The sequence below is a fragment of the Euprymna scolopes genome, chromosome 44, assembly GCF_053919585.1.
Source record: "Euprymna scolopes isolate OS-2025 chromosome 44, ASM5391958v1, whole genome shotgun sequence".
NCBI classification, from domain to species: domain Eukaryota; kingdom Metazoa; phylum Mollusca; class Cephalopoda; order Sepiida; family Sepiolidae; genus Euprymna; species Euprymna scolopes.
This window is the reverse complement of record NC_136525.1, coordinates 27,386,773-27,606,772: the sequence shown is the minus strand read 5'-3', so window position 1 is coordinate 27,606,772 and position 220,000 is coordinate 27,386,773. Positions and strand designations below refer to the sequence as shown.

The following is a 220,000-nucleotide window of genomic DNA, read 5'->3' as shown; positions in this document are numbered from 1 at the left end:
TCCTATGTAGTGACGATTTTTAAGGCACACCCATGTTTTAAAAATCTAGCAAAAATCAAATAGTCATATTTTCGTGAAATTTTCAATATTTATTCATTATTAAATAAACTTACATATTAAAAGTAGGTTTCATTAAATATGTTAGAGGAATTTTTAATAGGTATTCTACCCCCCCCCCTTATTTCATGTTACAAAAACTAAAAAAAATAAATATAGGTCGATAAAAATTTCAACATTTTTTAAAGCTGAAAAGATCAAATAATTAAAAAATATATATATATATATATATATATATATATATATAAAATCCTGTTATTTTTTTCACTTACCTTAAAGTTGTAAATAGAATTGGTTCTCGGTAATATAATTATTTGAATTACACCCCCTCCCAAAAAAAACAGAAATAATCATTTTTATAAACTTTAAATGATATTAAATTCAAATATTATACAATTTGAAGTTTGAACAGATTTTTTTATATAACAGGTTTCCAATAATAAAATATATATTCATATCATAGAATATATGACTCTTGGAATAATAAAAATTGCAAAAGCAAAATCGACTAAAAACTCGTTTGGATTTGATTATTTAAAATGACAGAGGTGATAATCAAAATTTGCACCATTTTTCCAAAAAAAAAGTAAAGAGGCCTGTAAGCAGTAGTATTTTTTAGATACATGTATCAACAGAACAGGTTAAATTCATTTTATTGCCTGTATAGTTAAATAAAAAATCGATTCGTTTTATAAAATGTAAGCCTGATATTATTTTTTTTTTATTCATAAATTTCTGTATAAATGATATTCTATAGAAACTGACCAAAACTATAATAAACACATGAAATGATGACGTTCTACACAACGGTTTGGATATGCCTATTGAACTGGAACAGACGTTTTTCCTTATTTAAAAAATAAAAATAAAATAATAAATTACCTGCCATTAAAAAGTTGCTTTAAATGGTTTTATTAAAAAGTTTTGTAAATATATATATTAAAAATACTCTACATAAAAATAAATCTTGGTTATGAAATCTGAATAAGTCAATTATTTTATATTTGTTTACAGAGACACGTGTGTGTGTGTGTGTGTGTGTGTGTACACATTCAAAGGTCAAGGTCAAATCGGTGTTGACCAAAAATCTGTCTTTTTGTTTCTCCTCTATTCAGCTTATGTTGGTTGAGGCCTTTATTCTCTTCTTTGTCCTGAAAATTTGACAAAATAACTTCATGTTAGATTAACTTGCTTGCTATTTGAAACCAAAATTTTAAATACACACCAGTTCCTTGTAAGCCCACGACAAACTTTAGCATTTATTCATACAAATAGATAAATATTATACAAATTTACCCTTAAAAAAAAAAAATAGAAAGAAATCAATTTTAGTGATGGTGTGTGTGTGAGAGAAGAGAAGCAGTCATCTTCGGAAATCTTTCCAGAAAGCGATATTAGTTTAATTCAAATTACCTCCCTTGAAAAGAAAACATTTTAAGAGGTTTTAGTAATGTTGCAGCCCACGGTTACCCGGTCGGTCATAAACTATATTTTAATCTATGCAGATTTCGCATTTATCATTGTAGAGCAAATTTTCTATTGATTATTATATTGTACCCAATATATTGTAATGATTTTAAAAGTTAAAATATGACTTCAATGTTGTCAACTAGAGTCCAAACCAAAATATATAGATCTCCATCGTTATTCATTACAGTCTGAAGTCCATATGCAGATCAAAACATTAAAAATAAACGTATATTTATGCATATAATGCTTACACATTACATTGAACTATACCTGCCAACTTCTATTCTTTTTTCAATTTTGACTCCTTAGCTATTTTTCTGGATAACAATCAATTTTGTTCCACAGATCTGAATACATCATACATCAAGTATGTAGACCAAAAATTGACAAAGTAGTTTGGTAGAGACCGTTCTGAGACAGAGATTTACTCTAAATACAGCTTCAAATGCAATTTATGCACAATGTCTAAAATATACACAAATAGAACTGCGCATAATAATTAATCCAATAAGAAAACAGAGAAAAACAGTGAATATAAGTTTGTTTTTAAAGGAATATACAAATTAGTGCAAACAAAAATGTGTGAAAAATGATAATGTATATACAAACATATGTATAAATATTATTGCGAAGGTGATAACCTGTATAAATATTGTGTGAAAAGGGTGAACGTATGTCAAACAAATGTATGTGAAAGGTGATAATGTATGGATGGACATGTGTGAAAGGTGATAACGTCCATACAAACATATGTATGTGAACGTCCTCCCCTTTCAAGAAGAGAAATTCCTTGTTTTGTTAGAAGTAAAAAAAAAAAAAAATTAAAGAACTCACTTTTTGGTTTCTACCGACTATCAAAATATTAAGCACTTTGGATTATGTCTCTCTAGGATATTGAGCACTTCTATAAGTAAGAGACCTCCAAAGCACTACTAAAACCAATTTTCTACCTCCCCCCCCAAAAAAAAGAAATCATTTCAGTGATCAATGAAAAGAAAAGAAAGCAACAGGCCTGCAGAGTACTAACTACAATTAAGAATATCTCCAGAGTACTACTGAACTATCTCCCCCTGCTTTCTCTGTAGTTAAAAAAACAAATTAATTCACACAAAATATTTTTCGACTTCATGAACTTTGCTAGAAATGGCGGTATGATGATTGAGACCAAAGATTAATTCATTATAAACTGTTATATGAATGAAGTATCTCACAAAGCATTTTCTACTAATGTTTTTTTTAATTAAAAACTTTTTTTTGCGGTTTTGCAACGCTGCTTCTTGTATTTAATCTTGTTTCCTAAACGATGAGTCGCCATCCCCCTTTTTTTGACAGAATGTATTTTTATTTTTTTACAAATATTTTTACATGCATAAAAGTTACCTATGAACACGTTTCTGGCTACCAGTCGTCGTCAGCATGGTTAGACTTTATTTGACAAAGATTAAACCCATAACTTTGTAATTTGCAGACTGGCATTTTACTGCTGAGCCACGCTTTGTCAATTTTTTTTATCACTTTAAATATAAATGTATGTATAAATAAAAAGGTATATATGTACATTATTTCAAAATGTATTATTGATTTGAACTGGACGCCATTTTCAAACTCATGAGTGATAAATCTATTTTTCCTTTTTGCGGTTACTCATTTCGATATATTAAAAAATGTTTTAGTTTTTTTCTTTGTAAATCAATTTTATTCAAGACTTCCATACATGTGCTCAACATATAGAAAGGAAAAAAAGACACGTTTAACTGGTGCTCTGGTATTAAAAGAAAAATAAATAAAACTAGCGAAATTCTATAGCAGACTCTTTCATATTTATGTTAGCATTCTGTAGATGTTCAGCGTAAATGGAGACGCCCTGATATTATTGTACCTATTTACTATGCCTCCCCACGGGACAGAGTTAGACACCAGGGTCGTTTTTTTAACGTGGAGAAAAGGTACAAAAATAAAAATTGTCTCAGTCGTGAAGGATTTCTCCTCCACCGAAAGAGAACAAGAAATGGAAGTGCAGCATCTGAAGAACAGATACTACACTTTGATATTATTGTAGCTCTTTTGTTAAAACTGCAAAAGTATTTATCTAAGCTAGCAGGGATGCCCAGCGTAGCCCTGTTGTAAAATATGCTTAAATATATTTTAATTCTTGCAGATTTCGTATATATTATTATAGAGTTAATGTTCTATCGATTTTTTTAATTTTTTTTTTTTATATATTATAAAGTTGCGATTTCAAAAATAAAAAAATATATCCATATGACTTGGGTGCATCAGCTTGAATCGAAACCGAAACTTATGAAGAATTAATTCTTGGTGAAATTATTTATAAAAAAACTAGATTACTGGAGTGTCATCAGCTATAATCAAAACCAAAACTTAAAAAACGACCCTGGTGTCTAACTCTGTCCCGTAGGGAGGCATTCTAAATAGGTACAATAATATCAACTTGGCCTTCGGGCCGGGATGAAAGTGTAGTATCTGTTCCGGCAGATACTGCAAGCTATGACTAGCTATGACCAGATGTGGGGGCAACCCCACATGCCTGACCTTTAACCAGCTCCCATTTCCCACCTCTCGGGAGCTGGTCCCCATTTTCCCTTCCCCCTCCCTTCACTCCTCACATTAAAAATCGGCCTTGTGCCTAATTTGCTCGGTGGGGGAGCAAATAAATACCATCTGTTCCGGCAGATACTGCAAGCTATGACTAGCTATGACTAGCAAAGACCAGATGTGGGGGCAACCCCACATGCCTGACCATTAACCAGCTCCCATTTCCCACCTCTCGGGAGCTGGTCCCCTTTTCCCCTTCCCCCCTCACATTAAAAATCGGCCTTGTGCCTAATTTGCTCGGTGGGGGAGCAAATAAATACCATCTGTTCCGGCAGATGCTGCAAGCTATGACTAGCAAAGACCAGATGTGGGGGCAACCCCACATGCCTGACCATTAACCAGCTCCCATTTCCCACCTCTCGGGAGCTGGCCCCCTTTCTCCCTTCACTCCTCACATTAAAAATCGGCCTTGTGCCTAATTTGCTCGGTGGGGGAGCAAATAAATACCATCTGTTCCGGCAGATACTGCAAGCTATGACTAGCAAAGACCAGATGTGGGGGCAACCCCACATGCCTGACCTTTAACCAGCTCCCATTTCCCACCTCTCGGGAGCTGGTCCCCTTTTTCCCTTCCCTCCTCACATTAAAAATCGGCCTTGTGCCTAATTTGCTCGGTGGGGGAGCAAATAAATACCATCTGTTCCGGCAGATACTGCAAGCAAAGACCATATGTGGGGTTGCCCCCACATATAAGACCTTGGTCAATGTAGGGGCAACGCTTCATACCCATTGTCACTATCCAGCTCCCCTACTCGCTGGGGAGTTGGTGCCCACTTCCCCTTCACTCCTCACTTTAAAAATCAGCCTTGTGCCTAATTTGCTCAGTGGGGGAGCAAATAAATACATCAAAGTGTAGTATCTGTTCTTCAGATGCTGCACTTCTATTTCTTGTTCTCTTTCAGTGGATGAGCAGTCCTTCACGACTGAGACAATTTTTTTTTATTTTTGTACCTTTTCTCCACGTTAAAAAACGACCCTGGTCTAACTGTCCCGTGGGGAGGCATAGTAAATAGGTACTCTCAGGTGTAAGTAACTTCCTAGCACGGCAGAGGGAGCTCACCTTCCTTGGTGATGACCTCAATGTATTTGTTCCAGTTCATGTTACGCCTCGGAGTTTGAGGGGAAATACTTTCAGGTAGTGTATCATTAGTAGATCTATGACAAGAGAATATTCTTTTTATTATTTTGAGCATATTCGAGTATATGTTTTTAGATAGAGTGATGTGGTTCTTGATTAACTGTGTCAGATATATACTCAAGAGTCAAAACAATGATAAGAATATTCTCTTGTTATAGTCCTAATCAATAGCCATAGCAATCAGTCGTTGAGGTTTCTTGTAATTAAAGAAAATAAGTTGAGTCTTAATGTCATTGAACATTACCATTACACTACAGACTGGAAGTTTTAACCATTTCCTTAGATATGTACCCATTCGTTTTCCCGTTATAGAGCATAGTGTCATCAGCTAATATATCTATCTCAGAGACAATTTTACCATTATATCAGGGGATGTCGTTTATGAATATCAGGAATAATAAAAGATCTAAGGCTTGACCCCCCGTGGCATATTGTTCAGATGTATGACCATCGAGAACCTGGATTTTACTCTTATCTAAGAAGGATTTGATTATGTATACATCCAGTAATACCATATGATTTAATTTTCATTGGAAGACTATCATGTCAAACCCTATAAAAGGCTTTATATATGTTATAGGCTACTGACTTAGTCTCCCCTACTTTATCCAGTGCGTGGTATATATGTTTATGTTTGGAGATTAGAGTTAGGATATCTGCAATAGAACGGATTTGCCTAAATCCAAACAGTCGGTTTGAAAGAAGTTTATTATCTGCAAGTGCTTGATTGAGGACTAAAAAGATTTTCGTGAAAGAGGGAGGAGGCTAATTTAGTGGGTCAGTTCTTTCGCCATAATTCTTGAAAATTGGTAAAACAGAAGCATTCAGGAAAACAAGATTCAGTAAAGCATTTGTTGGAGAATTTGGAGAACTGGAGCAATTTTTAATAATATAGCAGGGATAAGATCGGCCCACATGCTTTTGACGTGTCTACGTTTTTTATGGCACCACGAACAAGGGAAGGGGTATTTTTCAGATCATCAAGTGTGGCTTCTGTCCAAAAAGCAAAATTGATGTGGGGCTGGTTTGTTGAATTTAAAGTGGAATTGGAGACAAACAGATTTGCCTTTTTCGTTGCTGTGCAGACAATCTCAAGGTTGTGGGAGAACGGAAGAATTGTTGATTGACTTATTTACTAAATTTTCCAGAAATCGCGAGTTCCAAATTTCTGCAAATGCGTTTTCTGGGGACTTCAGAATGTCTTTTGGCTGTGGCTATTTCTCTCAAAATTATTTCTAGCTTCTACAAACTTCCGCAGATTTGTATTGGACTTATGTCTGATGAGTCTGCAGAATGCATGCTGGCCTTGAGCGATGGCAGCTGCACAGTTGTGAAGAGTGAGGTTTGCTAACGAACTCCCTTGTGGGAATGGGTGCTTCAATTGCTACTTTGATCCGTTCAGTAGCCTCATTTGCACACTATTCCACAAGAAAAAGAACTGACGTGGTCTTTTATGGCTTTTCAGTCAGCCTTCTTATAGTACCTTGTCACATGGGGTTGAGAGTTTAGGGGGATTCCAACATTATCACGTGATTGGCTATACCGAGTGGGTTATGGGCATTTATTACATAATCCTCAGGAACTGTGATCAGAAAGAAGTCTAAAAGTGAGGCTAGCTGATCCTGTCAATCTGGGAGACTTGTCAGGAACATGACGAACTATGATAAATGGGATATGGAAAAGCTATGTAGTGATGCTACCAGCCATGTCTGTAACTATGAAAACCAAGCCAATTACTGTGATGGACATTAAAAAAATCACCAAATACATACACTTGGGGACTACTATCTAGGGAGATTGCTGTCAGAGACTGGGTTAATTAGAGTACATTTCTGGGTCAAGGGAGAGCGATAGAGAAAATGTAAGTAATTAACGCTATGTTGCAGGTTCAGTCTAAAGCACATGGAGGCCTAATCATCTGATTCTAGTTTGGATTCTCTAGTAAGGGGGGGGGGGGGGGAAGGTATTTCGATTATAGACAAGTCCGTGTACCCGTGTATGCCTGTCCAAGTCTTTACAGCAGTGGGAGATAACCAGGCATGTTAATGATTAGAGGGGATGGAGGAGTGGAAGTTAGTTTCACTTAGAGCTAAGATATCTGGGGAGTTTGCTAGGAGAAATGATTTTACATCATCTAAGTTAGTTCCAAGTCTGGATATTTGTGAATGCAAGCCTCAAAGGACGAGGCGACTTGAGCATAGTTTTTCTTTGAGCTGTCATTTAAATAGTTTCAGTTTTAGGGTAAGAGGTGCTAGGCAAAGTGGATGTGCATAAATATGAAAAAATGCAACACAAGTAAATCATCAGCCGACTCTTCATCCATAGAAAAGCCCATCGGAGATGGGTGAAGGTCCCTTTCCATGCATGACATGACACTACAGCTATCCCATTTTTATATAACTGATGATAGAGCAACTGCTTTAAACGCTCTTCAGAGTTAGGGCTTTATAGTGTCAGTCAGTCAAACTGGTCAGACAAGAGTAGGCCAGTCTAATCGCGCTAGTATATGTGGCCATTAAGCACCCTCCAGATGTCCAGTTTTAGGGACTGAGAATGAAGCAGGAGTGGGTAATGGCATTCATAGCTCTCGTCAGGCAACAAGTCCAAGCACAGGATGTCTCTGCAAAGTACCTGGCATAGGTTGAAATCCATTTAGTTACTTTAGCGAGAAGGTGGCTCAAAATTATCATTGCACTTTGACATAACAGTAACTGGTGTCAGGTTTTGTTATTAAAAAGGAATTCCCCACAGAAGTTGTTCACATTGATAGTCAGCCAGAGTGCACATTTGTTTCTTAACACCTGACATCTAACCAAATAAGTCAATAATTATAATCCACAATGCAATTACATCACAATAAAGAAATATATTTTTTGGAATAAATCAGATTAAAATTCACCCAACAAAATATTTTCATTCACATACTCGTATTTACAAGTATTATGCGAGAAAAAGAGAAAAGTTGTATCTAACCATACAATGAACCATACATAAGCCGGAGATACAGTAAAGTCATATTAGCTTTTATTTTTCTTGGCCCCTATTCTTCAATTCAAAATGAAATTATACCCTTACTAGTTCCTGTGATTTAAAAGTTTCCTATTAGAAGTTATTTGAGACAGACTCAGTAATTTTTAAAATAAACTCAAACTGCATTATTATACTGACAATAAAAAGTGTAAATCACTTGGTCAAAGCAAAGTATTGTCAGCTTAAATTCCATTTTAGTCTGACTTTCACCCCCTTCCAAACAATAGATTCACTCAAACTCTTTCAAAATATCAGTCTAATTGAATTTGTAAAACAAAGCAAAAAGAATTGAAAATTAGGATTAAATTTCAGAAATGTTCAGACGAAAGCTGATATTCAGATACTAGTCTCATTGTTATGTTCACATGACCTGACCTTCATGGAGGTACATCCTGGCAATTCGGAGCCTTACTGAATTCAGAAAACTGAATGGAATTTTAGACAAAATCTGCAATTCACAATAAAAATACAAAAGATAAATATGAGTAATTCTTTGAGATGAAGCTTATACGATTATTCAAACTACTGTTCTCATCTCAAGCGTTATATAGGTGTACCTAGCTGAATCGAGAATCTGCACACAACTTCATACTGAACCCATTATTTAATCGACGGGGTTAGAATACTCTCAGTCAGCAATAATAGCTAAAAACTTTCATTTAGTCATGACCAACAGAATAAGAAATTAACTTCATGGATTTCAGTTGAAAATTTTGTGCAGATTCCCAAGTTCAAAGCAACAATTAAGATAAGAACAGTAGTTTGGAGAATCCAAATAAAACATGTTATGGAAAAAATTCAAAGAAAATTGAATAAAAAGAAATTTCAACTTGAAATAGATGTCTTTATTCACATCAAGTGTGGAATTTTTTTTTTTAACGGTTAGATTTAGCCACTCGCTCCAGTTCATCTTTCTTCTTGATTGCGTAAGAGTTGGAGGAACCCTGAAACAAAAGAAAAGTTAATGTTTGTAGAGAAAAATATATCGATAAGGTTTAATAAAGTTTCTCAAAATAGCATTTCTAAAATTACGGATGATAATGAGCTTTATATAAAAAAGGACGACTCCTTGCAGCCCATCAATTTTTTTTTACTACATTATGGAACAGATAATCCTATTAAGATTTTTTTAAAATTTCTCAAGACTTTTAAAAGGTTTTTCAAGGCCTTCTCCAGACAAAATTCAAGTTTCAAAAATTGATATATAAAGCAAAAAAACTTAACCGACAAAATAGTCATTTTCATTTATTTCATGAAGTTCTCTAACGTGCAATAAAACTGGTCAACTATTTACAGGTTTTAATTTTTTTTTTTTTTTTTTTTAGTGTCAACTATGTGTGATTTCAAAGCATTTTCATCCATTTTGCTTAACAACAAATGCCACTTTTACATACACAACAAAGTTTGTTGATAATCATTTTTATATTCCCTGGCCAACTGAACGCGATTAAATGTTACTTTTCCCATTATGCATTGGTCTACGCCAGGCACATTTTACTTTTAAATTTCCAGTATTCTGGATACAAGAGGTATATCACAAACCTACACAATGTTATTATATAGAAAACATCAGATAGTTTTGTGATAAAAGGATGCAACTCTTGTATGCAAAATAAGATGCAATTCAGAACAATGTATTTGAATTTTATTTACAAATATAATTCACTTTTCAAGTTTGTGCGAACTTTGTTAATAGTTAAACGTTGAACAGCTTTTAGAAATGGACTTCTGAACTAATCTCTGGCCAGGTCTTTATCTTTCTTAGATCCATCATGTTTTCACTGCCGCCTCAACTATTTTACATCTAACCCAACTTTCAACATAGTCAAACATACAAAACCAATGATTTTGCACACATCTCCTTATACTGACAAAATTTAATCTTGCTTCCAGAACAGATTCATATTACAACATGCACTTTTGTCTATTGTAATTTGTCAACATGTAATTTGTCTATTTGCTTTTGTTCATTAAAAAAAAAAAAAAAATCCGTCCAAATACACAAATAAAAACGGTCTTACCTTGCCAGCATTGATGAGTTCATCAGCTAAGCATTCTGCAATGGTTTTAATGTTTCTGAACGCAGCCTCACGGGCTCCTGTACAGAGTAACCAAAGAGCTTGATTGACACGCCTCAAAGGAGACACATCAACAGCCTGTCTCCTCACTGTACCTGCGCGACCAATTCGAGTAGAATCTTCACGAGGACCACTGTTGATAATTGCATTTACCAAAACCTGAAGAGGATTCTGAAAAGAAAATTTTTACAATGAAATGGGTTAATCATACTAGTAAGAGTAAAGTGGTTAACTAAAGTCAAGGGTAACCCAAAGGCTCTCTTTTCATTAGCAAAATATAAAAACAAGGATGCGAGTAGATTTTGTAAAATTAGGTCATTTAACCCCCCTTTCCTTTTCACAAATTGCTTGAAGTCTTCACAGCAAAACTAATGTTCAGAGAGAACTATCATAAAGAGAGGAGAGGGGACTCTTGAAAAATCAAACATTTGTTAACAGGCCCCTAATGCACTACAAAGTGGCTAGTATATTAAAACTATATATCTAAAAATGTCGAATTCTTTATCCAGTTTGTGGGCATTTAGTGTACTGCGAGTCTCTTGAACTTTGGAGTGGAAGGCATTTCACATTTACCACACATGCAATCTGATTAAAAAAGTCAACATCAGCCAAATTGCATGCAGTAATATAGTTTCTTACACACTTGAACAAAGTTTCTTCAGCCTATCACAAATGCTTTATGGAGTTGATGCAAAAGATAGCAGCCTGTACATAGTTGACCTCACATAATACAAAAGTTTTCGATAAAACAAAATTGATAGGAACTTTCTCAGTTTACAAGTACATATTCATACGACTATAACGGGATTATTATATCTGCACAGTTGAAGATTTAGGCCCATGTATATGCTTTGCAACTCGACAGTGAACCCAGATTGTAGTGAAAATGTGCCGAGATTGCTGTAGCTTCACAGACCTTCCATAATACAATAATAAGCAGTGCCAGCACCTTCGCAAACATCACACATTCAACATGTGATATCAAGTAGAAAGCCATTTACTGACATCGAGCAGCAGTCAACACAGAATGAAAATAAAAAATATATTTAGAAAATAATCAAATATTAATTCCAGCTTCAATCAAGAGTTAATTCTACTTGTACCTTTTCAGCTATTTATGGATATTGATACACGACTCAAGTTTTAATAGATTATTAAAGCCCCCCCCCCCACAATCTTACAGAATATAGATCAAATTTTAAATATCTGATCAGATAAAGCCTAAAAATATCCTAGTAAATCAATCCTTTTTAACCATCATTTCTGAATTCAAGTGATCTGAAACAGAGACTGAATCAGAATACTGAACAAGAGAGTGGTGACGGGAGGGTTTCTAAAAGCTTTGATTGGTTTTAACTAAAAATGTTTAAAGTATTTGAAAAATCAACACTTGTCAAGGAACAGTGGTGTCTTCCTACAAGTAAAGGAATTATAATAGAAAGTGCTAGGATTTTTTATGTAATCAAATGACACTGTCAGCTTTCATTGATTTAACCCAAGAACACTTGGATAATACATTCCTAAAAAAAAACAAAAAAACTATGTCATAGCATGTAAGTGGTGGTAATTTGGGGACACTGGCAGAGTTTAACATGAGGCTTTTCTTCATTCATTTGTACACTCTTAGCCTTTCCACCTTTTTTCCGTAACTAATGTTACGGAAAAAAGGTGGAAAGGCTAAGAGTGTACAAATGAATGAAGAAAAGCCTCATGTTAAACTCTGCCAGTGTCCCACAATTACCACCACTTGAAACACGTGCTGCATTTTTTTTTTGAGTTTTATTGACAGTGTCAAGATATATATAGTAAGTTAAACCCATAGTTAAAAAAAACATTGATGTCGACATCCACGAAATTTTCACCTTTTTAACCACTGTATTCAGCTAAAAACTGGTGATTTTAAAAAATAATGGCCACACAGCATCTCTGTAGTTCAATGGTTCAGTCAATCTTTTTGTTATTCACTTACATAGCTGATTTCTTCTTTTAAGATGGTGCATTTCTGTACACTTGAACATAGGCATAGTCAGTTTGAATAGTATTACATGCCTTAAACCATCCAGCAGTATTTGGACAAAGCATAAGATAAAATATGCACATATTTTTCTGTCTGCTTATTCTTCACATCTGGAGATTTCAATGTTCAAAATGTGGAATGGTTAATCCAATCAAACAAGACAGATGAGGGGAGATTCTGTCACAATTTTTCCATTACTTTGTAACTTAACTCAGATTATTCATGAACCTACCTGTATACCAGACACTGATGCAAGTCTCCGAAACTTTTTTTTTGTTTTTTTACAACTTGCCCCAAGCTATGGTCATCTTTCATTCTGTCTCCACGGAGATCTCATAACAACTCGGTTGTCTCAGTTAAGATGAAAACAAAATGTAGTAAGTCCCCGATATACCTCTCCATCGTACAGTATATCGATACTCTTTGGCAGACTGAGATAGCTTTTGTACATTTATATCAAATCTACCTCTGCGTTGCATGTTTAAAAAGAATGTATCCTCTGTAATATCAGACCTGATAGAATGGTTAATTGTAGGTTTAGACTGCTTCATACCCTCAAGAAAATTCCAGCAAAAAGTTAACAGCCAGTCATGGTTCTCTCCAGAAATCATTATTTCCATTGCTTCCATCGTAATAGATGTACTGAGACTAAAGCCGCCTACAAGACTGTCAGCAATCACTGTAAAAGAGTAATAAAGAATGCGAGAGAGTTGTATGCTCAGTCCGTCAAGTCCAAAGTAGGTGAGCAGCAGTTTGGCTCCATCCCGTTTTGGCAAATTGCAAATAGGGTCCTGAATAGAAGTGTGTGCTCTATTCTAACCATCATCAATGGACCTAATCTTGTCAGCATCTGACAAAGTCAAACTCTTTGCAGTTAATTCTTTCCTATGCAAATAGAGGCGCTACCACCCGTTTTTTCTCCTGCGTTTGAAAACACACTATGCTACTTACAAAGCTGTATGTGATGTTGCCAAGCTAATCAAAAACTTTGATTCCAGCAAAGCAACTAGTCCTGATGGCATTCCAATTATAGTGCTGAAAAAATTTCAACAAAAACCAGCTCCCATACTTACAAAGCTGTTTAAGCGGTATCTTAAGGAGAATTGCTTCTTACCACCCCAGAAAACCTCATCAGTATGCTCGGTATTTAAAAATTCAGTGATCGATCGTCTCAATACAGATTAATCAGTCTCCTGTGGGTTATGAGTAAGTTGCTGGTATTTTTGTTAAATAGAGAAGTAGTTAACTACCTCAGCAAAAATAACATTCTCAGCTCAGTGACATGCAATATAGTTTCCATCCTGTTAGAATTATAGCTGATGTGCTAACAGTTATATCTCACAGGATTGGTGAATCTCTCACTGGAGGCTTCCTTTCTAGGGCAATTGCTTGACATATCAAACGCCTTTGATATCACATGGTATGAATGTCTATTTCACAAAATCTCCAGCTATATCATAGCTGGAAATGCCTTCTCAATTATTAAATCATTTCTCTCTGATAGGTTCATAAGATTTCTTCCCATCATTGATGGGAAGAAATCAGCTCACAGTATTAATCCTAGAGTCCCTCAGGGGTCTATCCTGGACCCAACTCTATTTCTGATCTATATCAATGATCTCCCAAATCACATCCTATGATCATTCATAGACATTTATGCTGATGAAACTACCATTATGTCAACACTTCAAAGGCCTTAAACAACCAAGTTCTCTTCTGATCTTGAACACATGGTGCAATGGGGAAAGAGGTGGCTGGTTAATTTTAATGCATCTAAAACAAATCTTTCTTTATATCATCAATGCTCTGATACCTGTTTGACATCAATTGAAATGAATGGCTCTAGTCTTGGGGAGGCTCCATGTTTTGACAAGCTTTTGAGTAACATTTACTTCCAATTTGAGAGGGAACACATACATCAAATCGATTGCCAGGGCTGGTGGAAAAATGGTGGGATCATTTTACCACTCCAGGAGATATCTTACTGCTGATGCAATTCTCTACCTGTATAATATCTAAGTACGTGCAAGGATGGAGTATTATTGCCACATATGGGCAGGAGCTGCTAAACAACCTATACAAAATAGACTTCATAGCCTAGTAGGGGATGCCCTTTTTTCTTCTCTATAACCTCTTTCTCACAGAAGAGACGCGAGATTGTCCCTGCTCTATTGTTATTTTTATGGAAAGTGTTCATCTGAGCTTCAATCTAGGATCCCTCCTTGCCAAACTTACACGAAAAACTTGTCTAGCTGAAACCACTATTAATAATTTCTCCCACTCTTTATCTGTGCCTAAACCTAAACGTGGATTCCATGAACAAAGCTTCTTTCTTAGAACTGCATGCCTGTGGAACTTTCTCCTGTTTTCTTGCTTTCCAGCTGACTACAATACAGTTGTCTTCAAGTATAATATAAACAAGTTCTTGACGAATCATCCTCTTAAGTAATCCAAATTACGCATTTATTTTTTTAAGCTCTCACCCCTTCTCTTGTGGATCGTGATATGCATTGTGATGTGGAATAAATTTTTAATAATTTTTCATCCAGATCAATGAAACTTTTAACTTTCAGGGGATGTTACTGGTAGTTTGTATTTTTTCTAGATGCCTACAAAAAATGTTTGAAGATGTTTAAAATAAACATTGCTTTGAAACAGCTGTAAACTATAATAGCTGTATATAGCTATTATTTGAGAAAAAAAAAAAAAAAAAAAAAAAAAAGATTTAAATCGCATGAATAAAAAGAGATTACTTACTTCTCCTCCTGTGAGTAAGTGGATGATTTCAAAGGCATGTTTCACAACACGCATGGTCATAAGTTTTTTACCATTGTTTCGTCCGTGCATCATGAGCGAGCAAACCAATCTTTCTACAATTGGGCACTGAGCTTTACGGAATCTTTTAAGCTGATATCGGCCGGCACTGTGAGGAAGGTATTTGGAATATTTCTCTTTCACAGCTATGTAATCCTGAAATAAATAGGATATAGTATAAATAAAAGGTAGCACTTGAAACTTTTCATCCCCCTTTGAAAAATTCAATATTTAGAGATTTGAAAAAGGGTGCTCAGTTTTTAATTTTTGGTCCATAGTGGTCACAAGAGAATGATTTTATTTTGCATATTATTTACCATATTTCCATAACTAGGCAAAATCCTACATTTTTTGTAATTATATCTTGTGTAGTTTCTGACTTTTAGCCAAGTTATGCACTCATACATTCTTAAGATTTTATTTTATATAAATAGATTACATTTACTTTTTTTTATTTTTTTTTAAATGTATTGCTTTTTCTCATGAAATGTTTTCATTTTGGATTTATTTTTCATAAAATTCAAATCGACAAAAGTAGTGTCAAGTCTGAGTTAAACGAAAATAAAATCGGTCGAAAATGTAATGTTCTACTAGTATTGTCAAATTCCACCTCAACAAGCAAAGCTTGTCAAGCACTTTAAAATGTTGATAACTTCTAAAGAATTTGAACCAAAGTGATTTTTAATGGGTGGCCGAAAAAGATATTTACTAAAATGAAAGATAACGAAATAGTAATTCGTTCTTACTAAAATAACAAGGAAATAAATCTTTTCTTGTAATAAAAATAAATTTGGTTTCATTTTGTTTTCTAGTTTGGTGGTCAAGTTTGATGAACTATTTTGTTAGTGATTTGGTCAGGGTATTTCAATAATCACATTTACCCATTTATTTGCAGACTATTATCCTGATCTTCTAGTTCTTGTTTCAAACGTTGTGAAACAACTACAAGATGAGGATAATAATCCGCAAATAAATTGCTCATCTCAAAAGGATTCCAATGATAAAAATATATCATTCCGTACAGACCCGATGATGGAAGGTCAGATAAGAACGGGGAGGAGGGTATGTGAGACCAAAAAATATAACCTTGATCGCCTTTCAGGGCCCGTAGCGCAGTGGATAAAGACGATGAATCTTTACGGTTCCAGGTGAGCATTCTTTGAAGATAGCAGTTTCAATTCTACCCAAAACGATCTGATACTATGGAAGGCAGTTAAGAGACCCAGCATTCCTATCCAGTTGTGGTTTATCACCTGACGGCCAGAGAAATCGTTGGTGAAAACGTGAACCAACAACTGACAATATTAATTTTACTAATCAGGAAAGCATTGATGTTCTTTGTTTACATCATGTGATCCAAAACAGCCAATGGAAAGGCACCAAAAAGATATCACCAAGAGAATTGAATAGCCCGCCAAATATCACATCTCAAATCTGTTAAAAATAAAATTTTACAAACTTTTCTTTTTCTGCTAAACCCTTCTATTGCAAATGAAATAAAGCCATTCTAAAGGTATCAAAATATTACGAAAACCCAGCAAAATTCACTCACAATATTTTAAAAACTGCAATCTAAATGTAATAAGCCATTGTTTATTTTTATTTTATTTTAAATAAATTCTGAAAATGCTGCAGTTCAGGAAATAAGTCACTTGCTGATAAGTGCTGTTCTGTTTAAGTGACACCCCATCCTAACCAGATTGGTTTGGTTCAAAACAAGAATGGTAAAAAATTTCAGCTCCCACTTTATGTCAAACTTCAGAATGATATATGGGAGGTCAGCTATTATTTTTGAGGCCCAAATCCTTGTAAGATAAATTCTCTCTCGAAATTCTCTCAATACCTTGAAAATAAAGTTTAGCTTGATTATAAATTTTAAAGCCAGTTAAAGGACTTGGTGTTCATGGCAGTCGGTTACAAATTTATACTGATATTGTCTTATGGCAGTCATTTTGTGGTTTCTTAGTTCAGTAGAAAAATCATAGTTTATAATCTTAAAAGTTTTTGAGAATTTAAGCCTATTTTCAATAGATCGTCTTACAGGGTTTATACAGATTTTTAATGTCCATTTTCAAGGTCTTCTAAAAACAAAATTTGATATATAAACAATGATATAAATCAAAACCTAAGGTTTTGATTTATATCATTGTTTATATATCAATATTGACAAGAAAATCATATTTAATGAAGTTTTAAAAGGTCACATATTAACATAAAACTGATCAACTATTTACAGCTTAAGCTCACGACTAACACTTTGTAATCTAGTAACAAGAGCTTTGCCTCTTTATCGCGGAACTACATAATCAGTTTCGTAATTCCTTTCTCCACAAACTGAAAATTCAAAATTTTAAAGTAAAAGCAAGTTTTGTGATAAAGGGACGTAAATGCAATAACGCAAATTCATGTTTATTTCGATTTTACTTTTATTTAAAATATATTTTAATGCTATTTTTAATACTAAAAATAATTTCATAGAATATTTTATTTTTAATATTTTAATTTTTACTGAACATAAAAAGAATATCTTCAAAGATTTTTTTTTTCATTAGAAATAAGGCCTTTTTAATGAAAGGCCAAATTCAAGGCCTTTCCACATTTGTGCGAACCCTGGTCTGAAAATTTATTTAAGCATATTTGTAAACTATTGTTATTGCATTAACATTTTGAACAAAAGCAAATGCAAGTCATCCACATAAAATGAAAATCTTTTTCTTTTTCAGAGTTTACACGTTTTACAATTTTTAATTTTAACAATTAATTTAACTGGCAGTTATGCTGTGTTATGGTTCAACCATTTTCAGTGCGTAAAGGTTATATCTAACATCACATACCTTGCACCACGATTAAATGACTATGGCATCATAAAGGGCAAGATAAAATATCCGCAGTAGTATATGAGGGAGACATTCTTAAATGTTAAATATAACCTTTATGCAATGAAAACGGTTGAACCATAAGACAGCATAACTGCCGGTGTAAACTCTGAAAAAGATTTTCATTATATGTGGATGACTTGCATTTACTTTTGTTCAGAGCGTCTCCCCTCATATACTACTGCGGGCATTATGATGCCATAGTCATTTGTTGGTGGTGCAAGGTATGTGATATTAGATATAAACTTATTGTGGATTATACATTGTAAGGAAAAATGCAACCAGTTGAGTTATCGGCTCTCATCATAAAAGATTGAATTCATGAAAACTTTATTTTGCAATTGAAACAATACTCCAATCACAAAATGATTTACTGAAATAGCAGTATTGAAAAAGAGAAAGAAAACTTTGGCGGTCTTCATAAGCATGACCCGGTAATTGTTTTATAAATATGAATGTAAAAAAGTCTAAAAACATTCAGGAACGATGTACAAATTGGATTACTTTTTAGGAGGACAGAACCCACTCTCCTCACCAGGCAAATAATGGTCATGTATAAAAAATCTTTTTTTGACAGCAAATATTTTTTTTTTTTTGAGTAGTCAAAGTCAGGATATTTTGTAATAATCAGAAAAGTTTTTGTAAGGAATCAGCAGCACTAGGTGTATAGGAATTTCTGACACCCCTAACACGAAACTGTGAATACAATATAAAAATCTCGGAATTTCTGTTAAAAGTGGGTTATTTATTTTCTTTATGGAGTATACTTCCAAAATAAACTATTATAGTTGTTTTAAAAGTAATAGAAATATACATGTATTTTTTTTTTTTAAAACAGTAATGAATTTTCCGAACTCAATATTTTTCAATCTATCAAAATTTTTCTATTGATTCTATTTTTACGATATTTTCAGGGTCAATGTGAAATTTTATGTTCTTTCCAATAAATCGAATATAATATTTTAGACAAACGTTTTTTTTTTTAAACTCACGACCCCCCCCATCCCAATTTTTAAGTGTCTATTAAAAAGTAAATACTTAATTTAGTAACCCGAAAGTAAATAATTAATTTACTCACAAATTGAAGAGAAAAGGTCAATACATAATATATTCAAATTTAAAACAAAAAAAAACAGTGTTCTTGTAGAATTTTACCTGTAAAGTCCGAAGTTTAAAACCTTTTTAAAAAAAAAAAAAAAACACTTTTTTTTTTTTAATGGAACCTTGGTCCTTGCTCCTTTAATTGAAAAAAAAAATTAGGGCTTGAATTACATTTTTCGAGGAGTTATAAGCTTGGAAAGACAGGGGGTCGAATAATTCACGCCTCCCATTTTGTAAATGTCTAATAATAATTAATTTAGACCCCGATAAGTACATAATTATTTACTCACAAATTGAAGAGAAAAGGTCAATACATAATATATTCAAATTTAAAACAAAAAAAAACAGTGTTCTTGTAGAATTTTACCTGTAAAGTCCGAAGTTTAAAACCTTAAAAAAAAAAAAAAACACTTTTTTTTTTTAAATGAAATCTTGGTCCTTGCTCCTTTAATTGAAAAAAAAATTAGGGCTTGAATTGCATTTTTCGAGGAGTTATAAGCTTGGAAAGATGGGGTGGAATTATTCACTATTTTCACAAAATTTCTGACACTGCTACAGCAGCACACGCGCGGAAACTGTTGCAACTATTTACAACTTGTCAAGTTTACTTTTAAGGAGTTTAACCGATATCCTCCTGGTGTCAATTCCTCACAAGAACCAATTGAAGTTTTGTTTAATAAACTATGCAAAAGTGATTTGTTTTGGAATATTAAACTACAAAACAATGCTCCACTAGGTGTGTCAGAAACGCTGTGAAAAATATTGAATTCGACCCCCTGTCTTTCCAAGCTTATAACTACTCGAAAAATGTAATTCAAACCCTAATTTTTTTTTAGATTAGATCCACCTCCACAATTTTCTTTTACAGGTTTTCGACTATGCTGAATACGAAAATCGCATTGAAATTTTGCAGAAATAATTAGTTATCGAGATATAAAAAGTTGTATTATGCATTATATTCTTTGGCGGACATCTTTTTACGCGCGTGCAGTGTCAGTCATAGATGAGTAGATTTGTTTATGGCGTGCGTAAAAAGATGTCCGCCAAAGAATACAATGCATCGGTAAACACTATGGTTTTCGAGCTGAATAAACATGTTACATTGATTAAAAACATGAAAAATATATCCAGTTTGGTAGAAAAGTAATTTATCTTTCCTTTGGTAACATTTATTTGTTATATATTTATTTTTTAACAACTTTTTAGAATCTATGCGTACAAACCCTAAATTTCTAAAAAAAACTTTTTTTTTTTTGTTTTAGATTTGAATATATTATTTATTGATCTTTTATCTTCAATTTGTGATATATAAAACATTGGTGAGTAAATTTATTATTTACTTTTTAATAGACATTTCAAAAATGGGGAGGGGGGCGTGAATTTATTAAAAAAAAAAAAAAAAAAAAAAAAACACCCAAAGAAACTGTTTATTGGAAAGAGCATAAAATTTCACATTGACCCTGAAAATATCGTGAATCAATAGCAAAATTGATAGATTTTTAAAGTTTAAAAATTGAAAAATACTAAACTCGTAAAATTCAATTAATTTCATTAGTTTTTTTTTTTTTTTTTTTTTTTTAAATAAAAATATTTCTATTACTTTTTATACAACTTTAATAGTTTATTTTGGAAGTATAATCCATAAAGAAAATAAACAACCCACTTTTAAAAGAGAAATTACGAGATTTTTATATTTTATTCGCAGTTTCGTGTTAGGGGTGTCAAAAATTCCTACAAAAATTCTGATACACCTAATGCTTCACACGAACTGGGAAATTTGTATGGAATTTCTAACGGATGAGAACAGTAATTCAGTCCTCATCTAAAAAATATTTTCAACAAAAAGGCACGTTTTCATTGTGTAAAGGAGTTGAAAATATATTTCGATTGGAGTTTGTGGCATACAATTATCCAATTACATAAAGGAACTCCATCACTAAAAACACGTTGCATAATTTAAAGTTTTACAAACAATAAAATTAACTTACCGTTAAGCTGATATCATTCACCTGAACATCATCCGGAGACCATTTTCCGAATAATTTGATTTCCGGCAATTCTGGGGCGGGGACGGCAACTTCATCCCCCCAATTTTCCATAGTTGCTGATCTGGACATTTAAGAAAAGAAAAAGATAGACAATATCAAGACACATTGAATTTAATGTAACAATTTTGCAACAATATTTTAGATATTTTTTGGGTTTGTATTACTGTACAAATTCGAACAAGTTGTCAAAAAACAAATATATAACAAATAAATGTTATCAAAGGTAAGAATGCGCAATCTTTTTTGGTCTAAAAATTTTATTTCGAGAAGAAAAATTTGTATTTGCCCATTTTTATCCGCCACGTGTGTGCGTCAAACTCCGATTCACTAATTGGACATTTGCGTTCGGAAACTTTTTTCGCGAGGGGGTGGGGGTGAAAATACATAATTTGGGAACTTAAAGTGATCGATAGTTCTTCAGGAGGAATCCATATTAATTTGAATGCTTAACTAGATTGCGATTTACAGGGCAGATGAGTCGTCGACGAACAGTCAATTAGTAGTCATTAACTGAAACTTTTTCCCCCGAGTAGTAAATAAGGATTAGTATTAATAATACAATGTATATTCATAACTCATTTTGGGTTTGTTTTACTGTACACAGATTGAAAAAGTTGTCACAAAACAAATATAGAACAAATAATTATAAAAGGCAAGATAAATTACTTTTCTACCTAACTGGATGTTTTTAGCGTTTATATTTAATGTAACATGTTTATTCAACTCGAAAAACAGTGTTTACCGATGTATTGGGAAATTCAAAATGGCTCTCTCGGAGACGATAAGTTTGGAAAAAGGAGTTATAAATAATAAAAAAAAAAAAAACAGTCAAAACACCGACTATATGTCAGCCTGTGTCACGGTAACATATATTGAGCGAATTTTTAACAGTATTTTGTCTGTTTTTTTATTTATAACTTTTTTCCCAAACTTACCGCCTCAAAGAGAGAGTCGGCTGCCATTTTAAATTTTCCAATACATCTGCAAACACTGTTTTTCGATCTGAATAAACATGTTACATTAAATATAAACACTAAAAACATATCCAGTTAGGTAGAAAACTTATCTTGCCTTTGATAACATTTATTTGTTATATATTTGTTTGTCGAATCTATGTGTACAGTAAAACAAATCCCTCATTTTTTTTTCGGCCGATATAATCTTCGGTTATATTTATGTTGCAGCTTTTTTAACTCCGAAATTTCGCCCTTAGAATTCTACAATTATTCACTGTCATGGCCTAATATAAAGCTTGATTTATCAGTTCTAAGTAAGGTTCAGCGATAATTTCCCCAAATTGGAACAAAATACAAATGAAGGTTCGAGAATACATATAAGTAGCCGAATAATCGAAAACGATCTGCATTAGGATTTTTTTTTTTTGTTCCAGTGTACTTCAAACGACGGAAAGGTTGCATAAAACTTGTTTGCACCAGGCATTGAGATTTTTTTTTTTTGCATGAATTTCAAAAGAAAAAAAAAAAGATTAGCAAAAAGGGTACTAGTGCAGAGTGATCCGGACGTAAATAATAACATTATTTAAAAAGCCATTCTTAACATGGGGAGGGGAAGGTGTTGTGTACCTATTCTATACTTCAACTTTACAATTGAATAAAAAACAAAACTTTAAACTTGAGGGGTTTGTATTACTGTACACAGATTCGATAAAGTTGTCAAAAAACAAATATATAACAGATAAATGTTATCAAAGGCAAGATAAGTTACTTTTCTGCCAAACTGGATATAGTTTTTGTGTTTTTATTCAATGTAACATGTTTATTCAGCTCGAAAAACTGTTTACCGATGTATTGGAAAATTAAAAAATGGCGCCCGGTAAGTTTGGGAAAAGGTGTTATAAATAATAAACTAGACAAAATACTATTAAAACCCACCGAATATATGTCAACCTATGTCCCGGTAACATATATTGAGCGAGTTTCCAACAGTATTTTGTCTAGTTTTTTTTTTGGTATTATTATACAAACACCGTGACAGGGTTAGGGTTAGGGGTAGGGGTAGGGTTAATTCGCTGTCACGGTGTTTGTATAGTTTTACCTTTTTTTTTATTTATAACACCTTTCCCCAAACTTACCGTGTTAAAGAGAGAGTCTGGCGCCATTTTGAACTTTCCAATACATAGGGAAACACTATTTTTCGAGCTGAATAAACATGTTACATTGAATAAAAACACAAAAAATACATCCAGTTTGAAAGAAAAGTATCTTGCCTTTGATAACATTTGTTATATATTTGTTTTTTTGACAACTTTTTCGAATCTATGTGTACAGTAATACAAACCCGAACTTGGAAATACGATTTAAAAAATAGCGTGGATACTGGATCTCTGCACTAGCACCGCAAAAAGATTTGCGGATAATAAAAAAAAAAGTGGCGATTAGCCAAACTTATAGTATTAAAAATTAACAAATAATAGGTTGTTATATCAACACATCCAAATAAAATAAATTTTTTTTTTTTTTTTTAAACTGAACATTTTTTTCAGCGAAACAACGTTATTTAGAAATTGGTATTTGGGCATCTGTTAACTGCGCCTTTTTTTTTTTTTTTTTTTTTTTTAAAATAGTACTTTCGAGTTATGTGCAATTTTTACGATTTCTGTTTATTAAATTGTAAGGTGATTGTAGAAAACACCCTCCCCATGTGCTAAGAATGAGTTTCTACTAATTCAGCACGGAAACAGATGCACAAGTACCATATTATTAAACTGGGTATAGGAAGGGGGTTTGAAACTATTCCGTACTTTCACCCAACAATTAAATAAGGAAATTGTGTAAAAATTGGATTTAAGTTGAAAATCTTCAGAAACACGGTTCGTATTCTATTCTGCATGCACACAACTATCTTCTTTTTTCTTAGTAAGAAGATCAACGAAAATATCGGAACTCAAGTTAACATACATAAAATATAATTTAATTCTTTGCATTAAGAGCTTTAATATCAACCATTAAATTTTTAAATTGAAAATATAACCAAATGCAAGAGTTCGGGTTAAGCACGTGGGAGAAGCCATTATGTCGGCCATGTTGCGAGGAATCAATTCGCGCGACGAATACAGTTAATAGTACAAATAAAATAGTTTATTTACAACAAAAGCGACTTGGAAAACATATCAAATGCGAGAAAAAGAAACAAGGACTATTAAGAAACGCATTTGAGCAATAGTTATATATGATTTTCTTGAAATATAGTAAAAATAATCAGGTACTTACGCCATTACACGTCTTCGTACGAGACGAAACACTAAGAGAAGAGGAAGACAAACTCTCGTTTACGATGACGTCACAAACTGAAATCGCGCGAATTCACGAACCGGCATTCAGTTTCGTATTTAATTTAATTAATTAATTACAAATTTAATGAATTCAAAACCATTTTAATACTTTTCCAAAAATTTTTTTTTTATTTTCATAATAATCCTTTCATATTTATAAATATTAACTGACAAATATTTGAAAATTAAAAATGCGTACGAAATCAAAAGAAAGTCAAATTTTTTGAGTTTTTAATTTATTTACCTCGCAATTCTTTTTGTCCCCATTTCGTAGTTTTCATAAATTCACATGATTTTTCAAAATCGATAATCAATAGAATATTTCGTAATAATTGGTGACATAAATTATTTTAACAGAATACCTTAAACAAATTAGTCAAAAACTATTTACTTTGCTTAACATATTAATTTGTGACCTATTTGCGTTAAAAAAAAAAAAAACCCTGTTCGTTTAGTCAGTAACGTAAACAAAAAATTAAAACTTTTTTTACAAAGAAATCACCACCTATGAAGGCTCGGAGGCCACTCGAGAATACGAGTTAATGAGTGTATAGTAATCTATGGGACAATATCGTAGCAATCGTTAGTAGTGGAAATTTGATAAATTGGATTACTTAAGGGGACGGGACACGGCTCATCAAGAACTTCTTTACATTGGACTTGAAGACGATCATATTGTAGTCAGCTGGAAAGCAGAAGAGAGTTCCATAGGTGTGCAGTTCTAAGAAAAGCTTTCTTCATGGAATCTGTGTTTAGGTTTTGGCACGAATAAAGAGTGGAAGAAATTATTGATAGTGGTTTCAGTTAAACGAGGGTTTTTCGTGAAAGTTTGGCAAGGAGCGACCATAGATTGGAGCGCAGACGAGCACTTGACATGTAAATAACGATAGAACAGAGAAAGTCTCGCAACGTCTCTTGTGTGGAAAGCGGTTACAGGGAAGAGAAAAGGGCATCCCCTACTAGGCTATGAAGTCTATTTTGTATAGGTTGCTTCTAGCAGCTCCTGCCCAGATGTGGCAACAGTACTCTATCCTAGGAGGTACTTAGCTTTTAAACAAGTAGAGAATTACATTGGCAGTGAGATAGCTACTGGAACGGTAGAATGATCCCACCATTTTTCCAACGATCTTAGCAATGAATTTGATGTAAGTGTTCCATTTCAGATCAGGAGTAAAAGTCAGACCTAGAAGCTTGTCAAAACATGGAGCCTCCCCAAGACGAGAGCCTTTAATTTCAGTTGATGCCAAACAGGGGTCAGTGTGTTGATCATTGAAAAAATAGAAGCTTGGTATTAGATGCATTAAAATTAACCAGCCACCCCGTTAGCCAGGACCATGTGATCAAGATCAGAGGGGAGAGAATCAAAGAAATATTGGTCATTTACCGCCTTTGAAGTGTTGCCATAAATGGTGTCGTTATGAATGATCCTAGGATGTGATTTGGGAGATCATTGATGTAGATTAGGAAGAAATTTGGGCCCAGGATTGAACCCTGAGAGACTCCAGCATTAACACTAGGAGCTTCTGATTTCTGCCGATCAATCACTACTCTTCTAAACCTATCAGAGAAGATACAAGGATAGAAATAGAAACAGAAAATTTCGGACTTCTCAAGCGACCGCTCACACCTAAAGACAGTTGACCTAGGATACAGCTGTTTTCTTCTCCCTTTGTCAGAAAAATCACTCATTCTAACTGAGGACTAGGAAAAGTAAAGTTACAAAAACTGCCGAGAACACATCCACAACACATTGTTTACTCTCAATAAACTTTGCTGAAAACCAAAAATTAAGGAGTTTAAAATGCTTATCAATTCTATTAAAGATTGTTTTTAATGCAAATAAGTCACAGATGAGGATGCAAGTCCAGATTTCAACCTAATTTGAAAAATATGCGCTTATGCACTATTTGTCTTGCGCTATTTTTGAAATAGTATTTTCAAGTTTTCTAATACCTTTTTTTTATTACATTGTTAGATAACAAAATTACAAAACACCCTTCCCTCCCATGTTAAGAATGGCTTTCTAAAAAATAACATTATTGTTTCAGCATGTGGGTTAAATAGTGCATACATACCAAAAAATAAAAATACGGAAAATTCTTTATGATGCATGCACTCATAACAGAGTGAAAATGTTATATACCAAAAATCATGTAAATTCATGCAGTGTTTTTTAACTAAGAAAATGAAATTTTATGAGGAAGCAAAATGTTGTGTCTGAATCTGCCATGGAAAGGAAAACAACATAATTCAAACTACCAAATCCAAATCAGTCTTATAATGGCTATGATTTACTATTAAAACTCCTCAAAAATCATTTAAAAAAACATGATTATCGATATAATAAAGACTACTTCATCAATTTACATAAATTTTGGAATATGGCATTTTCGTTCCATGATGATTACATGCATTATTAAAGATTTTTCTGTATTTTTTATTTTTATTTTAATTAGGTTGAACTCTGGACTTGCACCAAAATAAATAGGTAACCTGAAAGAAAATGTGTTAACTGTCCTAAAATGCTCGAATGGCTAAAAAATTGAGGATCATTTTATGCAAAAGTGATTCTCCACTTTAAAGTTAAACGAATTAAAGAAATGTTTGTTTAAAGTTAAACGAGTTAAAGAAATGTTTGTTTGTTTTTTCTTGCCATCAAGTTTTTCAGACATAATTGTCTAAAATAAAGTAGAATCTCATAATGTATGCCAGTGTGCCACTAGCATTCATCCTAGTTGGTTTAAACGGGTTTCATTCGAAGGAAGAAGTGTTAAGGGAATATTAATTTCCCAAGTGGTTCCCAGTCACCTGTATAAGCTACAATACTTTCATCTCAATACTTTGTGGTATTGCATTTTTGATTTTAATGAATAATAAGTAGTAAACAAAAATAATACTGTGTAAGTCACGTAAATACAAAAAACACACAGACATGGGAGAAGTTGTCACACAATTTTAATGATATAGAAATTAGATACAATGAAACTTAAATCCACTAATTTATCAAAAAACAAAATTAAATATTACATTTTCAGAAAATAAGTTAGATTTGAGTTACTTCCCTTGCAATTTATAAAGACAGTGAAAAACGATTCTCTCACATATATGCACCCACCCTTGACAGAAATTTTTATCATATTTTTGGAACGTTACCATATGAAGACCATGCTCAGGTTGGTTCTCCGGAGGCCAATCTACCGGTGGGTTTATTCCCTCTGGAAAAAAGAGAGCTTGGTTCTATTTTCTGTTGTCTGAGTGTATACAATGAAGAAACAGATTTACTAATGGAAATGCAGAAGGAAAAACAAATTATAATCTGTTTTTCAATGGACATGTGCATTGCAAACATCCTTTTAAGAAAAAGGAAAGCCATCTTGTTTTTATGAATCTGCCTTGTAATGGTTACAATTTATTATTAAAGCCGCTAAAAAATTGTAAAAAAAATACTTAATATATAAAAAAATATTTTAGTAGATTATTTGTTGGCTCAGAAAACAGGACAGAAAGTTCTAAAGTGATATGAAAGTAATATTTGGTCAAGAAATCATAACACAGAACAAACTTGTTATTTGCAATTTCATGCTGAATAAAGCTCATGAGAAAGAAGGTGTGAAGGTTGGATGAAGAATATGTGAAGAATATGTGAAATGTAAGTTTAGAGACCAAGTGATGAAGTGTTTGGCTACCAGGAATTTTTGTAGAAACTGAAAGATACACTGGTGGAGGCAACTGACCAGACTTATGGGTGGATGAAAAGGCCTCCATGATGGTGGAATGAGGAAGTTGAAAAGTATATAAAAAAAAGCGGAACAAAATGAGAGGATAAATAAGATTTACAAGCAACAATCACTACATTTTGATTTCAAATATTATTTTATCCTACAGATAGTGAAAACAGCACAAATAGGACAACCATACATTTTTCTTATAAATGAAGTGTGCAGGTTATAAATGTTCAAATATCAAACCTGGTTTTATTGTCATTTCTCTCAGCTCATACAATTGTAATTCATTGACCTAAGAGAAGGCATTTGGCAACAATAGTGGCATAATGTTCAAGGCATTGATCAGAATATCCTGAGATTAGAAAACAATGTTTGCAAAAAAGAAGTGCGCTTATGGTTTCGTTTTATTTGGGGGGGGGGGGGAATAAATTCACCAAAAAGTTAGTGGTGCCACCTAAGCATTAGCACTGGCTATAAGAACTATGCACTAACTAAGGGTGACAACTCAATTATATGGTTATTATTAAACTGGAAGTTGCTAGGCGTTGTGTGCAAGCTTCTGCTGATACCAGAATTTTGCAAATCTGTTTCCTAACGAGCCAGAGGAGAAAAGTTTTAATGAAAAAAGATATATATCTGGTGACAAGGAAGGAGGCAAGGAAGTGCAATATATAAATCCAAGAAAGAGGCAGAGCAAGTCAGGTTTCTAGATATACTATCAAAAGATGACAAAAAGAATGTAGTATTCAAGATAGTTAAACAGATAGCAAAGACAAATATGGTTACTGTTGGTGAGAAAAATGCATTTTAAATGATAATTTTTTTTTTTTTTTTACATAGGCATCACCACATTATCAAGGCGGAGTGTTAGCAACAAATGAACAGAACAAGATACTTGAAAATGCCACAAAATTGTTGAATAATGTTGCAGAAGAAATATCTGATGTAACTATGAAAATTGCAAAAGAAATGGTATGGGAAGCTGTGAGCAAGATGAAGAAGGGTAAGGCTGGGTAACTCTCATGCATTGTTGTAGAAACCTTGAAGGCTGCAAGTGAAACAGGCATTGAGGTGAGCACAGATTTGACAAATCAGACAGAAGAAGAGGTTATCGCAATAAAATCGATGGATCAGGTTTTAAAAGTGATTGAATAAATAATTAAGCAGCAAATAAGATAAGAATAGATGAAATACAGTTTGGTTTGGCCGAGTACAACTTGTTCTACATTTATTTTGAGAAAAATTCAAGTAAAGAAAAAGAATTTATGTCAAGAAGGGTTGTCTGGTAAGCTTTGCTGCTGCTGCTGCTGCACCACCACCACCACCACCACCACCACCACCATCATCATCATCATCATCATCATCATCATCATCATCACCACCAATAATTTAACATTGTTTTTTTTTACATGCTGGCATGTGTTGGACAGTTTTTGGAAACTGATTTCCAAACTAATCTATCTCTGATCAGGTATCTATCTCTCTGTCAAATCCATTCTTGTCTCTTTTCCCCATGTTTTCTTTGGCCTTCCTCTATGAACTAAACCTGCTACCTCAACTGTTCTACATCTATTAACCCAAAAACTCTTATCCATTCTTTCAATGTGGCCATACTATTGAAGTCTCCTGTTCTACCCATGTCTCCATCTACTGTCCAAATTTAGGCTTCTTTTGAGTTCATCAGATTTAAGTTAGTTTTTAAGACTTACATTACCTTATCTATTTCATCATTTGCATGTCATTTAGCTAAAAAAAATAAATACTCCAATAAATATTCCACTTACAAATTGTGCCTGTTAAACCCTGGAAAGAATGGTGAATGCCAGACTGACAGAGTTCATAGAAAAGGAGAAAGTGTAGAGTGAGTTAGTACAATGAAATGCTTGGTGGAGATAACCATTTTGAAGAAGTGTCTGTCTGTATTTATCTGAAATCGGCTTGAGATGAAAATGAAAAAGTCACTAGAGTTCTAAACCAGAAGATAAACATAAGAATATAAGAATGTAAAGCAAGTTGGTTTAGCAGACATGTATTGCATAAATGTAATTGAATTAAGGTCTTTAGTCTTGAAAAAGAATTTGTTCTTTAATCCAAGGTCAAAGAAAATTTCTAATCTGTCTACATTGACGTCTTGACTAAAACTGATAAATTTGCATGCTGAAACTCAGGTCAAGCCAAAGTGAAAATGGCTGAAAATTGCACAGATGTGTTCTGCTGCTGATGAAAGTTTGGGTGCATGCACAAGAGATTGCATGTTACTAGCACATGAAATAGATCTTAATAAAGGAATCTGTATTTAAATGAATATTTAAATGTCATCAATAATACCCCCTTTTATAAAACTAATTACAAAATCTGACTTTTGGAAAAATACAACCACAATTGATCAACTAGTTCACCTGGAGACTTTCATTGAAGAGAACATCCTATTTAACTGCTATATTTTTTGACTTGGAAAAAACATCTGATACAACGTGGCAGTTCGACATAAGAAGAGAGCTAAATGCATTTGGATTGAAAGATTACCCATAGTCATAAGAAACTTCATAATAGACAGAAATTTTAAACTACAAACAGGCAACTTTCAAGCATAAAGTTACAAGTTCTTCATTTTTGAGATGAGGATTTACCATTTAAAGTTTATTGCATGTGAATGACATCCTAAGCTTGTGCAATTGAACATTAAACTCAACAATGCCTTAATAAACGATGACAAACAATTAAAAATAGTTTTACCAACTATGAAAAATATATTAAAACTAGTAAGACATACTTGTAGTTCAACAGCATAAATTTCTTGAACTTATTTTTATCAATAATTATTATTTTATTTTATTTTATTTTTTACATGGGGATCACCTCTTATCAAGGCCCAGAAGCCACTCGGAGATAAGGGTTATTGTGTGTACGGTATGACAGGAAATGTTTTCTCAATCATTAAATCATTTCTCTCTGATAGGTTCATAAGAGTAGTGGTTGATGGGCAGAAATCAGAGGCCCACAGTATTAATGCTGGAGTCCCTCAGGGGTCCATCCTGGGTCCAACTCTCTTCCTGATCTACATCAATGATTTCCCAAAACACATACTTAAATCATTCGTTGACATCTATGCTGATGACATGACCATCTATGGCAACACATCAAAGGCCGTAAATGACAAAGTTATCTCTAATTCTCTCTCCTCTGATCTTGAACACATGGTACAATGGGGGAAGAGGTGGCTGGTTACTTTTAATGCATCCAAAACAAAGCTCCTATCTTTACATCATAAACGCTCTGATCCCCATCTGGCATCAATTGAAATGGATGGCTCTCATCTTGGGGAGGCTCCATGTTTTGACAAGCTTCTGAGTATGACCTTTACTCCTGATCTGAAATGGAACATGTACATCAAATCTGTTGCCAGGGACGCTGGGAAAATGGTGGGATCCTTCTACCGCTCCAGAAGATATCTCACTACTGATGCAATTCTCTATCTGTATAAAAACCAAGTACGTCCACGGATGGAGTACTGCTGCCACATCTGGGCAGGAGCTGCTATAAACAGCCTATCCTGCCTTGACAGAGTACAAAATAGACTTCGTGGTTTAGTGGGGGATGCGCTTTTCTCTTCCTTGCAACCTTTCTCCCACAGAAGAGACATTGCAAGCCTGTCTTTGTTTTATCGCTATTTCCATGGCAAGTGCTCATCTGAGCTCCAATCCCTTGTCCCCCCTCGCCAATCTTTCACGAGAAACACCCGTCTGGCTGAAACTACTGTCAATAATTTTCTCCACTCTTTATCTTTGCCTAAATCCAAACGTAGATTCCATGAGCAAAGCTTTTTTCTTAGAACTGCATGCCAGTGGAATTCTCTGCCGCTTGAATGTTTCCCACCTGACTACAATTTGGACGTCTTCAAGTCCAACATAAGCAAACTCCAGACAAATCGCCCCCTTAAGTAAGACACTCTATCCAAACCACCAATACTAATGATTACTACAATACTATCTCATTAATTACTGTACATGCAATAACCCTTATCCCTGAGTGGCCTTCGGGCCTTGATAAGTGGTGACCCCCATGTAAAAAAAATTAATAAATAAAATAATCAATGGGATAATATCGTAGTAATAGTTGGTATTGGAGATTTGATAAAGTGTCTTACTTTACAGCAGGATAGGCTGTTTTTAGAAGCTCCAGCCCAGATGTGGCAGCAGTACTCCATCCTTGGACATACTTGGTTTTTATACAGATAGAGAATTGCATCAGTAGTGAGATATTTTTTGGAGCGGTAGAAGGATCCCACCATTTTCTCAGCGGCCCTGGCAACAGACTTGATATACGTGTTCTATTTCAGATCAGGAGTAAAGGTCAAACCCAGGAGCTTGTCAAAACATGAAACCTCCCCAAGACGAGGGCCATCCATTTCAATTGATGCTAGATGAGGAACAGAGCGTTGATGATGTAAAGATAGGAGCTTTGTTTTAGATGCATTAAAAGTAACCAGCCACCTCTTCCCCCACTGTACCACGTGCTCAAGATCAGAGGAGAGGGGATCAGAGAGAGCTTTGTCATTTACGGCCTTTGATGTGTTGCCATAGATGGCCTTGTCATCAGCATAGATGTCAACGAATGATTTAAGTATGTGTTTTGGGAGATCATTGATGCAGATCAGGAAGAGAGTTGGGCCTAGGCTGGACCCCTGGGGGACTCCAGTATTAATACTGTGGGCCTCTGATTGCTGACCATCAACCACTACTCTTATGAGCCTATCAGAAAGAAATGATTTAATTATTGAGAAAACATTTCCAGTTATACTGTAGCTGGAAATCTTGTGAAATAGGCCCTTATCGAAGGCCTTTGATATGTCAAGAGCAATTGCCCTAGAAAAGAAGCCTTTGTCAAGAGATTCACTAATCCTATGGGATATAATTGTTCGCACATCAGCTGTAGATCTAGCAGAATGGAAACCATATTGCATGTCACTAAGGAGGTTATTTCTGCTAAGGTGGTTGACTACTTTTTTTAATATGGATTCCAGTAACTTACTCATGACACACAAGAGACTTATTGGTCTCTACTGAGAGGGAGAGGACTTATCACCTGAGTACTTAAATACAGGGCATACTGACAAGGTTTTCCAGTGTGTTGGAAAGCACTTCTTAAGGCAAGTTTTGTAAGTATGGGCGCAAGTTCTGGTCAAAGCTTTTTCAACACTATAATTGGAATGCCGTCTGGGCCAGTTGCTTTACTGGAATCAAGGTTCTTGATTAGCTTGGTGACCGCACGCACAGATATTTGTATGTTGGATAGTGTGTTGTCTGTTGAAGGAGGAAATACGGGGAGTTGATGACCTTCGTCGCAGAGGGTAGAGTTAGCCGCAAAGTTCTTGGCCTTGTCTGATGCTGACGAGATGACCTCAGGTCCATTGATGATGGTTGGGATAGAATGCACGCTGTGTCTGTATATGTGTATATATATATATATATATATATATATATATATATATATGCATGTATATATATAGAGAGAGAAATAAAAAGGAACAAACCGTATTATGTGTTCATCAACGTTTCGTCTTTATTTCGAGACTTCCTCTGGATGAATGAGATTAAGAAACAAAAAATACCAGTACAAAATATTTGAAAATGTTTCACGTGCACAGTGTGATGTAGTTCTATTTCAGAAAAACGGAAAAAGACGTTGGAAATTCAAAAAGGAGGGAGGAGGGTTCACGTTGTTAAAAAGAGGGAAATTTCAGTGACGTCATATAGTCGTTAATGTAACTTTAAAAATATGAATGCAGTTAATATTCTTACTGGAAAAAAGATATATCTGTTGAAATTCAAATATAGGTTTGTAACAGAAATGAAATTAGTGTTTTTTATGCAATTTATTGATTGAGATTATGTGTTAATTATTACAGGGGGTGTTTGAATGGTGTGAGAGGTTAACCTGTATCTACAGTTAAATAATGTTCTTTTAATAAAAGTTTACTTATTAATGGCGCTAAGTTATAGAAACCTGCACGTTGTTTAATTGTGCTTTAAATTGTGATAAGCGCAGATTCAAGAAGTCTCAGGCACGGTTTATTTGAAATAAATTTTAGCCTGTTTAAAGTCAAAGGTGTGATTATGCTGCAATGAATGAGAGAATAATGCACTTAGAGAATTGCTATTTTTTATATCTCTTTTGTGTTCATTGAGCCTTTTTTCCAATTTACGCTGAGTTTCACCAACGTATTTATGATGGCAATTATGGCACGGAATAGTGTATATACCTCCATTGGAAACTGGTTTGTTATGGAGATGTTTCGTAGTTTTTAATATATGTCTTATGGTTAGTGATGTGGTTTGTACGATAGTAATTTCTAGTTTGTGTAGTGTGTTACACATTATTGTATTATTGGTGTGTGTAGGCAAAAGAAGATGTCTGTTTATGAGAGAAAGGTCTGGTGTGTATGATTTATTATTATTATTTATTCTGGAAAATATTTGTGTGGCTTTTCTCTTAGCATTCAATATGAAATATGTCAGATATTGCAAGGTTTTCAAAATGTTTGTGAGGTATTTGAATTCTTCGTCCAGATATTCAGGACTGCAAATTCTGAAAGCGCGTAAGAAGAAACCAATTATCATCCCTGTTTTTATTTTATTATTATGGTGTAAGTAGAAATGTATGTAATCGTTTTTGTGTGTAGTTTTGCGGTGAACTTTGAAGGATAGTTTATTATTGGATTTTATTATAAGTATGACTAGAAAAGGTAATGAGTTATTGTTTTCTGTTTCATAGGTAAACTTTATGGAAGGTTCGACTGAGTCTAATTTGTCTCTAATGATATTTATGCGGGTATTTTCAGGAAGAAAAATTAAAATGTCATCAATGTATCTGAAATACGCTGTGTTTGGAGATAATCTGAATTTGAAAGGACCAGATTCTAGGAATTCTAAGAAAAGGCAAGCTAATACTCCACTAAGAGGGTTACCCATAGGAAGACTAAAATTTCGTTTATAGAAATTGTTATTGAAGTGAAAATAAGTCATGTTAGTTATAAGTCTAATGATTTTTATAAGAGTGTCGGGAGGAAAAGGTAAGCTAATGTTAGACTTTTTTAAATGTTTAAGGAGTAAATTCAAGCATTTTTTAATGGGGACATTAGTATATAATGATGTTATATCTAAGCTGTGTATAGTTTTGTTTTGCACATTAATGTTTTTTTATTTTGTTCAGTAAATCTCCGGAGTTCTTTATGTGGGAGGTGCTGATAGTGGCCAGTAGTGGAGTCAAAACGTTGGATATGGCACGTGCAATTTTGTGTGTTGCACTACCGATGCCGGATATTATAGGGCGCATAGGGATATCTGGTTTGTGAGTTTTGGGGAGGTCATATAGTGATGGAACATTGGGGTGGTATTCAGTGTATGACATCCAAGTTTTATTGTTTTTTATAAGTTTGTTATAAGATTGGTTGAAATTCTCAATACTTCGATTTACTGTCTTTAAATCAGCTTTGGTGTAAGTGTTGTTGTCTGCCAACAATGTGGAAACTTTTTCCAGGTATTCATCTTTTTCCATTAATACTATACCACCACCTTTATCAGCTGGTGATATAATAAAGTTCTTGTTATTCGCTAGGTGTTTCAAAGCATCTATGTATCTCTTAGGAAGTACAGTTTCATATGGATGAGTAACTGCAACAGAAATAACACCCTGTATGAAACCTTTTTGAAAATCCGTATCTTCATGTTTGTAATTCTTCAAAATTGCGTCGGTGGTAATATTTGAATGTATGCCAGTTGTAAATTTTAGTCCGAAACTAAGGGCTTCAATTTCGGTGTTTGAGAGTACTTTGGTAGAAAGATTTTGTATTAGATCCGGGCGTCCTATAGTTCTCCATTTGCTGTCGGAGATTAATTTTGTAAGTTTATTATCCAGTTTGTGACAATGGCGGGTGCTTAATCTTTGAACTGATTTGTTTATATTTAAGAAAAAATTGTGTGTCATGGTGTAGTTCTGTAGTAAGTCGTTAGCTAATGTTCGGGCTTCATGGAATAAATGAGAACTTTGTTTTTTTAAAAGATCCGCTGAAGCAACTAAATATTTTTCAATGTAATCCGGGAAAATATGGTGCAAATATTTCAAATATTTAAATGTACTTTTGGGTATAATTTTTTCTTGTATACATTTAAGTAAAAAAGTTCTCCTGTTGTTGTGAGAGTTGGTAGCGATTAGTATTTTTTTGTATTGCCGCAATTTTTGCTTAAAAGTTTGATGTTCCATTTTAACAGAATGATAAAAATAATGGAAATAGTATTCCGACAAAATAGAGAAATAAAAAGGAACAAACCGTATTATGTGTTCATCAACGTTTCGTCTTTATTTCGAGACTTCCTCTGGATGAATGAGATTAAGAAACAAAAAATACTAGTACAAAATATTTATAAATGGCATAAAAAACACTCATTTCATTTCTGTTACAAACCTATATTTGAATTTCAACAGATATATCTTTTTTCCAGTCAGAATATTAACTGCGTTCATATTTTTAAAGTTACATTAACGACTATATGACGTCACTGAAATTTCCCTCTTTTTAACAGCGTGAACCCTCCTCCCTCCCTCCTTTTTGAATTTCCAACGTCTTTTTCCGTTTTTCTGAAATAGAACTGCATCACACTGTGCACGTGAAACATTTTCAAATATTTTGTACTGGTATTTTTTTGTTTCTTAATCTCATTCATCCAGAGGAAGTCTCGAAATAAAGACGAAACGTTGATGAACACATAATACGGTTTGTTCCTTTTTATTTCTCTATTTTGTCGGAATACTATTTCCATTATTTTCATCATTCTGTTAAAATGGAACACCAAACTTTTAAGCAAAAATTGCGGCAATACAAAAAAAATACTAATCGCTGCCAACTCTCACAACAACAGAACTTTTTTACTTAAATGTATACAAGAAAAAATTATACCCAAAAGTACATTTAAATATGGTGGGTTCGTGAACAATCTGAGCGAGGTCATAGGCAAGGGCTAGCAGTGTCAGAAATTTCGTGAAAATAGTGAATAATTCCACCCCATCTTTCCAAGCTTATAACTCCTCGAAAAATTTAATTCAAGCCCTAATTTTTTTTTTCAATTAAAGGAGCAAGGACCAAGGTTTTATTAAAAAAAAAAAAAAAAAAAAAAAAACAATGTGTTTTTTTAAAAAAAAAAAGGTTTTAAACTTCGGACTTTACAGGTAAATTTCTAAAAAAGCGATTTTTTTTTTGTTTTAAATTTGAATATATTATTTATTGACCTTTTCTCTTCAATTTGTGATATATAAAACTCCCCGACATAATTAATTATTTACTTTTTAATAGACATTTCAAAATGAGAGGCGTGAATTATTCGACCCCCTGTCTTTCCAAGCTTATAACTCCTCGAAAAATGTAATTCAAGCCCTAATTATTTTTTCAATTAAAGGAGCAAGGACCAAGGTTTCATTAAAAAAAAAAAGACAAAAAAAAAAAAGACAAAAAAAAAAACAATGTGTTCTTATAAAATAAGGGTTTAAACTTCGGACTTTACAGGTAAATTTCTAGAAAAGCGATTTTTTTTTGTTTGAAATTTGAATATATTATTTATTGACCTTTTCTCTTCAATTTGTGATATATAAAACTCCCCGACATAAATTAATTATTTACTTTTTAATAGACATTTCAAAATGGGTGACACTTTGGGGGGGGGGGCGTGAATTTAAAAAAAAACGTTTGTCTAAAATATTATATTCGGTTTATTGGAAAGAACATAAAATTTCACATTGACCCTGAAAATATCGTAAAAATAGAATCAATAGAAAAAATTTGATAGATTTTTAAAGTTTAAAAATTGAAAAATATTGAGTTCGGAAAATTCATTACTGTTTAAAAAAAAAAAAAATATTTCTATTACTTTTAAAACAACTGTAATAGTTTATTTTGGAAGTATAATCCATAAAGAAAATAAATAAGCCACTTTTAACAGAGAAATTCCGAGATTTTTATATTGTATTCGCAGTTTCGTGTTAGGGGTGTCAAAAATTCCTACAAAAATTCTGATACACCTAGGCAAGGGCAAACTCATGACAGAACCTCCCCTCATCATCTGTCCTATTTGAGGAGTGGGTCACTCAGCCATTCCACATTATGGACATTGAAGTCACCGCAAATGTGAATGTTAGCCGAAGAAGGATGAGCAGACAGGATGAGGTCAATTTTATAAGTAATATTTACTCCCATATAAAATACCCATGAATAAAATGCAATAAATCCACCCAACTGATGAAAGTAATGGCATACATAGATCGGGATGCATGCAAACATTGGTATTATTAGTAAAAAATTATAACAAACATTGGTATTATTAGTGTTATAGCGATCAAATGCTAAAGGGGAAATAACTCTAATAAAGGAAGTAAGAGTTATTGCCCTTATACAGATGAAAAGAAAACGACTGGAGTTCTAGGGAAAATGAACAAGAAGTTTGCTGCGAAACACGCGCATATCATGCTATAAATATGATTTGTGTTTTCGACTGTAATAAACAGTATTTAACCTAAAACGAGTTTAGCTACTTTTCATTCAAATTTTCCGTGATTCCGACAACCCATTTCTCCAGACACAACAATTAGTTTAAAATTAAAACAAGCATTGTTTTTATTCTATATGTTAATACTATAGCGTGTGTGTTATTTTATGTGTCACGCGTACATCCGGGTAGTTTAATTGTTATGTACTTCTATTTCTTGTAATAAATAATTTTACCAAGAATTCTTAAGTTTTGGTTTCGGCTTCGATTATAGCTGATGACTTTCCAGTCATTTAATTTTTTAATAAATAATTTTACAAAGAATTCTTCATAATTTTGGTTTCGATCTCGATTATAGCTGATGACACTTAAGTCATCTATTTTTTTTTATCAATAATTTTACCAAGAATTCCTCATAAGTTTAGGTTTCAGTTTCGATTATAGCCAAAGGCACTCCAATAATCTATTTTTAAAAATAATTTTATCAAGAATTTTTCATAAGTCTTGGTTTTGGTTTCGATTTTAGCTGATGGTACCTTAGTAATCTATTTTTTTTTATAAATAATTTTATCAAATTTTCATAAGTTTTGTTTCGGTTTCAATTATAGCTGAAAGAAACTAAAGTTATATATATATATATATATATATATATATATATATATATATATATATATATATATATATATATATATATATTATGGCAGTAGAGTTTAGTTTCCTAGAAGTACATCCAATGAAACAATATGTGCCTACCAAACACACTACTGAAGTTAGGAGGCACCTTATTAAATAAAGTTTTTGGTTTTGTACTTGTATGGGTGTGTATTTATGCTTTGTAGGTGTGCATGTAAGTATATACGAGTGTGTATATGGATATCTATATGTCTATATGTCTCGCGTGTGTGTATTGTATATATCTGTGTGGATTTGGGGACACGTGTGGATGGGGATATAAGTGTGTATGCCTGTGGATGGTCTGATTATGTGTGTATGTAGGAATGTATTGTAGGTGTGTGTATGCTCGTATGGGTGTATATATTTATGTTTTATTGAGACATGTATCCGGTTGGGATCTACAGATTTTAAGGTTCCCAATTTGACAGTCTTATTAATATTAGTATAATAACAGACGTAGTATATAATATGTGAGTATATATATATATTGCTGTTTGTATTGAGTGTGCATGTGTTGATATAAATGTTTGTATGCGTATGAATATAAATATCTGACAACTGTATGTGTAACTTATGTGTATGTGTGTGTGTGTGTGTGTGTGTGTGTGTGTGTGTGTGTGTACGTGTATTTATTTATATGTGTACATACCGAAGTTGGTAACTTTCAGGATTTTTTGTTTTATTTTTAATTTATTTTATTTTAATTTTAATTTTAGTTCTATTTTACTTTTAATTTTTATATGTATTGTCTGTGTTTCTGTGCATGTGTATGCGTGAAATATACTGAGCGTTGTATATCCACTCCTAGGTAGAGGTATATGTGTATGTTTGCTTCTAAAGTGTGTGTGTGTGTGTGTGTGTGTGTGTGTGTGTGTGTGTGTGTGTGTGTGTGGATTGAGGATACTGATGCACTGGGTGGTCAACACATATGTCTATAGTCTTTGACCACCGACCATGGGGAGACAAGATGCTGAGTTCTCAAGTGTTTATAGCGTAAAACCAAAAGATGAGACTGATAAAAATAAAAAAAATAATATAAAGGAGAAGAGAGAATAAGAGGTTAAGATTTAGAAAGATAAAAGCCGGTGAGGGATGCATCGTTCAAAGACCTTACTTATCCTATCCCACACATAACCCTACCCATATTAGATGACGGGACTCTAAATTTGTAAACGAAATAAGAAAATGTTTTTGTCTTGAAATATCAGTTATCGAGGATAATTCTTGGCCTGAAGACATAATCTCCCCAATAAGGGTGATTACAGAAACATGTATGCACATATGTAGCCATCAATGTTTGTATAAATAAATTAAATATATATATATATATATATATATATATATATATATATATATATATATATATATATATATATTCCAAACTTATGAGTATATATATATATATATATATATATATATATACTCATAAGTTTGGAATTCGGTTTCAATTCAAGCTGATGAACCCAAGTCATATAAATATATTTTTATTTTTGAAATCGCAACTTTATAATATATAAAAATGAATAGAGCATTAACTCTATAATAATATATACGGAATCTGCAAGAATTAAAGTCTCATATTTAACCATATTTTACGACCTGGTTATGCCAGGCGTCCCTGCTAGCTTAGATAAATACTTTTGCAATTTTAACAAAATAGTTAAAATAACATCAGCGCTTCTCCACTTACACTGAACATCTACAGAATGCCAACATCAATATATTACATATGAATGAGTCCCCTGTGGAATTTCCACAGATCCTGCTAGTTGGTATTATTATTATAAAATTTTAACAATCATTGGTATTATTATTATAAAATTTTAACAATCATTGGTATTATTGGTATAAAATTTTAACAATCATTGGTATTATTGGTATAAAATTATAACAAACGTTGGTTTACTTGAAACAGATTCATCTATCAATTAGCCCACATATCATACCTGAAAAGATTCGAAATTATATGCACCAACAAGAACTGTGACTGGTGTTGGGAACCTTCCAAAGAAGGAAAGTTTAGAAACTAGCTTTACAATGTTTTTTTTTTTCATTTTCTTATCAATTTGTTCTAACTTGGAATGGGGCACTCTACTGGATGCCAGACATTCAATTGCTATCTCATATATTCAAACCTTCTAAGAATCTGATCATTCCTTTTAGGTGCAATTGTTTGTATCTCTCTTGCACTTGGTTCATCAGGTATATTTTTCACATAGTTTTTTAATTTTTTTTTACATGAGTTCGGTTGCTCCTTTAATTACTAGAGATCTTCCTAAGATTCCAGTTTCTTTTAATGTCTTATCCTTTCCTCTTTCAACTCTGTGTATCCCAGCATCATTGGAGAATTTTTATTAAAATTGCTTCTTTCTTCTTGTCTCATATAACTATGTCAGGTTTAATAGCTCTGTTTTTAGATACATAGCTGTAGGAATTGCATACTGTTTTTTCTGGTACAATATATGGTATATGTTCCCAGGAATTGCTGCTACATTCGATATTCAACTTTTTACAGATATTTTCACACTCTATTGTGTCACATTGTATAGTAGCTGTCCCCCAATAGAACCTTATAATTGGATGTCAGGTAGATCACACCTCTACTTCTGTGGCAGAATTTGCACTTGTTGTCATTACTGAGACCACTCATTTTCATAAAAAGCCTTGATCTTGGGCAACCATTATAATTCTCTCCTGATCACAGTGGAGCAATCCTCTTTTTAGCCAGTCTATAGAGTCTTCTTTATCTATATAGTTCTGTATCGATTCATCCAGAAAACACTAGACACACTGTTGACTGACCCATTCTTCCAGTTTTTTTGCAATGAAGGTCTTAGTGTATTTTTGACGACTCTTTTGGGTTATTTCTGTGGCAGACTTGTTTTCTGATTCTGTCTCATTCTTGTCTTGTCCAAAATGTTTGTCCAATTTCGTTATGGATGTTGTTCTGCTGACCCACGCTTCTTGATGTTGGTGTACCATCATGAAGTTTGGATTCTAGGAGCTCATCAGATATTGGAAAATGCTCACAATAATTGCATGGTATTGATAGTCAGTCTCTGAGAAACCCCGACCGCCTGTTCTTCTGGGCAGATACAAGTTTCTATATGTTACTATGTGCAGTGTCAACATTTTCTTGGTTTGAGTGTCTAGTTTGTTTATGTCCTTTTGTGGCCAATTAACGATGCCAAAGCTGTATGTTATCACAGGCATGGCTAGTTGGTTAATGGCAATTACCTTGCTTTTGTTTGTAAGCTGTGTTTAACAAATTTTCCTAACACGGCATACATATTCTCTGCCAATTTTTTGTCTCATCTTGGCATGTTAAATTGAATCATTCTTTTCTATGCCAAGGTATTTGTATTGTTCCTACTTTTCTAGGTTTTTGATGGCAGTATCTTTATCAAACTGTATATTTTCCGGTTGCATCTTCTTCTCAGCTCGGATGAAACACTTGGCATTTTGTCCAGATCAAACTTCATTCCAATATCTTTGGAGAAGGTATATACGACCTGCAAGAGTCGACAAGTCAGCATTTGAATTGGCACACACCTTGAGGTCATTCATGAAAAGCAAGTGATTGAATCTTTTATTAGAGTCTTCTTGATGACTCTAGTTCAGGTTATAAGCACTCTTGACTATTATTTAGTAGTGGATCTCTTGCCAGGCAAAAGAGTAAAGGAAATAGGCTATCCCCTTGGAAGCTTCCTCGTCAGGAAATTTTATCATTCCATTAATGTGGTTTTTATGTCAATGTTGTTTGCTACATGTTTATATGTAATGCCATGACTTCTTGATTACTGGATGATATAAATCAAAGCACTGCAAACGCCATGTGTGGGGCATACTATCATATACCTTTTGATAACCAAGCTATGCTTGGGTTCCTTTGTCTCTTCCTATAACGTCGTTTGGGACCCTTATCAATGAAAAGTACCATTATCCATAGAGTCAGCCCCATAGGGGGAAAAAGTTCTAGTGTTCTGTACTCCACGATGTGTAAATGTGACAGAATTGCTGTACATACTGTGATTCACAGAAGTTTTCTGCTCAACCTATCGATTTGCTGTTACTCATAGGAGGTCCTCGCCAAACAGGTCGATGTGTTGTTATTCATGGAAGATCCTCATCACATGGGTTGATGTGTCAGTATTCATAGAAAGTCTTCGCCAAACAGGTTGATGTGTCGTTATTCTCAGCATGAGGACAGTGAGAAAGAAAACAAATAAACAAAATGGAAGTGACTCTTGCTGTCAGCAGCAACATATGCAACAAAAGTGACAGAAGCTGTTATTTTGATTTTTCAAACGTATATATTTAAAAACAATGTCCACAGTTCACAAGCAGGTAAACATCAAAAAGAATAAAAGTAAAATAAGATAATTTATAAAAAAGAAAAGTGAAACAGAAGAAATGTACTAACGTATTCATTCAGCACGCTTAGTGACGACCTGGTTAAATACTCTCCCTTTGTTTTCTTTCTTTTCGCGTTTTCTTTTTTTTAATCTCCGTCACTGTTTGAATATATGGCATAATCACGTTGACACACCGGTTCCCATCAGATCACCGAAGTTAATCAACGTTGAGCCTGGTCATTACTAAATTGACAAAATTGGGAATTCCAGGCACTGTATATAGGAGGACATCGACACCTCCTTGCAAGAGTTGCAAAAACCCAACGCTGTCATCTCGCCTAATGGAGATATACATGCTACTGGAAACCGCTTGTGAATTTCATACTCCCTTGGAACTTCCTCCTTCGGAGAAAGCCAGTTAAACCCAAATAGAGTTAATGCTGTTTCACACACACACACACACACACACACACACACACACACACACACACTGTTTGAATACTTTATTAGGAAAATCGAGTTTTAACTTAATCTTTTTTCCTTCACTTCTCCGGGGCTTCTATTACAACCAAATTTTCTAACTTTCTTTTATAATACCGGCAGAATATCTTGCGCTTCGAGTTTTAGAGTAGATGGTGCCCCTCAGCAATAAAAGCAAAACACTTTTATCCAAGTTGAAAACTGTAATTTTTATCTGAATGGGCTAAAATCAAAAATGTTAAATTTTTTAATAAAAATTCCTTTATTCACATCTATTGAAACATTTTATCTAAAGAAAGGGTAAAATTTGCATAAGGGGCTATTGTGTCAAGCACCATATCTATAGGAAAATAACACCATATTCATAAAGAGTTTAGATGAACAGTTGGACAGAAAGATGCTTGTTTTTATTACTTTTAAATTTCTGCATGTTGGGGAAACAAGGGACATGAAAGGAATTCTAAAGGTAAGCTAATAAAGCATAAAATCTTCAAGCATCTAGGAACCTCTACAATGAAGTAGGGGATTTTATTGCTAGTCGGGTGGGTCAGAGGTATTTATGTTGAAGGAGTACAAGTGCATTAAGTTCATTGGAGCACATTCTGTAGTAGTAGTGATAAAACAAAGACAGTGATGCAACTCTGCAGCATCAGACTGGACATTGACAGAAACAAATATGAACACATTAAAAAAAAGTATTTTTTGCAAAAACATGTTTTTACACTTTTGGCGCATGAAATAATTCCAAATTTAATTAAAACTATGACAATAAGCTGTAGTAGCTATTCTTAGTCAGTAAAAGAGAAATTTCCATTTTGAAAAAGTAAATTACGTAAATAGAAAATTTCCACTAGAAATTAAGATTAGGAATTAAGCGAATGTGCTTGAGGAAGTGACATCACAAATAGGAAGTCAAGATAAAGCATGTAGCAATAAAGCTAATTAAATCAATTGGCTTTTGTCTGCAACAATAAACAGAGATCTTCTCCCATCTCCCCCTATTGGGACTGGTGGAGGATGTAATATTACTATATTATAAAAAAACTTTTTGTGTATGTGTCTGTATGTGTGTGTGTATGTGTGTGTGTGTGTGCGCGTGTGAGTTTGTTCCCTATGAATTCAAAAACGGCTGGGTCGATTTTTATGAAATTTCACACGAATATGTCTGTGCCTAGAAGTGTTCTTAGATAAGTTTTGTATCAGAATGTCAGATATCGATAATCAATAATCAAAATAATCCGATGAAAGAAAGAACTGAAACATTATGTAAAAGAATACCAAAACATGAGATTCATTTATGAGAAGCGGAATACGGTCTCCATTTTTTATTGAACTGCAGTTCCGTGTCGAACGGAAGTGAAGGTATATCCGAGACTTCTTTACTGAAGAGTTCTTTAAGGGGATGTTATGGTTCATACTATCACATCCCTCTTCTTTCAATAATTGAAATGGAAAGAGAAAAAAAGCAATTTATTTACAATGATGAGATAAAAAATAAAATAAAAAGTCAATTAGTAACTGTCTCATCTCTGAATCTTTTGGGGGGTCTGACGACACGTCCAGATCTGGTGGTTTGAACTGTCGTATGGTTGCTATAGGTGCCCGTGTCTGGCACTTCATGGGGTGCACGTTTGAAAGGCGCCTGCTGACATTGTGTATTGGCCGTCTCTATACTCGATGTACCGTCCCTGGTAGGTTCCTGAGGAATTTCAGTGGAGTGTATATCTGGATGTGCTATGCTTTTGGAGGGAATTACTCTAAGATGCTGTCGATTTCGACGAAGAGTTTTTCCGGAGGGGGTCTGTACTATGTCTTACCTTGATTTTCGGTCCAATTGTGTGACAACTGCAGGAGACCACTTACCTGCTTCTTTATTTAACACACGTACAGGTTGTCTGATACAGTCGTTCCATTATTTTCTCCTTGTTAGCGTTTTGGTTGGTGCATTTGACTGGGATGTTCCCTGCTAACTTCCTTTGGTATATAAGCTCCCTGGTGAGGGAAGAGTATGATCTAAAGGAGTCGAACGCAAGCATAATAGTACCATATCCAAGTCGTGACCGCTTGAGGCAGCTTTTTTGAATGCAGATTTCACTCCCTGGATACAGCGTTTAGCAAAGCCATTCGACTGCAGAAACTTAGGTGAGGATGTGTGGTGTTCAACACCCCATTCTTTTGCGAATTGCTTGAAATGTATCGAGCTGAAGTGTGGGCCATTGTCACTTATCACTCTCTCTGGAATTCCTTGTTCTCCAAATATTTGCTTTGTCAATTTAATAACTTCCTGACTGGGGAACTCCTTCAACACTCGCACAAATGGGAACTTGAAATAATAGTCTGCAATGAGCATAAAGTTGAGACCTTCAATGTGAAATAAGTTGGTAGCCACTATCTGCCATGGCCTCACCGGAATCTCATGGGGCATCAGGGGTTCAGCACTCTGCATTTTTTGGAGCTGCTGGCAAATGGTACATTGTTGTACTATGTTGTCGATGTCTTTGTTAATGTTGTGCCAAAAAACGCAACTTTTGGCTCGGAGTTTACATTTCTCCATCCCTTGGTGCCCATAATGTATTTTCTGTAATACCTCTTGTTGCATCGATTTAGGTATTATTATTCTGTTCGCTTTCAATAATATGCCATTTTCAACGGACAGTTCGTCTCGATAGGGCCAATAAGGTTTCATATTCTTGCCCATTTCTCTGAGAGTGTCGGGCCAACCTCCTAGAATAATGTCCCTCAATTCACATAGTGTGGCATCTTCACTTTTTGCTTGGTTTAGCTGAGCTAGTTTTTGGGTTGAAAATTGAACAAAATTCACCCTCAGATCCAAGTCAATAGCTTCTTTAGCTTTTTTATTTGGTAACCTTGAGAATCCATCTACTAGTGCCATATCTTTTCCAGGGCGATATACAATTGTCATATAATACCCCTGCAAACGTAGTAGCATGCGTTGGAGGCAAGGTGGAGCTGCAACCAAATTTTTTAAGTTGATCATTTCCAAGGGTTTATGATCATTTTCCACCTGGAACGCGCTTCCATAGATATAAGTCTGAAATCGTTCGCAGCCGAAAACAACTGCAAGGAGCTCCCGCTCTATGTTGGCATAGCGTTGTTCAGTTTCTGTTAAGGACTTGGATGCAAAAGCTATGGACTTACCTCCTTGTAGGAGTGCGGCACCAAGTCCTTTACTTGATGCATCAACTTGGATAACAGTTTGCTTGGAAGGGTCGAAGTATGATAGCAACATGTCTTTGCAAATTAGATCCTTGATTTGCTGGAGGGATCTCTGGTGACTTTCTGTCCACTGGTATTCCACTTCTTTTTTTAGGAGATCTCTCAAAGGTGCTGTGAGATCGGACAGGTGTGGAATGAAAGGTGCCATATATGTGATGATTCCCAACACCCTCTGCAAGTCGGTAGTGTTTGCTGGACTAGATAGCATTTTTATTTCTGTTACCTTGCTGGGATCAGGGTGCATACCATTCTGATCATAGATTGCACAAAAAAAACAAATTTGTTTCTTATTGATGGCACACTTTTCGTGGTTGAAGCACAGTCCTTCCTTTTGAGCAATTCTCATTAGATTGTGGAGGTTCCTATCATGCTCCTCTTCGGTTTTTCCAAAGACAATGACATCGTCAACTAGCCCTAAGGTGCCAGAGCACTTCTCCAGAATCATGTCCATCCTCTGGGCAAACACATCCTGAGACATCACCAGACCAAAAGGCATCCGCTGGAAACAGAATCTTCCAAAAGGGGAGTTGAAGGTAGTCAACAGTTGTGAGGCTGCGTCTAGTTTGATGGACAAATATCCATTCTTGGCATCCAACTTGGAGAAATATTTGGTACCAGAGAGTTTATGTGTAAGTTCTTCCATTGTTGGGGTCTTGTAATGGCATCTCATGATGGCCTTGTTTAAATCTTTTGGATCTAAACACAGACGGAGCTTTCCATTGCCTTTCCGCACATAAACCAAACTGCTGACCCATGGTGTAGGCTCGGTTACTTTCCGTATGATGCGTTGTTTTGTCATATTTTCTAATTCGGTCTGGATTTCCTCCCTAATATGTATAGGACATTTTCTTTGGGCATGTATGACAGGGGTGTTGTCTGGTTTCAGGACAATGTGATATTCACCCTCAAAATTGCCGATATTGTCAAAACGGTTTGGGTACATATTTACCAGATCCTGTGTTGAATGTACTGAGACTGGTGTTTCCTGGATTGCACAGTGTAACGTTACCAGTCTCAGGTCTCTGATTGAAGGTAGTCCTATTTGATGGTCTTTCATATTCCTTTGTGTGAACAAGCAATTTTAATGGATCCATGTTGGGTAATATGAGAACAGGAAGTATATGATCCATGTTGGGTAATATGAGAACCATTATAGGCTGTTAGAACAGTTGGTTCATCCTTTGTTGCACCGGGGAGTAGCTGTCCTGCTGCACTTATTAGGTGTGGGAACATCTTCCGGAAGGTACGTAATGGAAGTATGTTGCCTTCGGCTCCTGTGTCAACCTTAGCTTTCAGAAAATGGGTGCCTGGGAGGTTGGGAAGCTTAATTACAAGGTCTGTGAAAACCACTGTCCGACTGTCACCTTGTTCTTGAATAGAGTCGAAAGACATTTGTTCAAACTTGTTATAAATCCCTTCATTGTCCCTCTGAGGTATTTACTGAGTGCATACGGTTGCCGTGTTTCCAGTGTTTGTACTGGTCCCTTTATGCTTCTCCATGTCCTGGTTTATTACCTCCATATTTCAATGTTGTGCGTGTCGGAAAACGTCCTGCTGTGTTTTTATTTTTGCTTGCGCAGACCTTAGCCCAATGATTTTTTTGCCACACGCGGAACATGTGGTACCCCATGCTGGACATTTTTGCCTCGGATGGGAGCCTCCGCATCTGTCACACTGTTTGTACTTGATTGCATCTATTTCATGCTTATTCTGCTCTAGTTCAGCCAACTGTCTCATGTGGGTTATGGACACTTCATGTGTCCTACCATAGTTTATAGCTTCCGGCAGTGTCAATTGTTCGCCTTTCGCTAGAAACTGCTTTTGGAGTTCTGAGTGCTTTGTTCCTGATATAACCTGCTCGATGAGGCGTTCCACCATTTCCTGGATATCCTGGAACTTACATTTCAATGCCTGCGATTTACACCGGGGCCAGAAAGTCATCGAAATTCTCTGATTCCTTTTGATTATACTATATAAACGAGCGATTCGGAAGTTTAATTGCAGCTGCAGTCTTTCCTCAAATTTTTCCCAAATTATTTCTGGATTATTCCTGTTGGCCTCGTTTTCGAATGACCAAGTGTTGTATCTTTTAAGGCCTTCTTCTCCGGACAGTAGCAGGATGTGGTCGACCTGTTTTTCCAACGAAATATTTTTAACTGAGAAGTAAAGATTACAACGTTACTTAAATAATCAAAATGCTTTGGTTAGGTCTGTGGACGACCAATTCATCGACGGTTTGTTTGTAGCCATTGTATTTATTTATTTTGTTTAGTTCCAGACGATATAAATTCAGTCTTCCATTTATCTATTTTATTTTTATTTTTTTTAATAAACTGACAGAACAAACGTACATGTATATGTGTTTTCCGTGGAAAACTTAAACGTCTGAGAACTTATACATATACTTCCTAATATATGTATATATCTTTTTTAAATGACAGTAATGTATATATATATATATATATATATATATATATATATATATGTATTTATTTATTTTCGTTGCATTTGAAACACGAAAAACAATGCTTACTCACAGTTTGAAGCTTGGCGCCAAGTATTAACTTTTCCCATGCGGTCTGAATGTGGCCAATTTTATTCATTTATTTATTTATTTATTTTTATATTTCTTTTACTGTCGTGTGTATATAATAGGGACGACCTGTTCGCAAGGTTTCCCAAATGGGAAACACCACCGCTTGCCACCATGAAACATTATGTAAAAGAATACCAAAACATGAGATTCATTTATGAAAAGCGGAATACGGTCTCCATTTTTTATTGAACTGCAGTTCCGTGTCGAACGGAAGTGAAGGTATATCCGAGACTTCTTTACTGAAGAGTTCTTTAAGGGGAGGTAATAGTTCATACTATCACAGGAACTGGCGATTTTGACCAAAGGTTAACACCTTACACAGCCTAACATTATAAGTGCATTTGAGAAATTTTATAACCACACAAGCCGAAAGACTCAACATATAAAATCAACAGTAGGTTCTTTGATATGATAGGGGCGTGTTCAAAATGAATGTGTATGTTTAGAGTACAATTGAAGTATGGTATTTGATTTTTGCATTTTAAATTTTAATTCAAGCCATTATATTATATAAAATAATTTTATAAAATCAACAGTAGGTTCTCTACAGTGCAATGTAGACTACAGTGTATTTTGAGCTATGTCATGTGAGCTTCCTCCAAGTGCACCACAATGAGCCCCCAACTAGAGCAGGCAATCAATTGATTTGATTGAAAAATGGGCGATTTCGGTGACAATTAAAATTGGGAGTGTGAAACATACGCTGATCATCATTCAATCCTGGGCAACGTCAGGTCACTCTGCTAGTGTTACTGTATATGTAAAGAAAATTAATATCGTATATTATTATGTTAAAAGAAATTTAAAGAAAAATACATAAAAAACGAATAAAGAACATCAAAACGAATATGTGCTGCTGTTATTACAAAAGAACAACTATTAGATTTGCTGATTCTATTCTAAAAGACAGATAAACTCTATAAACTAAAATATTTCTGATGCAGCTATAATTATTTTTTACTAATGATTCACCACTTATTAAGGCTTAAAACAACTTGAGGATAAGGGTTATTAAGATGGATGAATTGACACTTGATGAATACTATGAAAGGATTGAAAATCTACATATACTATTCACTCAAAGTAAATAACAATTCTTCCTTCTTTGTCAGAAACATTATTACAAGGCAAATAAACATTAAAGTCGACTTTTTCTTCTGTATCATTCTGCATCATTCTGTATCATTCTGCATTATTCTGTATCATTCTGCATCATTCTGCATCATTCTGCATCATTCTGGATGGCTGCTGATTGATTTGACATTTCTTGCTTTAGAGTTTCTTGATGGCTACACACTCACTTCATTGGAAAGCTAGTTTTAGAAAATCGATGTTTATTAAACATATCAAAAACTTGTAAAATTGGTTTAAATTGTTTGCATATGAAGAGAAATTGGAATCAAAGGAATAATAATAATAATAATAATAATAATAATAATAATAATAATAATAATAATAATGCCCTGCAATGATTAAAACAGTCAAAATCTTTCAGTGTAGCAAGATTACGGGCGATACCAGATGGCCTTGCTTTTCAAATAGAGGAAGAGAAGGTATGAGCATGGTGTGATATTTGATCAAGGAAAAAAAAAATGTCCCTAGGACTTTATCAAGAAAAGAAAAAAATAATAGATAATAATTGTTCTTTAAGGGTTTTAATTTCCATTTTGTACTTATGTAACGATAAGAAGAGGCAAAAATGTCCATAAGAAATAAAATATTTCAATGGAAAAAAAAAAATATGATAATGAGATTCTTGAGTTTGGCAGAAAAACAATACAGGATCGTTTTCTGGTTCAGTTTTGAAAGAACAATTCAAATATTATGGAAACAATGACTTGGGTTCAAAATGTCTGCTTTGGTGTCTGGGAGATGTTGTCATTTGGGTCCACCTGTTGTATTTAACTATCAGGCCACCAAGCCAGTGATAAGTTAGTTGGACAGATAAATAAATAAATTGAACCTAGGGAGAGATATGGTTACGAAAGAGAAAGAAGAGGTTCACAAAAAAAAGAGAAAATGAAAAGAATATAAAATAATGGGATAGAGAAAAAAAAGAGTCTCAGAGGAAAAAAAAAGTAATCTTCAATATGACAGAGGGGGGAAGAGGCCAGTTTTATAAAAACGATTGGCTTTTTAGAATTAGGGTCTTTTTTACTGGCTGGCATCAAGACGTCCACATCGCTTTCGCCCCGCCTGAGGGGGGGGGGACGAAACCCTCATAAGAGCTAAGTTGAAAGGCTGGGAAATCAACTAGATGAACTTAAGTTATACAACCTGCACCACAAAGCTCGGATCAAAGAACTCGACTTTAAACAAGTGTAAAATGATTTATAAATAATTATTTTGTTTGGTTTATACAAAAATGAACTAGAGTTATTCTTTGTTTCTCGATTGCCGGCCTGAATGAAGATGCAGTTTGTTTCAAGTATGCCCTGACGCCAGATGATGAAAGAGACGGACTGGATCCAGCACAAAGCCAGAGTGATGGCCGAAATCGACAATGTTGCCACACGGACTTAGGGTTATGCACATTTTGTGTGCCCTGAGCAGCAGAGAGATATTTTCCAGTGACCGGTGAGAGTCTGCTCACGCTTGAGGGGTCCACCACTAGACAAGTAAGAATGTAGCCCTGCTGGGTTTCATCTATGGTTCTGTGAGCCGTGAGCGATAAACACGGCCAGAAGTACATCACAAGTATGCTCCCGTAAACCAGGTTAGCGACGGATGCGGCCCTGCCCCCGAACTAGAGTAGGCGTTAGAGTTATATCAGAAAATCCTTGACTGTGGACCCCCCTCCCCCCAACTAATGAATACTAACCTGTCACAAATAACTTGAAATTAAAAAAAAAAACATGAAAAGAACATCAAACTCAAGGGAACTTAAACGGCCAGAAATCCATTAAACTAAAACACACACACACACACACACACACACACACACAAATGCATGTTGTAGCATTAGCCTCGGTTAGTATCAGCAAAAGTAGTTGCAAAAGGTCAATGAGGAGTGAAAAACTAAGATGGGAGAGCACTAACGAAACCTCCAGTAGAAGGGTACAGAGAGCACTTATTCCCACTCAAATTCTAGATAAAACTGATGATCATTTCTAGTAAGTAAACAGCTGTTGCGACAGCACAAAATTATTTGCAGTGGCTATTGAAAGTGATATAGAGAGACAGAAATCTGGGGAGACTTGTTATCACTCAATCTCCAGGGAACACCATGAGTTATTATTGGTGAGCAATCATTGATAATGTCTTACGTGAAAACTCTCAGAGAGAAAAAAATAATAATAGGTGTCTTGGATGACAAATATCGAAAAATTGGCCAAAACATTCATTTCTTCACTCTCAACTCAGCCGTTTTGTACAAGGAGGGGTTGCTTTTTTCGCTGGCATTTTAACAAGTCATCGTCACTGTTGCATTGATCACGCTTAATTTTGACGTTTGCGACTTCTGGTTTTGCCATGGATGCATCTGTAAAGACGGCAATGTTTTTCACCTTCTTTTCCTCCTTCATGTTACGGGTTTGAGCCTGCCTGCCTACTACCACTTTTTTTTTCAACACCTTTCTTCACTCACACTGCCTACTGTTGGTTTGATCCCCCCCCGCCACTATCAACCCCTTCCCCCATCTGGGGTTCCTTACTACACCTCCACACACCCGGGCAACGCTGGGTACCCCTGCTACTAATAATATAGAAGCAAAGACTCATTTTTCTGTTATTTTTTAAAATTTTCTTATCATTTTATTCAAGCTTACCAGATGTCAGACATTCACTTACTATCTCATACATTCAAACCAAGAGATCTTTTTAAGATTCTAACCGTCCCTTTAAGTTCAATTATTTGTATCTTTCTTGCACTTGGTTTACCTAGTATATTTGCCAGGTAGTTTTTGAAATTCTTTTTTATGGGTCCAGTTGCATTTTCAAATAAAATCAAAGTAGAACAAATTGTCGTAGTGGTTGAGACCCAATGTGTCACAGCTACATCAACTTATTAATGATTTATCAAAACATTCTGGAATTTATAAATATTTATAAAAACATTTTGAAGTTTTGCAAAAATATTTCATAAATATTTAATAGGATATGCGACAAATGTTTTTACAAGTAAAGGAAACTATTATTTCTTCGAAATATTTTTATATTTTGTACATTTATTTTGGACTTTAATTAGTGGAAAATGAACTGGCCGTGTTGAATAAGGTTTACATTGTGACGTCATAATAGACTCTCCTTTCTTCCTCCTCCCTCTCACCCCTTCCCTTTCTCTTTTCTTTTCATCTCTCTTTACTTTCCTGTGTATCTTTTTTTTTTGTCTTCCTCTTTTAATTATCTACATCATTCCATTCCTCTCATTTACAACATTTTTGCGCATTTATTTTGGTTTTCTCATTCAGTTTGATTCCACTTAGTGGAACATGTGGAACTAGCAGTGTTGAAAAGGATAGACCCACCTTTCTTCCTCCTTTCTCTCCTCCCTTCTCTTTCCGTCTCTCTTCTCTTTTTCCACTCCGTCATCTTTCCTCTCTATCTTTTCTTTTTATCCTTTTTCTTTTAATTATTTACATCATTTCATTCTTCTCATTTAGAAAATTTTTGTACATTTATTTTGGTTTTCTTGTAACCCTATATCGTTCCCACAGACTATTGTCCACAGTTGCAGTGAATTACAAATTAAATGCCTTCACCAATTGCAGGATCATAAATGTAACATTTTCTAGTCTTGGACCCCTTAAATGTATTCAGGTTTTTATGGAATGCTGGAACCATGCATATATTGTCATTTTTAGTTCTGAGGTGCACAAAAATATGCTGACCCTAAGTCCGTGTGGCAATAACATTTTCATATTAAGCGTTGTAAGTGATACTAAAATAGTACTTTCATTCTCCGGGATATCTCCGAGGTTGGTTGTCTCATCGCTGGTCGCTGCTAGTGATTTCTTTTCTCACTGTTTGGCTGAAAACCCTCGTCGCTGGAAAGGTTTGGTTTGTCGATATCTGTGACAAACTGAAAGCATTAAAAAGGCAAAAAATGATTAACAAGTCATTGATAATTGTTTTCTATTAAAAAATAATTGTTCAGTTAAATATTCAATTAATTTATATATATATGTATATAGCCTGTATAAAAGACTGTTAAATGAGTAGTTATATTTCTTTCTGATTTCAGAAATACTTCCTAAACTGGTCTTTATTTTCAATTTTATGCTTTTCTTCACTAAGTTTGTCTGCGTAAAGTTGAGTTGGCGGTTTGTTTGCAATGCCTGATAACTTGCATCCTACACCAACATGGATTCCTTTTGTACTGCGAAGGAAATTTTTTTTTATGCAAAACCTTTTGCTGTTGTTGAGCCATTATTTGCTCCTCTCTCTTATTGCAATTAGTATATCGAATTTAATTTAATGTAATTTAATCCAATTCAATTTAATCTAATTTAATTTAATTTAATTTAATTTAATCTCATTTAATTTAATTTAATCTAATTAAATTTATTTTAATTTAATCTAATTAAATTTAATTTAATCTAATTCAATTTAATTTAATTTAATCTAATTTAATTTGATCCAATTCAATTTAATCTAATTTAATTTAATCTAATTTAATTTAATTTAATCTCATTTAATTTAATTTAATCTAATTAAATTTATTTTAATTTAATCTAATTAAATTTAATTTAATCTAATTCAATTTAATTTAATTTAATCTAATTTAATTTGATCCAATTCAATTTAATCTAATTTAATTTATTTTAATTTAATCTAATTCAATTTAATCTAATCTAATTTAATCTAATTCAATTTAATCTAATTTAATTTAATTTAATATAATTTGATTTAACTTAATTTAATTTAATCTAATTAAATTTAAGTTAATTTAATTTAATCTAATTTAAGTTAATTTAATTTAATCTAATTTAATTTACTCTAATTCAATTTGATTTAATTTAATTTAATCTAATTCAATTTAATTTAAGTTAATCTAATTTGATTCAATTTAATCTAACATAATTTAATTCAATTTAATTTTCGATTGACAGATGACATAAACTCCTGACCAGTGTGAGTTATTAGTACATTTAGTAACGATAGTTTGTTGTTATGTTCCTTTCCCATAGTGAACTATATAGATAGATAGAGATCATATGGTCTATGTGTGAACATCCTCCTAAAAGGTTTTAATCATGAGGTGTGGTGGTGGACATAGTTTAAACTACATCAGGTAACAGTCGTTTTTGTTGTTTATTTTTGTTTGTTAAATATATCGCTGAGACTGATCTTCAAACTAAAATCTAATTTTGTTTTAGATTAAAATTTTGAACATGTTTTTTTTTTGTACAAGCCATGTGTCAATTAATTTTATAGGATTGGAATGCATGTCAATCATATACAATTTAGCATTCACAAGCCAATTAATAGTGTTTATTTTAGGAGAATTCTGCCTGCATAAAGGAAGAGTTAACGAAACTATCCCATTCCCTATGTTAAAAACAGTTTTCTGAATTTGCTTGGGAATCTTAAACTGCACAAGTGCGAAAATTTTATTTCCACTGTTAATTATTTCTATAAATAAACATATTTAAGAGAAAGACATCCCCATTTTAGATTTATGTGTTGACCTTCATTTTCGTATCTTTAATATATAAAATTCGCAGGCTAGATTTTCATTTTCTTAGGAGGAAATAATGTGTTTAGAGTGCCATGCCTTTTCACTAAAAAAATACAAAAAATAACACTAAAAAATAACATTACAAAAAAAACAAAAACAAAGGCTGAAATAAAAAGTTTACAAAAAAAAAATATACCCTCTAAAACAATGTAAATATATCAGTAACAAATAAATGTTTTATTGTTCTTATTTATCTTCATTCAAAATGTTTATAGATGAATGATGGGCGGGGGACAGAATGTGTTACTGATATGTTTATTTCACAGAAGAACATAGTGTCACTGCACCATAAAAATATTGCAGCCAGAATGCAGTGTTTGATTGCAGAAACTGTATGTTGATATAAAGAGCCAAGAATCTAATTCTCTACAACTGACATGCGCACTCTTAACAAATTAATTGACAGTAATGAACAAGGTAAAAATCTTTTTACCTTGTTCATTACTATCAATTAATTTTTTTGCTGGTTTTGTTTTGACACACTTGGGGTTTGGCTTTAATAATGGCGGCTACCATTAAAACTTTTTGATGCAAGATGAGTCCTTAAGGCAGAGAAGGGGCCCAGTTCCAGAGTTACTTAGTGTTTTGATGTAACGCTTTCTACTTGCGGTAAATTAGTAGAACATGTTGCAGAGGGCCTAAAGGTGTGAAAGTGCCAATCGATCATACAACTAATAAAGTAGACACAAGGCAAAGAAGTAATGGCAATAATAAGATGATTAGTTAAAGACAATATGTATTGTGTTTATTTTTACCAAAAAAAAGAAGGTAAAATGTACGGCAATGAATTCAGCGTCAGCCGGAGCGAGAACGGGCGTCTTGCGAAGTTGAGTTTCTTGCATGAGGTAGGAGAATGTGCTTCAAGTTAATCTGAGTCGTATAGACGGGATCTAATGCTGGAAACTAATAGCTAGACATCGACAGGGTATTAGACATTGATTGGCGCTTGAACTAGTAGCTGGATGTCAATGTGCACTAGAACTGGAAGCAGGACGTCAGTGAGCATTGAGACAAGTAGCTGGACGATGAGAACTGAAGCTGGTAGCCAGAATGTCAAAGGCTGCAGGAGCTGGTGGCTAGAAGCGTTGGAGGTTGCAGGAGTTACTGGAGCTGCAGAATCGCAATTATAGTTTGTGGTAGTCAGCTCTTAAAAGGGCTCTTTGAACTACTGCTGCTGCTGAGTCTCGTTGGTTGCTGGGCTCGGCTTGACTGAGAGAATCAAAGTCACATTTCAGAAGCTCTTTGCCCACTAGCCAGCTTACTTTTTTTTTTTTTATGTGAAGGCACTTGTTTCATGGAAGGTTGTTCATGCTAGAGTCAACTGGCTTGATAAACAAATGAATGACTACAATTAATTTTATACTGTACTACTTACAGTCAAAAGTGTCTTCAATATTTATTAACTGTATTTATTTTAATCTAAAATCAAAATAATAGTACTTTGTTTAGTTTGTGAGAAATGAAGTTTGTGTTTTTTCTTTATTGTTTGAAAAAAGTCATTGCTATTTTTAGCACATATGGTCGTGATGTATTTCTAGGGGTGTCAGGTTTCTGCTAACGAGGATTCAAGTTTGTTGACGTAGTGGGAGCAATGATTTGAGACCGCAATGTTTACCTGCCTGTGGATGGATCCGAGCAGCAATTGGAGTACTAAAAAAATGAGCAAGTGCAATAACAAAACAATGGGATGATGTGGTGGAGGATAATTCTCTCAAGCAATCGATGGCCAAAATAGTTTGTAAAGAAAAAAAAGTTGTCATAACTCCTTTTCTGCTCCTCTTAACTTAAATCTTAATTCGCAACACTCGCCATGTCTATGCTCACTCTCGGTTGTCAAAAACTCAACTCCTTGTCCAATTCGTCCTTCTTATAGCTACTATTCACCTCATATGCAAATTAATGTCACATGTATATAAAGATTCCATCTACAAACTTAAATTTTTCTTTTATTCTTTTTACTTCCCTGATCTCATCACCTAACAGACCAATAAGAAGCTTTGATTCTTGTGTGAGTAGTATCTTCTATTACAGTGTTAAAAGTTATAAAAAATATATGTCTCTCTTTAAACATACCACTAACCTTAAGACCGGGTGTCAATATATAAAAAAACTCTTACTATCTGCCTCTCTGCTTTATGGCTTTATTTTGTATTGTGGGTTAGCTATTTTGTTCATGATCTTTCAACTTTTAGTGTTTTATTATGGTCAATTTCACTCTTTTATTTTAATTCTCCTGCACTTCAAAAGGAGAAGTTAATGCTTGGGATGATGAACTTTTGATAGAAATGATTCTATGTAACTCTAAACATACATTTGTTCCTATTTACTAACCTTCCAACAGGAGTTGGATGCGGCACAGTGTTGTGCTTTCATGTGGGGTATACAATAGTCACCACAAGTCCATGCAAGACCGCTATAGAACAACGTTATATAAATCGCCTAAAAATAACCTGTCTACATTCCTTCACAGGGATTGGTCAGGCGATCGTCAATAAACAAACCTCCTCCCAATAAAAGCGTAAATTATTCAGTGTCTTCAAAAGGACAATGTCATGCATGGGAAGATGACTTTCTGAGAGAAACAATGCAAAACAAATGTTAGTATTATTAAAACTAGCGGGGGGGTACCCGGCGTTGCCCGGGTGTTTGGAGGTGTGTATGTAGGAGAGGGGGGGGGGGAACTCTGTTTTAATATTATTAAAAAACACGATACTATAAAAAATTGGAAAAACCAAAACAAAGCAAAACAGCAAACAAATGTAAAAAAAAAAGGAAAAAAAAGGTGTAAAAGAGGTAAGAAGACAGGCTCGAACCCTAAGCATCGAGGCTAAGGCGGAAAAAAAGTGCCTTACACGTTACCTCTATGCCAAAGAGACACACAATTGAGAACGGATAAAATTAACCCTTTAAAAACACTTGCAGGTGGTTGAAACTAACGTCAATGTTTTCTAAATCAAACATGACGTTATTGTCGTAGTAGCAGGAGGAGGCCGAGTTTAGGGTGAAGGAACACACACACACACACACACACACACACATTTTAGCTTTTATATTTATAGATACCCCCCCCCCCCAGCCCTGGTTTAGCTAATATATAACACGTAAAATTGAAAGGAATTAAAAAAAAAAACAAACGTGAAAGAATACCAAAGGGGAAAGAAAGAAAACCCCTCAAAAAGTTACCGCGTAAAATGCAAATATGTTTATTTCAATCTAATTTTTTTGTTTTTTTTTAAATGGGAAAACAAAATTAAAAAAAAATAAATTTACCGTAAATATGTGTATTAGATTTTATTTATTTATTTATTTTTCTTTGTTTCAATGAAAAAGAAAAAAAAATGAATAAAACCAGAAAACTGACCGTGTTTTTTATTTTTTTTAATGTTGGTTTGTTTTGGTTTCTTTTTTTTTGTATTGTTTTCTTTGTTGTCGCTGTTAACCAATTTGAATGTCGTCTGATTCCAATATTGATAGCGTAGTAGTAATTGTGCTAATGAAACTCTCAGAAATGTATGTATAGAAATAAATAATGAATAAGTAACTAATCCGAAAATAGGAAGTCAGCTCTCCCGCCCTAGTATCACGTATGAAATCAGTGCAAACATAATAGAAGTATAAAGACAGTAAATAAAATATTAAAGCAACTAATCAGTGCAAGAACGCTAGCGGCAGACTGTTAAAGTTTCTTGTAAAAACTGGAATCCAAAGTTAGTTCATTTCGTTTAAGTAATCCTTCGAATCACAATCCCCACCTCCCCTACAAAAAGAGAAGAAATATAAAGCGAGGAAAAAAAGGGGAAAAAGAAGAAAAAATTTATAAAATGGCACAAGTAACCCACAGAATAACTGGAATGTAAAGTCGCGTTTCACCCAACGGAAAAATGCCAATCCATATTTTTTAAGCAACTAAGAACTCAAACCGGTGTTCCTCGTATATTCCCCTGTGGATGTATCCGCAGTGGTGTTAAGTGGTCGTGGACGGAGTATGAATCGGATAGAGAGAAAAGATTTTACAACTTCCATTGATTCTAACCGATTGTGGCAGTGAACTCTCACCAGAAAAAATATAGAAATATACGAATATCAAGGAACTGTAAGGGTAGTAAGCCTATAGCACACCTCAGATCCTGTGCTGAAGTGTGAGGACATTACATTTGAATGTAATGTCGTGATTTTTAATCCTATTATGTCAAACTGACACGGGAAAAAAATGATTTAATTTTATTTATTTAGAAGAAGATAGAATAGAAGATAGATAGAGAAGAGAAGAGAGATAAGCATCCTTAGTTGAATACTCCTACCTTCAATAAAATATGAGATTCTACTTTTAAAATTTAGAGTTGGGAATCAGTTTCATATACAAATTTAACGTAAAATCATCACTCATATCTAGATCATCCTCAAACGGATAGTGTTTTAAAGTAGCTAACCCAAACTTTTTTTATAAGAAAGATAAATTCAATGATCAGTAGTTAACCACTGAAACTTAGCATAATGGTAGTGTTAAGAAAAAGTTTCTGGTGAGAGACCGTGGAGGCTTACCACTCGAACTTAGGGTTAGAGTTATGGTTAAGGGTATTTAAGGGAGTGCAACTCAAATTTAGAATTACTGGTTCCAGAATGGCCCAAAAAATCAGTGATCATTTTATGTCAATATTATATATGAAACTGATCCTCCATTTTAAATTCGAAAATGATTGTTTTTATTTCAAAGTTTTTCAGCTTGTTCATATGTAATCGCATAAAAAAATAGAATCTCGTTTTGGTGCTTGTGTATATTGGTGATCTTTTAAACTAACACATTTCAGGTGAAAACATTATTACGAACTTACATGTTATGTCAGAATTAGTATAAATTACAAAAAAATGATCCAGTAGAAAAATAATTACAAAAAAAGTAAAATTTATCGAATTATCGAGTTTTATTGTATGCTTTAATGTGGAAAGAGTTATGAGACTAATTCTGCATAACAAACTAACTTATCTCCCTTGACTTAAATTAAGAGTCCTTGATTTTTAACACATGTTTAAAGAACATTTATTGTTATTTTCATGGCAAGTGCTTGTCTGAGCTCCATTCTATGGTTCCCTGGCTTGATTTTTACGAAAAACACTTGTTTAGCTGAAACCACTATCAATAATTTCCCGCCGTTCTTTATCTGTGCCTAAACGTAAATGTAGACTCCATAAAGAAAGCTTCTTTCTTAGAATTGCCTGTGGAACTTTGTTCTGTTTTCCTGCTTTCCAACTGAATACAATATGGTCATCTTCAAGTCCAATGTAAAAAAATTCTTGATGAGCCATCCCCAATCCAATTTATCAAATTTCCACTACTAACAATTACTACGACATTTTCCCATTGACACTCATTAGCTTTCATCCTTGAGTGGCCTCCAGGCCTTGATAAGTGGTGACTTCGGTGCTCTGCTTACACTATCAGAACGAAATTTTGCAGTCGATAAATGGAGTTTTCAGCTAAAAAAAAAAACAACAGTTTCTACCGATCTTTTGTCGATTCTAATAAATTACAATGTAAGCATGTAGTCGAAATTATTAAAAACAAAACAAAAAACAACTTTAATCGTGTTAGCAGGTGAAAAATTGCGGCCATCTTGTTAAAATCGAGACGGAAAATTACCTCCTTTTTGAACATTCCCGTGTCTTACATAAGCAAATACGACCGTTTTCTTCAAATTCTATTGTTTATTTTCTTTAATAATTAATTTTCTACCACATAGATTTTCGTAATTTTTGGATATAATCATCTTAAAAATACGAGGAATATGTAGATTGTTTTTATGTGAAATTCAGTTTTACGATTTCCGAAATTTCGTTCTGATAGTGTAGAACTTCCGTAACTCCTTTGTAAAAAAATTTTGACATGACACGTAAGTACGTACTGTTTTCACATGAAATGTGTTGGTTTAAAAGATCTCATTTTTTATGATGGTAGTGGTCGTTTAGTTGAGTGTGCTCATTTACAAATTTGTTAACGAGGGAGGAAGTAACTCGTTCGATGTCCAGCCAAACAAATGCCTAATAACCAGGTAAGGAACTTAAAGCGAGTAGCACCGCCGGTGTTAACCCTCAAATGACCTTCTGTCTCTTACAATGTGTTTTTACAATTCCAACTTTTCCACATTTCCCAGGCAATAAGATGTTTTTATTATTAACCTTCATGAAGCAATGTAAGTAATCAATTTATTTATAACTCAAATTTAACAATCGCCACAAATATAAAAATACTTTTTTTTTTTTTATTATTGTCGATACTTCTTCTATCGATAATTAAAACCTCCCAGGGTTTTAGTGTTGACGGATTTGTCCCATTTTTGTTCAAACAAATCATTATCACCAAACAGTACAAATAATAAAAATTACGACTTCCTCCTTTGCCATTTTTAAAGGGTGCTTGTATAGATCGACCACCATGGCTGCCAATAGTAGCGCGGCAAAATACGATAACGGGTCAGCACGAATATCACAGAAATGAAAACTAAGTCTCCTCACAGCCGTTTAGAACTTCGATAGTCGCTCCAAAATCGAAAATTTAACAAAATACAGGTAGAACATTACATTTTCGCACGATTGTTTTCTTTTTCTATTTTGGGGGTAGGGGTGTCTGTTGCCACCTGGACTTAGTGGTAGAGTTCAGTACTTGGTTCGAACTGGCCATACGAAATATTAGAGAAAGGCAAAGTAGTATGAAGCGATTTTGTTGCAAAAAAATGAAGGTGCGTGACAAAAAAGAAAAAAAAGGTACAAATGGAAAATCTGCGAAAGTGGAAGTGCCGGAAAGATCGGGGTTTTCAAATATTTGTCTCTGCAATTGATCCTCTGTATGTTAATGGATGTGTCGGCGAAATTTGGGAATCTCCGTTAACTTCTTTGATTACTACTCTGCATTTGTACCTTTTTTTTTTTTTTTTGTATTTATATTTTTGGTACTTCTACAGAATTTGAACCGAACTGTTTTTTACATTTTTATTTTCATTGTTGGATTGTATTATTATTATTATTATTATTATTATTTAGCTGTTAAAATTGTATGCGAAACTGGTCCCTCACTCTAAATTCAAAATATTTTTATTTATTTATTTTTTCCCCAAGCTCTTCAGGGTAACTTATTTTATTTGTTTTGGAGGGGATATTTAGCCGCGAGTGGTAATCTAAAATGTTACCTTTTGTTAGTGACGCGGACGCAAACGCAGAGATTTTATTTCTGGTGCTTCTACAAAATTTGAACTGATCTAAACCAACTTTACTAAATTAAACAAAACTTAGAGTTAAAAACAATATGGTTCAAATTAAAAAAATACCATTTATTTTTTGTCAAACACGAAAGTCGTCGATATAATAGTCATGGGAATTTCAACATTGTGTGTGTTCCCTATAGACTTGAAAACGGCTGAGCCGATTTTTATGAAATCTCACACGAAGGCACATTATGTGCCTGTCAATGTTCTTAAATAGGTTTTGTATTGAAATGTCTTCGTAAATATCGATAATCAAGATAAAAGAAGGAACCGGTGATTTTGGCCAAAGTTAGCACCTTACACACCTTTAAGCAATTGATAAGTTTTGTTACAAAAACCGAAAGGCTCGCTGGCTCGACATATAAAATCAACAGTAGGTTCTATGACAGGGGCGAGTTCGAAATGAATGTTTCTGTTTAAAGGTGAGAAAGGGTGAATTATTAATGTCCGTTTTCTTGTCCTATGTCTATCCTTCTAGGCATGATCATCTTCTTTTTCAGTAGTTGTTGTTACGTAATATCTGTTCTGTACTGTGCCACAGTACTACTGTGTCATCAAACTTTACTCCCATGGATTACCAAAGTCTTATTTTGGGGTGGTAGTGGGGGAGGGGCTGTAATAATGTCCGTTTTTTTTTTTTTTTTGTCCTATGTCTATCCTCCTAGGCATGATCATTATCTTTTTCAGTAGTTGTTATTACGTAATATCTGTTCTACTTCTGTGGTCATCAAACTTTACTCCCATGGATTAGGTGTGTCAGAATTTTGAGGGAATTTTTGACACCCCCAACACAAAACTGCGAATAAAATATAAAAAACTTGTAATTCCTCTTTTTAAAGTGGGTTGTTTATTTTCTTTATGGAATATACTTCCAAAATAAATTATTAAAGTCGTTTAAGAAATAATAGAAATATTATTTTTTATTGTTTAAAAAACAGTGTTAACAAAGTGCCTGCGCGCGTTCATGCCGCCATTTTTTTTTTTTTACATAATGAAATCAATTGAATTTTACGAGTTATTTTTTTTTCAATTTTTTTCACTTTAAAAATCTATCAAAAGTTTTCTAATGGTTAAATTTTTACGACATTTTCAGGTTCAATGTGAAATTTTATACTCTTTCCAATAAACCGAATATAATATTCTAGACAAGGTTTTTTTTTTAATTCGCCCCCTCCATTTTGAAATGTCTATTAAAATGAAAATAATTAATTTTCTCACCTCAAATTTATATATCACAAATTGAAGATAAAAGATCAATAAATAAAATAAGTTAATTCAAAACAAACAAACAAAAAAGAACAATTATTTACAAATTTACCTGTAAAGTCCAAAGTTTAAAGCCTTTTTTTTTTAAACCACGTTGAATTTTTTTTAAAGTGAAACCTTGTTATATTGCACAGAAAGTTTCGTTTAATTACGACAATTATTTCTATTTCATTCAATGTTTTTTTTTTTTTTTTTTTTATAGATATTAAAAAAAAAAAATTCACTCCATAAAGAATAAATAAAATATATTAAATCAAAAACGTATTTCTTTAAGAGAATAAAAAAAAAAAAAAGTATCGACGGGTTTTTTTTTTATCGGCGAAAATTGGTAAGTGAAATTGGGACTATTTTTTACCTATGGTGGGCCATATTTACTAAATTTTGTTTACAGCCAGCAATAGAAATGGGGATTAATTCTGGCGCTTAAGGCCACCGAAGTTCTAAACTGGAAGAAAGGCAGCGTTTGTCTCCCTTTATTCCAGTTGTGAAATATTGGGAGAAATTTCTTTCTCACATGTCTCAATTTCCTCCCTGCAGAAGCAAATGAATTCCACAAACAAAAGCCATACCTTTAAACTCAAAATTTATTCACAAAAAACAGCAATGAAAGTTCTTTGGTTCTGGTATAGTCCTTTTTCAAAATGGTGGCCCGATTTGCCCCCACACGCATGGAGCCTTTAGTTCGAATTCCTATTGTCGGAATGTTAGTTCATTGTTCTTTTGTAAGGATCCATGAATGTTCATGGTAAACTCGATGGGAATGATGGCGCCTATAATTAGGCATAATGTGAGCCCCTTGTGACTCAAGAGGAAATGAGATAAGATCCAGTATTTGGTAAATAAACATGCAGAACAGTTGAATGTCATCCTCAATTAGGATAAATACAGCAATATAAGTTGTCTCTGCTTGTAGAGATGTGTCCTTTGTTCACCAACTGTTTGGTGTTCATGAAGCAATTGTCTTGGCTCCCTCGAGAGGGAGCCGCTGTATTGAGTCTATCCCAATACCGGATTTCTGTTAGACTGAAAATTAAAAGCACGATACAAAACAGGGCGCCAAGCAATTTAGTTGACTCATTCAAAATTAACCAATCACTGACCGGCTACTAGAACTGTGGCCGGCCTAAACAAGAAAGATAGCGGTTGTATATGGAATTTCTCACAATATCTCATGTCACGGTATTTTTTAATACTAGCTTAAAAAAGTATTTTATTTAAAAAGGACATGGAATATAAAATATAAATATGGATAAATTCTTAACAATGAAGAATGGAAGTACTCATTGAATAGTATTTTTTTTTATAGGTAAGTGATTTTTTGGAATTTATATATACATATATTTTATCGAAGTAAGTTAAAATACGCTGATTTTCTTTAAATCTTTTAAAGAAAACCGATTTAAAAAACAAATATTGGATAATTTGCTATTAAACCTGTTATTTTTTTTTTTTAATTTGATCTTTGCTCCTTTAATTGAAAAAAAAAAAATTAGGGTTTGAATTACATTTTTCAAGTAGTTATAAGCTTTGAAAGATAGGAGGTCGAATTAATTTTTTATCACGCATTTTTAATGCCGTTTTCTGACACTATTACCCATATATTACCAAAGACTTATTTAGGGGTGGTAGTAGGGGAGGGGCTGTAATAATGTCCGTTTTTTTTTTGTCCTATGTCTATCCTCCTAGGCATGATCATCATCTTTTTCAGTAGTTGTTATTACGTAATATCTGTTCTACTTCTGTGGTCATCAAACTTTACTCCCATGGATTAGGTGTGTCAGAATTTTGGGGGAATTTTTGACACCCCCAACACAAAACTGCAAATAAAATATAAAAAAACTTGTAATTTCTCCTTTTAAAGTGGGTTGTTCATTTTCTTTATGGAATATACTTCCAAAATAAACTATTAAAGTAGTTTAAAAAATAATAGAAATATTATTTTTTATTGTTTAAAAAACAGTGTTTACAAAGTGCCTGCGCGCGTTCATGCCGCCATTTTTTTTACGTAATGAAATCAATTGAATTTTACGAGTTATTTTTTTTCAATTTTTTTCACTTTAAAAATCTATCAAAATTTTTCTAATTTTGGGGTGGTAGTAGGGGAGGGGCTGAAATAATGTCCGTTTTTTTGTTCTATGTCTATCCTAGGCATGATCATCATCTTTTTCAGTAGTTGTTATTATGTAATATCTGTTCTGTGGTCATCAAACTTTACTCCCATGGATTACCAAAGTCTTATTTTGGGGTGTTAGTGGGGAGGGGCTGAAATAATGTCCGTTTTTTTGTTCTATGTCTATCCTCCTAGGCATGATCATCATCTTTTTCAGTAGTTGTTATTATGTAATATCTGTTCTGTGGTCATCAAACTTTACTCCCATGGATTACCAAAGTCTTATTTTGGGGTGTTAGTGGGGAGGGGCTGAAATAATGTCCATTTTTTTTTTTTGTCCTATATCTATCCTCCTAGGCATGGCTCTTATTTTTCAGTTGTGATTACATAATATCTGTTTTCAGAACAGATATTACATAATTACTTAATTAATTTTTCGGTAATTGTAATTATGTAATGCCTGTTCTGTGCTCACGAGAGGGTTGAGTAGTGATCGTTTTTTTTTTTTTTTTCATATTCATTCTTAATTTACGAAAATTCTAAAAAGAAAAATTAAACACAAGACCATTCAGATTTTGGGGAGATGGGTTTATAGTTATCCTTGTCAGCACTCTACCTTTTGAATAGTCCACACTATTTCTTACTAGAGTTTTCAATCATTATGATATGATATTCACTCCAGGGTTCGTCCTGGCTAAGATTCACGAATTGATTTTTTTTTTATACTACACTTTGATCTTAGCCAAAAGGCCAAGAAATCATAAAATCATTAGGTCGCTAGAATGCTACACTTTGAATGCACAAAATATAAAAAATTACAAATTGAACAAATTTGGCACAAAGCCAATCAAAAGTGTGGGAATAATGGGTGTCGTTGATTATCTTTGATCACAAATACTTAAAATTGTCTATCCTACTCTTAACTACAACTATCTGTCACCACAATACCACATTCATTCCAGAGGCTGTCCTACTTAAATTAAACACAAATTTGGAAAAAGATTTTTAAATCGTAAATATATACAGAGATACTACATTTTGGTTGTTACCAAAAGGTCAAGGAACTATAAAAGTGATGAGGCTGCTGGAATGGTGAATGACATTTTGTCAGCAAAGTAAAACAAGAGGGAGGAATGAGTTAGGCGAAAGATAATGAGAGAGTTACGGGGAAGGATGATAAAAGGAGGCGAGAGAAAGATATAGAGACGGATGGATGGGGGGGGGAAGAAGTTTAAAATTAAGATCTTACATTATTTCACTTCTATTTAATTTTATATGGTCTCGAGCAAGTAGCCTTGCTAGTGATATATCAAATTTTTTTATAAAATCAACAGTAGGTTCTCTACAGTGCAATGTAGATCGCAATGTGTTGTGAACTAAGTCACTGTGAGCAGGCATGCGGAGCTTCCTCCCGGTGCACTGCAATGGATCCCCAATTAGAGCAGGCAATCAATCAATTTGATTGAAAAATGGACGATTATACTGATTTTGATAACAATAAAAATATACGAGTGCTAAACATTCATTGATGATCATTCATCCCTGGTAATGCCAGGTTTCCCTGCTAGTATATAAATATAAACAATGTGTGTGTGTGTGTGTGCAAATAGCGCAGTAGGGTCTGAAGTTCGAGAAAATTTATTCGCGGAGGGAGAAGATTTACTTATCTTGCGTTTGGTGGCATTTATTTGTTTGTTTACCCTTTTTCGGTTTGTTTTCTATAATAATAATTGCTCAAAAATTCTTTTGCACTGTTTTTTTTTTTTTTTTTTTGTATATAAGGTTACAAAGATAGTATTTTTTGTATGTAGGGTTACAAAGATAGTGTTTTTTGTATGTAGGGTTACAAAGATAGTGTTTTTTGTATGTAGGGTTACAAAGATAGTGTTTTTTGTATGTAGGGTTACAAAGATAGTGTTTTTTGTATGTAAGGTTACAAAGATAGTGTTTTTTGTATGTAAGATGCAAAGATAGTGCCATGACATTCTCTCCTTTGGAGTCCCAAGAATCTCTCAAAAAGTTGTAAATAAAATTGTCGCCCTAAAGAAAACAACACTACAGCTTTATTTTAAAACTTTTAATGTAAAAATCAATTCCAGTAACTTAATTAGCTGCCTTCAGCCTTAATCACTGCTCTGATATGGGTTCGGAACTAGGAGCATGCCTTTTCCACAAGCGCTGGCAGGAACTTAGCAAATACTCGGCAAATAGTGGATAGCGGCTGGTTTTGATGTTATGGGAGGTCATGTTGGTGATGTTCTCGATGTATGACCAAACAAAGTAGTCCAGCAGGTTCAGGTAGAGGGAGGATAGGGGCAAGTGAGAGAAGGGTACAAAGTTGTAGTACTCTTTCTGAAGCCACACTTTGGTCTCTTTTGACTTGTGGGCCGGCACCGAGTCCTGCTGCCACAACTAGGGTCTGCTAGGGATCATCACGCCCTTCAGCACATCCAGGTATACTTTAGTGTTGACTTTCAAGCCAACTTTGAAGATGTGAGGTAGCATGGTGTGGCCCTCACTTGAAACTACACCAAAAATCATAACCATTGCTGGAAACTTTGTTTTCATCACCCTAGGTATGCCCTAAAAAATTGAGCTGTCTGGATTTGCATGTTGACGATGGTATAGCAATGATCCTGTTGTCTTGGATCAGTAGAGAGCATGAGTTGTACAGTGATGCATCTTCGATTTCGCTTGTTGAAAGATGAGAATAAGTCTGTAAATAAATAAATCAATAATTCATTAATTTAGATATTCTTAAGTTTCTTAAGTATATTCTTTTTGAAGCCTATAGCCAAAAAAGAAAATCAACAGTTTGTCAATACATCTAAAAAACAAGATGGTCACCCCAAAATATGAAATACGTTAGCAGGCTGCCCAACATTGCAAAGTTGTAAAATAGGTTTAAATATGATCTTTTGATTAATGCAGATTTTGTATTTATTATTATATTATATTGGACCCAATATATAGTAATGATTTAGAAAGTTAAAAAAAAAAATGACTCCTACGCCACCACCGAGAATTGAAACCAAAACGTTTCGCTTACGATTTACTTTTTCCTTGGACGTTAATGCCTGAGCTATGAAGACATATTTGCTGCAAGGCTAAAAATTAAAACATGAACCAATACCTATTACGTTACACATGCATATTCGTAATGCCATCGTTTGAACTTCACCTGGCAAATTCCAATTCTTTAATTTTCACACTTTTGCACCAGTTTTCCCTGGATAAAATCCAAATATAAAGTTTCACATGAGTTAGAATACTCTATATATTAATTTTCATGTCTGTTGACCAAGAACTGACAGGAGTTTGATAGGCAAAATTTTTAAACAAAAAATATCTATACATACATAAATATATATAGAAAGAGGTTTGTGTTGATTATAAGCTTTTTAAGCAAATATTATGCAAGTATAAATCATGTAGAATATCTGCATGAATATAATTACACTTAATAGTTAACTAAAGATGATCATCCCATAAGAAAACAAAAAAACTAATAAGGAATCAATTAAAATGAATGTTTAAAAGAATATGCAAATTTGCTAGATCTTTTGCAGATGCATGCAATTCCACGATCCATCTATATATCTATAAAAGTGAAAATGTGTGTGTGTGTTTCCCTACCAAATAACTCTGTCAATTTTCAATCTACAGATTCGAGATTTGACATAAGGAATATTGAGATTTGGGAAAATCTTTTTAATCGGTGTTCAGTCAGAAATTTGGCTGTCAAAGTTCAACGATTTGACCTTTGAAAACTCTACCAAACTCCTCCGCCAATTTTGGGTCTAAACACTTGAAATTTTAACTGTAAGTTACTTGATCATGGATCAAACTTTTTAATTTGATTTGAGCCCAAAACAATAAATGTTAAGGGATCAAAATTGGGGTCAAAGTTAAAAATAATTTGGTCTCTGCGGTCTCTACCAAATTACTCAACCAATTTCTGGTCTAAACATTTAAAATTTTACATAAAGGGTATTCAGAGATAGGGCAAGCTTTTTAATCGGTTTCGGGTCGAAAATTTGAGCTGCTAAGGGGTCAAAATTCAAAAGATTTTATCTTTGCAGTATCTAGCAAACTACTCGGCCAATTTTGGGTCTAAACATTTGAAATTTATACATAACGGGTATTCAAACATATGACAAGCATTTAAATCATTTTTGGGGAAAAAATTTGGCTGCCAAAAGGTGAAAGTTGAAACAGATGACCTTTGCAGATTCTACCAAATTCTCTGCCAATTTTGGGTCTAAACACTTGAAATTTTAGATGTAGACATGGGTAAAACATTGTATTTTAATTTGAGACCAAAATAATAAATGTTAAGGAGTTAAAATTGGGGTCAAAGTTTAAAAAATTGATCTCTGCGGTCTGTATGAAATTACTTGAACAAATTTTGGTCTAAACTCTTGAAATCTTACATAAAGTGTATTCACACATAGAGCAAGTTATGAACAGTACATAGGGTCCGAGCAAAGCCCGGCTGAACTGCTAATATAAAACAAAGTTTATTTTCTTTTTAAATAAATAGAAAAAAGGTATTTTAATATCAATATCAATACACAAAAAAAACAAATTTATAGGAGTATAGATTAATTTTGTTCCTATAACTTAAATCTCTTGTAGATTGAAACCCCCAGTTAACATACAATATATAGTAATTACTTGTTTAAAATTGAATAAATTTATTTTACATAATTTTTTTAGTAGCTTAAAACCAAATAGAAACATATATAATTCAAACCCATATAAAGATAGTTGATATGCAGAGCTTTTTTTCATAAAATTAAAATGGCAACCTAATGTATACACACAATATGAATTCTATGTGCTTCATTTTCAACATTACAGGGTCATGCTTCTTTTTAAGAAAATTTCTGTTTTTCTCATTGAGTATACATAAGGAAGTTTCAATGTTTATTTTCGTAATATTACATTGTGATTTGGATTTCAAGCGCACCTGATACATATTTTATTCAAATCAAATCAATCATTCTATAATGGAACTCACACCCTTGACGATATATATATATATATATATATATATATATATATATATATATATATATATATATAATTAATTTCCCCAAAACCTTTAGCTTTGATGGAGGGGAGACTAAAACTTGCTGTTATGGTTTCAAATGATCTCAAATAACAGCAAGGTGAGACTTGATTCAAAATATTTCTCATGTGTTATTTCTCTCCCCTTTTGGAAATAGGGTAGGATTATGAATATCTGCAGTATCGAATAATATTTATACACTTGTGAAATTTACTTTATGTATGAAAACTATTGCTATTATTTTAGAGAATTTGAAACCATAGCAGCAAGTTTTAGTCTCCTCTCCATCAAGGCTAGAGGTTTTGTGGAAATATCAGATATTTTGTAATTCATATGCAAAACTAGGAAAACAAATGACTATGATTGAAACATTTTATGGCTGTAAAAAGTGACAAGAATAGGCTTTGGATGATCCTCTTAATGTGAAACCTGAAGGGCAAATGTCACATAGCCCAATGCACAATTCAAGTCATTATCTTTCCAACGAGCCTTCATTTGTTGAATTCTGATCAATAGTCACTGAGATTTGGAACTTATAAAATTGCCAAAAAAGGTGACCTGTCTGACTGACTAGCTAAACTACATGAAAGTTTGCAGGCTTTTTGAAAATTATAATACTATTCTATAGTAAACATTTTATGATAATTGGTAAAAAAGAACCTATATTTTCAAACCAATAAAATATGAATAAATTTTCTTACATTTGTATATATAGTGTCCTGCAGGCTGCTTCTGTTGTCTCCTCTGTGGCCTTACCAGGCCACTAATATATATATATATATATATATACATATATATGTGTGTGCATCATAGAATTATGATAAAAATTAGTCTGACAGTGGCTTTATTGCTGTCAAACTGGAGGTCCACCTCCAGCTAATCGCTTAAGGTGCCCCTACCGGGGAATACTGGGGCACTTTTTGTATTGGTTTCTCAAAATCACATCTGACTTTGTATCTAACCTGGAAGTAAATATTATCTATATATTAATAGAATTACATCCTAGTCACTGTTATTTTTGTTATGGACTTCCTTCTGGTAATAAATAATTTTACCAAGAATTCTTCATAAGTTTTGGTTTCAGTTTCGATTATAGCTGAAGGAACTCCAGTTTTATATTAATATACATTTTTTTTTCATAAGTTTTGGTTTTGCTTTAAGCTGATGCACACAAGTCATATAGATATTTTTTTTATTTTTGAAATCGTAACTTCATAATATATAAAAGTCAATAGAACATTCTATAATAATATATACGAAATCTGCAAGAATTAAAATATCATATTTAAGTGTACTTTATGGCTGGACTACACCAGGCGTCCCTGCTAGCTTAGATAAATACTTTTGCAGTTTTAACAAAAGAGCTACAATAATATCAGAGTGTCTCCATTTATGCTGAGCATATACAGAATGCCAACATCAATATATTACATATGAATGAGTCCCTTGTGGAATTTCCACAGATCCTGCTAGTATATAATAAATACTGTCCTTTATTATATAGGATATATTTTATATTTTCTCATTAACAAATGGAACAATTGTTAGTCATTGTGATATTCAGCTATGAAAGTTTAACAACAATTTTGCACTCTATCTCTATTGTTCACAGGTTTATCATTTTTCTATTCAGAAAATCTTTTTATAAAAAGTAACGAAACAAATCTCACAAAACACAAATAAAACAGTAAAACTTGGAGGGGGAGGAGCTCTGTCAAAACAAAACATCCACGTGTAAGTTATGTTGGTACATGGTCGAATGATCTTTAAAAAAAATGGATTGTAATTTTTTTAATAGCTTTGTCGGGGGTCCTCCATCACCAGTGTTTGAAATGGTGAAGTTAATTTTATGAATGGAAAACAAAGCTGACAATAAAACTTTTCTATTTTCATCTTTTCATGCAGTTTAATGAAATGAAACATATTTCAACCAACTGTATCTGTATTGCCTGCGAAACAGTGAAGTTATTTTAGTTTTTAATTTTTAGAATTTCTGTAGTGGTAATGTCTTAAAGATGAAGAAGATAGAAAAAGGCCATGTGTTCTTAGCATGAATCTTTAAAAGCAATCGTTGAACGCACGTCAAAGTATTGAATATTCTAAAGCACTTAATGTCAGTATTTCAATGGTGTCCAACCATCTGAAGGAAATTTGTAAGGAGAGCACGGTCTCAATAAATAAATCTCTGTTTTCAAAATCTGTCCTTATTTTCCAAACACCCTAATAAAACAGAATGATGGGAATAATTTTCATATATTATCCCATTAAATTAACTATACCGACCGAGTGCTACTCAAGATATAGTGAAGTAATTTAAGATCATTCATTGACATTCATGCTGATGACACTACCATCTATGGTAACACATCAAAGACTGTAAATGACCAAGTTCTCTCTGACTCTCTCTCCTCTGATCTTGAGCACGTGGTACAATGGGGAAAGCAGTGGCTGATTATTTTTAATGCATCTAAAACTAAGCTCCTATCTTTACATCATCACCGCTCTGATCCCCATCTGGCATCAATTGAAATGAATGGCTCTCGTCTTGAGGCTTCATGTTTTGACAAGCTTCTGAGCTTGACCTTTACTCCTGATCTGAAATGGAACACATATATCAAATCTGTTGCCAAGGTCGCTGGAAAAATGGTAGGATCCTTCTCCTACTCCAGTAGATATCTCGCTCCTGATGCAATTCTCTACCTATATGAAAGTCAAGTACGGCCAATGATGGAGTACTGTTGCCACGCCTGGGCAGGAGCTGTTAGAAGCAACTTATCCTGCCTTGACAGAGTTCAAAATAGACTTCGTAGCTTAGTGCCCTTCTCTCTTCCCTGCAACCACTATCAATAATTTACCTAACTCTTTATCTGTGCCTAAACCTAGATATAGATTCCATGAACAAAGTTTCTTTCTTAGAACTGCACGCCTGTGGAACTCTCTTCCATTTGCCTGCTTTCCAGCTGACTACAATCTCATTATCTTCAAGTCCAACATAAACAAGTTCTTGATGAACCGTCCCCCTAAGTAATCCAATTCACAAAATTTCCACTGCTTATGTTTACTATGCTATAATCACATTGACTAATGTATACCCATTAACCCTTATCGTCGAGTGGCCTCTGGGCCTTGGTAAGTGGTGATTCCTATGTAAAAAAAAAAAAAAAAAAAAAAAAAAATTCATCATCATCATCGCTTTTACATGCTGGCATATGTTGGACTGCATTTAGAAATGGACTTTTAAACTAACTTATCTCTGACCATGTCTTTATTCATCCCTCTTTCTTTTAGGTCCATTTCTATCACTTCCATGTTTTCTCTGGTCTTCTTCTGTAAACTGAACCTTCTATCTCAACTGTTCTACATCTACTAACACAAGAATATTCACTCATTCTTTTAATGTATGCTGCACTTTACAGAATTGCTGAGAGGTTTAGCGTCCGGTTTTGAATTCTTCCTGATTGGCTGATGAAATTTTATCTCCTCCCTTTTTCTGTTTGTTTCCTTATTTTAGCCACTTTTAAAGTTTCGCCCATTTGTTTCATAAATGAGTGAACACGTTTTTTACATGTGTTCATTTATTAAACACTATCAAGGTGACCCAACGTTGCTAGGAGTAAAGGTAACAAATTTCTATCTCTTCTTTTTCTCTGTTTCCCCTCCCTCAAAGAATGAATATTTTTTTCTTAATTTTACATGTTATTCGTTTGGGGTAAAACCAAACAAAAAGATACCAACTTTGGTGGGTTTTTCTTTTGTCATTATTTTTACTTTTTGCAAGCATACAGACAGACAACTGCCATTTATATTATACATAATAAAATGACATTAGCTCAAATCGCACAAACAAGGATTGCGGAACTTTCACGATTAAAGAAAATAGGTTTTATATTTCAGCATTTTATTATGTACTAGATGTTTCCACCCAGCGTTTCCCCTTAAGGGTTTTTCATTTTTTAGATTTAAATTCAATTATTACAGCATCGTTTAGTTATAAATTATTGATTCAACTAAATTGTTAAAAGTCTAATTGTTAAGGTAATGTTTTAATCCCTATTATAAAATGATTAATAAGTTGTACAGCAACTGTTTCAGAAGCATCATGTTTGGACCCTCACCCATCCTTCTCTTGTCCAACTGTAGAACAATGACAGATTCATTATTAAATGACCTTGTAATGTGAAATCTGACCAAACCCAACACATCGTTGGAGGATTTGCTGAAAGCACAACATTTTCCTAACATAAAGGTGGCTCTAAAGACAAATCGGTTATGCTGGTATGGTCACGTGGAGTTTTCATACTTCTGAATAAACCATTGCAGAAGCATGGATGTCTTAAATTGCAGGAAGATTGTCCATCAGAGAAAAACGTAAGTGATTAGGCAATACCACTGAGAGTGGAATCGTGGGATGACTGACTTGCTGAACCGTATAAACTTTAGCAAGCTTGTGTAGTACCAGAAAGCATCTGAACAGTGAAGAAGGAAAAAGTTATATAAAATGAATAGAAGAAGAAATGGGTGTAAAAGGCGTTCCAAATTTTCAATAATAAGCATTTACTAAATTTTGAGGCCACTTTTTATTCCACAGTTTAAATGTTTCCAAATTCTTAAAATTTCGAAAGGTTACACACTAATTCATTTTTTTTAAAACTATTTTAACAAAAGATTAAAATAGTTGACAAAGAAACAGAAATGCATTTTCCAGTATTTAATTTCCTAATTTTAATTTTTATAATTTGATTTTTAAAAAGTTTGTTCTCGTAAATAAAGTATATATGATTTTATAAAATACTGTCTTCACCCAGTGTTACCCTGGAGTGTTTTTACTTTTCTGTTTTGTATTTTAATTTGATTTTTTTTTAATTGAAATATTATTTTTTATTTTCAAATATAATTATCAATTGAACAAAATTATGTTTCCGAAGTTTTGAGATGAGAATGATTCATATTTTTATTCGGAATACTGTTCTCATGAATGTCATTCACACAGAAGGTCTGCTGGCCTCCTGACACTCATGGCTAAAGCAAATATTTTGGTCAAAGTTCGCTATATTCATTTTGTAGAAAGCATAGCAGAATGCCTGAGTCACAAACAAATGACTATAATTAATTAATGGCTAAATTTATTGCAGTAAAATATATCTTGGATGCTAATTGATTGCATTTACATAGTTTTTGATCAACATTTAGATACTGGTATTTGACTCAGCATGATAAAAGAGTGTAGAAAGAAGAAACGCATGCATTTTCAGAACTGACAGAAGATTTTGTATTTTTTCATTGAGTAATTTTCCAAAGTGTTTTGTGGGTGTGACTTAATGTCTACACTTTTGAAAAAAGATGTGTTTTTGAATTTTGTAATTTTTTATAATATAAACAAATGAAATGGCAAACTGTTACTGCAACAAGGGGATTCACCCTCAGTTGAGATGGAGATACAGAACCAGTATATTCACACTGAGTAGGGTTGAGTTTGAGTGGCTGCTAGTTACAGATTTAGTATCGAAAACTAATATTTAGTAACATGATAAACTATTTCATTTCCTCAATATAATTAACCTTTGGCCACAATCTTCCATTGATGGATACCTGATTAAAAAAAGATTTAGCTGAATAGTACATAAAGGATTTGTTGAAAATTCCATAAGGTTTCAGAGTTTGACTACAAGATTCTCAAGTTAAAAAGAAAAATAAAGAAGGTCAGAGGTCACATTGACAAACACGTTGTGACTATAATAACCAAAACAAGAATAATAGTTTGCATAATCCAAAATGTAAGATGACTTGTAAAATGTTTTCTCTGCAAATTATTCTTTCATGCCTATACTTAAGAATATAATCAGTATTGATTGCAAGATAATGATTTCATTTTTATCGGGATTAAAGATTTGTGGTATCTTGTTGTCCATAAAATATTGGGAGAGTCAGGTGAATATTGCTGCAACAAATCGCAACACGTTTTGTTGTATAGAAAGAATGAGCTTAAAGCAATAAATGCTCGGAACCAGGCATGCAGAGTCATCAGTTTTGGAAGGAGTTGAATTCTGACTTAAAATATATACTTTAAATAAATTCTGACTTATATATATATATATATATATATATATTTTTAAAATCTTATTCACCATACATACAATGACATTATGTAGGGAGTTGAGCAGTTAAATGTCTGTTCACATTGCATTTAAATTTCTGCATGTCAGTACAGTCAGGGAAGCAGAAGATGGGGCGGGGGATTCCAAAGTCCAGCAGTCTGAGGGAAGAAACTATTAGAGTAGAAGGCTTTCCAATATCTAGGAATTGCTACAGTGAAGAGGTGGAACTTTGCTGCTTGTCAGGTTATTTACATTCGGGGAGTGGGACATAAGTGCTATGAGTTCATCTGAGCACATTCTATAAAAATACTTGCAAAAAAGGATGAGGGATGAAACATTGCAGCAATGGGACGGTCATTAGAGCTTTGTGAATCGTGCGGGATTTGGGTTGGCGTTTTTTTTTTTTTTTTTAGACCCTGTCTTAGAGGGAGAGTCTAACGGTAGATGCACCAGCCTAGATGTGGCAACAAAACTCCATGCATGGGCAAATGGTAACTTTTTTAAAGATACAGAATGCTGTAAGGTGTAAATAATTTTCAAGCACAGTAGAGGGAGCCCACCTTCTTTGCAGCAGTCTTTGCAATGTCTTCAATATATTTGTTCCAATTCATGTTGCTTGTGAATGTTAAGCCAAGGAGTGTCAATGATTAACTTTTGGGTAGAATGTTATTTGTCATGGAAATCAGTGGTTGAGAAGGTTTCTTGTAATTATTAAAGGAAAGAAGTTTAGTCTTAGTAGCATTAAATGCTACCATCCATTTACAGCCCCATTTGACTACAGACTGGAAGTTATTTTCATTGCCTTAGACATGTGCACATTTGTTTTCCTTTTGTCTGTTATAAACTGTGGTGTCATCAGCAAATATACCTATCTTCAAGGAAGTTGTTTATGAATATCTCTGAAGAATCAGCAAATTGTTTTAAAAGACTTTAAAATAATCAGTGAGTCGGATATTTTAGAATCCTGTGAGTCAGAGCTTGATGTTTGAACTCCTGAAGCCTGATCAGAACTTCAATTGCTAAAACAAAAATAAGTATCAGGTTGGCAAGAATGTTTTTGCAGTTTTGAACTTTTAAATTTAGATCAACATATCTCAGCTGAAACAAAAATTTCTTGATTGAAATAAGCATCATCAGAATCCATACACTTTTGCCGATGCAAAACATGTATATTTATGTCAGTAGGGTAAAAAAATCTTGTGTTCTGGTGGCGATGAAGTCGCTGAAGACGTTTTTGATATCGTTTAGGTTTTTGAAGCATTTCTCATGCAGGAAGTTGTTTAGATGCTTGTAAAAGTGGTAGTCGGTAGGTAAGAGGTCTAGAGAGTATGACGGGTCAGGCACAATTTCGTAATCCAATTTGTTCAGCTTCTGCAGGGTTGGTTGAGCAATGTGTGGTCGGCATTGTCATGGAGGAAAATTGTTTTTTTTCTGTTGATTAATGCTGGTGTTGTTGTCAAAGTTTCTGATGCATTTCATCCATTTATTGACAATATTACTTCGCTGTAATTGTATTGCCTGCATTCAAAAATCTAATGGATGAGACTAGTTGTAGACCTCAAATAGTCAGCACGATCTTCTTTTGGTGCAACTCTGGCTTCGGGAAGTATTGTGGAGCTTTGTTGGCATCTAACCACTGAGCTAAGGGGTGCCGGTTGTTGTAAAGAACCCACTTTTCATTGCAAGTCACGACTCTGTCGAGAAACTGGTCGTTCTTGTGTAAAGAAGAGAAGATGACACTTCATAACAGCGTTTCTTTTGGTTGTGTGCCAATTCGTAAGGTACGCATTTATAAAGTCTTTTTGTCTTTCCAATCTCTCAAGTGATTAGAAATCATTTTATGTTACGTCTAATTTCGAAGCAAGTTTTCAAACAGTTGTGCATGGATTAGCTTCAACTAAGGTTCTTAATTGATTATTGTCAACATCCAATGGCCAAACAATATGCTTATCATCTTCAAGACTCTTGTAACCTCCACAAAATTTCTTAAAGCACCATTGTGCTTTTCGTTTAGTCATGGTTCCCAGGCCAAACACTTTGTTGATATTGCATATTCCTCTCCTCTCTCTCTCTTTCACTTTCCCTCCTCTTCTCTTTTCCACTTTTCCTGCTCTCCTCCCTTCCACTTTCCCTCCTCTCCTCTCTCTCTCTTCCACTTTCCCTCCTCTCCTCTCTCTCTTCCACTTTCCCTCCTCTCCTCTCTCTCTTCCACTTTCCCTCCTCTCCTCTCTCTCTTCCACTTTCCCTCCTCTCCTCTCTCTCTTCCACTTTCCCTCCTCTCCTCTCTCTCTCTTCCACTTTCCCTCCTCTCCTCTCTCTCTCTCTCTCTTCCACTTTTCCTCCTCTCTTCTCTCTCTTCCACTTTTCCTCCTCTCCTCTCTCTCTCTTCCACTTTCCCTCCTCTCCTCTCTCTCTCTCTTCCACTTTCCCTCCTGTCTCTCTCTCTTCCACATCTGCTGGCATCTCTCTCTCTCTTCCATGTACCACTCGCTCACTCTTTCATGCCCTCTTTCTCCTCCCTCTCTCTCGTTCTTCTACGCCCTCTGCCCTCCTCTCTCTCGTTCTGCTACACCCTTTTCCCCCCTTTCTCTCATTCTTCCATGGAGAGGAGGGGGAATCTGCTTTATCAAAAAAAAATAAAGTTGTCAGTGTTATTCTTTCTTCTTTTGGCTTGAAATGACCTTTGCTCCCCACTGATACAGACTTTGGTGATTAGTGCCGAATGATTTGCCTTCGATCTTTTCACAATGTGTGAGAAGTGATGATTTGTTGGACAACCAACGCCTTTCAACAACCAACGCCTTTGCCAAAGTAACTGCCATATACCAAGTGACCAACAGGAACCCAGAATGTCCGAATTTGGTGATGTCAAACGCTGGACATTGTTGTAAGGAAGTAGGGGTACAACAGAAGATGGGCTTCTAACTGAAATCTATAAGCATTTTGCCAAAACCCTAATTCCGCTCCTTCACCAAATTATTTCCCATGCCTAGGAATCTGAAAGCCTTCGCCAGAACTGGAGCGATGCTGTTCTCTTCTTCAGGAGACAAATGCTGCTGCAGCAACGACCAGAATATAAGTCTTATTGATATCGCTGGTAAAATCTTCGGTTCTAATTTTCTGAAGCGATTTCAATCTAAAGATTTTAAGAGATTTTCACGCCAGACATCCGGGAATTTGCAGAATAAAGGAATTTATGCAGAATTTTGTATACTGCCACGAATGGATAAGGATATTGAAAATATGGTGAAAACACCATGATGAAAGCAACACCAGTAAAATTCATCGCTTGGCCTAAAACAGATAAACCATGGTCTCATCTACACATTGACTTTGCTGGACCAATAAAAATTACTTATTTCTTTGTCTTAGTAGACAGTTTTATTAAATCGTCAGAAGTTGTCAAATACAAAATACTGACATATAAAAATGCGATAAACATCTTACAGGAACTGTTCGCAAGATTCAGTATACCTGAAACTATTATCTCTGAAAATGGCACATGATTTGCATCAAAAGAATCTGAAAACTTTTGCAAATTACTTTTGATAAATCACCTAAAAGTGCACCTTATCATCCATCATCAAACGGTCTGGTTGAGAGGTTTAACGACATATTCAAAAGAGCAATCAAAAAGGCAAATAGCATTAACCTAGTAAATAAAGGGCTACAAAAATTCTTATCCATTTATCAGTTCATTTTAGCATCGGTCAACATTTTTTTTTATGTAACGATGTGAAAATAATGTTAATCCTAATAATATGTAACAGCATATGTAACTTGTAAGTAAATGTAAAAATCAGTCTGTAAAATAAAGGAAAGACAATGATAGTAAAGTATAAATGATTTTAAGCAATGCTTGCCAATTGATTTGCCATATTGATTAAGAGCTGCGGTGTTTTATATGTTTATGTACAATCCAGAATAATAGAATTTCATGGTCGCAGCCAATGAGAATAGATGGAATGTTATTGGGGAGAAATCATTATTTTCGAATAGTGAAGTGCAATGGCAGTTGTAGGGGTCTGAGTGTTTAATCCAGTTAATAAGGGTGTCAGGTCAATATAGTTATAATGGTTATATATTTATCCGGTCCTTACTGAGAGAGGGGGAGGACTTTTCAGGTAGAGGGGAGAATACAAATTACTTTGTCTATAGATCTTGGCAATCATGATGATATCATTCGTAAGAAGTAAGATAGGATTTTATTATAGTAAATAAATGTGTGTAAGGGCGGTCAAAAGTTTAGACAAAATAAATTTGTATGTGACAATTTGGTCCAGAGGGGAATTTCTGCAATCAAATTATTATATGAGATAACCGGTTCATTGAATTAATATGTAAGATACAGATTTAAATGCCAAAATGATACTGTATTAATTAAATTTAACTTTAAAATGCTAAAAACTAAAAATTTGTTAAAAAAAAAAAAAGTTAGACTTATATTCTGGTCGTTGCTGCAGCAGCATTTGTCTCCTGAAAAAAAAGTTAGAAGTATTTGAGATTTAAAAGTGTCTAATTGATTTTATTGCAAAATTTTTTATTATTCATTTTTTATGAAAATCGCTCCAGACAAGTAATGAAGCCACTTGATATAAAAAGCTTAAAAAAAAAATACTACTTCAAAGTCACAATCAAGAAATGATTCCAACAAGAAATCAATTCCAAGCTGGAAAACTGCAATTTTTTCCCCTTTGTTAGAAACATTGCTAACAGAATGCGAAGACAGAAGAATACAATAAGGGAAGAGAGAGTTATAAAGTCGCCGAAAGAAAACTTATTTTTTAAACATTTTTCTAAAAGGCAGACTACACTAAAGCATACAATCGCAAAACTAAATTGAATGTAACCATGGTGACAGCACCTCTTCAGTCTACTAATAGAACGGTCTCCTGACGAGAACCCAAATCATAACACATGCAAACAGAAAAGCTCTTAAAAAATGAAAATGAAAAATGATTAATCTTTGAGTGCTTTAAAGTAAGTCCATATATTTATAATTTAGAAGGCTTTTTTATTTATTTTAAGTTTTTTATAGCCTTGCATCATATGATATGTCCCAACTACATAATCTTGTATTATCAATACAAATAAGTTATAAGTTTTAGAGTAAAGTTATTTTAAATAAATGTACTAACCTTAGATGTTCAAATTACCTGTGTATTTTTTTCTTTTGAATATGTGTAACATTATTTGCTTTAGTTTCTTATTAAGCCATGCGGTCTTATTAATTTTATTAACTTCCGGTTAGTTGTTATTTCAGTTCTTAAATAGCAATAGAGCAGACACATCTAAACACTTAAACCCATATTTATAGCTCTAGTATTCCACTGTTGAGCTATTTAAATTAATTTGGTTATTAATATTTATATTTAGATAAAAAATTGAAAGATTTTATTTATTTTTATTTTATAAATAAGTATTTTATTTGAAATTATTACTATAAGTATTTTTTCAATACCTACCCTGTTTCATTCTTTCATCAATGCGGGTTGAGAGATTCGAACCCAGCCACGAAGCCATCTCTAACTCTATTAACAAGGAACAAACTGCTTGGTTAATGTGAACCGCGGTGAGAATATAGTTAAAATAAACATTTTTATAAGTCATAAATGTCATTCAAGAAGGCTGAGAGTGATCTTATGATTTTAAAATCACAAAGTGACCTTGTGTGTGGAACGGCCTCTACCAAACTATTCTGTCAATTTTGGAAACAACCAGAAGTAGCAAGGAGCCATGTCTGGGGAGTAGGGAGGTTGGCAAACGACTGGAATTCCATGTTTGGCAAAGAAATGTTAGATCAAATGGGATGAATGTGCGCAGGTGTTGTCGTCATGCAGTTGCCAAATTTTTGCAGTCCACATGTCTGGTCTTTTGCGCCAAACTGCACCACAGAGACGCCAAAGAACATCTTGATAGTACTCCTTTGAAACTGTTTGTCCTTCCGGTGTGTATTTATGATACACAATTCCGAGGATATCAAAAAGACAGCATCACCTTGATTTTGCTTTACTCCTGTCGTGACTTTTTGGCCTTGGAGATTTGGGATGCTTTCATTGCGACGGCTGTCTTTTTGTTTCTGAGTCATATCTGTACATCCATGACTCATCTCCAGTTATCATGACTTCTGGTTGTTTCCAAAATTGAAGATGCCACTGAAAGGATCCCATTTTGAGAGTAGAGAAGAGATAATGTGGAACACCATTTCAAAAGAAGACTTCCAGAAGTGTTTCCAGCAGTGGAACGATCGGTGGGCTAAGTATGTGCAAGCACAAGGGGCCTACTTTGAAGGGGATTAGGGTTCAAACCCCGTCAGGTATGTGAAATATTTTTTCTGGCCTAAGGTCAGATAGTTTTTAGACAGGCCTCGTATATATACTAGCAGGGAGACCAGATGTTGTCTGGAATTAAATGATAATCAATGAATGTTTCACACTCATATTCTTATTGTCACCAAAGTCGGTGAAATCAACAAATTTTCAATCAAATTGATTAATTGCCTGCTCTGGTTGGACACAAGGAAGAAGATTGATATGCCTCACTGCAGTGACTTCGTTCACAATATGTTGTAGACTACATTGCACTGCAAAAAACCGTCTGTTGATTTTATAAAATTATTTTTTATATGTAATGGCTTTTTTTATATGTAATGGCTTGCATTAAAGGTTAAAATGCAAAAGTCATGCTTCGATTGTGCTCTAAGCAGAAACATTCATGTCATATCAAAGAATCTACTGTTGATTTTATGTTGGGCCTTTCGGCTTCTGTGGCAATAAAACTTTTCACTTGTAATGTTTTTGATAAAAATCGCCTGTTCCTTCTTTCAATAGATTATTTCGATTATCGATTATAATCAAAGACATTCTTATACAAAACTTATCTAAGAACACTGCCAGGTGCATAAAGTACCGTCATGCGAAATTTCATAAAAATTGGCCCAGCCATTTTTGAGTCCATAGAGAACGAACTCCTACACATTCACAAAGTTCCTTTTAAAACATCGTTAAACTCACTACTCGTTCAAGCAGCCGCCAATAGCGTAATGGTTAGGAGCCTTGACTGCCGTACAAACGGTCGGGTTTCAATCCTGGCTTGAGGTAGTTGCCTGTCTAGCCGCACTGATGAGCTGTGAAACAGCGAAACAGTACTGTATGTGGATGACTATAGTGCTCCTCACCTTGAGTTGAGCATATTGAGAAGTGAAACACGAATTACCATTAGCATATAAGCGACGCTCTTTGTGTAAACAAATCGAGCGGAGGTATTTCAGACGATATCAAAAGATTGTTAAACTCACTACTCGTTCAAGCAGCCGTCAATAGCGTAATGGTTAGGAGCCTTGACTGCCGTACAAACGGTCGGGTTTCAATCCTGGCTTGAGGTAGTTGCCTGTCTAGCCGCACTGATGAGCTGTGAAACAGCGAAACAGTACTGTATGTGGATGACTATATATATATATATATATATATATATATATATACACCCCTCCACAATGTTTTCTTTGAAGAAAAAAAAAATAAGAGGAAGAGAGGGGTGATCAAAACAAAAAATCAAAAAGATCACCCAGGCTCGCCACACCAGTTTTTTTTTTTTCTTTTTTTTTTTTTAATGATCTGAAGAGTTTGTGCTTAATCTTTAATCTAAAAGGGTCCAGGTGAGTGTTGTTTCATGTCCGACTTATTTGAATTTATTCTAGCCTCGTTTTCATAAAAAACCCGTTAGATCTTCCTCATTGCACAATATCTTAGTCATTTTATCTCGCTGATAAAATAAATATGCTTCTTATCAAGTTGATAATCAGTTACAACGTGACCACAACTTTTCCCTATCGGGACGTCATTATTTTATTTGTTTTATTTTATTTATATGATATAAATGAGATATTTTGTTGTTTAATAATTGACAAAGTTTGACCTATTTTGGCAAATTTTTGAAACGATGACATATGAACTCCTGTTATTGCGTTATTTTTATGCAGTACTTTAAACTCAATTTCCACATCATAATTCTCACATCAGCAACAGGTGCATTATTTGCTTACATTTCTATTTTACATTTTCTTCTTTGCCTATTTATATGTTAATACCATTGGACAGGTGTTCAAAAATAACTGATTATAATTTCTAAACACAAAAAAATAAAACGTGTCTATGCAAGATGGTCACTACTTTCGATTTCATTCGCTTCCACAATCCTTTATTGTTTTATTTTTTCTTTAGAAATTCTATTTCATAGCTTCTCATATTTCAACTATAAAAGACAAAACCTGGCACTTTGCACACCAATTCATCATCAAATACCAAAAGCAGGTCCCTCTGTTTACATGTTCAGAAAGTAGAAATAGACAACTTACAATTCGTGCATTCATCTACACATATTTTCTTCCTTTCTCTTTTCACTTAAAAAGCAAATTTCCACATTTCATTCCTTTCATTATTCAAGATGTGTTCTTTAACAAAAATAATAAAAACAGTGTTGGGAATTTTTATTATTAGCCCCTAGTGACAAAAAAATGGTATCTTAGCCCTTTAGAACCAGGGTTGCCAAATTGACCTGTTTTTTTTATTATTATATAAGTTTGGCCTTAAAAATTGAACTTGATCTAAAAATTTTAAATTTATTTTTCAATGATTTTACATAAAAATATATTTGGTAATAACTATTAAAGAAAACGGTACACTTATTTTAAAACTGTTGACTTTTAAACTAACCTATCTAAACTTAACTGTTTGATGGGGGAAATCCTGTTCAAACAAAGCAATGGATTGAAGTGTTTTTTTTTTGTTTTTTTTTATTCAATTTTCACCCCAAACAAGGCACAGTGCCACTTTGAAGCAGGGGGCTACTATTAGGGAATTAATTAGCGGGGTCATTATGAAGGGAGAAGAGTAGAAAGATGTTTGTTAACATTACACTTGAACTTCTGCATATCATTGCAGTTGGGAAAGCAGAATCCCGGAAGGGAGTTCCAAAGAGCCGCAATTCTGGGGAAGAAACTATTGGAGTAAAAGGCTTTCTTGCACCTAGGGATCTCTACTGTAAAGGGATGAGACTTAGTAGCTTGTCGGGTTTGTCGGGGGTAGTTACGTCGGGGAGGTACAAGTGTTTGCAGTTCGTCAGAGCATTCACCATTAAAGTATTTGTAGAACAGGCAGAGGGATGCAACATCTCGTCGATGGGACAGAAGTTGAAGCCTAGATGACAGTTCAGGACCTATCAGGTTGGCGACTCTTTTTTGAACCCTGTCCAGGAGCGAGAGACAAGCAGCAGATGCACTAGCCCAGATGTGACAACAGTACTCCATACATGGGCGAATGGTTGCCTTATAGAGGGAGCCAACCTTCCTTGCAGCAGCCTTGGCAATGCTCTCAATGTATCTATTCCAGTTCATATTCCCTGTAAACGTTAGGCCGAGGAGTCTAAAAGAAGTACTTTCAGGCAATGTGTTCTTGGCCATTGCTATTGGTGGTAGAGAAGGTTTCTTGTAGTTATTGAAGGAAACAAGCTTAGTCTTAGCAGCATTGAATGTGACCAACCATTTTTGTCCCCATTCCACTACGGATTGGAGGTCGTCCTCTAGTGTTTCTGCCATTTCCTTGGATATGTGTTCATTTGTTTTCCCCTCATATCTGTTATAGAGAGTGGTGTCATCGGCAAATATACCCATCTCCGAAACAATATTATCAGGGAGGTCGTTTATGAATATCAGGAATAATATAGGTCCAAGGATAGACCCCTGAGGTACTCCCGCATTTATGTCATATTGTTTGGATGTATGTCCGTCGAGGACAACTTTGATTTTTCTATTACTTAAGAAGGATTTAATTACATTATGAATTCTTCCAGTGATTCCATATGATCTAATTTTCCTTAGAAGACCATCGTGCCATACCCTGTCAAAAGCCTTAGATATATCAAGGGCCACCGCTCTACCCTCCCCTGTTTTATCCAATGAACGATATATACGTTCAGAAACTACAGTTAAGATATCTGCTGTTGAACGGGCTTGCCTGAATCCATATTGTTTGTCAGTCAGGAGTTTAGCAGCTGTTAGGTGCTGGACTAGGGCTTGATTAACTAAGGACTCAAATATTTTGGCAAAAAGCGGGAGGAGGCTAATGGGGCGATAATTTAGTGGGTCAGTTCTTTCACCAGAATTGTGTTATTTTAACTCTGATTGTCAGAAACAATGGTTAGAATTTAAACATGGTTGTACAGACACAAATAATGCTGAATGTTCAGATTGTCCAAATTCAGTAGTTTCCCCAAAAAACATAAAAGAAAAAGTCCATAAACTCGTTTTGTCCAATCATAAATTGAAGCTGCATGAGATAGCAGAGGAAATACCATTGCGCACAGAAATCACTTTTTCCACTGTTTCCAACGTAATAGATGTATGGAAACTAAAGCCGCTTTCAGGACTGCCAGCAACCATTGTAAGAAAATAATAAAGAACGCAAGAGAGTTGTATGCTCAATCTGTTAAGTCCAAAGTATCTGAGTAGCGGCTTAGTTCCCACCAGTTTTGGCAAATAGCAAACAGAATCCTGAACAGAAGCGTGTGCTCCATCCCAACTATTATCAATGGACCTGAGGTAATCTCGTCAGCATCAGACAAAGCCAAACTCTTTGTCAAGAACTTTGCAGCTAATTCTACCCTTTGCGACCAAGGCAGCCAACCCCCAATATTTCCTCCTGTATCAGAAAACACGCTATGTGATATACGTATATCTGTACGTGATGTTGCCAATCTAATCAAAAACCTTGATTCCAGTAAAGCACCTGGCCCTGACGGTATTCCAATTATAGTACTCAAAAAACTTCAACCTGAACTAGCGCCCATACTTACAAAACTGTTTAAACGTTGTCTTAAGGAGAATAGTTTCCCATCTACCTGGAAAATTTCATCAGTGTGCCCTGTATTTAAGAATTCAGGTGATCGCTCATCCCCCTCTCAGTACAGGCCAATAAGTCTCCTGTGCGTCATGAGTAAGTTGCTGGAATCTGTGTTAAATACAGAAGTAATCAACCATCTCAACAAAAATAACCTTCTTAGTGACACTCAATATGGTTTCCGTTCTGCTAGATCTACAGCAGATGTCCTTACAGTTATCTCATAGGATTAGCAAATCTCTCGACGGAGGCAACCTTTCTAGGGCAATTACTCTTGACATATCAAAGGCCTTTGATAGGGTATGGCATAAAGGTTTACTTCATAAGATCGCTAGCTATGGTATAGCTGGAAATGTCTTCTCAATTATTAAATCATTTCTTTCTGATAGGTTTATAAGAGTAGTAGTTGAGGGGCAAAAATCAGAAGCTCACAGTATTAATGCCGGTGTCCCTCAGGGATCCATCCAGGGCCCAACTCTTTTCCTGATCTACATTAATGATCTTCCAAATCACATCCTTACATCATTTGTAGACATTTATGCTGACGGCACTACCATTTATGGTAGCACATCTAAGACAGTAAACGACCAAGTTCTCTCCAATTCTCTCTCCTCTGATCTTGAGCACGTAGTACAATGGGGAAAGGAGTGGCTGGTTACTTTTAATGCATCTAAAACCAAGCTTCTCTCTTTACATCATCAACATTCTGATCCACATCTGGCATCAATTGAAATGAATGGTTCTCGTCTTTAGGAGGCCTCAAGTTTTGACAAGCTTCTTGGCTTGACCATTACTCCTGATCTTAAATGGAACATGTACATCAAATCTGTTGCCAAGGCCGCTGGAAAAATGGTGGGATCTTTCTATCGATCCGGTAGATATCTCACTGCTGATGCTATTCTCTATCTATATAAGAGCCAGGTACGTCCAAGGATGGAATACTGTTGCCACATCTGGGCAGGAGCTGCTAGAAAGGACTTGTCCTGCCTTGATAGAGTTCAAAATAGACTTCGTAGCCTCGTAGGAGATGTCCTTTTCTCTTCCTTGCAACCTCTATCTCACAGAAGAGATGTTGCGAGTTTGTCTCTGATGTATCGTTATTTTCATGGAAAGTGTTCGACTGAGCTTCAATCTATGGTCCCCCCTCGCCAAACTTTCACAAGAAACACTCGTCTAGCTGTAAACACTATCAATAATTCCCCCCACTCTTTATCTGTGCCTAAACCTAAACGTAGATTCCATGAACAAAGCTTCTTTCTTAGAACTGCACGCCTGTGGAATTGTCTTCCGTTTTCCTGCTTTCCGGCTGACTACAATATGGTTGTCTTCAAATCTAAAGTAAATAAGTTCTTGATGAGCCGTTCCATATAAGTTATCAAATTTACCAAATTTTCATTACTAATGATTACTATATTGTCCAATTTCTACTGTACACTCTTTGACCCTTATTCTTGAGTGGCCTCTTGTCCTTGATAATGTGGTGATGCCTATGTAAAAAAAAAAAAAAAAAAAAAAATGAAGATTTTGCATGCACAGTTGTTTGTTCCTGACCTTGTAATTCATTCCCGTTTGTCCATTCATTTGTTCACATTTTTCTCAATAACCACGCCTTGGATTTGTTTGAAATTTTGCACAAACATTAGTCATGGTGAAAGTAAATTTTTGCCAGGATGGATTTTTGGGATAAAATTGTCCCAAAATCGTTTGTCTGTTCATTTGTTTGCACTTTTCTCAATAACCATGCCTTGGATTTTTGAAAAAATTTTGCACAAACATTAGTCATAGTAAATTTTTCACTTGTGGAGGGGGACCTCACATGCTCGGCTTGTTATTAAAAAAGTTGTATTCAGAATGGATGCCGTGTTTACTAGCATTCAATAAAATAATGCACCAACAATTCAAAACGTTTGCAACTGTTTCAATGCGACAAAAAGTTTTTTTGCATTATGATGAAACATGGATGCAGCAATCAACAGTTGAAAGCCAACCAAAAACACTAACATCGGCAGGAAGTCGATGTATCACAAGTAAACAGCAATGTGGTGATGACAATAGCCGATACATTTGTAGTTTGGTTTTGAAACTGATATCTCTGCAGTTCTAGACATTGCTGTGTAGCCTTCCAAAAGCAGAACTGGCTTTGGCTAGTCTGTCAATCATCATGAATATGAACTACATTAGATAGAATGCTGCCAAGATAGGTGAACCTGTAAACAGTGTTTAGGTCAGTGCCACAAACCTGAATCTTTGGCAGTGAGTGTTCTCCAGAAGAGCACTGAAACATCATTTCAGTCTTCTTAACACTGATTGTGAGTCCAAACTTATCACAGGATTCCAAGATGTGGTCCATATATCTGTCACTGAGCAGACATTCAAGGCACAGTTGTCTATAAAGAGTAATCATCAATAATGGTGATTTTGAGTTTGTTAACAGCGGCGAGATGCTGCAGATCGAACAGTTTATCATCAGTACAATATTTCATGCTGATACCAGGGTCAAGCTAAGAATGCATCTATGAGCATCTGCGATGATGCTCAAGAGAATGGGCGACAGTATACAACTTTGTTCACCCCATTGTTTACCGGGAAGTCAAATGTTACCTTGCCATTATCAAGCATATGTACCCTCATGCCATCATGAAACTGGCGGACAATAAGTATGAAGTGTTTCAGACAACCAAACTTGGCCATAACTTTCCAGAGGCCATTTTTGCTTACTGTGTCAAACGCCTTGGTCAGATCCACAAATGTAGTGATCAGATCCTGGTACTGCTCCTGGCATTTTTCCTGAAATTATCTGACTGCGAAGATCATATCAGCAGTGCCTCTTCCTGCATGAAAACCGCATTGATTCTTAGATAAGTGACCACGCTTCAGGTGCATTATCAGATGATTAAGTAGGAGTTTGGATAATACTTTACCAACGATACAGAGAAGAGAGATAACCCTGTGATTGCCACAAAAGTTCAGAAACGTCATCCTGTAAAACGTTCTGTCAAGCAGTAATGGGTAACCATTGCAATTCCAAAGCTAATAAAATAGTATTCCATATAGTGCTGTTATAACGCTCACATTGGCTGTTACCTTTTAGGTTATAAGCAGTAGTGTTGCTGGATCCAATCTCAAACTGCAGCAGAAATTGTTTAAATTCCCAATATAAACAAAGTTCTTCAGTCAGAATGGATAAATAGGGGAAGTCTGAAGATAGAAAAACAGTCATTAAGCACTGGATCGCAGTTTGCAAGGAGCAATTATGACAAGAGAAAGCAAAAAGAAATCAACTGTATTCATCGACGACAGTAAATATGTAACAGCAACCTGATGAAGATGCCAGGATAGGTTCTTTGTAATGAACAGAAAGATGCTGAAATAGAGTAGAAGAACAGAAAAGAGTATTCATATTATTTGAATTCATTGGACTTTTCATCTTAAGTATGATTTTCACAACGTTTTGGTCAAGGTAACCTCTGACCTTCTTCTTGTTAAACTCAGGAATTTTGATGGAATTTCGAGCAGAACGCTTTATTTACTTCGCAGGGAAGCCATGACTGGATAGAGGTCCTAAGTAATTTGCAATTGTATTTTTTGGTCACCCACTCTAAGGATTGAACCTTCAGCCTTCAGGAGAATATCACTTTTTACAATTGATTTTACCAAAGACTCTAACCACTGCACAACGGGTCCTTGCAGACAATTCAGTATAAATTTTAGGAGCCTTTCATTTCTAGTTGTAAATGTCACTATTTATTTTATATATGTATTAATGCTTATACTTATTACGTGTATATATTATCTACTGTTTTCTAATTACTGGTGCCCATATCGTATTAAATTCTATACTAGGTCTACTTAGTAATTAGTTATTCCCCAGCATATGTGCTGCTTCTTTCAGTTGTCTTACACTCCACCGTTCTTCTGTCTATAATTTTTACTTCATCCCATAATGGTAGATGGTTTTGAGAACAGTAGTCCAATGAATTTAAATAACAGAAATAACCAATCCTCATCTGAAAACATTCAGAAATGGATAAGAGTATTCTTATGGGAATTAAAGAATTGGCTTTGGTGTTGTGGGAGGTCATATTGGTGATGTTCTCGATGAACAAAGTAGTCCAGTGGGTTCAGGAGATGGAGGAGAGGGGCAGTGAGAGGAGGGTTTGCACCCTTGTAGCACCTCTTTTGAAGCCAAACTAGGGTCTCTTTAGACTTGTGGGCCGACACCGTCTTGCTGCCACATCTAGGGTCTGCCAGCAATCACCTGATTGCACCAGGGGATCACTTCAGCACATCCCGGTACACTTTGGTGTTGACTTTAAGCATACTTAGAAGATGTGAGGTGGCATGATTGTACTATCACTTGAAACCACACCAAAGACCATGACTGGAAACTTTGTTTTTATTCCCCTGGGCACATCCTATTATTTGTGGCAATCCAGCAATGGTTCTGGCTGTTGTACACTTGGTCCTGGCAGAAGTTCTTTTCGTCTGAAAAAAAATCAGAGCATGTTTGGCTTCTTGGAATGCTTCAGTTTCTTGAGCAACCTGACAGACTTGATTAGCGTGAGGTTCTTTGTCTTCTCAGTCAAAATCTGGCTTGTCTGGTGCTTGTAGGACCTACACTTCAAGACCTCCTTCACACATGCATTTACAGTTGTGTGTGAGACACCTAAATCTCTGGCAATCTGCCAAAGAGACTGTTGGGGAGTTTCATCAATAATTGTCTGGACATTTTCAATGATCTCTTTGATTTGGGTCTCCCTAGCGGTGTCCTTGGACTTCCGCTTCACAACCTCTAAAGGGTCGTCTGATGCATTGAACCATTCGGATTTGCATTTTGAGGGTGCTGGCAATGGTCCTGTTGTCATAATTTGGATCAGTAGAGACCATGAGTTGTACATCAGCACATCTCTGATCTCGCTCGTTGAACATTGTGTCACTTTCAGACATGATAGAAGGCTCCTATTGCTCTTAGGATCTGTATATAACTGGTGAACTACTAGATGGTCTGCAACAAAAAAAGACAACCGTTTTTCATCAAACAGAAATGGAATCATGTCGTCTTTTCTAAAGCAACAATTTTTATCATTCCACCCTGTACTAATAAACTTTAACTTTTTTTCAATACTTTATATTTCTCTATTTTATTTGGTTGTTTTTAACCCCTTTCAGTCATACCTAAAGAAACGATTATTTTTATCTGAAAACTATTCATTTTCCTCAATGTCATGTACCACGCATTTGAAAAGTGTAAGGGGACTGAAGGGGTTCAAAACTCAACTTTCAAGTTTTTACAGAACTGGGTGATTGTTAAGAATAGTTGACGGAAAACAAAAAGTGTGAAAAACAAGAAAAGTCCACAAATAATTGTTACTAAATGCAACAAAATTTACTTTCATACCTTCTTTCCTATTTTTTGTGTTTTTAATTATTTTTATTTCAGTTTAAATGTTCGGTCAAATATATTACGTTAACTAAAAAACAAAGATGGCTAACAACCGTTTGCCGATCGTCTCCGAAATCTGATTTTTTTTTTTTGTAATTTTGTAATTAAATATTTAAGAGGTAGAAGCATTTTTCACGACAATTTTTTTATTTTTTATTTATTTATTTTTTTGTTTTATTTTTAACTAAAACGATCGATGAATTCAATATTTTAGCACCGGGTGTAATTTAGTTCTTTGAAATATATTTAAAACTTAAGTTTTTGTTTGTTTGTTTGTTTTATAACATTTTATCTGTAAATAATTTTACATGATTGAAATGGGAAATAAAATAGGAAATTCTCTATTATCTCCTGCAAAGATGAATTTGTGTCTTAAACTCCTTAAAATTCATTCAATTTGTGTCTTAAATTCATCTTAAATTCATCTTAAAAATTCATTAACAAATCAGTTTTAATTAAAGTTTTGATATGAACTAAAAATATAGAGTACATTAGTTAACATATTTTCTTGTGTTTATCTTATAAATAAATATTATTTGGTATTTGTGCCGTGTACTTACTGTGCTGTTTAGAAAGCCATTCTTAATAAGGAGAGGAGGGCTTTCTAACTATTCTGCACTTTCACCTAACAACTTAATGAAAAAAAAGATGCCATAAAATTTAACTTGAAAATCCTATCTAAAATATAACATGGTGCGTACACTGCACAAGCACCATTATTATTATTATTATTATTATTATTATTATTATTATAATAATAATAATAAAAAAAAGTACTTCACGGGGAACGTGGATCCTGTGTAAACAAGTTTTAATTTAATGGTTGTTCCCTAAAAAGCGCATACGCAAAAAGGGTTCGTTGGTTTATTTAATCACGAAAACTTTTTTGAAGGTACTATTTGGGGGGGAAAAAACATTATTTAAATATATAAGTAGCCCCGTTGCAGCCAGATGACTGCATATTGTGAAAGAAAAGCGAGTAAGTACAGTGTATTTACACAATTTTTATTTACATGAAAGAAACAACAACAATGAAAGCAACAACAGCAAGAAAGTGTTCAACACAAAAGTCTTTCTACTGTCTCATCGCTCATCAGGACTGAGATTTCTTTCAGTCCTAGGTTGTATCTCCTTGAGTGCTCTCCAGTAGGTCGTTTTCTTTCATCCAGCACCAGATTTAATTGTTATGGATTCTCTTGGCGGAGGATATGACAGGCCATCTTAAAGTCATGGGTTCCAGTCTCTCAGATGTTGCTGAAGAATATCAATGAAGTTTTGGAGAATCTGCTTTTCATGGACAGTAGCTGATGCTGGTAGGGTTACAGTAGCTAACCTGACTTCATTCTCTTTTTGAGCATCATCAGGGTCCATGACATAAAGCTGGACAAACTTGGTTTCTTGTCCTACATCTGGCTGCAGTCCCCCCATCAGTATGGATACCTTTTCTTGTATGGTGATGGTTGCCATCCATGGTGTCCAGGTGGTCCTGGTGGGTGATCGACTTAGAGACAGGTCATTGCTAGGAATTGTTTATCTGCCTAGTGTACTTGAGGAAGCATGCAGAGTGGGGATGATTTCCTTCCCAAAGCTGTTTCAATGGATCAGGATGATCAGGGAATCTGGGTGGGGCAACCTTTCTATTCTTACTACACATGCCTCTTGCTTCATTTTTCCATTTAATCGCATGACAACTTGGGCATACTGTGGCCATTGGGGAAGCTGCGCTATCTTCAGTGATGAGAGATCCAACACTGGAGTAGGAAGAGAGGATTTTTTCAGTGGCGTGTGCTTTATTGTAAGCAAAGCCTAGTTGTTTTCTCTGGTGCTCTCACTGATCGATCCTAATCACGCCATAATAGTGACTCGCCTTGCATTAGCAGTAGCCTCCCGATCCTCTTGCAGTCTTTTATCCCTGTCGCCTCGCATCGGCTGTGGCTTCCCGATTTCTTTTATGCCTTTCATCCCTGGTGTGTGGTGACACATTTTTTTTTTTTTTGACTCTGGAGACATTTGCCGTCTTCTCCCTTGAAATTTTACAGCTTGATTCATTTTCCGACCCAACAAACTTTTCCGTCTTTTAGGCATAGTGATCGCTGGAACAATAATACTATAGAATAAAATGATGTTGGTGAAATTGAATATTAGACATGGACAGATAGACAGACATACATAGACACACACAGATAGATACATAGGACATTATAGGCATACAGATATATAGATACACAGAAAGGAATATAGACATAGACACAGATATATAGATATAGACATATATAGACACATCAACACACACACATATATATATATATATATATATATATGTACACAGAAAGTTATATAGACACACATAGATAGATACATAGGACATTATAAGCATATAGATATATAGACCACAGAAAGGTATATAGACATAGACACAGATCTATAGAAATATAGGCCTACTATATAGATACACAGAAAGTTCTGTCAGACACATATAGACATAGATATATAGGTATATAGATGCAGGGATTGAGAACGCACTAAAAATGTGACTTTTTTTGCATTTTCATACACCAAACATGGATATAAATATCACTAAAACATCCGCTGGGTCATAAGCTTCATTTCGGTACCTAACTTGCCTGGGTGAGTTGCCTGTAGGCTGAGATAAACTGCGTCACACACGCACTCACGCGGAAAATTTATATATAGATATGAAAAAAATAAATGTAACAAAATAAAAATATTAGTGTGGAAAATATAATATAATAATAAAAATAAAATAAAATGAAAATAAAAACATGCACAAAATAAATGTATGAATCAACTTAAATTCAGAAAATAAAATACACACTTGATTCGAAAAAAGTGTATGAGATATATGCGAAGAAAGTGAAAGAAAACCTCGGGAGCACATTCCCTGTGAAGTGCCAAAAACACTATAGATGACATCAACTGGCGTCACACCAACTAGTTGTGAAGGGTCAGGGAGGATGGAAAGTCCGAGGTGGGAGAGTACTAACCAAACCTCCACTGGAAGTGTGCAGTTCCAATCTGGTACCTTGGGGAGGCATTTTGTCATCCAAACCCCAGGAAACACCAATGGCTGATGCCAATGAGAAATCAATGGCAAACGGCTGTTACAATAACGTGCAATCATCTGCACAAGTGATCAAGAGGTAGAGAACACTGTAAATCTGAGGAGACTTGTTGTCACTCGGTCTTCAGCGAATACCACAGGCTACTGTAAGTGGCCTGTGAGACAACTCCTAGTGAGTGAAATAATAATAATAATAATAATAATAATAATAATAATAATAATAATAATAATAATAATAATAATAATAATGTCCCCCTCTCAAATTCACAACCACCCTGATTTAATATCGTAGATGTTTACTATATTTTCTTAGTTTTTAGGATTTTTTTTTTAGGATTCCTTACCATGTAACTGATGAAAATACTCTACACATTTTGATGAAAAACATGGGGAAAAATGAACATAAAAGAACAGAAAAACAAAACTTTAAATATAATTTCTGTATTAAAAGTAATAGTTATTTAAATATTTCAACATATTATCTTGTTGGGAAAATCCAAAATAAGGGGCACTCTAGATAGGAACAAAAATAAAAATTGTCTCAGTCATAAAGGATTTCTCCTCCACCGGTCGAGGACAGAAAAGGTGAATTGTAGCATCAGAACAGATGCTGCTACACTGTGATCTTATCCCGAGTGCCAAGAATTAATTGTGTTTTATGTTTCTTTAATTGTTTGTTCCCTAAATTCATAATTCAGTTTTATCAGTATTAAATTGTATATTGCTTTAAAATTACCTAATTTTACATCGATAATATTTATATTTTATATTGAATAAAGTTCAGTTTCATTATTAATAGAATTGGGTTCCTTTTTCTTTTTTAATCTGTTTTAATGCTCGTTTTAAAAATGCCCTTATATAGTATCGACAGTGACAGTTACATTGCCTGCAGGCATTTTTCAGTTAACAGGCCTTCTATATTTCGGTGGCCGGGGTAAGACAAGTTCTCGCTCTCTCATAAAAATTGATTTTCTTAGTAAAAAAAATTTTTTTTTTAAATGACATAATACTTGTTGAGATAGTCAACAAATCGATTGTTTTTAAAATATTATTTTAAACAAATACAATATTACGTATTTAACTGTTATGCTGAAAATATTAGGCAGGGTTGTCGTTTAGTTGTATGAATACGCGAGCAAAAGGGAATAAAATAGGTGACACCGCTATCACAGTGAACGTAAACAGATCGTTTTCACAAGTAAACAAATAAGTTAAGAGTTTTAAATAAATATACTTTCTTTTAAAACAAATAGAAAACAGGGTAAAACTATACAAACACCGTGACAGCGAATTAACCCTACCCCTAACCCTAACCCTAAACCTAACCCTAACCCTAAACCTAACCCTAAACCCTAACCCTAACCCTAACCCTAATCCTAACCCTAACCCTAACGCTGTCACGGTGTTTGTATAATAATACCGAAAACAGAACTTCTCATATTTATTCTGGATTGTAATAAAACACTTCATCAATCAACCAGGTAGAATCACGTTATTATTTAAAATTTAGGTACTTGTACAGTTTAGTCAAGACATTAAAAAATGAAAATATCGAAAAAAGTTTAAATTGTATGTATCCGTTATGGAACAAAGTTCTCCGGAAAAAAATTTCACTTAATTTCATCAAGTAGTTTACATCGCTGTAAAAAAAAAAAAAAAAAAAAAAAAAAAAAATACTTGATGAAATTAAGTGAAATTTTTTTTCAGAGAACTTCGTTCCATAACGGATACATACAATTTAAACTTTTTTTTCGATATTTTCATTTTTCAATGTCTTGACTAAACTGTACAAGTACCAGAATTTAATTCACGTGATTGAAATTTCAATTAAATTAAATATGTGTATTTCCTTTATAATGAATAGTAACAGCAAGATGACGAGTGAAAAGTTCTGGTTTTTGTTTATTCGTGAAAAAGTTTTATTTTTAAAATAAAAGAAATCATTTTTATTTAAAACTCTTACCTTATATTATTGTTTACTTGTGAAAACTGGTCCTGGATATGACCTTAAACTATATCCAGTGGTGAGGCCCCAGCTTGCGGGCTTTGGGGAGTGTGGAACCACCTTTTAATTGCCATTGCTCCCAGGTCCACTCTGACCTGGAGTGGTAGTACCTGTTAGGGTCCCAACTATGGCTTAAATAGGAATCCACTTGAAAACAACAAATATATTCTATTAAAAAAATTTTTCTTCAAAATCTTTGGATTCGGCATTAAATAACCTGAAAAGGGTTGATATGCTGTAAAACAAAAACAACCAACCAACTTGTGAAAACGTTCTATTTACATTCAGTGATGTGTACTAGCGCCAGCGCAGAGCGCAGCCAGCGCCACAGGCACAGCGGTGTCATCCAGTCCACTTTCTCTTTTGCTCAATATATAGGGTTAGAGAGTATTCACGACAATCCTGCCAAATAGTAATATATCCAAAAATTACGAAAATTCATCGAGTTAAAAGTTATTTATGGTTAAAAGTAATTTTTACGAAAAATTGGGTAAAATTGCATTTTCTTGGATATTAAAGTAGACAGGGGAACATAACTAGGAACGCATAATTTATATTACACCGTAATGGCTTCCAACATTTGTATCCTATAGCGATACTTTTTTTTTTTTTTTTTTACTAAAGCAGTTGTATTCAATGAATTTTAATAATTTTTGGATATATTACTATTTTCGACGTAACAGTTAAGTACATAATACCGTTTTTGCTTAAAACGACATGTTAAAAAATCGATCTATCAACTCTATCTCACTCGACAAACAGTAAACACCAATGACATTTTTCGTGACAAAGTACGCATTTTAAATATTTTTTGTATTTTATTTTTTTTTTTTAATAGGTTGAATTCTGAACTTGTACCTTTTAAAGCTTACCCAAGAAAGAAAATCGAAACAAAATGGAAAAGTAAAAACTCCCGGGCAATGCTGGTACATCCAGCTGGTTTATGATAAAGTTGCAAAGTTGCTATAAATTTTCATTGCAATCGCAATAAATTAAAAAAGAAACAAACAGGTTCACAGATTGTCCATTTATTTTTAAGTTAAGAAGACGTTATCATTTTTATAAATAAGTGGCCTGTCAGTACTAGTTCAGACACCCTTCCTTTACCACCCTAAAAAATAAATAAACGGTCAAACTTCACAACTAAGAATGCCGAAAAGTTGATACGAGTATGTTTGCGGTGTGTGCTTCCTTCAGGTAGGTCACAAAATTACCAATAAAAAAAAAAAGGGTGAGGGATGGGGAGCTAAAATCGAAATAACTACGTATCTGTCCTTTTTAGTCATACTCCTAGGCATTACCTCTATTCGCAGGATGCGAAGGGTTTGTTTTTCACCTATCTTATTTTGCCCGTCGGTGAGGGATTGTTTAATCTGGTCATTTAATACCCCTCGTTTTCTGTAGTATGCCCCCCCCCCCTATGAACTGATCTTTTGTCTAACCTTGGCATTCTGTATGGAATGTAGGTAAAGAAATCCGGTTTTAGCCAGTTTAGGATCAAAGTGTAACTTAAATAAGACAGCTCCTGGAGTGAATGTGGTATTGTGGTGACTGAGATAATTCTAGCTAAGTGTAGGAGGATAGAGAATTTTAAGTGTTTGTGACCAAGGATGACCAACAACACCCATTTTCCCACACTTTTCAGTGGTCTTCTTGTGTCTAATGACATTTTCATTATCATAATGACATTATGCAAGACATTTTTCATTATGGAAGATTTTTATATTTTGTTCAAATATTTCAAAGTGTCGTATCTATTCGGTTTTGGGAGTTCATTCTCGTGTCGCATAAAGCATCCTGCGAGTGTAGGTATTTCTTGTTTCCAATCCAGAATGAACCCTTTTGGGGAGTTGGAAACCTAACTAACTAAACACATGCACATCAGAAACTGGTCTTGTGTCTAACTTAGTTCTCGTGGGGGTCGTAGGAAGGACGCAGGAACTATTAGGTTTGCTTTCAAATGATAACGGGGGAAGGAGGGGGGAAATCTATCGCATCGCGCACTTGTTGATGACTTGATGAACGCACTTTTTAATTTTATGATTTTCTAATCGTTTTCGGCACAAAACCGAGGGCAGGAGTGGAGACGGACTGAAAGAAGTTATAATGGGTCAAGTTGTTGTTGTTGCGAGGTGTCATATTTATTACGGCGACTTGAATCTAAGAGTCCGGGTAAGTCCCTCTGTCTCAAGTCTTTTTCAGTATTATCTCCATCAAAAGTATTAAGTAAACATATTTTAAAATTTTAAATACTTCACATCGTCTATTAGATCATTTTTCGTATTTTTCGAAATTTATTCGAATTTCGATCCGACACGTAAATACGTAATGATTTTGCCTGATCATGCATTCTTTTCAAATATGTTTGATTTTTGAGGGGGTATTGTTGGTGTCCAATATAAATTTAACGGAAACTGATCAACCACTTTGTTACCAGACACTAATCTGACCGGTTATTTTTTCGGTACTTGTACAAGACATTAAAAAAATGAAAATATTGAAAAAAGGTTATATTGTACGTATCCGTTCTGAACTGAAGATCTCGGAGAAAAAAATTTCACTTAATTTGATCGAGTAATTTTTTTTTTACAGCAGAAAAACACGTTTTTATGACAGCACGTTGAAGGCAGACATCTTGGATTTTTTCTTAATTTTTGTTTGGAGTTTACAAACGCCACGGGGAGATAATTCCAGTTAAAGCGCCGACACTCCCTCCCCATCTTTAATATTAGCTTTTCTTCCTAAAACTCGAACCTTTTGCTCGGTATCATAACAAATTGTTTTTTTTTTTCGCTGTAAAACAAAAACTACTTGATAAAATTAAGTGAATTTTTTTTTTCGGAGAACTTCATTCCATAACGGATACGTACAATTTAAACTTTTTTTTTTTTTTTCGATATTTTCATTTTTAATGTCTTGATTAAACTGTACTAGTACTTTTATTTTTTCGTGTACATACAAGGAGTATGTTATTTAGAGATTTCCGTTTTTATGCCATTTTTTAAAACTTTTAACTTTTTATTTTTTATTTATGTGTTTTAACTTTTTATTTATTTTTAAAACTTTTTTATTTATTATTTATTTATTTATTTTTAACTTTTTAGACTTATATAAGTTTAATGTTAAGTAATCGTTCACTTTTTGACCATCACCTTTTTTCGAAAACTTGGTGTAAAATATTACAATTTGAAAAATGTCACAAGTTTGTTTTTCCTTTTTATTTTATTTTTTTAATTAAATTTTTACAATTCGAATACTTGTGTAAAACAGCGTGCAAATGATATAATTAGTTTTTGTTTTTAACTCAGCAATTTCCGTAAAGTAGTGAATGCCCTAGCATCAAAACAATTGTGTGTGATCCGGAAACTCTTGTTCTCTAAATGTATGCTTTTGTTCTTCCTCACGTTCGAGCACTGCCAGAAATTTTTTTTAAATCAACCCCGACACACTAGGTTAATCATGCAACAAAAATAAACTATACCGGCAAAAAAATAAATAAAAATAAAAAGTAAGCCAAAAATACTAAAGGGGTGCTTTTTAATTAATTTTTTTTTTAATCAACACATATTTCAGATGAAAACATTGTGTATTTACGTGTCATGTCGAAATTAGTATAAATTTAAAAAATTACGAAAAATGATTTAGTAGAAAAATATAAGTAAAAATCGAATCTAATAGTATTATCGAGTGTTATCGTATGTTTTAATGTGGAGGAGTTGTGCGACCAATTCAGTATGATGAACTGACTTATCTTCCTTGGTTTAAATTGACTTAAATTATGAGTCCGCCATTTTTAATACAACGTAATTGTGGATGATTTTTTTGTTAAAAATACATCTAGGACATCTACTTGTAGGGGAATAAATAAAAACCCGTACCAACATACTGAATCATTTTTCGTAATTTTTGAAATTCATAAAAATTTCAATGTGACATATAAGTACGTCATATTTTCAGTAATCCACACAAGCACCATTTTTTTTTTTTTTTTTTTTTTTTATCAAATTGCAAGTGACCAGAAAGGTGGTGTTAATTTTGTCTAAAAGCGATCCTCTCGTTCTGGATATAAACTGTTTAATACAAATTTTTAGATTTGTGAATTGTACCTAATACATGTATCATTGTAAAAAAAGAAAAAAAAAAAAAAGTTTTTTAATTTCGACCTTTTGTAAAAATAGTTTACTTTTATATTTAGTTACTTTTTGTTTACATGCAAAAACAAAGGACGATGGTTATAAAGTCTGTGATCGAATTTATGTTAAATCTATGTAAGAAACTGATCCTCCTAAAATCTATTTTTGAAAACAAATAAAAAAAAATCTGGAATTCTCTAGTGACATGATAGGTAAATACAGAAAAAAAAAAAAATTGGTCTGTGAAAAAAAGATAAAAACAAGTGATGATAGTAAATACTGACTAAGCACCATATTATCATCATACTACAAACATGTCTGTACTAATTGACTGTTCGGTGATGGTTTGTTCCTTAAGTCACAATGGAAAACATTGCGATCAATATGGTTAATGTTTTGCATAAATACCAAATGAACATTTAAAAAAAAATTTATGCATCTCTCACTGACTTTAATCTTGCCGCTCTTTGTTTGGGGAAGGGGAGGGGTAGGTAAACAAATCTGGTCTTCGCCAGTCTATGATCAAAGTGTAGTATCTGTTGGATTTTGGGAGGTCATCCTCCTTTTGCATAAAGCACCTTATGAGTATGAACATTTTTGACGGGACTATTTAGATATTTCTTGTTTCTAATCCAAAGTAGCTCCTTTTGGGGAGCTGGAATCTCCAATAAAGACGCATGCATATTGAAAACTGACCTTGTGTCTAACTTAACCCTTGTGAGTAAATGAGGCACATAGGAAGGCTGTAGGAACATTTGGGTTTGATTTCAACGATAACATGGGAAACCTATCGCATAACACGATTTTGCACACATGTTGAGGACTTGGTGAAATTAACGATTAATATTGGCCACACTTTTTCCATCTTTCTTTTCTTTTTAAATTTAAATGTATTTTTCATATTGCCACCTGGACCCGGGGTTAGTACTAAGGTTAAGAAAGTGTGTGTTTTGATAACTTTTAAGTTAAATTTTATTTTTGATTTTCAAAATCAGATTTTAGTGTGCCATGCTGATGAACAATCTATGGTGGAGTACACCCTGTATCAAAAAATGATAAAAAAAATGTTTCACCAGTATTCAAACTTCAATTTATTTAAACTCATAGGATTACATAAGTATTTTTTCATCGATAACTTATCGTTTCAGGAATCTTTCTGCCAAACTTGGGAATTTGCACAAAATACCAAACAGGATTCTTTATTTTATCTACAGATGTAGCATGCTCTGTTTCCATCAGCAATGATCGCATAGAAGTTAGAAGTAATTTGCAGTTGTATTTTTTGAGTGTCACTGCACTGAGGATTGAACCTTCGATTCAGTCATGGCTGAATATGATATCGCTGTGAATTAAACAAGTGAAGCATGCATGGTCCTCCGTGAGCGCACAATGAACAAGGCATAAAAGAAATTACTAAGTTCAGCATTTGCTCCCCACACCCGTCCCTCATTTAGTCTCAAAAGTCCCCAGGGGATGCCAAATCCTGGTGAAAATGAACAAATGCTGCAGTTTTAGGCCCTAACATATTTAAATTTGAGTTCTGCACCATGCAAAAAAAGAAATGGCTAAGTTCATCATTTACCCCCCCCCCCCATTTAGCCCCAAAAGTCCCAAAAGCCTTAACATATTTAAATTTGAGTTCAACACCATGCAAAACTGCTAAATAGACATACACAGAAAATTTTAGACAAATATGGTAAAATAGTTCTAAAAATGGAGTGTTTTTATTATCCCTAAAAGAGCCCCTGGGGCACACCCAGGAGTTATCACCAAGTACAGAAAAACAAAATTATATAAAAATCAGTTAGTTACAACTTTTCAGAAAGTTTTATAAAAATCCAAGGCATCAATTTTTCATAAGCACAGTGTCAATTTTAGCCATTTTAACCCGAAAGGCACGCCTGGGGGAGGGGGGGGCAACCGGAGTTTTCCTGGAAAATCCATTCTGTTACTTTTTTACTCATATCATGTTTAATGTTTATGCAAAATTTCAAAAAAATTCCAAAGCGTAGTTATTGAGAAAAGTGCGGACGGATGAACGGACAAGGGTGAATTTACAGGACCACCCTCCTTTTGTCGGGGGACCAATAAAGGGTTCCGTTTGAAATTTTGTGCAAATTAGTTAATTAAACTCTGGAATTTGCAGATTGTCGGAGGTTAAATCGACCGAAACGTGAAAATAACACTTAAGATGAGAACATTAGTCTAAAGAATTCAAATAATAAGATTAATCAATCCTCATCTAAAAAATTCAGAAATGTAAGAATTTGATTTATTAGGTTCTTTCAAGTGTGAGAAGTGATTACCTATGTGAATTGAGCCATCAAACATTACTTTAACAACCACGATAAATTAAAGAGTAGTGTATATAAAGTCAAATCAGTCTCTTTATCATTTCTTTGTCATCGATAGCTTTCTTCCTACACAATCAATATTTGATTCTGGTTCATCAGTTTTTCTTGTGGTTCATTTCAGCATTTTATTAAAAAATAAAATGTAATTTGCTGAATTGCTTCCTGAAAATATTTTATTAGAGTTGGAACTATTTTCAAATAGTTGTCATTTAAAAATCAAGGGGGCATAACTCTGCATTCGTCCAGACAAAGTTACTTTTTGAGTGAAAAAAAAAACTAACTTATTTATTTGTTTTTAATGGGGATTTCATAGTAGTGTTGGGACGATTAATCTGGAATAAGAAAAATCGAACTTTTTGGGTCGTTGGAATCAAAAATATTTGTGTCTATTTTCCAATGTCATAAAGCAATTTTTTTTTTTCTTTTTTAGTTCAAAATTTAATTTCTCCATTGTTGCACGTATGATGATTATCTATTGATTTTAAACTTATAAAAAATGATGAATATTTATTTTTAAACTACTGGCACAACTAAAATCTATAGATCACCCCATAAAAAGTATATTTTTATGGCTGCTTATAACATGAGTTTTTATGGTAATCTGAATAAAAAATAACATACCACAATTCTGATTCTTTAAAGATTTACATATAGAAATATGTAAATCTTTAAAGGTTATCAAAGAATCAGAATCGATAAATGTATTGAAATCGTCCCATCACAAGTCATAGTTTAAATAAAGCAAAGCAAACTGCAATATTGGTTAGATTAAATTAGTCTTTAGTATTGTGTTTTTATAAAACCAAAACAGCAAATTCTTTTTGATAATATATTTATTCCTCTCACCACCATCTTTCCATTTGTACCCCCCCCCCCGACCGTTATTCTTTTTTTTAGCTTACTAATTACTTGTCTCTCCTTTTTCTACCTCGGTTTTATTTGTTTAATTTTTTCCTTTCTTTCATGATAAAATAACTTGTTTTTATTTTTACAACTTAAAACTGTATCACATAGTCATAAACTCTTAAAAATTACCAAACAAACAAGTTTTTATTTTATTTGACTTTTTATTTCTGATATAAAACATTTAAAAAAATATGCGGGTTAATTGCTGTGCATTGTATGTTTTTTATACCCCCCCTCTTTTTTTTTTTTTTTTTTAGAAACAATTGCACTTTCTTTAACATCTTAAAGTTTTACTCCAGTTGATAAAAGGTTCAATTCGAAATTTATAGATGACAAAAAGATGAGAGTAAAAACGACTGAAACACTATGAAAATGACCTTCACGAAGACTAGACATCCCCCTCCCCCCCAAAAAAAACCCCCAATGCAGAACATGTTAGATATCGTCAAATTGATTGTATAATAGGAAAGGTCTGCGTTTCTGAATTTTTTTTTTTTTTTTTTTTTTTTTTTTGATAAGGATTGATAATTCGTATTATTTAGATTATTCAGACTACTGTTCTCATCTGAAGTGTTATTTGCATATTTCGCACAGTGTAACCTTTTGACCTTCTTCAGGTGTATCTTATTGAACTTGGGAATCTGCACAAAATTGTTTGTGTGTGCGCACACACACACACACACACACACGATAACTTGAATACCTACATGAGAGAACTTGTCCCTGAGTGTGTAAGATCTCTTTGGATAGGGGCTTGTCAGTATAACCTCTCATGAGGATATTTTTCCTCCTACAAGTAAACCCTGACTTTCAAATAACATCCCTGACTAAATATTCAAAATAACATGACATTCGCTGCCCAAATAAGATCTCCTCAGTATGGCTAACCTACACTGGCTTTTTCTATTTTATTTTTATTTTAACTTATATTAATTATTTTCGTATTTTTTTGTATTATTATTATTCTAGACTTATTTTTATTTTATTTAAAGTTTTTATCTTTTTGTTTTTTATTTATTTTTACCATGGATAGAGAACTTGTTTGCATACTAGACACTATCCTTGAGTGTCTAATGGATCTCTGTACTGGAGTTTTTCAGAACAATTTGGATATTTTTGCTATAAGTAAACCCTGACTAAATATTCAAAATCATATAGTATTAAAAATTCAAATAAGATCTCGATATGGCTAACTCACACTGGCTTTTACGAGGAATGGTGCACCTTCTTCAAGTAATGTTACCTCAAGTAACAGAGCAAAGTTGGATATTTCACCAGACCAGATGAATTCTTGTCCTGGGATCCAGTAATACCAAGAGACCGCTATAAAGATTTATTATAAAATATTTAAATGTTCAGTTAGGGAGAGGAAAATAATGTTAACTTCTTTATTAACTCAGTATTTGAAAGGTAATGGAGAACTTTAATGATTATTTGAATATCTATGTATCTCATATAGAGATCAAGTTAGACCCTAAGATGATCCCCTTGATTTCTGAGAATTTGGACTGAAGTAAAATTAAATGAATCTGATATTTCCCCAAAACTTTTGTCCTTGATGGAAGGGAGACTAAAACTTGCTGCTATGGTTTCAAATGATAACATCAATGGGAGACTCATATGTTATACCTCCCCTCTTTTGGAAATAGGGTACGATTATTAATATCTCCAGTATGAAATAATCCTTATACATTGTGAAATTTACTTTATGTATGAAAACCAAAGAGGAGAGTTATAACATATGAGAAATATTTGGAATTAAGTCTCACCTTGCTGTTATTTCAGATCATTTGAAACCATAGCAAGTTTTAGTCTCCATCAAGGTCAGAGATTTTGAGGAAATATCAAATATTTTGTAATTTATATGCAGAAGTAGGAAAACAAATAACTATGATTGAAGAATTTTATTGCTGTAAAAAAATTGCCAAAAATAAGCTGTGGATGATCTCCTTAATGTGTAACATAGCGAGATCATTAACTTTTCAATGAGCCTTCATTTGTTAAATTCTGATCAATAGTCACTGAGATTTGGAACTTATAAAATTGTCCAAAGAGGTGGTATGTATATATATATATATGTTGGATATGTTTTATGGGATGAAACTACATGAAAATTTGCAGGCTTTTTGAAAATTATATTATTCTATGGTTTAAAATTTTATGATAGTTGGTAAAAAACAACCTATATCTTCAAGCCAATAAAATATGTCCAAATTTGCTTACATTTGTGTATATAGTATCCTGGCAGGGCATCTTCAGTTTTGCTGCTTTGGGATAAATTTTGCTTAAGATTTTTTTTTGTTTGGTTGTCTCCCCTGTAGCCTTGCCAGGCCACTAATATATATAATACACACACAGAATATTAAAATACTAGCCTTGGTATGGGTCAGATTAATTTCCCTGAACAAGAGTTTTTCACCACTTTAATGTACTGTTATGAAGAATTAAATCTAAGTATGATAGTAAACCTAGATACATTTTTATCAGTTATAATTTGGATTTTAGAAAATGTTTAAAATTAAAGAGTTTTAAAAGAAATTGAATTTTCAAATGGGAGGCTGTGCACGTTTTATGCCCCTTAAAACCAAATTAAAATACTCTAAATTAACAAATTTGGAACATCTTTTACTTAATATATTACTTATTAATTACTTATTGTTAAAATTTCACAAAAATTTGAAGTATCTAATTTTTTTCAAATCCTTTCTCTCTTGTTATATATATATATACTAGCTGTACCCTGCCACGCGTTGCAGTGGCTCAATTTGGTGTAATGGAAAAATTTAATAAAAGAGAAAATGCATGTTTCTTATATTAGTACAGCAATCCACTGCAAAAAGTGAAAAAGGCGGCGAAACTGAAAAAAATGGTACTCTTGCAGAATTTGATCTGGATCCTCGAGAGTTTCTGTCAATTATTCATGTTTTGGACTTGACCAACAATCAGTGGATGAAGCCGAACGTAGCAAAAATGTTGAAACGCTAAATGCTTTTTTTTTGTTGTTGTTGTTTTAAAAAATGTGAGTTAGTAATTAATATTTGGTTGATGGTGGGGGGAGGGGGGTACTATACACAGATTCAAAAAAGTCGTCCAAAAACAAAGAAATGAAAGCAAAGGTAAGGTAATTTACGTTTCTACCTAATTGGATAATTGTTTAGTGTTTTTATGTAATGTAAAATGTTTAATTGGCTCCAAAAACAGAAATGGTCACGGATTCTTTTGAATATGTTAAGTTTGGGAAAGTAAGTTGAAAACTAAAAACTATACAAAACAGTGCCTGAAACTTACCGAACATATGTTACCATGACATAGGCTGGCATAATCGGTAGGTTTCTGACAGTATTTTGTATAGTTTTTTTAGTTTTAACTCACTTTCTCTAACTTAAAGTAATCAACAGTGTCCACCACCATTTGTAGCTTTCAAATACACCAATAAACACTGTTTTTTGAGCCGACTGAACGTTACATTAAATGAAAAGGGTTTATATTACTAAACACAGATACAAAGAAGTTGTCAAAAAATAAATATATAACAAATAAATGTTATCAAAGGCAAGAAAAGTAAGTGTTCTACCTAACTGGATAAGATTTTAGTGTTTTTATGTAATGTATAATCGGTTCAAAAACATTCAATGTTTATCGTTATATCTGAAAAATACAAATGGCGGCAGACTGTATCGAACACGTTAAGTTTGGGGAAATTTTGGGAAAATGAGTTTAAACTAAAAATACTGTTAGGAACTCACTCAATATATGTTACCATGATGTAGGCTGGCATATAATCGGTGGTTTTAAACTTTTGCTATATACAGGTGACGACTTTTAATAATCCCTTTTAGTGATTACCTGGTTTGAGGATATTTGTACAACTAAACGGCAAATCTGCTAAAAAAAATCCGGTATTATTTTACTTTAAGGCCCGTTTCACGTTCATATATAACGAAATATTTTATTGTAGATTTCGGTGTGCTAAAAACGAATCTGCAAACCGTTTACGTAGCAAAAAAAAAGTTTTCATGACATTCATGAAATTACTTTTTCGAAAAGTAGGTGATCACTTTTCAATGTAAATTTAACTTAGAATGAGCACCCACTTTCTGGCCACCTGAGAGAGGGGCATTTTTCTGTTTCTTGGCTAAAAAGTTTTTTGTTTGATTTCTTTTGCATGGTAATAACCCCTGAACTCTGGGACTATTTTCCATTTAACAGCCGTAGCCTTCGTTTACGCTATGCGTAAGCATAAACGAAAGCTGTTTAGCCAATAAACATGGGAAAAAATCCCCCCTCTATCAGGTGGCTAGAAAGTGGGTGCTCATTTTAAGTTAAATTTACATGGAAAAGTGATCGCCACTTTTTCGAAAAAGTAATTTCTTCATATCATAAAAACTATTTTTTTGTGATGGAAACGGTTTGCAGATTCGTTTTTAGCACACCAAAATCTACAAAAAAAATTTTGTTATTTACGAATGTGAGACACACAGCCCTTAATGGAAAATTATATCAAAAATCCGGGGGAAAATAGTTTTCAATAAAAACAGCAAATGAATTCGATAGAAAAAAAATGGATGCTATTTTTTTTTCTTTCTGTGTGTTTCTTGCCTAAAAAGTCTTTTTGTTTGATTTCTTTTGCATGGTATTAACCCCTGAACTCTAGGACTATTTTCCATTTCACAGACGTAGCCTTTGTTTATGCTATGCGTGAGCATAAACGAAAACTGTTAAATATGCATTCGCGTACCAAACTGCCTTGTAAAAAAACCTTTAAGCCAATAAACACGAAAATAAATGCCCCTTCCTCAGGTGGCCAGAAAGTGGGTGCTCATTTAAAGTTAAATTTAGATGGAAAAGTGATCACCCACTTTTCGGAAAAAAAAAATTTCTTCATATCATGAAAACTATTTTGATACTCCTTGGGCGTTGAGTTCCATGGCGACCCGCAGAATTATTTAATGGTCGTTCCCTTAGTACCCCCCGAGTCAAGGCTAACGCATGTGCACGTAACATTTTTTATTTATTTACTTACGTGGTGGAGTTTCTATACTGATAGGTTTTTTGAAATTTTTTCACTGGATTATTATTGATTGAACACTAACCAGATTATGAAAAAAAAATTGAAAAAAAAAAAAAAATCATTTCAACATTTGAAAGGGATACTCACTTTTTAGTTACCACATTTTGGTAAATCGGTCACTTTTTATTTATTTATTTATTTTTTTTCTAAATACGGAAGTGTCTTCGGGAGATATAAAATGGTCGCATGTTGACGAAGCAATGTATCGGGAGGCGTACGGGATTAAAAATTATTGGTAAATTTTTAGATTAGGTCCACCTCCTCAATTTTCTTTTAAATGACGACTTGAAATGGTTTTCGACTATGCTGAATACGAAAATCGCATCGAAATTTTGCAGAAATAAGTAGTTATCAAGATATAAAAAATTGTATTATGCATTGTAATCTTTGGCGGCCATCTTTTTTACGTGTTTGTATTTGTTTATGGCGCGTGTGCACGTAAAAAGATGGCCGCCGAAGAATACAATGCATAATACAACTATTTATTTCCGCAAAATTTCAATGCAATTTGCGTGTTCAGCATACTCGGAAACCTATAAATGTCATCATTGAAAGGAAAATTGTGGAGGTGGACCTAATCTAAAAAAATACCAAATTATTAAACATTTCTCCAGCATGTTAGTGAAATTTATAATACTTTAAAAAATTAAAAAGAAACAAAAGTTTTGAAAAAAAACTCACCTTTCACAAAAACAATTTAAAAAAAAAAACCCCACAAACTGACTAAATAAGTAAAAAAAAAAAATAATAATTAAAAATCTCGAAACTTTATTTTCATGAAAACAATAAAAAAAAGTCCTGTTTGTTGAGACACTTGTAGTCTGTCTAAACTGTACGAACGAACTGACTAAACCAAGATGGCCGACTCCTATTTATATCACCACAAGCAAGGGAGGTAACCATGTAACTGAAGCAAGGGAGGTAACCAATGTCTACATTAACATTGCTGCTGTCCTCAAGTGAATAATTTATTTCTGATTTAACAAGTCCCTTAGAAGCTCAGACGAAGCTCCTGCCTTGGTCAAACAATCAGAGACCTGATCACAACCGGTCGCAGTGGAGCTTTTTTAAATCTAAGGCAAATTTGACAGTTTTCACAAACCTCCTCAATCGCCTTTATAAATTCCTTGTCATTGAATTTGCCACTTTTTTTAACCAAGGAAACAAGTTTTTCCTTCGAGGCATGAGCAAACTGTCGATGAAGTTTTTCTGCTTTTTTTTTTTTTTCTGTGAAAGAACACTGACCAAAATTCTGAACATGTAATACAATGTTCTTAATACCACTATGATCCAACAACTTATTTGTTAAGGGGAGACAATAGTGCCCTGAAGTTGTGGTCTTTAGTTCAATACATTTATCAAAAATCCAGCACATATCTTTCCGGAAATCTAGCACTATTCCTGCTGTCTTCATTGATTTGTGACTTAATAGAAGAGGCAAGTCGTTTTTCACAATATCTGCTTCGATATAAACTCTTATACCTCCGAGTGTAACCGGAAATTTAGCAACTTTAATTGCTGTGACAGCCACTCCATCACCAAAACAAAAACTCCGGTCTGAGTTCGTATACTTCACTAGTTGCAGGTCACTTTCATTTAAAGTATCTAAATAAACATCAAGCCACACTTCGCCAGCCAGTGTGCGAGTACAAGCAGAATCCAAGACTGCCATTCCAAATGTTTCCTTTACAAGATTTGAGATTTTTTCATTTGTACTGTTCAAATAAATATTTTCTTGAATGAACAACGTAAAGTGTATTTGTTCTGTCGCTTCCGTAAACCTGGGCGTATTTCTAGGACACTCTCTAATTAGATGGTTCGGAGACTGACATTTGTAACACAACAACACGTTTCCACTTCGGTCACATGGATTAGATTGTCCTCGACGAAAACGCCTTTTGTTGTTACCCGGTTTAGAATAATTATAGTTGACGATTTCGGGCTCTGATTTCACTGCCGGTACATTTTCATCACGATAAATGTCACCAAATACTTTCTTTATCAATTCCTTCATGTTTTGATACGTCAAAACAGAACACGTTGTCCGCGCTAATTTTTCGTTCTCTTCCGATATGTTAACCGCGTTCAAAACAAGAAAAGCTTGCACTCCTTCCGGTAGAATAATGTAGAATTTTTTTAATCTTTGGTACAAAAACTCATAACGAACAAGAAAGTCATTTATACTGGTACCTGACGATCTTTTATAAGTGTAAAATTCCTTAAAAGTCATGTAAGCGCGCGCGTGTGTTCATCCTTTAAATATATGTCATCCAGTTTCTTTATTAAGATCTTCAAGCCATCTCGTCCGCCGATGTCACTTGTTGGCAATTCACGGACACATTCTCTAATATTCAGTGGTAGCGTCAAAAACACTGCTGGCCCTTTTTTTTCCTCAGAAAGATCCGTGAACAACTACCACATTTCAACGTCTTGTTTCCAGTTCTCGTAAACATCCTCCCCCTCCAACAATGGAGGTTGTTTGTTCGAAGTTGCCATATCCGATATCTGTCTAGTGCTACAGACAAGCTGTACAAAAAAAAAAAAATTTTTTTTTTTTTTTTTTTTTTTTTTTTTTCGTTTTGTCGCACACAGAGGGATATCTCTGCTACCATTTGTTGAGACACTTGTAGTCTGTCTAAACTGTACGAACGAACTGACTAAACCAAGATGGCCGACTCCTATTTATATCACCACAAGCAAGGGAGGTAACCATGTAACTGAAGCAAGGGAGGTAACCAATGTCTACATTAACACTGTTCTCTCTATTTTTTTTTCTTTGAGAAACAAATATATTTCTGACTTACAAATGCGGTAGAGACTCATTATTTTTACTTTCTATGGTTTTGATATACCGCGTTTTTATTGCTTACAAAATGGGTGACTGATTTATCAGAACGTTGTAACTAAAAAGTGAGCACCACTTTCAAATGTCGAAATAATGATTTCTTTTTTACATTTTTTTTTTTTTAATAATCTGTTTAATTAGTGTCCAATCAATAATAATCCAGTGAAAAAAAATTCCAAAAACCTATAAGTATAGAAATTAAGCATGGGAGTATACAACAACGTCGCCTTTCGCACTTTTACAAACATTTTTTAAAAAAAGTAACTAAACCTTTTATTGATAATTTGTCACGTGTACAAACATTTATTTATTTACGTAGGCTTAACTCCTTTCATGAATAAGAAAAGTTTTACTCTTTAAGAATAATAAAAGGAAAAAGTTACTGAACATTTATAAAAGGACTTCTTTTCATGAAGGCCAGAGGAATAGTTGGCCGAAAATTCGTGAAACAACAACAATAAATAAAAATGGTGCTAATGCAGAGAGCGATCCGCGCTATTTTTAAAATCATATTTCCACGTTTAAATAACGTTTTACGATATGTTTTTTTTTATTTATTCAATTGTAAGGTTAAAGTACAGAATAGGTACAAAACATCCTTACCTCCCCATGTTAAGAATGACTTTTTAAATAATAACATTATTTCAGCACGGATCACTCTCTGCATGAGTAATCTTATATAGAAAAACAAAAAAAAAAACTCAAAAGCAAGCAACAAACTTTTTTTTTTTTTTTCGGCCTTATATAATAAAGAAAAGATGTGTAAATTAAAAAATTTGGAAGATAAACAAATAAAATGTTTTTTTTTTTTTTTTTTTTTACTTATCGAGTTAACAGAAAATGAAACCTTTCGTCAATTCGTGGCTGTGAAATGAATCGAACCGGAAGTTCAGTTTTATCAACAGAACAGATTCGCAGAAACGATTAAATAAATATATTTATTTTATTTAATATTTTAATTTTAATTAGGTAAATTTATTTTAATAACATAAAAACATACCTCGACTCTAAAAATGGGATGTCTGAAAATTTCAAATAAATTGGTAACGTATAAACATGGTTTTATTTGTTTAGAACGAACCAACTTTACATTTTTATATATATAGATATATGAAAAATATATAAATGTTTATATTTTTTCTGTATTTATTTTCTATGTGTTGATGCGTAGGAATACAAAATATGTTTTGAAAAAACGAAAATGTTTCTTTCAAAAGCACATAATTTTCGACCAATCCTTCAGTCTTCCTCAGTGTGAATGATGGAAACATGAGTGTAGGACGACCAGGGTTAGCAACAGGAGGGGCACGGGTACAGCCAATAAGGTTAAAATCTATTTGAATATGACCCTTCCAACATTTTTGACTTGGAATGGTCAGCAACTTGTGTAGCCTCTATTCAAAACCAAGTCTTTCATAAAACTTTGAATTGGACACCCACGAACACACTGACATATGTTAACATACATGTATGTACAGTTGCACACTATCACATATGCTTCTACACGTACCTGTACACACACACAATACACACACACGTTTATATCCGTACGTACATGTACATCTGGAGATTGATAAACAGATGTAGACGATCAGCTAAGTGGAAACTTCTCACCAAAAGCTTGGATTCATAAATTTATTATGGTTCTGGGTACGAGATGGCGTGAAAGGACACGCTGGTTGTCTGGATTGTCTCTCTCTCTCTCTTTCTCTCTATCTATATATATAAATATATATACATATATATATATATATACACACACATACACATTTTTATTTATTTTTTTTCAACCACTTACTGCAGATTCTAGTATCTTTCATTAATTGATATATACACACATATAATGTTTACAAAAATAGATGAAGAATATTCTTTTTTATGTTAATTTTTATGTACTTTCTGTTTTTGTTCAACCATATTAAAATATCAGTGTAACCTTCTTGGATTTCAGGCTGTTTTATGTATGTTTCTCTGTCCGTGTGTGTATCCATATATCTCTCCCTTTCTTCTCCCACACACATGCACATATATACTCATATATACATACATAAAGGTCCTGGATATGACCTTAAACTATATCCAATGGTGAGGACCCAGCTTGCAGGCTTTGGGGAGAGTGGAGCCACCATTTAATTGCCATTGCTCCCAGGTCCACTCTGACCCGGAGTGGTAGTACCTGTTAGGGTCCCAACTATGGGTTAAATAGAGACCGACTTGGAAAAAAAATATATTCTAGAAAAGGTTGATATGCCGTAAAACAAAAACAACCAATCAACCATACATACATAAAATGACAAATATAAGGGAAAAACATTCTTTTTAAAATAGAAGCCATCACAAAAATTGGAAGCTCGATATGCCGGTTAGAGAAATCAGAGGTTAATAACATTTAATGTTGGAAATAAAACTTGCAATGCTTAAACAAGGAGTTAAATAATCGTAAAAACAATAATAACAACAATAATAAACTTAATCCCATATATCTTCAGAGAGAGGGGTACTATAGTATATAGGGTTTGTGAGCGGGAATGGGGGGGGTGATTAAGTTGAATATCTGTGCCTGAAGGTGTAAATGTGTCGTCAGTATTAATGTGTTTACAAACTTTTCCACCTGGGTTTGTTGCATGTTTTGTTTCTTTGAGGTGCAAAAGTGTTATGTATTTTTTGTGGATGTTAGTAGTGACGTTAGATTGGGGGCGGGGCTATCTTCTTGCACTGAGTGGAAGTGTATTGTATATTGTGTTGAGACTGGGGTCATGCTGCAGTTGTCTAAATACTTGTTTGAGGTGTTTGTGAAGTTTGTTGTTGTTGTTGTAGTAAAATACCATTGGTATTTTTTTTTTTTTTTTTTTTTTTTTTGGATGATATGTTGCGTTTGTACATAAGTATATTTAGCCTGCTTATATCTTCTGCTTTCCTAATTGATTTTTTAATTGTTCTAAGTGGGTAATTTCTATGAAGAAGTAGTTGGCCAGAATTCCTACTTGTTTTTTGTACTCGATCGGGTCTGAGCAGATTCTTTTGACATGTAGGCACTGGTTGTATCTAATAGATTTTTTTTATATTGATAAGGTGGCAATCATTAAAATTAAGATAACCATGGCAATACAAACAATTACTCATTGTTCGTCCTTTGTTACACTATAATGGTGTTTTTGTGAAGCGTGTCTATGATGAACTTGCCTAGATGTGTTTTCACTGTGATATTGTGTGTTAGGTTGCGTCCACTGGGGGGTGTCCAATATGTGTTTTTTAAAGTCCTTTACTGTTTGATTGAAACAGAGTTGGGGGCTGCCAGATGGTTGTTATTATGGAAGTATTCTTTCAGTTTTATTCTTCTAGTGTAGTTTTCCATGTCATAGCACTGGATTGAGGCTTTTTGATGGGCAGAATGAAAGTCCTTTGCTTAATAGTGTCGTTTCGGTTTCCGAGAGTCAGTAGTCTGACAGGTTGGCATGGTTGATGTGCTGTGTTCTTTTAGGGACGAGATGCGTGTTATGTTTGAGTATTCTACTGAGGGTGTACGGGTTTTGTTGATTGTACCTATTTACTATGCCTCCCCACAGGACAGAGTTAGACACCAGGGTCGTTTTTTAACGTGGAGAAAAGGTACAAAAATAAAAATTGTCTCAGTCGTGAAGGATTTCTCCTCCACCGAAAGAGAACAAGAAATGGAAGTGCAGCATCTGAAGAACAGATACTACACTTTGATCTTCACCAAAAGGGATTGTATATTGTAGATGTGTTTCAAAACTTGGTCTTTGCTGATTAATGTGTTATGTTTTCGTTGTTTAAGTTGTAAGCATTGGTAGTGGTGTGTGGAGTATATTGTGTCTACAGTCCTAGAGGTTTCCATAAATATAGTGTTGGTAAGTAAACCACGGAGTTGAGATTTGTTTTTGTCACATATTTTTGAAAGCGTTCATTGTTTCGCATAAAATGTTTTTATTGCGAGATTTCGTAATTTGCAGGACGCAACGTCAAATATTTGTTGTGCTCCGAGTGTGTGGTTTGTGTTAAACACGCACTGGAAGTGGTTGCTAATCCTAAGACCTGTTGGTATGATGTCTCATTTTTCGCATGTTGTTAAAAAAAAATGATGTCTGACCGTGTGCGTGCCATTTCCCTCTTTTATATATATATATATATATATATATATATATATATATATATATATATATATATATATATATATACACACACATAGAGAGAGAGAGAGACATTCAATAAAGCTGAGCAATATAAATTCTCTAAGTAAAAATCTACGATTACTGATACATGCTTTTAAATAACTTGGGTATTGATGTTTTGACATTTATGTAAACAAAAATATAAAAAATGTATATTATAAAAAAAATGAAAGACAGGAACAAAATTTCGTTGCGGGATTTCATTTATTTATATGAATAAAAATTAATGTCCATTCAAAATATATTTACAAACTTTAAACCATTGCAGTAGTGTGAATCAGATCTGATAATTGTAAAAAAAAAAAAAAAGAAGAAATTACTGTAATATTTATTCTCTCGGAAATCATCATGAGATGAAAAGGAATTTTTTTTCTATTTTTTTTTCATTTTCTTTTTCCATTTTCTAATCCTTTACCATTCTTTTTCTCCTTTTCCCATTTTTCTTTTTACTTCACTCTTTTCTTTTTCTTTTCTTTTCCCTTCTTTCCTTTTTATTCTCTTTCCATTCTCTTTCGATCCTCTTTCCTTTCCTTCCCCTTTCCTTCCCCTTTCCTTCCCCTTTCCTTACCTTCTCTTCCCATTCCCTTCCCTTTCAAAATTTTATTTAATAACATTAACCACCATGCAAAATTTTACTTGATAACATTAACCATCATGCAAAATTTTATTTGATAACATTAACAATCATGCAAAATTTTATTTGATAACATTAACAATCATGCAAAATTTTATTTGATAACATTAACAATCATGCAAAATTTTATTTGATAACATTAACAATCATGCAAAATTTTACTTGATAACATTAACCACCATGCAAAATTTTACTTGATAACATTAACCACCATGCAAAATTTTACTTGATAACATTAACCATCATGCAAAATTTTATTTGATAACATTAACAATCATGCAAAATTTTATTTGATAACATTAACAATCATGCAAAATTTTATTTGATAACATTAACAATCATGCAAAATTTTATTTGATAACATTAACCACCATGCAAAATTTTATTTGATAACATTAACAATCATGCAAAATTTTATTTGATAACATTAACAATCATGCAAAATTTTACTTGATAACATTAACAATCATGCAAAATTTTATTTGATAACATTAACAATCATGCAAAATTTTATTTGATAACATTAACAATCATGCAAAATTTTATTTGATAACATTAACAATCATGCAAAATTTTATTTGATAACATTAACAATCATGCAAAATTTTATTTGATAACATTAACAATCATGCAAAATTTTATTTGATAACATTAACAATCATGCAAAATTTTATTTGATAACATTAACCACCATGCAAAAGTTTATCTGATAACATTAACCACCTTGCAAAATTTTATTTGATAACATTAACCACCACGCAAAAATTTTATTTGATAACATTAACCACAATGCAAAAGTTTATTTGATAACATTAACCACCATACAAAATTTTATTTGATAACATTAACCACCATGCAAAAGTTTATTTGATAACATTAACCACCATGCAAAAGTTTATTTGATAACATTAACCACCATGCAAAAGTTTATTTGATAACATTAACCACCATGCAAAAGTTTATTTGATAACATTAACCACCATGCAAAAGTTTATTTGATAACATTAACCACCATGCAAAAGTTTATTTGATAACATTAACCACCATGCAAAAGTTTATTTGATAAACTTTTATGAATGGTTGCTAATGTTATCAAATAAACTTTTGCAAGGTGGTTAATGTTATTTGATTACATTAACCACCATGCAAAAGTTTATTTGATTACATTAACCACCATGCAAAAGTTTATTTGATTACATTAACCACAATGTAAAAGTTTATTTGATTACATTAACCACAATGTAAAAGTTTATTTGATTACATTAACCACAATGTAAAAGTTTATTTGATTACATTAACCACCATGCAAAAGTTTATTTGATTACATTAACCACCATGCAAAAGTTTATTTGATTACATTAACCACAATGTAAAAGTTTATTTTATTACATTAATCTCCATGCAAAATTTTATTTGATTACATTAACCACCATGCAAAAGTTTATTTGATTACATTAACCACCATGCAAAAGTTTATTTGATTACATTAACCACAATGTAAAAGTTTATTTGATTACATTAACCACAATGTAAAATTTTATTTGATTACATTAACCACAATGTAAAAGTTTATTTGATTACATTAACCACCATGCAAAAGTTTATTTGATTACATTAACCACCATGCAAAAGTTTATTTGATTACATTAACCACCATGCAAAAGTTTATTTGATTACATTAACCACAATGCAAAAGTTTATTTGATTACATTAACCACAATGTAAAAGTTTATTTGATTACATTAACCACCATGCAAAAGTTTATTTGATTACATTAACCACCATGCAAAAGTTTATTTGATTACATTAACCACAATGTAAAAGTTTATTTTATTACATTAATCTCCATGCAAAATTTTATTTGATTACATTAATCTCCATGCAAAATTTTATTTGATTACATTAACCACTATGCAAAAGTTTATTTGATTACATTAACCACCATGCAAAATTTTATTTGATTACATTAACCACCATGCAAAATTTTATTTGATTACATTAACCACCATGCAAAAGTTTAGCCAATCAGATAAATAGTATTAGTTATCAACATGGCATTACTTTGAGAATACTTCATATAATTGGAAAAGTTTGACCCAGATAAAACTTTGGCCCATCCGTACATTATGCAGTCTTATAACTAACTTATGCTTTTCAAATTCAGTACACAAATAGTCATGACACAAATTGAGCTTCTCCATGGTTTTCTTATCTGTCTTCTCTCGTTTTGGTTTTGGTTGTGTCGTTATGTTTTACACATTGATGGTTGCTGATAGGGTGCGCACAAGTTTACAAGTATAAAATTCAAATCAAACCAGGGATATAAACAAAAACACATTGAACTTGTCGAGGCTGTGTCCATCCATCTTCATCAATTCATTTCCCCATCTGCTCAGAGCCATAAGCTGTCACCAATTATCTCCAAACTTCAACTGGCATTAAACTCGAGGCCATCCATAAACTGCTTTTACTATCATAAACTCATAGCCACTCCCCAAAGTACTTGCTAACCAACTTTAAATATATCTACATCCATTGTTCCATCTGTTTGTTACAGCCATTGCCACACTCGGACCAACAATCACATGTCAACCTTCTTTTGTCTACCCTGGTGGACAACTTTCTATCTATTGCATTTTCACCAACCCTATTTCCTATTCTTCTTTTTATACTCTAGTCTTTCTATTTTTTTTTTTACTTCCTGATAATAGTATTACAATGTACTCTTCAGAAGAGTGTAACTTTACAATTGGATTTTACCAAATACTTTACTACAGCATGTCCTTGCAGACAATTCTAGTATGAATTTTGTTTCTCGATATACAATCTTACAATAAATCCTTATATTTATTACTATAATATATATATATATATATATGTGTGTGTGTGTGAGGAGTGTTCTGAAAGTAATGCCTCCTATTTTTTATTCCACTCAAATGGATTAGAGGGGATAGCAAATTGCATTGCTATAATGACCGAACTTATGCATTCATAACCTGAATGTTTCATCTCCGTTGCAGATATTGATGGTGTAAGACTCAGAAGCAGAGATGTATCATTGAATTCTTAGCATAAGTGCATTGAGAATGTAGAAAAATAAATTCTGGAGCACAAAGGGTCGCTTGTTTGAATGGTACAATTATGTATGCTTGTTTGAATGGTACAATTATGTATGCTTGTTTGAATGGTACAATTATGTATGCTTGTTTGAATGGTACAATTATGTATGCTTGTTTGAATGGTACAATTATGTATGCTTGTTTGAATGGTACAATTATGTATGCTTGTTTGAATGGTACAATTATGTATGCTTGTTTGAATGGTACAATTCCGTATGCATGTAACTGTGAGTGTGATAAACATTCTCATAATACTTCTGATCTCTGAATAATTTTTCTTTTTTAGGTGCCGAAAATTCCAAGAATCTATTGATTGAAGAATCTCATCCTCTTAACGAATAAAATACTACCAACAAGATGGGACTACCTACCTGTGTGGACCGATCTGTCTTTGTACATATCCTCATTTGCATGTTTGGCACAAGCTCTTGGCTTGCTGTCAATGGCATCTGGGTGGAATTGCCACTTCTTGTACAGAAGCTTCCAGAACAATGGACCCTACCATCCTATATGTCTGTCGTCATCCAGTTAGCCAATATCGGTCCAATCTCATACACTCTGATCAGCATATTTGCACCATTTATCCTTTCACACGAAAAAGTGATCATTCTTTTTATTCTCATGATTGGAGCCAGTTCTTGTTTATTATTGTCATTTTTCTGGGAATATACAACCTTCATTGCCGGCACTCAACACAGTACTGCTCTATTAATACTAGAGTTCTTTCTTGCTCTAGTTGATTGTACATCATCCGTCGCTTTCTTTCCGTTCATTGCAAACTTTAAAGAAAAATATATGACAAGTTATTTCATTGGTGAAGGTTTAAGTGGTCTTCTACCAGGTCTTGTTGCCCTTGGTCAAGGTGTCGGCGTTGTCAATTGCATCAATATTACTAAAACAAATTTTACAAATGGTAGCTGGATCAATACTACAGGAAATATATTCCCACAATATCAACAACCAAATTTTCCTGCTCAGGATTTTTTCCTCTTTCTCTTCATCATAACTTTCATGTCCGGATTTGCCTTTACTCTGTTGGGTTTAATGCCACAGTTCCGCAGCGAGATGAGTCTCAACAATAATGTCTGTGAGCTTGTCTACTCACGTAAAGATTCTGAATTAACCTCTTCAGCAACAGTAACAACATCTATTGATTCCACGTTGTCGCCTTGTAACTGTACAGAGTCAGTGAATAATGGTCAGTCGGTATCACATCTTCTTAATCAAGATGATAAAATCTCTGACGATGAGTGCCAAGAGTATAAGCTTGCATCAAGGAGCATAAAACCCAAAATAAGTCCATCCCTTTATGCATACCTTCTTTTATTAACAGCGACAATCAATGGTATATCAAACGGCATCTTACCTGCTATTCAATCGTACGCAAGTTTGCCGTATGGGAATAAGCCGTTTTCTTTCTCTGTACTTTTCGGCATCATTGCCAACCCTCTTGCATGCTTCCTGGCTTATTTCTTTCCAACTAAGAATATAATTTATATAACAGTTCTGACTATTTTGGGATGCTCTGTCGCTGGATATGATCTCACATTAGCCGGACTTAGTCCAAACCCTTTTCTACGAGGCAAAAAACTAGGAGAAATTTTATTAGTAAGTATATTTTTGACAATTCTATTTTCCAAATTTTAGGTACTTGTGCAGAGAATGACCCATTTTTTTTTTTTTTTTTTTGTGGATATTGTGTCGGCATATTTCGACAGCTTATGTAAAATACTGGACTATGGTAAGTATTGATCAAATTTTCAAACACTAGAAAAAAAGAAACCATTATGATAGAAAACATGCATTATTTTACAAAAAAAAAATACTAACAAATGTAAACATTTTTTTTTACGTAAGAAATGTTCTTGTTTTAAGATTTTGAGAAGGTAGAAAAATATGTTTTATGACAAAATGTTTTATTTTTCTGGTTAAGTTAAGAAGTAGGCTTTTCTTTTCTCTTTTTTCTTTTATTTCCTTTTCTTTTTCCTTTTCTCTTTTTTTTCTTTTTCTCTTTTCTTTCTGTTCCTTTTTTCTTTTCCTTTTTTCCTTTCTTTTCCTTTTTTCCCTTTCTTTTTTTCCTTTCTTTTTCTTTTCTTTTCCTTCCTTTTTTTTCCTTTTGTTTTCTTTTTCTTTTCTTTTCATTTTCTTTTCCTTTTTCTTGTCCTTTTGTTTTCTTGTCCTTTTTCTTTTCTTTTCTTTTTCTTTTCCTTTTTCTTATGTTTTCTTTTCCTTACGTTTTCTTTACGTTTTCTTGTCCTTTCGTTTTCTTGTCCTTTCGTTTTCTTGTCCTTTTTCTTTTCCTTTCGTTTTCTTTTCCTTTTTCTTTCTTTTCCTTTTTCTTTCGTTTTCTTTTCCTTTCTTTTTCTTTTTCTTTTCCTTTTGTTTTCTTTTTCTTTTCCTTTCTTATCTGCCAAGGATTCCTATGGAAGTAATCTTAGCAAATGCCTCTTAGTAAATTTTTCCCATCACTCACGTATTCCAGTGGTTTATGTAAGCTGCTGAAATGTATGCCAATGCAACATTCACAAAAACTGGTTGTTCTCTGCATAAGTACAAATTTTCTTTATCTTAAAATTAGTGGTGGGATGATTAATCAGAATCGTTAATCGTAAGAATCGTGTATTTTTTTTGGGGGGGAATCAGAATCGCATCGTTAAAAAATACCTTAGATTTACAATTCTTTCATTACGATTCTCTTATATTTTTAAGTTGAACTGTTTGTTTGAAGTGAGATTAATGCTGTCAAAAATTTATGATAAAAACGTCAGTACGTCTACACTTTATCACCAAAACTGGAGACGCCATTTTATTTCACGCACCTGTCATTGAAATTCAAGGGAGAAATCAGTATTTTAAACTATGACCAAAGTTAGAAATAAATGACGAAAAAATTAAACTAGATATTAATTACTTCCAGAAAGAACTATGAAAAAAGTAAATAAAGAAAATGAAAGAGAACATAATTGTTTAATTGGAAATGTTTTGATTTAATTATTGCAAACAGAAAGTTTTTCACGAAACGTATATGCATATCATTTTTTTTATTTTTTTTATTAAAAAAAGAAAATGAAAAGGACATATTCATAATTGTCTAAACTGGGTGAGCACCATTTGAAAACCAAAAGATTTACTGTATAAAAATTTATCAAAAGATAATTGTAAAAACATTTATTGAAAAGTTTGTGTTAGAAAATATAATTTTAATAAAACAATTTTGTAATGAAAGCAACATTGGATTTTTATAAAATATATATATTTTTTTTTTTTTTTTTTTAACAAATAAATAATTTTAATGAAATATTTTTTTGCATTAAAGCAACTTTGAAGGATCAACAACAAATTAAATGAAACCGAAAAATCATTACCTAGTTTAATTTTATTATTTATTTCATGCTTCGGTCATAGTTTAAAATACTGATTTCTCCCTTGGATTCAACAACAGGTGTGTGAAATACAATGGCGTCTCCAGTTTCGGCGATAAAGTGTAGAAATACCAAAACATCATAGAACTTTTCATAACATATTTAATGTGATGTACAAGAATTTTATTAATAACTTTAAAGATAATCTTTATTTATCTTAATGAGTTTTCTTATTCCATCACATACATAGGCACTGTCTGTCTGTTTCGAAACTATGAGGTCCATGATTAGTTATCTGTTTGCACTGTTGCACTGAAACATTAGGGGCCGCGAGGTAACATTGTTTTCATTTGTGAGCAAAGTTTATTTATGTATAAAACAGCCTAACTACGTCAAGTGAGTAAATCATGTTAAAAATCAGTGGTTTTTACAACTGGTATTTAAAAAAATAAAATTAAAAAAGGGCGCTTATCTTTTGGCAAGTTTTTTTTTTTTATCGACAGTCTTCCATTAGTAAATGAATGAAAATTCTCATTAGTAAATGAAAAATGTCAACCTTTATATTTAAAAAAAATAAAACAAGCAAAGTCAAATTGGTGCAGCTGACATAAGTAAGTCCAGCAGATGAGCCTCGTTCTGAAAAATCTGAACAGTTAAGTCACATGAAATGTGACACCGGTGCTTCTACCTTTATTGACCCTTTGAATGATGGATAAAGAAAGTAAATTAACCTCTCATAATTATTTTATTTACAAAAATATTAAATACTAATCATTAAATAATAATCCCTCTTAATCCCTGACTGTGCATTGAACCGATATTACCATAATACTTGCTTCACTGCACATAACAAATGATCCATACAAAGTTTCAGCCAGAACAAAGTTTTTTTTTTTCCAAGAATTATTCTTCTGTGGAATACCACAGCAATGTTTCCCAGCTGACTATAGCGTGGTCATTTTAAAGTTTAATGTTAACAAATTCCTGTTGAGCCATCCTCTTAAATAATTTAATTTCTAATTAATCTCCATCATTGTTACTAATTCTTATGCTGTTTCACTGTCGTCCTGACCAACTCATCAACACTACTCTTTGAGTGGCGTATGAAAAGCAATAACTCCTTAGTGTATGTTTGTTTGTGTGTGTGTGTGTGTGTGTATATATATATATATATATAGAGCCAGAAAGAATTAAAGAACTTCTTTAAGAGGATAATGAAAAACTCAACAAAAACAATTTCTATCTTATAATATAAGTTTTATATATATATATATATATATATATATATATATATATATATATATATATATATATATAATGTGTGTGTGTTGGGAATCATGAAAATCAGAATTTTGAAGGCATTGGGAATCAGAAAAATTTATGCCTATTTTTCCAGTACCAAAAACGATTTTTTTTTTTTTTTTTTTGTTTTTTTTTGTTTTTATTTAAAACTTAATTTTTGCTGGAACTAATGATAAATATTTATTGATTTTAACATTTTGATACCAAAAGCTATAAATAACTAGTAGAAATAGAAATATTTTGTTCAGCCTAGTATTCATGCTGAAAAGGTCCACAAAGTTTTACTTGTAGATATGTTTTAAAATTTTCTTCAAATCAAATATTTTTATTTACCAAATTTACTTTTGTTTTCTGCAGGTGCTATCATGGATTTTGGTGACAGGATTTTTCAGTTACGTAAAGGTGTGTATAGGGGTGATATTTCGGACCCAGGGGCGAAGAGGCCTTTTATGGTATGGTGTCGTTACACAGGCAGGCTCAGCTGTTGGTTCTATAATCATGTTTGTTCTCGTCAATGTCCTCAAATTATTTACGTCTGCCCCGATGTGTTGAAATAAGGCATTTGCTTCTTTCAAATCTTTTTTTTTTTTTCAATCTACAACTCACTTCATTTTGTTTTTTTGAATCACAAAATCTTCACCTGCTTTTTAGCAAAACGTGACAAGGGAGCAACAATCTATAAAATACATTTCCAAATCAACATAAAATTCATTTGTTATATGTACACAACCTCCGAAACTTATAACATCCAATACTTTTTAGGAATAGGTATCCAAGAAAATTTCAATACTTAATGAAAGAAACTGTTGATTTTTATCTGTTATTAAAGTGTATTCTGTAATGTTGTCTTAGTATTTCTACACACAAACTTTGTTTTTGTTACACTGGCTTTAAACTAATTCAAGCCTAAATTTTAGCTTTAGTTCAACAAAAGTTGATTTAGTTTGCTTTGAATTATGTTGAAGTACTGTTTCTTTTCTTTTAGCTTTTATTTATTCTTCTATAAAGCTGAAATGTTTCTTATTAATTTCAGATAGTAAAATAGCCTTCATCAGAGTAGAAGAAAAGTTTGTTTTTTTTTCCCATAAATAAAATGTCTATGGTTCATGTTGTTATATTGAGGCTTTGTGCTAGTGTTCTTGCACGTATACTGTAGAAAAGAACTCTTCACTTTAAACTTTTTTAGGCGTAGGGTTGCTATAATATTATGAGAATGGGCAAAAAGCCCTTAGAAGTATCTTTAATAAAATTAAAAATAAACAGAACAGACAAACTGTTTTGAAATCACATTAAGATGCAAGTATTTTATTTTTTAAAATTCATTTTTTTTAAACTGGAAATACTTATTAATTTTGGATAAAATATTTATTATTAGACTAGGACAGTTTTTTTTTTTTTTTTATTAAAGTAAACAAAGTATTCAAAATTTCCAAATAAAAAGCTGAAAAATTAATAAAAGTATATAAAAAAATTATGTAAAAGTTCATTTGGCTTTCTCCGTTTGTAATTGGAGCTGCTTACATCACAACTACACATCTCTGGATATCTATTCTTAAAAAGCAACCAGTAGCCAACATTATACGCAAAAAACATGAAAATGAAAGTTCCCTTGATAAAAATAGAAGACAAATCGTTATGTAACAAAAATCGACTTGTTGTATAGTAAACATTTAGTTTTACCTACTGAAATCAATACTTATTTGTGACGGCATTAATCTGTGGTGGGTTTAGCCAACTCCAAGTGAATTCACCAGATCATGAACCAATGTTGCAGAATCCTCAGCATACTTCAGCCATTCACGATCCCATTCCTAATTTTTAAACCGACTTTGACTATTGCAAGCCACATCCTCAGTTGACCACCACTCTTCTTGTGCCATGCCTGTAATAGTGTTAATGCTATTGCCTTGTGAATTAGGTCAGTTAGTGGATGGCATAATTCATGCCCAAACTTCCTGATAAGAAGTACTTTCTAAAGTTTAGGAAACTTCCACTGTGTGTGGATTTGGAATATAGTCAGAGATACGAATCTTGAGAATGTGTTAAAGACATCGCCGATTGAAAACATTCAGCCTTTGAATGTTAGTTACTCATAGGTTTAGGTTTCATACCTACAGATAATGATCATATGGCATTTTATCATTAGTTGGATTTCTTTTCATTACCAAAGGCGATTGACTAACATCAGTAATGCCATTTACAATAAACTAAATAAATTTGGCATTAATATCAGTCACATAATCTTATCCATTTTCCAGAATATCATTAACTACAAAATTTTGTACTACAACCAAAGCAGGAATATATTCTATCCCTTGCCTAGATTGAGACGAGGGGGAAACGTTGGACCAAAAGTTTTTATTAAAATCAACAAATTAAACACCTTATGCTCCCATATATTTGACTTTTATCACATCTTTAACTTTAATTATGTTAACACTTCCTGTTACTAATAACATTGCCTCGTCATTCCTAAGTGTTAGAAAGTTAAAAAAAAAAAAAAAAAAGACGAGAGGGAATAAGTTTATTGGGAGAATAAAGGTATAGGAAATGGGTTTATCAGAAGAAAAATGGAAAAGTTGTTCACTGGGGTAGACAAGGAGGGCTATGGGGAGGTTGTAATAAAGGTGTGGCAGATGATGGGAACAAAAGGACCAGATATATTTTTAAAGTTTTAGGAGTAACTGGGTTTTATAATGGTTGGGAGTGGTTTGCAACAGTCAGTGACAGATACAGTTGAGGATGATGTCAGGTAGACGACAATTGCAAGTTTGACACAGTCAAAGGCAAATCGTGGCTTGCTGAGGTTGGGATAACTCAGCCTCGACAGGATGTAGATGTGAACCTTAGCATTCAAAGGATTGACGGTGTCATACACACTCCCCCAGAGTGCAACTAATATTTGCTGAAAGTGTTGGAATTTGTATTTTATTTTTCATATACTTATGAACCCATGCATACTCCTTCCACTGAAGATGAAAGGGAAAAAATCCACGACACACAATGTTGAGGTCTGTTAGTGAGCAGGAGGGGCTCACATGGTTTTGTCATAGCTTCCTCAAAGCTCAGAAATAATAAAAATAAATTCAAGCAATGGGTCAATAAGAAACACAAACCGGAAATCAGAAACAAACAAAAAACAATAACTCATTTTGGATATCTGGACTAAAAAGCAACATAATGGTTTGCATGCATCTCTATAATAAAAAAGAGTCCATAAAAGTAACTAAATTCAAGTAATACTTTCTGTCTAGTAATCTGTTTTAAAATAACTTGTCTGCTTTCAGAATTAAATCTATTAAAAAATTATTAAAAAGTGACTTATGCTCAAGGGTAAAGGTAAAAAAATCCAAGATGGCGACCAAAAGAATCAGGTTCACAATAAATTAAACAGCACAAATATTAAGTTTCATATTTTAATAGGTTAAAAAAATAAAAGATGAGATACAATTTCAGAATAAAATCATTCAATCTGTGAATACAGAAACTCTGATTTTTTTTCTGATAAACTAAGAACTGTCATTGACTTTCCGCCTCTTTTATGATTAATCCTATTAATGATGCTTTCTCAACTGTATTCACAAATTGAATGATAATATTTTGAAGACATAACTAACAACTGTTTTTGTTATGTTTTTTATTTCTTTCTGATTTCCTGTTTGTTTTTCTTATCTACTCATTTAGCAAATTTATTTAAAGAAGCATTAATTAGCTGAACTGCAACTGCAAATGATAAGCCAAATTAAATGTTCATGTAATAAATATTTATAAAGCTTGAGCTTTATAAATATTTTTATAAACATTTAAATATTTTATTTATAAATTATTTATTATATAAACATTTAATTTGGCTTATTGATTTTCAAATAGAGCAGTTTTGAAGAATGTTTAAGTTAATTTTACAAATATATTTGAACGTTATGTATGTAAAAGGTAGTGATTCCAATGAAAGAAAAATGCATATTCAAAGAAGTGGAGCCACCAACACTTATTTTTTTTGAATGCTAATATTTCTCTCATGAAGTGAAATGTGTTTTTGAAGGGCTGTTTCTTCCAACTTAAGTGTAGCCCCCAGTTGGGTTGGATATCATAATTCAATTGATATTGTATCGTGAAATGTAGTTTATATTTCTGCATATTTTCTAGTGGAATCCAACGACGAATACCATTTCAATAAGCTATATCTAGTACCTGATTTTTGGCAGGGAAATCATTTTTATGTTTATTTAATTTTGATTTTTAATTTCTAATTTATTTATCTATTTTAACTTTTTAGACTATTAAGACATCGATTATATTTTGTATTGAACAATTATAATTTAATAACTAATCATTGTTATTTTCTTGTAAAGCTTGATTAAATACTTTCTGGATTATTCTTCATTAAAGATTCTAATTATTATCAGTTTGAATGACACTGACTGTTGCAAAGTAGAGATGAGGGAAACTTTATGCGTTCACACGCTTCAATGTGCCTGTTGTGTGCATAAATGTTTTGTATTTTGTTTACGTGTTATTATTAAGCTTTGTTCAAATAAATATTTTTGTTGTTTATTATATAAATGGCAATTGTCTGTCTGTTTGTATGTTGGTACATCCAGCTAAAAGTCTAAAACTACTAACCAAAGATCCAAAAGATTAGGATATTCTCGATCGACATTACCTTAGAGTAATAATATCTAAAAGTAAAAATATATATATATATATATATATATATGTTATTTGGAGATCAACTGAACCAGGTTTCATTAGGGGAGGTTGGTTTTTCAGCCATTTCCAATCTTATCTATGATATAATGGAGAGTTGAATGACTTGCATTATTATTATTTTTAATTATATTGAAACAAGAGGAATGGAGTGGGTGTAAGAAGGATGTGAAAAAACAGGAAAAGATAAAGGCAGATTGAAATAGGAAGTCATACGAGTTTTAATATAAAAATGTTGCACACGCTTCTTCTTTTTTGTTTTTTATGGTCCTAAGCAATGCCAGGTAGCCCTGCTAGTTTTATATAAATAATTTTAATTTTATTCATTGTTATAAAGCTCAATCAGAAATGATATTGAGCACTTTAAATGTACAAAGGTCTCATGTCTTTGGTTTGGTTCAGTTTCAAAGTTGATGTCTACAAAAACCGTTTTTAAGGAATTTATTTATTTTTGGTACTTATGCAGAGTAAGGACCATACTATTGTCAGAATTTTCGGGGCGGTTTACATAAAACGCGAGAAAGTGCTGAAACGCTGAGCCAATGAAATTGCAACAGCCAATGTCATTTAAGAAAAGATTTATTAGGTATCATTGGTTTATTATAAAAAATAAATATTTACCTTGATTTGAACCACAATAAAAAATATATGGATTATCTAAAAAAAAAAAATATTTATTCATAAAACTTACTTTACCATGAGTGTTTTTTTTTTTTCTTGATTTGAATTTTAATTTTCTTCAAGTATGTAAAAATTGTCCAATAATTATTGTATTTTCTTTGTAACAACAAAATAAATATTGTTTTCATTTTTCAATTAATTTTTCATTGAATTATCTTTGTAATAATAGGAATATATTTTTCATTTAAAAAATTGGATAGCGTTTGTGGAAAAAAAAATCGCAAAACTTTCATTTGTCACCTCTGAAAAAATTCTGACAAAAGCACTGTCCTTATTCTATGCAAGTACCATTTTTTAAAATTTTGTATTACAGAATTCTATGATGTATTCAGTTACTTTAATTTGGTCTAGACCAAGGATCATTGTTATAAAGTAAAATTATTTTTTCAAATGTTTTTCTTTTTTTTCTTTTTCATTGTTTTTATATATATATATATATATATATATATATATTTTCAAATTAAAAAAAATTCTTTCAAATTTGCTTTTTGAAAACTTTTTAAATTTGAAAATTTTCATTGTGAAATTAAAAATTTTATATTTTTCATTTTTTTTTTTTTTTTTTTTTTTTTACATTTTACTGCTTTTGATTTTTTTATTTCAATGTTTTTTCAATTTTTATTTTTAAATATTTTTGTTTCTGGTGTAATTTTTCATTTTCCAATTTTTTTTTTTTTTTTTTAGATATTTTTTATTTGTCTACTTTTATTTTGTTTCATATATATATATATATATATATATATATATATATAAATGCTTAATATTTTTCTTATTGAATTTAGTTTTTTCTACAAACCATAATTGGCTTAAAAGCTGATGGTGAATATTTTAAATGCTTTAAAATGTTGTGGATTGTGAGATTATGTGAGGAATATATACATATCTATCAAATAATCCATCCAGAGACATTTTATGACAGCTTTTGTGAAGTAGTTTTAAAAAAACTAGGCTTAACTTGATGCTTATATTTGCAACAAAAATAAATAAAAATGATCAACCCAGTTGTGTATATTTTAAGTGCAAATCACTTCATAAGGTAATTCATGTCAGTGATGCCAAAAATTCTTCAACCACCTGATATAAATAGGAAAAAGGGATATTGTCAGAATAATTTGCTAAATTAATCCCAAGAAAGTGCCCAATGTCACAAAAATAGAATTGGGAAATTGTAATTTTTTTTTGTATTTATGCATAAATATAATAATAATGGATTTATATTTCCATGGCAGTTATCCCTGATCTATATGTAATATTGAGCATTCTAACCACTTAAATAAGTTTACAGTAATTTGACTATGGTGTTATCTGTTTATAAGAGGTTGAGGTAGTTCTGCTGTGTTTGAATATATGATTAAGTATTAGCTTCACTCATTTAGAACTGCTTTAAAGCTTCACCACATTTTGTGACTAAATTTCAAACAATTTTGACAGTTCACCTATACAGCTATGTTTTGAAATAAAAATTCTCAATTTTCGTTCATTAAAACAAAAGTTATAATAAAATTACTGGTGTTCAAAATCCTCAGAATAAGTAAGGAACGTGAGAGACGGTTTCTTCTGATTAGCTGTTGGTTACCATAGCAACTTTTTTGTCATCGACACCTTTTTTTTTTTTTTTTTTTTTTTTTACATAGGCAACACCACATTATCAAGGCCAAGAGGCCACTCAAGGATAAGGGTTAAAGAGTGTACAGTAGAAATTGGACAATATAGTAATCATTAGTAATGAAAATTTGGTAACTTATATGGAACGGCTCATCAAGAACTTATTTACGTTAGACTTGAACACAACCATATTGTAGTCAGCCGGAAAGCAGGAAAACGGAAGACAATTCCACAGGTGTGCAGTTCTAAGAAAGAAGCTTTGTTCATAGAATCTACGTTTAGGTTTAGGCACAGATAAAGAGTGGGGGGAATTATTGATAGTGTTTACAGCTAGACTAGTGTTTCTTGTGAAAGTTAGGCGAGGGGGGACCATAGACTGAAGCTCAGTCAAACACTTTCCATGAAAATAACAATACATCAGAGACAAACTCGCAACATCTCTTCTGTGAGATAGAGGTTGCAGGGAAGAGAAAAGGACATCTCCTACGAGGCTACAAAGTCTATTTTGAACTCTATCAAGGCAGGACAAGTCCTTTCTAGCAGCTCCTTCCCAGATGTGGCAACAGTATTCCATCCTTGGACATACCTGGCTCTTATATAGATTCATAAATCATAGCGGGAATGTCGCTTGCATGTCATCTTATTTGGATTATATAGCAAGAGTTAACAAAAATGATGCTCTTTGCCATGCTAAGGAGTGATAATATTTCACTTATAACATCGCCTGTTAATTCTGTTTCTCTCTTTTTTTTGTCTGTTTTCATTTGATTTTTTTATTCAGTCAGTTTAAGTAGGTAATTTTTTGATGTGTATGATATTGAACACAAAAAATAAAATATTATTTCAAAGCAAAGCCTGGAAAAATCATAGATTACATAGAAAAATGCAAGCAGGAAAAGTGATATGGTTAAGATTAAGCTTTGAAAAGTAAATGAACTAGTTGTCAAAACTGGAAAAGAAAAAGACAAGATATACAAGGTGTCCACAAAGTCTGACTACATTATGTAGCCAGACTTTGTGGGCACCGTGTAGATTATGTAGCCTGACTTGTTCCTTGCTAATAGAGTCAGATGGTTCTGTGGCCATGTTCGAATCTCCCAACTAGCTGTAATCATAACTTCCTGCATTGATAGATTCCTGAAAGGACGAAACATTAATGTCCATAGGTATTAAAAAAATTATCATAGTAATAATTTTATATATATATACAGGGTGCCCATAAAGTCTGGCTACATAATGTAGTCAGACTTTGTGGACACCCTGTATATTTATTTATAAATAAATCTTAATCATATCACTTTTCATGCTCATATTTTTCTATGTAATATATCTATATATATATATATATCTATATATCTATATATATATATCTATATATATATATCTATATATATATATATATATATATATATATATATAATAAATCATTATTTATTAATTCATCAAAAATTTAAAAACAAGAAATATAAAGAAAGCTTTGAAAATTAGGATTTTCCTTGTTTTTGAACTTTTGATGATTTAATAAATTCTGTACATTTTTGAATTTCTCTCATAATTTATTTTTTTATCTTCATGCTCTATCTTTAATATCAATCATTCTTTTTTTTATCAAGATAGGATTTAATATAAAATATAATTTAGAGAAGGCAATTCACATTACATGATAGAAAATTAAAAAAAAAACCTTTTTATTTTTACAATTGCTATTTTCCGTCCTGTTTCTATCAGAAAAATTCCTCCATTGGGAATTATCTATTGATATATGTCTAAGTCTATACAATGACAATCTTTGGTTCTTTTCCAGAATTCCCTATATATTAAAAAATAAAAATAAAGAAAAATCTGTGATGTACATACCTGTGACAAAAACGAAAATATATTTAAAAAATCAGATAAATTGATTAACTAGTTTTTTAAATAAGAAAATCAAAGTTTATGAGCATCCAAGGAATGAATGCCTTGTTCAACATTTTGAAAAAAAATTTCAAGAAACAAAAAGAGAAATCTCAACAATAATTTAAACTTTCGAAATTTGTTGTAATGCCTAGAAATTCCTATTAATCACTTAATGGTTTTCTTTATAAAATATAAAACTACTTGATTAATTTATGTGATTTTTGGATTATGACATTTTCGTTTTATTACAACTACATACATCATACAGACATTTTTTATTATTGCTTTTTGATATAAGGAGAATTCTGGGTAAGAACCCAATCTTTATTTTACAATAAAAATTATTGGTTATTTATTTATTCTAACATTATAAGCAGCTAAAAAGATATCTTCTGCTGTTGACTGGAAATCTTACTTCCAATAAAGTCAGCCAATTATAGAAATGATTTTGGATCTAACCCATTAATTTACATTGTATGATGAACATGCGACTCTTATTTTGATTTTAATAACCAAATGCCCTTTAAGCTCCCCCCCCCAAATCATCAACATTGTATATTTATTGAAATTCAGTCATGAAGAGAGTTGTAAAAAAACGTGGGTCGTCTTATTTCTCATACTCATTAACATACACTAATCATTATCAACTTCTTAGACTCAGAACCAAAAAAAAAAGGAAGTAATAAACAATTTTTTTTTTTTTTTTTTAAATTTAAGAAAACGAAAAAAGGAGGTACTTCTGCAGTATAAAGTCTGTGCTATTGTCAGGACGGTTTATAGAAAATGCCAGAAAGTGGCAAACAAGTTTTGTGATTTTTTTTTCTGCTAAAACACTGTCTAATTAATTATTTCTGCCAGTATGAAACCAATTGAAAAATGAAAACAATATTTTTTGGACAATTTTTAATGAAATTTTTAGAAAATTAGAATTCAAATCAAGAAAAAAATATTAATATTAGTTTCCTTAATAAATATATATTTTTTTGAATAACAAACAGCAAATAAAACTTCTTAATGATTTTTTTTATATGATATTTTAAAAATGATTTTATGATTTTTTAATATAATTTTTTAATATGATTTTTTTAATGATTCTTTTTTTTTTTTTTAATATATAATAAAGTAATAATAGCAAACAAATGATTTTTTTTGTATTAGGGTTAAAGCATTTTTGCGTTTTCTGTAATAAGCCCAGATGATTCCAACAATAGCACTGTTTTGATACTGCATAATACCAAAAGAAGTTTTGCAAATTTCAAATGAAATTCTTTTGTAATTCTCAATCTTAGTTCTAAACGCTTTTCACATTTTGCTTATCCCAATTCACCATTGGATGTGATCATGTGGTTAAATGTTAATTGTGAGGATAATTTTGTTGTAACGCACTCATAAATTGCATATCACAGACACACAGTTCATTGGCCCTCGGCATAGAAAATGGTTGACACACATGTACGTATATATTTGAATTGCATTACAAGTTTTTGTCTGACATTGTGTTAAATAAACTCCTAACTTTACATCTGATGTTATTTCGATTTTAAAATCATTTTCTGGGCAAATTAAACAAAAACTGATTACTATTTTAATAAAGTTTTTGAAGAAACAATCTCTATATGGTTTAAAAAAAATTTTTAATAGAGAAAACATTAGACTATGAATAATAAGAATATGAAAATTCCATGAACAAAGTTTTTTTTCCCCAGAACTGCTCATCTGTGGAACACAATATCATGGAGCTGCTTCTCAGCTGACTATTACATATTTATTTTCAAGTCTAATGTAAAGTAGTACATGTTGAGCCAGCCTCTTAAATTTTTACATAATTTTCACCATCACTGATTGTCACAGTGTTGTCTTACATGACACTCAATAACCCTTATCCTTTAGTGGTCTCCAGGCCTTGATAAGTGGTAATTCTATAGTGAAAAAAATGTATTTCAATAATAATAATAATGATTTTAATTTTTATAACTATGAAATAAGAGCAATTTAATTATCGCTGAGTCGATGTCAGTAAGCATCATCCATTTTGAATTTTCTTGTTCTCTGATTATAATCAAATATTTCTGCTTGAAAATAACTTTTGAGTAGAAAGTTATTTCCCTTTAATTATAAAAATATTTAAATTACTTTAAATATTTTTAAAAGTATTATTGTTAGACTATGTTTCCAAGAGTAATTGAAAACTGTCAGACCTCAGAAAATCAAACTGAGCATGAAACGGCCAGAAAGCCAACTGACCTCCTCTTCTGGAATATATATATATATATATATATATATATATATATATATATATATATATATATATATATATATATATATGATTGTTGATTTGTTTATTTTTTTTATTAGCAATTTTGTGGTATTTTTTTTGAGAGAAGTTACCTGCCCTTTGTTTACATTCTAGTCGCCCCCATTTGGAATGTATTATTTGAAATTATTAATTTTTTATTCATTAAACATTTGAATATTCTTTTCTTTTATGTTTTTTTCATTCAAATATCTATTAAATATGGATAAATTTATGCACGTAAAAAAATATTTAATAGATATTTGAATAAAAAAAGCATTCAAATGTGTAATAGATAAAAAAAATGAAAAAATATATATATATATATGAGAGAGAGAGAGAGATCACTAGGACCACACCAGAAAAAAGTATAGAGATGATGGTCAATCTTATCTATGAGCAGAAAAAATACTATGTCTAGAGATTTCAGATCTTGCGTCCATTATTTTTTGCAAAGCTCAAGTGATTTATCATCATAATATGAACCCTCGTATCTGAAGCAACATTTTTTCAAGTGGAAAAATCAAATTTTGGTTGACCAAATTCAAAATCAGAGATTTCTCATATCTTTGGTGATTTCTCTTTTAATCAAATATTTCTTACTTGCAACAAACGTTCACACGCATTACAAACATGCAACCCACATATCACCTAGTGCATGTTTACATTTCTATCAAACGTAACAAACATAGAGAACTTTATGTTCAGAGAACCATTACTTTTTCAAGTGTACAAATCAAATTTTAGGTGATGAAAACCTCCAACGAAACATTTCAATTCTTGTGTGGTTTCTCTCTTCTCAGTTAATTCACTTGTAGCAAGTGTGTTATTAGTATGCAACTGTTTAGTGCATGGTTTCAATTAAACGTTGATTTAGGGCAACGCTAACATGTGTTTACAATTAAGTTAAAAACGTGTGAATTCCTAGATGTAAAATTCTGATTTATCTTGACACCGCTGGTTTTTGGCACCAAAATCTACAGAGTTTTGACCATTCTTGTAATGACCTTTTCCCTGTTGATTGTGGTATGATACTTGTCCTCTGCAGTTTTAGGAGGTCTACCTTTTGCTTTTTTGCCTTCGCTTTGCCTTCTCTCTTTGAGAAGATGGTTAGTTCATTGCTGAGGTGCGCCTACTAGAGAATGCTGATAAGGTTGCCCAGGCATCTTTTGCAGGCTAGTGCTCCTTCTCGGGGATGCTGGCTTTTCAGTCCCACTTCTCCAATCTTTGTGTCACATCTTCCAGCCGTGAAAAGGAGATCAATGCATTCTGTTCACCTTAAGACAAATCTCCTCTAAATCATTACTTGTGTTTTCATGATTTAACAGGCTATGACTGAAGGCAGGATTACAAATTCTATCCAAGTCATAAAAATGTGACGTGTCACTTTGGTTCAATTGAATGATGATTCTCTCTTATTCTTTCTCTCTCTCTTTCATTGAAGTCATGATTTAAAAAACTATCGGTATGGTCAAAGACGAGGTGGGGGACAAGTCATGTCTGACCATTTCATAAAAACATTAACTGTTATCCTGGTTCACCCCCCCCCCCCCAACTGGCTGTACTTATTCCAAAAAATCAATAAAGATTAAACCATTCCTGTAATGATCTTGTCCCTGTTGGTGGCGGTGTAATGCTGTTCCTGTGCAGTTCTAGGAGATTCACCTTCCCAGGCTTTGCTTTCTCTCTTTGAGAAGGGGTTAGTTTATTACTAATCGCCTGAGGCGCCATTACCAGGGAATGCCGATGGGGGGGGGTGCTGACTTCTCAATCCCATTTTGTGACCGTGATGTCATAGTTCTTCAAGTAGGAGAGAACTAAATACCTCCAGGTGTAAATCTTGGAAAGTTTGAAATTGTTTTTAGATTTCTGAACTATTTTAGAAATGAAAGTTTCTGGGTTGTTATTATTACGTTAAAAATACACCTATTGAAATAAAACTGTATTAAATAATTATTTAATAGCCGCCTGGCATTGCCTGGTCATACAATATGCTTGCACATGATATTTTAATTCATGCAGATTATAGAATCAATCTTCTATTGAATATTATATTACGAGGAATAATTTGCCCGGTGGACTAATCCGCCAAAAATATTTAAAAAAAAAAACAATAAATAAATAATATCGTTCACCAAATTCTGTCTGTGTTTGTTTACAATATTACAACAACTGATACTTGGGCTTGACGATCTTAAACAGAGTCTTTCTTCTATTATAGATAAAAAAGAATTTCAACAGGGGAATATTTTACATTACACCAACAGCTGTAACGTAAAATATTCCCCTGTAAAAAGTCTTTTTTATCGATAAGAGAAAGACTATTTTTAAGATTGCTATTGCTGAAGTGTGCCAATGAGACAACTGAATACTACAAAATGGGCATTGAAGCACTTGTTCGCACATGGAAGTATTATCAAAAGCCCGACTTACCTTCGTGGTTCATTACAGATTGTGCAGATGTCATTGCACAAAGATAGCATGCATTCCACCAATTCATACGTCATAAGTCAAATACAAATAGGCAAAAATTTGTAGATGCTAGAAATCATTGTAAGAGAGAAATAATAACAGCCAAAAGAAAGCGTGCTGTAATAATCAGGGAACGCATTGGATCGCAAAAGATAGGAACTCGTGATTTCTGGAAAATCTATAATAGTGAAATGAATAAAAGGCAATCAGTAATTCCTCCACTGAGCAACAACCAGAAGTTGCATACACAGCAATGGAGAAGGCAGAACTGCTTGCCCTGCGGTTCACCTCCCACTCCACCTTAGAGTCAACAAACAACTCCCTCCTAAATTTCCCTATGCGTACTAAAGCCACAATAGATGACGTAAAAATCACCCCTTCTCATGTCCACGATATCATAAACTTAGACGCCTCCAAGGTGGGTGGGCCTAATCTCCTCCCTGCAATACTAATTAAGAAATGCTCAGCTGAACTAGCTCCTGTATTTTGTAAGCTCTACAATAAATGCCTTTCCTAATAGCTGGAAGATGGCTTCTGTGGTACCAGTGTACAAGAATTCTGGTGAAAGGGCTAACCCTCTCAATTATCTCCTTATTAGTCTCTAAAATATTTGAGACCTTAATTTATCAAGCATTAATCCACCACCTTGCAAAAGCAAATCTTCTCTCTGACAAACAGTATGGATTTAGGCAATGTCATTCTACTGCAGATATTTTAACTGTCATCTCTGAATGCATTTACTGAACTGGATAAGGTGGACGAAGCCAGGGCTGTAGCCCTTGATATATCCAAGGCTTTTGACAAAATCTGGCATGAAGGGCTGCTAATAAAAATGAAATCGTACAGTATAACTGAAAGTATACCAAATATAATCAGATCCTCCTTAGACAATAGAACCATCCAGGTTGTCATTGATGGATGTACATCCAAGCAGCATAACAGTAATGCAGGAGTGCCTCAGGGGTCGATCCTTGGACCACTATTATTCCTGATATTCATAAACGACCTTCCTGATAATATTGTGTCCGAAATGAGTATATTTGCTGATGATACAACGCTCTCTAACATGCATTAGGGAAGAACATATGTACATAAATCTAAGACAATGGCAGAATTGTTAGAAAATGACCTCCAGACCATAGTGGAATGGGGGCCGCAAATGGATGGTAACATTTAATGCTAGTAAGGTTAAGCTGCTTGCCTTTAACAATTACAAATGCATCTCCAACTGCCTATATCTATGAGAATTAATCCTCAGCCTAACATTTGCTGGCAATATGAACTGGAACAAATACATTGAGGACATTGCCAAGGTTGCTGCAAAGTAGGTGGGTTCTCTCTATTGAGCTAGAAGACTACTCACACCTGACAGCATCCTATATCTTTAAAAAGCTACCATTCGCCCATATTGCCACATGCATCTACCACTAGTCTCTCCTTTTTGGATAGGGTCTAAAATAAGAGTGTGACCTTTGGACGTGTCCTTTACACGTCCTTGACCCTTGTTCGCGGCCCAGCTATGATCTGCACCCTGGTCAGTACAGTTATGATATGTCGACTGGGCAACCAGGTCTGCCAACCGTTAGTACGTCGCGTCACCCAGTGAGTTCTTCGTTAAGGCATTAGGGATTCTTCTCGGATGCTCGGTCCTCAAGGCCTGTTCTCCGTGGATCGTCTAGTTATCCTGGATGTTCGTTGACGGATACGGTGTCACAAATGGCAAATAAAGAATGTACATATATAGGGATCAATGCACATCAGCAACAAAACTCCGGAGGTTGGTTAATATAATATATATTTCGGAAATTCATAAAAGAAGTATTTACAGCATATACATATAGTTGACAATTAATTCAAGCAAGCAGTTAGTTCTACAACTGAGCTTCTGTTGTTGAAATACCTGGTCGGTATCGCAGACTTTGCGTAATTCTCATTAAGTGATCGACACGTTATAAGCGTTGAGTTATCAGGCAACAAGCAAGGGGGAGAGAGAGAGAGAGAGAGGTGATTCTGCCGAGACTCTGATTCCGGACTCTCTCTTCTTCTTTTGACTCTTTTACTCTTTTCTTCTGTTCTTCTGTTCTCTCTTACTCTTTTCCTTCTTCACTGACTTAATCTCTAATTTTTCATTTTTTTTATAATACAATTATGGAATGATGACGACACCCATGTTCGTCATCGACCAATCAAATTGCTTGATTATAATTCGACGGGGCCTTTTCTCATTGGTTAATTATACTTCGACAGAGCCCTTTTTCATTGGTCCATTTCCAAAATTGGATTGACTCCTCCTTTAATTAACGCCCAACTTACACGTTGTATTAATTAACTCCTCCCTGACTTACTAATGGAATTTCCCCCTATCCAGGAAAATTATTTTTCCTATGACTTAAAGTAAATCACGCGATTTTATTTGTTTTAAAATTATCTATTGATCTCACTTTTCGCTTTGATAATTCAAAGGGATTTTAGTTTATCTTTGAATTAAGTTCTGGTTGTCGGCCATTTTATTATATCAGACATTTTGTTTATGTCAAAAGACCAAGAATGCATTTGTCGCTTTGAACTTATCGGACAACACATTTTCCCATCCGAGTAAACATATTTAATAACTTACATTCGACCTGATTCACCAAATGACAATTCTCGATATGTTATTTTATTGTTTTGAAATTTCGGACAATTCATTTTTTTTTCTATTCTTTGTTCTAAAACATAATGCCGAGTCACTGCGTGTGTTTCTCTTAGATCAAAAACAACCCGACTTTTCAACTTGTCAAATTCACAGGTCAACTTTGGCTCATAGTTTTGCCAATTGCGGGTGTGAAATCCCCACCCCTCCGGCTCCTGTACACTATGATTTCGGCCATTGGAGATCAAACGCCTGTGTATTTTGGCTAAAATATTTTATGCATTCTTTTTCGCTACAAAGGCACTCTTGCCGCCGCCATTTCAACAACAGACTTAGCTCAGAATTTATTCACAAATAAAAATTAATAATAATTTTTATTCCTTCAACCCGATTATCGTCCGGGAACAAAAAATTACTTTTAACTAAAAGAAACGTCACATCAACCCTACAGGTCTGATGTGGCCTCTCTTTAGTGTTACAAGAGTTTTCAATGTTCCACTTTGTCAACTAAGCTCCAACCCCTGTCCCATCACCGCAATGTTGCATCTCTGTGCCTGTTTTACAAATATTTTAATGGAATGTGTTCTGATGAACTCGTTGCACTTGTGCCCCTTCGACGTACATATCCTCGACAAACCCGCTTAACAGTAAAATCTCACCCCTTTACTGTTGAGATCCCTAAATGCCAGAAAGCTTTCTATTCTAATAGTTTCTTCCCTTGAACAGCTAGACTTTGGAATTCCCTTCCTGCTGTCTGCTTCCCTGGCTGTACTGATATGCAGAAGTTTAAATATAATATAAAGCAACATTTTGTCAATTTTTCCTAGGCATGGTCCCAAATAGTAAACCTTACATCCAAGTGGCGATATGCCGTGTCAGGGGTAAATGTGAGTGAAATAAAAAAATTAAAAAAAAAAAAAAAATTGGAGTTTTTGATTTTTGATACTTATGGGATGAATTTCTGTGCAAAACATCTCTAAGAACACTGCCAAACATATAAATTATCTTTGTGTGAAATTTGCAAAAGATAGGCACAGCTGTTTCGGAACCTATTAGAAACTCTCTCTCTTTCTCACACACACACACACAAAGTGATTTTTATTTCAATATGTGCATTTTATATAAATGTTATTTACTTTAAATATAAACATAAAATTGATTTTATAACTTGATTTTTGAATTGAATAGAAATTTTGTCTAGTTTGAAAAATATGTTAAATTTAATTATGGTATTGTTTGGGCATTAAACTACATTGATCCAAATTGTTAAAAATTTAACTATTTCTTTTTAAAGGTTAAATATTGTTTTGATCTCCATTTATAAAATTATTGGATATAAAAAGCTTTTAATTAAATGAGGATTTGTTAAGTCAGTTCAAATGACCTTTTATTTGATAGTTTAAATACTTTCAAATCCTCTTCAAATTTCAAAGGGTCACAGAATAATTCATTTGGTTTTCAACAATTGACAAAAAGATTTAAATGGTTGACTTGGCTACAAAGACACCGAAATGCATAGTGGTGGATTTAATTTGAAAATTATTCTTTTAATAGAAATTTTCTTTAATTTAATGAAAGTGTCCCCACCTCAGATAGAATGGGGAGGGTGTCGCGTTTAAGTGATACCAGAAAATCTTCATCTTGCAAATAGCAAAATATGGAAAACACAAATCAAAACCGAAGATAAGCCACTTTTGTTTTCTGTTTTTGTAGCAGATCTGAAATTGTTTTGGTCCCATTTTGCAATGAGTGCCTCAGAATATTGAATCAAACATCTCCCTTTCATATTGCACTAAAACTGCGTCATGATCAATCCCTGATACTTGTGTAATCCCTCTTTATTTTAAACTGACCTTGTGTCAAAACTGTTTAGTCTTGGTTGCTTCAGAAAAAGAAAAAAATCCTCTTTTGAATTCAATGTTCAAAGATTCAAAATTGAAGCCGCCTGCAAATTTGTTGTCACTTACCACATTGAAATATTTTAAAGAAAAATATTTTTGGTTCTGAAGTTTTGAGATGAGGATTGATAATTCATATTTGGATTTTTTGGATTACTTTTTTTCATCTTGAGTGTTATTCACACAATGTTTCTGTCAATGTAATCTTCGACCTTCTTCAAGTGTATCTTGTTGAATTCTGGAATTTTTCCATCAAACTCAAGAATCTGCACTGGATTTTAAACGGAATCCTTTATTTAATCCGCATGCTCTCGTTTCATCAGCCATAACTGGGTAGAAGTGTTAAATAATTCACAATTGTATTGAGAATTGAACCTTCAACTTCCAGAAGAGTGTAACTTTTAGAACTGAATTTTATCAAGTACTCTATTCATTGCACCAATGATCTTTGTGGACAATTTTAGCTTGAATTTTGTAAATATCACTAGTTTGACTGATTTGCATTTGTTATTGTTATATTATTGAAACTATAATAACATACTTTGCTAGATTATTTTTATTGGAATCCTTTGAGATGAGCCATTTGTATATTTTTATTTATTTGTGGACTGTTATCCCTATCTTCATAGTTGTTGTTGTTTTGTATATCGTCACGGTTAACTATCTGACAAAGTCCAGAGGAATAGTTTGCCGAAACATCATAAAACAACAACTATGAAGAGGAGTTCACAAATAAATAAATAAAAATATACTTTGCTACAGTTTATTTTTTTTTTATTATTAACTGGGAAAATTAAAACACTTTTCAATTATGACCGAAAACTAAAAATCATAAAACGGAATAATTTTTTTTTTCTTAATTTTTTTTTAAAGAAGAATATAAAAAGAGTTGTTTCCCTTACAATTAAAATTTTATTTATTTTTGCATGAGTTTAAAAAATGTGTTAAATAAAAATTAAACTAAAATGACTTGAATACATCCTGGACAACACCGGCTCGGCTAGTTTCTTATAAACAATTTCTATGTTTTAATGGAAGGATTTCAGTTAGAATGGCTATAAAGTATTAAAGTATGTGTTCGGGTTTAGAAGTTAATTGTTAATCACCTTTTGTGCACAAATCTAAGTAACTCTTTTTTTCTTTTTTGAAATTCCAGAAGATTTTAGATGAAGATAATTTGGATTATTAGAACTACTATTCTCATCTTGGTTGTTTTATTGTTTAATCTGTTCTTATGCGAGCAACAAATGATAATTCTGCTTGACCAGCTTCATTCTGGTATACATTCTGTTAAATTTACTTTAATACAAGTTTTTCATCCCAACACTTTGTTGCATTCTTCACGGACACCATGGAAGATGTACCATCGATACTTTTATCTCAACAAAAAAATGCAGCATTCTTTGTCCATATTTCTGCTCTGTTAGTACATCCTGCCAGGTCGTGATGATGCCTACCATATCCAGGTTTAAACTTGCTTTGATCATTCACACACTATATTGTTGCACTTCACTATTTTTTTACCAATAAAATTGATTCATATTTATGTGTCAGCCAATGTAACTTGCAACCTTTTTGGTGTATCTTTTCAAATTCTGGAATTTTTATGTTGAACGTGGCATAATATGTAATAGCGTTGTTAATGATCAATTCTAAGACACAGTCTTCTGGATGTTAAAGGTTTAATCCTTATTCCATGTGATAATAATGAAGAATAACATAAAAGTACCATTTTTATTCGCTTAGAAATGGTGGAATATTCTACTTCTATAGTTTGCTTTGAGATTCTGTTCCTGTTTCGGAATTCAAAGTTTTCCTACATTTGATAAAATTTCTAAGTTTGAAAATACATCTGAAAAAAGTTGGAGGTTACATCAGGAATTTTTTATGACAACCAAGATTAAAAAAAAATAATTTAAACAATTTTTTCCATAATTCTGCTGTAAATGTGCTAAGCGACAATAAATTAATTTTTTTTTTTTTTTTTTTTAAAGAACAAAATATAAAAATCGCCCTCAAAATGGAGCAACGTCAATTCCAAACCTCATGTGGAGTTTCAAAGTATCAAAACTGAATTTTTTAAATTTATTTATTATTGATGTGATGAGCAAATTTAAGGGATTTAAATTTCTCATCTCTAATTATTAATCTCGGGTTTTTGTATATTTAAAGGTGAAATTTTGTGTATATATTTATATATATTTTAGAAAAAAAAAAGGTGTTAGAGATATTTTTGTTAAAAAAAAAACAAAAAAAAAAAATAAACAGAAAAAAACTAAACAAGAATTTTTAAAAATATTTTTGTTTTTCATAATTTCCCAAATTTTTGGCGAAGTCGCTTATCTGAAACAAGAATTGTTTCTGTATTTATTTATTAATATTAAAAAATGGTTCTTATTTAGAATTTGACTTAATTTAAAAATAAAAAAAACATAAATTCATGATGTATGTACTTGTCACAGAACGAAGATTTTAAAATTACATAGATTGTAATGATGGGACGATTCTAGAATTTTTCCCCGATTCTGATACAATTACCGATTTCGTTCTAAATTCTCGATTCCAATATAAGTACTGATTCCGATTCTTTGAAATTTTCTCAATATACAATTAGAGATTTATTGATTGAAAAAAAAAAAATGTGTTTAATTACTTTAAAACCCATTGTAATGTTTGTATTTATTTTTGTAAAATGTATACTAGGGTAGGTGGTGGGGAGCAAGTAAACCTCTCTAAATATTTTTCTCAAATGTTTTACAAGACACAGATTTATATTTCTTGTAAAACAAAGCTGGTTTACAAGGTTCGTTCTTAATGTTATTTGAATTTTTTCATTATTGAAAATAGTTGATTTTTATGCACAATTAGAGGACTAAAAAGCGAATAGTTTAGAAAATCCTTCTTCCCTTATTAAAATAATTTCCTAGAAAACCATTCTTAACATGGAAATTTCAGGGATGGGGGAGGGTGAACTATTCTTCTTATTCTTCTCTTTCTCAAAACAATGTTCATATTTCTTATCCTAATTATTAAATTTAATTGGTTATTAGATTCATTTGTTTTACGGTAAAAAGAAAAACATAATGCAGGAATACTACTACTATTACTACTAGTAATACTACTACTACTACTACTAATAATACAAAAGTGTAGATTACCCCAAAAAATAAAATTCTACTTTTTTTTAGGTAATTACTTTGAAACGCCACCAAAAAAAACAAAACAGGTTCTACTTTTCTTTTAGGTGTTACTTTCAAAGTCCACCTCAAAAAATAAGATTCTACTTTTTTTAGGTAATTACTTTGAAAACTTTGAACAAATTATTGTGACTTGTTTTCTTTTTTTGCCAAATTGCAATTATAACATTTTGTTGTGAAAGTTCTCATTAGAGTTCTGCAACTTATGCTAATCCACCAGCAAATAAAAATATGATTCTTCATTTTTCAAGCGATTACAGATGGCCTGAAAAAATAAAGAAAACAAAAAGTCGGTTTTGCATAAAAAGTTAATGGAAAATGGTCGTTTTTTATGGATCAGACAGCGTTTTAAAGATTTAGTCAATTTTTTCATTTTAATATTTTAGTCATGTTAATGTTCCTGATCAAAATTTAGTATAAAATATGATATTGCAAATAGTCATACAAAAACCTGACTTTTTTCGTAGTACAAACCCTAAGTCTGGGCAGTAATGCAAAAAATAAAACAATTACAAGTGGTTTTATGACATAGTCTGTTAGATTTAAGATTAGTGGTAAAAAATTTGTTTAACTGCCCTAAAAGTTAGAATGGCCCCGAAAAAGGGGGTCATTTTATGCTAAATTTATATGCAACTCTAAATTCTACAATAATTATTTGTTTTCTTTTTCAGTGCATTCACACATAGTCGCCTAAAAAAAGTAGAATCTCATTGAGAGGGTGTTTTTAAATGTACATATAATTTCATTTTTAGAATTTGATAAGTTTTTAACTGTTCATCCCAGTTTTGATTAACTCCTTATGAGATTTTTGTGATTTTCACTTGTAGCAAAATAAATGCAATAAAACAGGATTATTTAAAGATGACCAGTCCAGATAATGGAGACCAGGTCAGCACCCAAAAAAATTAAAAATGAAACTTGTCAGGAGGCTTCACTCTGAGGGGTAACTGACTTTTATCACCTAGGTGCTAAAATAAGTGTGAACATTTCAAAAGGTTTCCCAAGGCAATAAAAGTAAGTGAATTCTTGATTATTTACTTTGTTTGCCATAATTTACCAATAAAATAATTAAATTGCAACCAGAAATCCTGGTTCCCTGTCATTTATTAAATAACATTATAAATATTCTTCTGATGAATAAATGTGTTTCTTTATAATTTCTAGGAACAAAAATAAAATAGTTTTGGAATCCAAAATGAGCCCCCCCCCTCCATACCGATTCTGATACCCTCAAAGGTTCCGATTTTTTCAATTCCTGATTCTGTCCCAACACTAGTAGATTGATCAAGTTGTTTTTTTTTAAGAACATCAAAATTTACGATTTTTAGCAATTAAAGTTTTAATTGTTTTGAATACAAACAAAATCTTGGAAGTTGGATTGAGTTGTTGCCTTCGAATTTTAACACATCCTAAAACATTGCAGCACGCAGGTTCCTCGACATATAATTTAATTTACTTTGCTAAAAAACAAAACTACTTGATCAATTTAGGTGATTTTTGGAATATGACATCTTCGTGTACATGCATGACATGTACGTACATCATGAATATTTGTTTGTATTTTTTGCATTTTTATTTTTATTTTTTTTAATTAGGTTGAATTCTGTGTAAGAACACAAAAAATATTTAAATAACTGCTGTTCAATTGTGATGATGAAAATGCGGTTCATTTTTTCTTTTTAAAAAAACAATCTTTTATTTATGACTCGACAAACTCAGCCAAACGAACCCCCCACTTTTTTTTAAAAATATATTTTTGATGCTTTTTTGTTTTCCTTGCTGATACCATTGGAGCACAGATTGGAACAGGTGTTAATGCGATTGCAAGAGTTAACAGTGGGTGAACTCGGTTCAGCTATTACTAACCAGCATAGCATTACCACTGTTGATCAAATTTTTCTTTTTTTTGTATTGACAATGTTGTTGCTTTAAGAAATACTCCTCCTCCATTTTTTTTTTTTTTTTTTTTTTTTTTTTTTTGTTAAAATTCGCTTGTTAAAACATCTTCCACCTGATTTGCTTAAAATTTTAATTTAATATTTTTTTATGTAAAAACATAAAACGCAAGGGAAAATTCACCCGTGAAATTTCCCTTCTGTTTTTAACTGCTATATCAATTATCTTCGAAAATTCACCTCCTGTAAAAGACCCCAATTGCATGATTGTCTGCCCTGGTGTAGGAATTGCCATGATTTAATCTTTTGTTTTAGTCATTTAATTTGTTTAAAAACATATTTATTGCTTTGTCGAAGAGTTGATGTGTGTCGATTCAATTAAAAAAAAAATGTTTATTTTAATTGATTTATTTATTTATTTTTTTTTTTTAAGAGAAAAAATATTTTTCCAATTTTATGTAAATGAAAAAAAAAATTCGCCTTGGGACCATATCAAGAGTCTTTTTAGTTCATTAGTATATTTTGTTTTTGTTTTTTTAAAGAATTGAAAAGAAATAAAGTTGTTGAAAATTAAAATGTTTTTATTTTTTATCTGATTATCATCTTTAAAGTAAGTTTTTCATGTTTTTTTTAGTTGCAATATTTCTCATCTTTGTTGTTCACCTTTCTTTTCATTTATAAATGCTGCTTATTTTTTTTATTTATATTTGATAATTTCTGTAAAGCAGTCATAGATTGCAAAACCTGCATAAGATGGCAAAGAAAATCTAGGCATTTGCTAAAAATTAAAAAAAAAATTAAGATTGGAGACTGACTTTTTTCCCCTTTTATCAGTGGGATGCAACCAACCGGTATGTATGTATGTATGCATGTGTATAGATATATATTAAATGAAAGATGAAGAATAAAAGTTATATGTAACTTTATTATATCATCAGAACAATAAGGAAAAGTTAAGGGGAAATTTAAGAAAAAAATCTCTTCAGGCTATGGCATTTCGAAGCTAAATGCTTCTCATCAGGAAAGGAGAAATGCCAGAATCATACAAAATGCAAACTATAGAAGGAACTGGCTTAATGACATTTCGATATGAAATGAGGATGAAGGAATAGGATAAAATGGTAAATAGTAATCAAAAGTAGCTACAAGGGTAAATCAAAAGGGTAGTATTCACGTAGGTAATATTTACAAAAATATTGACCACAATGAAATAACTGTGATCATTAAAGAGCCAATAATAATAGAAGGAAGAAATAGAGAAGAAAGTAGAGGAAGAAGGGGAGAAGATAAAAACAGTAGGGGATGTTCAAAATAAATTAAAAAAATAAACTGATACAAGTTCTAGTGAAACCTATCGTTTAAGGTTCCAAGGCAAAGAATCTGGTTACTGTTTATGAATAAATACAGTTACTATATTCTTTGGTGTTTGGTTCAGATTTCTTGGAACTAATAGAGGGTTTTTCTTAAAAGCTTCATCTGTGCTGTTACTACATATTGCTTCTGTGTAGCTTTGTCAGCAATGGATGATTCCTTTCTTAACATTGTATGGATATTGGAAGTTTGAGTTTAGATATTGTCTAGTAAAAGTTGGCTTTTAATATACGGATGATCTAAACCCCTGATCAGTGCGTGTTATCAGCACATCTATGCAGTTCACGTTGGAAAAGGAACATAAATTATCGTCCCTATTATTATAGTAACTCTTATCAACATTTGTTTCCCTAAGGCCTTTTTTCTATCACACAATATCCATGCTAACTATATTTTAGTGTTGGGATTGAGTTATGTTAAAAAAACCCAACTTATTTTGTAAAAGAGCGTGTATGAAAATATCAGCGGCGGCGAAAGATGAATGGCAAACAATTGTATTAGCAGCAGGAGCAGCATTTGAATGCGTATGCAAATTGGCAAATATGTTCGGGCTCGCATCTGAAGAAAAAGAAAAAAGACCCCATGTGCTCGGAAAAAAGAAGAAAGTCGAGGGAGATGGACGTGTAAAGTGAAGGCAAAAATGGGCCGACTGTGGCCAGCATGTGGTCAGAAGAAAGAGAAACTCTCCACCAGGTTAAATGGACATGTAGCAGCAAAAATTTTAAAGTTTTGTTGAGATGGGAGATAAATACTTTTGTTAAAAAAGAAAAAAATGTTGACCCGGATTTTTATTCGTTTTTTCCAATTTTATTTTTATGAATTACTAAAGTATAACAGCCTGTTACAATTTCAATTAGTTTAATTAGTCACAATTTGCAGTTATCCTAGCAAGCGATCTATCTCTTAGCTTAGTTTCTTGCTATCACTTAACTTCTTTCACTGTTTGACCCCCCCCCTTCCCTCCACATTTCTATCATACTGTACCTATCGCTTTTGTTTCCACTTATCTTTAGTAACAGTTGAAATTAACAAAGTCGTGGAAGAATAAATCGACTGGAATTGAGGCAATTTAATATTCTCTCCAAAATGTTATTTGTTATTCAACTGCATTAAAAAATGTCAAGGAACTGTCTGGTCGGATGGTCAAAACTGAATGTATTTGTTCTTGTGTCATGAGATCATTCTCTAAGAGATTACCTTCATTTGTGTAATGAGGAGCATGTATGAAAATAAAAAAAAATTTTTTTTATCTATTTATTTTATTTTATTTTTTCGAATAAAAAAAGTTAATTTATGACAGTTCTTGCTAAAAAAAATGCAAATAAATGTGGTTTTATACTTATCTCAGATGTTATTCGAACAGCATTTCAGACGGTGTAATCTCAGACCTTCTTCAAGTGCATCACGTCAAACTAGGTAATCTATTTAAACAGTAAACCTTTATTTAATCCATGGAGATAGCTTGCTCTCATTCAATCAGTCACGACCAGATAGAAGTCTTAAGTAATTTGTAATTATATTTCTAGTATTACCTCCTCTGAGGATTGAACCTTCAACCTCAAGAATACTCTCTTCAAACTATTAATTAGCACTTTTATTGATTACTAGCCTGGGTGCCCGGTGTTGCCTGGGTGTTTGAAGGTGTGTGTTGAGCAAAAAAAAAAAATGTTGTAGTAGGCAGGCAGGCTCGAACCTGTGCTGCAAAGGAAGAAAAGAATGTGAAAAAAAAAAACATAACGTCTTTGCTGTTGCACCCATCGCCAAACTGGTAGTGGTGAAGGTTTAAATTAAGGCTAGTAAGAGGGGATGACTTTCAAAAATATCGGCACAAAAAGCAACCCTTCCCTGGAAAAATTGCCAAGTTGAGGATGAAGGAATTAATGTTTTTAGCCAATATTTTTATATTTGTTGTCCGAAGCTTCAAAATGATAGTGATCTCATGAAAATCCACCGCCTCTGTCAAAACATACATGCATTTAAGCAGACAGGTGAGATTTCTATTATAGATGTCACAAGTCGTTACAAGAACAGTAACCCAAATAATTCAAATTCTCATCTAGAAAATTGCAAAACATAACATGTTGCTGCTGCAAGCAAAATGGTGAAAAAATAAAGATGGCATTTTGTGTGATTTCCCTGCATTTTTTTAAGCCTATCACCCTGCAAAACAGTATTATGCATCTTATCTTCCCTCATTGCGATACTTCAAACTTAATCACTTGAATCACCCAAAGTGTCAAAGTTAGTTAAATTCGGATTTGTTTGAATGTACCAGAGCTGTCCTGAGACATGTAAATTCATAGAGAAAAACAGAGATATATAGATATAGATATATAGAGGGAGAAAGAGGTGATGGAGAGAGATAAATATAAAGAGATGCAGATATCGATAAAGATATATTGAAAGATAGATGTATGTAGAGACATAGAAAGATAGATGGAGATAAAGAGATCAATATATCTATATATATAGAGAGAGAGAGAGAGAGAGAAAAAAAGGAGGTTATATATGAAGAGATACAGAAAGAGAAAAAAAGGAGGTTATATATGAAGAGATACAGGCAGATATATATGGATGATAGAGAAACAGACGACAGCGATAGATAAATATAACATGAAATCGTTAAAGCATTTCGATAATTTCACAATTTACAAACTCAAATTATTTTTATGGCAAGTGGTTTTCTGGTTCCTCCTTGCCAAACTTTCACAAAAAAAACTTGTCCAGCTAAAACCACCATCAATAATTTCCCACACTCTCTATTGGTACCTAAACTTAAACGTGGATTCCATGAATTCTTTTCTAGAATTGACTGTGAAATTCTTGTTCCACTGGCCTGCTTTCCAGCTGACTACAATATGGTTGTCTTCAAGTCCAATGTAAACACCTTTTCTTGTTGAACGTCCCCTTAAACCTTAAATAATCAAATTATACCAAAATATCAAATAATCAATATTATTTTGGTATTTTGGTATAATACCAAATAATCAAATTATACCAAAATATTAAATAATCAAATTATACCAAATTTCCACCAACAATTACGATGCTATTGTCCCAACAACTACATACACTCATTAACCCTTATCCTCGAGTGATGTCTGAGCCTTGATAAGCGGTAAATCCTTTGTAAAAAAAAAACAAAAAACTTGCATCAAAGATAACAACATGTAAATAAAAAAAAATCGTAGCATGATCAAAGATACGAAGGAGAGAGAATTTGGAACTTGCGTCAATTAATTAAAATTCTGAAAATAAACACAAAACAAAGTTTGAAAATTAAAAATTTTCATTCTTGTATTAAATTTTTAATAAAAAAAGACAAAAAAATCTATTTTATTTTGCAGTTAAATAATTTTTGTTTTAATGTTAGACATTTAATGTTTGATGTGAAACAGACACAGAATTGCTGGCTGACACGTAACAATTGACAAATTTGTCGGACATTTTTGCTGTTGCAGTCGAAGCAAATGCATTTATCACCAAATTATCTGAAAAAAAAAAAAAAATTTTTTATTTTCATCAATTTTAAAAAAAACTTGAAATTTTCATCAATTTAAAAAAAATACAGAAAATTACAAAAAAAACAAAAAAAACAAACCAAGCATGGGGTGTGTCCCCCCCTCCACGAGTGAAAAATTTACTTTCACCATGACTAATATTTGTGCAAAATTGCAAAAAAAAATTCAAGGCGTAGTTATTGAGAAAAGTGCAACCAAATGATTGGATGAACGATTTGGGGGCAATTTTACCCCTATCTCTAGAGGGGCAACCAGAGTTATCCCAGAAGATCTGTTCTGGCAAAAATTTACTTTTATCATCACTAATGTAAGTGACATCCTTCTGGAAGTTGAAGGTCCAATTGGTAGCGTGGACGATACAAAGAATACAAATTACTTAAGACTTTGGCTTGGCTATCGGGATGAGAACATGGTACTTGTGGATTAAATAAAAGATCTGTTTGAAATTCTGTGCAACTTCCCGAATTTAAGAAGATACATCAGCAAAAATGTGTGAAAAACAAGCAAGATTTCACATCTTGTTTTTCACACATTTTTGAACAGTAGTTCATATAATCCAAATTATCAATCCTCATCTCAAAAATTCAGAAACATAAGATTGGAATAGTTCATCATTAAAAACATCACCACAGGTAGTAATACTATTTAAGCTGTAGCAAAAGAGAAAGAGAGAGAGAGTAGAAACAAACTAATTTTAGATTTTATCTTTATTTCTTTTTTTTATTTAACTGTCTTTGCAAACTCATTTTTCCTGATTCAAACAATCTAATCCTAATTATTTGGATTCATCGAACAACTGTTATCATCTTGAATGTCATTTTCACAACATTTCAGTTGATGAAACCTCTGACCTTCTTTCAGACATATTTTATTGAACTCGGGAATATTTCTGTTGAACTCAGGAATTTGGGCTCTAATTGATAGCACTCAAGTTACATATATCTTTTTTTTTACTTTTGACATCACTACTACATATAGGGTTGAGGATTGAATTAATGGAGTTAATTGGCTTTATAATAATAAATACAAAATCTACATGAATTAAAATATATTTTAAGCATATTTTACGACTGGAGGCACTACCATATATTGGGTACAATATAATAATCTATAGAAAATTGGCTCAATAATAATAAATACGAAATCTGCATAAACTAAAATATCATATTTAAGCGCATTCTACGACCAGAAAACGCCGTGCGACCTTCTAGTTTTAAGTATTTGTAGTTATGACTGGTGGACGAATGACGTTGATCAAATGATCATCATAATTTATTAACGTAAGGGAGATAACTCCGGTTCAGAAATGCTCCTGTAATTTTTAGTATGTGATGAATTATTTCCCTTTAAACATTTCTCCACATCAGAAAAAAGGCAGCAAAAACCGAATGCGGTGCTGGTCGTAATACAAAAGAAATATTTTCTTATTGTCTATTTATTGTATATAAAAAAACAACAAAGGAGATTGTCATTGTGCTTACCATATTTACGTTTTATTTTATGGTATATCAACCCTTTTCGGATTCAATCATTTTGCTAAAAGTTTTTATGTGTCAAGTTCTTTATATTTTCAAATATTTATTAATGTTGTTTAGTTTGGTCGTTTTGTAGAAATAAATTGTTGCTTTTGTTTTTCTGCATTGCACAACATGATTGAGTTTTGCAAAAGGGAAACGAAAGAAGTAATAACATCAATGTTATTATGTAATCATTTAAGTCAGGAAGCTGATATCTAGTAGCAGCTGAAAAATCAACTTGGACAAACCGTAAGACAATGCTCGTATATAAATGCAATATCTTCGTTTTACATGACTTTTCCGGTTTTTTATTATTTACTCTTGTTGACTTCAAACAAGGCACAGTACCACTTGGACTAAAGGGGTTATTATTTGGAACCAAATCTACAGGGAAAATATGTAGGGAGTTGAGCAGCGAGATATCTGTTCACATTTTACTTGAACTTCTGCATATTTGTCAATATTGTCAAGGATGCAAGAAACCAAGAGGGAATTCCAAAGTTTTGCAGTTTGAAGGAAGAAACTATTTGAGTCTTTCCAGCATCTCGGGATCTCTATAAGTATTAGGTTGGGACTTTTTTTTTGGACACTGTCTGAAAGCGAGATACTAGTGGTAAATGCATCAGATGTGGCAGCAATAATCTATGCACGGATAGAGGTTTTGTAGAGATACAAGATACTGTCAGGTGTGAGTAGTTTTCTAACACGGTAAAGAGACCCTACCTTCTTTGCAGCAACTGTGGCAATGTCTTCAATATCCAATTTTTCGGATACCATGAAAAGTTCCAATTTTTCTGTTTCCAATCATCACAACACAATTCCGATTGTACCTATTTACTATGCCTCCCCACGGCACAGAGTTGGACACCAGGGTCGTTTGTGATCGAATAATCTATAACGCTGATTTTATCCTTCCACTTTAGATTGCACGGTTTCTATTTTTGTTTTTTTTGTTGTCGATAAAATTGATTGGAACAGAAATATGGATATGAAATCGATTACAATGTTTTGAAATGTAACAAGTGAAGCATGCATGATCCCCCGTGCACAGTGAACGAGGCATAAAAAATGACGTAGTTCAGCATTGCCTCCCCCCATTTAGCCCCACAAGTTCGCAGGGAACGTCAAATCCTGGTGAAAATGAACAAACGGTGCAGTTTTAGGCATATGTAAATTTGAGTTCTGCACCATGCAAAAAAAGAAATGACTAAGTCCATAATAAAAAGAAAGACAAAATCCAAAAATATTTCTTCTCCTTACAGATACAGGTTAAATAGGTAATACTATTTATACTTATGGCGATATTCCCTTTTGTTTATAATGGACCGTGTTAACCTTTTTCTTTTCCTTATCTTTGACTGTTAATAAACACGGAGAAAATAACGAAAGCAAGAGGAGTAGATACATTATAAAATACAGTGATGGGGGGGGTCAAACAACATACAGTGATGGGGGGGGGGTCAAACAACATACAGTGATGGGGGGAGGGGGGGTCAAACAACATACAGTCATGGGGGGGGTCAAACAACATACAGTGATGGGGGGGTCAAACAACATACAGTGATGGGGGGGGTCAAACAACATACAGTGATGGGGGGGTCAAACAACATACAGTGATGGGGGGAGGGGGGGTCAAACAACATACAGTCATGGGGGGGGGTCAAACAACATACAGTGATGGGGGGGTCAAACAACATACAGTGATGGGGGGGGGTCAAACAACATACAGTGATGGGGAGGGTGAAAATGATAGACAGCAGATTAGCAAAAATGGGTCGCCTGGTGAATTAATTGTAAATTAAAGTTAATTAGAAGAATACAAAAAAAAATCCATGAAAAAAGCTTTAGGAAAACAAATGTTAATTACTGCAGTTTCAATAGAATAATAGATATCCTCTACCTATAGTAAAGACCAATGTGTATTTTTTTTTTTTTTGTACCTATATAAATATCCATTCCATAATGCATAAGTTAGTAAGTAAGAAAACTGCTAGACGAAACCAGTGTTCAGAGGAAGGGAGAAAGCAAATAGCAAGTTAAACAATACCCTGCTCTCGGAAATGAATTAAAAAAAAGATCCTTCACTGTATTTCCATAATGAAAGAAATTTTCTTTTTTTTCTTTCTTTTTTTTGTACCATTTTTTGTTTTTAATTTTAATTTTCCAATTTGATATGAGTTTTGGGAATTCTTATTTTTTTTTTTTTACTCCACTGATAAAAAACGCTATTTTGTATGAATGTTAATGCAAACACTACAAGAAAAAATTAAACTGGCCAACCATAGTCGAGGGCGAACCAAAAGCTCCTATTTTATTAGCTACTACACCAAGATGTAGGGGAGAGTGTCACTCCTTTTCGAGGATTAATCAAATTATCTTTGATTTTCACATAATTTTCAACATGGAATCTAAAAAGTTCAAAATGTAATTAAAAAAGATTAAAAAGTTAAATCTACAAAATTACTTACATGAAAATATTGTAATAAAAAAAGAACTTTTTAAGATTTTCCTTTTCCTAAAGGAATGAAATTTTGATAGAAACTTTTGGTCACATCAAACATCATCTCTAACGTGCATTCGGGAAGTTCGCCATAAAAACGACCTGAAAACAAACAAGAAGACAAATTTAAAAAAAGCAAAAGAAAAATAAAATAAAAATATTTAAAAGTGAAAACATTTAAGTCAAATATTAGATTCGAATTCAAATTATAAAAAAATTTTTTATTCAAATTTCAGAAAAGCAACTGAAAATTAAATAAAAAAATATTTAAAAGTTAAAACATCAAAAAAAAGCAAAAGAAAAATAAAATAAAAATATTTAAAAGTGAAAACATTTAAGTCAATTAGATTAGAATTCAAATTATAAAAAGATTTTTTATTCAAATTTCAAAAAAGCAACTGAAAATTAAATAAACAATATTTAAAAGTTAAAGCATTAAAAAAAAAAAGCAAAAATAAAATAAAACAAAAAAACAAACATTTAAGTCAAATATTAGATTAGAATTCCAAGATGCAGAACAAAAAAAAATTATTTTCCGATTTTTTGGATTTTGTAATCATGCCTATATTCCTTTTATTTTCTTTTAAAGTTGATGAGTTTTTTTCTTCTAATGAGTTTCTTTTCTTCTAATGAGTTAAAGGCAGAATAAATTCAAAAATCGACATAATTATTTGAATGATTCTGCGCTACAAAACAGGTGCTGTCAACATGCTCAAAAAGTAAACGGTAAGATGAACAACAACATCTTGAAATTCGGAAAATAAATATTTTGTTATTTATTTGTAATTACATTGAACTTCATAAATTAAAGGATTGATATTATCAAAAGGTGAAATATAATTGAATAAACATATTTTTCCCATAAATAAATTCATATATATATATACTGATAATAATAATAATAATAATAATAATAATTATATATATATATATATATACATACTGATAATAATAATAATAATAATATATATATATATATACTGATAATAATTCAAAAGAGAAAAAGAGAGAGAAAAAAAAAACGAGAGATTTTAATAATATTTATAACAAAACTTCTTGCAAAGTTTGGCCTACCTCCTTGAATATGGCTAAGATTCAGACATCAAAGATTCACCATTTTTTGGAAATTTCAGATTGAGGTCTATCTGAACTCCAGAAATTGACTTTTCATAAGTATAAAATCAAAATTTATGACGTCAGATTATGTCTCAAGAACAGCCATTTTTGATTTTAGTTATTGACCCCCCCCCACTCCCATCCTGCGGCAACCAGTTTTCATATCAGATTTTCCCACTCTCACCTGTGCTCATCATGTTGGGTTTCCTGCCAGAAAGGATATTGTTTCATTGAAGTCTTGTGAAATTTTGAGAATTTGAAAAAAAAAAAAAAAGTGACGGTTAAGCAAGTTTCAATTTGGATTCTTTGGAATACTGTTCTCATCTCGAGTTATTGTTTTTACGCTTCGTTCAATGTAACCTCAGACTTTCTTTAGTCCACAAGGACGTGTGCTGCAGTCGGTTTAGAGTACTTGGAAAAATTGTAAAAGTGATATTCTCCGGAATTGTTGAAGGTTCAATTCTCAGTGTGGGCAACCAAAAAATACAATTGCAAATTACTTAGGATCTCTATCCAGTCATGGCTGATGGAACAAGAACATGCTACCCCCATGATGTAAATAAAGAGTTCTGTTCGAAATTTCGTCCAAATTCCCGAGTTTGACAGAAACATTCTAGATTTCAACAAGAACCTTCTTATATTTTGAGTGTCACGCACACTGAGGATTGTACCTTCAACCTCCAGAAGAGTGTAACTTAACAACTGAATTTTACCAAGTACTTTATCCCCTATGCAAACAATTCCAGTATTAATTTTAGGAGCCTTAAACCTATTTTTGTTTTAGATGTTATTTTCATAATGTTTATGTTGATGTAATCTCCAACCTTATTTAAGCGTATCATTATTGAACTTGGAAATGTTTCTTTTAAAATAAATTGATAATAATGTTCTACTTTTTCTAATTACTTTATTCAATGTGTCCTTACAGGCAAACATTGTTATAGAATTCCAGAATCAGACTCTGAGCCAAACTGAATTCAGGCAAAAGCATAAATGTTAATTTGTGTCGAATATTATGAGTTACAGTTAATACAAGAAATGTAAAGTTTTGTGAATTTTTTTACAAACCTGGTGAGCCAGAAAACAAGGTGAAAGGGGGAACCACAGTCTCTGGAGGAAGAACAGTATTGTCTGCAATTGCGCAACAATCCTTCAGGATACTACGTCGTCCCTGTAATAATATTACAAGTTTTAAATTAAAAACAACGTATCACAATAACACAATTAAATTAAAAACAACGTATCACAATAACACAACTAAATTAAAAACAATGTATCACAATAACACAATTAAATTAAAAACAACATATCACAATAACACAATTAAATTAAAAATAACGTATAACAATAACACAATTAAATTAAAAACAACGTATCACAATAACACAATTAAATTAAAAACAATGTATCACAATAACACAACTAAATTAAAAACAACGTATCACAATAACACAATTAAATTAAAAACAATGTATCACAATAACACAACTAAATTAAAAACAACGTATCACAATAACACAAATGGTTGTCAAAAGAAAAGGTTCTTGTCCAGAATTTCCCCCAAAACTAAAATCAAAAAACATATAAAAATCTTATTTCTATTATTGGAATCCTTTTGAGGTGAGCAATTTTTGCATTTATCTGCAGACAGTCATCCTCACCTTCTAATTGTTGTTTCGGACAACTATTCCTCTTTTAAGGTGGTAAACCGTGACAGGATAGTAATCCTGAGTCTCTTAACTGCATCCTCAGTAATTACTGCTTTCCATAATTGTCGTCTCACCATGTTTTGGCCAACTAAGCCTCTGGCTGACTTTGGGTAAGATTGAAACTGTTATCTTCAGGCAATGCTCACCAGGAACTGTAGAGATTCAACGTCTCTATCCACTGCACTACAGGCCCCAAAGGGCAATCAAGATTGGATTTATTGGTCTTAAAAACCCAAGTTTTTTCGTTCTTATGTGTTCTTCCATCATCGTGTCTGTAGCGAATGTTATATTATTTTTTAGCATTGGAATCCTTTTGAAATGTGCAATTTATACATTTATTTATTTGCAGGAATGCTGAATCTTTTAACTGTATCGAGTACATCATACAGATTATTTTTTGCTTTTGTTTTTTAATAAAGTGGAATTCTGGATAAGAACAAAAAAAAAAAAAAACTTACAATAACGCAATTCTTTCCAACATGGACAAAAGATCCAACTTGTGCAGCATTAATAACAGAATCTTCACCAATAAAAACGTGATCCCCAATGTGAAGAGGAAAGAAGGCCACACTGAAAGAGAAAATTAATGATTGAGAAAATTGCTTTACACAAAACACTGTTTATGGTTATTTTTTTTTTATTGACTTTTAATTGAAAAAAGTACAATAAATTTCGTTAGTTGTCAGACAACAACTCTTGTCCATATTAATTTCATTATTCATATGATTGCCCTTGTAATAAATCAATCCTTGTCTAAAAAATTCTGTTTTTTTTTGTTTTAGAATTTTTTTAGATGACTATTTGGATTATTTGGATTATTTCTATAATTTGGATCATTTGGATTATTTCTATGATTTGGATTATTTCGATCATTAAGATTATTTCTATGATTTGGATGATTCGGATTATTTAGATTATTTCTATGATTTGGATGATTTGGATTATTTCTATGATTTGGATGATTTGGATTATTTCTATGATTTGGATTATTTCTATGATTTGGATCATTTGGATTATTTCTATAATTTGGATCATTTGGATTATTTCTATAATTTGGATCATTTGGATTATTTCTATGATTTAGATTATTTCTATGATTTGGATGATTCGGATTATTTAGATTATTTCTATGATTTGGATGATTCGGATTATTTAGATTATTTCTATGATTTGGATGATTCGGATTATTTAGATTATTTCTATGATTTGGATGATTTAGATTATTTCTATGATTTGGATTATTTAGATTATTTCTATGATTTGGATCATTTGGATTATTTCTATAATTTGGATGATTTGGATTATTTCTATGATTTAGAAGATTCGGATTATTTAGATTATTTCTATGATTTGGATGATTCGGATTATTTAGATTATTTCTATGATTTGGATGATTTAGATTATTTCTATGATTTGGATTATTTAGATTATTTCTATGATTTGGATGATTTGGATTATTTCTATAATTTGGATGATTTGGATTATTTCTATGATTTAGATGATTCGGATTATTTAGATTATTTCTATGATTTGGATGATTCGGATTATTTAGATTATTTGGATGATTTGGATTATTTCTATGATTTGGATTATTTCTATGATTTGGATGATTTGGATTATTTCTATGATTTGGATGATTTGGATTATTTCTATAATTTGGATCATTTGGATTATTTCTATGATTTGGATGATTCTGATTATTTATATTATTTCTATGATTTGGATGATTCAGATTATTTAGATTATTTCTATGATTTGGATGATTCGGATTATTCAGATTATTTCTATGATTTGGATGATTCGGATTATTTCCATGATTTGGATGATTTGGATTATTTCTATGATTTGGATGATTTGGATTATTTCTATGATTTAGATTATTTCTATGTTTTGAATGATTCGGATTATTTAGATTATTTCTATGATTTGGATGATTCGGATTATTTAGATTATTTCTATGATTTTGATGATTCGGATTATTTAGATTATTTCTATGATTTGGATTATTTCTATGATTTGGATGATTTGGATTATTTCTATGATTTGGATGATTTGGATTATTTCTATGATTTGGATGATTTGGATTATTTCTATGATTTGGATGATTCGGATTATTTAGATTATTTCTATGATTTGGATGATTCGGATTATTTAGATTATTTCTATGATTTGGAGGATTCGGATTATTAAGATTATTTCTATCATTTGCATGATTTGGATTATTTCTATGATTTGGATGATTTGGATTATTTCTATAATTTGGATCATTTGGATTATTTCTATGATTTGGATGATTCGGATTATTTGGATTATTTCTATGATTTGGATGATTCGGATTATTTAGATTATTTCTATGATTTGGATGATTTGGATTATTTCTATGATTTGGATTATTTAGATTATTTCTATGATTTAGATTATTTAGATTATTTCTATGATTTGGATTATTTAGATTATATCTATGATTTGGATGATTTGTATTATTTCTATGATTTGGATGATTTGGATTATTTAGATTATTTCTATGATTTCGATTATTTCTATGATTTGGATTATTTGGATCATTTAGATTATTTCTATGATTTGGATTATTTAGATTATATCTATGATTTGGATGATTTGGATTATTTCTATGATTTGGATGATTTGGATTATTTAGATTATTTCTATGATTTGGATTATTTCTATGATTTGGATTATTTGGATCATTTAGATTATTTCTATGATTCGGATTATTTAGATTATTTCTATGATTTGGATGATTTGGATTATTTCTATGATTTGGATGATTTCTATAATTTGGATCATTTGGATTATTTCTATAATTTGGATCATTTGGATTATTTCTATGATTTGGATGATTCGGATTATTTAGATTATTTCTATGATTTGGATGATTCGGATTATTTAGATTATTTCTATGATTTGGATGATTTGGATTATTTCTATGATTTGGATGATTCGGATTATTCAGATTATTTCTATGATTTGGATGATTCGGATTATTTCCATGATTTGGATGATTTGGATTATTTCTATGATTTGGATGATTTGGATTATTTCTATGATTTAGATTATTTCTATGTTTTGAATGATTCGGATTATTTAGATTATTTCTATGATTTGGATGATTCGGATTATTTAGATTATTTCTATGATTTGGATGATTCGGATTATTTAGATTATTTCTATGATTTGGATTATTTCTATGATTTGGATGATTTGGATTATTTCTATGATTTGGATGATTTGGATTATTTCTATGATTTGGATGATTTGGATTATTTCTATAATTTGGATGATTTGGATTATTTCTATGATTTGGATGATTCGGATTATTTAGATTATTTCTATGATTTGGATGATTCGGATTATTTAGATTATTTCTATGATTTGGAGGATTCGGATTATTAAGATTATTTCTATCATTTGGATGATTTGGATTATTTCTATGATTTGGATGATTTGGATTATTTCTATAATTTGGATCATTTGGATTATTTCTATGATTTGGATGATTCGGATTATTTCTATGATTTGGATTATTTAGATTATTTCTATGATTTAGATTATTTAGATTATTTCTATGATTTGGATTATTTAGATTATATCTATGATTTGGATGATTTGTATTATTTCTATGATTTGGATGATTTGGATTATTTAGATTATTTCTATGATTTGGATTATTTAGATTATATCTATGATTTGGATGATTTGGATTATTTCTATGATTTGGATGATTTGGATTATTTAGATTATTTCTATGATTTGGATTATTTCTATGATTTGGATTATTTGGATCATTTAGATTATTTCTATGATTCGGATTATTTAGATTATTTCTATGATTTGGATGATTTGGATTATTTCTATGATTTGGATGATTTCTATAATTTGGATCATTTGGATTATTTCTATAATTTGGATCATTTGGATTATTTCTATGATTTGGATGATTCGGATTATTTAGATTATTTCTATGATTTGGATGATTCGGATTATTTAGATTATTTCTATGATTTGGATGATTTGGATTATTTTTATGATTTGGATGATTTGGATTATTTCTAAATTTGGATCATTAGGATTATTTCTATAATTTGGATCATTTGAATTATTTCTATGATTTAGATTATTTCTATGATTTGGATGATTCGGATTATTTAGATTATTTCTATGATTTGGATGATTCGGATTATTTAGATTTTTTCTATTATTTCTATGATTTGGATGATTTGGATTATTTCTATAATTTGGATTATTGGGATTATTTCTATGATTTGGATGATTCGGATTATTTAGATTATTTCTATGATTTGGATGATTCGGATTATTTAGATTATTTCTATGATTTGGATTATTTAGATTATTTACATGATTTGGATGATTTGGATTATTTCTATGATTTGGATTATTTAGATTATTTCTATGATTTGGATGATTTGGATTATTTAGATTATTTACATGATTTGGATGATTTGGATTATTTCTATGATTTGGATTATTTAGATTATTTCTATGATTTGGATGATTTGGATTATTTCTATGATTTGGATGATTTGGATTATTTCTATAATTTGGATGATTTGGATTATTTCTATAATTTGGATCATTTGGATTATTTCTATGATTTAGATTATTTCTATGATTTGGATGATTCGGATTATTTAGATTATTTCTATGATTTGAATGATTCGGATTATTTAGATTATTTCTATGATTTGGATGATTTGGATTATTTAGATTATTTCTATGATTTGGATGATTTGTATTATTTCTATGATTTGGATGATTTGGATTATTTCTATAATTTGGATCATTTGGATTATTTCTATAATTTGGATAATTTGGATTATTTCTATGATTTAGATTATTTCTATGATTTGGATGATTCGGATTATTTAGATTATTTCTATGATTTGAATGATTAGGATTATTTAGATTATTTCTATGATTTGGATGATTCGGATTATTTAGATTATTTCTATGATTTGGATGATTCGGATTATTTCTATGATTTGGATGATTCGGATTATTTAGATTATTTCTATGATTTAAATGATTCGGATTATTTAGATTATTTCTTTGATTTGGTTGATTTGGATTATTTCTATAATTTGGATCATTTGGATTATTTCTATAATGTGGATCATTTGGATTATTTCTATAATTTAGATTATTTCTATGATTTTGATGATTCGGATTATTAAGATTATTTCTATGATTTGGATGATTCGGATTATATAGATTATTTCTATGATTTGAATGATTCGGATTATTTAGATTGTTTCTATGATTTGGATGATTCGGATTATTTAGATTATTTCTATGATTTGAATGATTCGGATTATTTAGATTATTTCTATGATTTGGATTATTTCTATAATTTGGACCATTTGGATTATTTCTATAATTTGGATCATTTGGATTATTTCTATGATTTAGATGATTCGGATTATTTAGATTATTTCTATGATTTGGATGATTCGGATTATTTAGATTATTTCTATGATTTGGATGATTCGGATTATTTAGATTATTTCTATGATTTGGATTATTTCTATGATTTGGATTATTTGGATCATTTAGATTATTTCTATGATTCGGATTATTTAGATTATTTCTATGATTTGGATCATTTGGATTATTTCTATAATTTGGATCATTTGGATTATTTCTATGATTTGGATGATTCGGATTATTTAGATTATTTCTATGATTTGGATGATTCGGATTATTTAGATTATTTCTATGATTTGGATGATTTGGATTATTTTTATGATTTGGATGATTTGGATTATTTCTAAATTTGGATCATTAGGATTATTTCTATAATTTGGATCATTTGAATTATTTCTATGATTTAGATTATTTCTATGATTTGGATGATTCGGATTATTTAGATTATTTCTATGATTTGGATGATTCGGATTATTTAGATTTTTTCTATTATTTCTATGATTTGGATGATTTGGATTATTTCTATAATTTGGATTATTGGGATTATTTCTATGATTTGGATGATTCGGATTATTTAGATTATTTCTATGATTTGGATGATTCGGATTATTTAGATTATTTCTATGATTTGGATTATTTAGATTATTTACATGATTTGGATGATTTGGATTATTTCTATGATTTGGATTATTTAGATTATTTCTATGATTTGGATGATTTGGATTATTTAGATTATTTACATGATTTGGATGATTTGGATTATTTCTATGATTTGGATTATTTAGATTATTTCTATGATTTGGATGATTTGGATTATTTCTATGATTTGGATGATTTGGATTATTTCTATAATTTGGATGATTTGGATTATTTCTATAATTTGGATCATTTGGATTATTTCTATGATTTAGATTATTTCTATGATTTGGATGATTCGGATTATTTAGATTATTTCTATGATTTGAATGATTCGGATTATTTAGATTATTTCTATGATTTGGATGATTTGGATTATTTAGATTATTTCTATGATTTGGATGATTTGTATTATTTCTATGATTTGGATGATTTGGATTATTTCTATAATTTGGATCATTTGGATTATTTCTATAATTTGGATAATTTGGATTATTTCTATGATTTAGATTATTTCTATGATTTGGATGATTCGGATTATTTAGATTATTTCTATGATTTGAATGATTAGGATTATTTAGATTATTTCTATGATTTGGATGATTCGGATTATTTAGATTATTTCTATGATTTGGATGATTCGGATTATTTCTATGATTTGGATGATTCGGATTATTTAGATTATTTCTATGATTTAAATGATTCGGATTATTTAGATTATTTCTTTGATTTGGTTGATTTGGATTATTTCTATAATTTGGATCATTTGGATTATTTCTATAATGTGGATCATTTGGATTATTTCTATAATTTAGATTATTTCTATGATTTTGATGATTCGGATTATTAAGATTATTTCTATGATTTGGATGATTCGGATTATATAGATTATTTCTATGATTTGAATGATTCGGATTATTTAGATTGTTTCTATGATTTGGATGATTCGGATTATTTAGATTATTTCTATGATTTGAATGATTCGGATTATTTAGATTATTTCTATGATTTGGATTATTTCTATAATTTGGACCATTTGGATTATTTCTATAATTTGGATCATTTGGATTATTTCTATGATTTAGATGATTCGGATTATTTAGATTATTTCTATGATTTGGATGATTCGGATTATTTAGATTATTTCTATGATTTGGATGATTCGGATTATTTAGATTATTTCTATGATTTGGATTATTTCTATGATTTGGATGATTAGAATTATTTAGATTATTTCTATGATTTGGATTATTTAGATTATTTCTATGATTTGGATGATTTGGATGATTTGGATTATTTCTATAATTTGGATCATTTGGATTATTTCTATGATTTGGATTATTCGGATTATTTAGATTATTTCTATGATTTGGATGATTCGAATTATTTAGATTATTTCTATGATTTGGATTATTTAGATTATTTCTATGATTTGGATTATTTCTATGGTTTGGATGATTTGGATTATTTCTATGATTTGGATGATTTGGATTACTTCTATGATTTTGATTATTTAGATTATTTCTATGATTTGGATTATTAAGATTATTTCTATGATTTGGATTATTTAGATTATGTCTATGATTTGGATTATGTAGATTATATCTATGATTTGGATGATTTGGATTATTTCTATGATTTGGATGATTTGGATTATTTAGATTATTTCTATGATTTGGATTATTTGGACTATTTCTATGATTTGGATTATTTCTATGATTTGGATTATTTAGATTATTTCTATGATTGGGATTATTTAGATTATTTCTATGATTTGGATTATTTAGATTATTTCTATGATTTGGATGATTTGGATTATTTCTATGATTTGGATGATTTGGATTATTTCTATGATTTTGATTATTTCTATGATTTGGATTATTTAGATTATTTCTATGATTTGGATTATTTAGATTATTTCTATGATTTGGATGATTTGGATTATTTCTATGATTTGGATTATTTGGATTATTTCTATGATTTGGATGATTTGGATTATTTCTATAATTTGGATGATTTGGATTATTTCTATGATTTAGATGATTCGGATTATTTAGATTATTTCTATGATTTGGATGATTCGGATTATTTAGATTATTTCTATGATTTGGATGATTTGGATTATTTCTATGATTTGGATTATTTCTATGATTTGGATGATTTGGATTATTTCTATGATTTGGATGATTTGGATTATTTCTATAATTTGGATCATTTGGATTATTTCTATGATTTGGATGATTCTGATTATTTATATTATTTCTATGATTTGGATGATTCAGATTATTTAGATTATTTCTATGATTTGGATGATTCGGATTATTTCTATGATTTGGATGATTCGGATTATTCAGATTATTTCTATGATTTGGATGATTTGGATTATTTCTATGATTTAGATTATTTCTATGTTTTGAATGATTCGGATTATTTAGATTATTTCTATGATTTGGATGATTCGGATTATTTAGATTATTTCTATGATTTGGATGATTCGGATTATTTAAATTATTTCTATGATTTGGATTATTTCTATTATTTGGATGATTTGGATTATTTCTATGATTTGGATGATTTGGATTATTTCTATGATTTAGATGATTTGGATTATTTCTATAATTTGGATCATTTGGATTATTTCTATGATTTGGATGATTCGGATTATTTAGATTATTTCTATGATTTGGATGATTCGGATTATTTAGATTATTTCTATGATTTGGAGGATTCGGATTATTAAGATTATTTCTATCATTTGGATGATTTGGATTATTTCTATGATTTGGATGATTTGGATTATTTCTATGATTTGGATGATTTGGATTATTTCTATAATTTGGATCATTTGGATTATTTCTATGATTTGGATGATTCGGATTATTTGGATTATTTCTATGATTTGGATGATTCGGATTATTTAGATTATTTCTATGATTTGGATGATTTGGATTATTTCTATGATTTGAATTATTTAGATTATTTCTATGATTTAGATTATTTAGATTATTTCTATGATTTGGATTATTTAGATTATATCTATGATTTGGATGATTTGTATTATTTCTATGATTTGGATGATTTGGATTATTTAGATTATTTCTATGATTTGGATTATTTCTATGATTTGGATTATTTGGATCATTTAGATTATTTCTATGATTTGGATTATTTAGATTATATCTATGATTTGGATGATTTTGATTATTTCTATGATTTGGATGATTTGGATTATTTAGATTATTTCTATGATTTGGATTATTTCTATGATTTGGATTATTTGGATCATTTAGATTATTTCTATGATTCGGATTATTTAGATTATTTCTATGATTTGGATGATTTGGATTATTTCTATGATTTGGATGATTTCTATAATTTGGATCATTTGGATTATTTCTATAATTTGGATCATTTGGATTATTTCTATGATTTGGATGATTCGGATTATTTAGATTATTTCTATGATTTAGATGATTCGGATTATTTAGATTATTTCTATGATTTGGATGATTTGGATTATTTCTATGATTTGGATGATTTGGATTATTTCTAAATTTGGATCATTAGGATTATTTCTATAATTTGGATCATTTGAATTATTTCTATGATTTAGATTATTTCTATGATTTGGATGATTCGGATTATTTAGATTATTTCTATGATTTGGATGATTCAGATTATTTAGATTATTTCTATGATTTGGATGATTCGGATTATTTAGATTATTTCTATGATTTGGATGATTCGGATTATTTAGATTATTTCTATTATTTTTATGATTTGGATGATTTGGATTATTTCTATAATTTGGATTATTGGGATTATTTCTATGATTTGGATGATTCGGATTATTTAGATTATTTCTATGATTTGGATGATTCGGGTTATTTAGATTATTTCTATTATTTGGATGATTCGGATTATTTAGATTATTTCTATGATTTGGATGATTTGGATTATTTAGATTATTTACATGATTTGGATGATTTGGATTATTTCTATGATTTGGATTATTTAGATTATTTCTATGATTTGGATGATTTGGATTATTTAGATTATTTACATGATTTGGATGATTTGGATTATTTCTATGATTTGGATTATTTAGATTATTTCTATGATTTGGATGATTTGGATTATTTCTATGATTTGGATGATTTGGATTATTTCCATAATTTGGATGATTTGGATTATTTCTATAATTTGGATCATTTGGATTATTTCTATGATTTAGATTATTTCTATGATTTGGATGATTCGGATTATTTAGATTATTTCTATGATTTGAATGATTCGGATTATTTAGATTATTTCTATCATTTGGATGATTTGTATTATTTCTATGATTTGGATGATTTGGATTATTTCTATAATTTGGATCATTGAGATTATTTCTATAATTTGGATAATTTGGATTATTTCTATGATTTAGATTATTTCTATGATTTGGATGATTCGGATTATTTAGATTATTTCTATGATTTGAATGATTAGGATTATTTAGATTATTTCTATGATTTGGATGATTCGGATTATTTAGATTATTTCTATGATTTGGATGATTCGGATTATTTAGATTATTTCTATGATTTGAATGATTAGGATTATTTAGATTATATCTATGATTTGGATGATTCGGATTATTTAGATTATTTCTATGATTTGGATGATTCGGATTATTTAGATTATTTCTATGATTTAAATGATTCGGATTATTTAGATTATTTCTTTGATTTGGTTGATTTGGATTATTTCTATAATTTGGATCATTTGGATTATTTCTATAATGTGGATCATTTGGATTATTTCTATAATTTAGATTATTTCTATGATTTTGATGATTCGGATTATTTAGATTATTTCTATGATTTGATGATTCGGATTATTTAGATTATGTCTATGATTTGGATGATTCGGATTATTTAGATTATTTCTATGATTTGAATGATTCGGATTATTTAGATTGTTTCTATGATTTGAATGATTCGGATTATTTAGATTGTTTCTATGATTTGAATGATTCGGATTATTTAGATTGTTTCTATGATTTGGATGATTCGGATTATTTAGATTATTTCTATGATTTGAATGATTCGGATTATTTAGATTGTTTCTATGATTTGGATGATTCGGATTATTTAGATTATTTCTATGATTTGAATGATTCGGATTATTTAGATTATTTCTATGATTTGGATTATTTCTATAATTTGGACCATTTAGATTATTTCTATAATTTGGATCATTTGGATTATTTCTATGATTTAGATGATTCGGATTATTTAGATTATTTCTATGATTTGGATGATTCGGATTATTTAGATTATTTCTATGATTTGGATGATTCGGATTATTTAGATTATTTCTATGATTTGGATTATTTCTATGATTTGGATTATTTCTATAATTTGGATCATTTGGATTATTTCTATGATTTGGATGATTCGAATTATTTAGATTATTTCTATGATTTGGATTATTTAGATTATTTCTATGATTTGGATGATTTGGATGAGTTGGATTATTTCTATAATTTGGATCATTTGGATTATTTCTATGATTTGGATTATTCGGATTATTTAGATTATTTCTATGATTTGGATGATTCGAATTATTTAGATTATTTCTATGATTTGGATTATTTAGATTATTTCTATGATTTGGATTATTTCTATGGTTTGGATGATTTGGATTATTTCTATGATTTGGATTACTTCTATGATTTTGATTATTTAGATTATTTCTATGATTTGGATTATTAAGATTATTTCTATGATTTGGATTATTAAGATTATTTCTATGATTTGGATTATTTAGATTATTTCTATGATTTGGATTATTTAGATTATATCTATGATTTGGATGATTTGGATTATTTCTATGATTTGGATGATTTGGATTATTTAGATTATTTCTATGATTTGGATTATTTGGATCATTTAGATTATTTCTATGATTTGAATGATTCGGATTATTTAGATTATTTCTATGATTTGAATAATTTGGACTATTTCTATGATTTGGATGATTTGGATTATTTCTATGATTTGGATTATTTAGATTATTTCTATGATTGGGATTATTTAGATTATTTCTATGATTTGGATTATTTAGATTATTTCTATGATTTGGATGATTTGGATTATTTCTATGATTTGGATGATTTGGATTATTTCTATGATTTTGATTATTTCTATGATTTGGATTATTTAGATTATTTCTATGATTTGGATTATTTAGATTATTTCTATGATTTGGATGATTTGGATTATTTCTATGATTTGGATTATTTGGATTATTTCTATGATTTGGATTATTTAGATTATTTCTATGATTTGGATTATTTAGATTATTTCTATGATTTGGATTATTAGGATGATTTAGATTATTTCTATGATTTGGATTATTTGCATGATTTGGATTATTTAGATTATTTCTATGATTTGGATGATTTGGATTATTTCTATGATTAGGATTATTTAGATTATTTCTATGATTTGGATTATTTGGATGATTTGGATTATTTCTATGATTTGGATTATTTAGATTATTTCTATGATTTAGATTATTTCTATGATTTGGATGATTTGGATTATTTCTATAATTTGGATCATTTGGATTATTTCTATGATTTGGATGATTCGAATTATTTAGATTATTTATATGATTTGGATTATTTAGATTATTTCTATGATTTGGATGATTTGGATTATTTCTATAATTTGGATCATTTGGATTATTTCTATGATTTGGATTATTCGGATTATTTAGATTATTTCTATGATTTGGATGATTCGAATTATTTAGATTATTTCTATGATTTGGATTATTTCTATGGTTTGGATGATTTGGATTATTTCTATGATTTGGATGATTTGGATTACTTCTATGATTTTGATTATTTAGATTATTTCTATGATTTGGATTATTTAGATTATTTCTATGATTTGGATTATTTAGATTATTTCTATGATTTGGATTATTTAGATTATTTCTATGATTTGGATTATTTAGATTATATCTATGATTTGGATGATTTGGATTATTTCTATGATTTGGATGATTTGGATTATTTAGATTATTTCTATGATTTGGATTATTTAGATTATTTCTATGATTTGGATTATTTAGATTATTTCTATGATTTGGATTATTTAGATTATATCAATGATTTGGATGATTTGGATTATTTCTATGATTTGGATGATTTGGATTATTTAGATTATTTCTATGATTTGGATTATTTGGATCATTTAGATTATTTCTATGATTTGAATGATTCGGATTATTTAGATTTTTCTATGATTTGAATAATTTGGATTATTTCTATGATTTGGATGATTTGGATTATTTCTATGATTTGGATTATTTAGATTATTTCTATGATTGGGATTATTTAGATTATTTCTATGATTTGGATTATTTGGATTATTTCTATGATTTGGATTATTTAGATTATTTCTATGATTTGGATGATTTTGATTATTTCTATGATTTGGATGATTTGGATTATTTCTATGATTTAGATTATTTCTATGATTTGGATTATTTAGAGTATTTCTATGATTTGGATTATTTAGATTATTTCTATGATTTGGATTATTTAGATTATTTCTATGATTTGGATGATTTGGATTATTTCTATGATTTGGATTATTTAGATTATTTCTATGATTTGGATTATTTAGATTATTTCTATGATTTGGATTATTTGGATGATTTAGATTATTTCTATGATTTGGATTATTTGCATGATTTGGATTATATAGATTATTTCTATGATTTGGATGATTTGGATTATTTCTATGATTAGGATTATTTAGACTATTTCTATGATTTGGATTATTTGGATGATTTGGATTATTTCTATGATTTGGATAATTTAGATTATTTCTATGATTTGGATTATTTGGATTATTTCTATGATTTGGATTATTTCTATGATTTGGATTATTTCTATGATTTGGATTATTTCTATGATTAGGATTATTTAGACTATTTCTATGATTTGGATTATTTGGATGATTTGGATTATTTCTATGATTTGGATAATTTAGATTATTTCTATGATTTGGATTATTTGGATTATTTCTATGATTTGGATTATTTCTATGATTTGGATTATTTCTATGATTTGGATTATTTCTATGATTAGGATTATTTAGACTATTTCTATGATTTGGATTATTTGGATGATTTGGATTATTTCTATGATTTGGATAATTTAGATTATTTCTATGATTTGGATTATTTGGATTATTTCTATGATTTGGATTATTTCTATGATTTGGATTATTTCTATGATTAGGATTATTTAGACTATTTCTATGATTTGGATGATTTGGATTATTTCTATGATTTGGATAATTTAGATTATTTCTATGATTTGGATTATTTGGATTATTTCTATGATTTGGATTATTTCTATGATTTGGATTATTTGGATGATTTGGATCATTTAAATTATTTCTATGATTTGGATGATTTGGATTATTTCTATGATTTGGATGATTTGGATTATTTCTATGATTTGGATTATTTAGATTATTTCTATGATTTGGATAATTTAGATTATTTCTATGATTTGGATTATTTGGATTATTTATGATTTTGATTATTTCTATGATTTGGATTATTTGGATGATTTGGATCATTTAGATTATTTCTATGATTTGGATGATTTGGATTATTTCTATGATTTGGATTATTTGATTATTTCTATTATTTGGATAATTTAGATTATTTCTATGATTTGGATTATTTGGATTATTTATGATTTAGATTATTTCTATGATTTGGATTATTTGGATTATTTCTATGATTTGGATTATTTAGATTATTTCTATGATTTGGATAATTTAGATTATTTCTATGATTTGGATGATTTGGATTATTTATGATTTAGATTATTTCTATGATTTGGATGTTTTGACTATTGTTTGCATCTTCTTTGTTATTCTCACAACGTTTCATCTGGCGTAACCTCCAACCTTCTTTAAGTGAATCTTGTCAAACCATTATATCACGTATGGGAAGCCGTAGGGAACTTTGAATGAAATCCTTTATTTAATCTATGAGGGTTGTTTGCTCTCGTTCCATCAGTCATGACTGTTGACATAATGTAGACTATTGTTGGAATTTAAAAAAATACTTGGGATCTGGTGAAAAATATTTTTCCCAGGATTTATTAATCTGTCTAAAATATTTCAGAAGTTAATTAAATTTTTTTAATAAGACATTTATGTAATCATAAGCTAATACAAGTTTACAACGGTAGAATCTCTTTAATGAATTTAAATTTATTAAAAATTCTTAATACAAAAGGAATTTTTAAGAGGATAATTTGCATTATTCAAAGTCGTATTCTAAATTTCAATGATATTCTCAAAACGTTTCGGCCAATGTAGTATCAGACTTTCTTCAGGTGCATTTTGTTGAACATAGGAATCTTTCTGTCAAACTCGGGTCTGTATACAATTCTGAACACATTCTGTGGGGGCAATTTGCTCTCATTCTGTCAGCCATGACCAAGTAGAAGTCTCAAGTAATTTGTAATTGTATTCTTAGTATTGCCTGCACTGACAATTTTTTTTTTTTACTTACTTTCATCCCAAACAAGGCATATCACCACTTGGATGTAAGGGGCTACTAATTGGGACCATGCTTAAGAAAGATTAATTGTTGTCGTTGTTGTTGTTGTTGTTGGTGTTATTACAAATTAGATTATTACAAATCAGGTTATTAAAAATTAGGTTATTAAAAATTAGGTTATTAAAAATTAAGAAGATTAATTGTTGTTGTTGTTAGTGTTATTAAAAATTAGATTATTAAAAATTAGGTTATTAAAAATTAGGTTATTAAAAATTAGGTTATTAAAAATTAGAAAGATTTAAAATTAGATTATTAAAAATTAGATTATTAAAAATTAGAAAGATTAAAAATTAAATTATTAAAAATTATAAAGATTAAAAATTAGATTATTAAAAATCTGATTATTAAAAATTAGGTTATTAAAAATTAGAAAGATTAAAAATTAGAAAGATTAAGATGTTGGTTTACGTTACATTTGAACTTCTGCATGTCAGTACAGTTAGGGAAGCAGGTAGCAGGAGGGGAATTCTGAAGTTTAGTTGTTCTAGCGAAGAAGCTTTCTGGCATTTAAGGACCTCAACAGTGAAGGGGTGTAATTTTGCTGCTAAGTGGGTTTGTCGGGAATATGTACGTTGAGGGGGCACAAGTGCAATGAGTTCAGGACTGAACTTTTAAGGTAAAATTATGGATCCCGGATGAAGTCGAGCAACCCTGCTGGTGGACTCTCATGAATCATTTATTGCTAATATGGGAACCAGGCAAAAATTTAATTCCAAGATACAATAAGTTCGAAAAATCCAACTCGTAAACACACAAAGGATCATCCAGCTTAACTGGTGTGTTTTTTGATAAATTACTAAAAGATAGATTCTTGCAATGAAACTAACATAAAAAAAGGAACCGAGGTGAGGGTGGGTCAAACGCTCCCTACACAAAATGTGCTAGAAATGCAGGTGTTGAAATATAAGTGATGTCATGCCTTTGAGGAGAGAAACAAAGGGATTTTTAAAAGTTAATAGGAGTTGAGAAGCAAGACAGACAAGATGTGCATCTGACAATGTAGAAATCAAAGTGAATGTTGCCTCAAGACTCTGTCTGTGTGTTGTCATCATTAAGATTAAATTAGAAAAACAAGTTAAGAAAATTAAGAGAACGTAAAAGTGACAATCAAAGGAATGTATGTATAAAAGAGACTTTATTTGATTTACCTGCTTAATAAAAACACACATTTGCAAAAAGATGCATTGACATAAAGGACCATGTGTGAAGTGTTGTTTAATGTTTAACGTGTTACGCAATAAAAAAGGTCTAAAAGTGATGAAAATATTTGAAGAATTTCTCTTGTGGTGATGATGAGAACCTTGAAGAAGAAGAAGATCAAGAACAACAATGAACGTTTGAAGAAGATCAAGAACAACAATGAACGTTTGAAAAAATTGCTGAACAAAACTGTTGTCTCGTCATGTTGAACTGACTTGTCTACCAATATCAACATCGCATGAAGAGTCCACAAGGTATCGGACAGCACAAAAGTGATTTCAAAAGTTCCGTAATCATAATGAAAATCATCAGGATAAAAAAGGTAGAAGACAATTATTTTATAATTAATTTTTTTTTACACAATAAACTTTTGAAAGCAATTTCTAGCAGTTGCGTGACAGATCTATTTTGTTTATATGTGTAATATTTAATGTTGCGCTGTGATTAGGCTTGGTACACGTTTTTGTTTTCCTTTTACAGAGGAGACAATGCTTATAAAGGCCAAAAATCACTTGAAGATAAGGGTTAATGAATGAACACCAGCGATAAACAGCAATGGTAGAAATTTACTATTTACAGGAATGGCTTAACAAGAATTTGCTTACATTGAACTTGAAAACGACCATGGTATAGTAAATTGGGAAGCAGCTTCATGATAGTGTGTTCCACAGACAGCTGTAAGGGAAATTGTTGGTGTGTGTATATATATATATATATATATATATATATAATTGCATAAGTGTGAGGCCACAACTGCAAAGATGCAATAAATCAATGCACACTAAGAAAGTTGTCGTTAAAAGACAAATAAGTTCCGGAGTCAATCTCATATCATAACACATCCTGTTCTCATCCTGTAACTAGGAGCAACCAAGCAAAATGAAACTCGTTCCCTTTGAATAAAGTTAATATTTTAGTGGAGATGATTGTTAATATTTTAGTGGAGATGATTGTTAATATTTTAGTGGAGATGATTGTTAATATTTTAGTGGAGATGATTGTTAATATTTTAGTGGAGATGATTGTCAATATTTTAGTGGAGATGATTGTTAATATTTTAGTGGAGATGATTGTTAATATTTTAGTGGAGATGATTGTCAATATTTTAGTGGAGATGATTGTTAATATTTTAGTGGAGATGATTGTCAATATTTTAGTGGAGATGATTGTTAATATTTTAGTGGAGATGATTGTTAATATTTTAGTGGAGATGATTGTCAATATTTTAGTGGAGATGATTGTTAATATTTTAGTGGAGATGATTGTTAATATTTTAGTGGAGATGATTGTTAATATTTTAGTGGAGATGATTGTTAATATTTTAGTGGAGATGATTGTTAATATTTTAGTGGAGATGATTGTCAATATTTTAGTGGAGATGATTGTTAATATTTTAGTGGAGATGATTGTTAATATTTTAGTGGAGATGATTGTCAATATTTTAGTGGAGATGATTGTTAATATTTTAGTGGAGATGATTGTCAATATTTTAGTGGAGATGCTTGTTAATATTTTAGTGGAGATGATTGTTAATATTTTAGTGGAGATGATTGTTAATATTTTAGTGGAGATGATTGTTAATATTTTAGTGGAGATGATTGTTAATATTTTAGTGGAGATGATTGTCAATATTTTAGTGGAGATGATTGTTAATATTTTAGTGGAGATGATTGTCAATATTTTAGTGGAGATGATTGTTAATATTTTAGTGGAGATGATTGTTAATATTTTAGTGGAGATGATTGTCAATATTTTAGTGGAGATGATTGTTAATATTTTAGTGGAGATGATTGTCAATATTTTAGTGGAGATGATTGTCAATATTTTAGTGGAGATGATTGTTAATATTTTAGTGGAGATGATTGTTAATATTTTAGTGGAGATGATTGTTAATATTTTAGTGGAGATGATTGTTAATATTTTAGTGGAGATGATTGTTAATATTTTAGTGGAGATGATTGTTAATATTTTAGTGGAGATGATTGTTAATATTTTAGTGGAGATGATTGTCAATATTTTAGTGGAGATGATTGTCAATATTTTAGTGGAGATGATTGTTAATATTTTAGTGGAGATGATTGTCAATATTTTAGTGGAGATGATTGTTAATATTTTAGTGGAGATGATTGTCAATATTTTAGTGGAGATGATTGTTAATATTTTAGTGGAGATGATTGATGTTTATAATCGAAGATGATCCCTTTCTTATACAACATTCAATTCCTGTCAGATGCATCCCAACACGGTCAGCTCTACCAAGTTATCTTCTTTCAGACTAATCATCTCACAATTAAAAATTATTCAACAAAAACAAATGTCAAAGAAATGCTTAAAGCATTTGATGAATGTTCAAGTGCCGACATCTAGCAACTTACTTGATAAACACCTACAAAATTATTAACCATCTCAGCACCACCACCACCACCACCAACAGCAACCCCAAGCATTTTTTTATGTGGACACGTCTAGTCAGTCTAGTATTATACATGTACTTTTGGTAAGGTAAGCATAAGCTGAATGAATGTTTTTTCTGAGAAGAGTCAATATTTTTTGAACAATCTAAACAACCAACAGTTCCACCGATTACATTTGACCATTTTAAAAAGAGTTTACCTAATCCTCAAGTGGCTTTTCTTCATAAAAACAGAAACAAAAAATTCATTACAACAAAAAAGTCTATAAATACACATACCTACATGAATGCATAGACATTTGCTAATCGAAGATGAAAAAAAAATAATATGAAATTTGCTGCATTTTATTTCGCATAAGTATCTTCTTGAAAATACTTATTCTAGCTAAGAAAACTTTTATATTTGATTTCAATGATTCCACAGACCATTGGACACGTTGGCTGTGTACATTTAACAACTTAACTCTAATCTTGAAAAGAACATTAATTAGATTACCTTATCCTCGAGTGGCTTTTCCTCATTAAAACAAAATAAAACTTATTAAAACAAAAAAGTCTAAACATACACCAACACATAATCATTCCCCCCCAAAAATGAATAAATAAAATAAAAAAGAATTATGTGAAATACTCACCCTTTGCTGAATTTTTTAAATGGTGGTCGTATGACAGCTTTTGAACTGATCACACAATGACGTCCTATTCGAACATTGGCCAAGTCTCCACGAATAATACAATCAGACATTATTACGGTCTGCAAAATAAAATCAGATTATTTTTTTAAGATTTTTCTGTCTGAATTAGATTTTTAGATTTCTGAAGTCGGAGTTAAAGTTACACTTGTGTTCTTTCTTATTTCTAATATAAATTTTCAAAGTCAGACTGAAATAACAATCCATCTGAAATATCACTATTTGATTCAAACTAGCCTTTTTTGGTTTCTTCCTTCTACTACTACTTGGCACAAATGTATTTTATTTCACATAAGTTTCTTGCTGAAAATACTTATTCAGACTAAGTAAACTTTTATATTTGATTTCAATAAATATTTGCTAAATCTCACATATAAAACTATTCTGCCAGATTATCAATATCTGACATATCAATATTTGATTCAAACTAGCATTTTTGTTGTTTCTCCCTTTTACTATGTTATTGGTATGAATGTATTTTTTTTTTTTTGCATAAGTTTCTTTCTGAAAATACTTATTCCGGAAAAAAAAAACTGCTTCAGAAGAGACCTCTTCCCTTACTGAATATTGTTAAACATTAAAGAGAAGTATTCATGTAATGAATATGTTATTTCCCCGTAATTCCCATGAAATATAATTATCTGAAAACATTTTTTTAACATTAAAGGAAAGTAATCATGTAAAGTACAGGGTGGAATGATAAAATTGTTGCCCTAGAAGACAACATGATTCCATTTCTGTTTGATGAAAACTGGTTTTCTTTTTTGTTGCAGACCATCTACTAATTGCCCAGTTGTGTACAAATCCCAAGAGAAATAGGAGCCTTCTATCATGTCTGAAAGTGATACAATGTTCAACAAGCAAGATTGGAGATGCGCCGCTGTACAACTCATGCTCTCTACCAATCCGAGTCATAACAACAGGACCATTGTCAGTACCCTCAAAATGCATTACTGGATTGCCACGAATAACAGAGATGTGCCCAGGATGATGAAAACAAAGTTTGCGGCCACGGTTATGGTCTTTGGTGTGGTTTCAAGTAAGAACCACACTATGCCACCTCACGGCTTAAAAGTCAACATAAAAGTGTACCTGGATGTGCTGAAGAGTGTGATGATTCCCTGACACAATCAGGTGATCGCTAGCAGACCCTGGGTGTGGCAGCAGGACTCGACACCAGCTCACAACTTCAAAGAGACCCAGGCTTGGCTTCAGAAGGAGTGCAATGACCTTGTACCCTTCTCTCACTGCTTCCCTTCTCCCCTGGCCTGAACCCGATAGACTACTCCGTTTGGTCATATGTCGAGAACATCACCAATATGACGTCCCACAACACCAAAGCTAGTATGATTGCCGCCATCTGCCGAGTATTTTGTGGAGAAGGTATGCTCCCAGTTCCGGATCTGTATTGAGGCAGTTGTGACAATATTAGGGTAGGACCCTGGTCTGGAAGAGTTAACAGACAGTAATTACTTGGCTGGGTGACTAGGTTCAGAACAGAATTTGGATGGCAGTAGTCATTGCCAATCCTGAGTAAATAAGATAAGAAAATTGAGATGAATGGCCGAGAAAATGGAATTTGACGAGACAGATGCTGAGGTAGCCAAAGTTATAGATAATGACTGTTTTGAAAAAGGTCTTTTTCGTTCTTCCTGGGACATATGTTCCCGTGTTGATATAATTAATGGCCGGAGGGAAGCCATTGCGATAATGTTATTTTGGAAAGATATTTTGGAAAAAGATTCGTCGGTCAGAAGCTGCAATAAGCAGACGCGTGTTGACAGGTAATGGTCATATGTCGCCCACCGAATAATGTTGTTTGGGGGAACTGTATTTCCCTGTAGAAATCAGATAAGGAAATATTAATTAGTATTAATATAGACCCCGCCTGTTCGCCCACACGATCCGAGGATCTAGGGTGGAAGTAGAGAATCGCCAGGGTGACGTCACTGGGAATAGTGAGAGGATTAATTCCAAGGTGGTTGGAGAACCAGGACCAGCCCCTAGCATACGTCACCGGTGATAGTAAGAGGATCGACTCCACGGTAGTTGGAGGTGAGGGGACCGCCCCTAGGGTTATGACGTAAATAAACATTAAGAGCTAATCTATATATATAAAAGCGAAAATGTATGTGTGTATGTATGTACGCTTTTCCCCGATGTCCACAAAAGGCTTCTTTCAGAAAAGCGCTTGCTCGGTTCACAACTTCTTAAAACTTTTTATATCATCTATAAATTGTAATATCTCAGAGTTACCCACAGAGCTCGCCTGTCTATTTAATTTTATTAACTTTCAAACGTTAATTATTCCACATTTCCCGCATCGGCATGCATTACATTTGGTTTTCGCTATAAAAAAAAAAGCGAAACTCGTCTCTAATCACAGGCCGAAAGCCAGTTATCTCAAGAATGTCGACTTCGTCATATCAGCTTTCATTTCGTTCCTCCTAATAAACAGGGAGCAGATTTTTAAAAACAAACAAACTGATTTATTCACCTCATTCAAAACTGTCCCGCACAAAATCGTAACTGCTGAATACCTATTGCCGTCACGTTAATCAAAAACGCGCACCTGTTTGTTTTTTTAACACTTTACTATTTTCCAACTGTGCATCGTGAAGGCTTTGTTTTTTTTTCACGGGCACCTGTTTTTTTTCGCATACCACGAAAAACACCCGGGCAACGCCGGGTACCCCTCGCTAGTATCGTATAAAAAGCAACAGTATATAATAAATGTAACAATTATTGGAGTCATTCCACATAGAGTTATGGAAAAGTACTAATTGTAAGAGATGGAATTATTTAAAACTTGAACACAACAGACAAACTGAAATGCTATTTCAAACACGAGTGTGACAGACTCACTGAAATATTATTTAAAACTCAAGCACGGCTCACCATCCAAAATACTATTTTCAGTATCTATGTAGCTAGAGGTTATAACCTCTAACCCTTCCGATAGCTGCTTAAAAACCACTGTTCACTGCTTTTTGATTGGTTGGTTGTTTTTGTTTTATGGCATATCAACCCTTTTCAGGTTATTTAATGATGAATCCAGTGATTTTGAAGAATAATTGTTTAATAGAATATATTTGTTTTTTTAAGTCGGTTTCTATTTAACCCATAGTTGGGACCTTACCAGGTACTACCACTCCGGGCCAGAGTGGACCTGGGAGCAATGGCAATTAAAGGGTGGCTCCACACTCCCCAAAGCCCGCAAGCTGGGGCCTCACCATCGGATAAAGTTTAAGGTCATATCCAGGACCTTTTGGTTTTTGAGGAGTATTAATAAATTAGTGAATCTTGTCAATATAGTCTTGTTGTATTTTGAACTTTATTGAAGAATGACAGTGCACTTTGAATCCAAAATGGCAAACTACTACGATCATCAGCATCACAAACATTAGATGTTGAAACAGAACATCAGCTTGCTGACACTCTCTACATATGAAAGTTGTATTATAACATTTTCATGAATAAAATCTTGTCTGATGCCACCATTTCTCTTCATTGCCATTTCATCTAGTGGCTGCGTTAGTGGTTCTTCTCATAAAGGAACAAGATACCTGGGACACATTTGCAGGAAAAAGAGACTAATGTTGTCTTAGCTAATTATTTACTACTTAATTTCCTAACTTGCTGAAATGAGGGATGCACACGGACAAAGACACTGAAATAACATTCGCCATAGATTACAAACTTTTCTACATTATTAACAGTGTCTCATTTGCACGGCTTCCACAAAGAGACTGATTGGAAAACTCTTATTTCTCACAGCTCGATAAACGTGATGTCATTTGTCATATCACTTTGTTTTGACTACAGCGTTGAACCTTCTGCCTTTTACCTCAACTTGACATAACTCATTTCTGGGAACGATTCTGTTTTGCAAATATGGATCATTATCATTTTTGTTTTTTAATTATTATATTTTCACCCCAAACAAGGCACATTGCCATTTTGGTGTAGGGGGCTACTATCAGGGGAAACATCTACTGGGGTACTATGTAGGGATTTGGGCAGCAAGGTGTCTGTTCACGTTACACTTGAACTTCTGCACGTCAGTACAGTTGGGGAAGCAGAGACCCGGAATGGAATTCCAAAGTCTAGCGGTTCTGGGGAAAAAACTACTGGAATAGAAAGATCTTTTACATCTAGGGATCTCTACTGTGTGTGGGTGAGATTTAGCTTCCTGTCAGGTTTGTCAAGGATGTTTACGTCGTGGGGGCACAAGTGCTTGCAGTTCGTCAGAGCATTCACCATTAAAATACTTGTAGAACAGGCAGAGGGATGCAACATTTCGTCGATGGGACAGAAGCTGAAGCTTAGATGCCAGTTCAGAGCCTATCAGATTGGCGACTCTCTTTTGAACCTTGTCTAGGAGCGAGAGACTAGTAGCAGATGCACCAGCCCAAATATGACAGCAATACTCCATACATGGGCGAATGGTGGCCTTATAGAGGTACAGGATACTTTTGGGTGTTAGTAATTTTCTAGCACGGTAGAGAGAGCCTACCTTCTTTGCAGCGGCCCTGGCAATGCTTTCAATGTAATTGTTTCAACTCATGTTTGCAGTGAACGTTAGTGTGATCATTGTCAAATTTCACACTAGTTAACTTAATCATACTAATATGTAACGGTATAAAATTAGACAAAATATTCAGCATATATGCACTCGCACGACACAGATAAATCTGTTATGCATAAAAAAGAATAAATAAAGCCTAACTTACCTTTCCATTCAGGACGATGTTTTGACTTCCGCAGAGAACAGATTGTCGACTAACTTTATTTCCTGAAGCCTGTAGAGCAAAAACATTTTTTAAAAATTATAAATAAAGTATATAATGTACAAAATTTAAAGCAAAAAATGAGAAATAAATTAAAAAAAAAATGTCTTAGCTATAGTCATTTATTCTTGCCATGGTAATAAATAAGAATTATTGTTGCATATCCTGGTTCCAATTCGAATATTGATGGATACCCTAGTCACAGCAAGCAATTTGAATATTGTTGGATATCTTGGTCATAACAACCCATTTGAATATTGTTAGATATTCTGGTCACAGCTATCAATAATATAAGATAATAAATAAGAATTATTGTTGCATATTCTGATTCCAATTCGAATATTGCTGGATATCCTGGTCAAAGTAAACAATTTAAATATTGTTGGATATCCTAGTCACAGCTCAAAATTCAAAGTAAACAATTCAAATATTGTTGGATATTCTGGTTACAATATGGTTGAATATTTTTGGATATCCTAATCACAGCAACCAATTTGAATATTTTTGGATATCCTAATCACAGCAACCAATTTGAATATTAAACGGAAACATTCATTTTAAACGCATGCCTGTCATATCAAAGAATCTACTTTTGATTTTATATGTCTGGCCTTTCTGCTTTTTCAGTGATAATGGCTTGAATTTAAGTAAGTTTAAAATGAAATAATCAAGTATCATGGTTCAATTGTGCTTTAAACAGAAACATTCATTTCGAACACACCCCTGTCATATTTGTTGTTGTGTCAGCGTTCACTATGGGCCGGTTGAATCGGCTCCTCTAACTGAATTCTCTGCATCTCATATAGACGCCGCCCAGGCACATTGGTTTGAAGCTGTGATCGATATCAGGTCCAGCCATTCACGGTTCCAACAGCACACTCCATAGAGGTGAGAACACAGGATCAGATCGATATCTTCCTTCATCGTGCTGAGCCAGGTTTTCTGCTGACCACCGTGTTGTTTCATCCAACCCTGGAGTGAGGCTGGATTGATGGTCAAATGGATAAAGTCATCTAGTTGCCGGCACAGAGTGTGACCAAATCATCGGAAACATCTCAAAAGGAGGATCTGTTTCAGGAATGGTATCCGGCAGTGCGAACGGATGGTGGCGTTTGGGATGAATTGGTGCCAGCGAACCCGAAGGATATGGCGTAGACATTGGTGATCAAAAACTTCCAGTCTGCACAGGTCATAAACTTGTACTGGCCAGGTTCCACATCCATATAGGAGAATGGTGCAGATAAGAGTTTTGTATATTCAAATTTTTGTACCGAGTCTGATTTAATTTCTGAACCAGAGTCGGCTGTGAAGGCGGCAGAATGAGCATTGTTGATATGGTTACCAATATCCTCTTAACCTCGGCCTATTGTGGTGATAATAGAGCCCCGGTATTTGAAACTACGGAACTCTTGAAGAATTTCTCCATCAAGGAAAATTGGTTGTGAATTGTTTGGGGAGAATCCAGTTGCTGGTAATTTTGTCTTCGTCGTGTTGATCTTAATTTCCATTTTTTATCTTCATTTCCATTTTTGATCTTCATTTCTATTTTTGATTTTCATTTCTATTTTTGATTTTCATTTCTATTTTTGATCTTCATTTCTATTTTTGATCTTCATTCCTATTTTTGATTTTCATTCCTATTTTTGATCTTCATTTCTATTTTTGATCTTCATTTCTATTTTTGATCTTCATTTCTATTTTTGATCTTCATTTCTATTTTTGATTTTCATTTCTATTTTTGATCTTCATTTCTAATTTTGATCTTCAGTCCTGTTTTTGATTTTCATTTCTATTTTTGATCTTCATTTCTATTTTTGATCTTCATTCCTGTTTTTGATCTTCATTTCTATTTTTGATCTTCATTTCTATTTTTGATTTTCATTTCTATTTTTGATCTTCATTTCTATTTTTGATCTTCATTCCTGTTTTTGATCTTCATTTCTATTTTTGATCTTCATTTCTATTTTTGATTTTCATTTCTATTTTTGATTTTCATTTCTATTTTTGATTTTCATTTCTAATTTTGATCTTCATTCCTAATTTTGATCTTCATTTCTATTTTTGATCTTCATTCCTATTTTTGATCTTCATTTCTATTTTTGATTTTCATTTCTATTTTTGATCTTCATTTCTATTTTTGATCTTCATTTCTATTTTTGATCTTCATTTCTATTTTTGATCTTCATTCCTGTTTTTGATCTTCATTCCTGTTTTTGATCTTCATTTCTATTTTTGATCTTCATTTCTATTTTTGATCTTCATTTCTATTTTTGATCTTCATTTCTATTTTTGATCTTCATTTCTATTTTTGATCTTCATTCCTATTTTTGATCTTCATTCCTGTTTTTGATCTTCATTCCTGTTTTTGATCTTCATTTCTATTTTTGATCTTCATTCCTGTTTTTGATCTTCATTCCTGTTTTTGATCTTCATTCCTGTTTTTGATCTTCATTCCTGTTTTTGATCTTCATTCCTGTTTTTGATCTTCATTTCTATTTTTGATTTTCATTTCTATTTTTGATCTTCATTTCTATTTTTGATCTTCATTCCTAATTTTGATCTTCATTCCTGTTTTGCATCTCCATTCCTATTTTTGATCTTCATTCCTAATTTTGATCTTAATTTCTATTTTTGATCTTCATTCCTATTTTTGATCTTCATTTCTATTTTTTATCTTCATCCATATTTTTGATCTTCATTTCTATTTTTGATCTTAATTTCTATTTTTGATCTTAATTTCTATTTTTGATCTTCATTCCTATTTTTGATCTTCATTCCTATTTTTGATCTTCATTCCTAATTTTGATCTTCATTTCTATTTTTGATCTTCATTCCTAATTTTTTCTTTTTTTTTACATAGGAATCACCACTTATCAAGGCCAAGAGGCCACTCAAGGATAAGGGTTAAAGAGTGTACAGTAGACAGTGGACAATATAGTAATCATTAGTAATGAAAATTTGGTAAATTTGATAACTCATAGAACGGCTCATCAAGAACTTATTTACGTTAGACTTGAACACAACCATATTGTAGTCAGCCGGAAAGCAGGAAAACGGAAGACAATTCCACAGGCGTGCAGTTCTAAGAAAGAAGCTTTGTTCATGGAATCTACATTTAGGTTTATGCACAGATAAAGAGTGGGGGCAATTATTGATAGTGTGTACAGCTAGACGAGTGTTTCTTGTGAAAGTTTGGCGAGGGGGGACCATAGATTGAAGCTCAGTTGAACACCTTCCATGAAAATAATGATACATCAGAGACAAACTTGCAACATCTCTTCTGTGAGATAGAGGTTGCAAGGAAGAGAACACGACATTTCCTACGAGGCTACGAAGTCTATTTTGAACTCTATCAAGGCAGGACAAGTCCTTTCTAGCAGCTCCTGCCCAGATGTGGAAACAATATTCCATCCTTGGACGTACCTGGCTCTTACATAGTTAGAGAATAGCATCAGCAGTGAGATATTTACCGGATCGATAGAAAGATCCCACCATTTTTCCAGTGGCCTTGGCAACAGATTTGATGTACGTGTTCCATTTAAGATCAGGAGTAAAGGTCAAGCCCAGAAGTTTGTTAAAACTTGAGGCCTCCTGAAGACGAGAGCCATTTATTTCAATTGATGCCAGATGTGGATCAGAATGTTGATGATGTAAAGAGAGAAGCTTGGTTTTAGATGCATTAAAAGTAACCAGCCACTCAGTACCCCATTGTACTACGTGCTCAAGATCAGAGGAGAGAGAACTTGGTCGTTTACTGCCTTAGATGTGCTACCATAAATGGTAGTGTCGTCAGCATAAATGTCTACAAATGATGTAAGGATGTGATTTGGAAGATCATTAATGTAGATCAGTCATTCATATTTTTGATCTTCATTCCTAATTTTGATCTTAATTTCTATTTTGGATCTTCATTCCTATTTTTGATCTTCATCCCTATTTTTGATTTTCATTTCTATTTTTGATCTTCATTTCTATTTTTGATCTTCATTTCTATTTTTGATCCTCGTTTCTATTTTTGATCTTCATTCCTAATTTTGATTTCATTCCTAATTTTGATCTTCATTTCTATTTTTGATCTTCATTCCTAATTTTGATCTTTATTTCTATTTTTGATCTTCATTCCTAATTTTGATCTTTATTTCTATTTTTGATCTTCATTCCTAATTTTGATTTCATTCCTAATTTTGATCTTCATTCCTAATTTTGATTTCATTCCGAATTTTGATCTTCATTTCTATTTTTGATTTCATTCCTAATTTTGATCTTCATTCCTAATTTTGATTTCATTCCTAATTTTATCTTCATTCCTAATGTTGATCTTCATTCCTAATTTTGATTTCATTCCTAATTTTGATCTTCATTTCTATTTTTGATCTTCATTCCTAATTTTGATTTCATTCCTAATTTTGATCTTTATTTCTATTTTTGATCCTCATTTCTATTTTTGATCCTTATTTCTATTTTTGATCTTCAGTCCTGTTTTTGATCTTCATTTCTATTTTTGATCCTCATTTCTATTTTTGATCTTCATTCCTAATTTTGATCTTCATTTCTATTTTTGATCTTCAGTCCTGTTTTTGATCTTCATTTCTATTTTGATCTTCATTTCTATTTTTGATCTTCATTTCTATTTTTGATCTTCATTTCTATTTTTGATCTTCATTTCTATTTTTGATCTAAATTCCTAATTTTGATCTTCATTTCTATTTTTGATCTTCAGTCCTGTTTTTGATCTTCATTTCTATTTTTGATCTTCATTCCTAATTTTGATCTTCATTTCTATTTTTGATCTTCAGTCCTGTTTTTGATCTTCATTTCTATTTTGATCTTCATTTCTATTTTTGATCTTCATTCCAAATTTTGATCTTCATTTCTATTTTTGATCTTCATTTCTATTTTTGATCTTAATTCCTAATTTTGATCTTCATTTCTATTTTTGATCTTCAGTCCTGTTTTTGATCTTCATTTCTATTTTTGATCCTCATTTCTATTTTTGATCTTCATTTCTATTTTTGATCTTCAGTCCTGTTTTTGATCTTCATTTCTATTTTGATCTTCATTTCTATTTTTGATCTTCATTTCTATTTTTGATCTTCATTCCTAATTTTGATCTTCATTTCTAATTTTGATCTAAATTCCTAATTTTGATCTTCAGTCCTGTTTTTGATCTTCATTTCTATTTTGATCTTCATTTCTATTTTTGATCTTCATTTCTATTTTGATCTTCATTCCTATTTTTGATCTTCATTTCTATTTTGATCTTCATTCCTATTTTTGATCTTCAGTCCTGTTTTTGATCTTCATTTCTATTTTGATCTTCATTTCTATTTTTGATCTTCATTTCTATTTTGATCTTCATTTCTATTTTGATCTTCATTTCTATTTTGATCTTCATTTCTATTTTTGATCTTCATTTCTATTTTGATCTTCATTTCTATTTTGATCTTCATTTCTATTTTTGATCTTCATTTCTATTTTTGATCTTCATTTCTATTTTGATCTTCATTTCTATTTTTGATCTTCATTTCTATTTTGATCTTCATTTCTATTTTGATCTTCATTTCTATTTTGATCTTCATTTCTATTTTTGATCTTCATTTCTAATTTTGATCTTCATTTCTATTTTTGATCTTCATTCCTAATTTTGATCTTCATTTCTAATTTTGATCTTCATTCCTAATTTTGATCTTCATTTCTATTTTGATCTTCATTTCTATTTTGATCTTCATTTCTATTTTTGATCTTCATTTCTATTTTTGATCTTCATTCCTAATTTTGATCTTCATTTCAAATTTTGATCTTCAGTCCTGTTTTTGATCTTCATTTCTATTTTGATCTTCATTTCTATTTTTGATCTTCATTTCTATTTTGATCTTCATTTCTATTTTGATCTTCATTTCTATTTTTGATCTTCATTTCTATTTTGATCTTCATTTCTATTTTTGACCTTCATTTCTATTTTTGATCTTCATTTCTATTTTTGATCTTCATTTCTATTTTTGATCTTCATTTCTATTTTGATCTTCATTTCTATTTTGATCTTCATTTCTATTTTGATCTTCATTTCTATTTTGATCTTCATTTCTATTTTGATCTTCATTTCTATTTTTGATCTTCATTTCTATTTTTGATCTTCATTTCTATTTTTGATCTTCATTTCTATTTTTGATCTTCATTTCTATTTTTGATCTTAATTTCTATTTTGATCTTCATTTCTATTTTGATCTTCATTTCTATTTTGATCTTCATTTCTATTTTTGATCTTCATTTCTATTTTGATCTTCATTTCTATTTTGATCTTCATTTCTATTTTGATCTTCATTTCTATTTTTGATCTTCATTTCTATTTTGATCTTCATTTCTATTTTTGATCTTCATTTCTATTTTTGATCTTCATTTCTATTTTTGATCTTCATTCCTAATTTTGATCTTCATTTCTAATTTTGATCTTCATTCCTAATTTTGATCTTCATTTCTATTTTGATCTTCATTTCTATTTTGATCTTCATTTCTATTTTTGATCTTCATTTCTATTTTGATCTTCATTTCTATTTTGATCTTCATTTCTATTTTGATCTTCATTTCTATTTTTGATCTTCATTTCTATTTTGATCTTCATTTCTATTTTTGATCTTCATTTCTATTTTTGATCTTCATTTCTATTTTTGATCTTCATTCCTAATTTTGATCTTCATTTCTAATTTTGATCTTCATTCCTAATTTTGATCTTCATTTCTATTTTGATCTTCATTTCTATTTTGATCTTCATTTCTATTTTTGATCTTCATTTCTATTTTTGATCTTCATTCCTAATTTTGATCTTCATTTCTAATTTTGATCTTCAGTCCTGTTTTTGATCTTCATTTCTATTTTGATCTTCATTTCTATTTTTGATCTTCATTTCTATTTTGATCTTCATTTCTATTTTGATCTTCATTTCTATTTTGATCTTCATTTCTATTTTGATCTTCATTTCTATTTTGATCTTCATTTCTATTTTTGATCTTCATTTCTATTTTGATCTTCATTTCTATTTTTGATCTTCATTTCTATTTTTGATCTTCATTTCTAATTTTGATCTTTATTTCTATTTTTGATCTAAATTCCTAATTTTGATCTTCATTTCTATTTTTGATCTTCAGTCCTGTTTTTGATCTTCATTTCTATTTTGATCTTCATTTCTATTTTTGATCTTCATTTCTATTTTGATCTTCATTTCTATTTTGATCTTCATTCCTATTTTTGATCTTCAGTCCTGTTTTTGATCTTCATTTCTATTTTGATCTTCATTTCTATTTTTGATCTTCATTTCTATTTTGATCTTCATTTCTATTTTGATCTTCATTTCTATTTTGATCTTCATTTCTATTTTTGATCTTCATTTCTATTTTGATCTTCATTTCTATTTTTGATCTTCATTTCTATTTTGATCTTCATTTCTATTTTGATCTTCATTTCTATTTTTGATCTTCATTTCTATTTTTGATCTTCATTTCTATTTTGATCTTCATTTCTATTTTTGATCTTCATTTCTATTTTGATCTTCATTTCTATTTTGATCTTCATTTCTATTTTGATCTTCATTTCTATTTTTGATCTTCATTTCTAATTTTGATCTTCATTTCTATTTTTGATCTTCATTTCTATTTTTGATCTTCATTTCTATTTTTGATCTTCATTTCTATTTTGATCTTCATTTCTATTTTGATCTTTATTTCTATTTTGATCTTCATTTCTATTTTGATCTTCATTTCTATTTTGATCTTCACTTCTATTTTGATCTTCATTTCTATTTTTGATCTTCATTTCTATTTTGATCTTCATTTCTATTTTTGATCTTCATTTCTAATTTTGATCTTCATTTCTATTTTGATCTTCATTTCTATTTTTGATCTTCATTTCAAAATAGAAATGAAGATTTCAAAATAGAAATGAAGATCAAAATAGAAATGAAGATCAAAAATAGAAATGAAGATCAAAATAGAAATGAAGATCAAAAACAGGACTGAAGATCAAAAATAGGAATGAAGATCAAAATAGAAATGAAGATCGAAAATAGGAATGAAGATCAAAATAGAAATGAAGATCAAAAATAGAAATGAAGATCAAAATAGAAATGAAGATCAAAAACAGGACTGAAGATCAAAAATAGAAATGAAGATCAAAATTAGGAATTTAGATCAAAAATAGAAATGAAGATCAAAATTAGAAATGAAGATCAAAATTAGAAATGAAGATCAAAAATAGAAATGAAGATCAAAAATAGAAATGAAGATCAAAATAGAAATGAAGATCAAAATAGAAATGAAGATCAAAATAGAAATGAAGATCAAAATAGAAATGAAGATCAAAATAGAAATGAAGATCAAAATAGAAATGAAGATCAAAATAGAAATAAAGATCAAAAACAGGACTGAAGATCAAAATTAGAAATGAAGATCAAAATTAGGAATGAAGATCAAAAATAGAAATGAAGATCAAAAATAGAAATGAAGATCAAAATAGAAATGAAGATCAAAATAGAAATGAAGATCAAAATTAGGAATGAAGATCAAAATTAGAAATGAAGATCAAAATTAGGAATGAAGATCAAAATAGAAATGAAGATCAAAAATAGAAATGAAGATCAAAATAGAAATGAAGATCAAAATAGAAATGAAGATCAAAATAGAAATGAAGATCAAAATAGAAATGAAGATCAAAAATAGAAATGAAAATCAAAAATAGAAATGAAGATCAAAAATAGAAATGAAGATCAAAAACAGGAATGAAGATCAAAAATAGAAATATAATATAAATTTAAGATATCAACGGATACACACTCGAGAGTCAAAACAATGAAAAGAATATGCTGTTGTCTTACTAATGAGTAATATTATCTTTGTCTGGATTCTCTTGAATTTTTGGGTGTCTGCGGAATTTATTGGAAGTCTCCCTGTGGCCCCAATTTCCCACATATATGGCAACGATTGTAGTTTTTATCGTAGGGATCTTTACTTGTTGCGTGTGGCTGACTATGATGAACAATTCTTGCTTTTGGTTACTTTGTTATATTTTGAGCTGTGGTTGGGTAGGTGTATCAGAATTTTTGTAGGAATTTTTGACACCCCTAACACCTAGTGGTTGGGTTCAGTACCTCCCCAACATTTTCCTTATTACATATTCAATTTAGGTTGAGTGTATTAAGTTTGATTTTTTTTATTTTTCTCCCATTGGTCGCCTTCCATAGCTGTGTAATCTCCAACCATAATTCTGGTTGGTTTACCCTTTTTGTACCAGAAATAATATCACTTCTAGTGATCAAAGTGATTTAGTATTTCTGTGCCTGAAATTTCTCTGATCAAATTATTTATATTTTATATTTCTTTTTGCCTGTATGTCTAGTTGTCTTTTCCATTTTTTTCTATTTTGAAATCTTCATTTCTATTTTGATCTTCATTTCTATTTTTGATCTTCATTTCTAATTTTGATCTTCATTTCTATTTTTGATCTTCATTTCTATTTTTGATCTTCATTTCTATTTTTGATCTTCATTTCTATTTTGATCTTCATTTCTATTTTGATCTTCATTTCTATTTTGATCTTCATTTCTATTTTTGATCTTCATTTCTATTTTGATCTTCATTTCTAATTTTGATCTTCATTTCTAATTTTGATCTTCATTTCTATTTTTGATCTTCATTTCTATTTTTGATCTTCATTTCTATTTTGATCTTCATTTCTATTTTTGATCTTCATTTCTATTTTTGATCTTCATTTCTATTTTTGATCTTCATTCCTATTTTTGATCTAAATTCCTAATTTTGATCTTCATTTCTATTTTTGAAGCAAATATCGGTTGAATCCAATTTTAGCGTTACAAATTCCAGAAAATTTTTGGAGGATCGACACTGTTGCTAAACAAATTATTTTGCGCTAAATAGTATTTTTTTTGTTTAAAAAAATAACCATTGTAAGCATAGAACAAAATATGCCGGTGATTTTGTTTACTTTATCGCCATCATCTAAATTGAAAATAAAAATGTCCACTTCTTGTCTTCTTCATAAAATCATCTTTTAATCTGATTGGTCAATTTTTTTCTTTGAGAGTGACCTGCCCTTTCTTGGGGGGGGGGGGGACGGATTTTCACTTAAACGAAAAATTATTAAACAGGATTTGTTTTTTTTCCTTCAATTGGTGTGGGGATGGTTGTGGAAATTCCCTTTTATCTAAAATAAAATAAAACAAACGAAAAAATTATTAAACAAGATTTGAACAAAATAAAATAAAACAAACATTATTAAACATTTATTTTACATTTGTACAGATTCGGTAAAATAAGTTTCAAGAAAAGCGTAATATTAATGCACATTGAAGGAAAAAAACTAAATCTTGTTTCATAATTTTCTCGTTTGTTTTACTTTATTTTAAATAAAGTGAAAATCCCCCCCCCCAAGAAAGGGCAGGTCACTCTTGAAGAAAAAAATTGACCAATCAGATTAAAAGATGATTTTATGAAGAAGACAAGAAGTGGACATTTTTATTTTCAATTTAGATGATGGCGATGAAGTAAACAAAATCACCGGCTTCGATATTTTGTTCTATGCTTACAATGGTTATTTTTTTAAACAAAAAATACTATTTCGCGCAAAATAATTTGTTTAGCAATAGCGACTATCCTCAAAAAATTCTTTGGAATTTGTAACGCTAAAATTGGATTCAACCCAAAAATCTGCATCTGATTTATGGCTGCTTGGATTTCATCAAAGCTTTCACCTGGAATAATTAGGATAGCTATATCATCAGTATAGTCGAGGTCAGAGATGTGTAGGTCATGGCCTACCGTGACACCTGGGAAATTAGCTAGAAATTGGATGTGATTCAGTCGATAGCATAACTGCAGAGTGTGGGTGAGAGAACAAATAACCTACTGTTGATTTTATATGTTGAACCTTTTTGCTTGTGTGATAATGAAACTTCTCAAATGCATTTGCGATGTTAGACTGTATAATGGGTTAACTTTACTCAACATCACCTGCTTCTTCTTTAATTGAATTTTTTCGCTTATCAATGCTTATTGAAGACATTCTGATACAAAACACATCGAAGAACACTGCCAGATACATAAAATACATTTGTTTCATTTCGGAGTCCATAGAGAATAAACTTATACATGCACACAAAGTTTCTTTTATATAATAGTAGAGATATTCTGATCATAGCAACCAATCTGAATATCAATGGATATCCTGCTCACATTGTTGACTCACTTTATTTCCTGAAGTCAAAAGATATTTTGAAAACAATTTACTTGCTCTCTATTTGTGCCTAAAACTAAACTAAAATTTCATGAGCAAATTTTCTTTGCTAAAACTACTCATCTGTGGAACACAATTTCATAGGGCAGCTTCCTAGTTGACTATAACATAATCGTTTTCAATACTTCCGAATTTCCACCATTACTGATCTTTACAGTGTTGTTCTTACCAGTCATCTGACGCTCGTTAACTGTTTTCATCGATTGACCTTTATCAAGGAGAGGTGGTGGGCCCTTAGTAAAAAAAAATCTATCTAAGAAAATGTCTCCTGGTTCAGAGTATAATTTATGGCCCTGCAAAATGTTGATCCCATAACAACTCTTTCTGCTGTTAGGATTTGAAAAATTAACAAACGGATTAAACAAGATTGAAAAAAAAAATATCTTGTTTCATTATTTTCTCATTTATTTTTGGATTGATGAAACATCCATGTATGTTTCTTATAATTAGAATATCAATACCCCCCCCCTTTTTTTTTTTAGATCTCCTTATGGTGGAGTCATAGTCTATTCATATGCAGCATATGAGTTTAGTCGGCTTCATTCTAAAGAATATCAAATTCATAAAAATTGGTTGCTATGACCACGATATCCAACAAATCCCCATTCACATGGGTGAAATAAGGTATATATTAAACTACATTTATTCATGATTAGCGATGGGACGATTCCAATATTTTTCTTCATTCTGATACAATTACCGATTCTGTTCTGAGTCATGTTTTCAACTGACCTTTGCAACCTTTTGGAGGGGCTTAGGGTTCAATGACTTTGAGGAAGAAATCATCTGAATGACGATGAAGAACAACCTCGATAACCCTTGCGAACACTATGGACTTTCACAACTTAGTGTACAGAACCAGACTGTATTCATGCATAAAGTAAGGAAATCATTAAAAACTAAACTTTTCAGTTAAAAAAGAGCAAAAGTTATAACCTGTTGACTTAGAATGAGTGCTTTATGACAAATTTCTAAAGTAAATGTGGTATTGTGCTGGCTAATCGCTGCGCATTAAACGGATACCATAATGCTTAGTTTCTTGCACCTTATAATAAATGTCCATACAAAATTTCAGCCAGATCAGCCTAGTAGTTTCCAAGAAAAGGTGGAATGGACAAACAAATAGACAGAGTTAAAGAAATATATGATCAGACATATTAGCTTGTTAAAAACGAGCAAAAGTTATAACCTGTTGATTTCGAATAAGTGCTTTAAGCCAAACTTGTAGAGGAAATGACATTTACTAAATGTGGTATTGTTCTGACTAATCCCTATTAATTCTTAACTGTCCACAAAAGTACATATTAAATTTTAAACAGATCAGCCCAATAATTTCTGAGAAAAAAATGGAAAAGACAACTAGACATACAGGCAAAAAGAAATATAAAATATAAATAATTTGATCAGAGAAATTTCAGGCACAGAAATACTAAATCACTTTGATCACTAGAAGTGATATTATTTCTGGTACAAAAAGGGTAAACCAACCAGAATTATGGTTGGAGATTACACAGCTATGGAAGGCGACCAATGGGAGAAAAAAAAAAAAATCAAACTTAATACACTCAACCTAAATTGAATATGTAATAAGGAAAATGTTGGGGAGGTACTGAACCCAACCACTAGGTGTTAGGGGTGTCAAAAATTCCTACAAAAATTCTGATACACCTACCCAACCACAGCTCAAAATATAACAAAGTAACCAAAAGCAAGAATTGTTCATCATAGTCAGCCACACGCAACAAGTAAAGATCCCTACGATAAAAACTACAATCGTTGCCATATATGTGGGAAATTGGGGCCACAGGGAGACTTCCAATAAATTCCGCAGACACCCAAAAATTCAAGAGAATCCAGACAAAGATAATATTACTCATTAGTAAGACAACAGCATATTCTTTTCATTGTTTTGACTCTCGAGTGTGTATCCGTTGATATCTTAGCTTATATTATAAGAAAATGTTACCTTCAATGGCCTTTGGTTTGGGGAGATAGACTTTGTAATTGTTTTTATAGCAATGTTAATCACATGGTATTGGATCATGTTATAAAATGGTTTATTTTTCACAAGCCCCCCCCCTCTCTTTACATTGGTTCCTACCGTCACGGTAGTTATTCTTTTCTAACAATTTGATTTGTGGCATTGACTAACATTTATGGGACTTCAACCTTGGTTGCAACAAACGGCAATCTGTTGCAAGAGATATCCGAACAAAGAGGGTAAAACGATTGTTCTCTCTCTCTCTCTGCTAGTTGCCATTGATGTGTCTAGAATAATTCCTTGAATTTAGACCTAAGTTCTTTGATTGTACTTTTTGTAGCGTCCTAGCAAAGATCTGCTACAATATAGTGAGATGTGTTTCTTGATTGATTAACTGTGTCGGATATATACTTGAGAGTCAAAACAATGAAAAGAATATTCTGTTGTCATACCCCTACTCATTAATAAGGCAATGTTTTCAAGTGATTAAGTGGGGTCACTCTCACCTCTTTGTATTTTTCATTAAAACAGTAAGTGAATCACTTTAATAAAAAAACGAAAATAAAAAAAACGTTATTTGGAGGTGAGGAAGTTTTGTCAACTTTGTTTTATTTTTTTGCGGGGGAGGGGGGTTTGTTGTTCCTAATCTAATATGATTCTGCATTCATATAGTATCGTCTGCATACTTACATTTTGGTGCTCGTACAGTTTAATCAAGACATTAACAAATGAAAATATCGAAAAAAAAAAGAAGGTTATATTGTACGTATCCGTTTGGACTGAAGTTCACTTAATTTGATCGAGTATTTTTTCTTTTACAGCGGAAAAACACGTTTTTATGACAGCGCGTTGAAGTCAGCCATCTTTGAATTTTTTTTAACAAGCCACAGGGAGATAACTCAATTTAAAGTGCCGACACTCCCTTCCCATTTTTATTACTAGCTTTTCTTCCTAAAAATCTAACCTTTTGCTCGGTATCATAACAATTTTTTTTTTCGCTGTAACAAAAAACAACAAAAAAAAACCTACTTGATGAAATGAAGTGAAATTTTTTTCCGGAGAACTTCGTTCCATAACGCATACGTATAATATAACATTTTTTTTTTTCGATATTTTCATTTTTAATGTCTTGATTAAACTGTGCGAATACCCTGAAACTCTCTAAGTGCACATTTATTACAAGGACCGTCCTTTTTTTTGAGTATGTATAGGCAGTGCCATTGCGATTTATTATTCAATATCTGGTTTTGAGGAGGTTTTACCGAAACACAACCGTTTGTGTAGTGTAGTCATACTATGTACATGAGCAGCGCACGGCGCACCGTTGAAGTAAATACTGAAAAACCAAAAAAACTATAAACAATACGGATCACCTTAAGTAGCAACAGTTGAGTTTTCTTCAAAGTCCCCCGACGATTGCTGACACCCCCTATTCCGAATTTGTGTTTGGTGAACGGAACGTCATCAATGGACTGTCTGCACACTAAAATAATTAAATGTTAAAAAAAAAAAAAAAAAATCAGGTTTTCTTCAAGTCACCCGACGATTACTGCGGGCCTGTCAGACTAAGCGACAACAACCTTGTTTTATAAACATATTTTTATTATAAAAGTTTAAATAAAGACTTGTTACATTTTTATTTTTTTAAATTTTAATAATTCGCTCCCTTAGTCTGACAAAACAAAAGAGTTCAGCTACAATTCTGTAGAAGTACCAAATAAATAAGATTCTATGTTTTTAGGTGATTATGTATGAACATACTGAAAAAAAAAAACTTAGTAAAAATGCCCCAAAACGCTAGAATGGCCCGGAAATGGTAAACCCTTTTACACTAAATACCTATATATGCGAAATTAATTATCTTTCTTTTAATCAATTTTTTCCAGGATGTCTTACATAATCGCTTAAAAAAAAAAAAAAAGAAAAGTAAAATCCCATATTTTGGCTAGTAAGGTGGAAGTGTTGGGCTGTTGGGGTTGAGGGTGTTCATCTACAATGTAAATGTATTTATATTACTTATCAAGGCCAGATCTACTAAAGAATAAGGGTTAACTTAATGGGAGGAAAAACTTGTCAATTTAATTATAAAGAATATAATTTTGTTCATAAACGATATCGTAATTTTTCTTAAGCAAAACACTAGTAATTGCAAGAAAAATGATTTTAGTAAAATAGAGTTACCTCCCTTAGAACACTGAGTTGTTATTCCGAATTGCCAAATATAAAAAATACAGATAAGACAAATCATTTAGAAAATAGATGGTAGTTAAATACGGACTGTACTATTTTAGGATTTTCAACTTAAATTCAATTTTTGCGATATCTTTTGTTAAGTGAAAATACAGAATAATTACAAAACGCCACTCCCTCCTCATACTAAGAATGGGTTTCTAAATACCAACGTTATTATTTCAGCACGGTCCGTATTTTGCAGAAATACCAAATAAATATTTAAAGAAATGCAAAAAATGTCATTCAACATCAACCTAATGAATGATGATTCATTTCGCAAAGGAAGCAGATTTTTATCCGCGCAGAATTTAAACTAATTAATTAACATCATTGATTATTAATTAATTAATGATTACTTACTGTTTCAATATATTCAGTTACATCATATCGCATCTCGGGTAATTCCATTTTGGATATTTTTCCAATATTTTCGCCTAAGTCGATAACATTCAATCAACTCAGACGAGAATTATCTCCCCTTGGTAAAACGGTGATAAAATAAATTATTTCCCCATAAAAAAATTTGTTATTCCGGAACAAATATTTCAGAGTGTTTGAAAACTCGATGCTATAACTTTGAGGAATGGGCTTCTTTCTGAAGGGATTGTTTTGTAATGGTAACTCACTATTAATCTAATTTCCTTTCACGTTCATTTCATTATCTGTGTGATCTTTGTTCCCTAGTTACTTAACACCACCTGTGCCTAAACGTAAACGTAGATTCCATGAACAAAGCTTCTTTCTTAGAACTGCACGCCTGTGGAATTGTCTTCCGTTTTCCGGCTGACTACAATATGGTTGTGTTAAAGTCTAACGTAAATAAGTTCTTGATGAGCCGTTCCATATAAGTTATCAAATTTACCGAAATTTCATTACTAATGATTACTATATTGTCCAATTTCTACTGTACACTCTTTAACCCTTATCCTTGAGTGGCCTCTTGGCCTTGATAATGTGGTGATGCCTGTGTAAAAAAAAAAAAAAGAAAAAGTTAGACACCATATTGTTTTATTTCTTTTACATGAGGGATACCCAGTTGACACAAAGGGGTCACTCTGGATGGAACACAAATTAAACTTGCATCGGTCAAGAAGGATTTCCATTCACTGACTAATAAATTCGATCCTAGCCAAAGGCCAAGATAGTTTGTTGTATTCTGTTATAAGAGGAGTTGAAATTCGCCTCAAAATCAACAGAGTTTATGCCATTCTTGAAATAGCCTTTTCCCTGTTGATTGTGAAATATTGTTTGTCTTTAGTAGTTCTAGCAGTTCTACCTCCCTAAGCTTTTCCTTTTCTCTTTGAGAAAGAGTTAGTTCATTGCTAATTACCTGAGACGCTTCTACTGGGGAATGCTGACGAGGCTGTTTAAGCATTTTTTTCAAGCCAGAATGCTCCCACTTTGGAGCTCTGGCTCCTTAATCTCACATTCTGACTCTTGTGTCACATCTTCCCGCCGTGGAAGGGAGATAAATACCACCAACAACATCAGTCTCAGTTTTATTTTACCTGTAATCCTGTCACAAGGCTAATATTTACCTCTGGAATATTTAAAAACAACAGTACAATATCACACAAATTGTATGTGTTTATGATGTTGAGTAGTATTTCCTTTCGAATGGTCTTTTGTTGCAGTTACACAATAATATTTTTCTATTGTATGTATTCACAATCTCTTGCATAGCAATAAGTTGTGATTGGTTGATAAAAGCAGGCATATCCAAACTTGCGTAGAAATACACCTTTCAATTTGAACACTTTTGTTCATGTGTGCGAATTTCAGAAACCATCCATTTCAGCCTGAAGACATAATTATAGACAGATGTGGCATTCAAATCAGATACCCTCCCCAACATCTACAGTGTATCACAAAAGTGAGTACACCCTTCACATTTCTTCAAATATTTAAGTATATCTCTTCAGAAGACAACACTGAAAAAATGATTTTTTGACACAATGAAAAGTAGTCTATCTGCAGCATATATAACAGAGTTTATTTATTTTCCCCTCAAAATAACTCAAAATATAGCCATTAATAGCTAAATCCCTGGCAACAAAAGTGAGTACACCCCTTACGAAAAGTTGTCAATATTAACATACAACATGTTAACTCTCAATATTTTGTGTGGCCGCCATCATTATCCAAAACTGCCTGGGAATGTAGTTTACCAGAGCTTCACATGTAGCCACCGGAATGCTCTTCCACTCTCCAATTACAACGTTACGGAGCTGGTAGATATTTGAGACTTTGTGTACCTCCACATTCTGCTTGAGGATGCCCTAAAAATGTTCTATTGGGTTCAAGTTTAGAGACATGCTTGGCCAGTCCATCACCTTTACTCTCAGCCTCTTCAGTAAAGAAGTGGTTGTCTTGGATGTGTGTTTTGGGTCATTGTCATGCTGGAACACTGTTCTGCGACCCAGTTTCTGGGGGGGGGGGAGGGGATCATGCTCTGCTGCAGTATTTGACAGTACATGTTGGAGTTCATGTTTCCCTCAATGAAATGTAACTCTCTAATACCTGCAGTACTCATGCAGCACCAGACCATGACATTCCCACCACCATGCTTGACTGTACGCATGACACATTTATCTTTGTACTCCTTACCTGGTCGCCACCACATATTCTTAAGGCCATCAGAACCAAACAAATTAATTTCGTCTGATCAGATCATAGGATATGGTTCCAGTAATCTATATGCTTTGTTGACATGTCTTTAGCAAACTGTTTGCGAGCTTTCTTGTGTATTGCCTTCAGAAGAGGCTTTCCTCCACACCAATTTGAGGAGTACAGAGATAAGTGAAATTCACCCATCTCACTATTATCATTGGCTAGTTCTAGACCTTGAAGTAATATTTGTTTTTAGCTCCTTATATCACGTGGCTTTATGCATTGTATGGCGCAATTTTCATTAAAAATACTCTTTGTAAAGATATGAATCCATATATTCTCCCTATTGCTATGGATTAAATAGTAGGGCAGTTTAGACTCTCAAACCTTGGGTGTGAAACTCATCTAAGATAAGGAAAACTCTGAAATAGCACTAGTTTTTCTCTGCTTATCTTTGCATTACCTCCTCCTTTGGGGGTCAGTGTAATTAATTCATCCATTATGACATTCTCATAGTCTAAAAAGAATATCTGACTGGACTGGGCATATATATATATATATATATATATATATATATATATATATATATATATATATGTTATGATGTTATGATTTAGATCTCGTTTTGACTTGGGGACGCCGTCATACTGTCTGCCACGTGTCACCGTGACGACCACCACTCAAGTTTCATGATTCCTGACCGCTTTGGGGAGAAACTGACTACGTAGGGATTCACACTACGATCGCTACCATGGCACCAAAGTCGAGGCACATGATCATGGTTACCTCCACAAAATTACGGGCAAAACGCTTAGATGCCTTACACACCGTAGCGAAAACAACAACCCAAAAGAAACACAGTTTTCTCGACATGGAGGCAATTTCTTCATCACTAACCGTTTGTCTACAACTACGTCCGCGTGCTTGCTATATTTAGCGAAGCCAAGGAAAAGACAGCAGAAGGACCACCAGCCTCGCCATCACCACAACGCTACGGCTGTCGCGACCAATGCTACTACTACTACAACGAAGGCTTCGGCGCGCCTTCTAACAACAACAACTATCGCTATTGACACACGATTATAACCAGCACTGCTGCTACTACCATTACCAACGAAGGCTTCGTCGCGCCTTCTAACAACAACAACTATCGCTATTGACACACGACTATAACCAGCACTGCTGCTACTACCATTACCAACGAAGGCTTCGTCGCGCCTTCTAACAACAACAACTATCGCTATTGACACACGACTATAACCAGCACTGCTGCTACTACCATTACCAACGAAGGCTACGTTGCGCCTACTATCAACAACAACTATCGCTATTGACACACGATTATAACCAGCACTGCTGCTACTACCATTACCAACGAAGGCTTCGTCGCGCCTTCTAACAACAACAACAACTATCGCTATTGACACACGATTATAACCAGCACTGCTGCTACTACCATTACCAACGAAGGCTACGTCGCGCCTTCTATCAACAACAACTATCGCTATTGACACACGATTATAACCAGCACTGCTGCTACTACCATTACCAACGAAGGCTTCGTCGCGCCTTCTAACAACAACAACTATCGCTATTGACACACGATTATAACCAGACCAGCACTGCTGCTACTACTATTACAAACGAAGGTTTCGTCGTGCCTTATAACCACAATAACAACAACTAACAACAATCTGCCATCTTCACTCCAAGGACAGCTCGTTATTATTCTGTGTTATTTATTAGAAAATAAATTGTTGAGTTCGTTCAAATCTTAATCCTGTGTTGTCTATTCTTTTTGCTTGTCACCATACACTTCGTAACATAACAACTGGTGTCAGAAGCGTGCGACAGGTAGAATGGACTACTCAGGGTGCACCCGTAACGAACTTCTCAGTTTTATCAGAGACCAGAAATCGGCACTCCTCCAGCTAAAATCGAGTACATCACGACCAGACGAGGCCCTTATCCTCGAAATAAAAGCGGACCTAGAGATTATGCTCTCCACCCTCAAATCGACCACCTTAAACGACACGCCCAAAGCCGATAATAACGACTACAATCTGATGATCAGATTACAGGCCATACACGATTCGGTAAAGGACATAAAAAAGTTCAACCCCGGGAACGATGTTAACCGCTTCATCACGGATGTAAACAAAACATACATGATACATGTCAAGCCGGAAATCAGTACACACCCTAGTATCGAAAAAGAGTTTGTCAGAATCTGCAAACAGCTTCTGAACGAAGGGATATTCCAGCAAATGACGGACTCCCAACACGACACATCTACCTTCGAGCAACTCAAAGCATACCTCATAACGACCCACGGCAGCCAAATGACAAACTTCCAGCACCTCAGCCGGGCTTGGGATTTGCAGCGTCGAGATGGGGAGAGATTGACAGATTTCGCCGGCCGACTGGAAAACACGATTAGAGAGGCTGCAGTACACATAAAGGCAAAATTTAAGTCGGACCACTCACGGGAAATACCTGCAGATACTGTCTTCTCTCTCATGGGTGCAATGCTAATGAGTGAGAAGGTGAAAGCCTGGACACCGAGCTTATACCCACACATCGTCAAAACAATGGATAAGCATTATACGGCGGGTGGGATAGCTAGTGATGTACAGCGGTACATCGACTGTGGTGTCAAAACGGACGATGAAATCAATGATAGTCCCATCGCGTACTACGCAAACAGGCCACAACGATCTGATCAAAGGACCAGGCGAACTGAACACAATGTGAACAGGCAAACTCTCCGCCCACAGGCAAGGAAAGATACCACAACACTGCGCAACACCAAACCCACTGGCACTCGCGGCCATTTTCAGATGCGCAGGGATGATGAACACAATCAGGATGCTGAGATCTGCCAAAACTACATGAAAGGCTATGCATGCTTCCATGGACGCAACTGTCGGTACCGGCACCCACCTCGTGCCCAGGCATATATCACAACAGACGACAAGGATATGCCACCGGAAGATACTCTCCCCACTACCATGGCCGAGGATTTTCAATACGGACCAGGCGAGATGTGATGGCTCACCCCGTGGTCCAACAGACTCACCATCACATATTTAACTTTCATCAACACTCGGCGCAGAAGTCACCTTTCGTCAACACACATTTCATGATCGAGGGAGCTACGTTCTCGGACATATCTATGTTGGACTCAGGCTGCTCCACTTGCATTATGCCAGTGTCTCGAATACCTGAAGAGGTCAGACGTCGAATAACGCCATCCAACGTGCATGTGAGAGGCATAAACGGCAGCATCCATATCCTTGGCGAACTTAATTGTGGCATCGCCATCGGCAACCACGATTCACCCAGGTTCGACGGGATCAACATGCTGATAACATCCGCTATATCTCCAATCCTGATCGGCCAAAGCATCCTTGGTCACAGCACACTAGACTCCTACACAATCGACCACCAAAAATCAACGATCGAATTCAGACGCACGCTCGCGTCCACTCCGATAACTCACACGGCAGCAATACTACCAGCTCTTACACAGAAGATACCAGCTGATGATACCACATTTGGAGCCCACACCATCGATCATTCCACTAGACTCACACAGCCCAGCCCCAAGACACTAAATGAAAAACTACACTGGCTACAGAGTAATGTGGGTGTGGCATTGCCCAACCATCCAAACCGCGACGAACTGGAGGCCACAGCAGACTTAATCATCCGCTTCGCCGACATCATGGGTACCGAAAAGGGAGAAAAGGGTACCTTCATCAGACCAGTTCGAATACCAACCAATGGCCAATCCCGCTGTCAGAAGCAACACCCAATCGCCCAGGCTCTCGAGGCTGACGTCGATGCTGAAATCATGCACATGGCCGCCAGAGAGATCATCGAACCATGCAAGGACCCCAAGGGTTTTAATAGCCCTGTATTTGCCGTTCGCAAGAAGAACGGGGCAATCCGGGTAGTTGCCAACTTCAAAGCAACACTCAACAAGGTCCTAGTCGATCTCGACCCCTACCCCATACTTACGATTGACCACCTGTTCCACAGAATCGGCGAAGGAAATAAATATTTTGCATCCCTTGATCTTCGCAGTGGCTATTGGCAGATCGCTATCGACGAGCGTGATCGACACAAAACTGCATTCACATGGAAGGGCAAATGCTACCAATACACACGACTCGCCTTTGGTCTCACATCTGCCGGACAAATCTTCTCCCGCTGCATAGCTGAAGCCTTGGCCACTGTTACATCTCGCACCAACATATCCTCGTACATTGACGACAACCTAGTCCACGCCAAAACATTTGAAGGATACATACTGGCACTGGAGCAACTATTCACCGCCCTACGTAAATTTGGACTAAAATTGAATCCGGATAAATGTACCTTCCTCGCGAACGAAGCAAAATTCCTCGGTCGCATCGTAAATAGCAAGGGTTTCAAGGCCGACCCCGAATACGTCCGCGCCATCATGGAAATGAAGCCTCCAACAACAAAAAAGGAACTGCAAGGCCTCATAGGTCGTTTAGTGTGGATACGGCAATTCCTGGAGACACGGGTACAGGAACAAATCAGGTCGGACACATTTTCCAGCATCATGACCCCCATCCATGAACTGAATAGGGCTGGCAAACCATTTGCATGGACTGAGCAGGCGGACAAGGCCTTTAATAAGATAAAGAAACGACTGTCCTCGCCTCCTGTCATTTCATTCCCTGATTTTGATCAACTCTTCACGCTCACCACTGATGCGAGTGACACCGCATGTGGGGCCATCCTAATGCAAGAAGATGACAGGGGAAAGAAGAAGATCATAGCAGTCGCTTCACACATATTTAACACCACGGAACAAAACTGGTCCACAACTGAACGCGAGGCATACGCAATAAAGTGGGCCATAGCAAAATTCGACTACTTCCTACACAGCCGCCCCTTCGTCATCTTCACCGACCACAGATCACTAACCTATCTGGATCAGCGGGTATTCAACAATGCCAAAATCCGCAGATGGCAGGAAGAGATCGCATGCTATAAATTCGTCCTGGAATTTGTGGAGGGCGAATCCAATGTCTGGGCCGACATGCTCAGCAGAAGTCATGGCCAAAGAAAAAATAACACACCAGCTGACGCCAACCCTGCAGGCAAAACATTCAGAATCCAGGGTTCGGACCTACGTATTTACATCCCATCCTGGTGTATGGACGAAATTGATGGATCAATGCTCATCCCCGAAGCACACACACCTCAGAACACCCGCCACCACAAGAATATTGTGGATGCGTTCTTTGCCTATCACTCTTCATCGACCATCCCCACAAAATACAATTGTGACCATATCAATATCGCTGCTGAGCAATGCACAGACAACACACTGTCGAGAATCATCAAAACCCTCCAGACGAATAACTCCAGCAAAAACTGTAACATCGACCCCGATGACCATCGGGCCCCCATACTCAACAAATACATCCACCAGTTCTACCTGGAGCCCGGCACATCTGTCTTGATGATTAGGGACAACAATCATTCCCCAAAACTGGTCGTACCATACAAACTCCGTCCCAAGTACCTGCATCAGGCCCATGACTGCATCAATCATTCAGGTATCGCCCGCATGCGCGAACATCTATCCGGCTACTGGTGGGAATGCAAGGACCATGACATCAGGACGTATGTCAACTCCTGCGAAACATGTGCCAAGCGGAAGGGTAACTATGGCAAACGTAAGGTCTGGCCCACCGGGCACTGCAAACGTGGAGAAAGACCGTTCGAAATCATCTACATTGATTTCGTCACGATGCCAATTTCAAAGGGAAAACGCTACATCCTAACCATGCTGGACAGTTTCAGTAGACACCTTACGGCTGTGCCGTGTTCCAGAGATCGTGCGATCGATGCTGCCCGTGGAATTTACAGTTTCTTCCTTCGACACCGGGAAATACCACGCATTGTTTCATCCGATCGCGGAACCCACTTCACGGGGGAGGTATACAGGATCTTTTGCCAACTCACATCAATCACGCAGGAATTACATTGTGCCTGGCGACCACAAAGCTCAGGTAACATTGAACGACAGCATCGCACGATGAAAAACGCCATATACATGCTGTGCGAAGATAGAGACTGTGAGTGGACCGACGTCCTCGAATCCGTCATCTCATCAATGAATGCTACCATCAACAGTGCCACTGGAGCGTCACCACACTATATAATCACTGGTCGGCAGCCCAACATTGGTTTGCCAAGATTACCCGACAACAGTATCACAAACCCCAGCCCCACGGCTTACGGCATGCAGGTCAATGCCCTGTTAAGACAAGTTCATCGACACGTCGCGCTGGCCAACAATGAAGCTGACCACGCCCAAGACCCAAATTTAGACAAGGACATGAATAAGGAACCAATACAAGTCGGTGACAAGGTACTAATCCACCGGCCTCAATCAGCTATTGCTCACGCATCTCACCTACCCTGGATCGGTACCTTCGAAGTGGCCAAGACCAACAGCATGGTGATCCAGATAAAAAATGATGATGGCCAGAGTGAATGGGTTCACCGGGCACATGTCCGCCGATTAATACCACGTCCAAAACATTTGTCCCCCAATCTACCTCCTCTACCCTACCCAACTCGTCAATCTACCGAAGAGACAACGCTTCCACCCAAGGCAGGGGCACACAGAGCGTTGCAGGACCCCATATACGTAGAAACCCCTCGACTACCGTCCGGATACAGATCGGACCTGATTCGGAATCGGTCAACACGAGGCCAGCTTCCTAAACGGTTTAAGGATTTCATCATGGGTTGATTCCATTCACACATGCAACTATGACCGCACTGGACAATTCAAGCCAAAATGAGATCTGGGGGAGCTGTTATGATGTTATGATTTAGATCTCGTTTTGACTTGGGGACGCCGTCATACTGTCTGCCACGTGTCACCGTGACGACCACCACTCAAGTTTCATGATTCCTGACCGCTTTGGGGAGAAACTGACTACGTAGGGATTCACGCTACGATCGCTACCATGGCACCAAAGTCGAGGCACATGATCATGGTTACCTCCACAAAATTACGGGCAAAACGCTTAGATGCCTTACACACCGTAGCGAAAACAACAACCCAAAAGAAACACAGTTTTCTCGACATGGAGGCAATTTCTTCATCACTAACCGTTTGTCTACAACTACGTCCGCGTGCTTGCTATATTTAGCGAAGCCAAGGAAAAGACAGCAGAAGGACCACCAGCCTCGCCATCACCACAACGCTACGGCTGTCGCGACCAATGCTACTACTACTACAACGAAGGCTTCGGCGCGCCTTCTAACAACAACAACTATCGCTATTGACACACGATTATAACCAGCACTGCTGCTACTACCATTACCAACGAAGGCTTCGTCGCGCCTTCTAACAACAACAACTATCGCTATTGACACACGACTATAACCAGCACTGCTGCTACTACCATTACCAACGAAGGCTTCGTCGCGCCTTCTAACAACAACAACTATCGCTATTGACACACGACTATAACCAGCACTGCTGCTACTACCATTACCAACGAAGGCTACGTCGCGCCTTCTATCAACAACAACTATCGCTATTGACACACGATTATAACCAGCACTGCTGCTACTACCATTACCAACGAAAGCTTCGTCGCGCCTTCTAACAACAACAACTATCGCTATTGACACACGATTATAACCAGCACTGCTGCTACTACCATTACCAACGAAGGCTACGTCGCGCCTTCTATCAACAACAACTATCGCTATTGACACACGATTATAACCAGCACTGCTGCTACTACCATTACCAACGAAGGCTTCGTCGCGCCTTCTAACAACAACAACTATCGCTATTGACACACGATTATAACCAGACCAGCACTGCTGCTACTACTATTACAAACGAAGGTTTCGTCGTGCCTTATAACCACAATAACAACAACTAACAACAATCTGCCATCTTCACCCCAAGGACAGCTCGTTATTATTCTGTGTTATTTATTAGAAAATAAATTGTTGAGTTCGTTCAAATCTTAATCCTGTGTTGTCTATTCTTTTTGCTTGTCACCATACGCTTCGTAACATAACATATATATATATACTGTTTTAACAAAAACCAAGACTTCAAGAAATGGGTTGATAGCAACAAAAAGTGTATTTCAGTGTTAGTTACAATTGTTTCAAGACCATTTGGACAAATTCAAACATTATGGCGTTTAAAAATTTTTACATGAACAGCCTTTCTTTCAGACTTGTTGAATAAAAAACACTTTAACAATAGAACATTATGGAAAACATTTCCCTTAAAAGGAAAAGAAAACAAGCGAAACTATTTTACCTCTGTCACATCCTTGTAAGGTATTTTTTTAAATCTACCTATTTTCGTATCACTATTTAAAAAAATGTCATACGATGTTACCACTAAGTACCTATAATAATTTAATGTATATATATATATATATATATATATATATATATATATATATATATATATATATATATATATATATATATATATATATATATATATATATAAATTATAATTCAGCTTTATACAAATCCTTTAATTTATGAAGCTTGATGTAACTACAGAGCATGTAACAAATAAATGACAAAAGTCTATATTCAAAATTTCAAGCTGAAGCCTTATGAGTTTGGTTCAAAACAAGCCTTGCTATTGGCTTAATGTTTCTTGCAACAGTCTTGTCAAAGATAGCAGCACTGTGGCTGTCCGGCTGCTTGACAAGTTGACGGAAAATTTTTCTAACATCACGAGCAGAAACTGACTTTCTTGTGTTTTTGTCCTTCCTTAGTTTGATGTTTGGATTTTCTATAAATGAAGACAATGTCCTTCGATCCCTTCCAAGCTCCTTGGTCAGATCTATGAGCGATACACCTCCTGCCAGGCCTGCAACATCACGTTCCTTTTCACTGTCAATCGACCCTGCCTAGGAATTTTAAAAGACCTGTGATAAAGTGATATACACTTGAAGTTACTAAATAGAAAACTTTGTATAATTTAAAAAATATTGGCTCAAATCCTACAAATAAGAGAAATAAGGAACCTTGTTATGTTCTTCCAGTGTACCAAATTTCACTTATCTGCGTTTCATAGCACTTTCAAAATTAAAAAAATACTTACTTGCAATAAATCGATACACAGGGTTTATATGTATGTATGTATGTATGTATGTATGTATGTATGTATGTATGTATACACACGGTGCCAGTTGGCCGTTGAGTTCATTCGCCCTTTGGAAGGTCTTGTTTTTAATCCTTGTGTGTGTGTGTGTATATGTGTATTGGGGTAGAGAGGGCTCCCGTAAGCCGTGGTGAAGGCAACCTTTCTACGAGAAGCACTCTGTAACATCATCTTTGTATAGATACTCCCTCAGGCATTTGGGCTCATGGACTTTAAGTGTCTGAGGGAGTGGCACTCGTCTGACAAGACGTTGCAATCATCATGTATGTATATACATATGTGTATATATTTGAGTATATATATATATGTATATACATATGTATATGTATATACATATGTATATGTATATACATATATGCATATGCATATGTATATATATATATATGTATATATATATGTATGTACATGTGTGTATACACACATATATATGTATATATGTGTATATATATGCACATATGTGTATATATATGCATATATATGTATATGTATATGTACATACGTGTATATACATGTATATATATGTGTATATATATGTACATATGTGTATATATATGTACATATGTGTATATATGTATATATATGTACATATGTGTGTATATATGTATATATATATGTACATATGTGTATATATATGTATATATATGTATATATGTGTGTATATATATGTATGTGTGTATATATGTGTATATATATGTATATATACATGTGTATATATGTACATATGTGTATATATGTACATATGTACATATGTGCATATATATATGTACATATGTGTATATATATATGTATATATGTATGTATATATGTATATATATATGTATATATGTATGTATATATGTATATATATATGTATATATGTATATATATATGTATATATGTATATATGTATGTATATATGTATATATGTATGTATATATGTATATATGTATGTATATATGTATATATATATGTATATATGTATGTATATATGTATATATATGTATATATGTATATATGTATGTATATATGTATATATGTATGTATATATGTATATATATATACGTACATATGTATATATATGTACATATGTATATATATGTATATATATGTATATATATATGTATGTATATATATGTATATATATGTATATATATATGTGTATATATATATGTGTATATATATGTATATATGTGTGTATATATATGTGTATATATATGTATATATGTATATTTATGTATATATATGTATATATGTATATATATATGTATATATATGTATATATGTATATATATATGTATATTTATGTATATATATATGTATATTTATGTATATATATGTATATATGTATATATATGTATATTTATGTATATATATATGTATATATGTATATTTATGTATATATGTATATATATATGGTAATTCTTTTATTATATTCGCCACCATGTTTGTTTTCTCATAATTGGAACGTATAGCAGCAATTACTGACTCTTCAAGGGTTTCCTCCATTTTATGTATAAGACTTGACAGGCCATCCGCATGACCTATTTTTTCCGAACCCAGATGTTTTATTTGAAAGTCATAATTTAGCAAAATCGTACCCCAATGGAGTAGGCGATTTGCTGTATATACTGGCAAGTCCTTTTTTGAGCTGAAGATTGTCACTAGGGGCTTGTGATCTGTTTCCAGAATAAAGTGTCTCCCGTACAGATAACGGTGGAATTTCGTCACCGTGAAAATAATGCTTAACAATGAATTCCCGAGTAAATCTTTTTCAAAATCCTCGATGTTACTATTGTGTTCAACAGTATATTTTCTTTTCTTCGAGTATGTTTTTGTTTCAATCTTTCTCGAGTAAATATTTTTCGTACACTAATGTTGAGTTTAGTAGTAGATTTTCCCTGCATATTTTTTTGAATTCTCGAGGCCACTGTTGTGTTTAATAGTGGATTTTATCCTGCGTAAGTCTTTTTTTCAAATTCCTGCACAAATAATTAACAAGAACACAGAAAGTAAAGGTATAACAATAATATATTAGGCAGAAATGTTATATACATATTTACATGTCTCCAGATATACTTCAGTTGGAGATATTCCGGCAGGTGGTGTATTTCAAGTCTTACTGGAGGCAACATAGGCGTCTTGCCTATTTGGCGGTCATTGCAGAACTCCCCTGGTATTGGTGATTGATATGTTTATATATCTCACTCATCCGTATATATAAGTATATATATGTATATATGTATATGTGCATATGTGTATATATGTATATATATATGAGTAGATATGTATATATATATATGTGTATATATGTATATATATGTGTATATATGTATATATACATGTGTATATATGTATATATACATGTGTATATATGTATATATACATGTGTATATATTTATATATACATGTGTAAATATGTATATAAATATGTGTATATATGCATATATATGTGTATATATGTATATAAATATGTGTATATATGCATATATATGTGTATATATGTATATAAATGTGTATATATGTATATAAATGTGTATAAATGTATATATATATGCATATATATATATGTATCTATATGTATATATATGTGTATATATATGTATATATATGTGTATATATATGTATATATATATGTGTATATATATGTATATATATGTGTATATATATGTATATATATGTGTTTATATATGTATCTACATATGTATATATATGTGCATACATGTATATATATGTGTATATATGTATATATATGTGTGTATATATGTATATATATGTGTATATATATGTATATATATATGTGTATATATATGTATATATATGTATATATAGGTGTATATATATGTATATATAGGTGTATATATATGTATATATAGGTGTATATATATGTATATATAGGTATATATATATATATATGTGTATATGTTATATTGTTATTATTATTAGTATTAGACGATACCACTTGTGCGCGTATGTTACGTGAGTTCTTATTAGTAAAGATATGAGTCTTAGTGAGAGTTCTTGTCTTATTACATATGATGGTGTATCTTAGAGAGAGAGATGTTGTTGTAAGAGAGATTGTTTGTTTATAACTATTCCTATATTTTAAATATTCATTAGACGTGTAGATATGAAGAAAGCTCTTAGAATGATGAGATAGTGTTCAGACAGTCTTAGTGTAGATATGATGTAGATTCACATTGTGGATATGAGATGTCGAAACGTGTATGTAATGACATTTTATAACACAGACATATAATAACAATACAATTTACCTTTTTGTAGAAATCACAAACACAAAGATGAGCTTTATCACAAAACACATGATGAATTTATTTCCTTACGACCGGTCATGATTTCCTCATTAAGAATTCAAAGTTTCACATTTTAGTTTCTGAAGTGACGTCTCGCTTCAGACGTCCGCCTGTCTCTGAGTTTTCTCACTGACTGTCTCCCCTGACTGTCTCCCCGACCAACTAACTCTCACTTCCTATATTGAGAAATCCATGCATCCCGGCCACGTGAGCAAAATTCACGTGTTTCAACATGCACGACTTTGCACGTTTCCGACATTGATTTTCCACAAAGGAATCAACCTACATATCTAATTTATTTAACCCATATTTTATTATCCACATTCTTTTAACAATTGAATAGTTTATTTATTATTTATTTCATCCGAATTAACAATTTACTGGACATTCCATTTAAACCTATTGTTCTTTAAAACTTATGTCCAGGGTTCGATTTCTGCTTTCTCTTATTTTCATTTTAAGTAATCTCTCTATTTTTATACTTACATGAACAGGGGACAGCCCTTATCATGTAACATATATATGTGTATATATGTATATATATGTGTATATATATGTATATATATGTATATATATATGTGTATATATATGCATATATATGTGTATGTATATGTATATGTGTATGTATATGTATATATATGTATATGTATATATATGTATATGTATATATATATGTGTATATATATGTGTATGTATATGTATATATATGTGTATGTATATGCATACATATGTGTGCGTATATGTATATATATGTGTGTGTATATATATGTGTATGTATATATATATGTGTATGTATATATATATGTGTATGTAGATCTACATATATATATGTAGATGCAGATGTAGATATATATGTAGATGTGTATATATATGTAGATGTTTATATATATGTGTAAGTAGATGTATATATACAGTGATGATCATATTTATTGGCACGGTAAAATAAAAGTTAAATTTTGTCTAATAAATTCTAAAAAAGGGATTAAATTAAAGAAAATAACAAAGTATATTATGTATTTTTAACTGGCCTTTCCGATGCAGCAATCGGATTTTAGAAAAAATAAATAACAAAGGAACAACAAACATAATTGCAAAAAACCCTTGTTCAAAATTATTGGCACGGCTTTGTTTTTCTTTTAGTATCAGTATAATATCAATCAATTTCCGGTTTACGTGCTTTCTGAACTTTTTTATAGCCATATTATGCTTGTTTAACGCTAATTCAGTGAATAATTTTTTTCAGATAATTTTTAGATAGCGATTTATTTAAACTATTATAAGTGACTAAATTATAATTTTCAATCGCCATGGTTAAAACTAAAGAACACAGCGAAGACGTCAGGAAGCTTGTTGTAGCATGCCATACCAATGGGGAGGGCTATGATAAGATTTCAAAGAAGCTAAACCTTCCCAAATCCACTGTTAGAGCCATAATAAACAAGTTCAAATCGCAAGGCCACGTTATGAGTTTAGAGGGTAGAGGGAGAAAAAGGATTCTTTCCCCAAGAGATGAACGGAAAATTGTTCGACAAGTAACACAAAACCCAAGGATCTCTGTTGGG

General features: G+C 32.6%; 3 protein-coding genes across 5 annotated transcripts; 1 reads left to right on the top strand and 2 right to left on the bottom strand.

The window, feature by feature from the left end:
• Positions 1–9,134: 9,134 nt before the first annotated feature.
• On the bottom strand, positions 9,135–24,600 carry LOC145268749 (small ribosomal subunit protein uS7). The gene is made up of 5 exons (XM_080124344.1): positions 24,476–24,600; positions 21,186–21,306; positions 15,164–15,376; positions 10,333–10,560; positions 9,135–9,255 (listed from the first exon to the last, which is right to left on the bottom strand). The coding sequence occupies exons 1-5, from the start codon at positions 24,478–24,480 to the stop codon at positions 9,187–9,189; spliced, it is 636 nt and encodes a 211-aa protein (XP_079980470.1). The 5' UTR covers positions 24,481–24,600; the 3' UTR covers positions 9,135–9,186.
• A 38,152-nt stretch (positions 24,601–62,752) lies between these two features.
• Positions 62,753–133,737, top strand: LOC145268748 (solute carrier family 52, riboflavin transporter, member 3-A-like). Of its 3 annotated transcripts, none has more exons than XM_080124343.1 (3): positions 62,753–62,866; positions 123,581–124,902; positions 128,316–133,737. In XM_080124343.1, the coding sequence occupies exons 2-3, from the start codon at positions 123,652–123,654 to the stop codon at positions 128,508–128,510; spliced, it is 1,446 nt and encodes a 481-aa protein (XP_079980469.1). In that variant the 5' UTR covers positions 62,753–62,866; positions 123,581–123,651; the 3' UTR covers positions 128,511–133,737. The 3 variants fall into 3 exon arrangements, with proteins under 3 accessions (XP_079980469.1, XP_079980466.1, XP_079980468.1); XM_080124340.1 differs by lacking the exon at positions 62,753–62,866 and adding an exon at positions 62,871–63,007; XM_080124342.1 differs by lacking the exon at positions 62,753–62,866 and adding an exon at positions 99,785–102,214.
• Positions 133,738–155,876: 22,139 nt separating this feature from the next.
• LOC145268747 (dynactin subunit 5-like) lies at positions 155,877–203,837 on the bottom strand. The gene is made up of 7 exons (XM_080124339.1): positions 203,685–203,837; positions 187,757–187,825; positions 182,967–183,085; positions 163,427–163,538; positions 162,328–162,430; positions 160,112–160,245; positions 155,877–156,096 (listed from the first exon to the last, which is right to left on the bottom strand). Exons 1-6 carry the CDS (start codon positions 203,730–203,732, stop codon positions 160,142–160,144), a joined length of 555 nt encoding a protein of 184 aa, XP_079980465.1. The 5' UTR covers positions 203,733–203,837; the 3' UTR covers positions 155,877–156,096; positions 160,112–160,141.
• Between the last annotated feature and the right edge of the window lie 16,163 nt (positions 203,838–220,000).

Coding starts and splice junctions, on each gene's coding strand:
- LOC145268749 (XM_080124344.1), bottom strand. Junction 10,561..15,163: donor ACTTACTCACAGGAGGAGAA/GTAAGTAATCTC, acceptor TTTTCTTTTCAG/AATCCTCTTCAGGTTTTGGT. Junction 9,256..10,332: donor AACTCATCAATGCTGGCAAG/GTAAGACCGTTT, acceptor CTTTTGTTTCAG/GGTTCCTCCAACTCTTACGC.
- LOC145268748 (XM_080124343.1), top strand. CDS start 123,652: ATGGGACTACCTACCTGTGTGGACCGATCTGTCTTTGTACATATCCTC. Junction 124,903..128,315: donor AACTAGGAGAAATTTTATTA/GTAAGTATATTT, acceptor TGTTTTCTGCAG/GTGCTATCATGGATTTTGGT.
- LOC145268747 (XM_080124339.1), bottom strand. CDS start 203,732: ATGGAATTACCCGAGATGCGATATGATGTAACTGAATATATTGAAACA. Junction 187,826..203,684: donor TAACTGAATATATTGAAACA/GTAAGTAATCAT, acceptor TTTGCTCTACAG/GCTTCAGGAAATAAAGTTAG. Junction 183,086..187,756: donor ACATCGTCCTGAATGGAAAG/GTAAGTTAGGCT, acceptor TTTATTTTGCAG/ACCGTAATAATGTCTGATTG.